General features: G+C 42.7%; 3 protein-coding genes and 1 pseudogene across 46 annotated transcripts in view; 1 reads left to right on the top strand and 3 right to left on the bottom strand.

Annotated features, from left to right (window-relative positions):
* Window positions 1-2840, bottom strand: part of EBF3 (EBF transcription factor 3) — a 149531-nt gene extending 146691 nt beyond the window's left edge. For 4 of the 12 annotated variants that reach the window (XM_072629078.1, XM_072629080.1, XM_072629079.1 and 1 more), the window contains exons 1-3: window positions 1926-2836; window positions 1302-1458; window positions 621-684 (exon numbers count right to left, since the gene is read on the bottom strand). In XM_072629078.1, the coding sequence (XP_072485179.1) occupies window positions 621-684; window positions 1302-1458; window positions 1926-2059 (355 nt within the window). In that variant the 5' untranslated portion in view covers window positions 2060-2836. Of the gene's footprint in view, window positions 1-620; window positions 685-1301; window positions 1459-1925 lie in introns of all 12 variants that reach the window. The other 8 variants (XM_072629083.1, XM_072629077.1, XM_072629073.1 and 5 more) reach the window with 5 other exon arrangements.
* Window positions 2841-101936: 99096 nt separating this feature from the next.
* Window positions 101937-176078, bottom strand: C1H10orf143 (chromosome 1 C10orf143 homolog). 29 transcript variants are annotated; one of them, XR_011971665.1, is made up of 7 exons: window positions 175928-176056; window positions 163786-163932; window positions 163616-163678; window positions 161708-161822; window positions 159497-159642; window positions 158749-158896; window positions 153517-154098 (listed from the first exon to the last, which is right to left on the bottom strand). XR_011971665.1 is itself a non-coding variant. In XM_072629089.1 (6 exons), exons 1-6 carry the CDS (start codon window positions 172521-172523, stop codon window positions 154069-154071), a joined length of 603 nt encoding a protein of 200 aa, XP_072485190.1. In that variant the 5' UTR covers window positions 172524-173399; the 3' UTR covers window positions 153517-154068. The 29 variants fall into 29 exon arrangements, 11 of the variants coding, with proteins under 11 accessions (XP_072485195.1, XP_072485193.1, XP_072485197.1 ...); XR_011971664.1 differs by lacking the exon at window positions 175928-176056 and adding an exon at window positions 172422-173399; XR_011971669.1 differs by lacking the exon at window positions 175928-176056 and adding an exon at window positions 172422-173399 and having other exon boundaries at window positions 159493-159642; window positions 161560-163005.
* Window positions 176079-179166: 3088 nt separating this feature from the next.
* LOC140517641 (perilipin-3-like) lies at window positions 179167-200498 on the bottom strand (annotated as a pseudogene).
* Window positions 200499-202402: 1904 nt separating this feature from the next.
* On the top strand, window positions 202403-238544 carry GLRX3 (glutaredoxin 3). Of its 5 annotated transcripts, none has more exons than XM_072629087.1 (11): window positions 202403-202674; window positions 206049-206157; window positions 221849-221923; window positions 222736-222937; window positions 228333-228505; window positions 228995-229056; window positions 230998-231055; window positions 232339-232391; window positions 234702-234741; window positions 234832-234924; window positions 237829-238121. In XM_072629087.1, exons 2-11 carry the CDS (start codon window positions 206101-206103, stop codon window positions 237877-237879), a joined length of 864 nt encoding a protein of 287 aa, XP_072485188.1. In that variant the 5' UTR covers window positions 202403-202674; window positions 206049-206100; the 3' UTR covers window positions 237880-238121. The 5 variants fall into 5 exon arrangements, with proteins under 5 accessions (XP_072485188.1, XP_072485186.1, XP_072485185.1 ...); XM_072629085.1 differs by having other exon boundaries at window positions 202591-202674; window positions 234832-234892; window positions 237829-238544; XM_072629084.1 differs by lacking the exon at window positions 202403-202674 and adding an exon at window positions 203027-203254 and having other exon boundaries at window positions 234832-234892; window positions 237829-238544.
* The last annotated feature ends 49814 nt before the right edge of the window (window positions 238545-288358 follow it).

Here is a 288358-nt window from a genome sequence, read left to right on the forward strand (position 1 = left end):
ATTTCCCGCTGCCCCACTCTGTTTCCAAATTTAGGATAATTTCGGTAACAGACCAGGATGTGTAAGCCTCACTTCTTAATTCACTCTAGCATTTTGTGAGTCTGGAGCACGCTCCCCTGCCAGGCAAGCTTGTGGGGGAAGATTGCTCCGCTCTTGCGGTCCCCCAACATGATCTTTGTTTTTTTGCAAAATAAACCAGCAAGAAGTTAAAAATCTCAAAGTCCTCTTCTCCCTGTTTCTAATATATCTCGTGAGTTTTCCCCCTCCTGGTGCACAGAAGTAAGTTATGCCTGGTTTTATGGAAGTACCCTCATCCCAATAATTAACATTAATTTGCAAAATTGAAAAAAGTCACTTAAAAGTGATGTTGTGCTGGGGCAGATATCGATCTCCCTTTTTACTTTCTACTTCAAGACCAACCGGTTAATCACGTGAAGTGCCATCGACTTATCGATCGCTTCTGTTTTGTTTTCCTTCTATGCCATGAGAAGATTTCGTGTTTACATCCATGTAATTTTCATCTCCAAATCTTTATACCCTTTCAAATCAGCCCGAGAAAGAGGGAGGACCAGTGAGGGGGTGCAGGCGGGGAAGGGAAACGGTAACTGCTACTTACTCACCGTTACTGTACAACAATTGAAGTTTGTAATGAATCCCATTGTTGGTTTTCTCGTTGTTCGGTTCCTGGAAATGAGGAGAAAGAAATGCTCTGAGAGAGCGGGCAGGCGGCTTCCTCCCGCTGCTTAGCCTGCCTCTAACCTCCAAGACCGAAGTCCCCCAGCTTACCAAGGGCTGAATCTCTCACTAGCTGAACCACTTTGGGAAACACTGGTGATGTCATTTTTCCTGGTCCAAAACCTCAGCTTGCTTTTTGCTCGCTCGGGCTCAAAGAAGGAGGTGAAGGGGACACTGCTAAGTTTCCAAAGCTCGCTCCTTCCTTCCTTCCTTCCTTCCTTCCTTCCTTCCTTCCTTCCTTCCTTCTTTCTTTTCTTCCTTCCTTTTTTTCCTTCCTTCCTTTCCCTTCCTCCTTGCCTCTTGAGTACATGCAGCCGGCCCGGCCAGGGCTCGGCTTGTTTTGCAGAGGCCGAGCGCCTGTTCTCATTCTCCGCAAGCAAGGAGACGCCACCCCGCCTGCCCGCCTGCCTGCTCGCCTGCCCGCCTACACGTGGTCCAGGCGCCTCTGGAGTACTGTTAGGGCTTGCCAGGGCTTCGCTCAGTGAAAATGATCTCTGATCAATTTCAGCCAGCTCGAAGTGGGCACCTACTCCCACCCCCGGACGGGCGAACCGCAGCCAACTTACTTTCTCTTTCTCCACAAAGTCCACAAAAGCTGTCCTTTCGATCTCCACCGGCTGCCCCTGCCTGTCGTACAGAGCTAAGACGAAGTGGAAAAAATTGGATTTTCTGAGATTGGAAGGCGGCTGTTTCTCGAAATGTGCCCGAGCCAGCCCCACACCGCTGCGGGAGAAAACAAGACAACGTCTCGGTGAGAAGGGCTGGGGAGCGGGGACTTCAGAGGCACCGACGGGAGCTAGGGAGGGAAGGGGCCGGGGGAGACATGGAGGGGCACTACGGAGGCACGGCTTCTAGGAGTCACAAAGCAGGTTCGCTCTCCTCTCGGCTGCTGCCGCAGCTGACGCCGCCGCTGCCTCGACCTCGGCCTCGGCCGCCTCCTTGGCGGTGTGGTGGCCTGGGGTGGCAGGGGAGAGGCGCTGCGAGATGGCTGGGCTGGAGGCGAGAGGTAAGCGAGCTACAGCTCGGACAAACCGGCTTTCTTGGCGCTGGGAGCCGCGCAGGAGAGGGAAGGCAAGGGAAAGGAGCCGAGGCAAAGGAAGGCTAGGCAAGACCAGGCACGGGACGCGGGAGAAAGGGCAAGTCAGGGAAGGCACAGAGGGGGACCCCAGCCGGCCACTGGACACTCGTACCTCTGGGCGGCGGTGTTCGCATCCACCACCCCAGCCGTATGCATCCAGGAGCGCACTGGGTTCATGCCGCTGCCCAGCGGCTCCTCCTTCATGGTCGTCCCGCCTCTGGGTATATTTTCCTGAATCCCAAACATGAACACAAATGGGGGCGGCAGCAGCTCCTGGCCAGAAGGGGTAAAAGTCACGGCAGGGCAGCTTCGGGGGATTCCAGGCGTCTCCCCCTCTTGGACTGGTTCTCTCTCCTGCCCGCTGCGCTCTTGCTCCCGGGCGCAGGCAATGGATGTGTGCCGGGGCCGCCTCCTTCCCTCCGTGTGATCGGCGGGAGAAGAGCCCGCTCCAAGCCTCGCTCCCTTCTTCAGTGTGTTCGGGGCCGGCCCCACATAGACGCTGCCCGCTCCGCGCGCCTTTTGGGCAGCCTGTGCCCGCACCCCACCGCCGCCGGGCCACCTGGACCACTGCTGCAGGTTCGGCGGCGGCTGTTATTGTTTTTGTTATTCAATATTGTTTTTAAAAAGACGAAGAAGAAAAGAGAAAAAAGGAAAAGGGGCAAAAAGTGGCGGCGCCGGCGCCGGAAATGTGCGTCTTGCAAAAGAATAAATATTGTTGTTGTTGTTTGTGGGAGCCCTCAGTGTGGTGTCATGCCCGTCCAGCGGCGTCCAAAAAGCTTCCGGACACTGCGGAATCGACCACTTCTGGCGCGGCTCGCCTGCTCCAGAAGACAAATAAACGAAAAAATGATTACCGCCGAGGTGCTCCTGGACACAGGAGAGGTGGCTGGAGGGGCCTTGAGCGTCTCGCAGAATGGATGGAAGCGCACAAAACTCAGCCCTCTCTCCCCTAGGAATGGAACCTTTCCCGGGAGCCAAAACTCTAGACCCACGGGAACAGCGCTGTCAGATCCTGACGTCGGCGGGGCGGGGACAGCGCCATATATGGGGAACCCAGCGCTCCCAACCCAGCCCGCCTGCCCGCCTCCCAGCCTCCCTGCCTGCCTGCCTGCTTCCCTCCCTCCCTCCCTTCTTCCCTCCTTCCCTCCCTTCTTCCCTCCTTCCCTCCCTCTTTCCCTCCCTCCCTCCCTGCCTGCCTCCCTTGCCCAAGAGCTCCTCAAATCTCTCACTCCTGCCTGCTTGGCTTCCTCCCTCCCTTCCTGCCTCCCTCCCTGACTGCTGCTGCTGCAACCCGAGAGGACGGGCTCCACTCCACTTTCCCCCTTATAATACACGGGAATTTTTTTTAGACATCAGCAGCCAATGAAGTTATTATTGGTCCGAATAAATTTTAAAAAGAAACCCCCTCCATCCAGTGTAGACACTCATGGTGGACCAAAACATCCCCCACACATACAGGCATGCACGCGCGCGCGCGCGCACACACACACACACACACACACACACACACACACACACACACAAAACCCCAGCAGCCCTTCAGCCCCCAGGTTGTGGTAAGGAATAGAGTAAAAAGACACACAGAGGCTCCCCCCTCCCAAGTGTCAATGCACCCTAGTCAATGGTTTTGAAAGTCAAAATGAAAAGATTATTTAGTGAAGCTTCTGGGAGCGGCCATTCTCCGGGAGGGGAGGGGGGAATCATGTTTGTTGGGGGATAAGGGGGGAACAGAAATCACGAAGAGGGGAGGACCAGCCAAAGCTGATACTTCTTTCCAATAAAGCCCAGGGAAGTGCTAGATAGGAAAGAGAAGATCGCCCCAGCCCCAGCCTGGGCTCCTGGCACTGCATCACCTAAGTACAGGTACAACAAAGTGGGTAAACTCGGCGGCTGGCCATTCCTCACTGAAGCCATCTCCCGTAATGCCCTGCAGCAGTTGGCAAAGTATATCTTTTTGCACCCGAGATCCCAGGTCCTGGCCAGAAATTCACTTACACACACACACGCACACACACACCCTCAATCACACTCACACTCCCTCAATCACACTCACACACACTCCCTCAGTCACAGCCGCACATCTAGATGGAGACAGATATATCTACGGCTGGATAGGGGAATGACATAAAATAATTCTCTTTAGGTCTCACGCCCAAAGCCACATTAAAATCTGCCCGGGTTTATGAAATCATTTACAGGCTCTGGAGTTAGTTGCTGTGTTCAGGTTTTGTGAGAAAATCTTCAAGAGAGCAGCGCTCTTTCAAATCAAACCAGATGCCTCCCCTACAGACCACGGCCCCTTTGCCCCTTCACTGTTGTGCTGGAGCAGGTTAGAACAGCGACCAGCACACGCCTTTTCGGGGGCATTTCAGGAGCTCTGGAGGCGAGGGGGACTGACAGCTCGAGGAGCTGGCGGCAGCGGCGACCAGGGCCCAGCGGTCGGGCCCAAATCCCTGGGACTCGGACCCTGCCCCCGGTCCTCGAAGTGACACTGCCTGCGGTGACTTACTTTTTCTGAGCTATAGACAAACAGATACTGAGAGAACGTTTACTTTTACACAGAGAACACCCAGGGGATGGACGGCGACTTGCCTGGACGGACACCTTCCTGCAGCGACAAATCAGGCCTCCTTTGATTAAAAACAAAACAAAAAACAAAAACAAAAACAAAAAATAACAACAACCAAACCGAGCCAAATGAACCCAAACTAAAGAACCCAAACAAAACACCACCAAACCAACCCCCCAAAGCCTTCCAGCAGCCCATCAGATTTCAGGACAAGCAGCCGCATTGAGCGAGGAATCCTCCTGCTTCGGCTGGGTTAGTTAGCTCTGCCTTTTTCTACGCGTCTGGGTGGGAACTGGTAAGGTCCGGGCGTTAATATTTTAATTAATCGGTGAAAATCGAAGCCCTATTTCCGTTATCAGGGGACCCCCGGATCCCTCCTTAGAAGGGCGAGGAGGGAAAAAGAGGTGTTTGAAAGCAATCTATTTGGCTGGTGTTGGGGGTTAATGACAATTGCCCGAGATAAGTGAATTATCAAAGCCGCGCGTCTCCCCGATCTCCAAATCCATTACATTGCTGGCCGTCTAATTAAATACGTAAGTATAATAAAATCATATTTTATGACTATTTGAGGGTAATGAGATTAGTCTTTAGAAGCGATCGCCACATATTAAAGATGCTGCTGTCTATCGGATGTTAATAACCTTAAATCAAAGTGTATGGAAACTATTCATGATAAATTAAAAGAAAATTCCTGGATTCCTAATAAGCCCAGAGCTTTTCGGGGACAGGAGGGCAGATAAAATACGTAATACTGTGTGTGTGTGTGTGTGTGTGTGTGCCCCTGTGTGTGTGTGTGTGTGTGTTTGTGTGTGAGTCTCTGTGTGTGTGTGTTTGGGCTTAAACGGGGGAGGGGGAGCGAAGGAGAGAAAACTCGGTGTGGACAGCAGTCCAGGTCGAGTTGGGGGCTGGGGGAGCATTTGTTTGTGCTTGCTACCGGGCGACAAGGAGGAAGAGGCTACTCACATCCTCAGCCCGCCCTGAGCCTCTTCCTCTCTTTGCCCTCCAAGCCCAAGTTAGAGGCAGTCAACAATACTGTCTTTGTGGCGCCTCTCCTAAAATCTCCGGCACCGACCTGAGCTAGCCCCCAACCCGGGCTAACGAAAGGAGAAAGCTCCAAGCCCTCGCCAGCGTCTTTAATTCAGATTACACGCGCCCAAGCGATTTAAATCTGATTACCAAATTAGAAGGTTTTAAAACAAATCCTCCTAAATCTGATACTGTTGACTAAAGAGGAAAAAAAAGTTCTCTAAGCCCGTCACATAAGGTAGCGATCCTGCCCCTGAAAGAAAGAGACTTTGAACCCTTTTGGACAACCAAGGCAGCTGCCCCCCTATTTGGGGCGATATTAAGGGGAAATGAATGCAAATCTGTGCTCAGAAGCCATCTGGCCTGGAATGGGGGCGTCAGCTGCTCCTCACACCAGGCTCGGAGGCTGAATCTATTTCAGCTCATTTTCGACATCATCTGGTCCTGCACCCAAAGCGTGGCAAATATGGTCTTTATCATTCACCAACTTTATCTTTTCTTTTCTTTTTTCTTTCTTTATTTTTATATGTATATACATATATGTGTGTATATATGTGTGTGTGTGTGTGTATAGATAGATAGATAGATAGATAGATAGATAGATAGATAGATAGATAGATAGATAGATAGATATAGATATAGATATATGTGTAGTCACTGGGCGGCGGCGGTGGGTGCTGCTGCTGTTGCTGGCTGCTAGTTACATCCTCCCACGCCAAAAGAGTTTGGCTGGAGCAAGGGGGTCCTGGGCCCCCAGTCCAGCCCACCCCCCTCCTTCGGCCCTGCCTGCTCCGCCAGCCCGCTGCTCTCCACCCGAGCGAAGGAGAAGGCAGACTAGATATGCCCCTCTGTGTTCCTCCGAGAGAAGACACCTTGGCTTGTAGCAAGGAGAGAAGGAAAGAAGGAGGGAGGGAGAAAGGGAGGGAGGCACAGAGAGAAGGAGGAAGGCAAGTAAACTAGGTGGAAAGCTTCTTAAGAGAGAAGCTGGGGCACTGCAATAAAAGATTAAACTGCATTTGTGAGGAGGGGGATCAACTTGCCACGTAATTGATTAGTTAGCTTCGATTGAGAAGATGGCAGACAGACAGTGAGTGTCCTCACCAAGCAAGAAAGCCAACAAGGAGGAGAGGGCTCGACTTCTCTCCTCCTCATCCTTTTATTTTTCTTCCTTTCTTCCCTCCTTCTTCCCTCTTTCCTTCCTTGCTTCCTTCCCTTGCTTCCTTCCTTCCTTTCTCCTTTATCTCTTCCTTCTCTTATTTGTTACTTGTCCTCCCTCTCTTGTTTCTTTTCCTTCCTTCCTTTTTCTTTCTCCCTTCCCACTTTTTATTTCTTATTTGTCCTCCCTCCCTTGTTTCTTTCCTTTCCTTCCTTTTCTTCCCTCCTTCCTTCTTCCTCCCTCCTTCATTTCTTACTTGTCCTCCCTCTTTTTTCTTTTCTCTTTCTTCATTCCTTTCCCCTTCTTTCTTACTATTTTTTTTACTCTTTTTTATTTCTATCTCCCTTTATTTTTCTTTTTAAAGTGGAACAACAATGCAGAGCCGGTTCAGTGTGAGCTGACTTCTAACAATCTACTTCTTTTCGGTTTCATTTCTTAACTTTAGAAAGAATGGAAAGGAAAACCTGTTCTTTGCACGAAACACCTTTTATCGAGGAGAAAAGTCAAACCCGCTGCTGAAAATTCACAGACTGGGGGTAAGGGCGGTTGGGGAAGAAAGAGAGAGGGAGAGAGAAAGAAAGAAAGAGAGAGAGAGAGAGAGAGAGAGAGAGAGAGAGAGAGAGAGAGAGAGAGAGAGAGAGAGAGAGAGATGGGGGGCGGGGCTGAGAGGGAGCAGGTCTCGGGCTGACTCTGGGAAGCGTGGAAGGACCTGAGTCCTGACCTTAGCAAAGTTAGTCATGCAGAAGGTGTGTGTATTTGAATGCAATTTGCATGCAGCAGCCAAGACCTCCCGAAGTCGCAAGCCTCCTTCTTGGAGGGTGTGAAGTGTTCCTTTTGTGTGAATTTACGGGGCGAGGCTTCAATGAGCCCCCTCAAATTTGCATTTAAATAGCGACATCAAGCGATTCGCGTGCCACACACCAGTGGGCTCCCAGATGTCAAGCCGGAGTCAGTCAGATGGCCATTGCCCAGCTGTCCTCCTCAGCATCATACCAGAGCAGGCAGTGACCTTAAAGAGACAGGACCCTTTCCTGCCTTCCCCCACTGCCACAGCAGAGCACCCCACGAGTCTGAGGCTATGCCCTCCCGCCCTCGGGGCTCCCAAAGCTAAGAATATTTGTCGGGCCTTTCTTCCGTGGAAAGGAATAGCCTTGACTCAGTTAAGCTGGAGAGGAAACTTCAACATACCGCGGAAATTCAAATTCACTATCTCGTCTTCGCCCCCATGTCTGTGAGTGCCACTCTGTGCACTGATGCCACAAGTCCAGTTGAATATGACCGGGTATGCCCTAGAAGCATCCATATTATTATTGGTGTTGTTGCTACCATCCCGGCGTTCTCCTTTCCTTCCCCTCTCTATCCAGTACCCTCCATCCCCGACAATTTTCTCTGGACCCGTCTCCTGCCCTCTCCCGCATTTCTCGTGCCCACCTCTAGACACACAGGAATATTTCTTGGCTTTTTCAAACACCCAATTTTGCCTCCTCTGTGCTTGTGGGCTAGGACTACGTGTAGAAGCTCTGCTCTGGGAAGCAGTGGGTCAGGTTGGGGGTGGCGGTGGGGTGTGACGGGTGTACGAACTCCAGGCGGCATCCAGCTTGTGGCGGGACAGTGCCGCAGGTGATGACACCAGACCTCCCCCCCCCCCCATACCTTCCCAGAGCGGCGGGACAATGCAGCTTCGGGAACGCTGCCTGGCCCGGGCCAACTCTCCCCAAACAAACCAACAAACTGGTAGACGGACTGCAGAGCCCGAGCGATTCCTTTCAGGGGAATCTCCCGGTCTTTGGTAACTAGTCGGTTTTCAGGAACCCGCATAAACGCAGGACTGAAAAGACAAATCTCCTGGCAATTTTGTTTCCTTGGCTGCCGGGGAGTGAGGACTCCCTAGCATGGCAGGCAATTGGAAACACGTCCCAAGGTCAACCCCACTTAAAGCCTCCTTGGCAAAGCTCTGGTCGCTACTGGAGAGAAGCTTTCAAGGTGCGAGCACCCGGCTGGCCAGGGTGCGGAGAAATCTGTGGGGGAAAGAGAGATTCCAGAGGGGTTCCAGCTTAGGCCAGTCGGCCTTGCTAGTGGGAGTCTCGACCTGTATGAAAGGCCTGGAGGCCCCCCGTGCCCTCGAGGAGGGGAGAGGAGAAGGTAGAGAGCACTGGACAAACCATGGGAGCCTGTCTCCCAGGGAGGCTGCGGGAAACTCTGCCTGCGTCCATCCATCCCTCCCTTCTTCCCTTGGTCTTTCTGGGGGATGTCTGGCTGGGGGTGGGTCCTGGACAGAGGGCTCCCTAAACAGGTTCGCACCTGCAGGGATGGGGTCTGAGTTGCCCCCTCCCAACGCTGACAAGTTGCAGCCCTGAAACCCACCCCCAATGATGCCACTTCAGAGGCCAAGGGTCTCAGACCTGGTCAGTGGGTTATTGGCTGTCCTGGGTGATAGAGGACTGGCATGGAGATCGCAAGGAAGGGAAAGGGGAACGAGCTCTTTGCGTCTAGCTTTTATAAACCAAGCATTTCAAAGCAAGAATCATTCAAATTTGTCGGAATTAATAGACGCAGCCCCAGCAAACTTTCCCCGCTGGTTTTTCTTGCACCCAGAACTTGAGGACCCAGCTCTTATTCCTGTGTTCCGTCCTCTGTTGTCAACTCCTTTTGATTCCGTTTCGGATTCGCTAGGGCTACCGACAAAGACAAGCAAAGAGCGGGCAGCTCCTTTCGGGCAGCCTGGCCTCTCTCTCGCTGCCAAGCCGGCACATTCTGAAGGCCCAGCAAGACTTCAGGTTGGGAAATCTTACAGGTCTCTCATACGCCGCTAGTGTCCAGCTTCCCCAGACAGCCCTGGAGTCCGACAAAGGCCCTCCCTGCCCGACGTATCTAAGAACGAGGGGAGCAGGCGGTCCGGGGGCCCCGCGAGTGCCCGTGCTCTGGGCGTACGATCCATGCCTCCCCGCCTGGCACACAGGCGTCCCCGGACTGCCGTCCCCCGGATGGAGAGCAAGAGTCAGTGGTCTGGGTGCTTGGCTCGAGCGAACGAAAGTTCAAGAATCCTGAGCCCTATTCACTTTACAAAACGGTAATAATCGTAATAAAAGGCTGAGGTTCACCCGGCCAAACATTAAACTTCATTCCCAAGTCAGGTTTCCTAAACCCTTGTTGGCTGAGCGGCAAGCCTGGGAAGTTTGATGAACAGCGCCTCCTGGGGGGCGCAGAAGGGACTTCTAGCGCTTCTCTGATTTCTGGATACCCCAAACCCAAGAATTCCGGGTCCTGTACTCCTGAAGTGCTAGCTAGACTCGAATGGTCAGTCCTAGGAAAGGGACGCAGCCCGAAGGCCGGGAAGCCTCCATGTCTGTATCTTTCTTTGTCCCCTCGGCTGTGGGTCTGCTAGCCTGGCCTAGGCTGATTCCTTGAATTTAGGCAGCCCCCCGGAAAGAATTGGGGGTGGGAGCAAGGTGAAGCACAGAGGAAGGAAGAAAAAAGGAGACCCCACTGGCCAAGCAAGGGTTTTCTCTAGTATCACTTTGGCAAAGACTTTGAGCTGAGACTCATTTGGGGCCCCTGACCAAGGCCGATGCCTGAGGTGGGGGTGGTGGTGGAGATGGGAAGGGGGTGAACCCTTGGGCACTGAGATAGACCTACTCTATGCCCCTCAGGGCGCCCAGAGACTACTGGTCAGCTTTGGGAGCCCCCTCCACAAATTAGTGAGGCTTTGCCCTACAAACCAACTCCCGAGAAGAACCTGATATACTGCATTTAAGACTTTATATCTCCTGCTTTAGTTAATGAATGCAATTTAAGAAATTGGGGAGGGGGCAGAGAAAGGGTGGTCAGACTCCCCCTTTCCAAAATTTTGTCTTTATTGCCTTCCCAGTACTTTTTGGAAACCCTCTTTGTAAGAGACAGGGGACTTTCCTGATGGGTCCAGTGAGGGGAGGGCGGGGGAAAGAGTTCGAGACCTGACTAAACCAAGCTGGTAACTTGAGTTCCCTCAAAAGGAGCCCGGAGGAAGGAACACCTGCTCTTCTTTCCTGAAAGGGAGAAGGCTGTGATGCCAGGGTGCCAAGGGGTAAAGGAAGGTTCTCACAATGGAGTGCGAGCTTTTCCTTCCCACGCCCCAGATGCTCGCCAGAGTTTCCCCATCCCAGTAAGTTCGAGTTTAGGCGTGTATCTCACACCTGCTCCAGGCCAAAGAAGTTTGGGCATGCCCTCCTGACTTCCGGCGAGTGGGCAGGGAGAGAACTGCGGGCTCTCACTTACACCCCAAGGGTAGCTCGGAAAGTTTCGCAGACGAGCCCCTCCCCCCTCCGCGGGCTGCCATCAACACCCCAACACACCCCAAGTGTGCAAACAAGGATCGATCCGATAATTTCAGATATTATAATTGGCTTTAATTAAACACACTGCGTTCTAATTAACTCTGAAATTTTCTCCTGCTTTGGGACGCCAGTGTCTGATTTGATATTGTCAGTCCAGATGTCCTAATAAAATCCAATTCTCCACTCAAGGCTTCAATGTTCACCAAGAACAAAATGCAAATTAAATGTAAAACCCAAAGTATCGCCAAAGGTGTCATCAAGAAAGGTGTCTCCAAACTTCTCTCTTTTTATGGCGCGGCAGTTAACAATTGCAGATTGCAGCCGGGCTCGCTCCGGCTCTCTCCCGAAGGCTAGTGCAAGGTTTAACTCCTAGGTGGACGCAGGGAGAGTAGCTCCTGCCACTGGGAGAGCGGATGGGTGTGGGGTTGGGGACCAAGCCCTGGTTACTCAACCCAAAGGTGTACCGGGGAAGAAAACCTGAGCCAGATTCAGCTAGAGAGAGAGCGCACCAGAGGAGCCTAGTGGAGCTGGCAGTCGGGTGGGGGGGGAGGGGACTTTGGGCAGACCAGAGTGGATTTACAACAGTGCCCGTTAGGTTAACCAACCCTGTTTCAAGTCATTCCTCGGCTTCCTGGCGGTCCACTTTGGAAGTTTGGTACCACCTGGGCCACACTAGGCAGTCGGTCCCCACCAGGCTGGACCATTCCCGTCCCCAACCGAACAGCGGAGCCCAGAGCAGAAGCCCGGCTCAGCTGATGTGAGCGACGGCCTTGAGTTCAGGCCCGTGGCCATCAGTGCCAGGAAGAACAGTGGCGGGACACAACACCCAGGCCTACGGAAGCCCGCTTCAGTCCCTTGTCTTCTCTCCCGGGGCCGAGCGCCTTTCTCACTCAGCTTCTGCCCTGCTGCTCCCTTGGGCACCAGGAGCTAAGTCGAACGAGTGGAAGAAGGCCCCTGACTGTAGTTTATAGGCTCCCCAGACTGGCGGCCCCGGAGCTCTCGAAGACTCCTTGAACGGAGCTCCAGTGCTCTCGGCAGACTCTGTCTCTGGGTCTCTATCTCTGTGAAGCTCGATTCTACCTCTGAGGTCTCTGGTTCGAAGGCTCTGACTCGTACTCTTCTTAGCCCAGACCCGATGGGTCCCCAGAAGACCGGAAACCTCCCCTCCCAAGCCTTTGGGAACCCTGCCTCCCCCCTCCTCCCCCCCCCCCCCCCCCCCGCACCCTCCACTCCTGGAAGCCTTCGGAGCCGTCGCTAATTTCGCTTTGTGACAAAGGCCGCTGATTTGCATTTTCTTTAGGACATTGAAATGAGGAGCCGGGCGGTTGAGCTGCCCAGGGCATAGCTGGGGGCCATGCAGAAATAAAAACGGGGAAAGAAAAGAAGAAAGAAAGAAAGAAGTGGGCTCCTCTCCTAGACTATTAATAAGCAATTTGTCCCGCTGAAATTTACATGGCAAAGGGAAGGCGAGTCGCAGCTCCCGGGAGCAAGGAGCCCCGGCCAGCCTGCGCGCTAGGGAGCACGCCGGCCCCATCTTGGCCCCGGCCGGTAGGCCCTAGCTGATTGATGGGGGCCGCTAAGGCTAAACTTTCCCTTCAGGTCCCAGGCTCTCAAGTCTGGCCACAGAGCGGGGAAAGTGGCACGCGGCTGGCCCTGTAGCTCATTTACATACAGATTGGCCCGAAAATGGCCAGGCTGGGGGGGAGGGGTTGCACATCCACTCATCTCCCCTTGTCTAGACCCCCAGTCATCGGACCTGGCCTTGGAAGCGCTGTGGAAGTTTAGATGGATGTGGACAGGGTCCTTCCTCGGCAAGAAACCCAAGTGGCTAGCTGGCTGCTTCCCACCCGCCCTGGACGGCTCCCGGCTCCTGCCTCCTGCTCCCGCCCCCTCGGGCGGCTCCAGCATGAGAGTCTAGAGGATGTTGGAGTCTAGCGTGGGTGCGGGGCGCCATCTGCAGGGCGCGGAGCGGCCGGCGAAGCTATTGCCTCTGCCAACCGGCCTCCTCCTCTTTCTGCTCTCCCCCTCCTCCCTCCCTCCCATTCTTCTTTCCTCTTTCTGGTCCTCCCTTTCCTCCTCTCCGTCCTCCCCCTCCTCTTCCTCCTCCTTCTGCTCCCCCATCCTTCTCCTTACTCCTTCCCATTCTTCTTTTCTCTTTTTGATCCTCCCTTTCACCATCCTCTCCTCCTTCTTGACAATCACCCTTGCTACTGGTCCTCCTCCTTGACAACCTCTCTCTCCCTTCTTCGCTCCTGGCGAGGCCGAGGGGTGGGGCTAGTGGGCAGCTGGCCTGTTGGGTCTCTCTCCCACGCTTTCTTGGACGCCCCCTGTGACGGTAGAGGCTGCCGGTGCGAACTTGGCAGTCTTGCCGGTCAGCTTTACCGGGGCCAGGGCCTCAGGTCTGGTATCCCTGGCCAACTCGGGGACAGGTAGGAAATGTAAAGATAATGCGCTTTGATTTGTTAGTCTAAGTCTGCGGTTTGAGAGTTGATGTCCCCGCAGACCAGGCGAGTTTTTTCCTTTATTTATTTTTATTAAAACATCAATCTACTCTGGAGCTGGGTGAACTCCGTTTCACCTAGAGAACATAAAATTCCCTATACCCAGGAAATAAGCACCTTTCATAAATCAGCCGCATTCCTGACAGATCGATCAATTTGGGGCTGTTAATCCGAAAGGAGGAGTTTTAATTGCTTCCTTCTTTGGAGGCCCCGCACCTCTGCTGTGCACCTGGGCGGGACTCTCCTTCGCAGTCCAGGCTCTGGCAGGGCGCCTGTCCGAGCCAAACACTGTCATGCCCAGCAGAACCGTGTCACGCCGATCGCGCCCTGTTCCTGCCCACCGCCAGCCCCATCTGCGCCAGGATGAAGAACAAGTCACGTCCCCAAGTCACGGGAGCCTCGGAGCTACTCTCGCTGATCTCCTGCGGAGCCCACAATCACCACAGGAAGGAGAGAAGAGGCAGGCATCCCGCTCGCAGCGTGATGAAGGCCTCTGTCTATCTATCTACCTGAGGAAGTGCTTAAGCAGCAGGCTATGTCCCGAGTGAAGCCTCCCCCAAGATGGTCAGGAAACCCTGGGGCCAAGTCTGTAGGGTCTCTGGGCTGCTCCCTGAGATCTCCTGCCCCAGCCTTCAATTCCTGAGATCCACAGAATGGTATTTCTCAACAGGGTTAAGCCAGGGTCTTTCTGGGGGGTTGTTAGCTGGGGGTGCTGCCCTGGACCAACTCAAGTGATGTGGGCTGGGGAGAGGAATACCCCTATCTCCGAACTTGGGACTCGACTGGTCTGGGTTCTTTGGAAAGCGTTCCATCAGTTTATTGGGGAGCCAACACTAGCATAGTAGGTGCTTCATAAATGTTTATAGAATTGAAGTCAGGAAGTCTCACTCTAGAGAGGGGAGGTGGCGGTATCAGGATACTCCTGTACTTTACACACTGAATGTCTCAAGGGCAGGACAGAGAAGGATGCATTGATGCCCGGAAGGAGAATTTTTCAGGTGACCTGCCTCACAGATTACTTCTCAGGCCCTCCCATAGCTTGGGCAAAGAGTAGCCCTTGTGTATTGCACTGTGAGGGCTAGAAACAGACTTCTCCACACTAATATAAAGAGAATAAGAGAGGAAGAGGGTCAGGGAAAGAAAAGCCAAGCCGACTGGAGGATTCTCCCTCTTGGGATTTTTTTTCATATTCACATCCTGGGACCAATGTTGTGTCCTAAGCCTAATTCTGAGTTCCCTGAAATCTGGGTTTTTCTCTACGACTCCAGTGGCCAGTGAAGTCCCTGGCACAGAGTAGGCATTGAATATGATATTTTGGGGAGCAGGGCTTAAAGGCCTCCTGCCTGGGACTTTTCCTTGATGATAGAGAAAAGTAGGTTCTCTTTCTAGATCAGTGACAGTACCCAGGGTATGTCCCATTAAATTGCACGTGGACCTCCCAGTTGTCAGCTACAAGCAAGAGCTGTGTAGACAGACAAAAGTGAACCCACTTCTCCTGAGGTATGCAACATGATGTGCATAGATAAATAAACCCAAAATAATTTGAGAAAAGGGAAACATAGCCAACTAGGGGAAGGGGAAAAGGCTTCCTGTAGGATTTAGCTCCTGACCTGACAGGACTTGAAGGAAGAAAAAGGTTGAAAAGCTGGACATGAGGGAATTCTTTGTAGGCGAGGACAGACAATCTATGAAAGGACTTTGAAGCAGGAAGTGGGTTGGGAAAGTATTAAACCTGGACAGCTAATCTGGGTAGTTTAACAGAGTCCATACTGACCCTAATAATTCCAAGTACGTAGTTCTAGTCAAGTTCCTGATGGTCTCTGAGCCTGGGATTACTTCCCAGGAAGAATTTACTAAGTCACAAATAGGTGGAGATATACACTGGTGGAAAGAATTCCCACACTAGGAGTTTCCTAGAAAATTGTAGATACATTGTATGTGTGTGTGTGTATGTGTGTGTGTGTGTGTGTGTGTGTGTGTGTGTGTGTGTGTGTGTGCAATTATCTTAGAAGGCTGGCCAATGGAGAGAACACGTGCTCTAGCTGATTCCAGAAAACATGGAAAATAAGAGAGTTCTGTGTGTATAACATTCTTCCCTTCCCTCTGGCTCACACACTTTGGGTCATCTTGAATTCCTTGCTATCTCTCACCCTGCCATCCCAGCATTTACCAAGGCCTGATGATTTCACCTCTGCAGCATCTCTTGAGTAAGCCCCCATCTCTCCTCTGACATTGCCACCCATCCTTGTACAAGCCCTATTACCTCACACCTTGATTGCTGCAATGGCCTGCTGGTGGGTCTCACTTCCAATCTTTCAAGTCTTTTTATCTTTTTAAAAATATGTAATTTATTTATTTTTCCATTTTTAACATTCACTTCCACAAAAGCTTGAATTCAAAAATTTCTCCCCGTCTCCCTCCACCCCCACCCCAGGATAATATACACACCATCCACCCCTTCCTCCAGTCTGTCCTCCCTTCTGTTACCCTCTCTTCCCCTCTATCTTCCTGTAGGGGAAAATAGATTTCTATACTCCATTGCCTGTATAGCTTAATTTCCAGTTGCATGCTAAAACAATTTTTAACATTCATTCTTAAAGCTTTGAGTTCCATATTGTCTCCCTCCCTCCCAAGAGAAGGGAAAACAAGCAATTCAATATAGGTCATACATGTGTCAAAATGCAAAACACTTCCATAATAGCTATGTTGTAGAAGACTAAACACATTTTCCTCTGTCCTATCCTGCTCTTCATTTATTCCATTCTCTCCCTTGACCTGTCCTCCCACAACAGTGTTTGCTTCTGATTATCCCTTTTCCCAATTTGTTGTCCCTTCTATTATCTTTCCTCTCCTATTCTCTTCCCCCTTGTCTTCCTGCAGGGTAAAAGAGATTTCCATATCCAACTGAGTGTGGGTTATTCCATCCTTAAGCCAAATCCCATGAGAATAAGGCTCTATTATTTTCTTTCATCTCCCCCCACTTCCCCTCCACTGTAGAAGCTCTTTCTTCTCTCATATGTGTGATGATTTGCTATATTCTGCCTCTCCCTTTCTCTTACTCCTTGTACATTCCATTCCACAGTAAATTTTATTTTTTTAGGTATTCTTCCTTCATATTCAACTCACCCTGTGCCCTCTGTCTATGCATATATATGTATATACACATACATACATATATACGCACACACATATATACATACCTATATATACATTACATATACATGCAGACACATACACATGTACATATACATACCTACATATATACATACATACATATTTATACACACCTACATATGTATGTATATATGTGTATGTGTATATATATTCCCTCTAACTACTCTAATACCAAAAAATGTCTCTTGAGTTACAAATAACATCTTTCCATGTAGGAATGTAAACAATTCAGCTTTAATGAGTTCCTTAAGGCTTCTCTTTTCCTGTTTATCTTTTCATGTTTCTCTTGATTCTATTCAGCTCTGGTCTTTTCAACAAGAGTGCTTGGAAGTCCTCTGTTTCATTGAAATTTCATTTTTCCCCTGAAGTATTATATTCACTTTTGCTGGGTAGATGATTTTTGGTTTTAATCCTATCTCCTTTGACCTGCGGAATATCGTATTCCAAGCCCTTCAATCCCTTAGTGTAGAAGCTGCTAAATCCTGTGTTATCCTGATTATATTTCCAGAATACTTGAATTGTTTCTTTCTGACTGCTTGCAATATTTTCTCCTTGACCTGGAAACTCTGGAATTTGACTACAATATACCTAGGGGTTTTCCTTTTGGGATCTCTTTCAGGAGGTGATCAGTGAATTCTTTCCATTTCTATTTTACCTAGAAGATCAGGACAGTTTTCCTTGATAATTTCTTGGAAGATGATGTCTAGACTCTTCTTTTGATCATGATTTTCATGTAGACCAATAATCTTTAAATTATCTTTCCTGGATCTATTTTCCGGTTCAGTTGTTTTTCCAATGAGATATTTCACATTTTCTTCTATTTTTTCATTCTTTTGGCTTTGTTTTGTAATTTCTTGGTTTCTCATAAAGTCATTAGCTTCCATCTGTTTCATTTTAATTTTTACAGAACTATTTTCTTCAGTGAGCTTTTGAACCTCCTTTTCCATGTGTCCAATTCTGCTTTTTAAAGCATGTTTCTCCACTTTGGCTATTAGACCTCTTTTGTCATTTGGGTTAGTCTTTTTTAAAGGTGTTGTTTTCTTCAGCATTTTCGGGGATCTCCTTTAGCAAGCTGTTGAATCACTCTTCATGATTTTCTTGCATTGCTCTCATTTCTCTTCCTAGTGTTTCCTCCATTTCTCTTATTTGATTTTCAAAATCCTTTTTGAGCTCTTCTATGGTCTGAGACCATTGCATATTTTTTGGAATGTTTTGGATGTAGAAGCCTTGACTTTTATGTCTTCCTCTGGTGGTATGCTTTGATCTTCCTCATCCAAAAGGATGGAAGAAAATACTTTTTCACCAAGAAAGCACCCTTCTATAGTCTTATTTTTCCCCTTTTGGGGGCATTTTCCCAGCCAGTTACTTGATCTTTTAGTCCTTTGTCAAGTGCTCTAGGGACCTGTAAGTTCTCAGTTCCTCCAAGGTGGCACAATCAAGGGAGAGGAATTCACTCCTCTCCTGGCTTGCACTCTGGTCTGGGAGCAACCACAGGTACTTTTTTCTGCCCAGGATCTGTGAGTAGAATTTCCTCTTCAGACCTTCCACTAGCTCCACCACACCAGCCAGAGCTCCTCCTCACCTAGGACCACCACTCAGGACTAAGACCCAGATTGGCTGCTCCATTTCCTCAGGGTCTTTAGGCCGAGGGCTTCAAAAGTAGATGTGGGGACTGCAGGGGCTACCGCTGCCCTGGGGCTGGGGCTAGGGTCAGAACAAGCTCCTCTCTCACCCAGATGAAACAGCTTTCTCACTGACCTTTGAAGCTGTCTTTGGTCGTTTGTGGGTTGAGAAATCTGGGAGCCAAGGTTGCTACCCATGATTCTGTGCTCTGAAACCTGCTCCCATCCTGTCCTTGATGAGTGGTTCAGGCTGGGCTGGGCTCCACTCTGAGCCCAGTGTGATAGACCCTTCTTGTCAGCTTTCCAGGCTGTCTTGGGCTGGAAATCTGTTTCACTCTGTCATTTTGTGGCTTCTGTTGCCCTAGAATTTGTTTAGAGTCATTCTTTACAGGTATTTTATGGGCTATTGGGGGAGAGCTAGAGCTGGTTTGTCTTTCTACTCTGCCCTTTTCCCTCTTTTTAAACCTTACTCTCCCTGTTCCACATATACTTTTCAGCACAGGACCCTTGACCTCCTGGCTGTACCATTAACAAGACACTTTATCTCTCTGCTCTGGATATTTTCTCTGGCTTTTGGCCTTAAGGCCCCTTTAAATGAAACCACTCAAGGACCAATAATTTGCTCAATAGAGCAATGGCAGTCTCCAACTCAACTGTAACTTAGAGACTCAGTGAGTTGCTGGAGGGTCCGAGAGGGACTTGCCCATGGAGGCACAGAGTGTAAGAGTCATAGGTAGGATTTGAATTCTGTACCTACTATGTGCCAAATACAAAGAAAGTACAAAATGAAACTGGCAATGTAGGACATGAGAGACAATATTCCTCTCAATCCTTTTTAAAAAAAAAAAAAAAAGAATTTGGAATTGGCAGGAATACCACTTAACTTCCTTGGATCTGGACTGAATTTGGTAGAAGAATGTGTGGCTACCCCTATTGGCTCTGGCTTGGGAGGCTGCCACATGCCCCATTCCTCTGGCCCTTGGGCCACAGTTGTCCCCTTCAGAAACCCTGAGAGGGTCTGACCTCAGCTCCAATGCAGCACAAATTGGAATTTATTTCAAGAATTTGGTCACAGCCTCCCAGTGGACCTTCCTGTCTCCAGTCTCTCCCCTCTAGCTGTTCCTCCACACAGCTGCCAAATCTGTTTTGCTAAAACCCAGTCTTACCTGTGTCCTCTGCTCCTCAAACATCTCTTGTACCTCTCAGCTGAAGTCCACCATGCTCCATTGAGCACATGCTCCATGACATCTCCAGACCTCTCCTTCCCATCTTGTTTCATATTTCTTCCTTTCATACACTCTGTATCCCAAATAAGCCTATTAGCTATTGCCCTGTATGTAACATTTCCTCTCTTCACCTCCATGACCATGTGCTAGCTCCCTCCCATGTTGAGAACTCACTCCCTTCCAGATACTGCTCCCTTGAATTTCTAGCTTTTTTTCAGGCACCATTTCCCAAGCAAGGCCCTTGCTGCTCCCTCTCTTGATAGTGTGATCTGTCTCTTGAAATGTCTGTATATTTGTGTATACATATACATGCATACACATGTGTGTATGTATACACACATATATGGTACACACATTGGATTTACTTTTCTGTAAACTCCTTAGGTTCAATTAAAGTCATCAAGCAATTTTCAAGTTCTTCCATCCAGCCAGGCACTGTGCTAGTCACCAGGACAACAACCACGCCATCCCTGCCTTAAGGAGGAAAGAATCCTCTTGTACACAGAGAAGTAAATACAAATAGATGCAATGTAATTCTTTGCAGGGATGGGGGAAGGGGTGTATGGGGAGAACTCACAACTGAGAATGGAAGAAACAACCATGGCTGTATGTAGGGGATGGGAGTTGAGCTGAGCCTGGGAGGGAGGTGGATAACCCAGAGGTGAGAACAGAGAGCATGCCAGACAGAGGAGAGCACCAATGCAAAGACCCAGAAATGGGAAATGAAACAGGTACAAGGAATGACCTGGAGAGCAGGGATTGGTTGAGGTTTCTTTTTGTATTTCCAGTACCTGACACCATGCCCTGCACATAATGGTGAGAGAGAGAGAGAGAGAGAGAGAGAGAGGGTGAGAGAGAGAGAGAGAGAGAGAGAGAGAGAGAGAGAGAGAGAGAGAGAGAGAGAGAGACAGAGACAGAGAGACAGAGACAGAGACAGAGACAGAGACATAGAGACAGAGACAGAGAGACAGAGACAGAGAGAGACAGAGACACACAGAGAGAAAACAGAGAGACAGAAACAGAGAGGACAGAGAGGGAAAAACAGACAGAGACAGAGACAGAGGCAGGGGGGAGAGAGAGATAGACAGAGATACAGAGACTGAGAAAGAAAGGAGAGAGACACACACAGAGAGAAGCAGATAGATAGATATGCATGTGTGTACATGTATTTACTGAGTTTGACCGAATCAAGTTTTCGCTAGAGCTCCACCTCCAAAGGAGTTGCCCAGGGTCATACAGCTAGTAAGTATTGAAGTCTGGGTTTGAACTCGTGTCTTCTTGACTGCAGGCCTGGTGCTCTATTTTCTGTGCCACCTAGCCAGGCAGAGGGGAGCCATAAAAGTCCAGGCTGTTCTTATTACAAAGAGATTGATTATTGGCTAGTTCAGTCAGTTTCTCTGCTCTCTTGACCTCCCTGTTTGGACAATAGCTTTATACCACCTAAACCCTTTGACTGCTCTGCAGCTCATGAGGATCATGATTCTTCAGCTTGGTGTTGAAGAAGTCTCTAGTGACCATCCCAATCTCATTTCCCACTGTCACCTTCTATTGATTCAGCATCCATGATCCAATGGAAAGAGCTCCTAGAGGTCAGGGATTCTAACCTAGTGATTTTGCCCCTCCCACCATATTTATTACAATGCCTCAGCCACAGTAGAGGCTTAGTAAAGATTTATTCAATAAAGGAAAGAAGACTTGTTTCATGGTCAGAGAGGGCAATCTTGAATGTCCAGCAAATTATGAAATGAAGATCCAATGAAAATTTTGAAAAGTGTTTCACAGTACCTGACACACAGGTAGGTACTATATTCATGCTTCTCTCCTTCCCCCCTTCTCCCCTTAGCAACAGAACCCCATATGAGGTTTGCCTTGTGGTAGGTGAGAAGGCTTTGCTACATGGCAGTGCGTTGGTGCTGTGTTCATCTTCCACCAAGGGGAGGGAGAGAGTCAATCAGTCACTCTTCTCTCTGATGTTTGTGCTCCCTTCAGCAGAGAAATGAAGTAACACACCTTCGTGTATGTGCATGTGCGCGAGTCCTTGGTTTTATTCTTATTTATCATGATACTGAGGATGCAGAACTACAGCAGCTGGTCATGATTAGGAAGAGACAAGGCTGCTTTCACATCCTTGGTTCATGGCTATTCATCGTGTCTATAGCCCTTGGCCTCAGGTCCTTCACCTTGAAGCAAAGGATGAAACTTCTTTAGGCAGGACAGTGTATCATGGCTCAGACTTTGTGCCTTTGTCCTTTAGGGACCCCCCCGTGCAGGGTGTTGTCTCTCCTTCCTCACCTTTCCATCATCACTCAGGACTTTCCAGTGTTATAATGTGTGAGAAAAAGACAAAATGTTTGCTTTTGTCTCCATTTTAGACATTGAGATTGCAGATCTTGGATGACTTCATTGGAAGATGGTCAGTGTCTGGTCCTGGGAAACCAGAAGGCATGGGGAAGGAGTTGAACTAAGTGCACAGTCCCAGGTTGCCCTTCTTGGTGAGGAGATGGCTTATGGGCTGGCTTTGTCAGTTTTGGTGAAGTCTGAATTGACCCAGATGGTAAAAAGAGGTCCTACCATTTGTGGTTAACCTGGAAGGTTTCTATACATCACGTACACATTGTCTCTCTCCCAGTTATGTGACTTTGTAGGTGACTGTTTATTTTGTAGCTTCAAGAGGATTCTGGAAAGATGATGGAGTAGGTTAGAAAAGTCCAAACTCTCAAGATTTTCCCCCACAAAAGAGTTAAAATAGCACCTCGGGGAGAACAAAGTATGGATGGAGATAAATAAGAACAGGGGTACAATCAGGGTCTTCCTGGGACAATTCAAGAAGATCAGAAAAAAAAAAAATCCCAGGCTGAGATTTGGTCCCTGTTAAGAGCAAACACCTCCAGACTAGGGTTCGTTTTAACAAGCCCCTTAAACAACAGGCCTCAAGCCCCGGGATCCATTGGTTTGAGAGGCTGCCTCAGCCCCAGTCAAAAGAACTTTCATCCCTGGGACAATGAGGGTTGTTGGGTGTTTGAGCCCTGGCGAAGATCCAGGGAACCTCTGATGACAAGGAACGCCAGACCCAGCTGTGCTGTGAAGAACGGTGGGGGTGAGAAGGATTCAGCACACACCTGGTCAGTGCAGAAGCAGTGTGGCAGAAAGTCTCTGGCTGCGGGCATTTACAGGAGGTTGGAGATTTGGCTTTGGATCCAAGTTAGAGAGGAGAACTGAAGATCTGGGGCAAGAGGCATGATCCCCCATGTCCCAGGGCTAGAGGTGATTACAAAAACGAAGCCATTACTACAAAAAATGCACAGGCAAAGGAGAAAGAATCCAACCATAGAATGCTATTATGGGAATAAAGACAACCAGAAATCTTCAGAGGAGGATATTGAAGCAAAGAAGACCTCATAGAGTAACGTCAAATGGTCACCTGCCCAAAAAGAATTCATAGAAGATCTTTAAAAAGACTTTAAAAATCAAATGACAGAGATGGAGGAAAAACTAAAAAAAATAAGAATAATCCAAGAAAAACAAGAAGATTACAAAAGGAAAGTCAACCAATTAGAAAAGGAGATCCAGAATCTTCAGGAAGAAAATGACACTTTGAAAATTGGAATTGGGCAAAGTGAAGCCAATGAAATTATAAGAGATCAAAAATTAATTAAACAAAATATAAATAATTGAAAAAACAGAAGAGAAAGTGAAACATCTTATAAGAAAAACAACTGATTTGAAGAATAGATCAAGAAGAGAAAATACAAATACAATTGGACTAACTGAAAGTTATGATCAAAAAAGAATCTTGACACAATAATACAAGAAATAATTAAAGAAAATTATTCTGAAGCATTAAAACAAGGGGGAAGGAGTAGAAATAGAAAAATCAATCTATCACCACTTAAAAGAGATCATATGAAGAAAACTCATAAGAATATCACAGTCAAATTCCAAAACCCCCAGTTCAAAGATAGAATATTAAAAGCATCAAGATTAAAACAATTTAAATATAATGGAACCACAATTAGAATCATATAAGACCTAGCAGAAGAGACATTAAAGGATCGCCAGTCTTGGAACACAATATATTGAAGAGCAAAAGAACTAGGGATCTGGCCAAAAATATCATACCCTGCAAAGTTAAGTTATTATCCTGAATGGATAAAAATAGACATTTGATAAACTCTCAGACTTTCAAGACTTCATTAAAAAAATTCCTGAACTTAATAGAAGATACAACATACAAGAACCAAAAGAAATATAAGGTATATACAAATGACTGATTATAAGGGATTCATATGGACAGACTGTTTACCTTTTATATATGTAAAATGTATGTCTAAGATTCTTATTAATAATTGAGTAGCTCATAACAAAGACTGGGATAAACCTGACCTTGATATTAATTTAAAAAGTAAAACCATTTAAGAGTGGCTAAAAAGAGTAATTATTTTATATAAATGAGTTGCAAGAGAAAGAATTGATACAGAGAAATTAGATGGGAGAGGAGGGCTGATAGTTCTGGTAACCTACTTTCATCGGGAATGGGTTTAAGAGAGAACAATACATATATATTTAGAAGAATATAAAAATCTTCTAAATTCAGAGGAAATAAAATGGTAAGGACATAGGGAGGGGGAGAGGACAAGGGAGGGATCTTTAGAGGGGAAGGGGAGGGCATAGGTGAGAGGAAAAGGAAAGAATCTTTAGAGGGGAGAGGAGGGAATAGGTAAAAAGGGTGTTTAGGGTAGAAGGGTGTTTAGATTTATGGGAATGGGAGAATAGGGCAGGAATCCTTGGAGGGGAGTAGGCAAGTAATAGAGGGCAAGATATTGGGTAGAAGTAAAGTACAAAGTCCAGGAGTGATGGAAACAAGAGATAAACACAAACATAAGAACCGAGGATCAAGTGTGGAGTAGTTTAGGAAATATCTACATATATTTTTGTATGTATATATGTGTATATGTATATATCTATAGTTCTAGAGAAATATATCTAAACATTATTGTAGCCTTGGTGGGAGTAGGGGGTAGGGGAAAATAGAACAAAGTAAAAAAGTGCAGACAGAAGAGAACAAAAGAACTCACAAAGAAGCAAAGAAAAGATGGACAATTTTCAACACAAGTATTATTTATCATGCGGGCTTTCTTGAAATGAAAAGAGATTGTTACATAATTTGAATCCTGTCTTATGTTCTGCTAAGCACATGGTGTACTTTTTTCTTCTTTCTAACTTTGTATTTAAGTTCCAATATTTAAGTTTATGATATGTTTTGCTTCTTCTCTCTATTCTGTATTTGTGTTCTGGAGTTTGAGTCTAAAGTAAAAAAAATAAAATATTTTGTAGCTTCACATGATTTTAGATCATGGAACCCGATGCAATGAGGGGGGCCTCAGAAAATGTGGGAATGTGATGAAAAAGCAAAGGCATCTGTGTGTGTGTGTGTGTGTGCGTGTGTGTGTAAATGCATGTGTGTTGAGTGAATGCATGCAGTATGTGAAGGTACCGTGTGTGTTATTTTGTTCCTGTTGCCTGAGATCTCTGATAAAAGGCTATGATTCTTGCAATTATGTTGTACAAATGATCAGAAGAGTCACTCACCTGGACTATCCCACACATCCAATATAACACCAACCAAATTGTCAAGTGAGTCATGGTGCGATGGCATCCACTATCACCACCGGGGGGCGAGAGAAAGTCACGAATTAAAGAGCATGCCCAATTTACAGAGGACTACCAGTGTGAAGTTTGTATACAAAGTAAGGATCATTGAGTTAGATTTGGAAATGATTTCAGAGGCCACCTAGGTCAACGTTCTTATTTTGACATAAGCCGAGACCCAGGGGAGTGAAGTAATTTGTCCAATACCTCATGATAGCAAGTGGAAGAACTAGAATTTAGACCCAAGTCCTTTGATTCCCAATCTAACACACTTTCCATGGTTTTCTCTTCTTTCTTTCTTCCTTCCTTCCTTCCTTCCTTCCTTCCTTCCTTCCTTCCTTCCTTCCTTTCTTTCTTTCTTTCTTTCTTTCTTTCTTTCTTTCTTTCTTTCTTTCTTTCTTTCTTTCTTTCTTTCTTCCTTTCCTTCCTTCCTTCCTTCCTTCCTTCCTTCCTTCCTTCCTTCCTTCCTTCCTTCCTTCCTTCCTTCCTTCCTTCCTTCCTTCCTTCCTTCTCTTTCTCTCTGTCTGTCTCTATCTCTCTGTTTCTGTATCTGTCTCTGTATCTCCTTACCCTCTCCCACCCTGAGCCACCCTGCACAGGTAAGGTTGAGAATGGTAACCAGGGAGTCAGAACTGCCCAGAAAGAGGAGAAAAGTTATGGTTAGTCCTGATCAGCAGTGCCCACATTCCAAAGGGGGCCGGAGGAGGGAGGGAATACCTTCTTTCTTTAGTCATACTCTGATTTTGGCATTTCCCTCTTGGGCAATAATCACCACTTGGGCCTTTTAGTCTTCTCTTGCCTGAGATGTCTTTTAGAGTGAAATTATGGTAAAACTTTAACAATGCATAGGGAGAGAGGACCATTGCCAACACTATAGTTGGGCAATGATACAAGGAGGGAAATACAAAGAGGCCAAAAGCAATTCTTCAGACTGTGGCTTTTGCCTTGATACTCTTCTTTATTAAATGAATCACAAAATGTCAATGGTAATAAATGGAGAGGATAAGAATTACATGCATCATTATAAATTATAAAGTACCTTACAAGACTGATGTCTGTGTACACATGAAGGAGATAATAATATTTCTAAAATTCTAAATTTTGGATATCACCAGGGAGTAACTAAAAGAACACTGAGCTTTGGTGGCAGAACACCTGGATTTGAAACTTTGCTCTCACGGGCAGGTCATTTAATTATTCTGTGCCTCAGTTTCTTCACTTGTAAGATGGAAATAATGATAATAATAACTAACATTAAGGTTTGCAAAGTATTTTTCATATGATATTTAATGTGTTGAAAAACTCTAGGAGTTAGGTACTATTACTATGATCATTTTATATAAGAGGAAACTGAGGTTGGGAGATGTTAAGTGACTTGTCCTTGGTCACACAGCTAATAAATGTCTGAGGCAGGGTTTCTTTTAAGTCTATTATTTCCTCCACCTAGTCACACTCCTTACCTTACAGGGTTACTCTACCTTCATTTTACTGGGAGGCTCTATGTTTTCATCACAGAGTAATGGGTGACTCCTGGCATGGGCAGGTTTGTGTCTTTGTAGGGAGCTGCCTGGGGTTTGAAGAGGTGCAGTGACACGTGACTAGGGAATCTCAGCTCTTCTAGATTCTATTACAATAGATCAGTGTTGGGGACCCTGAGGCCTTGAGGTCACATGTCGCCTTCTAGGTCCTCAGGTGCTGCCTTTTGACTGGAGTCCAAGTTTTATAGAACAAATCCTTTCATTAAGGGGATTTGTTCTGAGAAGTTTGGATTCAGTCAAAGGTCTGAACTTGAGAATTTAGAGGGTCACATGTGGCCTTGAGGCTGCAGGTTCCCCATTCCTGTACTAAACTTTCTCTATGTTTTCACTTTGCTTTAAAAAAATGGGCTTATGATTTCACCAGAACCTGGCGCTCCTGTCCAAGAACCTCTCTCTCCCAGTTCCAGCCTTTATTCTCTACGTATCATCTTGCAGAACCACTAGGGACACTGGGAGGTCGCACAGCCAGGATGAATCAGAGGCAGGATTTGAACCCACTCTGAGGTCAGAACTCTCTCCACTATAAGATCCTGCCTCAAAATAAATTTTATTTTACCATTTGAAATAAAGCAAAGTAAGAAAATTCAAGCATGTAACTCCACCTAGAAAAAGGTGACTTTTCCATGAAGGAGAAAGTTCCCAGGGGACAGAATCCAGTGCAATCACTTGCCCCAAGGAGGGACAAGGAGTCAGGACTTTACCAGTGGGATAAAATTTCAAAGCTGAGTGCCTTTAAAGGACTCTGTTTATTCCAAGCTTCAATTCCTAACAAGGGAGGTGAAACAAACACGAGTCAGAGGGTTATGAAGCAGGTCCCCCTCTCCCACCAAGGATGGTTGAACTAATGGGTCTTCCAGTCTGGACGTACAGAATCTGTGATTGTTCAAGGTTTTCTTCTATGACAAACAAAACCAACAGAGAGAAGTGTCAAAGTATATGTAGAAAGATATCTTTATCAGGACAAAAAAAGAAACTTAAGAAAATATGTAAAAATAGAATTACTTGAAAAGGAATTGGGAAACAAGGTGATATGGGGCATAAGCGGTGGCCCTTAAGGACAATGGAGTGAAACTTAAGACTTGTTCCCTACCATGTCTGTCTCTGTCCATTTGACTTTTTGGCCACTCCTAACCAGAGACCACTCTTAATGTAAAACAAAGACACTATTTTAACAGTAGATGAAGATGGCACACTTCTCTAATTTCTTGGAGTCCTTAACAGATTATAGATTGGGTCTTAAAACTCGCCTCTCAGGATGCAGTTGGTAAATACCCTCTAGTTTATCTCATCTGTCATGATGACATTTAAGGAGAGAAACAAATGGAGAAGTTCCAGAACCCAGCCTAGCAAGGGATTTCTGCCCTGAAAACGACAGTTGAAAGATTACACCTGTTGCTTCTACATATATCACTTGAATTCTTGATGTCTTTTAACTAACTCCCGGCAGATATTCAGCAAACTAGCTCAGAAGGCCAATAATTAGACTGACTCATCAGAGGAGAGTAGGCATATTTCTCAAAACTAGGTGTAGGCCAGGGTGAGGGTGGTCAATCCCTGTAGAAGTTAGTCTTCAAGGGTATGTCTTAGTCCCATTCAGTAAAATATAATCTCAGCAGCAGGAGCACTTGGCATCTCCCACAGGATCCCTTCACACATAGACTCCAAGAAAGCTTCCTTAGCTTCAAGACACTTTCTGGCCTTCAGTATCCATCTAGATTGAAAGCCACCATCAATAGTTTTACTTTCACTGGGCCAATCAGCACAAAAATGAGCTCAAAGCAAAACGTATTTAATCAAGTGGCTTGGCATAATAAGTGACAAGCAAGATTGTCTCCATACAAACAGGGAGTAGTGCCTTCTTCCACATATTAATGCACCTTCATTTAGGATGGGGAAACACAAAGGGAATGAGGAATACACAATAGGAAACCTGAGTGTCCAGGAAGCACCTACTAGAGGGCACCTCTCACCTCCAACACTGAGAACTTTCCATGACTCCATACCCAATGCAACCTTGGTTCCTAGATTTCTCAATTCACAAATGACCAAAGACAGCTTCAAAGATCAGTGAGAAAGCTGTTTCATCTGGGTGAGAGAGGAGCTTGTTCTGACCCTAGCCCCAGCCCCAGGGCAGCGGTAGCCCCTGCAGTCCCCACATCTACTTTTGAAGTCCTCAGCCTAAAGACCCTGAGGAAGTGGAGCAGCCAATCTGGGTCTTAGTCCTGAGTGGTGGTCCTAGGTGAGGAGGAGCTCTGGCTGGTGTGGTGGAGCTAGTGGAAGGTCTGAAGAGAAAATTCTACTCACAGATTCTGGGCAGAAAAGAATACCTGTGGTTGCTCCCAGACCAGAGTGCAGGCCAGGAGAGGAGTGAATTCCTCTCCCTTGATTGTGCCACCTTGGAGGAACTGAGAACTTACAGGTCCCTAGAGCACTTGACAAAGGACTAAAAGATCAAGTAACTGGCTGGGAAAATGCTCCCAAAAGGGGAAAAATAAGACTATAGAAGGGTGCTTTCTTGGTGAAAAGGTATTTTCTTCCATCCTTTTGGATGAGGAAGATCAAAGCATACCACCAGAGGAAGACATAAAAGTCAAGGCTTCTACATCCAGAACTTTCAAAAAATATACAATGGTCTTAGACCATAGAAGAGCTCAAAAAAGATTTTGAAAATCAAGTAAGAGAGGTGAAGGAAAAACTGGGAAGAAATATGACAGCAATGCAAGAAAATCATAAAAAACAAGTCAGCAGCTTGCTAAAGGAGATGCCCAAAAATGCTGAAGAAAATAACATCTTTAAAAATAGACTAACCTAAATGGCCAAAGAGGTCCAAAAAGCCGGTGAGGAGAAGAATACTTTAAAAATCAGAATTGGCCACATGGAAAAGGAAGTTCAAAAGCTCACTGAAAAAAATAGTTCTTTAAAAATTAGAATGGAGCAGATGGAGGCTAATGACTTTATGAGAAACCAAGAAATTACAAAACAAAACCAAAAGAATGAAAAAAATAGAAGACAATGTGGAATATCTCATTGGAAAAATAACTGAACTGGAAAATAGATTCAGGAGAGACAACGTAAAAACTATTGGTCTACCTGAAAACCATGATCAAAAAAAGAGCCTAGACATCATCTTCCAACAAGTTATCAAGGAAAACTGCCCTCATATTCTAGACCCAGAGGATAAAATGGAAATGGAAAGAATTCACTGATCACCTCCTGAAAGAGATACCAAAGAGAAAAGTCCTAGGAATATTGTAACCAAATTCCAGAGTTCCTAGGTCAAGGAGAAAATATTACAAGCAGCCAGAATGACACAATTCAAGTATTGTGGAAATATAATCAGGATAACACAGGATTTAGCAGCTTCTAAAGGGATTGAAGGGCTTGGAATATGATATTCCAGAGGTCAAAGGAGATAGGAGTAAAATCAAGAATTACCTACCCAGAAAAACTGAGTATACTATTTTGGGGGAAAAAGAATTGAAAAATAAATAAATAAACAAACAAACAAACAAACAAACAAATAAATAAATTCTATATTTAAAAAAAGTAGGATGGGCCAAATGGAAAAGGAGGCAAAAAATCTTATTGAAGAAAATAATATCTTAAAAATTAGAATTGGATAGGAGGAAGTTAATGACTCTATGAGAAATTAAGAATCAGTCAAACAAAATCAAAAGGATGAAGAAGTAGAAGAAAATGTAAAATATCTCATTGGAAAAGCAACTGACCTGGAAAACAGGTCCAGGAAAGATAATTTAATCATTATTGCACTACCTGAAAGGCATAATTTTGTAAAAAAAAAAAAAATGCCTGGGCAGTATCTTCAATGAAAACTGCCTTGATGTCCTAGAACCAGAGAGTAAACTAATCATTGAAAAAATCCACTGACTACTTACTGAAGGAAATCCCAAAGTGAAAACTTCAAGGAATCTTGTAGTCAAATCCAAGAATCCTCAGGTCAAGGAGAAAATACTGCAAACAGTCAGAATGAAATAATTCAAACATCAATACACTGGAACCTGCATCTTCTCCATTAAAGGATCAGACAGCTTGGAATATGATATTCTGGAAATCAAAGGAGCTTGGATTACAATCAAGAATCAAATATCCTGCAAAAATGAGTATAATCTTTTTGGGGAAAAAATGTACATTAAATGAAACAGAGGATTTTCAAACTTTCCTGATGAAAAGACCAGACCTGAGCAGAAAATCTGATCTTCAAATACAAGACTCAAGAGAAGCATAAAAATGTAAACAAGAAAGAAAAAAATGTTATTCAGTAAGGTTAAATTGCCTGCATCTCAACACAGGAAGATGATGTCTGTAACTCTTGAAAACTGTATCTCTATTAGGACAGTTAGAAGGAGTATACATAGAGGTTGTGGGTATAAGTTGACTATGATGTGATGATATAAAAAATTAAGGGGCAAAAAAGGGATTGTATTGGGAGAAGGGGAAGGTGGGAGGCAGAATAGGGTAAATAACATCATGTGAAGAGGCACAAAAGACCTATTGCAGTAGAGGGAAAGAAGAGGGGTGAACATTCTTTGAACCTTCTTCTCATAGGATTTGCCTCAAAGAGGGAATAACATAATTTATGTTACCATACAGGGAAATATGAGGAGAAATGGGAAAGAAAAGGGAGGACTGATAGAAAGGAGGGAAGATTGAGGGAGGTGGTGGTCAGAAGCAAAGACTAGTGAGGAGGAACAGGGTAAAAGAGAGAAAAGTATAAGCAAGAGGAAAATAGAATGGAGGTAAATACACAAGTAGTAATCCTACTATGAATGTGAATGGGATGAACTTCCATGAAACAGAAGTAGACAGCAGAGTGAATTAAAAATCATAATCCTACAATATGTTGTTTACAAGAAACACATTTGAAACAGAGAGATACACAGAGTAAAGGTAAAAGTCTAGAGCAGAAGCTGAAGTAAAAAAAAAGCTGGTATAGTTCCTGATAGACAAATTAAAAACAAAAATAGATAAGGAAGGAAACTACATCTTGCTAAAAGATAACATAGACAGTGAAGTAATATCAATAATAAATATCAACACTAAATATATATGCACCAAGTAGTATAGCATCCAAATTCTTAGAGAAGTTAGGTGAGTTATAGAAAGAAATAGACAGCAAAACTATACTAGTGGGAGACCTCAATCTAACCACAAAACAAACAAGAAAGAAATTAAGGAGGTGAATAGATCTTTAGAAAAATTAGATATGATAGACCTCTGGAGAAAATTGAATGGGGAAAGAAAGGAATATACCTTTTTTCTCAGTGGTAATGCTTGTGTTCATCCTTCATTCTCGAAGAAGGCCATGTCGTCAGAGAAATGATGACATGACTTGCACTTGACTTTGTTTTGAGTGAGGGAGGACTGTGCAAAGTCACCAACCTCACTTTCTCCTCCTAAGTCATCTGGATCCAGTGACCAGATATTCATCTGGATGACTGGAAACAACCAGGATGCAATGGGACACCTTGACCCCTTTAGTCTAAGGCCTATTCAGGTACTCACTTAGGGTGAACTAATGCCAATTAAGTGAATGGGCCTGTTTAAGATGTTGTCTGGAGATGACCCCTTTAATGAGTAAAAGAAAAATAACTAAATCAAGTTGGGAGGGAAAGAGCAACAGTTACTATTGATAATCACTCTTAAGTCAGGAAGATCCAGAAAACAGCTCTTAAGTGGAGCTTGGGCATGGACCTATTGTTGTCCAATCTATGGGTTTTAGAGTGCAGTAGGTTTAATGTTTGGGGAAAGGAAAGGAAAGGAAAGGAAAGGAAAGGAAAGGAAAGGAAAGGAAAGGAAAGGAAAGGAAAGGAAAGGAAAGGAAAGGCAAGGCAAGGCAAGGCAAGTCAAGGCAAGGCAAGGCAAGGCAAGGCAAGGCAAGGCAAGGAAAGGAAAGGAAAGGAAAGGAAAGGAAAGGAAAGGAAAGGAAAGGAAAGGAAAGGAAAGGAAAGGAGTGGTACTGGTACCTATAGAAAAAAAATGACCATATACTAGGGCATAAAAATCTCATAATCCAGTGTAGAAAGGCAGAAATATTAAATGCAAACCTTTTAGATCATGATGCAATAAAATTAAATGTTATAAAGGGCCATGGAAAGATAGATTAAAATTAATTGGAAGCTATCCTAAAGAATGAGTAAGGACAGAAAAGGAAGATGAGGGACAGAAAAGGAAAATAACAAATGTTGGAGGGAATGTTGGAAAAATGAAACATCAACGCATTGTTGGTGAAGTTGTGAACTGAGTCAACAATTCTTTAGAGCAATTTGGAACTATGCCCAAAGGACATACCCTTTGACCCAGCAATTGCACTACTAAGTGTATATCCAAAAAGAAATATAAAACAAAAAGGAAAGTGATCTATATGTACAAAAATATTTATAGCAGTACTTTTCTGGTGGCAAAGAATTGAAATGAAGGGCTGCCCATCAGTGGGGGAATTGCTGAACAAATTGTGCTGGGTAATTGCGATGGACTCTTGTGCTTTAAGACATGATGAGCAGGACATTCTCATTAAAACCTGGAAACACTTACATGAGCTGATGCAAGGTGAAATATACTGTGTGTAAAGTGATGGCAATATAGAAAGATGTTCATCTGTGAATGACTTGATTATTCTCTGTAATGCAATGGTCCAAGACAATTCTGAAGGACTTATGATGAAAATGCTATCCATCCCCAGAGAAAGAACTGATGGTGTCTGATTATAGATTGAAACATACTTTTTTACTTTCTTTATTTTTCTTGAGCTTTTTTGATCTATGTTTTTTTCACAACATAACTAACATGGAAATGCTTTTTATATGACTACACATGTACAGCTTATATCTAATTGCTTCCCTTCTCAGTGAGGGGAGTGAGAGGGTTTTAAAGATAAATGCTGAAAATTTTTTTCATGCAATAAATAAAATACTAAATAAATTTTGAAAAAGGAATGAGTGGGGAAATGAACAAATCATAGAAACAATCAATAATTTCATCAAAGAGAATGACAATAATGAGACAACATACTAAGATGTATGTGGTGTAACCAAAGTAGTTTCTAGCGGAAATTTTATGTCTCTAAATATTTACATGAATAAAATAAAGAGCAGATCAATAAACTGGGCATGAAACAAAAAAACTAGAAAAAGAATAAACTAAAAATCCCTAATTAAATACTGTTAGAAATTCTGAAAATCAAAGGAGAAATAAATAAAACTGAAAGTAAGAAAACTATTGAACTAATAGATAAAACTAAGAGCTAGTTTTATAAAACAAAAAACAATAAAATATATAAACCTTTGGCTAATTTAATTGAAAAGAGAAAGAAGAAAACCAATTACCAGTATCAAAAATGAAAAAGGTGAATTTGCCACCAATGCAGAGGAAGTTAAAGATAATTAGGAGCTATTAGGAGCTAAATCTGACAATCTCAGTGAAATGGGTGAATATTTACAAAATATAAATTGCCCAGATTAACAGAAGAGGAAACAACATATTTAAATAACTCTATTTTAGAAAAAGAAATTGAAAAAGTCATTAGTAAACTTCCTAAGAAAAAATCTCCAGGGTCTGATGGATTTACAAGTGAATTCTACCAAACACTTAAAGGACAATTAGTTCTAATACTATATAACCATTTGGGAAAAATAGTTGAAGAAGCAGTCCTACCAAATTCTTTTTAAGGCATTAATATAATGCTGATACTTAAACCAGGAAGAGCCAAAACAGAGAAGGAAAATTATACACCAATTTCCTAAAGAATATTGATGCAAAACATTTAAATACCATATTAGCGAAGAGATTACAGCAATTTATCATGAGGATAATATCCCATGACCAGGTGGGATTTATACCAGGAATGCAGGACTGGGTTCAATATTAGGGAAACTATTAGCATTATTGACCATATCAGGACCGTATCGGTAACAAAAACAAAAACAATTTAAAAAAAGATGCAGAAAAAGCTTTTGATAAAATGCAGCACCCACTCCTATTAAAATCACTAGAGACTGTAAGATTTCCTTAAAATGATAAGTAGTATCTATCTAAAAACATCAGCAAGTGTTTTATGAAATGAGCATAAACTATAAGAATTTCCAGTAAGATCAGGGGTGAAACAAGGATGTCCATTGTCATCACTGTTATTCAATGTGGTACTAGAAATGTTAGCTTTAGCAATAAGAGATGAAAAAGAAATTGAAGGAATTAGAGTAGACAGTGAGGAAATAAAACTCTCAGTCTTCTCGGATAATATGATAGTATACTTACAGAATTCTAGAGAATCAACTAAAAAATTACTTGAAATAATTAACAAATAATTAACAACTTGCAAAGTCACAAGATATAAAACTCACATAAATGATCAGCATTTCTATATATTATCAACAAAGCCCAACAACAAAAGATAGGAAGAGAAAACCTATTTAAAATAGCTTTAGACAACATGAAATGTTTGGGAGTCTACTTGCCAAGACACTGCCAAGACCTGCCAGGAACTATAGGAGCACAATTACAAAACACTTTTCACATAAAGGAAGTCAGATATAAGCAACTGGAAAATAATCAAGTGCTCACCGAGAGGCTGAAGTATTATAATAAAAATGAAATTCTACCTAAACTAATTTACTTAGTCAGTGTCATACCAATAAGAATATTAATATATTATGTAATATGTAAATGATAATCTAAAATATATACTAATAAAATGATAACAAAATTCTTCTGGAAGACCCAAAGGCCAAAAATATCAAAGGAATTAATGAAAAAATGTAAAGGAAGGTGGCCTAGATTACCAGATCTCAAACTATATTATAAATAATAAATCATCAAAACTATTTGACAAACCCAAAGATCCAAGCTTTTGGAACAATCATCTCATTATTTGACAAAAACTGTGGGGAAAATTGGAAAACAGTATGGCAGAACGAGGCATAGACCAATATCTCACACTGTATACCAATAGAAGGTCAAAATGGGCACATGGTTTAGACATGAAGGTTGATGCCATAAGCAAATACCTGACAGATCTATGGAGAAGGAAAGATTTTGTGACCAAAAAAGAGATAGAGAACATTATGAAATACGAAATGGATAATTTTGATCACATTAAATTAAAAAAGGTTTTGCGCAAAGAAAACCAATGAAGTCAAGATTAGAAGGAAAGCAGGAAGCTGGGAAACAAGTTTTACAGGCAGTGTCTTTGATAAAGGCCTCATTTCTAAAGTATATAGAAAATTGAGTCAAATTTATAAGAACACAAGTCATTCCCCAGTTGATAAATGGTCAAAAGAATATGAACAGGAAGTTTTCAGATGAGCAAATTAACGCTATCTAGAATCATATGGAAAAAAATGCTCTAAATCGATACAGACTAGAGAAATGCAAATTAAAACAACTCTGAGGTACTACATCATACCTACCAGACTGGCTAATGTGACAAAAAAGGAAAATGACAAATGTTGGAGAAGATGTGGGAAAATTGTAACACTAACACATTATTGGTGGAGTTGTGAACTGATGCACCCATTCTGGAGAGTACTTTAGAACTATGCCCAAAGTGCTATAAAACTGTGCACACCCTTTAAACCAGCAATACCACTGCTAGGTCTGTATCCCAAAGAGATCACAAAAAAGGGAAAAGGACACACATGTACAAAAATATTTATAGCAGCATTTTTTTGTAGTGGCAAAGAATTAGAAATTGAGGGCATGCCCATCAATTGGAGAATGGCTGAACAAGTTGTGGCATATGAATGTAATGGAATACTATTTTGATATAAGAAATGATGAGCTGGTGGATTTCAGAAAAACCTGGAAAGATTTACAACAACTGAGGCTGGATGAAGTGGGCAGAACCAGGAGAAAATTGTACACAGTAACAGCAACATTGCACAATGATCAACTTTGATAGACTTAGTTCTTCTCAGCAGTACAATGATCCAAGACAATTCCAAAAGACTCCAGATGGAAAAAGCTATCCACATCCAGAGAAAGGACTATGGAGTCTGAATATGGAGTCAATCACTACTATTTTCACTTTTTTGTTTTGTGTTTTTTTCTTTCTTGTGGTTTTCTCTTTTGTTCTGATTCTTCTTTCAGATCATAACTATGTTTAACATGATTGTACGTATATAACCTATATCTGATTTCTTCCTGTCTTGGGGAGAGGGGAGAAGAAGGGGAGGGAGAAAATTTTGGAATTTACAATCTTATAAAAATGAATGTTAAAAACTATCTTTACATGTAATTGGAAAAAAATAAAATATTATTAAGTGGGGAAAAATGCCCCTTGATTGGTGAATTGATGAATTGATTTGCGGTCTTTGGTAGGAAGGAAACCACTGACTTTCTTTCCCCATTTCCACTTTTTTTCTAGAAGTTAGAGGAAAGAAGGTGCCCTGTGTCTGCATCTGAGTAGTGGCTTCTGGTGCTGGGAAGAAACTCTTGAGCTCAGCTGGTGTGACCTTTTCTGTTTGTGGAGCAGGAAACCAAGAGCAATCAAAGGAGAGTGACTTGCCCAGGGTCACACAGCAAGAAGTGGTTCTGCAGTCAGGATTCCCATTCAGATGCTCTGAATCCAAACCCAGTGCTCCTTCCATGGCCAGGAGAACGTACCCAAATGTTCCAATGTCCCTTTGGCTTCGAATTGCTTCTGAATTAGTGAGAAGAGGCTTATCACCAACACAGCCTAAGAGAAAGTTACTTCAGGTTGTGGGGTTAGCCTGTGAGCCCCCCTGGGTGTGCTGTGTAATTGGTAAGCAGCTTCACTAAGATTTGTCTCCCTGAAGGACTGATAATAGCTATAGTAATAGTAATTGTAATGGCAGGTATTTACAGAGTTGTTTGGTTGTTGTCCATCGTCTTCGAAGAGTACCAAAATGACATCACCATTGTAAAGTGAAATTTCAATGTGTCCGACTGTGACTGATCAGACCCATACGAGCTCGGAATGCTCTACAACAGGTTGAGCACAGATAGTCCATATGAACATTTGAGGTGGATATCTCAAATTTGACTTCATCAGGGTTTGTCATGGTAGGAGCACAGGCACTGATGATAGGGCATGGCATTCTCCTGCGAGTGGCCATCGCATTATCATGAGCCTGTCATTCATTCCTTTTGGCAGGCATACCAGCTTGCTGATTAGATTAGTTTTGATTGCAAAACCCACGCCAGCTTCACAGTGCTCCCCTTCACTGCACCAACTCCAGAAAAAGGTGTATCCAGCTCCAGCTTCAGTAAGCTGGCCTTCCTTTGCCCACCTTGTTTCACTCAAGGCTGCTATTTGGATGCAACACCTGTTGAGTTCTCTTGCAACAAGAGTAGTTCTTCCAGGTCTACTGGATTTTGTGTTGTCTATTAGTGTGTGCACCTTTCATGTTCTGATGGTGAGTGGAATCATCCTTGCAGATGTTTTCATACTTTTTTTGTGTTTTGATAACACAGTGGGATTCCCCACCTACCGCAGTAATCAGGCCAGGGTTGAGTAAGCAGGAAATGTTTAGGGCATCTTTTCTAGCCTCATTCCTCACACCAGCAGGTGAGCAGTGCGATCCTTCAAAGGCTGCTCAGACACCCAAGGGGCTGCTAACATGAGGATCCTGCTCCTGGCTCCCCCATTTCTTCCCATTTCCTCAGATACCAGTCTGGCTGTCTTTGGGCCTCAGTCCCTTCACCTGTGACATGAAGGACTTCTACTCTATGGACTCAGAGGTCCCTGTCACTCCACCTTGATCATCTTCAAACACCAGGAACAAAATGAGGTCAGCAGCATCTCACTATTTTCCAGATGATTCCAAACAGGGGCACTTGAGGTCCTGAGGATCAGCCTGCCCTACCCCTCATCCTGTGGCCTGGGAGGAATGCCCATTGTTTCCCCAATTCCTGCTTCAGAAATGCATTTTCCAGTGAAAGGTGCACAACTGCCTTTTCTTTCCAAGAAATAAAAAATCATGCGGCAAGTAGATGTCTGCCAAGTAGCACTAGGCACACACAGGGCCAGTGCTTTTCCCAGGGGAGCCAATTCAGCGGCTCAGGCAGGCTACTTACCAAGAGTGAAGGAAGAAGTTCAGAACTGATCAGTTACAAGTAAATCTGTGTTCTTGACCATTCTTCTACTGGCTATAGCTCCACAAATGTGCTTGGGCTTTTCTGCCTTAGGGTAATCAGTGAATCTCAACCAGAGCCTCAAGAGTTCACCAGCATCCTCTTGCCAACCTCTGGATTAAAGATAGAAAAAGATATCTTTGATTGGACTTCAGAGAGCAAGACCAGGATTGTTTCCTATAAAGTATTTATTAGTGGATTGCCCTGTAGGGCAAGATTCTTTTCTCCTGAAGGGTCCCACGCTATAGTAGTGACCTTCACAATGTGTGTGGGGGTGTGGGGTGTACATATCAGCTTCTGGAATCCCCTAACCCCCCACAACAAAAAATGAGGAATAGAATAGATAGAAAAGGTCAGGTCCTCTGAAACAGAGAGGAGGAGCAATGAGTATAGATGGGTCTGTAGAGGCCTTCCCATCACTTACGTCCTGAGGCCACAGTCCATGATGTTCCTGTCACTGCTGTCTGATTAAGGTCTGCATGCGTACCTTGTCCTGTCAAGAATGAGTTTTATTCATGCCTTTAATTTTTATATTACAGTCGTTTGGGGAAATATTTCTCTCCCTGTACCTCCCATTGAACTCTTCCTTATAATAGAGAAAAACAGTTAAGCCAAAAGTCTCATTGTGGGGAGAACTTCTGATGATGGGCCATGTTATTTCCTAGTAGTACCCCACATAGGAAGTTATATTTCATTTTCTGTTCACTGGGAACACTCTTGGTTTTCCAGCAACTCAAAATGTGGTTTCCTTTTTTAAAAAATTTATTTATTTAATATTCTATTTCCCCACAATTACATGTAAAAACAATTTTTAACATTTGTATTTTGAAATTTTTAAGTTTCAAATCTACTCCTTCCCTCTCTTCTCTCCTCTCTCATTGAGAAAAAAAGCAATTTGATATAGATTACACATGTCCAGTCATACAAAACAAAAAATCAAAGATCAAAAAAGAAAACCAAGAAAAATAAAGTAAAAAAAGTATGTTTCAATCTCTATGAGACTCCTTCAGTTCTTTCTCTGGAGATGGATAATATTTTTTCATCATAAATCCTTTGGAATTGTCTTGGATCATTGTATTGCTGAGAAGAGCTAAGTCATATTCACAGTTGGTCATCTTAGAATATTGCTGTAGTAGCAACATTCTCCTGGTTCTGCTCATTTCACTTTGCATCAGTTCATGTGAATCTTTTCAGGTTTTTCTGAGAGCATTTTGCTCATCATTTCTTTCAGTACAATAGTATTTCATCATAATTATATACCACAACTTGTGCAACCATTTCCCACTTGATGAACATTGCCTCAATTTCCAAATCTTTGCCACCACTATAAGAGCTGCCATTGTTCTGCACATATAGGTTCTTTTCCTTTTTTTCTCTTTGGGATACAGATTTAGAAGTGGTATTGCTGGATCAAGGAATATGCAGTTTTATAGCCCTTTGGATATAGTTCCAAATTGCTCTAAAGAATGGTTGAATCAGTTCACAACTCCATCCAGGTGCACTGGTGTTTCCATTTTCCTATATCTCTGCCAATATTTGTCATTTTCCTTTTTCTGTAATATTAACCAATTGATAACTGTGTGGTGATACCTCAGAGATGTTTTAATTTTAATTTGTATTTCTCTAATTAATAGTAATTTAGAGCATTTTTTGTATGACTAGATAACTTTGATTACTTCATCTGAAAACTGCCTGTACGTATCCTTTAATCTGATAAATCAATTGGGGAATGACATATTTTTATAAATTTTACTCTGTTCTCTATTTGAAAAATGTAGTCTTTATCAGAGAATATCAGAAAAACTTGCTGTAGAATTTTTTTCATGGTTATGATAACCATGTATTTTCCTCCATTCTATTTTCCCTGTATATACTTCTCACTCTTTTCTTTCACTATGTCCATCCTCAAAAGTGTTTTGCTTGAGTACCATCTTCCCTTCCTTCTATCAGCCTCCATCTTCTCTTATCCCCTTCTCCTCCTCCTTTCTGTAGGGTAAGCTAGAATTCTATAGCCAAATGAGTGTTTATGTTATTCCTTTTTTGAGTCAGTTCTGATGAGAACTGGTTCCCATGCCCCTCCTCCAACCTCTTGCCCCTTCACCTCCACTATAAAAGCTCATTTGTACCTCTATTATATGAGATAATTTACCCCATTCTATCTTGCCCTTTTGTCCAATGTACTCCTTTTTCTCACCCCTTAATTTTATTTTTTTAGGTAATCATCCTACCATATTTAACTCATACCTGTATCCTCTGTGTATACTCTTTGTAACTGCCCTCATAATGAGAAAGTTTTTAGGAGTTATAGGTTTCATAGTCCCATGTAGGAATATAAAGCATATAACCTTGTTGAATTCCTTACGATTTCTCTTTCCTGTTCACCTTTTTATGCTTCTTTTGAGTCTTGTATTTGAAGATGAAGTATTCTGTTTAGCTTTGTTTTTTTTTTTTCATCAGGAAGGCTTGACAGTCCTCTAGTTTATTGAATGTCTACTTTCCCTTGAAGGATTATACTCAGTTTTCCTGGGTAGGTAATTCTTGGTTATAATCCTAGCTCCTTTGGCCTTTCAGAATATAATATACCAAGAATTTGATCCTTTAATGCAGAAGCGGCTAAATTTTGTGTTGTTCTAACTGTGACTCCATGATATTTAAATTGTTTCTTTCTGACTGCTTGCAAAATTTATGCTTTGACCAGGGAGCTCTGGAATTTGGGTTTAATGCTTTTAGAGTTTTCATTTGGGGATCTCTTTCAGAAGGTGTTAGGTGGTTTCTTTCGATTTCTATTTTACCTTCTGGTTTTAGAATATTAGGGAAATTTTCCTTGATAATCTCCTAAAAGATGATGTGTAAGGTTTTTTTTCTTTTTTTAGTATAGATGTCAGGTAGTCCAATAATTCTGAAATTATCTTTCCTTGATTTATTTTTTTCTGGTCAGTTGCTTTTCCAATAAAATATTATATATTATCTTCTTTATTTCATTATTTTGATTTTGTTTGATTTTTTCTTGATGTCTCATGGAGTTATTAGCTTCTCTTTACCCAATTCTATTTTTTAAATATATGATTAATTTATTTTTCAGTTCATAACATTCACTTGCACAAGAATTTGAATTCAAAATTTTCTCCCCATCTCTCCCCACCCCAACCCCTGGACAGCATGCACTCCATCACCCCTTTCTCCAGTCTGGCCTCTCTTCTATTCATCACTTTTCTTCCATTCCCCTTCCCCTCTATTTTCCTGTAGGGCAGAATATATTGCTAAACTCCATTGTATGTATAGCTCAATTTCCAGTCACATGCTAAAACAATTTTTTAACATTCATTCTTAAAGTTTTGAGTTCCATATTCTCTCCCTCCTTCCTCACCTACCCTCATTGATAAAACAAGCAATTCAATATAGGTCATACAAGTGTAGCAATGCAAAGCACTTCCATAATATTTATGTTGTAAAAAATTAACCATATTTCCTTCTGTCCTATCCTGCCTTGCATTTGTTCCATTCTCTTTCTTGACCTGTCCCCAAAAGTGTTTGCTTCTGTTTATTCCTTTCCCCAATCTGCTGTCCCTTCTATTTTCTTCACTTTCCTATCCCCTCCCCCCTTGCCTTCCTGAAAGATAAAAGATTTCCATATCCAACTGAGTGTGTGTTATTACCTCCTTAAGCCAAATCTTATGAAAGTAAGGCTCGATTATTTCCTTTCATCACCCCTCTCTTCTCCATTGTAGAAGCTCTTTCTTTCCTCTTGTATGTGAGATGATTTGCTACATTCTACCTCCCCATTTCTCTTACTCCTAGTACATTACATTTAATGGTAAATTTTATTTTTTTAGGTATTCTCCATTCATATTCAACCCACCCTGTGCCCTCTATGTTTGTGTGTGTGTGTAATATATACATATATATGTATATATTATACACACACATACATATACATACCTACACACACATATGTATAATATACACATACATACATACCCATATACACCTACATATATGTATATATATATTCCCTCTAACTACCTTAATACTGAAAAAAAAATCTTATGTGTTACAAATAACATCTTTCCATGTAGGAATATAAACTGTTCAACTCTGATGAGCTCCTTAAGACTTCTCTTTCCTGTTTACCTTTTCATGTTTCTCTTGATTCTTGTATTTGAAAGTCAAATTTTCTATTCAACTCTGGTCTTTTCAACAAGAATTCTTAGAAGTCCTCTATTTCACTGAAATTCCACTTTCCCTCTGAAGTATTATACTCAGTTTTGCTGGGTAGATGATTCTTGGTTTTAATCCTATCTCCTTTGATCTCTGGAATATCATATTTCAAGCCCTTTGGTCCCTTAGTGTAGAGCTGCTAAGTCCTGTGTTATCATGATTGTATTTCCACAATACTTGAATTGGTTCTTTCTGGCTGCTTGTAATATTTTCTCCTTGACTTGATAACTAGAATTTGACTACAATATTTCTAGGAGTTTTCTTTTTGGGATCTCTTTTGGGAGGTGATTGGCGAATTCTTTTCCTTTCTATTTTACCCACTGAATCTAGAATATCAGGGCAGTTTTCCTTGATAATTTCTTGGAAGATGATGTCTAGGCTCTTTTTTTGATCATGGTTTTCAGGTAGAGCAATAATTTTTAAACGATCTCTCCTGGATCTATTTTCTAGGACAGTTTTTTTTTCCAATGAGATATTTCACATTGTCTTCTATTTTTTTTTCATTCTTTTGGTTTTGTTTTATAATTTCTTTGTTTCACAGAGTCATTAGCTTTCACTTACTCCATTCTAATTTTGAAAGAACTATTCTCTTCAGTGAACTTTTGAATTTCCTCTTACATTTGGCTAATTCTGCTTTTTATAGTATTCTTGTCCTTACTGGCTTTTTGAACCACTTTTGATATTTGGATTAGACTATTTTTAAAGGTGTTATTTTCAGGGGATGCCCATCAATTGGGGAATGGCTGAATAAATTATGGTATATGAATGTAATGGACTACTATTGTGCTATAAGAAATGATGAACAGGAAGACTTCAGAGAGGTCTGGAAAGACTTACATGAATTGATGCTGAGTGAAAGGAGCAGTACCAATAGAAGTTTGTACACAGCAACAACCATAGTGTGCCAGGAATTTTTCTAGTAGACTTAGTACCTCATTGTAATGAAAGGACTTAAATAATTCTCCATGGTCTCTTAAGGCAAAATGCCTTCTACATGCAGGGAAAGAACTATGAAATTCGATCGCAGAATGAGGCAGATCATTTTCTGTTGTATTATGTTTTTCTTTGTTTTATGATTTCTCCCATTCATTTTAATTCTTCTGTGCAACATGACTAAGGTGAAAATGTACTTAATAGGAATGTGTGTGTAGAAACTATAGAAAACTGTATGCCATCTTGTGGATGGAGTGGGGAGACAGAGGGAAAGAGGGGAGAGAGGGGAAAAATCTAAGACATATGGAAGTGATTGTAGAACACTGAAAACAAATAAAATAATAAAAAATGAAGGTGCTATTTTCTTCATCATTTTTTGGAGTCTTCTTTAGCAAGCTGTTGACTCATTTTTAATGATTTTCTTTCATTGCTCTCATTTTTCTTCCCAATTTTACCTCCACCTCTCTTACTTGATTTTCAAAATTCTTTTTGAGCTCTTCCATGGCCTGAGACCATTGGGCATTTTTTTGGAGGTTTTGGATGTGGAAGCCTTGACTTTTATGTTTTCCTCTGATGGTATGCTTTGTTCTTCCTCATCAGAAAGGATGGAAAAAAATACCTTTTCACCCAGAAAGTAACCTGTAGTCTCATTTTTCCCCCTTTTTGGCACTTTCCCAGTCAGTTACTTGACTTTTGAGTCCTTTGTCAAGTGGGGAGTATACTCTAGGGACCTGTAAGTTCTCAGTTCCTCCAAGGTGGCACAATCAAGGGAGAGGAGTTTCCTTTTCTCCTGGCCTGCGCTTTGGTCTGGGAGCAACCATAAGGACTCTTTTCTTGTCCAGCATCTGCAAGTAGGATTCCCTCTCCAGAGCCTCCACCAGCTCCACCACACCAGTGGTCCTCCTCACCCTGGGACCTCCACTCAAGACTGAGACCCTTATTGACTACTCGATTTCCCCAGGATCTTTAGGCCAAGGGTTTCAAAAGTGGATGCTGCAGCTGCAGTGGCTGCTGCCATCTTCAAGTCAGAGCTGGGACCAGACTCCACACCCCTCTCACCTAGGTGAAAGAGCTTTCTCACTGACCTTTGAAGCTATCTTTAGTATTTATGGGTTGAGAAACCAGGGAACCTCAGCTGCTACCCATGATTTTGTGCCCTGAAGCCTGCTCTAGTCCTGTCCGTACTGTGTAGCCCATGCTGGTCTGTGCTACAGTCTGAGTCTTGTGCTATAGACCTTTCCTGTCAGCCTTCCAGGCTGTCTTTGGCTGGAAATCTATTTCACTCTGTCATTTTGTGGCTTCTACTGCTCTGGAATTTGTTTAGAGTCATCTTTTTACAGGTATTTTGTGGACTATTGGGGGAGAGTTAGAGTGGGTCCGTCTTTCTACTCCTTCACCTTGACTCCACCCCCCCATTCTAATTTTTTAAAAAATTATTTTCTTTAGTAACCTTCTGCGCCTCTTTTTCCATTTGGCCAATTTTAGTCTTAAGTAGTTCTTTTCTTCAGGGAATTTTTGTACATCTTTTTCCAATTGGCTAATTCTACTTTTTAAAAATGTTTTTCTCTTCATTAGAATTTTGTGCCTCTTTTACCATTTGTCCTGTTCTGCTTTTTAAGGTGTTATTTTCTTCAAAAATTTTTGTGCCTCTATTATCAAGCTCTTAATTCTTTTTTTTCATGATTTTATTGAATCACTCATTTCTTTTCCCAGTTTTTCCTCTACCACTGTTATTTGAGTTTTAAAATCCTCTTTGAATTCTTCCATGGTCTGAGATCAATTCACATTTGTCTTTGTAATTTGAACGTAGCAGTTTTTACTTTGTTGTCCTCTTCTGTGTTTATGTTTTCAGCTTTCCTGTCACTGTAATAACTTTCTATAATCAATCTATACTCTAGAGACCTGTAAGTTCTCAGTTCCTCCAAGGTTTTTGTTATTGTAGTTGTTTGAGTTTTTCCCAGCCTTTTTTAAATTAGTTTTTTGCTTTATGTTAAAGTTGGATTCTATACAGGATGTGAAGGGGATACAGGCTTTTTTGTGTGACTGTTTTCAGTCACAAACAAAACAAAAAGAATGAAAAAATAGAAGACAATGTGAACTATCTCAATGAAAAAATAACTGACCTGGAAAATAGATCCAGGAGAGACAATTTAAAAATTGTGGGACTACCTGAAAGCCACGATAAAAAAAAAGAGCCTAGACATCATCTTTCATGAAATTGTCAAGGAAAACTACCCTGATATTCTAGAACCAGAGGGTAAAATAAATATTTAAAGGATCCACCAGTCACCTCCTGAAAAAGAGATCCAAAAAGAGAAACTCCTAGGAATATTGTAGCCAAATTCCAGAGTTCCCAAATCAAGGAGAAAATATTGCAAACAGGTAGGAACAACTTGAGTATTGTGGAAATACAATCAGGATAACACAAGATCTAGCAGTTTCTACTTTAAAGGATTGATGGGTGTGGAATATGATATTCCATCAGTCAAAAGAACTAGGATTAAAATAAACAATCACCTACCCAGCAAAACTAAGTATAATACTTCAGAGGGAAAATGGTCATTCAATAAAATGGAGGTCATTCAATAAAATTCAAGTATTCTTGATGAAAAGACCAGAGCTGAAAAGAAAATTTCACTTTCAAACACAAGAATCAAGAGAAGCATGAAAAGGTAAACAGGAAAGATTAACCATAAGGGACTTACTAAAGCTGAACTATTTATATTCCTACATGGAAAGATAATATGTATAACTCTTGAGACTTTTCTCAGTATTTAGGTAGTTTGAGGGATTATATGCATGTAGGTAGAGGGCATAGGTTGAGTTAAGTAAGAAGGGATGATATCTAAAAAATACAGTTAAGGGATGAGAGAGGAATATATTGGGAGGAGAAAGGGACAAATGGAATGGGGCAAATTATCTCTCATAAAAGAGGTAAGAAAAAGCTTTTTCATTGGAGGGGAAAAGGGAGGAAGTGAGAGGGAAAAAGCGAAGCTTACTTTCATCACATTTGGTATGAAAATCTATCTAACAATACAGGAAAGTAGGGGAGAAGGAGATGAGTGGGGTGTAGGGGGGGTGATAGAAGGGAGGGCCAATGGGAGGAGGGAGCAATTAGAAGTAAATACTTTTGAAAAGGGACAAGGTTAAAAGAGATAATAGAATAAATAGGGGACAACATAGGATAGAGGAAACTACAGTTAGTCTTTCATAACATGACTATTACAGAAGTCTTTTGCATAATTACACATGTATTGCCTGTATTGAATTGCTTACCTTCATAGTGAGGATGTGTGGAGAGGGAGGAAGGGAGAGAAGTTGGAATTCAATATTTTAGGAATGAATATTGAGGTCTGTTTTTGCATGCAACTGGGAAATAGGAAATACAGGTAATGGGGTATAGAAATCTATATTGCCTTACAAGAAAAGAGGGAAAATGGGGATAATGGGAAGGAGGGTGTGATAGAAGGAAGGGAAGATTGGTAGAAAGGGTGTTCATAATGCACGGTGTCTTGGGATGAGGAAGGGGAGAGATGGAGAGAAAATTTGAAGGTCAAAATCTTGTGGAAATGCATGTTGGAAACTAAAATAAATAAATTTTTTTAAAAAGAAAAAAATATACCATTAAAAAGAGATTAACCTAAATGGCAAAAGAGGTCCAAAAAGCCAATGGGGAGAAGAATGCCTTCAAAAGAAGAATTGACCAAATGGAAAAGGAGGTCCAAAAGCTCACTGAAGAAAATAGTTCTTTAAAAATTAGAATGGAGCAGATGGAAGCTGATGCCTTTTTGAAAAATCAAGAAATTATAAAATAAAACCAACAGAATGAAAAAATAGAGAACAATGTGAAATATCTCACTGGAAAAACAACTGACCTGGAAAACAGATCCAGGAGAGATAATTTAAAAATTATTGATCTACCTGAATACCGTGATCAAAAAAAGAGCCTAGATATCATTTTCCAAGAAATTATCCAGGAAACCTGCCCTGATATTCTAGACCCAGAGGGTAAAATAGAAGGAAAAGAATTCACCAATCACCTCCTGAAAGAGATCTCAAGAGGAAAACTCCTAGTAATATTGCACTCCCTTCTCACCCAGCTGAAAGAGTTTTCTCACTGACTTTTGAAGCTGTCTTTGGCATTTGTGTGGTGAGAAATCTAGGAACCACAGCTTCTCCCTGGGATTCCTTCTGCTCCAGTCCTGTCTCTGATGCTCCCACATGGTCAAGCCTGGACTGTGCTCTGCTCTGAGTGCTGTATGATATGCCTTTCCTGTCAGCCTTCCAGGCTGTCTTAGACTGGAAATCTCTTTCACTCTGTCATTTTATGGTTTCTGCTGCTCTAGAATTTGTTTAGAGTCATTTTTACAGGTATTTTATGGGCTTTGGGGGTAGAGCTAAAAGTAGGTCCATCCTTCTACTCTGCCATCTTGGCTCTGTCCCTTCCCCCATGGTAAAATTTTCTTCAGCATTTTGGGTGGTCTTCTTTAGCAAGCTGTTGACTCATTTTTCATGATTTTCTTGTATCTCTCTCATTTCTCTTCCCACTTCCCACTTCCTCCAGTTCTCTTGATTTTCAGAATCATTTTTGAGCTCTTCCATGGCATGTGACCATTGCATATTTTTTTGGAGGCTTTGGATGTAGAAGCCTTTACCTTGCTGTCTTCTTTTGGTTGTATGCCTTGCCCTTCCTTATCCAAAAGGACAGAAGGAAATACCTTTTCACCAAGAAAGTAACCTTTTACAGTGTTATTTTTCACCCCTTTTGAGCATTTTCTCAGCCAATTTCTTGACTTTGACTACTTTGTCAAGTGGAGGGTATACTACCCTAGGCTTCAGAGGTTTTATGCAGCTATTCTCTGAGATATCTCTAGGGACCTCTAAGTTCTATGTTCCTCCAAAGTGACATAGTCAATGGAAAGGTGTTTACTCCTCTCCTGGGCTGTGCTTTGGTGTGTGAGCAACCAAAAACTCTCTTTACTGCCCTGAAACTGTGAATAGGATTTGTGCTTCACAGCTTCCACCTGCTCTGCACACCAGCACTCCTCCTCACCCTGGGACAGTCACTCAGGAATGTGACCCAAATCAGCCACTCAATTCCTCCAGGGTCTGTAGGCCAAGAGCTCCAGAAGTAGAATCTACTGCTGTTGTGGCTTCACCCAGGTGAAAGGGCTATCTCACTGACCTTTGAAGCTGTCTCTGATGTTTGTGATTTGAGAAATCCGGAAACCACAAAATCTGTGTGTGATTCAACACCCTGATGCCTATTTCAGTCCCCTCTGTGCTGCACAGCCCTCCTCTCTAAGCCTGGTGCAATTGACAATTCCTGTGGATCTTCTAGGTTATCTTGTGCTGGAAATCTGTTTCACTCTTTCATTTTGTGGCTTTGGCTACTCTAGAATTTGTTTAGAGTAATTTTTACAGGTATTTTAAGGACTTTGAGGGGAGAGCTTGAGCAGGTCCATGCTTCTACTCTGCCATTTTGGCAGACCACCTGCCTTCTGAAGATAGGATCAGAGGTCCCTGAAGGTAATAGAGGAGGAGGGAAAGGAGCAGGAATATGCCCCTGATCCTGATTCCTTCCATGTATTGGACATTTGCCTTCTTGGGAACAGTATGGGAAAACCTATTCAACCCCTTCAGGTGCACTTGAAAGGAGCTCTGAATCCAAGAGAATTCTATTCCTAGATCCTCCAGGTTTGGGGCATTGTATGAATTGGTTTGAATATCTAGCCCATGCAATGGTTCTTATAATATATTAGATTATCCCTTAAGCTTTTGGGGTTAGGAGGAAAGCAACATATAGCAGCAAAGGAAAAAAGAAGGAGTCTCCCTGGGTACTTGAACCATAGGAGTCTGATTGAATAAATGCATGCATACCATACTTGTCAACTAAGACACAGTGTCTTCATAAAAGAGAGTTCTCACTTTGATAGAGAGAGTCAACTTCCTGAGAGCCAGAGGGAGCTTACTTCCCCTGAGCATCTTCTGATGTCAAGAAGAGTGTATAGACACTACAGTTAACGTGAGACCCTCAATCTTTGGCTCTCCTTGTGAAAATGGGTCAGAAATTCAGTCAGTAGCACCCCCTCATGACTAAGTGTTGGAGGGGGTAGAGTTCTTCCAAGATTAAGTGTGGATTTTAAAGTTTGCTTGAGAAGCATACAGAACTTCCTGAAATTTTATGAACTTCCCTAGAATTTTTATTTCTGAAAATATTTTTGTAAATTTTTGAGAAAAAAAAATTCCTACTGGGAAGTCCCTTCTGAACAGAACTTTGGTGTTTCATTGTACTCTTAATTTACTCAAATGATCTAACTTTATATTAAAGCTGAAGAATTTGCTTATTAATTTCAGTGCCTACGGCTTAGCATTGAGACCTTTTGCATTTCTCTGTATGCCATGAGTACAGTTTAAATTAATTCACTCAGATGTATGTTAAATTTTGAGTCTGGGTGAGAACCAATTGAACCAACAAAGCATGTTTGCCCCCCAATAACCCCAAGGATAGAGTTCTTGAGAATGGCTCATTGGAACTGTGAAAGGTGAGGAGGGTTCAGGGAGAGTGACTTTTCAGACATTTCAGAGAGGGTAATGGAGCCTAGACATTTCCAATATTAATGATAAATTTCTGTATCCTTAGAGAGATGAGTTAGAGAAAATACTCAGATACTTGTCATCCACAGTGCTCCCCCCAGTCATTAAAGTGACTAAATAGACAACATATAAATGGGAGTTAGGATTCTTGTTGTTGGAAGACTGTATGTATCAATATGGCATAGCCACAGAACTGCCATCTGGGAGGAGAAAGGCCATCCCTGGCCAAGCACCATTGTGAACCAGTACAACTCATCCTCTGCACCTCTCTCTCCAAGCTCCCCTTTATTTCCCTTTTAGTGACCCATTGGTGTCCTCCCAGACAATGGTGCTGACCCATAGGAGCAGGACACCCAGCAGAGCACAAAGGGGCCACTCACTCACATTATCTTCTTGGGAGGGTCCAGAGGAAAGTCCCTCCACATCAGTGCCAACAGCAGGGCATGCTGGGCTTCCAGCCTCTCTGTGTAGCCCAGAACTGGTTGGGATGTTCCCCAGCTCTCTAGACTGTGATTATTTGCCCTAAATAAACACACACAAAAATCCTCATTATGTCGGTGACAGGCGCTCATGGGATACCCTTCTCTGATCATGGAATCACAGAATATTAGGCCAAAAGAAGGGAAGGGACATGTAATCATGGAATGTTGAGATGAGAAGATCCAGTACTATCACCTCATTGGCCCAGGGAGGCCAGGTGACCCACTCACACTTAAAACCACCTGGAGCTGTCATTGCTTGGGAGCTACCCCAGCCTTCGTGTCCTGTCTCCTCTCATCATTAGCCTTCTCAACATCAGAGCCTGGAGAGACTGCAGTGAGATCATCAATTGGCTTGTTATCTCTTATAGGCACTATGTAGTAGAGAGAGAGAGGATTCCACTGAGTATGGCTAAAGCAGATGACAATTTCTTGCATTATCTGGGCAGACTCAATGAGACAGACTGGACCATCCTACAGAAGAGCAATGGTGCAGGAGTGGGAGAAGCATTTCCTCACAATACAATCCCATTTAACCCAATCCAATTAAGAGTCCACTTTGGGTAAGGCCTGGGCCAGGCACTGAGGCTGCCTTATAGGGTTCCTTAGTTAAAGGCTCAGGAAAGACTTTTTAGGTCTCTGAAGGGAAAAGGAAGGTCATTGGAGAGGGAAGGGGATGGGGACATATCTTTGGGGGCTCATGTTACATAGAGGAGACTCAACCAGGAAAAGTGACTTGTCTACACTCACATAAATGGACCATTCTGGAGCAGACTCTTACAAGAGTCTAGTGCTTATTCTTTTTTTTTTTATAATTAAATTTATTTATTTAACTTTTAACATTCATTTTCACAAAATTTTGGGTTACAAATTTTCTCCCCTTTTCTCCCCCCCCCCCCAAACACCAAGCATTCTAATTGCCCCTATGTCTAGTGCTTATTCTTGAAGATCTGCAATCATAGGACTTAAAGACAGGTGAGGGACCTTGGCCAAGGAAAGCGAATAGAGGAACCAGAATTTGCACACAGACCTGTTTATCGTTCTTCCTTGATCACTGATGACACAAATACTTTTCCATGAAAATTTTAAATATGTTTTATTTCTTTTCTTTTTATATCACTATAATTTCTGGATAATTTTCCCTCTGCTTAGAATCGAACTCTCTTTTATAAAAAAGAAAAAAATTGTTAAGCAAAACCACCTAGTGCAGTTACTGCCTCTTACCATTATGCTTTGGGGCCCATTATTGGGCTGGTTTTCCCTTACTCAGAGCTGGGTCTCCCATATGTGGTCTCCATTCACCATTGTGATCACTGGGTGAATTGTCCTTCTGATTGTTCTTGGTTCACTTTGCATCACAATTCATGCACATCTTTCCATGTTGCTCTGAGGTCCTCATCATCCCAAGGAATCACTTTCCACTAGGTGATGGTGGTATCCTAGAGTAAGAGTCTTGCCAGTAGTACTACAAATTCACAGAGAGAGTCAGCCCATTGGGTGGTTGAAAGCATTGAACATTCTATGCCTGAGAGCAACTTCACTGGCCCAGCTCCATCTAGAGCAAGTTGCATGAAGTTCTGGAAATGTTGGAGGTGGTAGAAGAGCCATTGTCCCCAGTAGACCCTCTTCCCAGGAGGAGGAAGGATCATCTCATGATCCTTGTCATAATTCTGAAGCTTTTGGGGGTGGAGCCAGATGGCAGAGTAACAGTATGCACTTTCTAGAGTACTGCCCCCAAGCCCAACCAAATATCTGTAAAAACAGACTGAACAAATTCTGGAGCTGCAGAACTCAGAGGATGATGGAGTGAAGCAAATCTCTAGCCCGAGACAGCCTGGAAGGTCACCAAGAGGTGTCTATCGTGCCACACAGGAGGCAGAGCACAGTCCAGTGTGGGCTGCTCTAGCACAGATGGGACTTGAACAGGCCTTGGTAGGACGGAATCTCTCTCATCCGTGGCAGTTTCCAGACTTGAGGACCCCAAAACGCTGAGGACAAACTGGAAGGTCAGTGGAAAAAGCCTGTGGAACCAGCGCAGGAGAGTGGAATGGTCTAGCTCCAGCCCCAAGGCAGTGGAGGGGTGAGGGGCCAGAGGAACCCACAGCAGCCACGGCAGCAGCAGGGGCAGAGACAGCAACTGTTTCTGGAGCTCTAGGCTCACAGCTTGTGGGGGAATCGAGCACCTGACAGTGCTCCTCCTCCCCCCCCCCCCCCCCGGAAACCTTGACAAAGAGCTCAAAAGTCAAGTAAATGACTGAGGAAATGAGCAAAAACTGGAAAAAGAATAAGACTATAGAATCTTACTTTGGTGAGAAGGAGGACCAAAGCATGCAAACAGAAGAAAACAAAGTTAAAGCACCTCCAACAAAAGCCTCCAAGAAAAGAAATGAATTGGTCTCAGGTCATAGAAGAGCTCAAAAAGCATTTTGAAAATCAAATAAGAGAAGTAGAGCAGAAATTGGGAAGAGAAATGAGAGTGATGCAAGAAAATCATGATAAGCAAGTCAATAGCTTGCTAAAGGAGACTCCCCAAAATACTGAAGAAAATAACACTTTAAAAAATAGACTAACCCAAATGGCAAAAGAGATCCAAAAAGCCAAAGAGGAAAAGAATGCCCTAAAATGCAAAATTGGCCAGATGGAAAAGGAGATCCAAAGACTCACTGAAGAAAATAATTCCTTAAAGATTAGAATGGAGGAGATGGAAACTAATGATTTTATAAAAAATCAAGAAATTATAAAACAAAGCCAAAGGAATGAAAAAATAGCAGAAAATGTTTAATATTTCATTGGAAAAACAATTGACCTGGAAAATAGATCCAGGAGAGACAATTAAAAATTATGGGACTACCTGAAAGCCATGATCAAAAAAAGAGCATAGACATCATCTTTCATGAAATTATCAAGGAAAACTGCCCTGATATTCTAGAACCAGAGGGTAAAATAAATATTGAAAGAATTCACCAATCGCCTCCTGAAAGAGACCCCAAAAGAAAAACTCCTAGGAATATTGTAGTCAAATTTCAGAGTTTCCAAGTCAAGGAGAAAATGCTGTAAGCCACCAGAAAGAAACAGAGTATTGTGGAAATACAATCAGGGTAACACAAGATCTAGCAGCTTCTACTTTAAAGGATTGATGGGTGTGGAATATGATATTCCAGAAGTCAAGGGAACTAGGATTAAAACCAAGAATCACCTACCCAGCAAAACTGAGTATAATACTTTAGGGGTAAAAATGGTCATTCAATGAAATAGAGGACTTTTAAGCATTCTTGATGAAAAGACCAGATCTGAAAAGAAAATTTGACTTTCAAACACAAGAATCAAGGGAAGTATGAAGAGGTAAATAGGAAAGAGAAATAACAAGGGACTCACTAAAGTTGAACTGTTTACATTCCTACATGGAAAGAGAATATTTGTAACTCTTGAGACTTTTCTCAGTATTTTGGTAGTTGGAGGGATTATATACATATGGACAGAGGGCACAGGATGAGTTGAATAAGAAGGGCTCATATCTAAAAATAGAATTAAGAGGTGAGAGAGGAATATATTGGGAGGAGAAAGGGAGAAATGAAATGGGGCAAATTATCTCTCATAAAAGAGGAAAGAAAAGCTTTATCCATGGAGGGGGAAAGGGGAGAGGTGAGAGGGAAAAAGTGAAGCTTACTTTCATAACATTTGGCTTAAGGAGGGAATAACATGCACACTCATTTTGGCATGAAAATCTATCTTACACAACAGGAAAGTAGGGGAGAAGGGGATAAGTTGAGTGTGAGGAGGATGATAGAAGGGAGGGCAAATGGGAGGAGGGGATAATTAGAAGTAAACACTTTTTGGGAGGGACAAGGTCAAAAGGGAATAGAATAAATGGGGGCAGGATAAGATGGAGGAAAATATAGTTAGTCTTTCACAACATGACTTTTATGGAAGCCTTTTGTACAACTACACATGTATAACCTATATTGAATTGCTTGCCTTCTCAGTGGGGATGAGTGGGGAAGGAGAAAGGGAAAGAAGTTAGAACTCAAAGTTTTAAAAATGAATGTTAAAAATTGTTTTTACATGCAACTGGGAAATAAGAAGTACAGGTAATGGAGAAAGAAATCTATCTTGCCCTACAAGAAAATAGAGAAGATGAAGATAAAAGAATGGAGGGGAGTGATAGAAGAGAGGGTAGATTGGGGGAAGGGGTAATCAGAATGCAGGATGTCTTGGGGTGGGGGAGGGGAGAGATGGGGAGAAAATTTGGAACTGAAAATCTTGTGGAAACTAAAAATAAATTAATTTCTAAAAAGAATAAAAAACCAATTTTGAAGCTTTTGAGATATTACTTTTTTTATTTTTGTAAAGTAACTTGATGTGAAAATACAATTTGAATTACTTTCAACATTTTTGTAACTTTGAAATAAACTCCTAATTTTGATCAGTGTGGGGACCTGTGGGGGAGAGTGGCCCGGCAGAAGTCTCCTATGGCTCTCCACTGCTGGGGTCAGGTCTCTGTGTCTTACCTCCTCTTGGTACTCCATTCCCATCGATGGGCGCTCGGTCTGTATAGGTACCATTGCCTCTTCCACCTTCCACACCATCCCACTTTGAATCAGGGTGAATGGCCTTCTTTCTTTTTTAATCGGGTTCTCATCTTCTTCCTGAGGAGTGATTGGGGAGTGCTGACATTATCCCGTTTATGGATGATCTCCTCTTTAGCACAATGCCCTGTGGTACAATTTGTTTCTAGCTCTAAACTCAGAAAAAGGGGAAATTGATGAGCAGCTGTTTTCCTCAGCCATTCGAATATAAACATAAACCTGCCAGGATTACAACTCTCAGTCATCAGCTGTAATTAAAAATATCCTTGAGGGATGAGGCCTGAGCCCTCCTCTTCCCAGTTCCATCTCAGCCTACAGCCCCTTCCTCTTTTGGTGGGACTCACTCAAATTCCTTTCCCTCGACCAGTAATTCTGCCATACTCATTTCTTCTGTCCCCTTCACTTCTATCCAGTTCCAGATTCTACACTGCCATTAATTCCATCCAAACAGTTTTGCCCTGGCAGGATCCAAAGGATGGAAAGTCTCCTTAATGTTCTGAGACACCCGCAGCCCCTACTGCCATGCAATAGGAGAAGAGGAGAGGTGTTACCCATTTCCCTAGTGATCTCCTAATTGACTTTTATTGGCATCCACTTTCCTATAATTAAATCACAGCAGGCAAACAGGGAGCCCATGGGTGCAGGTTGGAAGATGCTTGATGCAGGAGCTCCTCTGGAGGACTAGCACCACCTTCCTCTGTGCCACAAAGAAAGAAAGGTTGACATGAGAGCAGTTCAAATTTATTTTGATGGAAAATATACGTCTCCAAGGAATGATTGGTGGGCTTTCAAGAACTACTCCAGGAAGGTAGTTCTTTTGCTTTACAAAAGGAGACCTGTGTTGTTGGTGTTTGTCTCCTTTTCTGCGTTGGTCAGTTTAATTGATTGAGTCAGTTGGAGCACCAAAGAGATTAGGGAGGGTCAGAGCCCTGATGGGTCTTTGGTCCATGTTCTGCTTTGGAGGGACCAAGGCCCCAGGATGCTGTGACTGAGATAAAGCTTGTTCCCAAGTAAGAAGTGTTTGCTGAATTCAATGGCCAGTAAGATAGGCCTTTGGGAAGCTTTCTCCCATATTTTCTTGCTCTTTGTGAGGGCACTGGACTAAGGGGCAGGACACTGGGGTTCAAATGCTCTTTCTGACTCTTACTTTGTGATCTTTGATGAATTAATTGACCTCTGGGGTCCTTAGAAACTTCTTTGGCCAAATAAAGGGACTAGGCTAGGATCCTAGGGTTTAAAGCTAGCAAGACACTCAGAGGTCATTGTCTCTGACCTCTGTGTTTGGAGGAAATGCAATGGTAAGGCCACGATTGACCTGAGGGCCTCTGGCACAGAGCCAGTCCTTTTCCTAGGGTGCTATAGAAACCCCCTTCCCCCACTTCTGACTCTACATCTTGTAAGATTTATGACCTATAAATTGTCTGTGTCCTGAGATTTGGTCAGCTAGGCCATTTTCCTGCTTGAGAAATTTCAAAGGCTCCCTTCCATCTCCAGGACGAAATACAAATTCCTCTCTTTGCTGATGAAATACCATCTGGCCAGATGTGTCCCATTCCTTCCCAGAAGCCAAACTGTCCATCTTGCCTTTCCCTGCTCGTGACCCTCTCTGCCTCCATGCTTTCTCCCATTACAGGAATGTTCTCTTTTCATTTCTGCTTCTTGGAAGATCAAGCTTGTTCCACAGCTCAAGAACTACCTCCCACAGGAAGCCTTTCATCATACCTCCAGTTGGTAACGTTTCCCCCACAGAGGACTTTATCTCAATTCTGTGTTTACTGCACAGGCTCCAAAGGCAGTGAGAACAGGTGAATCCAATGGTAAAGAAAGGATGCTTTGTACAAGACTCAATGGGGCTAGCTTCAAGTTGTTGTTCTTATGTGCCATTGAACTTGCAACATCAATGTATGAAATAGAAAATCCAAGGAAACCCCTAGTATACTTTTTCTATGGTGAACACACCCTCAGTCAGCTTCCTATTTATCTTATGATCCTTGTCACAATAATTTTTTATTTTTCTAAAGTAACTTGATATGAAAATATAAATTGAATTACTTTCAACATTTTTGTAACTTTGAAATAAACACCTAATTTTGATTCATTATGGAGTCAACAGTGTTGTTTATTACTCAGTTAGTTAACATGTCATTTACTTTTAAGTTAGTATGTTGTTCACCTCCCTTCCTCCCCTCCCCCACAGAAAGTAAACCCGTTGAGGGAAGGATCTATTTTCTTGGATCTTTGTATCCTCAGTACCTAGCACAGAGGTGGCACATGGGAGCAACTTTATCAATGCAGGCATCATTGAATTGGATTGAATTGGATGGACTTGAATTTCACATAGGTGAAATCTATGCCCGGGGTTTCATTATTCCTGTGCTAAGAAGCAACATCCTGCCCCTGTGCTCATTGCTCCTGGGACATGTTCATGTGAGTCAGACAAAGCTTCCTACCATTTTCCTGTGGAGATCATTCTTAAGTAGAAAAGACTATTCAGCAGGAATCCCCTGTCCTATCTTATCCTGCTCCTGACTAATAAACATCTCAGGCTTCCCCCTTCAGTTTTGCCATCAGTGACAGGAAATGCAGCTCTCCTTGACCTTCCCAAACCCCAGCACTATTTCAGAGGCTGGAAGGAAGGAAGGATCCTCCATTCTGGGGCTATTTGCCAGATAGGCTTCCCCCACCTTCCCCTCTCTCATCGTTTCAATTGTGCAAAAAGTATAGGTTTAAGCCAGAGACTGGTGAGGCTACCATGCAGGGATTCATGGATATCTTCCCCAGGGAAAAAAAAGCTTGAACATTTGACCAAGTGGCAGTGTAAATATAGCTTCATCAGTCTTACTAACATCTTTTCTTCATGCATTTAAAAGCATTTTCTTTCCTTGAGTAATTTCCTGTACACCTGGATATGGAGACAAAATAAAGATTGATCCCACAGCCCAAATAAGAACTGTGTATAGAGATGGACTGGTTTTGTCCCAAGTGTTAAAGAATTCCTGTTGGCTGCCTGTCATGCCAATTAAAAGGAAATATTGATAGAGCCCCTACCATGCTTAGTCTGGGACCATGTGTGCCCTGGCATCCAAAAGAGTCTGGTATCTAATTCTAGCCCTTATTAAGATGCTCATATGCTTTCAGACTAGGGAGACAGCCATGCTAATGCCCATGGAGAAAAGTGGAGAGCAGTTAAGTCACAGACTCCAGCATTGTGGGCTCCAGACTTTTTGTGCAGAGAAGAGGGTTCCCCAGTCCCCCAGAACAGGGTTCATACACCAGTCACCATAAAAGCATCTAAGCTTGTTTCCCTGCATGGATGTGTGCCAGTCCAGAAGAGTCACTCAAAAAGGGATTACAGAATCCTAAAAGTCAGAGATTGAGGGAGCCTCTGGGATTTGAGGGGAAGGGACTGGTTCAAGGTCATACTTCCAGTCTGTTTGGGTGACAGGGTTGGACCAGTGGCAGGCACTGGTATATAGTAAGGAAGAAGTAAATGTATGTTGACTACTTGATTGATCTGTAAATTAGCAACAGTGGAATTCTTCTCTGCCTTTCTAATTCATTTGCTCAACAAATTTTAACTGCTCATTTCAGAATAGGCTAGATATTGTGGGCAGACACCAAGAAAGATGAAATTCCTGCCTGGCAGGAAGTGTTATAGTTAAGGAATTGAAATATAGGCCCCATGGCATCCCAGAGCAAAGGGAGGGAGAAAGAGTGAGGCTGAGAGAAAGAGAATTCAAGATTTAAGAGGTTAGGTCCCAAGCAACACACTGAAAGCCAGAATTAGGATCCAGGTTTAGAGATATGAAGTCCTATAAGGCCAACATCCTGATTCGTGATATGAATGACTGAAACTAAGGCTGTGTCAAGTGTAGAAGATGGTTTAAAATGATACAGATCTCCTCTCCAATATTCTTACCCAGAAACAAAGGACAATTCCATCAATCTCTAACCATGAAACAAGAAAAGGGGGCAGAAATCCAAATAGTGTCCCAATTCTGAACTTTTGGATTGTTAAAAAAAATCCTATTTCCCCAGTTACATGTAAAAACAATTTTTAACATTCATGCTTTCTAAAATTGTGAGTTCCGAATTCTTTCTCTCCCTTTCTCCCTTGCCCCCTTCCTGAGACAGTAAGCAATCTCATGCAGGTTTTACCTGCACAATCATGTAAAACATAATGAATTAAATTTAGAAAGGCCAAGGTCATCCACTGCATCCAGGATCATCACCAGCCATCTCGACTTTTGTTCTGCTACTGGACTTTGATCCTGGAGAAGAAAGTGCAGCTGACAACTTTGTGCAACTCTGCCTCACTTAAATCCCATTTATAAGTCAAGATATCACCCTTGTGATGTTCATTGGTCCTCTTTCAAAATGAAGGTAAACAGCAACAAAAATGTCCATATTAGTCATTTTGTGGAAGAAAACTCAAATCAAAACAAGTTAAAGTTAAAAAAAAGTGAAAAATAGTCTACTTCAGTTGGCATTCAGTGTCCATCAACTTTGTCTTTGAAGGCAGATAGTACTATTCATTATGAGTCCTTCAGCATTGTCTTGGATCATTTCATTGCTGAGAAGAGCTAAGTCATTCACAGTTGATCATTGTTCAACACTGCTGTTGCTATGTACAATGTTCTCTCAATTCTGCTCACTTCACTCTGCTTCAGTTCCTGAAAGTCTTTCAAGACTTTTCTGAGAGCATCCTGATTGATATTTGTTATAGCACAACAGTATTTCACCACAATCACATACCACAACTGTTTAGCAGTTGCCTAATTGATGGGTATCTCCTCAATTTTTGATTTTTTGCCACCACAGAAAAAGCTGCTATAAATATTTTTGTCCAAATAGCTCCTCTTCCTTTGGACTTTGATCTGTTTGGGATACAAGGGACCACCTCCAGCCATTCTGATCTATATCTTGCCACTGGACCCAGATTGCTCTGGAGAAGAAAGTGAGGCTGGTGACTTCACACAGCCCTGCCTCACTCAAATCCAATTCATGTACAAGCCATGGCATCACCTTCCTGATGTCATGGTCCCTTTTGAGAACAAAGGCCAAACAACAGCTTGTGGATACAGACCTAGAAGGGTATTGTTGGGTCCAAAGCTAAACAAACTTTTATAGCCCTTTGGGCAATGCTCCCAGTTGCTCTCCAGAATTTGGATTTTGTCTTAAAGAACGACTTCATTTACAAATGAACCAAGCTGACATGTAAATGACAATGTCTCCAGTGAAAGCCACAGCCCCCAGTGCCTGACTGCCATCCTCAGGATGGACCTGACCAGAACCAACATTACGTGGATGGACAGAATTGGCATTGTCTGGGTAGCACTGATGCTACCCACAAAACACTGACTTTGTCAGAAAGTGGTGACTTTTTGAAAGTCATGTATGGATAGGGTAGAAAATGAACTTCCCAGCCAGATAGGGAAAAAAATTTAAAAGTAATTTTTTGGTCAAAAATTGCTTTAAAAATTTAAACAAAAGTGAAGAAGCAATCCAACAAGTAATGTGTGTTCATCCTTTCTTGCTGAAGAAGACCATGCCATCAGAGAAATGGTGACATGACTTGCACTTGACTTCGTTTTGAGTGAGAGAGGGCTATGCAGGTCACCAGCCTCACTTCTCCTCCAGAGCCATCTGAATCCAGTGACCAGATATTCATCAGGATGGCTGGAGATGACCCAGGATGAGGTAATTGGGGTTAAGTGACTTGCCCAAGGTCACACAGCTAGTGAGTGTCAAGTGTCTGAGATGAGATTTGAACTCAGGTCCTCCTGACTCCTGCTCTGGTGCTCTATCCACAGCACCACCTAGCTGCCCCCCAACAAGTGATGGAAATGAAGAAAATGACAAACTCCAGAAAAACTGAAATCTTCCCAGGATCATCATGATGACTCGTTTGTTCTTTGTGCCCACCTGACCTTCCTCTCACTCTAGGAATCACCTGTCATTTTGTCCCAATCCCACAGCTGTTGCATTTTGTCAAAGAATTTTTTCTGCATTTATTGAGATCATCATATGACTTTTGCTGTTATAGCCCCCAGGGCTGGACTCCAGATTTCAGGGGTAAAGCAAGGCCTTCATAGAGTTACTTCTCCTGAGTCTTAGATTTAGACCTGCAGGAGATTTTGGAGGTGCTCTTGTCTACCTGCCTCATTTTACCCATGTGAACCAGAGACTTGCCTAAGGTCACAGGCAGATGCAAGATTCAAACCCAGGTCTTCCGACTCCCTCACAGGATGACTATCATCTAATAAACCACTGGCAGCATTTCAGTGATCTTGTGTGTAATTAAGAGGCAGTGTGGGACAGTGGGCCGAGCCTTGGCTCTGTCAGGGAGATCTTGACCTTCCCTGGCCATGTAAGTCATTGAGTCTGTCTGAGCTTTTGTTCCTCATCTGTAAATTGGGCATTGAATAGAGCTCTTCAAACACTGGTTGTTATTATTCAGTCATTTTCAATTGCACCCGACTCTTCATGACTCCATTGGGGGTTTTCTTGGCAAAAATACTAGAGTGCTTTACCCTTTCCTTCTCCAACTCATTTTACAGATAAGGAAACGGAGGCAAACAGGTTAAGTGCCTTGTCCATGGTCACACAACTAGTTAGTATTTGAGGCTAGATTTGAACTCAGGAAAATGGGTTTTCCTGACTCCGGGCCCACTGCTGGATCCACTCTATTTCCTTAAAGAAATAACTAAGTGGTGGTTTGTGTTGTTATTTTTATCTTGTTCTTATCTTTTTTGATAAAATTCAGATGGGAACCATTTGCGGACAGGACACTGCTCTTATTCTTGTGCATGCGATGCTTTGTGGATTATAACCTCACATATATAATTTAATATCATATTACTTGACTTCCCAAGGGGTGGAGAGGGGTGGGAGGGAAGGAGAGAATTCAGAACTCAAAATTTTAAAAATGAATACTTAAAATTTTTAAAGAAATAATTGGGAAATATTAACAAAAGAAATAAAAATAGGTTTAAAAAATGATTTGCTGCCCACTGGACAGATGGAAAACATGACTTCTAGTCACTGAGTAAAAGCATCAGGATATTCAGTCTTTTTGTTGACACTCACTGGCTGTGTGACCTTGGGCAAGTCACTTAACCCCAATTGCCTCATCCTGGGTCATCTCCAGTCATCCTGATGAATATCTGGTCACTGGATTCAGATGGCTCTGGAGGAGAAGTGAGGCTGGTGACCTGCACAGACCTCCCTCCCTCAAAACAAAGTCAAGTGCAAGTCATGTCATTATTTCTCTGATGGCGTGGTCCTCTTTAGCAAAGAAGGACAAACACACAGACTTCCTGGAGCAACTTTGAGATGGCTCCAGGAGCAGACCAGGCAGCAGGGGTGATGGAAAGATATACTATTCCCTGAGGGGTTTAATTTCTTCTGTGAGGTCTCCATATTTTGAAATCTTACCATCTTCATCATCATCACTCTCCTCCTCTTCCTCCTCATTCCCATCTCTACAATGAAATCAAGCTTTATATCAGTGTCTAAGAGGATGGTGCGCCCATGTCAATTCAGTTCACATATACTGACCCCCAGAACCTGCAAGGTATTATTACTAACCCTGCTTCTTTGTTCTGATGGTCCAGAGTTGTTTGCCCTAGGCAAACTGTGTGCCACAGACTGGAGCTTTGTTTGACTTGGCAGCTCTTTCACAAAAGAAAAAGAGTCCCAACTGCTCTAAGCCTGGCATTTTCAGTCAAATTAGGCTTTGTAGAAATAATTTGATTAGAGATAGAGGGATAGACTGATAGATGGCTAAAGTGAGATGGGGCCTAGGAAGTCACTGAGTCCAATTTCCTCATGAGGAAATTGAGGCCCAGATTGGCATGTGCTTGTGGGTCCATACGTTTTTCAGGTATTGTCTCTGAGGACCCTTCTAGCTCAGACTCCATGGTCACCTCTGTGGCCACCTCCATGGTCACTTCCATGGCCACCTCCATGGCATAAGGAAGCATCACAGCATGCCGGGGGGACAGACATCAAATCCTCAGTGCATTCATAGGATGGGGGAGGAAAGGAACCTGAAGTACAGCCTTGGAGTGGAGGTAGGAATGAGGGGATAGGAGGCAGGGATAGTTGGACATTCAGACTATAGGTTCCCTGGGGGAGGACAAGGGAGAGGCTTGCCCTCTGGGATGGGAGCACTGCCACCACAGGTCCCATTGGAAGGTTAGAAGCACTCTGATAATGATCTTTCCTAGGGAAGAAGCCTGTCTCCACTGTCAGTACCTTGGGCCAATGCTCTCAGAGCCCAGGCTAATTACATTCTGGGGAGAAGCCAGGAGTAGATCAAAATGCATGTATTTTTTAAATTAAATGAAATTGGAGTGGCACTGGCCAGTGAGGATTCAGTTCTTAGAGCAGACCCAGTAGGCTCTACCTGATGCCAGCTTGTGTGGAGGTTTCCAGAAATGTACAGCAGAGGAGACCTTTCCCTCTTGATTCCAGAGTAACTGCAAGTATCTTCTGACTGTTTCCTGTTGGTGGATTATGTGGTGGAGCCCCTGCCCCGAAAGCCATTCAATTGGGTGCTGAGCTGGAAATAGCTCCAAAATAAGATTTGGGTTCAAGCAAACAATCTCTTGCTGGTGGCCATGGGCATCTGCTGCCCTCTTGGGTTCACTCTTTCCTGATGGTGAGTAACCTGTTGTTTGGAATTGGAATTCAGCAGATAAGCTTCTGAAGGTTGGAAGGGTCACTAGAAAGCTAGTAAGTAGAGGTGGGGGCAATCTCTGGAGGCCCCAGATGCTAAGATTGGTGAAGAGTCTGATGAGGAGACTGCAAGGCAGTCAGTGAGGAGCCAGCCCAACCAAGCAAGGGACACTTCATCTTCTGAGGATGCCACACCCTAAAGTATGCTTAATGGGGACTCCTCAAATAAAGAGAAGGCCAGGAAGCCATCCGAGTGTGAGGGTTGCTGAAGGAGGGTAAAGTTCTGTGCCAGCTGCTTAATGTTTAAGCCCACTCTCCCCAGGGAGAAGTATAGAGGGGGGAGTAAAGCAGCTAGTTCTAGGCTTCAGTCCTTAGGCCTTCTCAGTAAATACCCTTTGTAAAAGGGAATGAATATTAAATGATATTAGGGAACCCACTGGATGAGGGCTACATGAGGCCCTGAGTAAGAATCAGTAGCCATGCCCTGGAGCCCTAACCTGGAGCCTGGACTAGTTGACTTAAACCAATCGATGCTAAAATGAAATCCAGACATCTCCTTTATTAGTGGCTTATGATGAAAAATACTCGCCAGAGTCAGTATGAAAAAGCAGTGGCTCTGCAGAGAGCTGGGGGCTCCTCCCTGCTTGGCCGCTTGTTCCCCATGGGTCATTGGGTAAATCACTGATCTTCTCTAGAACTCAGTTTCCTCATCTGTAAAAGGAGAGAGCTGGACTACATGGCCCCTCCGGTTTTGTCCAGCTCCAGGCCTGTGAGTCTAGGATCCTGGAGCTCATCAACATGGGCATATCCTCAGTAGTGCCTCTGTCAACTCGGTCAGGCCTCCCATTGGGTGGAATTCTTGACCAAAACTTTCCATAGCCCTAATTCCAGAGAAGATTCTGCAGACACACACTCTTTCCCCATTAGAATGTAAGGACCTTAAGGACAGAGTGGCTTTGTTTTTTACCTTCAGTCTTTAGCTCTCTAGAGTCCTACACAGTACTTGGCACATAGTTGGCAATCAGAGAAGTGCTTGCTAGCTGTATGGAGGGTCTGCCTAATAGTAACAGCTCCCATTTGTGTTTGAAAAGCCTTCTGTGTGTGTTCTATCACCTGCCCTGGTTCTATCACAACAGCCCTGGTAGTTGAGTGCCACTATTACCTTCATTTTCTTGATGAAGAAATTGAGGGTCTAACCATACCCCCTCACAGAAGTGAAGTGACTTGCCCAGGGTGACATGCCAAGGCTGAATTTGAACCCAGATCTTTCTGACTCCAAACCCAGTGTTCCATCAGTCCGCAATGCATTACTTCCCTAGATTTGTGAAACTCTTTGTACCCTCTGTACCCTTTTCAGTCACTTCTCACATGCTCTCCTGAGAAGCAGAAGGAGACTGCACAGGACTGAGGGCCACTTTGTCATGAATTAGATTCTAGATTCACTGAGTCCATTCCACCCATTTTCAGATGAGGAAACTGAGGCTTCAATTGTTGAAGTGGCCTGCACAATGTTACCCAGATCATAAGTGGCAGAGTCTGGTCATCTCACATCAAATCCAACAAACCCAGTGGTTTTTCCCATGGTGCCTTGAAAGACTTCATCCCCTGGGAGCTGGCACGACAGTAATGAGCCTCATTACTTAGGGGATTCCACCTTTGGGCTGCAGATCTAGGCTGCCACTTGGAGCTGCCAGGGCTTTTGCTCCACCACCAGAGCGCTTGGGCTCCCAGGATCACTGCCACTGCCCAGAGTGGTCTTGTGAGGGGTGATCAAAGTAACCAAACTAAATCCCGCTCTACTCCTTCTGTGCAATTTCCTAAATGATGACTCCAGGCCCAATGAAGGCTGGTCCAAGGAAAAATGAGAGAGAAGAGGGTGTGGAAGGCAGAGCCAGGAGTCAATAGCTCTTTAGCAATAATAATGACTTATGAGTCTTGGCTAATGTCTCAGGCAAGATGGATCTTGTTGGAGCGGAAATTAGCAGCCTGTTACCATCTATCTTGCTTTGGTCACTTTGGGCCAATGGAATGCTGAAGACCCAGGAGGCAGTTAGTGGTCTGAACCCAGAGTCTGGGGATGGATATTGGGAAAAAGAGCAGCACTTTGGTGGGCATGGTGGAGGGCATGGAGAGTCACTAAGTGAGAGGTTAAAATACATTATAAATGACTCTTAGGCTTGTCAACCAAACAGGCTTTGGAAGGGAGCATCATACTCTGTTTTCATTGCTCTAATTAGGCTGGACTGTTCTGGTCCTGTCTCCAACTTCACAGGCCTGCCACCTACTGGCTACATGTTCACAACCTTGCAGAGCAAGGCTCAATATCACATCCAGAACATTTCTGCATTGTGGTTTTAACCATCCTTAAAAGTTTAGGTGGAGCACACACGGCATACACAAACAGAAGAGCCCTGCAAAGACAAAGATGACTAGAACCAATCTCAAGCGGCCCCAAGAGAGCAGTGGTGAACAGGAGCCATTTCTTATTCTACCATTGGGTCCTATGTGTGAAGGCTTGCCCAGCCATCTCTGAACAAGACACTTGCATGGCAAGCGTTCTGGGAACAGTGTGGTGCAGAGGAAGGAGGTGTGGTCTTGGAACCATAAGAGATCAGGGTTCAAATCCTACTTCCAACTCATACCACCTTAAGACCATGGGCAAATTATCTGGCCACTCCCAGACTCAGTTTGGAGAATACAGACCACTGGTCTTCAGAGTTGGGTTTGGGTCCTAGTGCTGCCACACATTACCTATGTGATTTTAGATAAGTCCCTCTGCTCCTCAGTTTCTGCCTCAGTTTCCTTATCTGTAAGATGAGGGGATTAAACTCACTGATCTATAAAGTCCTTTTCAACTCTTAATCTAGAACTCTATGCCCATCATTTGTACTGCAGGGATATGAATGCTTGCCTCCACAGGGGTTGCTGTGAGGATCTGAAGAAATCATGATTATAAGGCAGTTTGCGATGCCATGGAGATATGGGTAGTTTCAGACCAGGAGACAATACACAGACTGATCACTGAGCTGTGAGTGGACATGAGGGAAGGGCCATTCTCTTCCTGGTTTAAAGCATGTTGCCGTCATCATCATCATCACCATTATTTTACCATATTGTGAATTTACCCTCTCTCTTAAAACATTATTATATGGCAATAGTCTGACATTAAGAAAGTGTTTCTGGGCCCACAGAAGCTGGGATACTGTGTCCACTCCCTTTTCTACTAAGAGGGGGCACCTCTGCTCCAGACCCAGGCACATGATCTGCACAGACTTCAATCTAGGAGGAGCCCAGCCTTTAAGAAACCCTTTGGTTTCTTAAACTCCTCCTCCAATGAGAAACTTAGGATCATGTCTAGAGTAGGGAGAGTAGTAAGTAGATTTTAGATACAACGTAAATCAGATATGGGACAGATTTTTATTTCCTTCACAGAAAAGAAATGCTAAAAAACCAAAGACCCAACAGACAGCACTTACAGAATGACTTAAAAGGTGAGTCAGTCATTTAATTTATAACTAACTTACAATTTTCTAGCAAGTTGGTACTTAAACTTCATTAGAACATAAAGCTGTTTATAGGATTGCTGATAAGATATTGCATATCTGGTCTCAGCTCTGCACTCTCTAAACAATTTTCCCTGCATATCTGCGAACGGAACCAGACTTAGGCCCATCTTCTAGTTACCTTCTCCCAGAGCACTAGAGAAGTTTCTGGAACCTTCTTTGGATCCACTAGTCAGCTCCAATTGAGAGGATCCAGGACCCCTATAACCTACAAGGTTATCCTCAAGCCTGTACACATCCATCTTCAGATCCTCATTCCCCTCACATTAAGAAAGGAAGAAGGAAGGCAGAAGGGGAATGGGTAAAAAGGGGTATCATAGGAGCAAATTCACTTTGATATATGTGTACAACATTCTTATGAATCCTTTAGTATTTAATATTTATTTTTATTGATGTTTTCTATTTTTATATAATTTTCATTTCAGAATATATCTTTCCACTCTCCCTAAACCAATTGAGACATCTCTTGTATCAAAGATTAAAAAGAAAATACCAAGAAAAAGACATCTCATATTTAAACAAAGTAAAAGAATGAAAACAAAACAGTTCAACAAAGCCAATGAACACATCACCTGTGTCTAATAGGCTATGCAGTATTCTATACCCTTAGTCCCCCACCACTGTGAAGCAGGGAGGGGGAAGCACTTTCCTCCTCTTTCTTTGAGTCAGGCTTGGTTGTTGCAGTCGTGAAGTATTCACTTACATTTTTGGTGCTTTCTCTTCCCACTGCAGTGGCCATTGTACACATTGTGTTCTTGGTTCCACTTCATTTTGCATCCGTCCTCATGACTTCTTATGCTTCTTTGAATTCTTCAGATTCATAATTTCTTGAAGCATAGTAAAATTCCTTTCCACCCATATAGAAGGATAGGGGTTGATTGAGTCATTCATTCAATTCTCTCTGTACCTAAAGTAACTGACAAATGCCATGCCTCAGCACCTTTGATCAGGTAAGGTCACATCTCCGTTGGTCACTGGTTTGAACAACACCCAGACACTTCTACTCAACACATTTTTAAGCTTTAGATTATGTCCTTGATCATTCTCATGTCTTTGAAAGCATTTGGAAAGAGTGATGTTGCACAAGAAGTCTGTTTAACGCCCTGTGAGTCTGGCATAAAATCAGGGAGTTATTGGGAATCGAGCATTCAAGTGTTTGGCAAGAGAAAGGAGAAAATATTCCAACTAAAACCTGAGAAGGAATTTATTTGGGGGTTAGGAGATGGGAGGAGCAGAGCCTAACCTTTATCTGAATCACTGTCTCCTCCTGCCCCCCTTCTTAGCTGGAAAAGAAATGTCAGATGATTGGGACTTTTTCTATATGCATGTCTACATCAGGAGATGAGGGCTGATGAGAAGGAAGGGGCAAAGGCAGATCCAAGGCCCTACAAAGATCTCAGCAGAAAAATGAGGCCATCCCAGCTGGACACTAGATGCGCTGATGGGAGAGTGTATCCCAGACTTTGGTGGGGGATGTTTTATGCCAACAAGAGGCAACCAGGTGGCACATTGGGTGAAGTGCTGGGTTTGGAGTCAGGAACACTCATCTTCCTCAATTCAAGCATTACCTCAGACATTTACTAGCTGTGTGACCCTGGATAAATCTTTTAATTCTATTTGCCTCAGTTTCTCCATTGTAAAATGAGCTAAAGAAGGAAATGACAAATCACCTCAGTTTCTTAGCCAAGAAAACCCCAAGTGGGTTCACAAAGAGTCAGATATGATGGAAAAAATGACTAAACAATTTATACCAACTATACCACTATAATAAATGTCCCTTTTAAGCTAATGGCTAATTGATATAAACTGAAAATCATGGTGGGAAAACACACCAGTGTGGGCTTGAGGGCCATAAAGCCTTAGAAAGGCTCAACTCAACTTCTGGATTATGAGATGAGGAACAGCTGAGCTCTGAGTAGCCAACCTGCCAGTATGAATGGGAATTGGGAGAACAAGTCCAGAGCCTTTGTTATATACATGCACCACAATTTGTTTAAGCATTCCCTGATTGGTGGCTCTTTTGTTTTCAGGTCTTTGTTACTAAAAAAAAAAAGAAAAGAAAAGGGCTACTATGACTATTTTGCTGCATGAGGCTCCTTTATTCATGGTAAGTCATTTTTGGTTTTAGCCTCTATGTTTCACCCTCTAGAATATCAGATTCTACATTCTGTCCACTTCTTTCTAGTAGAAGTGACTGAATTGTATGTGATCCAAACTGTGGCTCTTCGGTACATGAATTCTTTCTTCCTTCCTTCCTTCCTTCCTTCCTTCCTTCCTTCCTTCCTTCCTTCCTTCCTTCCTTCCTTCCTTCCTTCCTTCCTTCCTTCCTTCCTTCCTTCCTTCCTTCCTTCCTTCCTTTCTTTCTTTCTTTCTTTCTTTCTTTCTTTCTTTCTTTCTTTCTTTCTTTCTTTCTTTCTTTCTTTCTTTCTTTCTTTCTTTCTTTCTTTCTTTCTTTCTTTCTTTCTCTTTGTAGTACTTTTCTTTGACCCAGAAGCTCTGAATTTGGGCTACAATGTTGTTGGGAGTTTTTACTTGAGAATTGCAGAGGGTGGCAGATGGATTCCTCCCATTTCCACTTTGTCCTCTAGTATTAGGAGATCTGGGAAGTCTTCTCTCATGATTTTTTGAAGTCTGATATCTAGATTCTTTTTTTAGTCATGGTTTTTAAGTAGACTAGTGATTTTTAAATTATCTCTTCCCAATAAGTTTTCCAGGTTGGTTGTTTTTTTTTTTTTTTTGCTACAAAATGCCTTACATATTCTTCTATTTTTTCAGTCTTTTAACTTTGATATTTAATATTTTAATTTAATTTTAATATTGCTTGTTGTCTCATGGAGATTCTATTTTCCATTTGGTCCATTCAAATTGTCAGGGAATTTGTTGTGTAGGTAAGATTTTGTACCTTTTTGTAACAAGTTATTTAATTCTGTTTCTAATTCTTTCTTCAATAGCTCTCGTTCATTTTTTCTTTCTTCCTCTAATGTTCTCATATAATTATAAAAACATTTTTCATATCTTGATTCATATCTTCTGGTGTTTCTAGTTGAACTTGTGTCTAAGCTGTATTTTTCTTGGAGGCTTTCCTTGTAAATATTTGGAGTCATTTTCTTCTGAGTTTGTGTCTTAAATAATCCTATCATTAAAATAGCTTTTGTGGTGGGATTCTTTTTGATTTGCATATTCTTCTAGCCTACTTCCTGACTTCTGACTTGACCTTAGGACCAGGTTTTTTAAACTTCTGAAGGGAATGTCTGTGAGGACCTTGTATATTTTAGGGCCTCTTTCTTGCTTTCTTGGGGCTACTGAGTGTTGTGTTATTCTAGGATCTCATGGACAACTCAGGGCAGGGATCTGCAAGCTTTCAATGTTCTCAAAGTCATATGATTGAAGAAAACATTTGATTGCTGTCTTTCTTGTCTATAAGTTCCTGACCTGACTGAGTCTAAGCAACACATCTGTGTTTGTCCTATTTGTAGTTCCAGTAGACTACCACTAAATACCTTCTGTCAATGACCTATGAGGCTCTCCTCATGCCACAGGGCAAGACCTCAGGCTTCCCTTTGGCCTGGGATTCCTACCCTGGTTATTGAACTTCAGGCTGGACTGGAGACTGGAGACTTTTTTTACCCTGTGCCTTTTCTGGGACCCAGGTCACACAGCTGCTGCTCACTTTGGAGTTTTTTCCTTACTCAATATGCTGCTTAGGACCCAAGACCATTCCTTATTCTGGAATGCTAACCCAAGGTACCTGTTCTGTCCTTAGTACACTCTAGATTTGTGACCCAGAGCTGGGTAGTAAGTTTTGGAGCTACCAGCTGGTACCTACTCCTGAACACTGCACAAGGTGAGTTCTTCCTGCACCCCCAAAGCTGGATCTGGATTCTCTTCCTACTCTGGTGTACTTCCTTCCCCTCCATACAGGTAATGTTTCATAAAGCATTGCTGGAGAGACCGTTTTCCCAGGGTTAACAGACACCCTGTGCTGACCTAGACTGGCAAAAAGACTCTAATTTTTTCCTAGATTTCCAGTTAGGGACTGGTTCATTTTCAAGATCCTTGTGAAGGAGTTGTACATGTTTGGAGGATCGGGGCTAGGGCAGGAAATGGGAGCTCAGCTATTTCTCTTTTTGGTTATCTACCTTCTCAGTTCTAACTCCAAAACCTCACACTTCTTACTTTTTTGATGACACTGCTCCTAATTTTTCCACCACCTTCCTCCTTAATATTTTGTAAATGGGCTTATATTTTAAACTAGTGGTATGGAGAAGGGCAAGTATTTATTTGCTGGATAAGTCAGTTTCAGGCCTTTTTATTGTGGTAATTGCTTTGTCTCTATTAAACTGTGGCAGGAAATGATGAAAGTCTAAGTGGGCATTTTTCATGTAAATGTTTCTCATTTGTGACGACAATGATGCCAGAGGGTCATGTTGAGAGGGTTACAGTCACACAGAGCTCATTGTCTTTGCTTCTCCTTTGGTATCATAAGATATATTATTATATCTTATATCATATAACATAATATCATATATTAGACAAGTGAGCCACAGTGGATAGAGGTCCAGTCTTGAAGTCAGTAAGAGCTGAGTTCAAGTTCTGCTTCTTTGACACATATACACACTGACTGTTTACTTCTGAGCAGGTCACTTAACACCTTAGGGCCCCCAGGTAACTTTTACAGGACCTTTGAATGGGGACTTCAGCAGCCTTCAGCTGTGTGGTGATGTAGGCCTAGAAGAAAGAAAATGCCCCGATTTTCTACAATTAGGTTAAAGAACATCAGTCATATTCTGTGGTTCAGGAGGCAGGGGTGGGGCAGAGCAGGGCAGGGACATTTTAATGGAGTGTACATTTTCTACATCTCAGCCGAGAGTGACCTAGAGCAGAGTGGGAAGCTGGGCAGGGCAGCACCACCTCTGACCCAGGCCATGGGCCTCTACAGAGAATTCTGCTTCATCCTGGAACCCACCTTTCACCAGTGAGATCCATCCTCTTCCACTCCATGTCTTCACCCCTCCCATGTCCTTCATTTCCAGCCTCCTCACCCCACACCCTCCTCCAGGGCAAATTTCCTTGATTGGGTAAACTGTACCTCCTGAGGATTACCCACAGAGACTGCACAACTAGAGGGGACTTTCTTCTGCCTACTCCCTTCCCTCTTTACCTCCATAACTTGCCTCGGGTACCAGGAATCCTAGTTAAAGCTCTGTATGGCTGGGAAAGACAAAAGACAAACCAACCAACCCAAACTACTACTGGCAACCTTGCACTGCATTGAGTCAGGACTAATGAGATAATTCTTTCTGGCTCCCTAGCCTCCCCAGACCACATCATATTCAGCTCTAGGTGTCTATTGTAGGAAGGACTTGGATAGGGATTCAGAGGAGGCAACAGGGGCATGACAGGCCTCAAATTCAGGCCACATGAGTCACAGCATCACTGAGTTTGAGAGCTGGCAGGGCCTTCAGCAGCCATCCTGTCCTCACTGGAAGAGAACCCATAGGTCACCATCCAGCTTCTCCTTGAAGACCTCTACAAAGGGAGACGACAGCACGTGGGAGGCAGCCCATTCTCCATCCATATAGACAACTCCCACCCACTGCTTCTGGTGTATTAAACTCAGACAACACTCATTCTGTCTGCTGATTGACTGATTCTGATCCACAGCTTATTGCAACCTCGCCTGGATAATAAGAGAGTACAAGCAAATCAAGGTGATCAGTGAGCTCATTATTCATTTCATTTCTACAGTGTCCCTATTGAATTCCATCTTATGAGGTTCAGCCTTATGCTCTGAGAGCCTGTCAAGAGCCTTTGGGATCCCAAATCTCAGAGTGTTAGCTTCCTCTCTCAGCTTGGTGTCATCTGCAAAACTGAGGAGCAGATCATCGATGCCTTTACCTAGTTCAGCAGTGAAAATGTTAATCACCCAAGACCAAGCTCAGATCCCTGGGGTCCTCCACTTGGAGACCTCAGGTCAGGTTGACAATAAGCCATTGACCTCAACTACTCTTACCATTCACCCATTTGGGAATGCATTTGATCATTTCCTCTTCTAATCCATCTTCTCCACCAGAAAAGTCTGAGAAACTGGATCAGAAACCTTGCCAACAGCTGAGTGAACTGTATCTATCATCTTGGTTATCCTGTCAAAAAAAAGGAAATCAGACCAGTCTGACATGACCTATTCTTGATGAAAGCATCATGATTCTACATTGCATCCCCAGCAGTGATCTCCTTAGTGAGCTGCTGTACAATTATTAAAACCTCCAAGTCAAGCTCAGTGGCTTAGAAGGTGCAGACCTCTTCTTCTCCCTGCACCCAAATGGTGACCTTATCCTTCTCCACTCTCAGGCTACTCCTCCTGTCTTCTGTGAGGTTTCAAATATCATTGTCAGTGGTTCAGCTCTTTAAGAAGGGAGGATATAGCTCATCTAAACCAGAGGAATTGAATTCATCGAGGACCCCTCTGTGCTCTTACCATCTTCTTATCTTGGGTATCATCTCCCTGTTAGACATTTTCATTCCCACCATTTCAAGTGGAAAGCTCCTTCTCCATTTCTCCTCTGAATGTTTTGACATATGTTTCCTTCAAATCTAGGGTACATATCAAATGATGCCTAGATTTCTTATTCTCTATCACAAATTATAGGATAGAGTGGTCACTTCTCCCATAATATTCCCATCATTTCCACTCCAATAATCATTCCTCTCTGTTAGTGAAGATTAGATCCAGAATACAATTTTTCTTGTTGGTTGCTGCAGCTTTTGAAGGGTGATGTCATTACCACCATGGCAAGTTAAGAAGTCACTCATTCTGGTAGTTGTCTGGCTAATTAAAGTGGCCATCACTATAATATTAACCCTTGGTTCCAGGTTTGTGATCTGTTCCCAAGTTCTCCATCTAATTTCTTTTCTTTCCATATGGTTTCTAGCAGAATGTCAATATGCAAATCACAATCACTTATCTTTCTCTTTTTTTGGATCATCATCCCCTTAGTCATGCCTCCCCCTCTGGTTTCTAGATTTTTTTCACTTGAGCAAACATTCTGAATATGAAGTGTTAGCCCAGTTCCTTCTGCACATCCCATTTCTTTTCACTAAGGTATATCTTCCAGACCCCTAGTCCGGTCATGGGTTTCATCACATCAGGCTTCAATTAAACCAATGTAGGTCAATTTGCTGCCTTGTGTTAGGAACTCCAGTTTCTGCTGTTTGTTGCCTACATTTTGACATTGGTGTCTAGACTCTTGAGGTCATGGTTTTACTACTGCCTCCTTTCTTGGATTTTGTCTCCAGTGAATCTCTGGATATCTAGAATAATATCTTTTTTGTGGCTGGTCTTTATAGTAGCTAACTTAGGTTATATTTAAAAGACATATTCAGTCTTTTAAAGTCTTTTTTTTAGATGTGCCAGATACCTGGCATTCTTACAAACCCTTCTGAGGTGTAATCCATCTCTGGTCAACATTCTGTCAACCTCATATTATAAACTATGATCTGATGATCCAAACCTCATTCCCAGCAAGTTGTTCGCTTCCCAAGTTAATTGTTCTCTTCTGCATTCCTTGCCTTCAATGAGTAAAAGTGAGGAAAATGAAACCTGTATCTATGATCTTTGACCTTTAACCAACCCTTCATAATCATTGGTAATATATTGGTTATAAAATCAGAATTGGCTGAAGAAACTGGAGATGTTTAGTCTAGAAAAGAGAAGTTTTCTTTGGGACTTGGGAGAAGGGCATGACAGCTGTCCTTAAGTTCTTGAAAGATCATTATGGGAAAGACAAATTACCCTTGTTCTCCCTGACATCCCAAGGAAAAACCAAGGATAATGGGTGAGATTGTGAAGATGTAAGTGTAGGCTTGATGTGGGGTAAAACTCCTTAACTTTTAGAGCTAGGCTGTGGTGGGAGGTGGTAGAAACTCACATTTACATAGAGTTCAAAAGTTAAGAAGGCACTTAGTGGCAAGGCAGGTAGGAGAAATTCTATTAGCCCTGTTTTACTGATGAAGAGACTGAGCTTCAGAGAGGTTTCTTGACTTTCTCAGAATCTCTGGCTGAGCAGTATCAGAGTCAGGATGCAGACCTGAGGCTTCTAACACTAGATCCTGACTTCATGCAATCGTACCACTCACAATGAATGCAACCAGTGATGGTGGTGGTGGGCTCCCCCTCCTGGAGATCTTCAGGCCAGGGCTAAGGGGCTACTTGTTGGGAATGTTGTCAAACATATTCCTGGTCAATAACATGGTGGGTCGACACAGACCTGCTTTCTACTCAGTCTGTCTCTTGTGTTTCAGGCTCAGAACATTCTTCCAACTTACTTGGCCTGAAAAACATGCCAATATTCTCTCCCCTTCCCCAAGACTCTTCTCTGGTCCCACACATTCCTGACTTGAATCAAGTTCCTCCAATTTAAAATCTATTTCTGCAGAAGCCTTTCTGGGTTAGGAGTCTTTGCTTCAGGGAAACTCAACAAGCCAGGTAGAAATGGATCAGGGCTAGATAGAATTCTACAAGATTGACCTTTTTCCTACAGATAGCAGGCAGGTGAGGGAGGGCAAGAAGTCCTGAACAACTCCCCCCGCCCCCAATCTGACACTGCCTTTCACAATTATTTGTTGTGAGGAATCACTTCCTCCCCTCTCTGAGCCTTACTTTTCTCATCTGTAAAATAGGGGTAATAATATAATATTCTGGTGCCCATCATTACCCATAATATGCTCTACAAACTTTCAAGAACTATGAAAGTGTCGCTGAAATGAGAGCATTTTTATGCTAGACAGACTTTCTGTGGGCTCTAGCACATCGGATAGGAAGGTCACTGTGCATGCAGCTTCTAAATCAACCCATATTTCAACACTGAAGGAATCCAATTGGTCCAGAAGTCAGGAGGGAAACTTGCTTTCCATGTTAGCTGGGTGATGTACTGGTTGTATGACCCTGGGCAAGTCATGGTACCCAAATAATGACCCTTATTGTGCCTGTCTCACAGGGTTGTTGTGTGAATCAATGGCAATACTTATTCCTCTAGATAGAATACAGATTCCTTGAGGAAAAAAATGCTTTTGATTTTGGGGGGTTTTTTTTGTATTTTTAGCAGTGCAGTGCCTGGCTTGATGAATGCTTTTGATTGATTGGAGCCTCAGCAATTATGTCCATCTACGAATGCCTTTTGCTGGGTCCACTTCAGTTTCACCTAACATGCAAATTATGCCCAGCTTCCAAACATAGAAAGTAAAGGCCTAAAATGTGGCCACACTCCATGGCCATCCTTTCATGAGGTATGGATAAGTTGCCTAGATTAATCAAGCAGGGGAACAATTATTGACCACAGCCCTGGAACCATCAGTTTGAGTGGACATAGGCAGGAACCAGAAAAGGCACAGAGATGGGAATGCTGCAAGAGGCTGTGTGGAACTAGAAGGGTCAGAGTGAGTATGGAAGCTGATACCACAAGGAGCTGAGGACCAAGATACCAGGGGCAAGGCCAGGTGGAATGTTCAGATGCATGCTGTATCCCTGAAATTCCTGCCAAGTCTATGGACCCCCGTATGATAACTGTTTCTTTTCTCCTCTTAGACTCCTTCATGGGTGCCTGAAGCCTTTTCTGTATTAACATGGGGTTGAGAGGGTGGTAGTGGGGGCACTTTTTTTGTTTCAAAAGTTTACTGTTCAAGGGAGACAAGATGGTGGAGTGAAGGCAACTACTCACTTAAGCTTTAAGACAAACTCCTTCAGATACCTCTAAAAAGTGAATCTGAATGGATTTTGGAGGATCAGAATCCTATAAGAGACAGACTGTGGCAGATTTCCAGTCCAGGACAGACTGGGAAGGTCAATGGAAAGGACCTGTTGCATGGGGCTGGAGGAGCTCACAGTGAATAGACTCTACCAGCGTGGTCCCTGTAGTGGCAGGGCCGAGCAGGAAACCCCAGGCGATCTGAAGCAACAGAGGTGCTGTGGATTCTCAAACATATCAGCTCAAGATGGGAGTCCAGTGGAACTGAGGGAGAGAGAAGCACCTGAGACTATCAGTCAGCAGATTAAGTGCCTGTAAGTCACCTACTTGAACTTCTGGGAGCCAAAATGGCAGAGTGATTGGTAATTGCCATCTACCCCCCACCTTGTTGACCTTGAAGAGTCCAGAGAATATTTCCCCAGGAAAAGTCCTGGAATAGTGGAATCAGTCAAAGGAGTAAACAGACTCTTAGCCCACAAGGCTAGGAAAATCGTTAAGGAGAGTCCCTCTTGCTATAGCTGAAGGTGACCAGGGCAGGACTGGAGCTATCCCAGACAGCCCCACCTCAGCAATCAGAGAAGAGATCCTGAGCCCCAGGGAGGCTGAGTCCGCAGCCACCAACACTAGGACCCCAGGAGTGTCCCAGCACTCCAAGGGAATTGGTAACACACTAGCACAGACGGGATCACCAACAACTGAGCTTGCCTATGTTCTGGCTCAGCAGAGGAGACCTCCTGTGGCCAGACCACCCCTCCCCCACACTTAACACAGCTATCTCCAGGGTAACTCTGAGGAAACTCAGAAAGACTTCACCTTGCCTCTGATGTCCAACACTAGCCAGCTCAGCACCAGGTAAGCTGCAGCATTTAAGCTTCTAACTGAAAGAACCAGAGGCCATAACACACAAAGCCTCAAGTTCTAGCACAAGAACTGTGAGATGGAGTTCCCTGTGCCCCAGAAGCAGAAATCTACTCAAGAGAGGCATAAAAAGGTAAACAGGGGGAAAAAACTTGTTATTCAATGTGGGCAAACTGTTTACATCCCTATAAGGGAAGATGATACTTGTTAATCTTGAGAATTGTATACTTATTATGATATATAAAAGGGATGTACATAGATAGAAGGAGAGGGTATACAGTAAATGATGTCATAATAAAAATGTGATTTAAGGGTGTGAAGGGATTATAATGGGAGATGTGAAAAGGAGGAGGCAGAAAAAGGTAAATTATACCACAGGAAGAGGCACAAAAATATATTACAGTAGAGGGAAAGAGGGGAGGGAGATGAGCATTGTCTGAGGTACCACATCACACCTATCAGATTGACTAACATGACAAAACAGGAAGATAATAAATGTGGAAGAAGATGTGGGAGAGTTGGACCACTAATTCATTGTTGGTGGAACTGTGAGCTGATTCAACCATTCTGGAAAGCAATTTGGAATTATGCCCAAAGGGCTACAAAAATGTGCATACCCTTTGACCCAGTAATATCGCTTCTGGGACTGTATTCCAAAGAGATCATAGAAATGGGATAGGGTCCCACAAGTACAAAAATATTTATAGCAGCTCTCTTTGTGGTGATCCAAAACTGGAAATCAAGGGGATGCCCATCAAATGGGGAATGACTGAACAAGTTGTGGTATATGAATGTAATGGAGTACTACTGTGCTATAAGAAATGATGAACAAGAAGACTTCAGAGAGGCCTGGAAAGACTTATATGAACTGATGCTGAGTGAAAGGAGCAGAACCAGGAGAACTTTGTACACAGCAACAACCACAGGGTGTGAGGAATTTTTCTGGTAGACTTAGTACTTCACTGCAATGCAAACACTTAAAAAATTCTCAGTGGACTCTTGAGACAAAACACCTTCCACCTCCAGAGAAAGAACTATGGAATTGAATTACAAATTGAAGGAGACCATTTTCTTTTGAATTATGTTATGTTTTGTTTTGTCTTGTCTTGTTTTATGGTTTCTTCCATTCATTTTAATTCTTCTATGTCACATGAATAAGGTGAAAATGTATTTAATAGAAACGTATGTGTAGAACCTATATGAGTGTGCATCGAATCAGGGAGGGAATGGGGAAAGAGGGGAGAAAGAGGGGAAGGGAGGGGGAGAAATCTAAGATATAAGGAAGTGATTGTAGAACACTGAAAACAAATAAAATAATTTAATTTAAAAAAATAAATAAAAGTTTGCTGTTGTCATTCTGTCCCATGAATACATGAGAGATATTGTCTTATTACAGTTCCTTATTACTTATTACAGTCATATTACTCTCCCCCCAACATTTGTCATTCCCCTCCCCTTTCTTTGCCAATCTGATGAGTATGAGGTAGAACCTCAGAGTTGTTTTAATTTACTTTTCTCTTGTTATTAGGGATTTGGAGGGGTTTTCATATTAACTCCCTCCTTTTACAGAGAAAAAAGGAAGGAACTTACCTATAGTTCCAGAGCAAATAAGTAATAGAAATGGGATCCAGGGACTCTGACTAGAAACTCAGGGATCCTCCAATGTGAACGCTTTGCCATTTTCATAATGAATTAGCCATTAAAGAGGTTAACCCTGCTTATGATTTGTTAACAGAATTATCCAGATTTCTTTTCACAACTGAATAAAGGCAAATATCCCTCTATTTCAGTAGCAGAATTTTTTTTAATTTTTGTTTATTTTTTTTGATGTTCTACAATCACTACCATAAAACTTAGATTTTTACCCCCCCACACACCTACCTCCCATCACCCCCCTCCCTCCCCAAGACAGTATACAATTCTATATAGGATCTACATATACTTTCCTTATTGAATACATTTTCAGTATAGTCATGCTATGTAGACAAACTAAGATCAATGGAAGAAATCATATAACAAATCAAAACATAACACACACACACACACACACACACACACACACACACACGATCTGCTACATTCTGCAATTGAATTCCATAGTTCTTTCTCTGAGAGTGGAAGGCATTTTGCCTTAGAAAACCATTGGGAATTTTTTTTTAAGTTCTAGTAGCAGAATTTTTTCATGAAACCAGGAAATCAACCCCAATGAGGTGTGCAGTTGATGGTCCTCCCCTCCCCCCCAAAAGATATCATCTTAACATTTTATGAAGACCATACTTGATGCTGGGAAATCTTCCAATGGATATGCCAATTTTAACTGATTTTCTTCCTTTTCGGTCTAAATCCTCCCTTTATATTGTACCATATGGCTGTCATGTGAGCTGATTAAATGACAAATGGGGTTAGGAGGTCCATTTCCATATTCCAAGTGATGCTTTTAGCCACATCTGCACCTGGCATCTCTTTGGGCACCTGGGTCTTCCAACATAGTGAGGTGGGTGTGGTGTGGTGGGCCTAAAAGAAGACATTTGTGGGAAGGCCAGTCCCTCATTCTAACCTGTACATCCAGCTGCTGCCTTCCACCTGGGGCCAGCTCATGTCACCTTTCAATGGAATGGCTGAGAGTACCAGGTTGCCACCGCAAGCAATGGAACATGTGAGTTGGCAGATGTGTGGATTATCTGGCTCTCCCTAGACAATGGGCTCTTCCTGAAGGGTTTTACAGATAAGATGCTAGAACCTTTGCTTCCCTGTTCCCCTTTGAAAATCACCTTCAATAAGTGGAAGAAAATGTTTTATTATTTGTGGTAGTTTGGATTTGCTGAATTTTATGTTTTTCCTTTCATGAGTATCCTTACAAATTTGTTATTAACTTAACAATTAATTTAACAATTAAAAAAGTAAGAAATGAAATCTTCCATAGAACTTGAAAACCACACTACTTACATTTTGTTAAAAGAACCGAAATCAACTTTAACAAAATAATCACAGTTTAACTTCAGCTTCTGTTTCTGTTCTTTTCCATTTGTGAATTTATAAAGACTCGATTTGTTTTCTCTGCTTTTTAAATCTACATTAGGTAAATTGTCTGTGGTTTTCCTGATTGTGCTTTCTTCACTTTGCACAACTTTTGGCTAAGGTTCTCACCTTTATCATAACCTTAATGTTCATTGTTTCTCTAGTATAATGATATCCATGACGTCAGTGCTTTTGGATATCTTCAGGCACTGCAAAACTGTCAAACACAATTTCTTTCTAAGGTTTTGCTCTTACAAATAAGCCACATAGAAGTGCTCCAATGGATGTGTTACTTGTATACACTGCACATGAACCTTGTCTTAGTTCTATCTGTGGGAGAAAATGCCATTTGGCACAACAGAGAGCCAGGCTCCAAGCCAGAATGAGCTGAGTTCAAGCATCCAGGCTGTGTGACCCTGGGCAAGTGGCTCAGCCTCTCCCTGCTCCCAAGTCACTCTCCAAAACTCAAGTTACAGAGGAGGTGTTTATCTGCACTGGCAGAAGTTATTTCCTCACCTGGGAGTTCTCTGTCCTAGGAAAATCACAAGTCTGTTCCCTGACCCTATCCTTATATTTACCAGAAATAGTTTTGAACAATCAATTTATTTTTACTTTATTTTGAACACATTTTCTGTTGTGTAGGGTTTTTTATTTTTTACTTCATCAAGTCCCTCAATTCTGTAGACAGCCCAACTCTTAGCTCAAAGGAAAAGTAAAAAAGGGAATTATGGGTAAGTTTTCTGTTAACTAAAAGAATGGCCTATGCATGCCAGCCCCCAAAGCAATGTTCTCCTCCAAAAAGCATGAACAAGAAATTAAAGGAATTCATGCTGGCAATGAAGAGCCTCAAATACTTCTTAGAGGTTGTCAGGACCCTGGTTGCTTAGATGGCAATGACATTGTTGTCATTAATGGGTGGAACTCAGTTGTTTTCTAGCTGCTTGAAATGTTGTGTGTGGAGGGAGGGGGGCATGTGATTCTTTGTCTTGTTCTCTTGGGTTCCCTCCAAAGCAAGGAGTAGTATTGAGTCATGTTGATGAGGCTGAGGAAGAGGCAGCTTTCTGTCATCAGTAAGACAGATCTCCCTGAATTCAGAATGGATTCCCTTCTTGAAAAAGAAGGAACACACTTCCTTTGCTCTTCAGACAAAGCAGGGGGATGTCTGCACCCAAGCATATTACTGAACCTGGCCTAAAATAATAGCAAAGTGACTCTTGAGGACATACGTCTTCAGAAACTATATTCACTCAGTCTCTTTTCTCCCTAACAGATGGGGAAATACAGGCTTCCAGGGGAATAATTTTAGAAATGTTTACTATAGAGAAGCAAGACAAAGAAAATTAAAAAACTTCTATTCTCCTGTCCACCAAGTAGAAAAGAGAGTGAGTCAAGGAGATTCTTCTACCCTTGTCATATCAGGTCACCAGGTAGTACCTAGGCCTGCGTCAAATAGAAATGGTGATAGGAGACAGTCTGACTCCAGATCTGTTTTTATTGGGAATGCAGCTGGTGTTTCTTCATTGCACATAATAATTCTTGATTTCAAATACTTTTTAAAAAATATTTACAGACAAATCATCTAACATAAGATAAAATGCTTGTTAACATGTAGCAAGAGATTATCCTTTGTCTCTTTATGAGTACATGTCTAGTGGAAGTCACTAGCTCCATTCTTTCCCCAACCATTTCAGAGAACTTTGAGAAGCAGGGTAATTTGATAACTCAACTCAGCTGCCCCAAAAGAAAATTTGAGATAATTAGAAAAATGGAAAAAGGAAAGGAGAGTCCCTCTGAATCCCAAAGATTCAGTGGGGAATACTGAGGTGAACAGAAGGCACATTGCTCTGATAGTCAAGGTGGGAGGTGGCTAACAGATAGAGACTCACAGTGAGTCAACCCTGAGTGAAAAACAGATCCATTTAAGTGATCTATGAAAGAGACATCCCCAAGGCCTCCTGGAAATGTACTTCATTTGATGAATGAGACTTTGAGACCAAGGTAGGAAGCAGCACATTTTCAAAATATCAAGGATGCTGGCCTATATGTATGCACATGTGAATATGCATGTGTGTATTGTGTATATATGTGTGTGTGTACATATATACACATGCACATATTCTTGTAGATAGATAAATGATAAATATAATATATGTATATGTATATAGATACTATATTATCTATGTATGTGAACCTCTAACACTGTCAGCTAGGGCTTAGTAATAATTTTCCTACAGGCCACTCACTGATCCCCAGGAGAGGAAGAAATCGCATCTTTCTGTCGGAGGAAAATGAGCAGGTCAGAGAAGTGATGGAGAGCTTGACAATAGTAAAGCCAAGAGGTCTGGCAACACCTGCCAGGGTAGAAACAGTAACAGTCAAGAGGGCAAGGCCTATAGATGGAACCACCATCAGGGAAAGAATCACTAGCAACTGAGGAACAAGAATTGAGGAGGAGATGCAAAACCAGTAGCCAACCAGAGAAAGAGGCTGTTGACTCTCTGTGGGTTTAGATCTGAGTCCTTTTAATGTTTTTTATTATATGAGTCAAATTGTTCGATGCTATGAAGCCTTGTGAGCCTGGATGCTTGTAGAGCAACCTGGTGGCCACCCTTGAGGTACTATTAGATATCAAAGTTCTCAAACTCTGTCTGAATGAGGGTAATGAACTGTAGAAGTAAGAAGAGGCCAGGATGTGCCCAGGTCCTTCAGGTAAAGAGGGGTCTTCTGACACAAGCCTTACAAACATAACATAAGGATGCTATGTTTCAGGAAAGGTCTTTACTGGATCAATTGATATAATTTTATTTTTTGTTATTTTTCTTGTTAACATGATTTATTATATTAATTCTTTTCCTAAAATTAAACTATCATTATACTCCTGGTATTCCTACTTGGTTATAATGAATGAAATGTTTTCATATTTTGCTGCATCCTTTTTGCCAGTATTTTAATTTTTCCATATTTGCTGTAGACACAGACTCCATCTGCAGCCACAGCTAACAGAGACATATGACCAAAAAGATTCTATTCTATTGTCTATTGATTTTTTAAAAGCATTCTCTTCTCCTTCCCTTGTTCATCAGGAAGAAGCTGGCCCTACTCTTTTCTAGGAAACTTAAATCTCTCAATTGGCATCTTTCAACTCCCTGTTTCTATGTTCTCCAGGACTGTTGTTCCTGAGACCTCTCCTTTCTCTCCCAATTATTCAATCTCCCTCTCACCACTGGCTCCTTTCCATTGACTTAAACGTGTGCTCAGGTCTCATCCATCTGAAAAGGGGGCCTTTTCCCCCTTCCAAACTGCCCATTCCCTCCCTACCTCTCTCCTTCCCTTCCTTTACTGGGAAGTCCTTGAAACAGTTTTGTACATCTGCTATGTTTACTTCCTATTACCCCTCCCCTGGCAGCCTGGTTTGCGCCCCAGCAGTCCCTGAAAGGGTTTTCTTGAAGATCAACAAGAGCACTTCCATTACTGACTTCAAGGATTTTTTGTCAGTTATCCCACCCCTTTCTTTGGACTGTCTTCCCTCCTCCAATTCCTCCCCCACCTTCCTTCACAACATTCAACCCCAGGACTTTGCCTATCCTGCCCAGTGCTTCTTTCTCTGTTAGCCTTGGAGGCACCATGATTTCTAGGCTCTTCTACTTCTCTTGTCTCCTACTCCACTGGCTCTTAACTCTTCACCTGGCTCATAGGATCACAATTTAGCTTTAAAAGGAACCTCAGCAAGCATCTGGTCCAGTCCCTATTACAATGTGCCCCAACGAAGCCACCCAGCCTTTGCTTACAGTTCTGGAGTGAGGGGCCCTCGCATAGTCTCAAGGTAACTCAGGCCACATCAGGATAGCTCTGGTCATTTGAACAGTTCTGGGAAGCCTCAGTTTGTCTCTTAACCTTCATACCTATTTTTCCTGCCTGTGAGCTGGGATTGTTTCATTCCTCCTATTGGTGTTTCTAGCCCCTAGAACAGTGCATGGCACATAGTAGGCACTTAATAAATGTTTGTTGGTTGATTGGTTGGTTGGTTCTCTCGTTTGGGTGTCATCTCTCTTCTGCTTGACTATTCAAATACTGGAAGGCAGCCATCATGTGCCTTCCTAGTCATTTTCTCCAAGTCAAAGATTCCTAATTCTTTCAAATGACAATCCTGGGGTTCAACTTATAGGCACTATACCAAGTTGGTTGCTCTCCTCTGGGTACTCTTCAGCTCATTGGTGTTCTTCCTAAACTGGGGTGTGCCCAGAACTGAAACCCATGCCCCAGAGACAAGTTGACCAGGGCAGAGTGTGATGGGGCTTCCCTGACTTGTTCCTGGGGGCTCCACCTTTCCTAATGGTGCCCAAGGGCACGCTAGCTTTTGTGACCACTATATCACACTGTTGACCCACATTGAGCTCATAGTTTATTCTATACATCTTTCTCTTACTGCCAGGAAAAAACCCCAACTTCCTTATGTGTAGCTATTATGATTCTTTTGCCCTCAAATCTTGAATGACAACTGAGTAAAATTCTGACTCCATTTCCTGGCATTCAAGGCCCTCTACAATCTGGTCCCTCTCCACCATTCTAGCCTTGTCCTATATTATAGCTCACCATGTCCTTTATGTACTTTTCTCTCCCAGCTCCATTCAACCCTCACCCCTGGGGAAAAACCCACATCAAACACTTCCCTGCCTTTTCCCCTTTACTCATGCTGTCCTTGGAGTGTCTTCCCCCATCCCCTCCCATGGAACTTAGCCTTTAGAGTCACTACCTTCAGACCCCACTGGAAAGGATGCCTCTTCCAGGAAGCCTTTCCTGATCTTGCTGGTAGCACTCATTTTCCCCCATGAATAACACACATTGCTTTGTTTGTACTTCTGTAATGCATTTATTATGATATATCATGTAATAAAATTGTCTGGGTTGGTGTTTTATCCTCCTATCAGACTGTGAGCTCCAGTTTGTCTGTGTGTCTTCTATAAAGTTCGTATCTCCTCTGTGAAGAGTAGGCACTAAGGTATTTCTTGATTGAAAGAATGATTGAATAATTGAATGAATGAGTGAGTGAGAGAGTGAATTTGACTCAGGAGATCAATCTGCAGCTTTGCAGACTCTTCTCACAAAAAGCATCTTCCACACATACGTTAAATTTACACAAGACCCTAGGGAAGAATCAACTACAGAGATAACTTGGATCAACAATCTACAGAACACAGACATTGAGTGAGACAGCCAACAGGGACCCCAGTGCACACCTAAGTTGTTCACCACTGGCATAGATGGTGTTCATGAGGATCCCTAAGAAAAGGAGGTTTCCTTATCACTGTGGAAGTTCTCTGAGAGCCATTATCCTCTGATGCCATTGCACTAGGTATGATGACTCTGGAACACTACAGAGCCTCTCAGTGCACTAGATAGAGGCAGGTCTAACCATGCATATGAGGGGGAAGATGGATAAAACATGCTTATTGCCAGTTGGTCCATCAATACATCTATATTTGGACAGGCACTACCAATGAACAGTGAATATTAATGATCGGGGTGGGTAGCATTTGGTAACTGAAGTCTTTCCATCATCCCAGACTGCTCTCTTGTGCAAGAAGCCTATTCCATTCATTCAGTGGTCCCCTTAGAGTGCAATGAAGTTGTGAGTCATTGAATGTCCCCATTTGAGAAGGAAAAGAAGTTAAAGGACAAGAGAAAGAAATATGATAGACAAAAGGGTGTTGTGACAGAACAGACAGAGACTCCCATTTGAGAACTAGTCTCAGAGACATCCTCAGGTACTCTTCTAGCCAGAAGATGATGGCCAATCTTCTAGTGAGGATGAGTGATAGTGCTATATTCTCACCCTCAAGATAGGTGGAAAGGGAGGAAGACCTGCATGGTGGGGGGATGCTTTATGGAGCATTGATGGAAAGACATATAGGAGGAAGCACCTGGCTGTACCTTAGGGGGATGTGCCCTGCCCCTGAAAATCTATGGGAATCCTACTACTCCAGGACCCCAAGGTAGACTGTCTTCTGGCAAACACACAGTTTGCAGGAAATTTTACTCAGAGGAGGAAAATGAAAGAGAACCCCTGCCCCCAACAAGAAGTCAGTCCTTAAAGCTCTGAATGAAAAAAAAAAAGCTCTGAATGCATCTTGGTCTCTTCTGACATCACACAGTTTGCATGGTAGCCAGGCTCTGCCACTGACCTCAGCTACTCTGGGGCTTCCTGACTACTTCTCTGCTCATAACATTGTTGCAGGGGGTGGTCAGCTCTGGCCTGCCCTGCACTGTCGGCCCCGAGTTTCTCTAGGGGCTCCATTGGTGGGGCCGGCCATTGCTCCTAGGGGTCTTCTGGCATCCCCACTATCACCACCCTTCTTCAGCCTCCTATTGGTTCTAGCAAGTGTCAGCCTAGAGTGCTCTCTGCTGGGGCTTCAGAGATGGAGATGTCTGATGGCAGTCTCTAGAGGGTCCCAGTTGTAGATCTCTGTCTTCAGTTACTTAAGAGTCTCTTAACCAGGCCTGATTTAATATGTATGTGTGTATATATATAATATTTAAAGTTTCTATGCCATAGGATTTACCTGAGTCTTGTGGGAGACATGGTTCTCTTCACTGTGTATCTGAGGCCTGTTGCTGAAGAACCAGACCAGAGACTTTCTTCTGCTGTAGCCCCTCCTTATCTCTCTACTACCATAAGTCTCTGCATAGGAAGGAAGGAAAGGAGCATTTATTAAGTGCCTACTGTGTATTAAGTGCTTTATAAATATTATCCCATTTGATCTTCACAACAGCCCTGGACATTAAGTGATACTATGATTCCTATTTTACAGTTGAGGAAGCTGAGGCAGACAGAGGCTAAGTGACTTTTTCAGACTCACACAGCCAGTAAGTATTGAGGTTGGATTTGAACTCAGGTCCTCCTGACTCCAGGTCTGGCACTCCATCCACATAACCAGCTGCCTCCTAAGTAAATAGCAACATGCCCAGGAACTGGTTCCTTTACAAACTTGAGATTCCGATGTGGTGACTATAAATCTTTATGTTTTTTACCCTTTTGACACACAGGATAGTGTCTATTGCCTAAGGGAACACTTGTTTGGATGCCAACAAAGCCTCCCTACCCACATGCTCCTCAATGAGCTGAACCCCACTTGAATGACACAATGAACTGATCAGCGTTATTTGGAAAGACTGATTCAAATGCATACTTCTAGACACTGTTTTTCTATATAGGCCTGGCCCACCATGATCAAGCGAGATCTGGGAAAGAATTATACGCTTATCTATCCAGTGGAGGCTTTAATTATGTTTTAGGAAGTCATTCCCTATTTGGGTCATTTACATGTTAACTGATGATGACAGCGGGTCAGATCCCTGAGGTACCACTTTTCCCCCCCTATATGTTTTAGCTTCCTCTGCTTTGGGCTCTTAAATAATCCATCTGAAATTGTGTAGTCAGCAATCACACAGCCTGGAATGCTTTGCTTTGTGATTACCACTTTAATTATGATTGTCCTTTTAGAGGAGCTGATTGCATCCCGGACGTCATCATATTAAAGAATGGTAAAAATCATTCATGTTTAAAACTTATTCTCATTAATAAGATGACTGGAAGATAGAGAATCAGGGTCTTTATTCTACCAAGTACTTCATTATCCTAACAGTACAGAAAATGCCAACTCTCTTAAAGCACCTGGCGAAATTCTTCAATGCAGCCAAGGAGATCCACTGTTCCCCGTCATCGCCCTAGCACTCGGGATCCCAGGATAGTACCACTGAGCCAGCTAAATGGAAGAGGGAAAGGGGAAATAGTGTACATTCATCCAGTGCTTTAAGGTTTGCAAAACCATTTACAAATATGATCTCATCTGATCCTTACAAAGACCCTGAGAGTTAGATACTATTATTACCTCCATTTTACAGATGAAGAAGCTAAGGCAGAGAGACATTGGTCAGCTTTTCCCAAGGTCACACAGCTAATAAGTGTCTGAGGCAGGATTTGAATTCAGAACTTCCTGATTCTAAATCTGGCATTATGGCCACACACCATCTAGTTGTCTGATCACTCACTACATCTGAAAGCACGTTGCACGGGATTATACATCCTGGAACCAATTTCAGTGAAACCAGAGATCCATCAGCGTGTCAAGCTAAATTGGCATCAATATGCTAAGAACCTATGCTTTCCTTTCATCTTGGCTAGGATTGGGGATAACACTACTCTCTTCGTAAAAAGAACTGGGTAAAATGTCACATTTCCCTATGTTTAGAAGCACTTTGTGTGACTCAGAAAATATTCATTCTTTAAAACTATGAACAAATTCCCTGAATCTCTCTGGTTTGGCCTCTGTGGGGGCCACTTGTTAACAGCAGGCTAGGGAGGGTCAGGAAGCTCATCAGTCACATTCTCCTCTGGCACTGAATAGATCCTGTGAGCTAATTCACTTCTTTGCCTTGATTTCCATCTGTGAAATAATACCTCAGAAGGGAAGCTCCAAGACATAAATGAGATCAAGTATGTGAACTTCCTTGCTGATCCCGAAAGCTTAATGTGAATGTCAGTTAGTATGAAACTTCTCCTTCCAGGATGGGCATTTGAGTTCCTGTTTTATTCCTTTAGATAGTTTACATTTTAGTAGATACTGATCAAAGCAAGTTCTCAAACTTAGTAGCAAAATACTGCCTTTGATTCTTGTCTCTCAGCACAGGGATCTCCCAGTGTATGTGACTCTCCAAGTGCAAGTCAGCAGTCAGTCTGTAACTCCCAGTTGTAAAGAACTGAGCTGCCCAGGGCTGTGGGTGGCTACCACACTCTCCCCATCTTCCTGACTCAGAGGTTGGCCTTCTCTCTGCTACACCAGAAATCTCATAGTTCCTCCACTTTCATTTTTCTCTGTTGAGAGGGGATACTGCTCATTCCAAGCCTGGTACTTTGAATTTTCTCTCTTTTTCATTAAATTCTCGGTTATTGATTTGATTGACCTTTTCAAATAACCTGTAGAATGTAAATACCTTGAGGGCAGGGACTATGATTTTCAAACCTTTGTATCTTCCCTGCCTAGCAGATGGCCTTGGACTTAGCAGGAATCGAGTCAGTCATTATTCTGGTTTATGAACTCTGCTGGACTCTTAATAACTCTACTATTCTGCCTCCCTTTCGTGCACCACTTTGCTCCTTTGCAGCAGCTCATCATTTCCCTTTTCCCCTCTTGTTAACACAGGCATCGGGGCAGTAAGTTTGCTTGCAAGTCCTGCTTTGGTAGATTTTGAGATATAGTATTCAAACGGTCACATCTTTGAAAGGATGTTACTATTTTTATGATTCCTTATTTCACCGAAATAATATGTGACAAATTACATTTAAAATGTTACTTATACCTATATTTTTCCTCACCTTATGATTATTTACTTCTAGTTGTGAGTTGTAGTCCATAAATACCATGCATAAGTCTTCTCCCTTTCTAAATTTGCCTGCAACTACTCTTTAACCAAAAAAAAAAAATGAAATTTTGTGAAGGCATACTTTAGTTTAAAAAAAATTTTAAAGGAGTTACTTATTTTTCCATTATTTCCTTCATATACCTAAGAAATCTAATTTGTTTGGTAATATATTCAAATTTACCACTTTTCTTTTGCTTAGCTTAAATTCTGATGATGAGATATTGAAATTTGCTATTAATTCTAGTCTTTCTTCTTGGAGGATTATAAATATTTTCTTTGTGAATTCAATTCCTGTATGACTTTTATACTTCAGAACTCTGATGAATCTATGACTTCAAATATAAAGAGGCCCCTTCAAAACTGCAGATAGCAGTCCATCTGTAGTAAGAACAATATTCTAACTCTTCCTCCCATGCAAGTCAAGCTAATTATTCCTTAAAAGGCATTGAGACTTCCTTGAATCTTAGTTGGCTTGGAAACTAAAAGATCAGACTGCTGACTCCTTTCTTCATCACCTCAAGACAAAAACAGCCATTGGGAGCTCCAAGGGCATGCTCATGCTTGGTTGATGGATATTGATGAACATCTCAGTCAAGGGAGATTTACTCACCTGAATCAATTGGATATGTCCTCAAAAATTATCCTGGTTAAATGTCCTTCTCCTGCTATGCTTAAGTAAATCTCTTTTTATTAACTGTTACAAGAGTTTTGTTCTCTTTTTTCAAATCAAAGGTGGAATATTTGTTAATTTAAAAAGTTAAATTTTCTTTTAAAAAGAATTTTTATCTTCACTTAATTGAGGCAGAAGAGGAAGACTGGGAAGAAGTAAAGCTAGGTTTCTGACTGCTTGGAAGCCTTTGCAGGTATTTTTGTCCCTGACTTGGCAGGTTAAGGGAGACAACAGCTTTGTTTGGTCCCACTAGTCTTTCTACCTCTATTATTTGTCCCACTTCTCCTTAACCTACTGGCAAAAGAGTTTTGGGGGTGAATAATTACTGCCAGAAGCATGACCAAGATGGTCACACAAGACAATAAAGTAAATTAGTTCACGAGGTGGCCTGACAGCCAAAATAATCCATGACCTCAAACCCAAGACTTCAATGTTTTGTGGCCAGTCTGAGCTGAGTTGCTCAGGTATATCCTGCTAACAGGTTGATTTTACCTACTGCTCAATGCTGGATCATTATTTTGTTCTGCTCTGGTCACTTTTGTATTCTAAAAGAATGTTAGCACCAAAAAGATAAAGTTTCCTTTCAGAGATGGTTGGGGTTGTTGAAATTTTTCAAACACAATTCATCCCTATGACTTCTTCTTAATCACTTCTGGATGTACTTTCTTACTTATCTACAATGTCTGTTCCAGCTCGTAGATGTATACTGATAGAGTAACTCCGTATGTTGTCATTCCAACAGCATATCAGAACAAAGATATGACCTCTGAAATAGGCATTCTTCACCCATTTGTTTTTTCCTGAATGAAGAGTTTGACTAAACTCTAGTGAATGGTATTGAATCTCACTGAAGATGCTTCCTTCCAACAAACAGAATGATGCCATTTTCATGGCCTCATCATATTCCATTTCTATTTGACTCTGTGTTGGAAATCTACCATGATAGTAGCTAATCCTTTGATGATCCCATGTCTTCCCATGGTATGCCGTGCTTGATATTAATAATCAGAGAGTCATCAATGTAAATGCTGTGCCTTTAATGGAATCTTTTAACCTCTGGACCCTTCAGTTAATTGTGTGACCATAAGAAATTGTTCTACAGTAGATAGAGTCATACCTAACCCAGGGCAAAAGGGGTATTTTCCTAGGGTGCTAATATGTGCTGGAAAGGTGATCAAGTGTTCATGGCTGAGTTAGTTTTAGGCTCTGTTAAGAATATACCTGTGTAGGATTTAGCAGCTTCTACAATAAGGGATTGAAGGGGATATATATCCCTTTGATCCCTTATTGTATATTGTATATATATATATATATATATATATATATATATATATATATATATATATATATATATATATATATATATATGTCCCTTCAATCCCATATATATATACATATATATATATATATATATCTGTGTGTATGTGTGTGTGTATATATGTATATGTATGTATGTATGCATATTCCCTCTAACTACCCTAATACTGAAAAAAATCTCATGAGTTACAAGTAACATCTTTCCATGTAGGAATGTAAACAATTCAGCTTTAAATGAGGTATCTTTTTCCTGTTTACCTTTTGATGTTTCTCTTGATTCTTGTATTAGAAAGCCACATTTTCTATTCAGCTCTGGTCTTTTCAACAAGAATGCTTGGAAATCCTCTATTTCATTGAAATTCTATTTTTTCCCCTGAAGTATTATACTCAGTTTTGTTGGGTAGGTGATTCTTGGTTTTGATCCTATCTCCTTTGATCTCTGGAATATCATATTTCAAGCCCTTCGATCCCTTAGTGTAGAGTTGCTAAATCCTATGTTATCATGATTGTATTTCTGCAACACTTGAATTGGTTCTTTCTGGCTGCTTGTAATATTTTCTCCTTAACCTGGTAACTGGAATTTGACTACAGTATTCCTAGAAGTTTTCCTTTTGGGATCTCTTTCAGGAGGTGATTGGTGAATTCTTTCCATTTCTATTTTACTCTCTAGGTCTAGAATATAAGGTCAGTTTTTCTGAATAATTTTTGGAAGATGATGTCTTGGCTCTTTTTTTGATCATGGTTTCAATGAAACATAATGTACTAGAAGTAAGAGAAAGGGAGAGGTAGAATGTAGCAAATCATCTTACAAATAAGAGAGAAGAAAGACCTTCTACAATGGAGGGAAAGAGGGGGAAGATGAAAGGAAATAGAGCCTTACTCTCATGGGATTTGGCTTAAGGAAGGAATAACACACACTCAATTGGATATGGAAATCTATTTTACCCTGCAGGAAGGCAAGGGGAAAAGGGATAGGAAAAGGAAGATAATAGAAGGGACAGCAAATTGGGAAAAGGGATAATCAGAAGCAAACACTATTGAAGGAGGACACGTCAAGGGAGAGAATGGAATAAATGAAGGGCAGGATAGGACAGAGGGAAATGTGGTTACTATTACATAATAGTTATGTAACTATTATGGCAATGTTTTGCATTGTTACACATGTATGGCCTATATTGAATTGTTGGTTTTCTCAATGAGGGTATGTGGGGAGGGAGGGAGAGAATACGGGACTCAAAGCTTTAAGAATGAATGTTAAATATTGTTTTAGCATGCAATTGGAAATTAAGCTTTACAGGCAGTGGAGGATAGGAACCTATTTTGCCCTACAGGAAAACAGAGGGGAAGGGAGATGGAAGAAGGGTGGGTAATAGAAGGGAGGACAGACTGGAGGAAGGGGTGGATGGGGTGCATGCTGTTCTGTGGTGGGGGTGGGGAGAGATGGGGAGAACATTTCGAATTCTTGTGGTGGTGAATGTTAAGAACTGAAAAATAAATAAATTATATATATATGTGTGTATATATATATATATATATATTTTAAAGAGTATACCTGTGTAGCCATGATATAGTGGCATAATGATAGATCTCATCACCTTAGCAATGAAGAGTCTGTTGGGATGCTGCCTGCTCAGGCATCCTCAGCAAAATTACAGTTCACAATTGATAAACAAAGTCCCTTCTACATGTTTGAAATGGATTAGGATAGCCTCACCTCCCCCCTCCCCTTCCTCCCTTCTTTCCAGCCAGGACAATAGGAGTCAGGAAGAGGTGATGATGGTGATGATTCACAAAAGGTAGTGGATTGAGCGATCTACTTTCTGCTCATTAAGGGATCAAGACATCCTTTGAAACTTGACATCTTCTTTGTACAAGGGACATTGCATTCAGCAGAAGAAAAACTCCTTGAGGGCAAGGATTATTTGATTTTTGCCTTTGCAATCCTCAGTACATAGTGTAGCACCTACTGCCTGGTAAATGTTTAAGAAATTTTAGAAAACAGATATGAATTTCTAATTATTAGGTTTAGATCCTTATAATGGCTTAGTGGTATGATATTACTGTATATTAGGAAGACCTTCCCCTGAATTCCACATACATGATCATTTTCATTTAATAGCTAAATTCCAAGAGTTCATGACATTGCTCATGATTCATGTTCATGATTCAATCTCAGTGTGGCAGTAGGTCTCTGGTGGAGGGCCCCAGGGGTCTATGCTTGGACCCGTGCCGATTGGTGTATTTATTAATAACTTAGATAAAGGCATAGATGAATATGATCTTCAAATTTTTGGATAACACAAAGCTGGGAGGGAGAGATAAAACAGTGAATGACAGAGTCAAGATCCGAAAGTATATCTGCAGGTAAAAACACTGGGTTGAATGTAATAAGATACAGCTTTACAGGGAAAAATTCTTATACATAGAAAAAAATCAGCCTTCTATGTAAAAGATGAGAAAGACCTTGTTAGACAGCAATTGTTCTGAAAAGTTTGGGAATCTGACTTTGAGTGGACCCCAAGTCAGTCAGCAGTGGGATAGAGCAGCTGAGAAGGCTACATGGAGAGAAGAATAACTTCCAGGAATTGGGAGGTGATGGCCTCACTGTACTCTGTCTTCATTAGACCGTTCCCAGAGTATTTTTAAATGTGGGCCACTATTTACTAAGGACATTGACAAACTGGAGAGTATCCCTAGGATGGCAACTAGGATATCACAAGAGGATCAGTGAAGGGAATTGGGGATATTTCACTTGGAGAAGGTTCAAGGAGAACTTGATGCTTGTACTCAAGCATTTGAAGGGTTTTCATGTGGAGAAGAAACAGGATGTGTTCAGTTGAGGTGCAGAGTATAGAACACTGATCTAGGCTTGAGTGTGAGGATGAGCTTCTTAATTCCATTCCCCTACATGGAATTGGCTGCTTGGAGAAGTGAGGGCTCCTTTCTCCTTGGAGAAGCCTCAAGTAGAGTGTAGATAGGTCACTGACTAGCTGACCACTGAGATCCTGGCCAACTATCAAATCTTTGATTCTTTGATCCCCATGCCAAGCATCATCTGATTCTCTTCTTGACAAAACTTTTCATGACCTATGGGTGTGGGTTGCCTACATTGTTTACACATCTAATTTCTTGCTTTAACTTCTTGATTCTAAGCTATATTTACCAGAGTACTTTTCACCACCTTCAGCCATGAAGTCACTGAGCTTTAAAATAAATGTAAATTAGTAAGGCTTTTTAATCAAAATTTTCGTATTATTTTTCTACCATCTCATCCTCTGCAAAAAATGTTGTCCCATAAGCTACAATGATCATCTAGTAAGTCATTCTATTTGTGCTCATCATATTTCTTGTTGCTTTTTGATGCATGATAAAAACCTAACCTCGTTAATGCCTTTATATGCTTATCCAAGGAAAACCTGTGAGTCATCATTCTGTTCAGCTGCAACTTTATTTTTTCTTCCATTTTCATTTAAAGTAAGGATGTCAATAAAGAATCATCTAAACCATCAATAATGAAAGAAATGCAGATCAAAACAATTCTGAGGTTTCATTCCATACCCAGCAAACTGAATATTTTTTTTAAGTACAGTTGTCAATGTTGAAGAGGTTATGGGAAGATGAATCCACAGGTGCATCTTTGGTAAAGCTGTGAATTGGTCTGAACCTTCTCGGAAGTAATTCAGAATTATGTGAAGAAAGTAACCAAACAATATCTGTCCTCTTGACCCAGAGATTTCCCTGGTAGGTATGTATCCCAAGGAGGATAATGCCAAAAAAATCCAAAAACAAATACAAAAAATTATATGCACCAAAGTATTGATGGTAGCACTTTTTAATATCAAACTATTTACAAGGTAGGTAACCATCAGTTGGGGAAAGGCTAAACCTATTTTGGTACATGAACATAATGGAATTTTACTGTAGTATAAGAAATTATAAATATGATGAATATAGAAAAACATGGGAAGACATGAACTGATGCAAAGAAAAATAAGAACCAGGAAAACAATCATAATAAATACAACCATGTCAATGGAAACAACAACAACAAAACAACCAAAATGGAACAATGCAAAATTATAATTACCAAGCTTGGGCTCAATGAAAAGACAGTGGAAGGAACCTCCTCCCCTTTCTTGGTAGAGATGGGGGACTATGGGTGTGGGAGACTGTATATAACATTAGGCTCTTTGAAATGGGGGTTGCTTTTACTGAACCCTTTCTATCCCAAGGAGGTCAGTGTCAGAAAGAAAAGACCAGAATATGACAAGATATTCACAGCAGCAGTCTTCTGGTACCAATAAGCTGGAAACAATATATGTGTCCATTGATGAAAAGATGGAGGAACAAATCATGGTGTATGCCTGTAATGCAATATTATTATAAAAACTTGGCTGTTGGGAGGAATTCAGAGAAACTTGAGAAAACTTGTAGAACTGATGCAGAGGAAAGAAAACTGGACTAAGAGAACAATATGTCAAGTGACTACCATGATGCAAATGATCCAATAATATAAATTGTTTACATTAACAAGCAATCAAAGCTTTGTGAACTGTAATTCTCCAGATGGAACAATTTCTGTCCTGGAGATCTGATAAGGAAATGCATGTACCTCTTTTAACAGAAGGTGGGGATTATAGGGGTAAGTGAGGCATAGACTTAAGGCCAATTGACATTGTTTAACTATTTTTCTTTCCTCAAGGAAGAGTTCACTGATAATGGAAGATGGGTAGGGTTTAAAGGGAAAATACTGTAGCATAAATAAAAAAGTGGCAAAATTTTAAAATAATGATAATTTGGCAATACTGACAAACTCTCTAAGATTTTTTTTTAATCTGATTCACTTAAGCTACATTTAAAAATTTGATTCCATTGCCTTCCTGGGTGAGTTCCTTCCCAGGGATTTAGAATCGTGATGTTTTCTTATCAAGGCAATGATGTTTCCCTTAAGGAGTATTAATATGTGAGTAATTTGTTTGTCAGGTACATCTACTTATGAAAGAAACTATAAGAACACCCTCTGGGGTCTGATGGAACAGAGCAGCAGAAGGAACAGTCTACCTAATAAGCAGAACTTCTTTAGCATCCAAAATCCAGCTGAGCATGACATGGCATCTGAAGCAATTAGGCCCACTGGTTAGCCTACTGGACTTGCACTCAGTTGTGAGGATTAAAGTAGGTCCTAGTATGACGTGACAAAATCCTGAAAAGTAAAGCTCAACCAATTAGGTAGGTGGGTTTGAGCTGATGAGACAGAAGCTACTGATACAAATTAATTACCCCAGTGCCCGACTCTCAAAATGACAGTCCCTATTAAAATCAGCCCAGATTGAGGCTGTGATGGGGAATGCAGGAGGCACCTCTGGTTTTTTCTGCTTGGATTCATAATTACATCCAAGTCGCAAAGTGGAGCTTGAGTCTGGTCTACTCTGAGGTTCCAAAGGTCTGCTTCATGGTGAGGAACCTAGGGGCTGGCCAGCAATAATGCCCACAAGCATTACTCTTCCTTGACCAAAGGATGGACTTACAATACAGCCATGGCTAAAGATTCTGTTCATAATATATTAAACATCTGCTCAAAACAGAGCTAACAAATGCACTCTCCAATGTCTGAATTACCATTGAATAAAAACAGCATTCAGAGCATCTTGCCCATTCTCCAATCTCATTTTCAAGCTCTAGACTCAATCTCAGTACTCCACATGAGTAGTATATTTGGAACCAGAAATGCTGCCACCCGAAATGCTGCCACCCTCTGTGCCTGTACAGATTCAGAATCTTTAAGTATTAGGAGCAGAGCTCAGAGACGGGGAGCCTCTGGAATCATCCAAAACTAAGAATATACTAATCACATTGGCCTGATCTATAAGCATACCCAAGAAAAACTCTGACTGGACCTTGAGGCTTCTGCATGAACAGCAGCGTAAATCTGGATCATTGCAGGGGATGCCTGAGAACAGTGAAGGTGGTTGGGGGCACCAAACAGGTGGTTTGCAGGGTCAGTGCTCTGGCCAGGACCCTGCAGAGAGAAACCAAGGCATCTCCATTGAGGCTAGGGGGCAAAAGAGGCATGCCCTGCTTTCTCTATTCAAGATAGGGATGGGAACCATGTCATTGCTGGTGTAAAGGAGAACCTCTCTACCCATGCAGGTTGGCACCTGATCTGCAGCTTTTTGTCTTAGAGTTTCTAAGAGGAGACAGAGTCAGGTTCAGGGGCCCACAGATTCCTCTGGAAAGTAATTGAAATGTTAGGGTGTGATACGATGAGAATGGCTGTCATCATCAGTGGGTTGGATGAAATGGCCATTCAAAATTCTGTAGTTCTATGGATCACCAGGGTGAGCCTTTCACTGCTGCAACATTGTGTGCCAGGCACTGTGTTGAATACTGAGCACATGAAGACAAAACACAGTTCATGCCCTCAGATAGTGCATGTTCTAATGGAAAAGAGAGGGTGTGAATAACCAGCCCAAAGCTTCCTTTCCTAGCAGGTCATCCCCAAGCTTCCAGCAACTACAATCCAGCTCCATGCTGGCCCATTCCTCCAATGCACCACTGCCTTTCCATTCTGGGCATTGCACTGGCTTCCCACCATGCCTGGAAAGCACTGTTCCCTCATCTCTGCCTCTCAATATCCCTGACTTCTTCTAGACACATCTCAGAGTCCACCTTCTACAGAAAGTCTGTCCTGGTTCACCTCAACTGCCACTACCACTAGTGCCTTCTCTTTTCATGTTGTTTTTATCTACTCTCTATATATCTTCTATGATTTTCCTTGCACGCTATCTCCCTAATTAGACTTTGAACTCCCAGAGTGCAAGGATGGGTTTTTGCCTATTTCTGTATCTCCAGCCCTAAGCAAAGTGCCTGGCACATAGTAAGCATTTAATAAATGCTTGTTTATTGACTGATTGAAAAGATTAGCGTAATGAGGTCAGGGCTTTCCCCCCAGTTTTTTCATAGAAAAAAAGTCTGAAAAATCCCAGATGAATTTTCACCAAATCAGATGACTGTAAACTTTCTGGGAATGATGGCTAGGTCAGCTGGCACAGTGATGGGTACAGTGGACAGCTAGGAAATACTTGTTGATTGACCAAAGGACTGACTGGTCAAATGAGTGAGCACTGCCAATGTGGCCCCATTCTCACCCTACCCTTTCACTAGAGGCTAGGAGGACCAAAGAGCACAATGGGAAGGAGTGAGTATTCCTGGCAATGCCAGCAAGGACCAAGTAAGTCTAGCACCAGTGAAGAATGAGCAAGGACATGTCCAAGACTTGTCCATGATCTCCAGTTGAATTATGCAACTAGGGAACAGAACCACCTACGGAGAGGCCATCTTGGCCTATTCACCCCTAAAATGTATTTGTTCATTTTTCCAAGCCCTAATAATAATAACAATGGCAAGAACTAGCATTTGCACAGTGCTTTATTTGATCCTCACAACAATTTTTTATCCCCAATTTTGCAGATAAGAAAACTGAGGTTGAGGGAGGTTAAGTCACATAGCTAGTCAGTTTCTGAAGCTGGATTTGAACTCAGGTCTTCCTGACACCAGGTCTAGCACTCTATCTGTTGGACCACCGAGGTGCCTCTACAACATCTGTGTCATCACTGACTGGCACTAACTCAATATTTTAAGAGGGTAAGTGAAACAATGTAGTTCAACTGATCTGGCGCCCCTTAGAGGGTCACTTTCAAAATGCTGCTACTGTTCCTGATTATGGTGACAATGGTGATGATGGTAGTAGTGGTGATGATAATGGTGGTGATGGTGGTGGTGGTGATGATGATGGTAGTGGTAGTGGTGGTGGTGATGATGATGATGATGGTGGTGGTAGTGTTGGTGGTGATGATGGTGGTGGTGATGGTAGTGGTAGTGGTGGTAATGATGATGATGGTGGTAGTGATGGTGGTGGCGATGGTAGTGGTTGTGATGGTAATGATGATGATGGTGATGGTGGTGGTGATGATGTTGGTGGTGGTGGTGGTAGTGATGGAGACGATTTAAGAACTGATATGAGTGAGAATCTTTCTGAGAGAGACCAGGAGACACTTCAGAGCCCTGGAAAGCTTAGTTGTTACTGGTGGTCAGCATCCCATTCTTCCCAAGTATCCAAGTTCAATAGAGAAAAAAGTTCCCATACCTCTCTGAGAGAGGACTTGGGTATTTAATTGAGCTCCTGGCAGTATAAGGACCATGGAGTCAAATCACACAAGCACTAGAGGACTGTAATCAGCGGTATTGTAGAGGGTGTGCTTTCTTACTTGTGGGTTTGGCAAACTGGCCACTGAGGCACCTTTCAACTCAGAGGTTCTGGGATTCTGTTACTCTCCATTACTCTTCACCAGAGGTGGACAGTTTAAAACCATCTCAGGGACCCTGTAATCATCATCAGTGATGCTATATTTCACCTGGATTTTTAATTGCTTCATCTTAATTTCCTTCATTATAATATTGATTGCTTAGTTCACATACTGATATCTCAAAGATGGTACAAGGATATTTTCACTTTGGGAGATTTTCTTCTATGGAGGAAGAGAGAAATTGAGGAGAGTTTGGCCTTGTGAAAGGTCCAGGACTTTTCCGTGACTTATTCATAACTTGTCCTATTAAAGGCTAAAAGCTGGTTGGAGTCAATTCAATACCAATGCATAGACATGAGCCAGCAACTCCAAAGCTACTCCACATCCAGCACTCAGGCTAAGTGTGGAAGCTTCCATTCACCTTCTCATCCCTCTAAATCTGAAATGTTTTCCTTTGCTTGAAGCTTGGGGGGGGACAAGAGTAGCTAACATACTTATAACATTTTACAATTCCCAAAGCGATCTACATATGTTAATTAGTTTGAACTTTACCGCAACCTTATGAGGTTAGTATGACAGGTATTATTATCCCATTTTATGGATGAGGAAGCTGTGGCTAAGGGATCCTGAGTGACTTGTCCATGCCCCCACAGCTAGAAAGTGTCAGAGATGGGATTTGAACCAGGTCTTCTTGAATCCAAGGCTGGCCTTCTATCCAGCATACCAAGACACTGCCAGTGTGAAAAGTCATGGAGCCTGGGAGAGACGCTGAAGGACTGGGGAAGGGCAAAGGTTATCCTAATTTCCAAAAAGAAGAAATGAAGTCCCCAATAATTATAAACCACTTCAACTCCTGGCAAAATTCTAAAGGGAAGTTTAATGGCTTTCCAGAAAAGGCAGAAGCAGTTATAAAGAGGCAGTATGGTTTCATCCAGAAGGAGTCAAGCCAGACTCATTTCATTAGCATTTTGGGACTGGACTTACAGACTGGCAGATCCAGGAAATGTTGTCCATTGTTTCTCTTGATTGTTGTGAATCATTTGACCAAATTTCTCATGTCCTTATTGTAGATAAGATGAAGAGGTATGGTCCAGCCAGTAGTGCAGGTAGGGAGATTTAGAACTTGAATGGCTGGATCACAAGAATAGTCATCAATGTTTCCATGTCATCTTGGCAGGAGACCTTCAGGGCAGGGCTCCAAGGTGCAGGACAACATTTTATACAGTGACTTGGATAAAGGCATGTATGATGTGCTCTTTAAATCTATGTAGAACTAGGAGGAATAGATAACACATTGAAAAACAGAGTCAGCATCTAGAAAGATCTCAACAGGCCTAGAACGTCCAGCTAAGCAAAATAAAATTACATTTAACAGGAAAAAATATAAACCTTGATATGGGTTCAAGAGATCATAAATCTGATTCAATGAAGATTTATTAAATGCTGTCTATAGGGGAAGAGCTATGTCAGGCAATGGGATATAAAGGCAAATATTAAAACACTTCCTGAGACTACAGAGTTTACCTTTTATTGGAAAAATGAATACAGCCACAAATATCATAAAATTTGCAATCAACTTCCTTGAATGTGAAAAAATCAGGGAGTTCAGGACAACCCATGTACAAAGACTGAGCCCCATGGTGGGAAATCCACCTTCCAGTTCAAGTGTGTGCACCACTCAAGAACTATAGATACAAGATGGAGGTGACCTGGTGAAGCAGAAGGTCTCTGAGAAAGATCTTGGGGCTTAATTGAGCCACAAGTTCACAACAGCATGAACGGTGAATGGTGTGAACAGTGCCAACAGTGAATAGTGTGAATAGCTGTAGCTGGGTTTGTGAAGGACCTGGAGATTCTGCCATGTGAACATCAGGTAAAGGAAATAGGTGTGCTTTGACTAAAGATGAGAAGGTCTGATGCAGAACTGGGGCAAAGCACTGGTGAATAACAAATGGTATCTGAATATCAGGTATCTGAAAGACCATCTCGATGAGGAGAGATTAGAATAGTTTTGTTTGACTCCAGAGGTTTGGCATTAGGAAGCCCTTCCTCCCATTGGGAGCCTTTCTGAAGCAGCCTAACGAGGGCTGGGCTTCTCTTTATGGTCATCTTTCAGCAGAGGCTTGGGTGCCATTTGTGGTGAGGCAATAGATAGCATTCTTGTTCAGACATCACTCACACTACTGACCTGTTTCCCAGGCTGAGATTATGGGATTCTCTTCATGGCCCCAGAGTCCTACTTTTAAAAAAGCCTGACCTCTGGGATGAGCAGGTCTAACAAGACAAAAGTTCTTATATTAGTGGGGAAAACCAGAAATTCCAAGCACTCAAACTCACCTAGTTTAAAAGAGGTTTCTCCTTTCAACTTCAAATATTGAGGAACCCCTTGCCCCTTTTGTAAGAGGATGAGAGATTAAGAGCTGGAAACATCATCAGATATTAGAGTTTGACCTGGGGTGTGCCGTAGAGGTTATTAAGTCTCATCTGCCCATTTCACAGCTAAGTAAAGAGAGAGTCAGAGAGTCAAGCCACATGATTTACCCATGGTCACCCAGGAATGCACAAGATGTGGCTGGGTTAGGATTTGAACCCAAGTTCTCTCTCCTACCTAGGACTTATTCCATTGCACCACCCTGACTCCAATTTTCAGTGCTGGGAATGGGTAGGGATCAACCCAAGATTCACTTTGAGCTGAGTTTCAGGTGGCTGCTAGGAGCAGTGGGTATTAGCTATCCCTTGACCTTCCACACCAGTCTCTCCAGAACACTACCCTTCCCTCTGTCCACTCTTCCCATATATTCCCCTCCCTATCACACTCTCCAGAGAACATTTTCCCAAGTGCAAATATTCTGGTCCTTGCTTTAAAACACTATTACTGCAAGAGCAAAGTGATAAATATTGTGAGGATAGTCATTAAAATTCATTAGGTATCTGGGTGAAATTCTAGATGCCCCCAGGGAATGGGTGACTCAGGAGCATCTTTGGAGTGCCAGTGAACAGGGGCAACCTGGCTAAACAGCCTGGGGCTGGTCGAAGCCCAGGAGGGAACTGGCAGAATTGTTGCCTGGCCCTGGTGATTGTGGAGGCTTCATCAGCATGTCTGAGAAGGGAGAATTTTTCTCCATTCAAGTGTTCTTGTCTGTTCTTCCTAGTTCATTCATTGTCTCATTATTCTTCACCATACCTGGGTGGACTCTCGCCATGGAACTTCCTTCAGCTCCTGCTCTCACTGGCTGTTCAGCTCCCCTTGCTTCATATTGTCTTCTCCCATTAGAATATAAATTCCTTAAGGGAACAAGTTTCTTTCTTATTGCTCCTATCCATGTCCCCAGTACTCGGCACTGTGCCTGGCACACTTATTAAATTAGTGTTGACTGACTGACTAGTTGGTTCCCCTCTTGGGCACATCAGAGGATGCCTGTTGGGTGCAGAGGAAGATACATGTGGAGTCACCAAAACCTAGAATTTAACTGGAAGTTTTAGGGTGTATGGGGTACTCAGGGAGGATTAGCATCTCTTGGGTGAGGGTTTCCTGAGCCCTTTTCAGGGCTGCTCATCCACCTTTGGGCTCCAGCTTTCACCCAACCCTTTCTTGTGGCTCCAAGAAGCAACAGCATTTGTAGCTAACATGCCTCAGTAAAACCATCTCAGCAGATGGGCTAAATTAAGATGGGGGTAAACCGATGGGTCTCAAACATCTCGAGTTACGGGGTGTCCCAAGCATGGTAAAAATTCCCTGGCAGAATGGACAGATGAGAACCATTTGTTCCAGTAGCCATCACAGCAGCTGAAACAGGCGTGGAGCACAAAGAGCTTGATCAGACATACTAAGGTCACTCAGTGCATTCTGGGTCATCACCAGTCATCTTGATTTTTGTCTTGCCTCAGACTTCAATGGCTCTGGAAGGGAGAGTGAGGTTGATAACTGTGTGCAACTATGCCTCACTTAAGTCCAATTCACACACAAGTCATGATGTCACCCTTATGATGTCATTGGTCCTCTTCAAAAAGGAAGGATGAACAACAGCTGTAAGTTTAATGGTGTGTAATGCTTTAAAACTATCCTTTTATGGCCAGCTGAAACTTGGAAAATCCTCCCTCTTTGGGACAATCAGTTAGAATTTACTTTGAGTGGAGTTGAGACATTGTGGTTTCATCATTGTCAGAAGACAGATGTTACCTGGAGAGAAGAAAAAAGCCATTGACTGAAGTAGAAAAGGGAAGCCCTCCAGTCCCTGGCAGAAGGGAGATGACAAGTGGGCCAGAACAATAGATAACAATGGAAAAGCGTTTGAGTTTTTGTTGGCAAAGCAGAGAGTGAAGGTGATTTTCCAGGCACCAGAAGGATCACAAGACTCACCTGAGGACAGTGTCATCTGGAGAAATGGAGCTTGGGTCAGTGTGAGCAGGCCAAGGTTACTCTGCAGAAAATTTCTTACTCTCCTGGGTGGACAAAGAGAGCCCAGGGACATACAGTTGCCATGTGAATGCTCCTAGCCCTGGGTTCTGGACCAATTTCCAGCTGGGCATCATTGATTCTATTATTTTAAAAAATGTTGAATGAGATTTCTTTTGTGAAAATGCTTTCTTTGATGGCCAATTCCATGGGCTTAATGGTAAGGAAAGCATTTATTCTTCACTTCCTTTAAAACCAGCCATGAGGATGGATGTCTAAGAAAACTACCTTGGAAAGCTAGAAGGGCTTCATTTCAAAGTAAAGGAAATGAAGATTTAGCATGAGAAGCTGGGTGTTTTTAGTTTTGAAATGGAGCATGAAATAGCAGGTGAGTTCCCTAAGCTTGTGGGGTGCAAGTTATGTCTCTGGAGCAGAGTTAAACAAAGTGCAAAATGCTGGACTCTGCCCTTTCTACAGCCTTGGAGAAGACCATTGAAATTCAGGATTCCAGACACCATTGAGTTCAGCTCCCCATCTTATAGATGAGTAACCTGAGGCTCAAAGAATTCAAATGACTGACCAAGACCACACCATGTTTTCGAAGTGCTTCTTATCTACCATTCTGAACTAAATTTGTGTACCCTTTAAAATACAGGTGAATTGTCTTGGATTAGATCTTATCCCAAGTATTAGTTCAAAAAATAAAAGAAAGGAATGCTATGGAACTTTAAATTTCTTAAGAATAAATTATTGAATTGAAAATGGTTAGAGGAATAATTAACTCAAAAAATGATCATCTGAAAGCTGGAGTGTGCTGGAATTGGCTTGTACAGGCTCCCAAGATCTAACAATTTACCTTTCAGTATGAGCATTTGCACAATGGAAATCTGCAAATGCTACAAGTCAGAGCTTGAGGTATTGTTTCGTTGATTGCCTAGATTTAAGAAAGTGATGGAGAATATGTGCCTGATGCAGGTTAAAATTAAGATTGTGTCTGCATTTTTGGAGAGCTGGTTTTTAAAATATTTAAAACATTTCCCAGCACACCTCTGAAAGCCACACAAAGTGTATTAATTACAGCCTGCCTTTATAGCTTCTGAAAAGCAAGGCTAAGAAAGGAATCCTGTAGACCAGACAAAGAGAAGCAACTCAAAATAACAGGATGGTTTTATTTTTTCAGTTCACATCTGTTATTTCATTGATATAGGTTTAGGTGATTGGCCAAGGGTCACACACCCCTGATGCATGTGTTTGAGGCAAGCATGGAACTCTGGGCTCTCCTGACTCCAGAATTGGTTTTCCATCCATGACACCAAGAGTCCATCAGGATGGAAAGAAGAAAGACAAAAGTGAACATCAGGAGAATATCACTGATTAACATATAATTGAAGGAATAGGAAGCCGGGATTCCCAGGACTGGGAGGGATTTGGGACATTATTTGATCTACTCTGCAAATGCATCAGCTTCTGAAAGGCAGAAATGATAAGCCTGGCATTGGGGAAAGTTAGAATTTCATTGTTAGTCTAATGAGGATGTGTTGGAAGAGCTGCTGTTTCCACAATTCATTAAACTTTAATCATGATAAAATCATAGTAACAGAGGTCAACATTGCTAGGGAGCTTCAGTTTGTTTAATTTAGTTTAAAATTTGCAATGAATAATATGATCTTTTCCAGCCCCTCAATAACCCTGTGCTAAATACTCCAGGTATTATGGTACCTACTCTATGGATTAAGACCTTCAAGATCAGTGAGGTGAATCACTGCAAGCATTAGAGGTGGAGCCTGAACTCAGATTTCCCCTCTCCAGGAAAAGCATTCTTACAAGCCCATGACCTAGTCAAGGCACGTATTTTCACCTTCACTCGGTGGCAGGAAGAGCCACCACTGCAAGCGCCCTTTTTCCCCTGTTCCTGCTGACCCTGGTCATCCTTCAACCCAGGAGGAGTTGCTAGGCAGAAACAAGAACAACATCATTACTATTGCACGTTAAGGTTTGCAAAGAGCTTTACAAATATTGCATTTTATCTTCACAACAGTTCTGGAAAGTAGGTGCTGTTATTATTTCTATTTTATAGATGAGGAAACTAAGGCAGACAGGTCAAGTGACTAGACTGGAGTTACATAGCTAGTCAGTGTCTGAGGCTGAATTTGAACTTGGTATTCTGGACAGGTGTTGCAACATGCAGGTGTACTGCAACATCCAGTTGTCTTCATATGTCTTCATAGCTTTCAGGTAGGTCTCTCTGCCTCCATTCCAATCCATCTTTCATTTGCCTACCAAAGCAACCTTTCTAAAGCATGGGGCTGACTACATCAAACTCTTCCCCCATTTAATAAAGTCTTGTGGCTTTAAGGGAAGCTTGGTGGCAGAGTAGAAAGAGCTCCAGGCCTAGAGGCAAGAGGACCTGAATCCAACTGGGCTCAGATACTTCCTAGTTATGTGACCCTGGGTAAGTCACTTCACCCTGTTGGCCTCATCTACACAATGAGCCAGAGAAGGAAATGGCAAACCATTCCAGTGTCTCTGACAAGAAAACTCCAAATGGGGTCATGAAGAGTCAGACAACTGAAACAACTGAACAACAACAGTGAAGTGGATCCCTGTTAACTCCAAGATCAAACATAAAATTCTCTGGTTGGGTTTTAAAGCCCTTTGTAATCCAGCTTCTTCACACTTTTCCAGTCTTCTCATGTCTCTCTCCCCTATGTGTAGTGTCCCTGGCCTCTTTGCTGTTCTTCACTTAAAACATCCCATCATCCCTCAAGCCTGGAACCCTCCCCCTCATTGCCTCCTCCCAGCTTTCCTGGCTTCCTTCAAGTCCCAGCTGAAATCCTACTTTCTTCAAGAAGCCTTTCCTGGACCCACTTAATGCCTTCTCTAAGAGATTACTTCCCATTTACCGTATATGTATATACATATATACATATGTGTGTATCTATATCTTGTTTATATGGAGTGGCTTGCTTGTTGTCTCCTGCTTTAAACTACAAGTCCATCAAAAGTAATGGCTACTTTTGCTTTTCTTTGCATCCTCATCTCTTAGTACAGTGCCTGAAACACAGTAAGAGCTTAATTAATCCTTACTGACTGGCTGGCTGACCCTAGCTCCTCATCTTCCCCCTTGCCTGGACAGCTCACAGGGTTTAGATGAGATGGAGGTCAACACCACCATTCTTCTGATGAGCTGGAAAACCACCAGGCCTTAGCTTCTCAGCTGTCTTCAGGCCCTACATTCTCTTCCCTGCCACCTTCCCCATCCCCTCTCACACAGACACACAGACACACACAGTCATCTTAACTCTCTGGGCCTTTCCATCTGCCTTGCAGCTGAATTTCCTTTTGGGTATTGTTGGAGGATGAGCTCTTTGAGCCCAGAGACTGCCTCCCTATTCTATTTGCATGCCTGACACCTAGGATTGTGGTTGGTGCATAGTAAGTGTTTAATCCAAACTTTTTCATTCATTCACCTTCATTCATGAAAAATCAGAGGCTCTGTGAAGTGAACTGCCCTAATCCAAGTCCAGCCTGAGGCAAATGCCATTGTGGGAACTCAGGGAAAGACCACCAAGCATCCATTAGGCCCATTTTCCAGCAGAAGGTGTCTTGTCATTAATCCAAGAAGAACACTATTGGATGTCCATCAGACATTGGAAAAAGAACTGTTTGTGCTAACATGAAAAGGCGCCAGATCTCCAGTGGGAAGTCCATCTACTATCCCCTTGAATGGGGAAGAATAATGCACTTATCATATTGAGTTGAGGTGTCTTTTATGTACCATCCCATAGGGCTATTGCTGACTGAATCTGCCTGGGGGACAAGAATGAAAGAAGGAGGGTTTTGAAAGAGGGTCACTACTGTAATGAGATCCTGGATGGAGAGAGAGTTGGTATTGGGTTGGATAATAGAGCATTACATCGCAAATGGAAATGGGAAAGAGACATGTTCTCCTTGTTGGCACACTGATATGGTATGCCTCCAACCTAGTTAGAGCTTTATCATTCATACGGGATTCTTCATTCAATGGAGATACAGGATATTAGTGATGGAAAGGGCCTTAGACATCACCTAATCCAACTTGATCATTATGCAGATGAGGAAACTGAGGTCTTCTGAGAGGAGACTTTCAAGGTCACACAAATAGTTAACAGTAGAATTGAACTGGAATGTACCTCCAGGAAAAGAGTCTTTCCCTCCACTACATACTACCACAAAGGCAGTTAGGTGGTACAGTGGATAGAGCACTGGGCTTGGAATCAGGAAGACTAATCTTCATGAGTTCAAATCCAGCCTCTGATACTATCTAGTTGTGTGATCCTGGACAAGTCACCTAACCCTGAATGCCCCAGCTCATTTTTTAAAAAAAATCAACTGGAGAAGAAAATGGCAAACCACTCGAGTATTTTTGCCAAAAAAAAAACCCCAAATGGAATTGTGAAGAGTTGGACAGAAGAGGAATGACCTGACAACAACAAGAAGCAAAATGCATCATGGTTGTCCTGGAAAAAATCTTCATCATGGAGAACAATGGAATTCTTCTGGGGCTTACATGAGTCTAAATCTGGTTCCCCTATATTTCATAGAAGACTTTGGCTGGTACATGTGCTGGGAAGCTTCCTGGGGCTCATGGTGACTTTGGGGGCTGAAAGTTGAATCTCCTTGGCAAGCTACCGAAGGATGAAAAAGCAAGTGATTCTGGGACCTCTTCCTATGGTAGGGTCCAGAATCATCCCCAGAGTCACCTGGGTACCACAGGTTAGGAAGAACAGTCATGAGCTGAGGGCAGCTATGAAGGTGATGGGCCTTGGAGCCACATCAGGATCAATTAAGGAAACTGAGCGATAGACAAAAGGCTTCAGAAGCTGGGGCACAGTAGCCGTCTTCAAGCAATATAAAGGCCAACACATGGAAGAGCGGTGAGCCTTGTTCTGGTGGGCCCCAAAGGCAATGAGTAGAAGGTTTGAAGGAAAAATGCTCTCCTGGACTGTTACCCCAAAGTAAAATGAGCTTTCATGGCCCTGGGGGCAGAGTTGGGGACAGACAGGTTCCTTTTTAGTAGAGACTTTCAACCCCAAACCAGCTGACTGCCCACTGAGTGGATTGCAGGAATGGGGACCCTTGGCGAGAATTGAGTGAGACACCTGCTCAACCCCCTTTGATGGGGAGATTCTGCAGTTCCAGGAGGAGTGGCAGAGCCCCTCTATTTCTCATCTTTTCTATAGCATCTCCCTCATAGAAACAGTCCCTTAAAATGGGCAGGACGGTTCTCCTAAGAAATCTGTGAGCTGTGCTCTGTTCCTTACAATATTACAATAGGATTGTTCTCTCTTTCTCAATTCATGCCCCAGGAAACCACCCTGAAAAGGCCAGCCTCAACAGCATTGTCACTTGGCAGCTGACCCAAGATACCAGGGACTCATTTTTGCGTATGCATGCACATAAATCTATATTCATGGGATGAAAGTTCAAATGTATCATTTACTTTTTTGTCTTACGTGAAAATCTGCCTTAAAAATGATGCAGAGTTCCTCCAACTAAAAGCAAACATACTAAGTGAGTTCGTTTGGCAGTTCTTGGGGACATGCCTCTTTCATTTTAGAGGAGGGAAACAGTCACCTGGCCTGCTTCTTGGTGGGGTAAAACACCACTCCCTGAGAACTGACATTAAAACGTTCCAACCAAGGAGGGGAAGAGTTCAGATTTAAGACTATCTCACCAAAAATCAGGTTCATTGCCCTGGGTGCCAGATTATTGATCATCCAAATTCCCTCATCTTTACCATGGGTGGCAAAGTCCTTTGCAAATATTGCAATTTATTTTCACAACAACCCTGGGAGTTAGGTGCTACTATTCTCCTCATTTTATATACGTGAGAAGTGAGACAGAGATTAAGTGACATGCCCAGGATCACATAGCTGGGAAGTGTCTAAGGTCAAAACTGACCTTGGACCTTCCTGACTTTATTAGGCTCAGTGCTCAGTCCACTCAGACACCCAACTGCTTCTAATTACTTGTTGGATTTAATTTTCAGTCCTGCAAAGAAACCTCCAAGTGAGTGTTCTTTCACAGTTAGAAATGTCCACATAAACTGAGGATCTCTTTCAGGTATTAATTATATTCATTGACCTTTATATTGATTTTATCATTAATTGCTGAAATATCCATAAGTTATAAGCTACTGTGATTTTGTTATGCCTGGAATACATTCACAGCAGTAATAAAAACCCTAAGAGCCATAACTTATAAAGCATTTTAAATTTTCTGAAGAGTTAATTGTCTACCCTGAAGGCTTTCTGAGGGGCCTTTGGAACATACCCAGATCGCCTAACATGGAGGCACCCTATATTCTCTACCACATGGGTGAGAACATCCTCCTTTGATTGACTGTGTAATAAGAATGGCTTTGTCTTTGAAACTGGTCAGACTGAGACAGTCTCTCCTCTCTCTCTGACTGTCTGTCTGTCTCTCTGTCTCTGTCTATCTGTCTGTCTGTCTGTCTGTCTGTCTGTCTGTCTGTCTGTCTCTCTCTCTCTCTCTCTCTCTCTCTCTCTCTCTCTCTCTCTCTCTCTCGTCTGTCTGTTTTCTCCTGGTTCACAATTTTTCCTACTGTATCCAGAGGGTGAAGATCCCAGGTAACCCACAGCATGGATGCCATGGACTGAACCAGTGAGAGGAGACAGATTCCTTTGCTTGCTCTGACCAATGGGGATGTTTGTTTCTGTTCTATATAATGTCTCTATTTCAGGTACCAGTGGTGATTCCTACATGCCCTGGGAGCTGGAGCCCTGGTCCTCTGGGAGGCAGTATTACAGGCCTGATGATGCAATTAGCCAGCCCACCGGGGAAGCTGGGAGAAGCCAGGATATCTGGGACTGGAACATGAAGGGGGTTTTGGACTTAGAACTAGGAGACTGTTTCATAGGAAGAGAGCTAAGCTAGGAACCTAATAACCTCTTTTCCTCCCTAGAAACTAAGATAGTGCAAAGGAGGAAAATGATTAATCCCCCAATTTGGGGGAGTAAGTTTATATATTTGTGATTCTAGCTTTTGAAGTAAATATTTCTTGGTAAAGGCCAATTCAGCTGTTAGAGGCTAAATGGAGTTGGTGTGCAGGGGACCATCTCTATACTTGGGGGAATTCCACTGTCGGGGGTTGTAGCCAGGGACAGATATTCTAAAGGCCCCCCACAGCCCTTCAGGGCATTTTAGAACCCTGGGGGGAGGGCAAGATGTAACTCAGCTGACCTTTTGGCAGTGAGGGCCAGGATGGTGGGTGCTACATGCCCAGATCTCATTTGAGGCTCCCAACAACTTTTTGCACTGGCTACTACAGATATTCCTGTCTGCATTTAATACTTAAAACACTGAGTCTGAGGAAGTCAAATAGCTTGGTGATGATCACAAAGCTAAAGCAGGCTGTGAATCCAAGTCAACCTGCCTATCATCTCTCATCAATGATGCGGAAGCCTCCGTCTTCGTCTCTAACAACACATGTCCAAAGTCGCACTCAGTGTCTTCTCTTAAAGCCCTCCTTTTATCTCTCTGGCCTTTTAGATGGTCAGTGAATGAACATCCTCAACTTGTCACTCCCCTTCACTATCCACACCCAATCAGCTGTGTGGGTTTGAGCACTGGATTGGAGGGAGGAAAACTTGAGTTTGAAGCTTACCTTAGACACTTACCAGCTGTGCAAACCTGAGCAAAACATTTCACCTCTCTCAGCCTCAATTTTCTCATCTGTAAAGTGGGGATAATAAGAGCACCTGCCTCACAGAGTTGCTGTGACGATCAAACGAGCAACATGTAAAGTGCCTCCCAAACCTTAAAGAGAGACATAAGTGATAGCAATGATGATGAGGATGGCGATGAGACCTTTCTCATTCCACCCAGTTTCAAGTGCTCCCCCCCACAAAAGTGTGTGTGCGCTGCATATTTGTTGCACTCTTTATCTGTTTACTTATTTGTATGTTTGACTTCTTCTTGTTCGTGTTTGATGTCTTCCGTAGACTGGCAGCTCCATGTGGGCAGGGGTTCTTCCTTCTTTCCAGTGCCTGGCATGGGGTCCGGTATATAATAGCTGCTCGATAAATACTGGAACTGACTTGCCTTCCCCCGCTCTCCGCACCTCTTGATGCTCCTCACCTTCACCAAGCCTGATGTCTACCAACTTGGTGCCCCGCTTCTCTCCATGTTGTATGCGCTGTAAAAACGGAGCCTCTCAGCCTGTGCCTGCCTCGGAATCTCCCCCGCTACAACTTGTAATGTGTTTGCTGCTCCAACAGGCTCTCTGTGCGGAAATTTCCAGTACAACAGTAAGACCCATACGCAGAGAACACTTTCCCCGCTTTCTCTGAAATGCAATTAGAAATGATTATGTTTGTAAGGCTATTGGGATTCCAAGTTCTTCCAATTACCAAGGAGTTTTCCCTAATTTGAAATTTGTCCCGCCTTGTGGACCCCAGAGAATCTTTACAAACTATCCCAGTGTTTAACTGAGAATTAGAACCCCGGAAACGTCTCAGAGCAGGGAGATGCCAAGAGGGGATCTGAGGTGTAATATTGAGGTAATAAAAACATTTCAGGCCATATCCAAATAAATAAAAGGGAGAAAAGAGCCAGTATCAAATAGCATGCTAAATAGGCTGCTATTGTAGCTACCCAGGGAGAAGAGAGTATCTCTGATGACATCACAAAGGGATTGGGTGGGAACGGATGAAAAGGCAAAAGGGGTTGAGGCGCCCCAAGTCGCACTCCTGGGCTTCAGGCATTTCTACCGCTTTATTTGTTAGCATTTTGCGAATGTTCCCATCAAAACTTCACCTTCCATGATTTGTCCATATTCCATGGCTAGCTGAGCTTCCAACAGTCAGACTGTTGAAGCAGACATGTATTTATCTGAAAAACTATCTCACAGGCAGAACTGGGGAGAGAGGTGGTGGGAATTGGCCCTGTTTTGTCACGCTTCAGGCTGGGCCTGGACTGGACCACACACAGCTCATTACCTTTGTTTATTCCTGGAATGAGCAGAGAGGAGAGTAAACTTAAAAAAGTTTAGCTGCTGCTTTTAGTTTGTCAGCCATGGTCATTTCCTGATGGCAAAGACAATGAGCAAAATGCCTACAGATGACAGCATAGAGAATATGCTATGCCCTCTGGTCCCCAGCTCTGCCAAGAGGAGGAAGGTTTGTTTCACTTAATCAGAGTCTAGCCCCCTTTTTTGTATTGGTTTCATTGATACAACTAAAGTCATTTTGTAAATTGTTCTTTTGGTTCTGCTTACATCATTCCTCATCTACTTATCCAAATCTTTCCATTTTTTCTGAAATTATCATAGCTACCATCTCTTATGCCACAATCATTTTCCATTACATTGAAATCTGTAAATTTGGGGCCTTTTCCTTCACAGCAAACACTCTCTCTTTTTTTGAGGGGTGGGTGGAGGCAGGCAGGCTTAGCTGTCCTAACAAATACTGTTCTGAATGGTATATAAGAACTTTTCCTTTCTGTCTTTGGCTTCTTTGGTGGATATGATTATTCATTTATTTTATGCCACTTACAAGAAGAAATACATTTTTAAAAGCACTGAAAAATAAGAATATGTTCTAAAAGAAATCTTAAGCAGGGAAGAAAGTATTTGAAGAGAATAAAAATATCGAAGCAAGTACTTTGATTATCAAAAAACTCAACATGTTCAGCAAAACAGAAAAGCAACAATCAAACACATCCACACCAAGGGAGCCTGAAATGTTGGCTTTGCCTCTTTAGCAGCTTAGATTGAATGCTAATTTGGGCCTCCAGGAATGCAGGGCTTATGAGTCTGAGAAAACCCTAAAAATTCCCCCTGGAACCCTTCTTGGTCTCCCTCTTAGGTACAAGGGAGACAGACTGATTCTGGAACCATTTTGCCAGTTCTTTTCAGAACCTGGGTAGTTTTCTGGATTTTATGCATTACACAAGAAGGAGGCCATTTTCAAAAGATTCTTATGGGGCTTTTTGTTTTAGACACTTTGATATATGAAGATAATACATGAAGAAAAAACATCATTTTAGCTGAAGAAAAAGAGGGCTTTTTCAGTTCCACCCCCACCCCCACCAGGTCTTGCTAAGTAGTGTTCTAAGGTGGTCTGTGTGGATAAATATAGCTGTCACAGGGCATGATGAGAATTAAAGAAATGTGCACACCCAAACCCAAACAGTAGGTGAGCATAGGAAATTTGTTGCTAAGGTGAAAGCAAAGCAATTTCAAAGACATATTTGACTTAGGGGCTTCTTGCCATACTGGCTGGGTGCTATTATAGGTCTGACTCATAAAGAAGCTAAAATATCTTTCAGGCCATTGGCTATCTCACAAAAGAGTTGTGATAGTTACCCAGCCAAGAATAATCTGGCTACAGTAAGTCAACAGATGATAGTAATGGTTCCTTAGAGAACCAGCAAATATCAATGTGTTTGGAGAAAATAGGCCAGCAAATGACCTCAGCAGCTTGTAGTTCAATAGAGAAAGCAATCCTATGGATGGAGTTAGCAACACTGAGGGAGAAAAGCAAACAGCATCTTCAGAAGCAGGAAGATTTTCAAGCTGGGATGTGGCCTGAGGTATGTGAAGGATGCGGGCTACATCTCTGCCCTATATGTGTTTCCTCTCTCACTGGTGGCAAGGGAATCTGTCTGGAAATGTGTCCCTTACATCTATGATTTGGGGTGTGGTGTGGATCTTCATCACTATTCATACTTGTATTCTATTCAATTAAAATACTTTGTTTTAAATTTATGTGGGGACTTGTGAACTGTGGTTTTGGAGAGGTTAACCAAGAGATTGACGTTGCTGCTGCTGTTTGTCCTTCGTTCTCAAAGAGGACCATGACATCAGGGAGGTGATGCTGACATGCAAGTGAATTGGATGTCAGTGAGGGAGGGCTATATAAAGTCACCAGCCTCACTTTCTTCTCTGGCACCATTAACCAAGAGGTGCTATTTACTTCAGTGCTATTTCCATACTTTCTATAAAAAAATAACTGGTCATTGATGTTAGGCTCCAAGTGTGGTGGCTCCAGTTTGTTTGATTTGAAAAGAATTTATTCTTTTCCATCTTTTGTTTGTATGTTCTCTTCCTTTTCCATCTTTTCCTTCTTTTGTTTTAGTATGTATTCATTCTAGTTTTATTTTAAATACCCTCAAGGCAAACAATAAGCACGTTGTCCACACCTGATAGAGAGATGATGGACTCAAGGTGCAGAATGAGAAATATACTTTCAGACACAGTCAACATAAGAATTTGTTTTGTTTGATTATGAGTATTTGTTACAAGGCTTTTCTTTGTCTTTTTTTTGTTTTAACTTGAAGAGAGAGGTAGACTAGCTATAAAGTTGTCCAAAAAAAGGTAGGAAAAGACTCATTGAAGCATTTTTAAATGTACATAAAAAAGAGAAGGCCAAAAAAACAGACAAGCAAGACTGCTTTAAAGGTGATATGCTGAATTGATGATGTCCTTAAAAAGAAAAGCAAATGGTACATAATAGAAATTCATTGTATCTTGTACAATTCTCTTTTTCGGTTTTACTTTGTTTATGGAAATTTTCATTGTGTTTGGTGTTTGTTAAATTCAGACTAAAAATAAAGTTATATTTAAACAATAAAATCCCATTACAATGTTTTTGTTTAATCGGGTCTCTTGCCAAACAGAATTTTTCACCCACTTTTTCTTATTCTTTTATGAGGCAATGTTGATAACAATCTTTCCACCTCCGCTGTTGTGCATAACCAATGAGTTAAAATTCTAAACTATTGCTGCCCTTCACTGTCATATTTCTCTACTTGGATGGTAAATCAAGTATGTGTTGCTTAAGTTGTTGGCTAGAAACTTTTGGTTTTTTCATCATGGTGATTGATTTATATTAATTCAACTTCTGCATATGATTTAATTTTCTGTGACAATGTTCATTGTTCCATCCATTTCAAATAACTTACTGAAATAGGTTGAGTTAGAATGGTTTTAATGGTCTGGATGTCATTCTCTCTCTCTCCCTCTCCCTCTCTTTCTTCCTCTCTTTCTCTGTCTCTATCTCTCTGTTTTTATTGTTTCACCTAGATTTCTATTAATTTTGATTTTTGCTTTACAAGTTGCTAGTCTGATTGTGGACAAACAACCAATTCAGTAATGACTCCCACATTGTTAATGAATTGTCTGCTACATATATTATCAATTTCACAATAATTTGGCTCTTGTTACGTCTAGTGCATTCCACCTTTTTTCTACATAAAGCATCTATAAGGTGTAAGGGTGAGGCTTCTGTGCAGTCCACCAAGTTGGGGTCATTCAGATCTCTTACTCTTGAAGCACATTTTCTAGTAGTCCTTTCTCCATTCTCATCTCTTTCCATCTTTTCATTGAAGTCATCAAGAATCAAAGAATATTCAACTGCACCTGTGATCTCCCCTCCAATGATGCAGACATCATATCCATCATAACTGGCCCACCCATGAAGGACTGAAATTACCTACAGAAGCTCTAAACTAAAATATGGTGGGCCTTCCACACTCTTTTCTCACATTGTGAAGTTACCAAAGTACCTCAAAACCTATCAGTCTGCCTTGATTTATTCTAGTTGACAAATAGATCTTAGAGAGGCATGGTTTGATGTGAGGTCTGACATCCATCCTACTCCACCGCCTCATGAAGCCCTCTGCCTGGCCTGTCCTCTCCACTCCTAGACTATCTCCTTACTCCAGATTAGAATCTTCTCATCTTTCTGGTGGAACATCACAATGGCCTCCAAACTGACTCCCCACCTTCAGTCTCTCTTCCCCATAACTAAAAAAATTAACCATATAACTAACTCCATCCACAGTCTGGCTGCAACTACCTCTCCAGTCTTAGTTCAAATTATTCCTGCTCATTACTTGGTTTGGTCAGGATGACTTGCTAGATATTCCCTGTACCCAACATGCCATCTCCCACTTCTGTATATTTATACAAGGAATCTCCCATTTCTGGAATGTTGTGCTCTATCACCTCTGCCTGGAAGAATTTCTGGCATCCTTCAAAGCACAGCTTCCAGAACCCCTCCTCCAAGAGGCTTTTTTTGGGTTACCCCAGCTAGTAGCCCTCCTTGCCTCCTGAAATTCCTTTCATTATTTTGCACTTACCCTTATTGACTGTTCTTCCTCTGTACAATAGATTATAAAGTGCATGAGGCAGGGTTTATTCTTTTGTCTGGGTATTTCTGGTGCCTAGTACTGTGCCTGGGAATTTGTAATTACTTTGTTGAAATGAGCTGAAATAATAGGAACTGAAGTGAATTGAGGAGGAAGTTGTTCATGACAGAGGAATTAAGGAAGGCTTTCTGGAGGTGGTAGCAATTCAGTTGAACTTGAAAACAGAGGTACAGATTCAACAAATAAAACAGGAGGAGAATACCTTGAGGCCACCTGGCAGACAAACTACAGAGAGGACCAGAAGACCCTTGTTTCTTAGTTGCTAAATCAAATGATTTCTCAGTCCTCAGTCTTCCTGACCTTGCAAACCCTAGCCCCATCCTTTAGGAACCTCTCTGCTCCCGGAGGTTTGGGGTATTTCTCCTTGTTCTTCTATATCTCTGACCCACTCATTCCTAGTTTTCTTCATTCATTCAGCATCCATATCCTGTCACCTAAACTTTACTGTCATTCAGCCCTTGAGTCATGTTCAACAATTCATGAAAATACTGTCCAGGGGGTTTTCTTGGCAAAGACACGTCAGTGGTTTGCCATTTCCTTCTATAATGGATTAAGGCAAACAGGGTTAAGTGAGTTGTCTAGGGTCACACAGCTAGTAGGTGACTGAGGCCAGATTTGAACTCAGGTCCTCTTTACTTCAGGCCCAGCAGTCTATTCACTGAGCCATTACACTGCTCCACCTAAACTTAAGCACCCTCAAATCTCCAGCCTGGGCCCTGGCCTTTTCTCACCCTGAAGCTTCTGTCCTGATGTTCTCTCACCTCCCATTGACTCATTTATCAACTTTCTATAGATGGCTTGTGGGGCAGCTAGGTGGTGCAGTAGATAGAGCACCAATGCAGTAGTCAGGAGGACCTGAATTCAAATCTCACCTCAGACACTTGACACTCACTAGCTGTATGACCTTGGGCAAGTCACTTAACCCCAGTTGCTTCATCCTGGGTTATCTCCAGTCATCTCAATGAATATCTGGTCACTAGATTCAGATGGCTCTGGAGGAGAAGTGAGGCTGGTGACCTGCACACTCAAAAAACAAAGTCAAGTGCAAGTCATGTCATTACTTCTCTGATGGCATGGTCTTCTTCTGCAACAAAGGATGAACATATACATACAGATGGCTTCCATATCTATACACAGTCCAAATCTATTTTCTTTGTTCCAGTTCTGTGTCACTTACTGGACATTTCCAATGGAATCTCAATCTTAACATGTCCAACAGAACCAATTACCTTCTCCCCTAAACCATCCTTCTCCTCTAAACTTCCCCATTTATAGCAAGATGAAGGCCATCTGTCTAGACTCCCAGGTTTTCATGACAGAATAAGTCTTGATTCTTTTCTCTTCCTCACAAGACTAAACCCACAACCAGTTGTCAAATTGTGTACATCATGTCTCTCAACCTATCCCCTTGCCTAAACTTTCACAGTCACTCCTCCAGCTCAGTTCCCCACCCAACCACCTATGGGGTTCTTAACCTGGGGTATTTGAGCTTGGCTTAAAATATATACACATTCAGGCAGTGTAAAGGCAGAGATTGCCTGAGCTGTCCTAAACACTTCCCCTAAAAATAAAAACTATAATATAATGCCTCAAAACAAAATATGGAATGTGGAACAAACAAAAGGATGGGACAAAATAATTTTGTAGCCCAAGAAAACTTAGAAGCTCAGCAGGAAGGTCACCAGAGAGAGTAGAGTGCAGTTCAGTGCAGCTCACACCCTGGCAAGTCAGCCAGGATGACTGGCTAGGTGACTTGGGGGTGACTGAATCATCAGACTCTCAGCACACAGACGGTAAGGGGGTTGAAAACCTACTCAGAAGATTAAAAGGGATACTTTGCTGTCCCTGGGAGCAGCATTCTATTGCATTGCCCATATGTTGTCCCAGGTCACAGTCAGGGAAAGAAGGAGCACTAGCAGAAGTGGTGACCCTGGTCACAGTTCCAGGAAAAAAAAGAGTGCTTGTGGTTACTCACAGACCAATGCATAGGCCAGAAGAGTAGGAAACACATTGCTCCTTAGATCATGCCACCTTGGGATAACTGAGATTGGTCTCAGGCCCCAAAAGAATTCCTAGAAGAGCTCAAAAAGGATTTTAAACATTAATTCCAAAGATAGAGGAAAAATTGGGAAGTTAGAGTGATACAAGAAAATCATGAAAAAAGGAGTCAACAGCTTAGTAAAAGAGGCACAAAAAATACATAAGAACATAATATCTTAAAAAACAGAATAGACCAAATGGTAAGAAAGGCACAAAAATATACTGAGAAGATGAATTCCCTAAAGAGAAGAACTGGCTAAATGGAGAAAGATGTAAAAAAATTCACTGAAGAGAACTCTGTAATAACCAGAATTGGCCAAATGGATAAAGACATACAAAATTCATTGAAGAAAAGAATTCCTTAAGAAGTAGAATTTGCCAAATTGAAAAAGAGGCACAAAAACTCACTGAAGAAAATGATTCCTTAAAAACTAGAACTGAGCAAATTGAAGCTAATGACTCCACAAGATATCAAGAAACAATAAAGCAAAATCAAAACAAGAGAAAAAAAGAAGAAAATGTGAATATCTCATTGGAAAAACAACTGACCTGGAAAATAGATTCAGGAGAGATAATTTAAGGATTATTGAACTACCTGAAAACCATGATCAAAAAAAGAGCCTAGACATCATCTTTCAAGAAATTATCAAGGAAAACTGCATTGATAATCTAGAATCAGAGGATAAAATAGTCATTGACAGAATCCACCAATCACCTCCTGAAAGATACCCCAAAATGAAAACTTCCAGGAATATTATAGCCAAATTCCAGTACTCCCAGGTCAAGGAGAAAATATTACAAACAGCCATAAAGAAATAATTCAAATATCATGAAGTCACAGTCAGAATAACATAAGATTTAGCAGGGTCTTCATTAAAGAACTGAAAGGCTTGGAATATGATTTTCTGGGGGGACAAAGGAGCTAGGATTATAATCAAGAATCATCTGCCCAACAAAACTGAAAAAATATAAAAAATGAATATTTAATAAAATAGAGGACTTTCAAGCAGTTTCACTTGTCCATTTTGTGAGGCATAGTTTAGTTAAAGCTAAATAAAATCCACAAAGTCACTCCACTGAGCATATGGTATCTGCAATATATTGAAAAACACTGAAAGGGAACCAGTGAATATGAGAAGCCAATGCCAACCCCACTCACAACTTTGTCTCAAGATACACAGCATTCTGTAAATAACCTGTGATTACCTGGCATTTGGACCAGGTGAGGATAACAATGTTAGTCAGAACATTAAATATAATGCTTCATTTCTTTATTATTTTTAGATAAAGTAAACAAAGAGGAATCCTCGTATTTTCTTTCTGTACCTCACAGGACCATTTTGAGGACTCCTTGGGGTACACACATTCTGATTTGGGGATCCTATTTTGGTCCAACCCCCTCAGTTTGCAACTGAAGGAACTAACCATGGGTGTCCCTTAGGTTCTGTCCTGGCCCCTTTTCTCCTCTCCCTTCAGACTACTTCACTTGGGGATCTCATCAGCTTCCATGGATTTAATGACCATCTCTATGCTTCAATTTCTTAGATCTATCTATCCTGCTTCCTTTTTTCTGCTGACCTAATCTCAAATCTCCAGTGCCTTGCAAGCATATTGAACTGGATGTTCAGCAGACAGATACCAGGTCTGGTTCAAAAGAGCAAAACATGTTTCTATTGGAAACTTGAAACTGGGGCTCTGGAGATCTTCTGGGAAAAGGATGTAGCAATGATCTGGAAATCATCCAGATGGTAGGTGCCATGTGCTCCATAAGAACAGGAAGAAATTACTTTTCTATGAATTTTATACCTATTCTCTTGACGTTTTTCTTTGCAAACTGCTTGTATCATGTGACAATCATTCCCAAGCTCCTTGGCCTCAGGGCCCCTTCTACACTTCTAAAAATTATTAAGGTTCTCAGAATTTGAATTATATGGATCATATCTATCAATATTTACTATATTAGAAATTAAAGTGATCATCAATAATGACAATGAAATTAAAATAATAGTAAATGTGTAATTATTAATCCATTTAAAAATAACAATAATAAACATATTACACGTTAACTGAAATAATACATTTTTGTGAAAAATAACTATTTTACAAAACTAAAAACTATTTCATGATAAAAGTGGCATTGCTTTACATTTTTGTAAATTGCTTTAATGTTTGGCTAAATAGAAGGCAGCTGGACTCTTCTATCTACTTCTGCATTTATTCTGTTGTGATGCGTTGGTCAGGACTGCTCATGGCCAAGAAAGTATTTGGATAGAAATACTAAATAGGAAGATTTCACGCCATCTCTTATGATTTCTCTCTAAAAAAGGTTCAAGTCAGTCAGTCAATTGACAAGCACTTACCATGTTCCAGGCACTGTGCTTAGCTCTGTGAGTACAAATATAAGCAGAAACAAAGACTGTTTCTGTCCTCAAAGACCTTACAGTCCAATGGCAGAAGCTATTATCTGCATTTTGAGAAAGAATTGATAAATGGAAGTATGTATAGAATAATTTTGCAAATACATATGTGTGTATACATATATATGTATATATGTGTGTGTGTATGTGTATATATATATATACATATGCATGTATATGTGTATACGTATAGACATATACCTATTTATGTGTAATGATGGCCATGGGAAGGGAGAAAAAAGGGGGGAAAATTTACATGAGAATTTTGTTGTATCTGAAAGGAACTGCAAGTTGTATAGAGTGGATTAGCAGTTTCACATACAATCGTCTTTCTTTTATTATACCATGTTATGGAAATGCTTGTTTTGTTCCCTAAATGTGCATTAATGAAATAAAACAAAAAGACAGCCCATAAAAGGGAACTGTGGGGCACACGTTCCTGGTTTGCATTCGTGGTAGAGAAAGTCTTGTGGAGATCAGTTAGCAGTTGAGAGGTAAGGACAGGCCAATCATTCACTAAGTGAGGTTTAGTTCTGATACCTTCATGTAGGAGATCTCAAGTGATGACCAAGAAGGTCATGTCAGAGAACAGACACACATGCATGCACATGCGCACACACACACACACACACACACACACACACACACACACCCATGCACACAGAGTGACCACTCTCTCCTGGTGAAATGCCTGCATTTTGTGGAGGCCTCAACACACCAGGTCTTCCCACCCTACAGCAACATGTGGGTATGGGAGTTAGTAGACATCCACAAGGCCTTCTAATCCTGTTTCCCATGCCCCACATAACCAGCAAAGGTAGCCACGGAACTGGCCAAGCTCTCCTCCACTCTTCCCTACCAGGGAGCACCCCAGGGCCAGAGGCATCCATGAAGCAGGGAGGGAGGAGAACAATAAAGGTCAGAAGCCAGCCTCCGAGGGTGTAAAACCACCCAGATCTGGGCAATCTCTGTGCCACTCTGAGTGACATTCCCTGGGAGGTGTGTCCCCTGGGAAAGGTAGAAAACACAAATCAAGGAGCCCAGCCCCACCCTGGATAACACAGGATGGCTACTGGCATGTCACCAAAAAGAAACAGAGGACACAAATGTGTGTGTATGTGCGTGTGTGTGTTGCTTTTTTTTCTCTGCTGAGGAACGTTAGTGTTTTCTCTGCTATACACAATCCCAAGGTGGGAGGGACTGGTCAGCATGGTGGAAAGCAGAGGGGAGGCCTCTTCCCTCAAGATGGCACAAGAGCCAGTTGATCTCATCCAGAGCAACTCTTCTGAATGCTGCCCTGGCTGGAGCTCCAACTGATCTTGGAGTGGGCCAGGGTATGTCAAAGCAATCTCAGTAAATCAACAAACATTTATTGAGCACGTACTGTGTTCCAGGTTCTGTACTAAGCACTAGAATACAAAAGAAAGATAAAACCCAGTGTCTCTTCTAAAGGACACCACAGTCTAAAGGGGTAGACATTAGGCTAAAAACTGTGTACACGCAGCATATAGGATTAATGGGGAGAATCTCAGAGGGAAGACTCAAGTATTAAGGGGCTTGGGAAAGATTTCTTTAAAAGACGGAATGTCAGCTGAGATTGGAAGGAAACCAGGGAAGCTGGGAACTGGACATGAGGAGGGACAGAGATCTAGGCAGAGAGACAGCCAGGAAAAAAGCATGGAGACTGGAGATAAGCTGGCTTGTGTTCCGAACAGCCAGGAGGCCAGTGTGGAGGGAGGGAGATGTGAGAAGACTGGAAAGGTAGGCAGGGCCTAGGTTATGAAGGGCTTTAAAAACCAAACAGAGGATTTTGTCTTTGATCCTGGAGGTAATAGGGAGTCACTGGAGTTTATTGAATGGGGTGGGGGTGGGGGGTGTGATCAGCAGGCTACTGCAGTAGTCTAGGAGTGAGCTGATGAAGGCCTAAGCCAGGAAGCTGGTAGTGTCAGAGGAGAGAAGAGGGAAGTGGACCAGAGTTGTTACAAAGAGAGAATTGACAGGGCCACAGCAACAGAAATGGAAAAATACAATAAAATGAAACCCAGGGCTGTGTAATTATAATGATCAAGCTCGGCCCTGGAGAATACATGAGAACATACACTTCCCTCTTTGTACGGTGGCAGGAAGAGACCAGGGAGATAGGATGCTGCATTTATTATCAGGGATGAGTGATCAGTTGGCTGGTTTTTCTGCTTTTTTCTTTTTCTTTTCAAATCTTTGTTAAAAGAAACACTCAATGAGTTGGGAGGGAGCTATAGTTGGAAAAGAGTGTGATATAAATAGAAAATCCAACAATTAATAAATTACTTTTTAAATAAATAAATAAAAAGCCCTATTTAGAAGAAACAGAGATAGAGTCTGTTCTAGCAGCAGGATGCAGGGCAGGGGTGACCATTTTCCTCTGCCCTTTCCAATGTTGCTAAATCCCTCCCTGAGACTCATCAGAACTTCACAGTAACCTACAAGCCCTTGGTACTAGCTACCAGGTGTGTGACAGATGTTAAAGGGAATTCATTTGACCTCACCTGTCAGAGAAACCTAGAAGGGTTTCCAAAGAGGGGAGCAAGTGAGGTAAAAAAAAAAACAACAAAAAAAGTGTTCTTGACAACTAAATGCTTGTTGACTGACTCTCTGAGGCATCCTTTTGTGTGCTGGTTGAGTTTTGCCATGGACATAAGCAAAGAATTGAAAAATACACTGACTAGCCCAGGTAGTGTCATGGTTGTCCTTTGTTCTCTAAGAGGATGAAAATAACATCACTATGTTACACCTAAGTTTCAGTGTGTCCAACTTGACTGATCAGACCAAAATGAGCTTAGAATGCTCTACCACAGGTCAGGCACAGTCTGTGTGAACATTTGGGGAGGATTCTCTAAATTTGCACATCTCAAATTTCTTCTGAGCTATTTCAATTCTGCTTTGCTCATAGAGCATAGCACCTTCTCTGATGTGGACACACCATGCTGAGCATGTCCTTGTGTCTCTTTTTCTGACCACTATATGAACTGTGTGAGTTCTCCATAAAATAGTCTTTTTGGCAAGTTTGGCATTTGAACAACAAGAACAGCCCATTATAGTTGTGCTCTTTGCAGTAGAGTTTGAATGCTTGGCAGTTTAGCTCAAGAAAGGACCTCAGTGTCTGGTACATTATCCTTAATCTTCCTAAGACAATTCAAATGGAAGTGATTCAGTTTCCTGACATGGCACTGGTAGACTGTCTGGGTTTCACAGGCATTCATCCATGAGGTCAGCACAATGACTCTGTAGACCTTCAATTTAGTAGGTAATCTAATACCTCTTCTTTCTCACACTTTCCTGAAGAGCCTCCAAAACACTGAGCTAGCTCTGGCAATACATGCATCAACCTCATTATCAATGTGTACATCCCTGGAAAGTATTCCATCAAGGAATGTGTGGTTATCCACAGTATTCAAAACTTCTCCATTTGCTGTAACCAATGGTTCCACAAATGGATGATATGGTACTGGTTGATGGAGCACCTGTGTTTTCTTGGTGTTAATTGTTAATTGTTAGACCAAAATTAGCGCAAATGGTAGAGAAATGATCCTTACTTTGTTGCATCAGTTTCAAAGGCTGCATTGAGTGCACAATCATCTGCAAACAGAAAATCATGCACCAATACCTTCGTCACTCTATTTTTTAATAAATTTATTTTCACTTTTCAACATTTATTTCCACAAAATTTTGAATTTCAAATTTTCTCCTCATCTCCTCCCTACCCCCACCCCTGGTACAGCATGTATTCTGATTACCCTTTCCTCCAATCTGCCCTCCCTTCCATCATCTTCCCCTTATCCCCTTCCCTTCTATTTTCCTGTAGGATAAGATAGATTTCTATACCCCATTGCCTATATATTTTATATCCTATTTGCATGTAGAAACAACCTCTAACATTCATTTTTAAAGCTTTGAGTTTCATATTCTCTCCCTTTCCCCTACCCACCCACCATCATTGAGAAGAGAAGCAATTTGAAATAGGTTATACATGTGTGGTCATGCAAAAGACCTCCATAAGTCACATTGTGAAAGACTAACTATATTTCCCTCTATCCTGTCCCACCCTCCATTTATTCAATTTTCTCCTTTAACCTATCCCTCTGCAAAAGTGTTTGCTTCCAATTACCCCTTCCCCAATCTGCTGTCCCTTCTGTTATTCCCCCCTCCCTTATCCCCTTCCCCCCTGCTTCCCTGGCAGTTTACCTCAATTTACATACCTGATTGAGTGTGTATGTTATTCCCTGCTGAAGCTAAATGCAATGAAAGGAAGGTTCACTTATTCCCCCTCACCTTCCTCTTCTTTGCCTACATTGTAAAAACTTTCTTGCTTCTTTTATGTAAGATGATCTTGTGACCTTGGGCGAGTCACTTAACCCTAATTGCCTCATCCTGGGTCATGTCCAGTCATCCTGAAGAATATCTGGTCACTGGATTCAGATGGCTCTGGAGGAGAAGTGAGGCTGGTGACCTGCACAGCCCTCCCTCACTCAAAACAAAAGTCAAGTACAAGTCATGTCATTATTTCTCTGATAGCATGGTCTTCTTCAGCAACAAAGGACAAACACACACACATGATTAACTATATTGTCCTTCTCCCCTTCTCTTTCTCCTAGTACATTTCTCTCAACCCTTAATTTTCTTTTTTAGATATTATCCCTTCTTATTCTACTGACCCTGTGCCCCCCAATATATACACATATACATACATACATATATACAAACACACACACACACACACACACACACACATATATATGTACATATTCCCTCCAACTATCCTAATGCTGAGAAAGGTCCCATGAGCTGCAAATATCATCTTCCCATGTAGGAAGGTAAATAGATCAACTTTAATAAGTCCCTTATGGTTTTTCTTTCCTGTTTACCTTTCCATGCTTCTCTTAATTCTTATACTTGAAAGTCAAATTTTCTATTCAGCTCTGGTCTTTTCAACAAGAATAATTGGAAGTCCTTGATTTCATTGAAGTTCTATTTTCCCCTGAAGTATTATACTCAGTTTTGCTGGGTAGGTAATTCTTGGTTTTAATCCTAGCTCCTTTGACCTCTGAAATATCATATTCCAAGCTCTCTGATCATTTAGTGTAGAAGCTGCTAAATCCTATCTTATCCTGATTGTATTTCCACAATACTTGAATTGTTTCTTTCTGGCTGCTTGTATATTCTCCTTGACCTGGGAACTCTGAAATTTGGCTACAATATTCCTAGAAGTTTTCCTTTGGGAATCTCTTTTAGGAGGTGATAAGTGAATTTTTTCCATTTCTATTTTAATCTCTAATTCTTAAATGTTAGGGCAGTTTTCCTTGATAATTTCTTGAAAGATGATGTCCAGGTTCTTCTTTTGATCATGGCTTTCAGGTAGTCCAATAATTTTTAAGTTATCTCTCCTGGATCCATTTCCAAGGTCAGTTGCTTTTCCAATGAGATACTTCACAGTGTTTTCTAGTTTTCATTCTTTTGGTTTTGTTTTATGATTTCTTGATTTCTCATAACATCATTAATTTCCATTTGCTTCATTCTAATTTTTAAAGAATTATTTTCATCAGTGAACTTTTGGACCTCTTTTGCCATTTGGCCTATTCTGCTTTTTAAGGCATTTTTCTTCTAATTGGCTTTTTGGACCTCTTTTGCCATTTGGACCTAATTTTGAAAATGTCATTTTCTTCAGCATTATGGGGGGTTTTCTTTAGTAATCTGCTGACTCATTTTTCATGATTTTCTTGGATCACTCTCATGTCTCTTCCCAATTTTTCCTCTAATTCTCTTACATGATTTTCAAAATCCTTTTTGAGCTCTTCCATGTCCTGAGACCAATTCATATTTTTCTTAGCGGCTTTGGATGCAGTAGCTTTGGCTTTGTTGTTTTCTTCTGGCTGTATGTTCTGATCTTCCTCATCACCAATGACATAAGAAAATATCTCTTCACAGTGAAAGTAAGAATCTGTTTCTTTTTCTTCTGGTTTGCTCATTTTCCCAGCCAATTACTTGACTTTTCACCTTCATTAAATGCCTCCAATTCAGCAGGGACTGTAGCTGTCCTGGGGCTGGAGGCAGAGCTGGGGCAGGACCATGCTCCTCTCTCAGCCAGGTGAGAGACCCTTCTCACTGACCTTTGAAGCTATCTTTGGCCTTTGTGAATTGAGAAGTCTGGAATCTGCAGCAGCCACCAGCAATTCAGTCCCCTAAGGCCTACTCCCATTCTGCTCCCAGCCTGGAGCAATAAACCCTTCCTGTCAACTTTCCAGATTGTCTTGGGCTGGCAAATTGCTTCAGTCTGTCATTTTGTGACTTCTGTTGCTCTAGATTTTGTTTATAGTGATTTTTATAGGTCTTTTGAGGGTTTGGGGGGAAGGTGTCTAGCTAATCCCTGCTTCTACTTGGCCATCTTGGCTTTGCCCTCACTCTCTCCACTTTAGTCTTGACTTGTAGTCTTTCCAAGTTGAAGAATTTACCATCAGTGAAGGAGCTGACTTAAATGCCATGTTAGTCCACATTGAAGGCATTTGACAACATGGCTTAAAACACCATGCTAAAAAGCATAGGAGCAAGCACACAGCCTTTTTTCACTCCATTAGTTACAAGCAAGAGATCATTGTCCAGAGGAGTATTCTAATCTGTTGATACTAATGCTTCTGACAGTCATTTTGCCTTGGGGACATTGCTTTTGTTGAATGTGAATATTTAGATTGGAGAAGATGCCTGTGATCAGTCCAGCACTACTCTCACATCCTGTCCATCTCTTCTCCTTACAATTGCATACTCTAATAAATGCCAATGTTTGCTTTGAGGGTGCATCCATGAAGTTTTATTGCATTTAGGTAAATGGAAGACAGTGATAGTGATGAGAATGTGATGAAATACACAAGTCTTCAATAGTAAGTGACTATTGTTGTTGCTATTTCCAACTCCATTCCTCCCAAGAACTCCTTGCCATGTCTAGTAGTTTGAGCCTACTGTAGCATTAAAGTCACCCAGAATTATAAGCTTGTCCTTTTTTGGCACATTGATGATAAGGGTCTCCAGGTCTTCATCAAGTTTTTCTTTGACCTCATCAGGGTTTGTCATGGTAAGAGCATAGGCACTGATGATGGTGGTATGATGTTTTCCTGTGAGTGGCAATCATATTGTCATGAACCTACCATTCACTCCTTTAGTTTTGGTTGCAAAACCTACACCAGCTTCATGGCATTCCCCTTCACTGCGGCCACTCCAGAAAAATGTATATCTAGCTCTGATTTCAGTAAACTGGCCTTCATTTGCCAACCTTGTTTCACTCAGCTGCTATTTGCATGTAACACCTTTTGAGTTCTCTTGCAACAAGAGCTGTTTGTCTTTCAGATGTATTGGATTTTGTGTCATTCACAAGTGATGTATTATTTTATGGCTCTATAGACTTGAGAAGATGTTGGTAATGCAGATTAAATTTAAAAGTGTGTACTGTGTAAATTTTTTGGAGAACCAGTTATTAAACACTTACCAGCACAATGTCCATGTGGTCCATTGACTTCTTTCTCCATGTTCACAGTGTTCCTGGGAACTTTCCTCTGGAATCCAGATGCTTGAACTGCCTCTCAAGAGGGTCCTTCTTGAGGTAAGCCCCGTGGCTGGTGGAACACAATAAATCTCCTTTGTCTGCTAAAAGATGAGACTCCAGGAACAGGCAAGGAAAGCCAAGCTTCTTCCTCCCTTACATTAAAGGTTGGGGCTCAGGAACAAAGTCCACAATATTCTCCCTTACACTAATGATCAAGCGTGTGTCTACTTCTACCATAGGTTTCTACAGGTCTTCTCTCACTGCCCTGACTGCTGTCATCCCAGAGGTCCCATTAGGCTCTAAACACCTTGGATTTAGAGTTAGAGGACCCAGGTTCAAAGCTCAGCTCTGCTATTTAATTTTTTGGACATATTTAATTTTACTTCTCTAGGAAACCTGGAAATTGGACTAAATCTAATCCAATAAACATTATTTAGCACCTACTATTTACCAGGCACTATGCTAATTAATAAAAGTCAGTCTCTGCCCTCTAGGAGCCTGCCATGACTAAAAAATGGCTGAGCAACAACAATACAAGTCCACATTGATATAATAGTTTAAGTTTCACAAAGTGCTTTATGCTCATTATTTAACTGGAGTCTAATAATTCAGTGGAGAAACACTGGAATGGTGGGTATAGAGTCAGCCTTGGACTTAGGAAGGACTTGGGTCAACTCCACCTTCTGACACATCCTGACTGTAAGACCCAAGCCAAGTTACTTAAACTCCAGTCCTGGGCAGCTCTCTAAGACTATTAATGGCAGAGTTGTTTTTGATCTCCGTTGATGGAGGAATTTTATCACCATGAGTTCTCCCAATGAAATGACAGGTCCAGTTCAAAAAAACTAGCAAAAAACAAATAAACAAAAAATTCTGAAGAATTGACACTATTATTAATTCCACTTTGCAGGTCAACAATACTTCCAAGTGCAGCCTGAACCAGATTCAAATGTAGTTGCTATCTGATTTTAACATGTTGATGTATAATTTTTTTTAAAAAAAAAAAGAAATCTGTAAACATGAGTGGTTTTCATTGCATGAGGAATTTTTCTGGTAGACAGTTCTTTATAGCAACGCAAGGACCTAAAAAATTTCCAATGGACTCTTGAGGCAAAATGCCTTCCACATCCAGAGAAAGAACTATGGAATTGGATCACAAATTGAAGCAGACCATTTTCTTTTGAATTATGTTTTGTTTTGTTTTATTTTATAGTTTCTCCCATTCATTTTAATTCTTCTATGCAACATGAATAAGGCAAAAATGTATTTAATAGGAATGCATGTGTAGAACCTATATAAGATTGCATGCTGTCTTGGGGGGGATGGGGAGGGAGGGGAAAAAATCTAAGATATATTGACATGACTGTAGAAAACTGAAAACAAATAAAATTTTTAAAAAAATTTGTGGTTTTCTAAGTCATTGTTCAGCCCTCTAGGATCTTGATTATGTCCCTCATTTGTACTTGAGTTGGACTCCCCTGTTCTATACCTGCTGCCTCTTAAAGAAGAATTAAATGAGAAATAGGAGGTCAAATCAGATTGGCATCAGGCTAACCTGGACTCAAGTTTCTGACATATGCTGCCTTGTGACTCAGGGCAAGTCACTTAGAATCTCACTGCCCAGATGTCTCTCTGAGATTATAATGTGTCAAACATTGGCCCATCTACACTGGCCAAAGCAAGCTTCCTTACCAGAGAGCTCCTTGCACTGATGAAATCATAGGTTTGGACTAAACAAAAATTGTCTGAAAGACAGACTCCCATTTCCTCCCCACTTCCCTCAACCCTAGGCCCAAATCCTGGAGAATCATCTTCTTGTTCCCCAATCCATTCCCTTAGGAGAAAGTCTCTGTGACCAAGTCTCCCCTTATGATCACTTGCTCAAAGTTGTGCACTGAAGATGGACAAGAAGATCTGAAAGAAGAGGAATCAGAATCTGTTTGAAAATTTGGGCTCAGACTTTCTTTTTCATGGAATTCTAATTTTATAGTGATGTTGCCTTGTGTGATTAAGAAAAGGGCTGCACAACTCTAGGAAATGCAGATGATCTGGTGCTCACCCGAGGGCTAATGAGAACAGGCCATGGTAAACATTTCAAAGATGTGATGAGGATGGCCAAGATGGCACTGCCACTTCTTTAAAAATTCCTGTAGAGCAAGTTCACTTGCTCTACGTCAGCTTCATCCCCCATAAGATGTAGAAGTTACTTCCTGTCTAGAAGCTATCTGTAGACTAATAAATAAGATGAGAAATTAGTCATGAGAATAAAAACACAAGGATTGCTGATAGATTGATTTGATCATGTTTAGTCCACTATGTAAAAGGGAAGACTGCTTGCCAGTAAATGAAAGCACCTCTGGCTTTTCCCTTTGCCCCAAGATTATGCCCTCCTCATTCTCCCATGACCCTTTGGCTCCCCAAGCCACAGGGGAGGTGAAATTTGTAACGTGTGGATACCACTTAAAGACTCAATCGTATACATGCATTGTGTTATTGAAATAATATTAGATCAACACGCGGCCAAGTGCAGTGTCACAACAAGCAGATGTGCAATTATGAGGACAAAAATACCCCAAGGAAATCACCACAAGTCTTATTAATATCCAGCCCTGCTGAAGACAACTGTCAGACAGTTGGTCAACAAGCTACCTTGTATCAGCTCGATACGGACTAACCCATTAGGATCTTTATGAAGTGTCCTTTTGGGGGGTCTAGATCCTCAAATACGAGTTGGAAGACCCTTTCCTTTTATTAGTTGCTAAGCTCTTTATACTTTTACCATATTGCGGCAGGTTAGAAGTCTAAGCTTTATTGTCTTATGTTATTGAAAATCCAGATTCCTGCAGCCTTCTCCCTCAGGTCAAGATTTGTCTGCGAATACATTCTCATTTTTCCTTGTACAAAGGCTGTCTGGAGAGAGGCAGAAAAAGATTATGACTGTAATATACTTAAATCCAATTTATTTGCCTGACCAGAAACTTCCACACTCCACAATTGCTTCCTACCAAAGGTTTTGTATTTAATTCTTCTATAACAATAAGAAGCAAGAGTTAGTTAGCCAACAGGTGACATATGTGTATATATATATATGTATATATATATATATATATACATATGTTCATATATATACACATACATATACACACACATATGCAACTCATATATGTTTGTATGTATAAAATTATCTGAAAGCAAAAGAAACTTTGGCAGAAACATCTCATTTGGAGCCATTTCTCAGGACTGTATACGTATAACCTTCATCTGCTTGCTTGCTGTTTTGAGGAGGGGGGAGGGAAGAAAGGGAGGGAGAAAATTTTTGAACTCAAAATCTTACAAAAATGAATGTTGGAAACAATCTTTACATGTAATTGGAAAAAAAATAAAATACTGTTAAGGAGCTATTTCTTAACCATTAACTTTTTTCTCCCATTTCTAAATGACTAATTTGTTGTTTAGAACTAAGTGTTTAAGTCCCAGGCTACATGTGAGTATATGTGTATCACTGGAGAATATAAAATTGTTCAGAGTCATTTGGAACCAGCTCCTTTCATGTTGGTGCAATTCTGTCTCTGAGTGTCTTTGCTGTGGCCCCCATCAGCAATGATGAGCTTTGGGGGCTGACTCTCTCATAGGCATCAGCTAAGGACTTTATTAGTCTGAGTTAATATTTCCCTCTTGGCTTTAACTCAGTATACAAGATTTTAGCCTAGGAGAGAAATGATTCGGGAGGGGGAAGAATTATTTTCTTAATTAGTGTTTACTCATTTTAAGTAAATAGAATGTAGATAGAAATCCACTAGTCCAGACTGGATTCTTTACCTTTTGGAAGGGTCTACCATTTACTGCTAAAGTAAGCAATTTGTCAGCCTGGCCAAAGCAGGGCCCACACTGGGCTTCAGCCTCACCCCTTTGGAAGGTGAACTACAATGGCTTCAGTTAGTTCACGGGTTGACCACGAAGCCTGGAAATAAATGACTGTCAAAGCTCTTAGCTCCCATTTTTTTTATCCCCCATGCAAATGTCCCCTTTATAAAGCAAGATACTGATACAGATTGTGGTGAAGCAATATATCTAGCCTTGATTTTAGAGATTAGCTGATGAAAGACACTTCCCTCATTTTGGTAAAGAGGTTGGTGGCACTCTAGGTGGGGATTGGTGGATGTGTCATGACCACTGGGTCAGTCACCTCAATATTTTTTTCTTTGTTATAGAACTGGATTCTTTGGAGGGAGGTGGGGGCTCCAGGAATAATCATGATGCCAAAAAAACAACCAACAAACAAACAATAATTTTTTTAGGAAGTTAGGCTGAGTTTTAGGGAAACTGCTTCATATCCTTTGAGCACTTATTATAGAGAAATGGCCTTTGGTCTTACATATTTGTGTCAATTTCTTAATGTATCCTGTATATCAATATTTATCCATAAACTTTGACGCAAAAAAAAAAAATTCCCGCAAGAGATTCTTTTCTTATTCTATCTGCTTTGATTTTGTTCATGCAAAAACTGAAAAAAAAATAATATAATAGAAATTTCCTATTTTGTTTCATGATCAATTGTATCCCTTATTTGGTCAAAAATTTTACTCCTAGAGCAATTTGGAACTATGCCCTAAAGGCTATAAAACTGTGCATACCATTGGACTCAGTATACCGCTAATAGGTCTGTATTTCAAAGAGGCATAAAGAAAAAAAAGGGAAAAGACTCATATGTAGGAAAACATTTATAGCAGCTCTTTTTGTGGTGGTAAAAATTTTGAAACTGAGGGAATACCCATCAACTGGGGAATGGCTGAACAAATTGTGGTCTATGATTGTGATGGAATACTTCTATGCTTTAAGAAATGACAAAGAGGGTGCTTTCAGAAAATCTTGGGAAAAAACTTAAATGAACTAATACAAAGTGAAGTGAGCAGAACCAGGAGAACATTGTGCACAGTAACAGCAATATTGTATGATGATCACCTGTGAATGACTTAGCTATTCTCAGCAATATAATAATCCAAGACAATTCTGAAGGACTTGTGATAAAAACTGCTATTTCCAGAGAAAGAATTGATGGAGTCTGAATGCAGACTGAAGTATACTATTTTTCCACTTTATTTTTTGTGGGGTTTTTTTGTCTGTGTTTTCTTTCACATGACTAAGATGGAAATATGTTTTGGATGATTGTGACTTTTTATGTTGAGATTCCATATCTATTTGGAACTATTGTGGTATGTGGCATAAGATGCTAATCTCAACCTAACATATACCAAATGGTTTTCCAGTTTTCCCACAATTCTCATTAACAAAGGAAGTTGAATTAATTTATGTTCATGTAATTATCAAACACTGCACTGTAATTTTGATTACTCTTGAACCTTGCTTGTCTTGTCTGTTACACTGACTTGCTTTTCTGTTTTTTAATGAATGTCAAACAGTTCTGATGATTGACAGTTTGAATTATTATGGCATGAAGCCTGGTAATATGATACCTCCTTCATTCCTACTTTTCTCCCATCATATCCTTTGAAATTCTATAACTTTTGTTCCTCCAAATGAATTTTTAAAAAATTATTTTGTCTATCTTTATCATGCAAACTCATTTGGTAACTTATTGGTATAGGAACTAATCTGTATAATAATTTAGGTAGTTTCACTATTTTCATTATATTGGCTCAGCCCAACCAGGAGCACTAAATATCTTTCCAATTATTTGTCTATATTTCTACAAAAAAAATATTTAGTTTTATTTGCATAAATCTTGGGTGTGTTTATAGCTTAATATTCACCTATTTTATAAATGTCATGGTAATGCTGAATGGAATTTAACTTACTATTATTCCTTTCTGGGTTTTGTTAATACTGTATAGATATACTGATTTTATTGTAGATTTATCTTATATGCAGCTACTTTATTGAAGCTAATAATTGTCTCAATTAGCTTCCTGTAGAAACTTAATAAAAACAAAATCCTGCTTTCTACAGGAAGCTTCCCCAACCCATCTTAATTCCACTGACTTCCTCCTGTTAATTATTCCCTTTTTATCTTCTCTATAGCTTGTTTTGTATCTATTTGTTTGCATGTTGTCTACAAGCTCATGGAGGGCAGGGACTATTCTTTGCCTCTTTTTGCATCCCCAGCATTTAGCAGAGTATCAGGCACATAGTAGGTGCTTAACAAATGTTTGTTGAATTGAAAAATTGAAGTCATCCCAACTGTCTGGTCCTCAGTTTCCTCATCTGTAAAATAAGGGGGCAGGAAGGGGAGGGACTAGATAGCCTGCACGGACCCTCCTGGGTCTTGAGCTATGGTTCTATGACTTCTCGTTCTCTCATTGAATGGTTGGATAATGCATTCCTGTTTACGAAGCACTCTATATGTATTGTCTCATTGGATTCCCTCAACAACCCTGAGATGCAGGTGCTATTGTTACCCCCATTTTACAGCTGAAGAAACTGAGGCAGGCAGTGATTTAGTGACTTGCCCAGAACCACACAGCTAGAGGGTGTCTGAAATGGAGTTTGAACTCAGCTCTTTCTGCTAACAAGTCCAGCACCTTCTCCATTGCATCCCCTCTCTGCTCTTTATGCAACTTGTCCAAGGTCAGACAGAAGAAAAAGGCAGAGAATGTGAGTGAGGGAAGGGACTTTGAGGTCAGCCCACATCTCAGTTTTACAGGTGAGGAGACGGAGGCCCAGAGAAGTGGTGTGGTGTGCTCAAAGTCATACAGATGACAGAACTACAGCTTTGGACTCAAGTTCACATTGCTGCCATTCTTATCAGAAGATTGGGCATCTTGACTTAGTACTTCATTGAGAGGTAAACCCTAGATGCTTAAACAAATCCTCAGTAAATATAAATAAAGCCAAGAATTGCAGGTGTCTGACTTTCCCCAAGGAAGGGGCTGCTGAGAATGGATACATTTAGAACCAGGTGCCATCGACATGTATGTGAGAGCATTGATAAAGCAACACAGATCTGACTATCCATGAAAGTGGGAAGCAGAAGTTGGGAGGGGGCTGGAGAGAGTTGGATTCATGCCATGGTCTTGTCTCACCGCTGCCATGAATGAGGTGTTGAATCTGGGACCAATGATTTCATCTCTCTGGGTCTCAGTTTCCTCATTGGTAGAATGTGATAGTTGAACTTAAAGAGTATAAACTGTGATTCCAAAAGACTCAAAGTGTTTGAGCAGGCTGCCTACCTCTTATTGGAGAGGAGATGGACTCAAGCTTCAGAATAAGATGCACATATTTAATCACAACCAACACAGAAATTTGTTTTTCTGGACTTTGAACATTTGTCACAAGGTCTTAGTTTGTCTTTTTTTTTTCTAGTGAGGGGGAGAGTGGGAAGGTGAGAAAGTAATAGGATTGGAGCACAAGAAAGAAAAAGGAAGGAAGGAAGGAAGGAAGGAAGGAAGGAAGGAAGGAAGGAAGGAAGGAAGGAAGGAAGGAAGGAAAGAAAGAAAGAAGGAAAGGAGGGAGAGAGGGAGGGACTGAGGGAGGGAGGGAGGAAGAAGATAAAGGGTCACTGAAGTACCTTTTGTAAAAATGCAGAGACAAGAAGAGAAAGGTCAGAAAGAAATCTAGGCAGGTCAGGTGCATAATTAGTTTTCAAGGAAGCTTTAAGCATTTAAAAATAGGATTTGAAAGATAAGTGCCCTAGAATAGAGGTGGCTTAGTCATGTCATGAGAGAGGGCTACCCAGTGGACAGGCCAGATGCTCCATCATCATCCATGAGACATTGTGAGACCCAGCAAAGTGCCTACCATGTTGGACAGGTGCCTTGGGAAGATGTCATAGAAGAATGTTTTCTAGAAGACTTTATGAGATAGATGGAGCATGGATGATGGGGAGGGTAACCTGTCCCACCCAAGGGAGTGCCCACAGCAGTGAGATGTTAGACCCAAAGACAGTCAAAGAAAACAGCCCAAATCTCCACTCTGATTTTTTCCATTTGGGGAGTACTAAGTTTTTACTTTGGGTTGTGCTGTTTTCTTTTGGAAATTGTTGTCCTGAATTTCTTAGTGTTATGTGCTGAAAAGCAGACCAATTTTCCTCCCAATCCACCCCAATCCCAGCCTGAGACCTCAAAATGGAATATCACTCACAATGTAGCTAATTAAATCATATGAGATGAGCCACAGGACTTGACCAAGTCTCAGCTATGTTACTTACTACCTCCATGACCCTGAGAAGGGATTTGCCATCTCTGCCACTCAGTTTCCTATTCAGTAAAATAGGAGCAAAAAGATGAGATTAGATCATTTCTATGTTCCCTTCTGGCTCTCTGTCCTATAAGCCTATAATTTAGCAGGCCATACCTCCAGTCCTCACCCAGCTACAGCTCTTCTTCATGGCCAAATGATCAATACCACATTTGAACCAAATTAGAGAAAAAAGGAACAAGGGAACCCAGAAAATGAGCCCAAAGAATCTACCAGTTAACATACGCATATAATTCAGTCACGATTTGTCACATGTATGTCCACAGTTAAACTACTCAAATGAGGCTGTGATCTTATCCACTGGCATGTTCCCTCCAGCAATGCAGATTGGAACTGGTCCCATGTGACTTCTGTCTATGACCTCCCTATAGACTCCTGTCTATGACCCTAAGGGGTACCCCTCCCCCCCAGTGAAGAAGTCCTTCCTGGCTTTCTTCTAACATCACTGGAATGCTAAGGGAGCACATGGGCAATCCTTTCCCTCAGGCAACCCTTGCTCTGGCCCCATGAGTTTCCATATTCCAGACCTTCCTTAAAAGGTCTCATCTATGCTGGTCCTCCTTCACAGTTTTGAGCTCATAACATATCATATTCTACTTGTGCCCATGTATAACTATATTGGATATCTTGCCCAACATGCACGCATAAATCATAAGAAGGTAAAAAGAAACAGGAGAACCAGAATAAAATACATACAGACAGTATGTATTTTAGACTGAGCAAACCCTTGAAAGGCCAAAGAGGCAGAAGGGGAATAAGAGTAAATCTACAAACTTCTTTCTCAGTCATCATTTCATTCAAACTCCAAGCCTTGCTGATGAGGAAAGCTGATTTTTTATCCCTATTTTACAGATTTGGAAATGAGAGCTAGGTTTGCCCACTTTTCCCCTCATCCCCTCCCACTCACATAAGATGCATTATCATTTACTTCTCCATCCTCCCTGCCCCTAGCAGTAGTCAATCATTGGTTCCCTACCCACCATATAGCTTTGTTCTTCTCTTTATTTCTCCCTCATCTCCCTGTTTGGTCAGTCCAAGGGAAGCGAGTGCACTCCTCATTCCTCTTGCTATCATGCCTCTGCTGTCTTCTCAACCTGGAAGATCCCTCCACCTCAGTGGCCCTTTTCTCCAATTAGTGTGTTCCTTGCAGAGCCTCCAGTTAGAGTCAGGGTCTAGTGCCTCTCCCGGCTGTGCTTCTGACTTTCCGCTGCCCTCCCTCTCACTGATCTTCCCCTTCCCCACTAATGTTCAGCTCCCCCCCCCCCCCCCCCAATAGAACAGAACAGAAACTGCTTTTCTTGTTGCTTGCACTTCTTGCCTCCACTTGCCTTACTGGTCATTGTAGGTATTTCCCAAAGTAGAATATGCCTCCCTTGGCCACTGGTTCTAATCACCGCCAATGTTTGATGGCAGAAATAGCTCCTCTTTCCACCACAGCATAAAAGAGTGAAGGGTGTGCGATTTTTAAAGAATACGATGGAGAAGTGGGACTTGGCTTCTCCGGAGTCCAGCCATTCTAGAAAGGTCTGTGCTTGTCAAGGACGGAACCATTTGTGGGACTTTGAACTGGCTCTCCACAACCCTCATTTCCTAGCGTTAACCCAGGCTGCACAGCAGGAAGGCGAACTGATTCCCAGCTCTGCCAGAGCACAGATGCCCAGGTATCCCTGGTGCACTAGGGCTGGCTGTCAGTGCCCTCCATAAGCCCAGAAATATCATGGCACTTTTCCTTCAAGACATCTAGCTTAGGGACAGCAGGTGTCCTGACATGAGCAAAGTGACAGCGAATCATGATTTGTTTTGCAGTTCACAGACATCTGCACCATGAGGCTGACTGCACCTGGAGCTCTTCTCCCATGAAATGCAGTGAGGGAAGAATCCATCCAATTCAGATTGGGAGGGAGGAAGCTTGGGCATTATCAGCTGATGCCCACTTCTTTGAGAGAAACCCACAGGACCCTAAAGAGCAACTTCCTGTTCCCATTGATGATGACCTGAATAGTTTTTGAGCAGCAAATGATTTGTCCCTGGACGTCTGACATGTGCCTTTGGTCTTCAAAAAAAGCCCCAGGAGAGTTAGTACTTAGCATGCAGAAGAGTCCAGAATCTCCCATCACCCTAATGGATGTAAATGTAAGTGAAGAGTTCCTGTCCATATCCTGAAGCCATGTTGACAACTTGTCCTTCAGATTTGGGAACGTGAGAATGCCAATTCCACAGAGTTCATCTCTGATCCCTCCTCCCGGCTAATCTGATCAAACACTCCTTCCCCTATTCTGAGGCAGGCTGATAAAGTAGTTTGATACAAATAAGTTGTATATTAGATTGTGGAAAGCACATTTCCCTAGTAAATCCAATTTCACCAAAGATTGTTTCTGCCACAATATTAGTCACTAGGTAATGTTACAGAAAATGTACTTAGTCTGTTTGGGCTGGAGGAGGCAGCCCAAAGATGTGGTATAATGAGGTCAGGTGGTCTGGCTGATGGTGGGCAGAAGCCTACCACACATTCATCTCTCTGGCCTCTGGGATCTTTGCCGTGCCAGCCTGGGGGGTCAAGGATGACGAGGAAGCCCTCCCCATGAGCAGCTGACCTGTCTGCAGGCAGCTTCCTGTCTCACTGTCAGCTTCCCAATCTGGGCCTGCATCTAAATGCGGACACCAGAAGGTTCGTAAATCTGTATGCCCGAATAGAGGCTCTCCAACAGCAATTCATTTTAATTATGTGGGACATAAAAAGACCACCTACAGATGAGACAATACAGCTGTAAGACTCTCAAGGTTACTGTGGGGAATACTTTATAACTGAAGTATGTTTTCCCCAAGGATTTATATTACCATTTGATTTAATTTTTAATTTTTACATTTTAATCAAAAATAGATCAAATGGTATGGCTGTCTCCTGGGGAACATACTTCAGACACGAAGCAGTCCGTGTTCTTTTTAAATATGGAAAGCTGCCATTTCGGTATAACTCGCAAGTGATGCCCTGTGTTGCCACAAATGCCACATGGGGTTTCTAGGACAGTATTGTTTTAATAGTCACACAATAATCACACCCAGAGAGCTCCCACACACACATATGCATATGTGGTCTTGTCAAGTCCTAAAAATGGAGTGTAGCCTAGAAAATGAGAGAGAGATAGCGAAAGAAAGAGACAGATAGAGACACACACTGAGAGAGACAGACTAAGAGACTGAGACACACAAAGAGAAACAGAGAGAGAGAGAGAGAGAGAGAGAGAGAGAGAGAGAGAGAGAGAGAGAGAGAGAGAGAGAGAGAGAGAGAAAGAACAGGAGAGAGAGAGAAAGAACAGGAGAGAGAACATACCTATGGCTGGGCTCGGTGCTACATATGTAACACATGTAGAAGTATCTCACATACAGTACCCAAGAGCCTGTGATCTTTTTCTAACTAATTGACCCCCAAAGATGCATTTTATTCTCTTGGTTCTACAGTCACACCCACATGCTTATGGAGGAATTCAATAACTCCTTGTGAGGGGTGATTGTCATTAAAGGGTGATGGGTCAATCAACCGGGAAACAACTTTCTCCCCCTGTGCTGCCCCACCCTCCAACAGTAAAGTATTGATTTTAAGAAACTTATTTTTAAAAATACAAATAACCATTTAAAATTGTATGCACTGTGATAGGGACATTTCACCTGGATGCTTAGCCCAAATTAAAAAGAAAATACAAATTGCCTCTTTGGTTTCAGTTTCACACTGTAAATCTCCAGTTGGACCAGCCTGTCCTTCTGGTCAGCTATCAGGCACTGTTCTATGCCAGCTTCCCAGACCAGGGCCATTGATCTTGGCCCAATTTTACTGGGGGGGAGGGGGTGCCATTGTTGAGCAGTGATAATCTTAAGGCATCAAACATCTATGAAATGCCACTACTCAAGAGAGCTTAGGGCAGGTGCTGTAAATACAAAGACAAAAATTAAACTAATCTTCATCCTGGAAGAACTTACATTCCTGTGCTATAGACACAAGTGGCCAACCTTACCTCACCCCCAACATGCCACATTCATCCCATTCCTTGGCTTCTATTCATCTGAATCATAGATTTTATAGATTCTCACAATGTCAGAGCCCCAAGAGACCTTACAGACTTGGTCGATACCTACCTCTGTCAAACCAATTGAAGGGCTGAATGGAGAGAAACAGAAGTAGGACTTTCTCTTTCCTTTTCTTTTCACTACTGATGGAACCATTTTTTCACTCTAGCAATGGGTCAGCTTTCTTCTGAATAACGTTTGTGAAATCCTTGGTAAAACAGAACAGAATTGGGGGGGAGGTTTGGTTCTCCAGTTCTCTGTAGCACTTCTTAAACTGTAGGTCTCAACACCATACAAAGTCTCGAAAAATTTGGCAACAGTAGGTTGGCAATGACCCAAAATGAATTAAAAATAAAATACACAATGAATCTGAGGTGCTTCTGGCAGAGTTTGCCCATGTCACATTACACAATTTCACTGCAGCCTTGGTTCTAAACACAAAACATGCACACTTTGCACTGTGCATGCCCTCAGACCACACAAAGCCAAGGTTTCTGTGAAAAGGGGTGTGAGTGGAAAAAGTTTAATAAGTGCACCAGTTCACTTTGATTTCCTATATAGGACAAGAAACAAAGGAGAGAACTGGAGTGTGGGGCAATCCCATTGCCCAGGCTCTAGGGCAGAAATGGACTGGAAAGAAAGCAAGTGAATTCTTCAGTCTGCAGCCGCGTCCCCCATAGCCAGCTATGATGTCCATCACAGACATCAGTCAAGTAGAAAGGTCATCATGGAAAGATCATTATGGCTCAGGAGCAGGAGTGTTTTTCCCACTGGCATCTCACTGTCCTGGGAGCTGCAGCTTTGGAACATTTCTGTAGTGATAAGGCAAGAAAACCCTGATGTGCTCAGAGCCACCACCTCCAATTCTTTAGAGTCCCCAAAGTGCTTCATATAAATTACCTAATTTGATGTTCACGAATACATAATATACTAAAGGCAATATCATCCCATATTAAAGAGAAGGGATCTGAGGTTCCACTCCAAGAGTGATTTGCCCAGGGTCATACAGTCATGAAGTTTTTTTGGGGGGGAGGATTTGAACTTACATCTTCCTAGGATAGCCAGATGGCAGAGTGGATAGAATGCCAGGCCTGGAGTCAGGAAGATTCTTCTTTCTGAGTTCAAACCTGATCTCAGACTCTTACTAGCTGTGTGACCCCATGTGATTGTGCAAGTCACTTCAACCTGTTTGCCTCAGTTTCTTCATCTGCAAAATGAGCTGGAGAAGGAAATGGTAAACCACTCCAATATCCCTGCCACGAAAACCCCAAACTGACTGAACAACAAAAAATCCCCAGATCTTTTTCATACAACTGTCTATGTCTTCACCAGCCTGTACTTGTTAAATTGGTTTTTTGAACCCAAGGATCAGAATTCATCTTGCTATAGCCCAGTGTTCTAGCCCAGTGATGTCAAACTCAAATAGAAAATTGAATTGTTCATGTGGATCCAGGGAACTGCAAAATGACTTAGAAAACCATGTTTTAACATTATCTATGCTCTATCACATTTTCATTTATTTTGTTAAATATTCCCTACACCACTTAATCTGCTTTTGTAAGCCCTCTCTTCATGTTTCTGTCATCCACATGTTTAATGAGGCAGTGTCTTTATCCAAGTCATCAACAAAAATAGTAAAAAGTACAGGTTTATATAGATGCCAAGGGGGCCCTCCACTGAAGACTTCCTCTTAAATTAGCATTGAGCCATCTACAACTCTCTATAGCCACTCCATTAGTTCTGAATCCCACTGAGTTATATTATAATTGGTATCCCTCGAACTTACCAGAGTGCCTGGCACATAGTGCTTAATACATGTTTATTCATTAACTGACAGATCACCTAGTTCATATTTCTGTCACCTCTACAAGTATGAGACTTATCAGTTGCTTTGCTAAGATACTGGTAAAGTATATCCAGAGCATTCTCCTTATTTGCCAGTTTAGTTACCCTCTGAAAACCAGGAAAAAAGATTAGTTTGGCATGGTCTCTTCTTAAAGACTGCCTTGGCAGTCACTGCTTTGCTTTCTGGAGGTTCACTAACCCCTTTTTAATAAATGTATTCTAGAATTTCCCCAAGAATCCAAGTCAAGCTCACTGGCCTAAAGTTTCTGTCTCTGTTCCTTTTTTTTAAGTCCTGACATTTGCACTTTTCAAATTTTGGGTCCCTCTCTCAGGTTCCATGAACTCTCAGATACTCTTGGATAGGGGCTCAGTAATCAATTCTAATTCTTACATTCTCAAAGGATGTAATGCATTTGAGTCAGCTGACTTACATTCATTCATCAATCAATTAAAAAGTATTAATTAAGTGCTTACTATATACTAGGCACTACTTTAAGAACTGATGTTACAATGAAGAAAAGGAGGAATAGTCTGTGCTCACAAGAAGCTTATATTCAAATGGAAGGAAAGAAACAAGCATTTCTTAAGTGCCTGCTCTGTGACAGGCACTGTGCTGAGCACTTTGCCAATATTATCTAGTGAGAACCTCACAACATGGAGAGGGAGGTGATGTTATTGCCTCACGTCACCTTCCGCTGACCTTCACTTGATTCCTTGCTGCCATCATTGCCCACTTCATTTACTTGAAGGTGTAGCTCTTCTCAATGGGCAATACCCCACAGCCCCCTTTACCTAGCTCATTCTTCTGAATAGGGGACATCCACCCAGAGACATTGTTCAATTATAAAGTTTAAATTTTCCTCCCTGCCTCAGGATCTCAAGTGTCTCTTATTTGTTGCCTAAACTTTGGGTATTTGTGAGTACACCTTTCTGGCTAGCCCCTTTCTAGGTTTTTCTTCTAGGAATTCTTTGATGTTTCACCTGCTCATCTTCCTTCATGGTAGCTGCCTCTGTATATCTAGCTTGTTGGCCTCTAGAGGCCATTTACCCCCCTCCCCTCTCTTAATCTACCCTATTTCCTCTTTTTAAAGCACTAGATGAGAAGATTGGGTTTTGAACATTGGCTCTGCCCTTTACTGGCTGTGTGATTCTGACCAAGGAAGTTCACTTTATTGTGCCTCTGTTCCCTAACTCCCTCACAAAGTTATTGAGAGGGTCAAGTGAACAAAGGTCCAGATGGGAAATTCTTAGTAAGTTGCAAAGAGCTTTTATTATGCAACCCTGAGTTCTCCAACACAGGAGCTCTCTCTAATCATTCAACAAACATTTATAAAGTGCCTACTATGTGCCAGGAACTGTGCAAAGCACTGGGGAAACAGAGAAAAAAAATAAATAAAACAGTTCCTGTCGTGAAGGAACTTATATCCTAATGAGGAGAAACACACTGTATAAATGAGAAACATACAAAAGAATAAGAAATCCAGACTTGATGGCAGAAAATGCTAGAGGGGGGGGTGATACTTGCAAATTGGGTGAGAGCCCAGGAAAGGCCTCCTGCAGGTGGTGACAGATGGCAATCTATTTGAGTATTCTGGTAAAAAGCTCTCTCTATAGAGTGCCTCTAGGGGACCTTGGACCTTCTACTAAGTCTTTCTTATTTTTCCTGTGTCCCAGGTCAATAACTGGTCTTTTCTCGTTATCCCTCATGAAACCGTCATTGCTCCTTTCTTAATCATATGTAGAGGACAGATCCATTTTCTCACAAATGGTCAAAGTCTAATGTCCCAATGATAAGAACTACTAAAGTACATGAACTTTCCATAGTTCATTTTTCTACAGCACCTCAAGGTTTGGAAAGTTCTTCGCTGACAGTACATCCTGTGAGGTAGGCAGGCAAATATTATCCCATTTGACTGATGATACTGAGACTCAGAGAAGAGAGAAGAAAACAAGCATTTATTGAGTACCTACTATATGCCAGGCACCATGCCAAGCACTTTATATTGTCTTCATGCTCACAAGTTGATGAGGTAGGTAAAGTTATTATTCCAATTTTACAGATGAGGAAACTGGGTCAGAGGTTAAGTGACTTGCCCAGGGTCATACTACTAAGTAGCTGAGGTTGGATTTCAATTCAGGTTTTCCTGGCCCCAGGACCAGCTCTCAATCTACTGCAACACCACCTAGCTACTTCACCTAAAGGTGAAAAGTCAACAGGAGGAGGAATGGGATAGATAGCGAGAAAGGGTCAGAGTCAAGACTAAAACTTCTGACTCTGAATCCAGTACCCTTTCCATGTATTAGTTCAGTATTTCACCTTTCTTGCATTTTCTTATGAAGCCCCTTTCTTGAAGCAGCAATCTGAACCTGGATTTTCTTGTGGATTCCCATAAGAAAGGCAGTGTGGAATAGTGGATAGACTGCTGGACGTTGCGTCATGAAGGCATGACGTGGCTCTGAATACCACCCCCGACGCTAAAAAGCTGTGTGGCAGTGAATAAAGTGCTTAACCACTCTTGAGCCCCAGTTTCCTCACCTACAAAATGGAGACAATAAGGCTTGGAGTTCATACTTCACAGGATTGTTATGAGCCTCAAATGAGAACACGTATACACAGCATTTTGTCATTAAGTCTCTCTCCACTCCCAGTGCTCCTCCACTATTCAGGTGCCAAAATGATCTCCCTAAGCGCAATCCACCATGTCACTCTTGTAGTAGGCAAACTCCAGGGCCTCCCTATCCCTTCTAAGATCAAATATAACATCCACCCTGGCATTTAAAGCCATCCACCACCTGTCCAGGCTTCTTGTACCTTACCTGACACAGGACTCCTCATTTTTCCTTGCACAAGATCTTCCACATATCAGTTGAAGGCACCTTCCCTGGCCATGCCTCTCGCCTGGAATGCTCTCCCTCCTCATCTCCATGTCCTGGCTTCCTTCTAGACTCAGCTCAAATTCCACCTTCTACATCCAAGGAGAAAGCCTTTCCTAATGTCCCCTAATGCTGGTGCTTTCCCTCTGTTGGTTAGCTCCACTTTCACCTGTCTAGAGCTTGACTGTAGCCTGTCTCCCCCATTAGACTGTGATCTCCTTAAGAGTCCAGAGCATCTTTTGTCTTTCTATGTATCTCCATCACTTGGCACAGCCCTTAATAAATAACTATCAATTAACTTATAAAATTCAGTGGTTGTTTTATGGTAAAATGGCACTGCTGGCAGGGTGTGTGTGAAGATGGGACAAGAGAATTTATTTTATGCATCACTGTTATGCACCTGCTAAGACCCCACTAGAAGCTCAGTTCCTCTTGTCATGAGTGATGTTTTACATCATCAATATCAAAATATCAAATGAAAGGATGTTGGAGCCTAGGTCTCTAGTCCTAGAAGCACGGCCCCCCATACACACACACACACACACACACACACACACACATACACACACACTTGAAGGGTCAGCCCTTCAAGATCACAGGTCATCAGAGAGCAGGTTAACACAGAATGGGATTTTGTGCCACAAGATTGTGGTTTGACTTGGACTAGAAGCATGGCTGTGGCCCTGGCATCTGAATGTGGTATGAAGAAAATGAGTTTTCTATTGATGTTGGATTAAATTTCTCCATATTACTAACATGACATTTCTTGATGACATAGGAGGTCATCAGCGGCAGTGACTCTGGGGACATGGGCAAGGGAGGTGTTCTGTTTGCAAACTGCTTCTTTGGGTTTCTAAGGGCTGAAGTGCTTGCTGTAGTTTACTGATCTAAAAATGTGCTGCCTGGATTAGACAATAATAGGCAGCCTTACACAGCTGCAAGGTTTACAAAATCCTTTATAAATATTGTCTCACTCGATCCTCATGACTACCCTTGAAGACAGGTGCTATTATTATCATCTCCATTTTATAGATAATACACATTAATATAGAGATAATAACGATAGCTACCATCCATGGCACTTACAACGTGCCAGGTACTGTGCTAAGTGCTTTAAAATTATTATGTCATCTGATCCTCACAACAACCCTGAGGTAGGTGCTATTATTATCCCCATTTTACAAATGAGGAAACTGAGACAAATAGAGGTTAAATGACTTGCCAAAGTCACGCAGCAGGTAGGCATCTCAGGTCATATTTGAACTCAAGTCTTCCTGACTTCAACCCTGGTGCTCTAGCCTCTGAACCACCTAGCGTAGGGACTCAACACCTTGCTTCAGTTGATATAAGGAAATCCCAAGTGAAGAAACCACCCTCACCAATACAAGTCAGCATTCTCTATATTTGTCAAAGTCAAGGCTGGCAGGTCTTTTTGGATAGGAGACTGGGTCTCTATGTACAATGCTATCTTTCTCAAGGAAATCCACACAGAAATCAAGACTAATTGAGGGAGAGCCCAGGTAGAATAAGGAAAACATGTTTCTCTTCCTATACTCTGCTCATTGTGAAGGCAGACTTCTCCTGCCTAAAAAGCTACAATTACATTTTAATATATCCATCTTCTTGTACAACATTGCTGCCCCCAAAGCTTCCATCATTCCATATGGTAACCTTGCACAGCTCTCCCTCAATCAAAAAAAAGTCAAGTGCAAGTCATGTCATCATTTCTCTGATGGCATGGTCTTCAGCAATGAAAGACAGATACAACAATAACAATTACCTCTAGCATTAAGCCAAAAATCATCTGTTTTGCATTTGAAACTCTTCACAGTCCAGTTCAAACCTTTCTTTCCAGACTGGTTTTCCATGAATTCCCTCCATGCTCCTCACAGCCTCACCAATCACACTGCTTGCTGTACCCCTGTAGAATATTCTAGCTCCCGACAGCTTCCTAGGAAGCTTACACTTTAGTCAGAAGGATCAGGAGAAAGATTTGTAGGGTTATTGCAGGGGGAACATTGATGTAGGGGGCCCATAAAAAGTATTCCCATAATCAACTTAATGAGAATACAATCTGACCAGCCTTCATTCAGAACCTTGAAAGCATTGCCCTCTAGAAATTGTGGCCATGTCCACTGGCACCTTTTCTAAGGATAAAAGCTTTTTCCTGATTAGGTCTCAAAAGGATCATGGAGAATGGGAGAGATACCACAAGAGGGCAGAAGGGCAAATGGTAGCCTGATCTTCACAAAAAGTAAGAGAGCAATGTCTGCAAACTCCAAGTCACTGAACATGACTCTGGTTCAACAGAACTGAAGAATGGAATGGAAGGAATGGTTAGCGAACATCAGAAGAGCATAGCACAGCAAGAACAGGTTGTGCCAGACTCTTTAGCTCTCATTAAAATGGTCACATCAGGCAGATACTGGAGCCATTGTTTACCCAGATTTTAATAGCACATTCCCAAAAGGTTTTAGGAATTTTAACAACCTATTCCAAATTTTTGCATGTTATTCTTGTGGAAAAGATGAGGAGTATGGTCTAAATCAGTACTGTCACTTTCAGAAAGATCCAATTTCTGCCTGCATAAAGAAAACCACAAATTCACATTATTTTGTTGTATTTTCATTTAAATTATTAAACGTTTCCGAATTACACTTCTGTTTTAGGGTGTACAGGGGAGTTTTGTAGACATGTAACCTCAGACAGTGAGTTTGACACTAACGGCCCACATGACAGCATAGTAATAGGCTCAGAACTGAATAGCAAGACCCAAAGACTGGTCACTCATGATTGGCGCAGTGGAAAGAGTGCTGAATCTGGAGTCATAGGAGCTGGATTCAAAACCAATTCTGCTGCTTACCCACTGTGTGACCTTGAAAAATATCACTTAATCTTTTGAGACTTCAGTTTCAAAGTGGAAGAGGGGAAACCTGGTTGGATAAGGTGATCCCTAATGTCCCTTTCATCTCTGAGTCTATGATCTGATAGTGCCAACTTGGAATCAGTTTTGCATGCTGAGCCCCTTGACTAGGCCAAGGACTCTGATGGAAAGGACGTTCCTTTTCTGGGTCTTCAGTAGCTGTGGCTGCAGCTGCCTTTGCCATTGGGAGCCACTGTCATGCTGCATCTCCAGAGGGATGGATTGCTTCCAAAGATTATGTCTCAAGGCCTATTCCCAAGACGAGCACAACACTCTGGGCATCTCCATCAGAGTCTGAGGGGAGATGGTGGTCAAAGTGGCAGTTGTTTGACCTCTGTGGTACATGCTGCCCTCCTCCATCTCTCTCTTAGGGTGCCCCACTGCACCAGCCATCCTTCCTACCCTATGGGTGGCAACTGGTGGGGATGACTGAGAATGTTTAGCCTGGCTAAGCCTTAGCAAGACTCTTCTAGCTTTTGAAGAACTTTCACAAGGAAAGAAGATTAGCTTTTTTTTTTTTTCTGCTGAGCCTCAGAGTCCAGAACTGGGAACATTTAAGTGGGAATTTCATGACTTGAGGTAAGGAAGAATTTCCTAACAAGTTATTCCAAATGGAAATTAGTTGCCTTGTGAAGTAGCAGGTTCCTTTTGATTGGAGGGAGGGCTTCAGGTAAAGGTAAGACGACCTGTTGGGTACCGATTGGAGAAGAAGGCTTCTGAGGAGCCCATGAAATTCCGTGATTCTGATTAAATGGGCCAGTTAATTCAAGACAATATGTTTATTTTGTGTGTATGTATGTATGTGCATCTGTATATACAAACAAAGTACAATGTGTGAAGACCTAAGTAGCTGCTTAGAAAAATGATGACACAGAACTCCAAGTTTAGGGAAGAACATCACTGGCTCAAAAACAGAATATCTTCCCCTCGCCCGTGTGTGTGTGTGTGTGTGTGTGTGTGTGTGTGTGTGTGTGTGTGTGTGTGTGTGTGTGTGTGTGTGTGTGTGTGTGTGTGTGTGTGTGTGTGTGTGTGTGTGTGTGTGTGTGTGTGTCTTGAAACCTTCTTGTGAATTAAGAATTTTGAGATCAAGGCCAGGATATCTGAGCACATACAGCTGTGGAAACAGAACTGGGCTTGGTGGGCATTGGGTTTGGAGCTGGGAGTCATTAGATGTCAGTTACTCCAACTCTGTCTTTTGCTGAAGAAGACACCAAGACTCAGAGGGACTTGGCCAATGTCATACTAATAAAAAGAGACAGAATCACATTCAGAAATCAGATCTTCTCAATCCATAGCCCTCATCATGCTTCCTCAAAGAGGTCTGAATTCCTCTCTTGATTGTCTTACTAACTAGTTACATGACCAAGCACATGTGGGCTTCTTTCTTCATCTGTGAAATCACAGGCTAGGGAATATCTGTAGTTTGTGTGACTTTGAGCAAGTCACTGCACCTCCTTTGAACTGGGCTTCCTGGTGCCTAAGGCCCCTTTATGATCTGATGACTCCAATTTTTAAAAAGATGATCTTTGAGTTGCCATTCACCTTTAAACTGTGTAACATCAAGTCATTCCAATTCATTTTAAATGTTTGTGAATTAGCTACTGTTAAACACATTGTATCATCTGAGCATTTCGCAATTCCTCACTTTTTCAGCATTGAATGGAAATAAACATGAGTGTATTTGTAGTGCAAGTGTAGCTGACCTACCATCAATGATTGGTGCTGTAAAAAGTGACTCTAGTTGAAATAAGCTTATACCTCGCCCCCCTGCAATGAGAGCCTCAGAGCCAATGGACACATGATTACACATGCATAAGTAGTGGAATATTACACCCGTTTCTTGATAGGAAAGGAGTTTGGTTATAATGTACTATTATGAAACAAAGTTGACTGAGTCAGTATCATATGAGCTCTGCCTGTGGCTTGAAAAGGTCTGTGGCAGGTTCTTCTCCACCTGTCTCCCACTCAATGGCTGACAGATTACAATGAAGTGACAATGAAACCTTTGGTTTTGTTTGGGTCTTTCATGGGTGGTAAGGACTAGGAGAATATCAGAATGGCCTTGAGAATCATGTTCCTCCACTCCAGTGAACTGATGATCTCCCTGGGGAGGGCACAGCCTCCTATTATGGCAAGCTCAGACCATCCACATTCCACTTATCTGCATCTCCTCCCACAGCCTCCCCTAGACTTTCCACAGGCAATCTACTGAGGGCTTTCCTCGATTCCCTTTGATGTGGGAAGAATCCTACTGGAGCATGGGAGCTGTCCTCAAGTCACCCCTTGGTCCTACATGTATCACCACAAGCTTTAATAAAATATTCTCTTAAATCCCCCAAACCCAAATCCATCCAGTGACCTTAGGACTCTGGCAGCAGAAACATAAGTTTTTTTCTTGATGCCTGTAACAAGCTTTGCAATGTTAGAGAATCCTAGTCACAAACAGTGGCAGACTTGCTTCCGATCAGTTTGCCTTCTATTTCTTCCCTTTTCCCAATATGAAACAGTCATCGGTGATGACATAGGGGTTGGGCTCATCAAGATGGCCTTGAAGACAGATAGAAAGCATGGCCCCATGTGAATTCCATTCTGAGAGCACAGTGAGTACAAGGTATTCTGTTCTGGTTTGGATTCTGAAACATTCAGGGATTTGAGGCTGGTTTAATGGCCTCACTCTGTGCTTTCAGCCTGGGCAGTTATCTGACTGAGGCAGCTCACAGAGCTTTCTGAACTCGAGTCCTCTCCCAACCAGTCCCTAAAGTGGGAGCATTTGAAATGGGAGAACTGAAACCCTGGCACAAGGTGGTATTTCCATTTGACTGTAAACATGGTCCTCTGCCTTCAGTCAAATAAAGAATTACAAAGATGGAGTGATTCCTTCCATTTGGTAAAATTCAGTTTTATGTGGCAGAATAGAATTTCACATTTATAATATGAAAATAACATTGTCTACTATTAAAAATAGACACAAGTTATCTTGAATATACACAAGTCAGTGCTCTTTACAAAACAATTTAACAGGAACTAAGCAGGCTTACCCCAGGGCATGGACTGTAAGCCATCATATTTCTAAGAAATTCCTCCTCATGAAGGAATTGTTGTCCTCCTGACAACCTTTTATTTTTTTTTTTTAAATAAGAAATTGATCATGATTTAATGACTCCGCACTCTTCTACAAAAAGACATACTTTAAGAGTGAGGAATAACAATGCGAAGGTTATTTTGAAGGGGCGTTGATCTTCTGTGCCCCAGAACAGAGAAGTGTGGGATCATCAGAATTAGAGAGCAAACAGTTTCCCAGGAAATAACATCCAGGATGTTCTTTGAACAGGTGGGCCCTTAAATCCATCTGTAAGAGATTTACATTCATCATCATGTGGCGGGTTCAAGACCAAGATTGGATGTGGCCTTCTTTGCCAGCTTGCATCTTCTAACAATTCATGGTATGGTTAAAATGCCCCTAAAATGATAAAATTTAAGAAAGGAAAACAACCACATATCACTAAAAAATGATTTCATATGGAAAATTACAGACTAAAGCTAAGCTTACATGGAAAAATGAATGATTCTGTATTTGTAATGATTTCTTCCTAAACCTCCAATTGTCATCATTTAATTTGAAAGGTTACATCATTCCTCAGCAGGACAGAGAATAAAAGTGTTAATTAGATAGATACCCAGCTCCAAATACAGAGAGTCACTAAAGTCAACACTGTCCAAATAACAAATCAAGAATTTACAAGGATATAGGTAGAACCCACTGTCATGTTTCAGAGTAATCTAGAGAATAGAAACCCTGGTAGACTAACTGGCCTCTGTCCATTGCTGCAGGGCTGGAGTTGACAGCACCTGATGATAACTACACAGATTCAGGGTCAGAAAGATTAGAAAGAGTGAGGGCCCAAGACAACATGACATTCCATTTCACTTTCTCATCCTAACCCTCTACAGAAGGAAGAATGAGGATTACTCCCATTTTACAGATGAAGAAAGTGAGGCTCTGAGCAGTGATTTGGACAGGGTCACACAGCTAATATGTGTCTGCAGCAAGAGCCAAACCTAGTCCAGCATCTTACTTGCCCCACACTCCTGCCTCCTTATAAGGTGGAAGTCATCAACTTACTGATGTGTCAATGAGAATGAGACCAGAAAGAGTGAAGATATCACAGGCACAAAGGGGTCCTAACCACATGGAAAATGGATTGGTATTTAAAATCAAGTCTGAGGAAATGCATAATTCCTTCTTTACCTGCACGAGTCATGAGACAGTCACTGAGGCCAGACTTCTAAGCACTATTCGATCCCACAACTAGCTGAGCCTTGGTCTCCTCTGTGAAATGGACATGATGACATCTGCCTTGCTGACCTCCCCCAGTTGCTGTGAGGAGCAAATGCCCAGAATGCCCACAAAAGCCCTGTAAATGCCAACAAGCCCTTTGGAAGTATAAGCAATCAGCGTCATCTCTTTTCTGAAGGCTCGATGCCTTGGCAGAGATAGTGTGCCCTGTACAAGCTTCTTCCTTTTCCACAAGGATTTATTTATAGGGAGAAAAAGAACTATCTGTTTGAAAAGGATTCATGGCAGCATTACATTGAGTAGCAAAACCCTGGGCCCTAGTGTGGCCCACTCAACCCTCGAGGCAAAAACAGCACAGAATATTATAGTAGGATAAGAAAAGCCAAGTGTGAAGATGACCAAGAGAAGTGAGGAGACAGTAAAGGGAAGCCCAGAAAGTAAACCTGTCCCAAAGGGCAGGACCCGCCCTGACTACAACCTTAATGACTAAAACTAGTCAGAGCAACAACAGGCTTTTTCTTATCATTTTTAAAATTGTGAACTTAACAATTATCCACAAACATGCCAATACACAAGAAGAAGGAAGGATTGGATGAGAAACAAACTCAGTTTTGCACGGAGTTTCCATGTTCATCTATTGTATACCACATGCCTCCATTCACACATACATTCGATGGGAGCTACCATCCTTCCAGACTTTGACTCTTTGCTCTCTTTCAACTCCCACATCCAATGAGTTTTCAAGTGCTACTGATTGCAGACCTCAAGTGAACCTCTCCCAGTCCAAAGGGGCTCTCTCCCCACCCCTGCCCCTATCAGTAGACTGTAAGCTCCTCCAGGGCAGGGACATGGTATCTACCTTTGTCTGTAGGCCCAGAGTTTAGTGCAATGGCTAGCATGTGGTAAGTGGACTTGACTATTTACCATGAAAGTTCAAAGGATGGGACATGGGAGGAAACCTGATGTTAGTGCCTTACCAATTGATTTTTTTAAACTGTAAATATTAGAAGGTTTTTACGGTTGTTGGCATATCTGAATGTTTTTGTCATAACTACCAAGCTGGAGACAACTATCCCCCATCAAGCCTTTTCTGACCTCCTCCACCAAGGTGGGTGGTGGACAGATTTACATACACACACATTGTCCCTCTCTACAGAATGGAAGTTGTGGGGGAGGGTGCGGGGGCAGGAGCTATTTCTTTTTCTCTCCATATCCCCAATACCTAGCATAGTGTCTGGCAGAGAGGAAGCATTTAATAAAGGCTGGCTGATTTTTTTTCAATTGACAGTGGAAATAGAATTCTTCGACTGTGCTTCTTTTCAAGCTTAAAAGTGAGTCGCTAGGAAAGGCCAGGACACAATATCATAAAAAACTCCTATTTAAACCAGAGGCAGCCTGCCATGGTGGGAAGAACTCTAGCTTCTAAGCCAGAAAGACCTGGGTTCAAGTCTCACCTGTGACATATTCTGGCTGCAGAATGAGCCCAGGTAAGTCACTCAGTGCTTGAGGCCAGAGGTGTCAAACACAACAGCCTGCCACTACTCTGGGGCAATTCTCTAAGGCTGTTTACATTGCAGAGAGGGTGGCTATGGGCATTGGTGGAGAGTTCCCTCACACAGGATTTCTGTATACCACTGAACTCACAGGTCCACATTTCAATCATCACCTCAGTTCTGCCCCATCAGCACCATCTTTGACTTCTTGCACTTTCTCAATCCCCACAGCTTAGGGATCTTCAAAGATCACTCATGCTTCTTCCATAAAACCTCACATTCATCTTGGATCCCAACTGGCCATTTTGCTGTTCCCCACATGTGACCTCTTTATCCTCCATCTTTATACGGTCTGTCTCCCATACCTGGAATACACTCCCTCCTCCCCAAGGCCAGCTCAGATTCCCTTGCCAGCATCTCCCTGACTCTCCCCAATTTGTCTGTATTTACTTAACAATGTGCACTATGTCTCCTGATAGAATCCTTGAAGACAAAATTTTCTTTTGTCTTGAGGAAAAGGTATACTGGACTACAAAAGTGCCCTGAACATGTGCTTGAGTTCACTCCAACTTTTGTCTCTTCAATGAGCTCATGCTTTCAGAAATTTCTGTTTCCCAAAATGGTGCCTCTTGATCTCTCTGTTCCCCAGTGATCATTCCCAATCAATGTTCATCTCCTGGCAAGACTGTTTCCATCAGGCATCCCCTTTGGGGTCATCTACAATAGAACCAACTCCAGTCACCCTTACCCAGTCTGGGGAGCAAGGCATTTGCTGCAGGTTACTTCTTCCATGCTTTGCTAAAAAGCTCCCCCATTAATACATAGAAATATTGTCTGCTTCATTTTGTTTTCTGTACTAGTTCTTTACCTTTCATTACATTGACTGTACTTTGCACCAAAAGACCCCAGGGATGCCATTATGTATCTGCTTCCCCCATTACAGCTGGCTGGTAAAATAAGAGATCACTGTGGTTACCAGGCAGAAGTATCTTTCTTTGCAAAGACACTCAGGAAAAGCTGACATATCATAGGACCATCATGACGATGCCACACTTTGTAGAGACCACAGATGAGAAGATTCAGAGCTAGAGGAAACCTTGGAGGCAAATTCATCCAAATCCTCCTCTTATGGGTGGAAACTGAGGCTGAGAGAGGGGAAGAGACCTGTCCATAGTCACATAGCTAGCCTGAACCTGGCACACAGGAAATGGGGGCAGGGTCATGTTCTCTCATTCCAGTCTGAGCTCTTTCAATCATGCACACTAGCTTTCTTGTCTCCTAAAATGCCCTAAGTTTTCAGTTGAAGTCCATTATTCCTTTTCCTCAGAACATGTAATTTTGAGTCTCTGGGAAGTAAAAATTGGCCTTTCTGCTTCGAGTCTTCTGCAGGCCCGGATCTCCCAGACTTTTACCCTCTAGGTATGAATTAAGTGCTTTTAAACTTCAAAAGATTCCTATCTCAAGTACAACCATTCCCTCCACTGATGTTTAATGCCACCCTCCCTATTCCCTCTCCCCCATTCCTCTTCACCTAGGCTTTGGAAAATGACTTGATGAGTTGCTGTGGCCTGGCATGTAGTAGGCACTTCACAAATGCTTGTTGGTTATGACCCTAAAATTCATCACCTAGTGGTCAACCCATAGGTGCCCAGTCCTTCATTTGCTGACCTACATTGGTCCTATGAGACCCCATCCGAGATGGCCAGGTGGTGGGAAGATTCATCATGACCAAGGGCCATTCTCAGCCCTCTGCCTCCTCCCCTCTTCCCCCTTCACCCAAGGGGCCATCAGGCCACTGGGTCACAGGGCTGGGATGAGAGATCTGTAGTTACCAATCCTATTTCTTTTGATGAGATGGAGGAGTGGCAGGCCTTATCCTCAGCCTTGCTGCTGGGCCCCAAGGACCTCCTGGCCTTACTAGGGAGCACAGTCTCCCTGCCCTGCACACCTGTCCTGCCATCTGACCTCCTGATGAACTTAACGACCTTTGAGCTTCTGCATAGAGTCTGCAGCTGAGCCTTCTTCCTTTTATCATCTCTCCCAATTAGAGTGTGAGTGCCTGAGAGTAGGGCCTGGCTAGCTTCACATTTTATCCCTGAGGTTAAGCAGAGGGCCTGACACATGCTGAGTGCTTGATAAATGCACCATCAATTTCCTTCTTTCCTTTTTTCTCTTTCTCTCTCTGTCTCTCTCTCAGCAGTAAGGTGGTACAACAGAGTCTGGAAAATGCGAGTTCAAATCCTGCCTCTGACACTAATTGGCCATGTGATCCAGAGCAAGCTCCGTTTAATTACTTGTAAAATAAGAATAATGACAGCACCTGGCTCCCAGGGTTGATGTGAGCATCAAATACGACCAGAGCAGTACAGATATGCTGGTAGTATCACTTGACAGGAATGAAGACAGCCCACGGTTTTCTAGCTTTTTGCTCTGTTTTGACAAAGGCTACTCCTCATCTGTCCTTTATTCTAAGACAATACAATAAAGTCAACATTAACTGCCTGGGATGTCCTTTGTTCCACTGCAAGCCTCACCCCAGATCCCACTGGCTCCTCAACCACACAGTTATCTTTTTAGAACAGAAAGGGAGATGATACAATATGAGACCATCACAGGGTGCCCTCTCCTCAGTAACATCATCATGCATGATAAAGACCAGAGTTTGTTGGTGGTGTTATTCAGCCATTTCAATACTGTCTGACTCTTCATGACCCCATTTGGAGTTTTCTTGGTTTTTCTTTGCCCTTTCCTTCGCCAACTCATTTTATATATGAGGAACTGAGGCAAATGGGGTGAAATGACTTGAGTCACTTCAGGGTCACATGGCTAATATTGAGGCCAGATTTGAACTCAAGCCTTCTAGACTCCAGTGCTCTGGCCTCTATATTACTGAACTGCCTTTTGTACATACAACATACGTTTCTAGGGTCACCCTTTGAGCAGAGGGGACACTACTGGCTGGAACCCCATATAGTCCAGCACCTTCAGAGGGCCTGGTCAATGCTCCAAACACTAAAGCAACCCCTGACCTGGTGATGGAGAACACAGCTTGACATGGGCTTACTCACGGCCCCCAGCTTTTCAGTGGAAGGAATTCTCCAGGGCACAGTGGGCAAGATGACAAACAGGGAGGTGAGAGGACCTGGCTTCACAGTGTTTCTGAACCAGGCTCTGAGACCAGTCAATTGCCCTTGGTGAGCCTCAGTTTCCTCATCTGTAAGACAGAGATGGTAACTGTCTGGGTGTTAGAACCACCCTGTGAGGATAAGTGAGATACACGTTACTCCTCTGGCAAATCTAACCACACCATGTACATATCCATCACTTGTTCTCACAATATCCTCTGAGCTGTCTGAATAAAACCTGAAGGCTGTGCCTTCTTTGGGAGGATTCTAGCAACAGTTTTCTAACCTCCAATAATGGCCAACAGGGTAGCCATGGAACGCTTGTCTCTCCCTTCCCCCACCAACACTCCCCCACAAAGCAGCCCCAGCCAGAAATGAGCTGTCTTCTTGGCCTGGGGCTTTCTCCCTCCCAATCCTCTTCTCTTTCTAAAATCTCAGTCTGTTGATTTTGAAGACCTTTTGTCAGCCCCATTAAGTCTCACAAACTGGCATCAGCCAGACCTCCCCCCAGATGAAGGAGAGATCTCGTTGTTATCACTGGCTCCAAGGCTTGACTCCTGAGTCAAGTCGGCTTTGATCCCAATTGCTCAGAAACCTGAGGTTTTATTTGCTTTTGGCTATTTTGGTCAAATAGATCCACTAGCAAGCCTTCCCAAGGGGATGTGGGGAGAAAGGCAAGTCTATTGGTTAAGGCAGTGACCCAGGTGGTTCAACTGTGCTCATGGACTGCCCACAACTCATCTGACCTCATCCGGTCCAGGAGACCAGCTAGATGTGTGTACTGGGGGAGGAGAGTGTAGAAGCAGGGGGGGAAGGGGAGGGCAGGGCAGCCCCTGCCGAGTGACCCCAATCTCCAGCCATTGGGAGCATGAAGTTCAGAGTGGCCCTGAGGTTTGAGGCAAGGAGTGGGTGGGAGGAAAGGGAGGTTGACTGTTTTCCATTTTCCCCCCCAAAAAATTCAATCCCTTTGAATTTTAAAAGAAAATAAGCCACACTGATTATTGTTGCTCTTCATAAAAGTTAACGTATTTATACTGTTTTGCATGTAGTTTCCTCACCATAACCTTATGACTTAGGGGTCATTATTACATCCTTTTTATTAAAGCAGAAAGGAGGCTGACAGAGGGAAATAACCTGCCGAGAGCCCAAAGGCAATCCTCTGCTGAGGAGGACTGCCGCCCTCCCCAGTCCCCTAAACTGCCTCTTCCAGAGTCGGCAAGAGAAGATAACTATGGTCTTAGAAGAAGATATAAAATGATCTCTTCTGTCCAAATGCCAAAAGGCCTGGTTTTCCAAATTCACACTTCATTCTTTATTTACATAAGATTCAGAAAACGTGGATGTAAATACTGAGACACCTCTGCCTAGATAAAATTGTGCTGAAAATAGCTACAAATATATATATAAAAAAACTTCCTATGGTTCCCCACCCACCCCCAACATGTATCAGTTTCTCAAATACAAACAGAAAAGCAAATGGGAAATTAACCACCACCAAAATGACACCTTTACATATTGGACCAAGTTTCCGGCTTTCAGGGCCAGTCCCTAGCTCTAACTAAGGGAGGACATCCTAGGGCCGATGAAGGCCGGGGTGGGGGGCGGTGCGGAGGGACTGACCACTTGGACCCTGTATAGACTATCTGGGACAATGGTGCAGGGGCCGTAGTCTGTATGCTCAGAACATCTTTCTGTCTGTCCTGTGGGGGCGGGGCACACAAAGTCTAAGTGTCCTATTTTTAAGAGAAGTCATTTAAAGGTTAAGGCAGTGATAGGAAGGTGCACAGGGACTCTTCCCTTCTTTGAACCTTCTGCACCTGGCACAGAGCAGGTGCTTAATAAATGCTTGCTAGATTCGGTGGAATGAAGGATACTCAGTCACGGAACAGCCAAGGAGGTGGCATGTGGCTCCTCACTTCCCTTCCCACCTCAGGATCCAGCACAGACTGGCTAACTCGAGGCTGAGGAGTCAAGCCTGGTCTTCCCCAGCTGGGGTTTAGCCTGACCTTATTTCTTTCGAAGATGCAGACCGTCCCTTCTCTGAGGAGAGCAGAGGTTTAGCTGGATGACGGCCATCAGTGGGGGTCAGAGCTAGTCATACTTCGCTGGCCTTCTGTGGAAGACCTTTTTCCTCAGGCCATTCCTTGAACTGACCTGTCCTTTGGAAGATGCAAGAGGACACAGAGCCTGTTAACTGATTAGTGTAGGTAATATGCTGACTCACTCCTCTGCCAATCAAAAACTCTGGCTGGGGTCTTTTAGGGATAATCTGTAAACAAAACAAAAACCATGTTTTCTAGGTGAGAAGAGCATTTGAGTCAGAGGACCTCAGGCCCAATTTAGTACACTATTATTACTTTGGACAATCACTTCCTTGAGCCTCAGTTTACTCATCTGTACAATGGAGCAGTTGGACTAGAGGCCACTGGGGTCCATTCCAGCTCTAGGTCCCTGGAGGCCCTTTGATCTTCTGAATGCTGGAGGTGAAGGCTGATTTTGCCCCAAGAAGGAGGCATCTGCTTTAACAACAAAGGGGAAAAGGGTATAAACCTCTTGAAGGCAGAAATATTTGTTCTTTCTCTTTGTAGCCCCAGGACTAAGCACAGCATGTGGTATACAGTAGGAGCTTAATAAAGGGCTCCAGGAGGACCCTTCCAGCTCACTGAAGAAACAGGCGGCCTTCCAGGGAGAGTGCTACTCTTCTAGGAAGTAAGCCCTGGCTTTGTATCCCACCCAGGTCCTCAATGACTGAGTAACTGAGAAACTCTCTGAGCCTTGGAGGATCCCATGGAAGGCAGGCCTTGGTCGGGGAATTTCCAGATGCTTGTGGGAGTTTCCAATAACAACAAAATCACAAGGCTGGTCCCAAACAGACATAGCATATAGACATGACTCCATAACATACAAATACCTGTATGTACATTTTATACACACATACATACATATATATAGACACACATGTACGTATATACACACATGCATGCATAGACACACATATGCACCTATACATGTACACACATATGCAGACACACACATAAACTTGCTCTAATGGCCATGTTAACATTAACAGTAAAGGCATCACCCACCAGGCCAAGCAGCCTCCCGTCCCTATTCTGAGGCACTGGGGCAGGGTGGGAAGAGAGCTGACCTTGGAGATGAGAGTCCCTGGGCTGATCTCCCTAAGACACAAGTACCCCCGCAAGGGTCCATCCACTACACAAGCCACTTCATCTCCTGAACTTCAGTTTCTTCCTCAGTGAAATGGAGGGGAAACAACTGGAGGAAGTCTCTGCCTCACCAGGTCACTGCGCAGAAGGTGTTTGAAACCCTCAAAGTGCTCAGGAGAAGCGAACAATTCAGATTATTCCAGGAACTCTTGAACTTGAATTGCCTTGACCCAGCCAAGGGTGGGGCATTCTTCTTCCCCGATACACCTGAGGTTTAGCTGACTTCTTTGGAAGGAGGGGAGAGGAGAAAAGAGAGAAGTTTGGAGAGACAGAAGTAAGAACCATCATGGCTCCTCTGGCAAAAAAGGTTGATGTGTATATCTTTACATATATATATCTCTGCATGCATGCTACCTACATGTGTGTAAATGTATGTAAATGTGTACATTTACATAATGTGTCTATATTTTATAAACAGTCATAGATTTATATATTACATAATTATAATCTTATGGAAGGTTAGGTCCTTTCCTCTTTTTTTTTTTTTTTTTAGATCCTTTCCTCTTTGACCCTGTCTTCAAAGCCTCATGTTTTCAGCCAGTTCTCAAGCAGCTGGGAAAGGAGTATTTTCTCTCCAAAAATGGCTGCCTACTTTCCCAACTGCTCTTTCTAGGAGCTCCTCAAGATGCTTTTGTGACTTGTCTTTCTGAGCCATAGCCAGACACCCTGGAGTTGGCGCCCAGCTCCAGAAAGGCTCAATCAATCTTCCTCCTTTTATTTACGTTCCTCATTCCTGGGAAATGTAATTGTGGTTTTTATTAACTTTGCTTTATGGATCTAATATTTAGGAACAAGCCTATCTCTGATGTCACAGCAAAGAAGCGAAGGCACTTACGGACTCGCCGGCAAGGCATCGTGAGCAAGGCTGGGTGGGACGCCTTCCATTGTCAGCAGCAATCTATTTAACAAATCACACAGGGGATGAATCAGAACCATAATTATTGATGCTTTTTATTAAAATATTTAAATAGATTTAACATTACCTTGGGGATAATGGGCACCTACCACCGAGCTCTGTCTGCCTTGGAGATTCCCAGGCAGGCACTCTTGTGCAATGAAGCCCTTGGATTCCGAGCCCCAGTCTGTAATCCAGCATGCCTGGGCCAGTTCATTCTCCCCAAGACCAGCGTCGATGCGCCTACATGTCCGTTTCTGAAAAAGACAAGCAAACAGCTCATAAAGTGGGAGTCTTTATAACTTAATTTGCTTCCTGAAAACTCCAACAACAACCGCAGACCCCCTGTGGAGCCAGAAAACTTGGCAATCATGGGAGGAGCTCGATTTAAACTTTATCTTTTTCAGAAACATCAACTATCAATTATACTTAATGTCATTATTTCCAGCACTGCTGGGATATTTGGTTTTATAGGACCAAAGTCGGCACTTCCAAGAACCTTCTCCGCAGCTCTGACACAAACCACTGTCATTAGATTATTGATATTGAAAACAGGCCAAAGGCATTCGTTTTGTTCAAGATGTCCCATGAGCAGCTCCCAACATTTTACTTAAATGTCAACTTGGAAAGGATTGGACAATGAGCAAACATGAAGAATCCCCTCCTTTGCTTCATGCAAGTCAGGGAGCGAGTGAATTGTATTACTCCACATGGTGTGCACTGTTAACCTTTGGGAAAGCCAATGTTCTGGTTTTCTTTTCAGAAATCAATTAAAGAAGATAAATGAGAAGAATTCTCTAACATTATGGGGGGATGAGGTGGGGAGAACCATTAACCCACGAATATCCCGCTAGCATTGTCTGCAGGTTCTCACAGGTAACTGTGGTTATTGTTAATAATAATGGTAACAGCAACAATAACAGCTGATGCATAGTGCTTTAGGGAATGCAAAGGGCAGGCAGCCCTCTGTAGGGGGAGGATCCAAGAATCATCAGTGTTTGAGAGATCACAAAGACTGAAGGCTGGGGGATAACGCCCTTGGCTGAAGAATCTCTGATGAAATGTTACCTGCCCTCCAGAGCAGAACCATGGGTTTAAAGCTCCATTTCACTCTGTTCCTCAGTCTTTCGCAGATGTGATGGGGCTGGGAGTCTGTGGGTATGGAATATTGCCTACACTGTCAGAAACAGCTGGTGTGTTAGTTTCTCCAAGTTTTTCTCCTCTCTTTAAATCTTTGTTATATGAGTGGTCTTGCTGGGTAGGGGAGGAGGGAAATAGATGGAAGGAAGGAAGGAAGGAAGGATGGATAGACAAAATAAACTAGAAAATTTGGAAATGAAGGTGATACAAAAAATGTATCAATAAAAATTAGATGCTGAAAAAGTTTTCACACCGGAAGGGACTTGTGTGACACTATGCTAATCACGTCACCTCTCAATATGCCTCAGTTTCCACATATGTCAACTGAGGAGGCTGAGTAAATTATCTCTAAGTTCCTCTCCAGCTGGAAATCCCCATAAGCTTCCTTTCACCTTAATTTCTCCAGACTAAATATTATATTTCCATTCAAGGGACATTTTTAAAGCATGTGATTTTGCTGTGTAAGTGCTATGCCAGGTAGTGAAGATCACCAAGGAGCTTACAATATTGAAAGGAAAGGATGGGAGGAGGCGTGAACAGGCTCATCAATAACTAGGCTATGTGGTCACACCAATACATATATACATGGAAATACACATAGAGGCCCAAAGGGGGTTGAAGAGATTCAGGAAGGAAGATCTCATCCATAGCCAAGGGTGGAAGTAAGAAAAAGTGATTATGTAGGACCTGGCAGCTGAAGATTTCATTGGAAGAGATGGGGGAAATGGGAGGGGGCAAAGGACAGTTCCACACACAGGAGACAACCAGGAGAAAGGCTGAGAGGCTCAAAAGGCCAGGATGAGATCTTGAAAGGATGAGCAGCCTCACACAGGTGGATGGCTCTCCAAAGGATGAGCAGCCTGGCATAGGGTGATAGTTCTAACAATGTCAGTAAAGTCACAGGATCCTAACTTTAAAGCTCTAAGGGACCTCGGGGGTCATCTAGTTCAACCTCTTAATTTTCCAATGAGAAAGCCAAGGCCTAAAGACATTAAGTGACTTCCTTCAAGTCAGACCTAATCAGAAGCAGCTGAATTGGAGCCTGAAATCCAGAGTCAGCGCTCATTCCAGTACACACTGCTTGTATCTCTGCTTGTGATGATACAGTCTGAGACAATATGTGTTCACAGCAAGAGGAAAAACCAGAAAGGAGACAGCCCTTGGGAAACAAGGTATAACAGCAATGGAATAGAAAGAAAATGGAAGCAGAATTGGAGGGTTGTGGTCATGATGGCTCTCTTCTCAGAGTGATGTTCTCATCAGTGAATTCTTTTTTTATAATTTTAAAATCATTGGCCAGTTTTTCTTTTATATCCTTCTTCAGATGTTCCAGGTAATCTAGTTGCGTTTGCAAGAAATTCATAGTCCCATCTGACGTTTCAGATGGAAGTACAGTCTCAGCTCTGACCTCTTTGGTGTTTGTGTTTTGGTCCTTATCCCCACAGAAAGATTCTAAGGTTTTTTCACTTTTCGTCTGCTTTTTCCGATTCATGATGTTGGCTGAGTATTGTAGCTTCTGGTTCTTTCAGTCAGAAGATACAGATCTTTTAAGTTGAGCTGATGTGTGTCTAGGCTAAAAGCAGGCTTTTTTTTTTGTTGTTGTTGTTTCCCAGATCAACCCTGGGGTTAGCTTGTTAGGTGTGTGGGAGGGGTGGTCTGGTCTCAGGAGATCTCCGCAGCTGACCTGAGGCAAAGGCAAGGTCAGGGGATGGTGATCCCAGCTTCCCTATTGTCTTCCCTTTTCCCCTGGAGGGCTGGGGCACACCTAGAAGCTAATGCATGTTCCCGCCCCTCCTGGGGCTCGTCTCCCGGCTCTGAAGCTTGCCTGGGTCTCAGTGCGAATTTTCTCTGCCCTGGGTCGTCTGTCCTTCCAGATCGCCTCCACCACAGTAGGAAGAGTCCCCCTTTGCTATTTTTCTAGCCTCTGGTGTTATGAGACTATTTGCCCCCTTCTGCTGTTCCCGCTGATCCAGGATTAATCTGGGGAAGAATTTTATGGTTCTTTCACGGTCATCAAGGGGGAGGAGAGAGCATTTACTGATCACTCCGCCATCCTAGCTCCCGGAAGTTCCAGTAGGTGACTTACCGAAGTTTAGTCTTCAGGCTGAAGGTTTCAAGGGCTGCTGCGCTGATATCTGGTGCTCAGCGGCTCTCACCGGCTCGGTTTGGCTTGTCTCCTGCTCCGCTGGTTTCGCCCGCCACTCTCGGGCTTCTCAGGTCCCTTCCGCCCTGCTGTGCTGACCACGCTGCGCTGCGCGCTGGGGGCTTACCCCCGCGGAACAGATCCTTCCCGTGGACCTTCCAGTCCAACCTGGGCTCTGAATCTGTCAAAGTCTGTCACCCACTGGATTCTACACCTCCAAAGTCTGGTCAGATTCTCCTTTCAGAGATATCCAGAGGAGTTTTTCCAGGAGCTTAGGTGAGTCGTTGCTTTCACTCCGCCATCTTGGCTCCGCCCCCATGATGGCTCTCAAGGACAACGAACTTCAGATAGGAAAGGGAACTCCAATGTGGCCGAGAAGGAAAGCCATGAAAGTTGGAACCCATTGATGCCTTGTCTGAGACTAAGTGCCTGTTTCTAAGTCTCCTAGTCCAGAGCAGTTACACTCTAGGGTTCTGGTAGAGTTTGCAAATGTGCTTGTTGCATTATTGTTGGTAATCTGTGAAGGATACTCAGAAATACAGTGTGTCTGAGCCTGAAACCTGACTAGCTAATATACTAGTATCTGAACATAAGAAATTGTGGATCATGAAAAGTATAAGATGGAGGGCTTGATGTCAACCCTGTCAAAACTGAATAAAGATGGAATTAAGAGGATGATCCCTCAGGTGAGTGCAAGGAGCCAGCATGGGCTTATCATTAATTATTAGTGCCAAGTTAACTTCATTTCCTTTCCTGATAGTCACGCTGTGCCTTGATTTCAGCAAGAAGTGAAAGAACCATGAAACAATGAAGTATGGGCTGGATAATAGGAGTTTTATTTGTAATTGGCTCTGTGACTGTACTGAATATGTGCTAATTAATGAATCAACATCAATGTCCCTGGAGGGAGGTTTCTAGTGGCACACAAGAGGAATCTGTCCTTGGTCCTGATATACTCAACATTTTTATTAATAACTTAGATGAAGACATAAAAGGCAAGATTATCAAATCTGTCAATGATACAAAACAGAGAGGTAGCTAATGTGGTGGATAACACAATCAGGATCCAAAAAGACTCTGACAAGCTGGGATGATGGGGCAAACTGAATGAGATGGAACTGAATAGGCTTAAACAAAGAATTCTATACTTAGATTTCAAAAAACAAACATTATTTCATGTGAAAAAGAGTTGGGAGTTTCACCACTGTGAGTTAGGTACCAAAAATCTAAAGCAATCTAACTAAGCCAGTAGTAAAAGTATAGAGCATTGAAACAGGAGGACTCTACACGCCCAGTCACTCCTGACACGTTCTGGTTAGCTGTCAGCAGCATGTTTTCTGTGGATAGCTCCAAACTGGAATGGGCCCAGAGATGGTCAGTGAACACAAAATGACACCAAAGGAGGAAGTGCTGAAGGATCTGGGAAGGTTTTAACCTGGAGAAAAGACCTGCTTGGGGGGGAGGGGAAGGGCATCACCTAAGTTTTCTGATCATCTGAAGAGTTGACAGGAGAAAGAAAGCTGAGGTGAGAACAAGAGGTGTGAGGTACAAGGACATAAGGAAGATTTTCTAGCAACCAGGTCCTCCAAGAAGCAGAATTGGCAACCTGGTAAAATCCTCAAACTCCTCATAATGGGAAGCCATCAATTTGGTAGAATTTGGATGACATTTCAGGCTTTAGAGGCTCTGTGACCATATTTCCACTGTCACTCACCCAGGGTGCTTGATGGGCTCCATAGCTCTGCAGGGGGAGGGGGAGGGTTCTGTCATAGTTTCTGAATTGGTCTTCCAACCTCTAACCTCTCCACCCACCAAAAAGCTCCCCCAAATAATTTAATAACAACCCTCACCAGTTCACACTCTTTACTCAACAACCTTTAGTGACTTTTTAGGGATAAAATTCTGCTGCCTCAGGGTTGCTTGGCCAAGTATCTGAAGCCTCTCTACAAGCAAGCTCTACCTCCTCTTCCAGCCCAGTCTGCCCTTGGTTCCTTTCATGCTCTCAACATTCTAGCCCAGAGGTGTCAAACATCAATCACAAGCCTCCCCAGATGGCCAGAATCAGACTAAAATGCTGGACATAGAAATAAAATAAAATAAAATAAAGCACAGAAAAATTTTCCTGTGAATACAGTTTAGTTTCTGTTTGTGTTTGAGATCTGTGCTCCGGTCCAACAGCACATTTCCCCCACCCCACCCCATCTCCTCTTTCTAAGGATCCATGCAGCCATTCAGTAATCCTCTGACTGCAAGAATGCCAATAATCCTACTCTATCTTCAGGGCTCAGCACTCCAGGCTCCTCTTCAGTCTCTGACCACACCTGGCACCCATTACCCTGTCACCTCAATCCCAAAGAACCCCTCATTTCCTTAAGGAGGCAGCTCAAGTGCCGACTTGCACAAACCTTCACTTGGGTGCCACTTCTGTAACTGTTACCTTGCATTTATTTTGTTTATATTTCTAGACCTATTCTGAAGACACACACACATATACACTCACATTTATGTGCAGGTATATATAAGCATATTCATCTCCCCACCCCAGCTGAAGGGGCTCTCTTCTACTTCGAATACTCCCAGATAATTTTGCCCATCTTCTCCTTGGTCTCTAATTCATATCATACTTATCTACATAAACATGACATCCCCCAGTGGAATGCAGTCATCCAGCAGCCAGGGATTGTTTCATGGTTTGTTTTTGTACCTCCAGTGCTTTGCACATAGTAGGTATGTACTTGCTGACTGAATTTAATGACAGCAACAACTAACATAAATATAGTGCCTGGCATAGTGCTAAGAGCTTGAAAATTATTATCTCATTTGATCCTCACAACAACTCGTGAGATGGTTGCCATTTTTATCCCCATTTTACAGATGAGTAAACTGAGACAATCAGAAGTAAGGTGACTTGCCCAGGATCACACAACAGGTAAGTATCTGAGGTCACATCTGAACTCAAGTCTTCTTGACTCCAAGTCCTGTGCCCCTCTGATTCCCATTGTGGCTATGTGATGAGTGAATTATATAATTCCGTGCTTACAGTGGCAGTAGCCATGACTTGGCTTGGGTTAACATTAATGGATCATGCATAAACATTTAACTCAGGGCCTGCCTGTGGTAAATAGATTATTGAGTCCCAATCATTTCTACTATGGTTCCGCCAGCCTTCGTAATAGCAGACGAAAATTTGCCTTCAAACTGAGGAGACACTTGGAGTCTATAAAGCAAATGAAAATCCTGTGTCTACATAGAGATCCCATTACTTAAAAATAATTGAAGAAGATCAATAAAACAACGACTTCACTGGAGAACAGCTCAAATAAGGAGCTGAGCCGAGGAACAGAAGATATTTGATAAGATAGAGACATTAAGATGTAAAATATGTATCATGGTGCCCAAATGATGGTAATCAAAAAGAAAAAAAAAGAGAGACCCAGAGAAGGTCCTGGTGAGGCAAATGACCCTCTAGTGGGAAAACATCAACCACCCTTTGTTAGATGACATCTTTTCTTTATTGAAAGTGATGCTATGTGAATGAGTTTAATGACTGAAATATAGCCAAGGGAGGGAGAATTTAAAAAATGGCTTAACACTTTATTGGAAATTCCATTCAAAGCACTGGTTTACATTCTAATGAGAGAGTCAACATTAAAGCTCTGCCAGGCAGTGTTGTCACCAAGAGCAAATCCTAGTGAGACTCCTGGGCTCCTGAGGAGGCCCTCAAGGTCAACAGGAAAGCCCAGACAAACCAAACACCTTCTTTGTATGTGCATGCCCTTCAATCAGTGGAGTTACCACCTCTCCTACCTAAGTGGGAAAGGCTTTGGACTCACAAGGAAGTCATGACATAAATACTATTTTCCACCAAAGTATAGGAATGGAGCATTCTGGTCAATTAAGCCTTCCAGAAAATGGAGAATTAACCATTCTAAATTGGACCTGCAATTCTCTAGATTTAAACACAAAATGTGTTTAATTACAAATACAGAGAAATAGCTATCTGAATTTGCAGATGCCTCAGGACTTTTTAGGGCTGCAGGCTTATAATAACAAACATAATTTTGTACTGTTATCATTTGAAATCCTCTTCTACTGTCTTCCTGGAGTCTGAGGAAGCCAGAGGTTCCTAAAGGTGATGTTAGCTTCACATAAGCTCTAATGGGTCCGACAAAGCTAAGAAGGTTTCAAGTATGGCACAGAGATTTGCTGGCTCATCACCAAGGGAGTGACCCATGATACGCACAAAATACAAACTGGCTCTCAGGTTTATCTGACATCAGGGTGAAGGGATGCAGGAAAAGGGTGCTTTGAGTTGTGGGGTTTGGAGGGGAGGGGTGGCAGGGTGGACCTCTGAGACATATTTACAGGGAGACATGGAAAAGAACAAGTCATCTTGTCCACTATCAAAAAGTTACAGCCATTGTCAAATGCTTTGCTAAAAGTTGAGTAATTTATATGTATAGCATTTCCCTGACCTATTTGCTTAGTAATCCTGTCAAAAAAGAAAGTGAGACTAAGTCACACTGCCTCTTTACAATCACTGATTCCCTTTCCAAATTCTCACAAACCAACCCTTTGAAAATGTATTTTAAAGAATGACCCCCCTCCTGCAAAAAACATGAGGAAAAAAATCTGTAAAGGGGGGTACCCCACAGCAGAGGTGGAAGACTATGGGTGTGAACCACTGGGCACACTATCAGTATGGTGAATGATCTTACTGTGCCAAATCAACCCTTCTGTTGGCCTCAAAAACACAGCCAAAGTGACTCACTGATGTAGGTGCTTCTGCATACAAGGCCTTCTACTTATTCACAAGGTAATTAAGTTTAAGCAACACTGGATCTCCCAGCTCAGCAGATAACCGATTCTTTGCTTTCCTTCCCCACCTTTCCTTTTCCTTTCTTCCTTCTCTTGCTCCCCATCCTTTCTTTTCTTCTTTCTTTTCTTCTCTCTCCCTCTTTCTTTCCTCCTTCAGACCCTGTACCTGGGCTACAAGTCCTTGTGAAGATGTTAAACTGGAAGTTTACAACAAACTCTTATTACAGTTGATGCAGTTTCTTCCATGTCATTCCAGACCAAATCTCAAAAAACCCTTCCCTTTTAAAGGATGTCATTTTCTGCTGGTTCTGGACTCTGAGTGGGTGGAAAGGAAGGGAAAATGCCTAACACTTTCCTGGGTGGATGGACAGCTGTCAGCCCCTGCTAATGAGGTGACAAGAGGAAAGAAACCAGAAAGATTCAAACAAGGTCAAAAGGGCAGACCGACATTCTCAAGATCTGGTGGTTTCAGCAGCAGCTAGCCATTAAGAGTATTAAGATAAATTTCTACACCCCATTACCTGTATTTACTGAAATAAGGGAGATGCTATGGAACACTAGTTCTGATTTTTAGACACAATCCTATAGCTAAAAAATTCCAACTCTGAGTCAGGAAGATGGAGTGAGGAAAATTAGAATACTTACCTTGTTGTCAGGATTCAATCTTTCAGCATTATCCCAAAAGGAATCGACCTGAAAGACCATGCCAGAGGCAGAGCCAAGATGGCTGAGTAGAAGGACGCACATACTCTAGCTCTTCCCCCACAGCCCATAAAATACCTGTAAAAAATGACTCAACAAAAAGAGATTTCCAGCCCAAGGTAGCCTGAAAGGCTGACAGGAAAGGTCTATTGCACGGGGCACAGAACGGAGTGCAGCCCAGCCTTGGCAGCTCAGCACTGGGAGGAACAGCACCGGGAGGAACAGCACCGGAACAGGTCTTGGGGGCAGAATCCCCAGCAGCAGTGGAGATTCTCAGATCCCTCAACCCACAAACACCAAAGGCAGCTTCAAAAGTCAGTGCTTTTTTACCTCAGTGACAAGGTAACAGGGTCTTTCCCTAGTCCTAGCCCCAGGTGGCAGAGGTGATGAAATGACCAGAGCTGAACAGAACATTTGACTTTCAAACACAAGAATCAAGAGAAGAATGAAAAGATAAACAGGAAAGGGAAATCATAAGGGACTTACTAAAGTTGAACTGTTTACGTTCCTACAGGTGGGGAGATTGTGCTTCCCTGGTCTTCAGGAGCTATGGGTGCAGTCAGTCCCCAGAATGATGGCTGAAGGCTCTGGACTGGAAGCATGAGGCTATTCCCAAGGCCTTGGGTTCAGCTCCAGGGCCATCTCCATCACAGAATCTTTAAAAGCTGGTGGTTAAACTTACTATAGACTTACAAGGAAACAAGCTCTATATAACAGAGACCCACAGCTTCATGGTACAGTCCTTTCTTCCCCCTGTTCTAGTTGTTATTTGTCCTTTGTTTTCAAAGAGGACCAATGGGGTGATGTCTTGACCTGAGTGCAAATTGTATTTAAGTCAGGCAGAGCTGCATAAAATCATCATCAGCCTCACTCTCTCCCTCAAATCTGGGAAAACTAGATGTAGTACAAGGGAAAGGAAGTACTGGCCTGAACTCTGATGCCAGCTGGGCCGTACTATTCCACTCTTGGGACCCCAAGCACGTGACCTCGCTGTGCTGCATTGTCTTCTGCTGTGGATTGAAAGAGTGAGATCAGATGACTTCTCCTGTCCTTCCAGCTCTAAATCTACTTAGATTGGTCATTTCTATATCCATAGCATCCTTCAGACTGGTTCTCTTTTCTACACTGCCATGGCCACCAGCTGAGGGCAGGTCTTGAACTCCTGTCACCTGACTATGTATAGCTTCCTAATGAGATTTCCTTCCTTTCCCCAAGCTGATCCTCTTTCTAGATGGCAGCCAAGAATTTTGTTTTGGGGAGATCACACACACACACACACACACACACACACACACACACATTCATTCCACTGGCTCCTATCACTCCAAGATTAAATACAAACTCTTCTGTCTGGCATTTAAAATCCTTCATGACCCAGCCCCTTTCTACCTTTCCAGTCTTCTTACATATTATTCCCCTCTACAAACTCAATGGTTCATCCAACCTGACTTCACACTTGACTTTCCATCTCCTATTCCCACACTTTTGCACTGGCCGTGCCCTATACTGGAATGCCCTCCCTCCTCACAACTGCTTCTGAATCCCAGTAATCCTCCAAGATTCAGATGATGTACCACCTTCTATAAGAGGTCTTTTCTGGTCCTGCTAGTTGCCAGTGCTTTCCCTTTTTAAAGTTCTAGGTCCTATTTAGTGTGACTAATCCATCCCCCAAAACAGTATTCAAATTTGTTATTCCAAGTTATAGTTAGGCAAAATAAAGAGATCGATTCCAGCCTAATGGAACTATGCAAAGCAAATTTAAATGAGACCACTTCTGAGATTTCATTATCTGTACTAATCAGGATTTAGTTATATCCTCTACCTATTCTGTATGTATCTTGTATGTTGACTCTCTCAGAAAATGTAAAATAGTATAACATAATAGTAGGATTATGAATTAAATAATTAGAATTATTCAATTATTAGAACTGAATTATTAGAATAGTAGAATTACTATTAATTATTCAATTAGAATTGAGTAACTAGAATAGCACCTTGAGAACAAGTACTGGTCCTACTTCTTCTTTGCAGCTCTCCCTACCCCCCAATCCAGTGTCCAGGCAAGTACTATTTCATTGATCCTACAAGTATGCCAATGTAGAAATCCTGTTCAAACATCTTCCTTCTCCTATTAGGAACCATCTAATTTAATGCTGAATGTTTTGCTGACTCAGAATACAATCGGAGAGCTTTCAGAGCAATACAATTTTGATACTTTCTTGCAATATAACACTTGATTTGTTTAAGAAACTTGTAACAAGAAAATAAAGACTTCTGTGCTACTCCACAACAATAAAGGTCTGGAAACCCACGGCAACATCATTCAGGGCCACAAAGACCTGTATTTGGTGGGAGGATGCCAGTGGGGAGTCACCGCCCCCTTAGTCCGGGCGGACATAGCCAAAGGTGCGGGTGTCCCAGCCTCTAACCAAGGCAAGTCAAGGCAACAAGTGACTCAGGCTTTAGGAAGTGCATCTTCTGAGCCAGGGGTTCCAGGCGCCCGAGCAGCCTCCCCCAGGGCTATTCTGTGTTATTCCCCCCAAGCTGAGAAGGGATGAAAATGCACTCAAGTTTGGGTGTGCTCCAGTCATGGGGTTGGGCCAGACACACAGAAAGGCAAGTCCTAGGAGCCTGCCTCGCGGCAAAGACGAGGCCTGCAGAGAAATCCCCGGGCTGGCGGTGAGCAAGGCCGGCTGGCTCCCTCTCGCAGCCTCGTTCAAAGCCTTCCCCTCTTCCAGCTTCTCCTAGTTTTCGGCTTACTTGTGCCACCCAGACCGAGCCCCGCTGTTCTGAGTACGTATGTAGAAGGCATTCTGGATGCGGGCTCCTTCAGACTAGGAGGGGGTGGAAGGGGCCGGCTCTGCTCCCCGAAACCAACGCCGCCCCACCAGCTGGGGGCGCTCCCCTCCACGAGCCAGGGGGCCCGGTTCTGCCTCTCCCTCGTTCCGCTTGAAGGAGGGGCGAGTGCTCCCACTGCCTCCAGCCCTGAAGCCCTGGGTTCGAGGTACGAGCTGCCTGTGGCCCCAAGAAGGCCGGGCCAGTCTCACCAGGACAAGGTAAAGGCCCCATCCTGGCTCCTGGGCGGGGCCGTGCTAAGGCCAACCCAGGGCAGCTTCCGGCCCGCCCCCGCCGCTCCTTTCACCTTTGAGCCCTTTTCAATGGCGGGCACCTCACGTTCCTCTGGACTCCGGGGGTTGGGGGGGGCACGCGCCTGGGGAAGGGTCACGATGGCAGGAAGCACTAGGGGGCACTCCCGGCCCCGGCCCAAGGCTGGCCAAGCCCCACTCACCGACCTGAGAAGAGCCCCGAACCTTTCCCAGCCCCGAATGCCCCCGCGGCCGGTCCGGCCAGAGCGGAAAAGTCAAACCTTGGACCGTCCCCAGAGGCCCCAGGGGGAGGGGGCCCACGCCCCCCAAGGGCGCCCCAGGCCCGGCCCCGCCGCGCCTCACCGCGTCACGGGTGCCGCCCCGCTCCTCTTCCGCAGGCCTCCGCTTCAAGCCGCTCAGCGAACCCCGCTCCATGCGCTCGGGCCGGAGCCCGCCGGGCCTGCGCCCCGCCCCGCCCCCTCCGGTCCCTTCCTCCACGCCCCGCCCCCAGGCTACTCCCTCCTGGCGGCGCGTGCCCGCGGCCAGATTCCACCCACGAGTGCTGGAGGCGGGGCCGGCGCCCGCAGGGCCCAATGGCGGAGGGTGAGGCTGAGTCCCAGTCCCGCCTGCCCCTCCCGGCCGGCCTGGCACTCGGCTGTGCTGGGTTGGAGGGCAGGCCTCGCGCCCTCCACAGATCTGAGTCGCAGCCTTCAGCTGAGTGGCCAGGGCGAGTGCCTTCCTCCCTCTCAGCCTCAGCTTCCTCCTGAAAAAGCGGGGTTGGGACATGACCTTGGGGCGTCCTGGAGAACTTCCCTGACCCAGTCTGCACACTTAGCTTTGGTGCAGCCCATCCGACTTCATCCAGATTCTGTCTCAGAGGGAGGCCTCAGGTCCCACTTTGTACCAAAGTGGAGGGAGTTTTGGAGCATGCAGGTAATTCTACACTCAGTGCAGCCTCTGAAGCAGGGGTGCGACAAAGTAGGGATTTTTTTCTCTGCTACTTGTGCTAATCAAGAAAACTCAAGTACCCCACCAGCCAGCACCACACTATTCATACTTGGAACCATTGGTTACAGCAAATGGAGAAGTTTTGTTGACTGTGAATAAGTTCACTTGGCAGTATACTTTCCAGGGATGTACACATGGATAATGAGGTTGACACATGCATTGCCAGAGCTAGTTAGTGTTTGGGAGGCTCCTAAGGAAAGTGTGAGAGATAAGCGGTATTAGATTGCCCACCAGATTGAAGGTCTACAGACCCATTGTGCTGACCTCATTGTTGAATGCCTGTGAAACCCAGATAGTCTACCAGTGCCATATCAGGAAACTGAATCACTTCCATTTGAATTGTCTTAGGAAGGTTAAGGATAATGTACCAGACACTGAGGTCCTTTCTTGAGCTAAACTGCCAAGCATTCAAACTCCACTGCCAAGAGCACAACTATAATGGGCTGGCCATGTTGTTTGAATGCCAAACGTATACTTGCCAAAAAGACTATTTTATGGAGAACTCACATAAGGCAAGCATTCACGTAGTGGTCAGAAAAAGTGATCCAAGGATACTCTCAACGTCTCCCTTAAGAACTTTGGAATTATGTGACATGGGAGACACTGACACAGGACTGCTCAGCATGACATGCCCACATTAGAGAAGGTACTGTGCTCTATGAGCAAAGCAACTGAAACAACTCAAAAGAAACATGCACAGATTTAGAGAATCCACCCCAAATGTTCACATGGAGTATTTGTGCCCAGCCTGTGATGGACCATCCAAGTTCATATTGATCCAATCAACCACAGTTAGGCACACTGAAACTTAACTCTAGCATTGTGATGCCATTTTGGTTCTCTTTCAAGAGTGAAAGACAACTTACCAAGAGACATCTTACCTGGGTGCCTAACATCTATCCCCACCCCAAGAGTTCCCCATCCTCTCCATCTGTGTCCCCATGTGTCTGCCCCCCAACCCCCACCCTTTGGTCATCAGGCCTCCATATGGCTGGCCCAGTCTTCTGACTCTTGTTTCTCTTCCCCCAAACCCCTACAATCCCTATGTGTCTTTGAATCGTGTGCTGCCTTCCTCCCTCCACTGGGTAAGGCCCCCTTCTTGCCTCCCTCCCTCCCTTTATCCCTCCTCAACCCTAGGATTGCTTGTACTCAACATCTCAAATAAGGAAAGGGGCTCACCTTTGATGCCTGCTCTAAGGCTGTGTAAAATCCAAAGTGAAGCCGCTTTGTTGGAGTTGTTGGCCTTTGGGCCATAGCCCAGAAGCTAATACTAATTACATTTTGTATCAAGTCTTGCCTCCTGACTTGTTGACTTCTAGTCAATTGGGTGGGAAGAATTACCCTCCTGGAGGGTCTTGGGATCTCTGGACTGAGAAATTCCACAATATTTTATCCATGTGTAAGATGCTGCTGCTACAAAAGTAGCTGTGTCCAGGCAGGGACCAAGGCAGGGAGCAGGGAGTCCAGTATGCCACAGATTACCATGCCAACAGTCCAAATGGAAACCCTCCCCAGATACTTCCAGTTCCCTGGGTTACCTGCAGGCTGGAAGATCTCTGATGCTTGTGTCTCACCTTCCAAAGCAGTCTTTTTCTAAATCAATCTCCCTAGCTGCTGTCTCCAGATTCTGAAGTTGTCATCAGTTCCTGGGCCTCTGTCTTTAAAGAGAGGGGTCCTGCTTTTTGGACTTTCCAGACAACATACCTAGAACTCATCATGATTTTTTCAACCTCTTTTGTCAGGTACACCCACATGTCCCTGGCATGCAACAGGATGGAGGCAAAAATGGGGATCTTTGCTCTGCATTCCTCTCCCTGGGTCTAAGTCTCTGTCCCCTTTCCTCCAGAAAGCCCTCCTCAATCCTCCTCATTGTCAGTGTTCTTCCCATCCTCAAATTACCTTGTCTTTCCTTGTCCATGGAAGTACTGAGTCCCCAGGTCTTTTCCCCCTTTTTATATCCCCTGCACTTAGCACAGAGCCTGACATACAATTGTTGTTGTTGTTACTGAGTCTTGTCCAACTCTCCCTGACTCCATTTGGGGTTTCCTTGGCACAGATCCTGGAAGGGTTTGCCATTTCCTTCTCCAGTCCATTTTACAGATGAGGAAACTGAGGCAAACAGAGGTAAGTGACTTGCCCAAGGTCACACAGCTAGTAGCACTTAATGTTGATTGATTGGCAGTAGAAAGTAGAAAGAAAGTAAGAAAACTTGAGGGCAAGTTTTATTTCATTTTTGTTTCTCAGCTCCAAGCACAGGGCCTTGTATATAGTCAATGCTTGTTGAAGGTGATTCAATTGCCATTCCTATGCATCACTTTGGGGCCGCATGCCAAAGCTAAGGAGAAAGGGGAGGCGCAGGTGCTGAAGGTACTGAGGATGACCTCAGAATATCAAGTGGAGTGGGAGGTGCTCTTTCCTCTCAGCAGATGGCCATAAGTCAACCAGCATTCATTAAATGCCTACTAGGTGCCAGGCACTGTGCTAAGTACAGTTTCCCTCCTCACTCCCACCCACCCACCCATCCTCCTCCTTTTGAAGGAGGTATCAGCCCTGACCTCTAAGCAGATGTACTGAGGTGAGCTCAGCGTGAGGATTTCCTTAAAGTATTGGCCTAAGGAGGATTTGCTTAGCATCCCATCTATTCCTGGGCTCTAGTCAAACAAGTGGTCCTCTCTAATCTAACAGAGCTCAGGCCATGGACAGTCACTGGAAAGGCTTTCCCTCTTACTGAGAATGCTTTAAGATGGAATCACTTTCTAGAGTCCTGTGTGGTCCCTTCCTCAGTACTGTACTTTAAAGACGTGTTTGTCATATGACTGCTTTGCTGTGTCACCAGTTTGAATGGTACAGTGGAAAGAGCCTGGGTTCAAATCCCCCTGCTGCTACTTCACAGCTATGTGACCTTTAGTAAATAACTTTTTCTCTGTGGGGACTCTGTTCCCTCATCTGTAAAATGAGATGGTTTGCAATGTTCTCTTCAGCTCCAGGGTCCTTGTACTTAAGGTTGCTAGATTTCAGACTTTAAAAGACTTTATTCAATATTATTGTTATTATTCAACAAATAACTTTAAGCCTATAAACATCTATTGATCTACTGTGTGCTAAGCCCTGTGCTAGGTACTAAAGGTACACAGGCAAAAATTAAATCTGAAACATTCTGTTAGAAAAAACAACATATATGCAAAGCTTTCTGGGAGGAGGAAAGCATGGATGGTTGAACAAATGAATGATTGACCAGCCTTTATTAAGCCCTGTGTGCCAAGCACTGGGCATACAAGTAGGACATCAAGCCAGCCTCTGCCATCCAGGGGCTCAAGTTCTAATGGGACAAGGTGGGGGTGGGGGTGGGGGTGGGAGTGGGATTGGGTTCCCACATTGAGGAAGTTTCAGCCACAGGACAGATGGGAAGGTCCTGGGAACTTGAGGCCTAGGAGGGGGTCAGACCATTTCCTTACTGTCATTTCCACTGATCACATCATATATCCATTTCTGATGTGGAACCGTTTCATGTTGCTAAGGTCTTGGGTGGTGAGCATTCCTTTCTGGGTGTTCAATGGTCTGGTCAAGCTCCACTTAATGGTTATAATTTGGGCCCTCCTGTGTGAATTTATGTGTTCGTCCTTTGTTGACGAAGAAGATCATGCCATGAGAGAAATGATGACATGACTTGCACTCGACTTTGTTTTGAGTGAGGGAAGGCTCTGCAGACCACCAGCCTCACTTCTCCTCCAGAGCTGTCTGAATCCAGTGACCAGATAGTCATCAGGATGATGACCCAGGATGAGGCAATTGGGGTCCAGTGACTTGCCCAAGGTTACACAGCTAGTGTGTGAGTCAGTCAAGTGTCTGAGGTGAGATATGAACTCAGGTCCTCCTGACTCCTGCACTGGTGCTCTATCTACTGCACCACCTAACTGCTCACGAGTGACTTCAGAGTGAATGACAATGACCACTCTTTCTCTTTGGAATGGCAACCCTGAGGGTCTTCCCCTCCCAGCTTGATTTTTTGTTTTGTTTCCTTTTCTTCTTAATTAAAGGGGCAAACCCTTAACTCAGTCCTTAGAGGGAGGCCTATTCCCTGAATGAGCATTAAATTACTTTAAGTGAGTACCTGAAAAGACCTTAGCCTGAAAGGGCCAGGGTCTCCCATTGTATCCTGGGCCATTTCTAGTCATCCTGATGAATATCTGGTCTCTGGATCCACATGACTCAGGAGGAGAAAGTGAAACTGGTAACCATGCACAGCCTTCCCTCACTCAAATCAAAGTCAACTGCTAGTTATGTCATCATTTTCCTGATGTCATGGTCCTCTTCGAAAATGAAGGACAAACAGATTAATAGTGCTCCTCTCTGCAGCCCATTTACCCTCCATGTACTTCTCTGTGCACATGTGAGGGGAGAGTGAGCTTCTCAAGGGCAGGGAATGTTCCTGTCACCAGGGCTTAGTACAGTGTCAGCCTAGTGTGCATGTCTTTGGCCAGTGTATTTGCTGCTTCCCTCCTAGATTGGAAACTCCTTGAGAACAGGGACTGGCTTCAGTTTTTGTTTCTGCTTTGTTTTGCTTTTGTCCTTCTATATCCAGCACCTCACACAATGTCTGGTTTGTAGTAGGCACTTCATAAATGCTTGTTGACAATTTCACAAGCATATGATTGTGGTGTGAAAATGGACTCTTAGAAATGAAATAGAGGGCAAAGGAGGTGGAGCACACATTCCTTCCTTCTGACTTTATTGTCCTACCTGGATTAATTTATAAATGACAGAAGAGCTATGATTTCATCAGCTCAGAGAATGGATGTCCCTCACCAAGGATGAGCACGACTTGTCTCTGTATCCCCTGCTGCTTAGCACAGTCCTGGCAAAGGGGAAGGGCTCAAGAAATGTTGATTGAAAAGTTGGTCAGTTGATAGTTTGGAACCAAAAGAGACCTCAGAGACCAAGTATGAAGAGGTTAAGTAGATTGCCTGAGGTCACACATGGTCTAAGGAAGGGACAGGACAGGATTTGAATCCAGGCCTTGCTGACTCCCAGCTGAACACTTTTCCTACTCTGCCAGGTTGCATCACACTTATAAAGAAGTATGGCTAAAATTTTTCTAGAAAGGTGGAGTTTGGACTATTCACTACGGCCCACAGGCTGGCATGGTTGCTTCCTCTCACATTCTTCAGTTTCAAGAGTCACATGTTTGGTACAACGGGGTGCAGGCTATCACCTTCAGCATTGCAAAATGTCAGACTTGAAAGGCACCTCCGTGCAGGGGTGTCCCACTCAAGCTCCAGTCAATAGTGCCCCCTGTAACATTCCAGCCTTCAAAGATCTCAAGCACCAAGTACTCTTCTGCCCTGGCATCAGTATCATGGTTAGGATGATTTCCCTCATATCAGTAACATCTGTCCAACCTCAATCAGCCTCTTTGCAGCTCTCACACCTTGTTCCTGGTTCTGCCTTTGGGGGTCAAACAGAAGACATTCCCTCCCACCTTCCCAGGAGAGTCTTTCAAGTATTTAATGAGAGCTCTCATGAGTTCCCAAATTCTCCTCTTCCTCAGGATAAACCTCCTATGGACCCTCAGCCAGTCTTCATATAGCATGAACCATTTCTAGATAGCCTCTGGCTGACTGGCATCTTCAATGTGGCACCAAAAGCAAATACTACACTCCAGATGTGCTCCAGATATGCCGGGGTGGAGCAGAGTACGGTGGGTCAGTTGAGTCCATCATCCTAAATGTCTGAACATTTTGAAATGCAGTTCAAACTTGCATTGACTACCCTATCTCAAGGATGACTCATATTGAGATGAAAGTCTATTTGTTGCCAGAGCTTTCCATGTTTCCAGATGAACTACTTCTTGAACTCCTCATCTTGTACTTGTTACAGGAATCCAAGTGTAAGACTTTTACATTTATTCCTATTCCATGTTTTCTTAATAGATTCACTTTAGTCAAAGGAAGGAGTAGTGGATAGAAGACTGGAAATGTATGATGGGACTAGACTAGGAAAGTTTTGGTTGAAGAGGAAGAAAAAAAAAAATCAAGGCCTTGGAACCCTATCCAAGATTCTTCCAGAAAACCAAACAAATGACTATGACTAAGGATGGGGCCAAAGATTTGTATAGATAAGGAGGGAGCTAAGATAAGAATAAGTTGAAGCCTGATTTCATAATTTTTGCATCCCTAGTACCCAGTACAAGGCCTACACACCAAATAAATGCTTATTAATTGATAACTCAAGACATCTTTTCCAAGTCCAAGAGCCAGGCAACTACAATTCTCATCTCATTGGTTTTAAATCTATTCTTGGCTATTGAGTAATTAGAGAAAAGAGTATAGAGTATAATTTGAACAAGCCAAGAATCCCTTCCTGTCAAAAATTATCTCCTCCATTGGTGAGTTATGATACTCCCATTTCCCAAATTATAATCCCTAGGGACTAAGATTTCATGAACGGGTGGCGACCATGGGCACAGTAAAGAGTATGGAGGTGATCAAACTGAATATGGAACCCTAGTAATATCTTGGCACTGTTGACCATCCTCCCTCATGGATTCTCTCTCCTCTCCAGATTTTCACACCACTGCTTTCTCTTGGTTCTCTTGCTATCCATCTGACCACTCATCTGAGTGGTCTCTTTGGTCTCTTTGGTAGATCATCATCCATACTTTACCCCCAACTGAAGGTTTATCTCAAAGCTTTATTCCAAGGACTCTCCTTTCTCTCTACTTTATCTTCCTTGGTGTTCCCATTAGCTTTCATGAGTTTAATTATAATCTATTTCTGTGTCTATGACTCCTATCTATCCAGCCTTTTTCTCTTTCTTGAACTCTAGCCTAATATCACCAATTGCCTTTTGAACATTTTGAACTGGATGTTCTATAGCCATCTCAAACTTAACAAGTCCAAAACAGAATTAATTTTCCTCCCTAAAAAACCCATTGCTCCCTAGAACTATATAAACACAATTATAAAACACTTTTCATACAAATAAAGATATATCTAAACAGAGAACTATTAATCGCTAATGAGTAGACTGAGCCAATATAATAAAATTACAATTCCAAATAAATTAATTTACTTATTCAGTGCCATAAAAATCAAACTACCAAAGAATTATTTTCTAGAAGAAATAATAACAAGAACAAAAGGTTAAGAATATCAAGGAAATCAATGAAAAAAATGTGAAGGAAGGTGACCTAGCAATACCAATCTCAAACTATATTACAAATTGGTAATCATCAAAACAATCTGGGGCTGGGTAAGAAATAGATCAGTGGAATACATTAAGTACATAATATACAGGGGTAAATGACCACAATATTCTAGTATTTGATAAACCAAAGATCTAAACTTTGGGGACAAAACCTCACTATTTAACAAAAACTGCTGGAAAAACTGAAAAGCAATCTAGCAGAAATTAGGTATAGAGCTATATCTCTTATCATGTACCAAGATAAGGCCAAAATAGGGACATGATTTAGACATAAAAGGTGACACTATAACCATATTTGGAGAGCAAAGAATACCTTTTAGATCTACGGAGAAGGGATGAATTGGATAAAATGATAAAAGAGGAATATGACAAATGCCAGAGGGAATGTGGAACAATAGGGACACTGTAACTGAGGTAGAACGGTGGATAGAGTGCCAGGAGTGGGATTTTATTATTCTTTTCAATGTAGCTAATATGGGAATATATTTTTTGTGACTTTACATGTATTAAGGGTATCAAGTTGCTTGTATTTTTAATGGACAGAGGAGGGACTGGAAGAAGAGAGAAAATTTGAAACTCAAAATTTAAAAAAATAAAACTTAAAAACCCACTGCCCTTCTACACTTTCCAGTTTTTGTTGAAATCACCAATCCTCCTTTCCATCACTCAATTTTTCCATCTCATTGCCATCTTCAACTCTTCATTCTTGCTCACCTCACAAATCCAAGCAGTGACCCAACCACATCAATTCTATCTCCACAACATCTCCAGTGATGGTCCCCTTCTCATTGTTCACACATCCACTACCCTCATTTAGACCCTCATCTCCTTTTGCTTGGACTATTAAGAAGTTTCCTATTGAAACTCCTACCTCAAGTTTCTCCCCCTTCCAATCAACCTCCATACAGATGCCAAAGAGATATTCATAAAGTCTATGTCTGACCAGGTCATTCACTTGGTCAATAAACCTTAGTAGATCCGCATTAACTGCAGGACACAGTGCTGTATCAATATTAATCATAATACCATAGAATCTGGAAATTGAAAGAGGGAATCTGTAGCTCTCTAGTCGAACTTAGATGTGAAAAAATCTCAGCTCTAACATCTCCAACAAATGGTTATCCAGCATCTACTTGAAAAACTCCAAGGAAAGGGAAGGCGCACACTTCCAAGGCAACCTGTGCCATGTTGGGGCAGCTCTTATTGCCAGGAGAACAAACCTAAAATGTCTCCTTTGCTATTTTCTCCCTATTGCTCCTGGTTCTGGCCTCATGTAACTATGAATAGAGTGGGTGATTTTATCCCAGGAGGATTCAAAGTTGAAGCTTTGCCATTGGAGATGGTAAACCACATGCTTAGAATCCCTGTCTTGTTGCAGGACAATTTATTTCAGATCATGTGTTTTTTAATGACATAAACTAGTATATGATTTCCTGAAAGATAATGCTCAGTTAGTTTACGGCAGATCTTTCCAGTGGGGAGATGCCATTGGGAATTTTCATAGCAAGAAGCTTCCTGTCTTTCTCATTTCAAGCCAAGCTTCCTGGGTTACTCTGTCCCCTACTGTTATGTGTAAGGGATCTCTTCAGGAATTAGCAAAGAGACAGAGCTATTAGGTTTGGGCCTGTTTTGTGATGCTTACTGGATGACTAGAGATTTCAACAAGACTGCACAGGGATTGTGTCTCCATGCTGAACCAGCACCCCCCTGCACTGGTCTAAATTGGTAACTTCAACACTAAATGCTTCAGTGCTTAGAAAACACAGGGATTGTTCAGAATGCTTTCTTTTATATATTTCCTAAGAATTATTGTTAGCAAAAGAAACCAACCAAAAAGCCAATGTGTGTTCTAAAATGAACTCTCAGGTCCTATTTACATCCCCACAGTCAAACATTAATTGTGCTGATTACCAATCTCCCTTGGTCAATCTCTCTTGGTCACTTTATCCATACCCCTAATGCCTAGTGTCCCCAATGCCACACTCCAGCTGAGCAAAAGATGGCATTTTTTAGCATGAGGTTTTCTATCTCATTTAAGCTGTTCTTATTTCCAAGAGTCTGAAGCCAGGTTGGGTGTGTTATTTCAATCTAATTTTTTTGCATGTATTTTCATATAAATTATAGTCAGAATCTTGTACCTTTCAGCTCTCATCACGTACTAAGGGGGAAAATACCATGTGAAAATATGACTGATGCTGCCTTCGTGTGGGGGGAGGAAATAAAAAAGATTATAAATGACACACTAGGTATAGAAAATAAGAAGACTTATCGAGGAGAAGTAAAAAAGCTCACTCTCTTTACACAGAGCCTAAAGAAGGCATCATGAAGGATATATTGCTCGTCACCTGGTTTTTATTTCTAAGGTGTTTTTTTATTAACCCCTTTTTATCAATCAAAATAAATTGATAGTCAGCAAGTACAACATTGAAGTTATCTGAATTATAAAACAAACATACACACATGCTAACAAGTCGTGAGTTCTGAGCAACGTCAGATGAAAGAGAAACTTGAGGGAATAAAGGAAGTATTCAAGACTGGTGGTGTTTTTAATGAAAAAAGTTGATAAAGGAGGAAAAAAGTGGTTCAGGTAAAAAACTAGCTTGGTTTCAGGTTTTGCTTCCAGCTCAGGAGTAGTCTGTGATTCCCAGGCTGGGCTTGAGACCAGACATTTCTGAATGGTGTCACCAAGCAACCCTGTAACAACATCAAGGAACCTCATTGGCAGTGCCAAAGGAGCTATGCCCAAGAAACCACCAAATACAGGTCATCAATTCAGACTGGCCATTTGAGTCCAAGCTCCTCATTTTAGGAAGGGAGAAACTCAGGCTCAGACTCAAGCAGGTAGTCAGGTCAGAATCAGGTTTGAACCCAGGACCTTGGACTCCAGAACATGCTCACTCTTCACTGTACCAAGATGTATGGCACTTAATGGAACAAAAAAGGAGAAAATTAAATTGGAGTTTATAGGAATTCATCTATGGGAAATGAAAGACTTTATGGGACAGGCAAGCATGTAATATCCTCAAAGGCAGGGAGAGAGGAAAGGCATCAGAAGTACCAGCTAAAGTAGTCTTTTTCTCTACTAGTTCAGATCTCAACATCTTCATTTCTTAGTCTTCACAGGAGTCAAAAATTTTGTCCTTCTGTGGCCTACCAGCGTTGTGCTTGCTGGCTATCCATTTACCTGGTGATAAACCTTGGCAAGCTTAGCTAGGCTATTCCTGGGTCACACAACAGACAGATCATCTTTTCGCTGGATGAAGACCATAATTGATAGTTGTTCAAGGCATCAGAGAGGTCAAGAGTGATGAAGATGGAGAAGAGGCCATTGTATTTGGTGATTAAGAGATCATTGGCACCTTTGGGGAGGGAAGGTTCAGCTAAATGATGAGTTCAAAAGCCAGACTGGAGAGAATTCTAGAGAGTGGGAGGAAAAGAAGTGGAGGTGCCTGTAGTTTGTGACTTTTTTTTAGGTGTTCAGACATGAAAGAGAGAGGAGATATAGAGGAAAAGATGGAAAATTAAGTGCCAATGTTTCAGAAACTTTGGCCCCTTGTGGGACATTGGAACTCAATCCTGTCCCTCCAGAGTCATCTTGAGATTTCTGGGGCTGCCAGCTCCCTGCTCCAGCATGGACCCCTAGCTGGGACCAGGCTTGGTGACTAAGGGCTCAGGGGTGGCACCCGTCTGAATAGGGACGAACCATAGGCCTCCCTGGGACCAAGGAAATGCTGGGATGTGGAAATTCTCTCTGACTCCCATGGAGTTTGTAGAGCATGAAGCTAACTGCTCCCTCTCCAAGGTTAGAGGGTTGGTACAATAGGTTCTGTGGCCTCTTATGTTGGCTTAAGGAGGCTCTGTCCCAGAGAAGCCTTTTCTTTCCTCTATAACAAAGTTGTAACCAGGGTAGGGCAGCCACAAATATGCCTCAAGGTACCAAAATTGAGAGGGTGCTGGCAACATGTAGAGATCTTCAGTAACACACAGACACAGACATAGACACAGACACAGACACAGACACACACACAGACACAGACACACAGACACAGACACACACACATACACATATACACACACACCCCAATAAACTGGCATATTGTTAGCTAGCTTCATTTGTTTAACTAGAAAAGTCCCAGCTCCTCTCCTCTGGTTTACTTCATGGGGTTGTCTTCCAGCCCCGAAAGCTCTTCTCCCAACTCCCTACACCTCCAAGCTGTTTGTTCCAGGGGCAAAATCAGCCAGTATACCAGAATGATCCAGGCTGGGTGCCCCAGGGCTCAGATCCACAATCCATCCTTTTGTAGAAGGTCAGACTTGGGCTAGATTTTTTTTTAAATTTTCAATGCAACTTTATTATCATAATTTCAAAAGTATTCAGAGTATAGTGGTTAACTATAAATTAACACAATACTTCTCTGCCAGCTTCCATATCATAATTCAAGATGTTGTTTTCTTTAGGGAGTGTTATTCCCTCTGAGAAGGGATATTCAAAAGGGGAAAGTGGTCCTACAATCCAACCAGAAGGAATACTATCTTCTAAGAAACAGAACAATTTTTCTATACTTCCCTGGGCTTGGGTCAGCTTAAATTGGCTCTGGGTCAGATGATGCTTGTCTAGATCTTGAAAACCACCACTCATGGAGAAGGTAGAATGAAACTCCTGCATGTCATAACAAGCCTGTTGGAGGTTGTCTTGGAGGCTGCTTGGGAGACCTTGGACTTTAGGCATGAGGTCCATGAAGGCCGACTGTAATTTCAGGGTAATGCTACGGGACATGTCCAGAGTCAGGGCTTCCAGGAGCTGGGTATCACCATCCACATTTTCAGACTGGTTCTTACTCCACTTGCTCCACATCTCAAGTAGGGCCTTATGGTAATTCTGCTGATCCTCAGAACCTTGCTTGCATTGATAAGTCAATTCAATCACTTCATAGAGCTGGTACAAGAGTTTTTTGATGTTGTTCTTGACACCTCTGATATTTTTGCACAGTATTCTTATGTGCCTGGATGTTGTTTGGCAGAGAACCTAGTGATGTGCCTTTGTCTCTTGAAGAGTTTTCTTTAAAGCAATCTTCATCTTCCTCTGAAGATTCTTGGATATTAGCCATGTCCAGTGAGATTGGGAGGTATTTGTCCATATAAAGTTTTAATTCTTCTAGTGTTTGTTTCTCCTCTTGGATTTCAGATAAGATTTTCTCTTCACGAGACACAAATCTTGTGATAACACTATTGACACTTGTGCTATCTTTTTTGCCTGAGTCACCACTACTGGCATGGATTAATGAATCTGTTTCTTGTGATGGTTGAACCTCCATCTCTTTAGATGAATGTAATTCCTTTATTCGGTTCTCCTGAGAAGTGGGCAGTCCCCTCACCAGTAAAAGCTGGAGTCAGGAGGCCTTGGGCTAGATTTTATCTGCCTGCAATCCTTTTGTTTAATTCTTCATGCCATCAACAGATTCAAAGAAATAGCACAACTAAAATTGGTGGGATTGACGTAAAACCTTCATGAGAACTCCCCCTGGATGAAACAGACACACTGCAGGCCTGAAGTTTAAGAAACCAACAAAACACAGAATTAGGGCTGGCAACAGATGCTCCATCAGTCTTTGATCTTCTTGTTCTTCAAGGACAGGACTCCACAGATGAGGAAACCTGAGGCAGTCAGCCTATGAAGAACTTGCACCCTTGGAGGGGCCCAGGACGAAGTCCAAGAACATAGTCAGTGTCCCTTAGATGTCTGCTTGTCTAAGGAGAGGATTAGGGGAGCATTCATGTCAGCCATCCCAAGCTGCTGTCAGCAATCCACTTGGGAAAATCTTGTGAAGGGTGGATCCTTTCAGAGTTGGCTCAAACTCAAATCCATTCTCATCAGTTCAGTGTTATTTTGTTATTTCCAAGCTTTGCTCCAAAGTTTCACGCAAGCTTCCCTGGGAGCTGTGGGCTGATGCCACTGACTGGCCTTAACTGGCCACCTCCTCTGCAGGCATGCATACTTGGCCAGCTAGATATATAGACACCCTTGGAAAGAACATGCCTTCATGGGAAGCTGTCCATATAAGCCACATGGTGGGAGAACTTTTGGAGTGGGAGACATTTATAGGCAGTAGTCAAATGCATCAGCAAGTACAGACCTGGAAGAGCTCCAGCAGGACAAGAATGCTGAGGTCATTTGTCCCATCACAGAAAACAAACCCAGAAAAGCATTAGAGATCCTTTTGTCTTCCTTAGACAGAATAAAACCAAACAAAAATGAGCCCTCCTTCCCCTACACACACAAATACTCATTTGAAAAATTATGGAAAGGTTTAGAATTTTTTGCTATTTATGAGGGTTGCTGTAAAAATAAGCTAATGCTGATGCAGCCAAATGGTTACAGTCTGGTTCCCTCCTTACAGTGGGCACAGGAATGCTCCAGGTTCAATCCAGCCCCTTAGTGTGACAGGTACTCCATTGGGCTCAGGGAATACAAGACAAAGACAGGAACCTTCTCTGCCCTGATGAATTTACATTCTGTGGTGGAACTCCAGGATTTAGTCCTTCCGTTTTCCTGGTAGCTACATCATTAGAGTTAGTGGCAATAACTGAAGCAATCTTTAAGGTGTGCTGTGTGTGCCCGCCATATTCCCTCCTTCCCTCTTTCTACAGCAATTTTCCAAATAATCACAATTAGAAGTAATAAAAACAGCTGATGTCTTATTAAGGTTTTAAGATTTGCAATGCACACAAATAAAGTGAGATTTAAGTAAGTAGAAAAACATCAGTTGCTTGTGGGTAGGCTGAGCCAATATAATAAAAATGACAATTCTACCTAAATTAATTTACTTATTTAGTGCCATACCAATCAAACTGTCAGGTAATTATTTTCTAGAGCTGGAAAAAATAATATCAAAATTCATCTGGAAGAACAACAGGTCCAGAATAGCAATAGGACTAATGAAAAGAAATGCGAGAGAAGGTGACCTAGTGCTACCAGATCTCAAATTGTATTATAAAGCAGCAATTATCAAAACTATTTAGTACTAGCTAAGAAACAGAAGGGTAGACAAGTGGAATAGGCTAGGTACTCAAGACACAGTAGGCAATGAATATAGCAATCTACTGTTTGATAAACCCAAGGACCCCAGCTTCTGGGATAAGAACTCACTGTTTGACAAAAATTGCTGGGAAAACTGGATAACAGTGTGGCAGAAACTAGGCATAGACCAATGCCTGACACTGTACACAAGAATAAAGTCCAAATGGGTACAAATCTAGGTATAAAGATTGATACTATGGACAAATTGGTGGAGCAAGGAATAGTGTATTTATCAGATTTAGGAGAAGGGAAGAATTTTTGACTAAAGAAAAGATAGAAAGTATTATGAAGTGCAAGATGGATAATTTGATAACATTAAACTGAAAAGTTTTTGCACAACCAAACCCAATGCAATTCAGATTCAGGATGCAGAAAACTGGGAAAGAATTTTTGCAGCTAGTGTCTGTGATAAGCTCTCATTTCTAAATGTATAGAGAACTGAATCAAATTTACAAGAACACAAGCCATTCCCCAGTTGCTAAATGGTCAAAGGATATGAACAGGCAGTTTTCAGAGGAAGAAATTAAAGATATCTGTAGTCATATGAAAAAATGCTGTAAATCACTATTGGTTAGAGAGATGCACATCAAAACAACTCTGAGGTACCACATCACACCTATCAGATTGGCTAACATGATAGAACAGGAAGATGATAAATGTTGAAGAGGATGTGGGAGAGTTGGAACACTAATTCATTGTTGGTGGAGTTGTGAGCCGATCCAACCATTCCGGAGAGCAATTTGGAACTATGCCCAAAGGGCTACAAAAATGTGCATACCCTTTGACCCAGCAATATTGCTTTTAGGACTGTATCCCCAAGAGATCATAAAAATGGGAAAGGGTCCCACATGTACAAAAATATTTATAGCAGCTCTCTTTGTGGTGGCCCAAAACTGGAAATCAAAGGGATGCCCCTCAATTGGGGAATGGCTGAATAAATTATGGTATATGAATGTAATGGAGTACTATTGTGCCATAAGAAATGATCAACAAGAAGACTTCAGAGAGGCCTGGAAGGACTTATATGATCTGATGCTGAGTGAAAGGAGCAGAACCTGGAGATCTTTGTGCACAGCAACGACCACAGTGTGCAAGAGCTTTTTCTGGTAGACTTGGAACTTTGTAGCAATGCAAGGACTTAAAAAAAAAATTCCCAATGGTCTTCTAAGGCAAAATGCTTTCCACATCCAGAGAAAGAATTATGGAATTCAATTGCAGAATGTAGCAGATCATTTTCTTTTGTATTACATTTTGGTTTGTTATATGATTTCTCCCATTCATTTTAATTCTTCTACACAGCATGACTATAGTGAAAATGTATTTAATAGGAATGTATGTGTAGAACCTATATAAAATTGTATACCATCTTGGGGAGGGAGGGGGAAGTTAGGGGGAAAAGAGGAGAAAAAAATCTAAATTATATGGCAGTGACTGTAGAACACTGAAAATAAAATTAATAAAAGAAGAAAAAAACTATTATCTCATTAGATCCTCCCTTCTAAGAGGTAAGTGCTATAATTACCTCCCATTTTATAAATGAGGAAGCTGAGGCAAACAGAAATTAAATGACTTGCCCAGGGTCATATAGCCAGTGAAGCCGAATATGAACTCAGATCTTCCTGACTTCAGGACCATTCACACTATCCACTGTGCACTGTGTCACCAGCTGCTCATAGTCATACATTTATAATGTCAGGGGCAGGACTGGAGACCAGGTCTTCCTGACTCCAAAAGCTGGTCACACTATACACCACTGAGGGTAGTGATTTTGTTTTTGCTTTCTTTGTATCTCTAGCATTTAGTACAGTGCCTAGCATATAGTTAGATGCTCAATAAAGATGTTGTCTAACTAAAAAAAAAAAAAATTTGCAATGCACTTTATTCACACATACTGCCTTACTGAAATCTCACAACAAGCTTAGCAGGAAAGTGCTTTGTGATCCCCATTTTACAGAGGAAGTTACGCAAGTACCTCTTTTGTATAGGAACCATTGAGTGTTAATGAATGAATGGTGGATCTGGAGTCAGGACAGAGCTGGGTGGGACGAGACCCCACTTCTAGCATTTACTACCTGTGACCAAGGTTAAGTGTCTTTAGCTCCTTAAACCTCAGTTTCTTCACCTGTAGACTGGGTACAGCAATACCAACCATATTATTATCTTCTCTAGGCTGTTGTGAGGATAATATGTGATAATATAGGAATGATGAGAAGGGGAAGGGGTGGGTGGAAAGGTCATGAAATAAATATTTATATAGTGCCTACTATGTGTCAGACCCTGTGCCAAGAGTTTTGATAAATATTATTATCTTTTTTGATCCTCACAACAACCCTGGGAGGTAGGTGCTATTATTATCCTTATTTTACAGCTAATAAGGGCCTGAGGCTTTGAACAGAGATCTTCCTGATTCCAAGTCCAGAGCTCTAGCACCCTCTCCACCCCTACCCCCATCTCCAGCTGTTACATTAATGCCAGTTACTTTTCTTATTCCAATATGCAGAGCCCTGGGGACATACAAAACTTGGCTATCACAGTCTTTGCCCTCATGGAACTTAGGGTCAAGGAAGGGGAAAAGGTACAACACAGATAACCATCTTACACATTATCACATGGTAAATATTTTCTATCTTTTGTTCCCTCCCTCCCTACCCCTTCAGGGACTGCCTGCTGCCTAGGTGAAATGTACCATACGGCATCCATGAAGGACAATAACATCACCCCTCCTTATCTTCCTATCAGTCCTTCTATAGGTTAGTCAAATTGGGAAGACAGGACATGATCAAAGCCTGGAGACAGAAGGGACCTTAAACATCATTGAATCCAGCCCTGGGTCTTATTTTACAGATGAGAAAACTGAGGTTTTAGCAAGGGAAATTGATGTGCCTAAGATCACCTAGATAATAAAGAGCAGGGATTTGAACCCAAGCCCCTCTGGCTCAAAATCTAAGGGCTCTTTCCACTCTAACAGCTGCCGTGACCCCTTTGAGGACCAGTTTAACATGTCAGGGTGATGGGTGTACTTACACCAATGCAGCTGGTGACAGGGCCAGAAGAGGGAGATCAATACCTTGGGAATGGAATGAGAGGGGGCTGAACAAAGTATCTCTAGAATGGTTAAATTTAAGAAAAAAATTCAAGAGCAGACAAAAAACATTGTCCACTGGTACTCTGCTGGTGTGAATACCATGTTCTTTTTCCTGAAAATAGCATTAGCTTTTTCAACAGGAAAACAAACAAGGTGCATGTTTTCAGTAGGTTAGAAAAGGCCTGGGTTTCTGTGAATTTGGAATTGCAGCCTCTCTCGATGTAATAAAGAGAGGATTCAACAAAGGACGCTTTTCCCCTCTGCCTGAGGAAGCTGCTGACGCCATCTACAGCCTATCAGCTCTCTCTACAATCCACACTATCAGCTTTGGAGTAGGGGGGGAATATCACAAGATCAAAGAATATTAGACTTGGAGCTGGAAAACTTAAATACTAAAAATACATACTCTAAAATGATTCCAATGGATGATTTTTGCCCCCTAGGGAGTGTGGCAATTGAGTTTCGAAGTGATAAATCAATACAGTCCAACCCCAGCCAAGGTACACTACTTGGCACTATGCCAGGTAGTCTCTCATCTGCTCTGTCTCATTATGCCCCAGACCATTTTAGAAAGCATCTATCTACCTGGGTACGTTTCAGGAACAGTGTAACCACATCCCCGTGAAGCCACCAGGTACACTACTCTTATTCTGAAAAGAAATAGAATTTTTTTCATTGGCAAGAATGCCAAGATGAAGTATGTCCTGAAATCTATTTTACAAATAAACTTGCACATAAATTTTCCATTCACTGCTTTGAAAATTTTTTTCACTTTCTGAGGGGCTGTCAGACATCCCCAATAAACAGTAAGCCTTATTTTGTTTACTGGATATGTAATTCTTCTTTTCTTTGAAAATAATTATTTTTCAGGCAAGTGCAGCAAAAATACTACCAATAAAAATCTTGCTATGACAGCATAAACCACATTTATGGCAAACATATACATACAGGTCTTCTAATAAAAGCAATTCTTTGTCAGGGAACCAGCGGAGGAAATGGTAGTCCTTGTGTTTTTTGATTCAAAGTTCAGGACTCATGGATGTTATGAGAAGAAGCCCAACAAAGTATCTCCTTTTCTGAGTCACTGACTGATTCTGGGTGCTAAGATATAATCTTAGTAACATGAACTGTCAAGAGTGTAATGATGGCCAAGAATAAGTTGGAGGCAGCTCCCAATTTCGGGAAGACATTGCCAATGATGGATTGATCTAAAGAAAATGGGAGAGATGTGTTTTTTTATTATGTCCATTAAAAAAAAATTCCACAGTTCAGTCTAATCAGTGACCAAACCAAAGAAGCCTATGTTTTTATAGTTCTTCACTTCTGAGAGGCATTTCTACAAACAATCCCAGCTTCTCTGCTGCCCCATCTGTATGCCCTTCTGGTCTTGCCTTCATTCCTCTCCATCTCTGTCTATATTTTTCTTCTTGTATATTTACAACTGAATACTTTCAGTGTTCTCCTGGTTCTGCCTCTCTTTCCTTGGCATTACTACATAGAAGTCTTTCCAAAATCTTTATATTGTCTTAACTTCATGGCACAATAGGATTGCCTTGCACTTTTAGGGCAGAGTTCACCCAACTGTTCACCAATGGGTGGGTTATGTCCATTTTAGAGCCAAAGAAACTGACTAAAGAAAGAAATGATCAATCGTAGATTCTGGAGTCTGGCACTCTGATCTCTTTCATCTACTAGGGTGAGCTTTTTCTTCCCTTTAGGGCATGGTCTTCTTCAGCAACAAAGGACAAGTACACACACACACACACACACACACACACACACACACACACACACACACACACACACACACACACATACTTTATTAACTTCTCTGTGTCCCCCCCATCTATTGTTAACCTAATAGTCTTGTCCCTAACTTGAGGGGGATAATTTTTGACTTGGAAATATTCCTAGCCTCACCATCCCAGTCTTCCAAACTTATTGCCTTAACCTCCTCCCTGGGTTCCTAGGTTTCCTGGGCAGCTTTGGGAGGCTGAAGGTATTGGGTCTGACCTGGATGCCCCTCCATCAGCCCCAGCTACTTACGGGATGGTGCTCAGGGCTCACAGTGATGCGGCATGTCAGGGGCTGGTCCCCAGGTGCTGCCTGTGTTCTCTGAGCCCTGTTGCTAATGGACTCACTGTTGAGCATGGTGTTAACAAGTTCCTTGTGGAGATACTCTTGCTCATTTATGCTTTTTATAGTGACTAGAGAAGATGTTATCGCAGCTTGAGAACAGAAATTAAAATATGCTTCCTTCAGGTGCAAATCCACTGCACTTACCGCTAGCCTGCTTCTCTGCAGGGGTCTCTGTTAATCTGGGAAGAGGGAAATTCCGAAGGAAATTAATTCCCTCCAATTGAGATGATTCTCTACTCATCTTTGGGGGAGGAGTATTTGGAATGGCCAACTCTTGCTTAGAAAAAGGAAATGGTGACTGTTTGATTGGAATCACCCTAATTTTCAAGGCCAGGCTTTCCCCTGTTCTTTGAGTCCTTGTTCTTAGAACTCCCATTCCTTTTGGTCTTGAGAGGTGTTTCTCCCTTACTCAGTGTCTCTTACTGTGATGCTAGAGTGGGATGGGGTCATCGGGTCCCCCAGATCTTTTTTTACTGGTTCACATGCCTCTTTGGGTTGAGAAGAGATCCGGAAGATTATCTACACATGTAGAAGGGGTAGATTTGAGCCAAGGTAGTTCATCAATACTTTATCAACACTTGAAGTTGTAGTTTTTAACTTCCTGTAGTGTTTTAGGGGAAATATTATTTTCCAGTGAAGGAAAACCTGAGAGAACATAAATTTGTGTGGAATAATGTAAAAAGGCCTGAATCTGGAGTCAGAAGCCAGGACTTCTCACCTATGGCAGTTGAGTGGTACAGTGCACAGAGAAACAGCTAGTTATAGAAACGAGTTTGACTCCAGCCTCAGACATTTACTAGTTGTGGGATCCTGGGCAAGTCAGTTCACCTCTTTCAGCCTCTGTTTCCTTATCTGTAAAACGAAAATCATAATCACCTTCCTCTCCCAAGGTTGCTGTGAGGATAATATTGCACTTTGCAAAGCTTAAAGTACTCTACAAATGGACGCTATTACAGCAGCTGCGTGATCCTGGATTATTCACTTTATTGGCCTGCAAGTGTTTCCACATCAGTAAAGTGAACTGGAAAAGGAAACAGCAAACTGCCCCAGTTGTCGTGTGTCCTTTCTGAAGAGGACCATGACATCAGGGAGGTGATGCAAACCACTCCAGGATATAATATATGTGTATTATATATATATATACATATATATAATATTTGTATAATATATACACACATATAATTTGTAGTTTAGTATCTCTTTTTCAAGGAATTTACTTACTATATTGTAAATAAAGCATATCCTACAGGGTTTTTAGGAGAAAACTGGAATTAAATACTAATATTTTTGAGTGTGGCATAAGTATTCATTATAGAAACTCTGCTCTGCATTTTCTTGTTAATTTTAAGGAGTTCTAACAAATTTTCTCATCTAAGAAAAATGATAAGGAGAGAATGAAAAAGACTGGGTCTAATATGTGTCTTCTCTGGCATACACTGACTGTGTGACCATGGCTAGGGTCCCACATTGCATCCTGGGCCATCTCCACTTGTCCTGATGAATATCAGGCCTCTGGACCCAGATGGCTCTGGAGGATTAAGTGAGGCTGGTGACCTTGCACAGCCCTCCCTCACTGAAATCAAAGTCAACTGCAAATCATATCATCATCTTGATGTCATGGTCCTCTTTGAGAACAAAGGACCACCACAACAGTATCCCTGCCAAGAAAACCCCAGATGGGGTCACAGAGAGTGGAACTAGACTAGACCAATTAAGCCACAACCACAAGTGTGTCCTCATCCACAAAATGAGGACTAGAAGACTCTGAAATCCCTCCTAGCACTAATGCTGATGATCCTGGAAACCACATGCCCAGGGAGGTAATGCCATCTTCAAATGTTCTGGGGATTTAAAAGTCATATTCTTATTTTCCTTAGGTCCTGGGGAAGGAGCCCTGGTGTCTAAGCCACAGGATCTGCCTCTCTCACTGCCAACCTGTGTGACCCTGGGCAAGTCACTTCCTCCATGTGGACCTCAGTTCCTTCAACTGTAAAATGAGGGAGCTGAACCAGTGGAACCTCTGACATCCTTTCCAGATGGAACCCAGATCCCCATGATTGCTGGAAGGGGTTTCTATGGGCTAATGGAAAAAGGAGCTGAGCTACTGATTTCAAACACTTGGTAAATTTATATGTCATCTGAATGGTCAAAGGGAGCTAGGTGGTTCAGTGAATAGGACCCTGGGCCTAAAGTCAGGAAGACTCATCTTTCTGAATTCAAACCTGACCAGCTGTGTGACCCTGTGCAAGTCACTTAACCCTGTTTACCTGTTTCCTCATCTGTAAAATGAGCTGGGGAAGGAAACAGTAAATCATTTTAGGATGTCTGTCAAGAAAACCCCAGATAGGGTCATAAAGAGTCAGAGACCAAACAACAACCACACAAATGGTCACAAGACCCAGAAACCCTCTTCCATCCTAGCCCCACTCCTAATCTTTCTTCCCTGACTCCCTCTTGCCCCATAGGCTACACTGTCCTCCTTCAGTTCCTACAGTCCTGGTTGTCTCCCTATCTCATAGGTGGCCCAGGCCTCTGCACTATCCACCCAGTCTGATGGTCCCAATTCTCCCAACACATTATTGGCTCACATACTTGGAGCAGCTTCAGAAGTTGATAAGAATTCCATGCTTGGAGAGAGATTCACCACAAAATCAGACCCTATGGAGCAAAGATGTCTGAACCTGATCATGTAGGCACTTAATTTGAAGAATCACTTAGTGCCCTAGCAGGGGTAGGAGGTTGAGGGAAAGAAAGTAGGCAGACAGAAGCCCAAGGATGTTTATAAATGGGGTCATCCTACTGACAGATCCAGGTAGTAACTAGCTCCCTTGAACACCAGCAATCCTGTTCCTTAACGTCAGGCTTTCAAGATATTTTGAACTACTGAGTGTTAACTGGGTGATCAGGGTGACTTATGAAAGTACCATATAAATGTTAACCCTTCAGCCAAACCCCTTTTACAGTAAGTTTGTTTTTGGAAGACTGGGAACATGGCAAGAGTGACAGGTATGATCTTTGTACCCTCCTATGAATCAAAGAAAGCCTTTTGTTAGACCTGGGGTCACACACACACAACCCGTGTCCTTACCTTCAACTTGGGCCTTGTTCAAGGGTGATATTGAGCACAGTGCCTAGTATACAGTTAGCATCTAATAAATGCTTGTTTTCTGACTCCGTGGCATCCACAGAAAGTGGCCATCCAGTTTTTTCTGGAAGATGTCCATTGAGAAGAGTCTCTGGGAGACTTACTATTTTTCCAAGTTTTTCATATTGCCCGATCAGTTACACAGGGCCACGGGAACTTGGCATTCTTATACTTTTTCAAGCAAATGCCATCTGTCTGCTGTTGTCTTTGCATCTCCAGACCCTGGCACATGTCACCAACATAGTGAGCGTTAGACAAGGGTTTATGGAATTGAACTGATTATACATCTACTTATGAAAGGATCAAGCGTCCATCATAGGCTGTGGGCATGTTGGACAGATGAGAGCCTGGTATCTGGATGCAGAAGACCTGGGTTCAAATCCTGATTCAGATACTAAGTCAAGTCAGCAGAGATTTCTCAAGTGCTTACAAGGTACCAGACATGCCAGGCTCTGGACTAAGTGTTGGGATAACAAACAGAAAGAAATCCAGTCCTGGGGCTTCTATGCTAATGGGGGATGATAAACCATAAAAGGCAACTGAAGGGGAAAGAGAGGGGGAGCAACGGAACTGGTAGGTGGGACATGGTAGAGGAAGTCCTGCAGTGCAGCCTGGGCAGGAATGAGACTTGGACGGCCCAGGGGCCTGCCTTAGTTAGAAGATCTCAGAGATGCCAACCACTCAAGAAGAGGGAGAAGTCAGAGGGTAGAAGGAACTTATGATGTGTGAATTCCAGGGCTCAAGTGAGGGGGCTTCAGGAGGAAGAGGTCTCTTGGACACAAGGTCCAGTATACTTCTAAATCTATGATCCTATTATTGAAGAGAGAATGACTCTAGAGAGTTAAATGTGACTTGATTTACAAAAACTGGATTTCCAGGCAGCTTTTTAATAATGTTTTTTGGTAAGTGAGGTTCTCTTTATACTTATTCCTTTAAAAAATCACAGAGGCCCTTTCTGACAGATGCCTGAGCACTTGCGTTTTTCTCGGCTCCCTTCCCTCCTCCTCTCCTTCTTCTCTTCACTTTTCCATCCCCTAGAAATGTCTTACAAACCTGCTCTCTCCTGTTCTGCTGGATAATAATCAGCCCCTAGTCCTGACTTTGATCTATGAGTCTCAGTCACTGATTCCGGACTTTTCCTGCTGGCACTTTCTCATCCACATGGTTCTATCATGTATTCATTCTTATCTGCTCTCCTAAGCCACAGAAAATAGGTTAGATGTGGGACACAGAAGAACAGGAGGGGCACACCAGGTTGTGTTAAACCTAGGAAACTAACACATTGACCTGAGCTCCAGATCACAACTACTGTTACTGCTTGCCTGTTTTACTGGCAGAATGTATTTCTCTACATTTTTTCTTCTTAATTTCTCTCACTTTTATACTTATGAAGCAATTAAAAAATTTTTTTAGGGCATTTTCACCACTTGTGAAGGCCACCATCCTTTCCATACCTTCATATAGAATTTAATTAGCTGCTGTGGGGTTCCAGGTTATTACATGCCACAAACTGAAGAATTAAGGGTCATCCAAAGATCAATGGAGAATGTGTGGTAGGCATGAGGTAGCTATGATCCATTACCAAGGAAGAATCAAGCATCAGTAGCAAAGAAGGCATCATCCAAGAGCAGTAGGACCATAAAAAGAGACCATAAGGGTAAGAGATGGTGAATAGACAGTCTTGGGCACCTATAGCATCCCCGTGATGTTGAGTGATATGATGGAGGGAATCATTGCAAGGTATAGAGAAGGCTTATGGGCAGCTAGGTGGCACAGTGGATAGGGCACTCATCCTGGAGTCAGGAGGGTCTGAGTTCAAATGTTGCCTCAGAAACTTACTAGCTGTGTGACCCTGGGCAGGTCATTTAACCTTGTTAGTCTCAGTTTCCTCATCTGTAAAATGAGCTGAAAAAGGCAAACCACTCAAGCATATTTGCCAAGAAGACTCCAAATGGGGTCATGAAGAGAGGCATATTTGCCAAGACCCCAAACAGGGTTGAACATGACTGAAAGACAATAAAACAAGGTTTATGCAACATGAGAAGACTTGGGTGGATGGTGAGCTTCATTGCCAGAGTGAACAACACTGCTATCACTGATCCACTGAAACATGGAAACCGCCAGATAATGCTTGTAATCTAGAGGTGACACTGGGGAAAACCTTTGCCCTGACCTATGCTGGTACTCACCAAGGACTGAAAGAGGACAGATACTTCAAACCATATTTAGAAGAAGAAGGGACCCCAGAGGTTACTGAGGCCAACTCCCTTAGAGATGAGGGGGTGTTAATGGGCCTTGCCCAGTGTCACACAGGTGGCAACTGACAGATGTAGAATAAGAACTCAATCCTTTGGTTCCAAACCCAATACACCGTCGTGCCAGGCTGCCTGCAGTGATTCCTAGGGTGTTGGGGGCCCGGAGGACCCCTATGCTAAGGGAAGCTACACTGGCACAGAGCGCAGGAGGCACCCAGGGAGAGATGGGGCAGGGGCTGTGGACCCGAGGACTGGAGGGAAGGAGCAGCAGTCAGGGCCAGGGTGTGGAGGCCTCATGCCACTGTATAAGGCTGGGGGGAGCGGGTCTGGTGGAGGTGGTGGGGCATAGGGGGAGCGCATTTAGGGTTAGGGCTCAGGAACCCTGCCTTTGCCTTGGGCACCTCACTTCGCAGGCTTCTTCCTTTTTCACTCGGCCACATGCTCACACTCCAATCTGGCTTTGGCGGGTATGGGGCACTCTGGGAGCCTGGGGCTTGCTGGCTTCTCTCTGAGAGGCCACCACCGCCTCCCCAGCCACCCAGCCTTCCGGGAGCAGCTGCTACAAGGTATCCCAAGGGGCCTGGCTGGGGGGCGGGGCAGCCAGACGATGGATGATGACCTTCAGGGGCCCAGGAGGAGGAGGAGGATGCCAAGAACCAAGTCGCCAGTCTGGCCAGCCCTAGGATGAGTACGGCAGAATGCCGAGTGAGATGGGGAGATAGGAGGGCAGTGCAGCTACCCATGATCTCTCGTGGAGGGAAGGGAGGCACGGAGTGTTGGGCTTTACAGGGGTGGTAGTGGTCACGGCCCTAATACTCTGTGGGCCTCAGTTTCCTCAAATGTAAAAATGGGAGGAGGTTGGGCTGGATGACGTCACGGGTCCCATCTGGCCTTGGAAACCTATGAAGTCACTTCCGGACCTAGCCTCGGCCTATGCATCTGTAAAGCAGGGGGGCACCTCCTGAGGCAGCGCTGGTGGCCGTCCAGCCTCGCTCGAGTCTTCTTTAGGAAGGTGCTTTCCCCACTTCCAGGTCCCGGGCCAGAAACTTCCGCAGTACCAGCGTGTTTGCCCCTCAGGCCTACGCCGGATAGAAACAGCGGCTCCTGACCGGTCGCTTTGCGCCTGCGCCTGCGCCTGCGTCTGCGCCTGGATGACGAGAAGCCGGCGGGGTGGGGCAGGGTGGCCGCTAGCAGGTATAACCCTTACACAGTCAGGTTAGGCAAACTCCTCCCCCTCTGCTTCTGGGTGACCCAATCATCGCCTCCTCTGGGGTTTGAGGGTGGGGCGGAGGGGGAAGAAGGTGTGGCCTCTCTTGGCTTCTCAATCAACCTTTCCTTCCTTCCTCTTGCTCCGCCTCCGGGATCCTACTCTGCGTTTCTGGAGGCTGGAGGGGCTGGGCGGGTCTTGGAGTCGGAAGAGGCGGAGCCTCCTTTGCTTATGCCTGTAGGCTATCCAATCCCAGCGTCGGCCGGGGTCGGGGGTGTGGTCTCTCGGGCTCTCTCTTAGCTTCCTCCGTTCTCGTACCTGGTCCCTCCCCCAGATTTGCGCAGTCGCAGCTCGGCGCTCGGCTCTGCCGCCTGGCCGGAGGCGGGGCCGCGCACGGCGCTCTTTTACTTTTGTCTGACGGCGGCGGCAGCGGGGCGCGCGGGCGGTGGGCAGCATGGCGTCGGAGGTGGCAGCTACAGCGGGGGTCGAGGCCGAGGCCAAGCCCAGGGCTCTACTGGAGGTCGCGTCTCGCGCGCAGTTCGAAGAGCTGCTGCGCCTCCGGGCCAGGTACGGGCGCCCCCCGGGGCCCCATTCCACAGAGCCAGAGACCGAGGCCGGGCCGGGGGGGAGGGGTTCCGGGCCCTTGAATCCCTGGGGCAGGTAAACTGAGGCTCCGACCGAAGCCCTCGGGGCGGTCACCGCCTCCCGAGTGTCCCTCCGCCTTTACTCTGTTCTCTGCAGTTCAACGAGGCTTATGGTTCCAGTTAGCTAGGGTCGAAGCTCTGGAGCCTGGTGGGCCCCGCCCCTTATTTACGGATGGGGAAACTGAGGCAGGGGGCGCCCGAGGGAGGCTGCCTCTCCGCACCGGGAGGAGGCGTGGGGGCGGGGCAGACACGCTTGCCCTGATGGGGGTCAGTGGGAGCCCTATATGAGAAGGGGACTCACAGTGAGGGGTCCCCCCCAGCAGGCCTGGTGTTCCTCCTCATCTCTGACCCCCTCCCACCTGGGCGCGGCCTCGCTGTCCGTGGGCTGGCCCTGCCCTCTGCGTGCAGGAGCACGGGGGAGTCGCTTCAGCCCTGTCTGCCCCAGTGTCCTCATGGGTAAGATGGGGATCGAATGGTGGTTCCGGTCAGAGAGCGCCTAGTCAGCACCAGAGCCGCGCCTGGGCTCCAGTGGGAGGGGAGAAGAACCTCTGAGAAGGGCCAGAAGCCTCCAGGATTGTGCACACTGCCGGCAGGGAAGCCTGAGAGCCGAGGCCCGGCCCCAGGAGCTTGGCGCTTCCAGGGCTCGTGGGCACCGGTCCCCGAAGGCCCCCGATCCCCGCCAGTGGCCAGTCTGAGCTTCCCAGTACGGGCGAAGTTCGCAGACGTTCCCGCCTTTGTGGAGTGCCCCGGGGCTTCATCCGGAGAGTCCTTGATGCTCTCAGACCACAGAGATTAGTGGAACTGGAGCACATGGGAGGTGGTGCTTGGCAGGTGGGGAAGGAGTGAATTTCTACCTCTAAAGAGAAAAAATGGTAGCAGCTTCTTCCCCAGCGTGTTGTGAAGGCCTTTTAGAAACTCTTCACTCTCCCTTCCCTTCTCAGTGACTTGTTAAACTTAGGTGAAACAAACCTTTTTCATGGAGGATTTTGAGCCTGGGTACCCATGTTGGGGTGACCAGGCAGGGTTAAGGGAGATTCTTGAATGTCTCCACAAGCCCTTGTATCGGCCAAGTAACAACTCCTGTATCTAGTGATTCTTTTGGGACAGAAGAAAGTTTTCCAGATACTTTCAGTTTACCTTTTAGGTGCCAAATCTTTAAAAACTTAAGAGAATTCATTCTGAATTGTATATCACCTGCTTCCAAAATTGCTTTCAAGGTAACTCAGTGAATTATTTCTTGGTTCTCGTTTGAGAGCTGGAAGGGCTTTAGAAGTCCTCTTGGCCAACCCCCTTTTTTTAAGATGAGGAAACTGAGACCAGGCAGGCTGATGAAGGCCAGTGATCTTGGAGGTCAGTGACAAGGTGACAGAACTCATTGGTCTTGTCCATGCTACGTGCAAACATGGCTGCCATCATTGACTCCCTCCCCCAACTCAGGATTGGACTCAGGGCAGGAGATAATCCTCCAACCCCTTTTTGTGTGTCCACATGGTGGGGGGTGCTGAGTGTAGTGGGGGAGTAGATTTGGCACTCTGGGCTTGTTCTCTTGGGAAAAAAAGTATATCTGTTACAGTGTTTCCCCAAGAACACAGCCTTCTCTGGGCTTGCCAGGTGGGTGCTGTCTCTCAGCACAGCATGGGGTCCCCTTTTCCCTTCCAAAAGGTGTCATTGGGGGCTGTCGTTGGTCCCTCCCTGGTGGGGCAGGTTCTCCAGCTTGTCAGAGCTGGGGGACTTAACAGCTAGGTGCAGTGATGGAGCGATGGGGAGAGCTCTGGCCACTTCCCCACCCTCGGCTGGCTCACCACCCTTTCCTTGCTTTTGTTTTCCTTCTGGTTAGTTGCTTCTCTTTCCATTGTCAGGATTTTTGCCCTTCTCCAGCTTGGGGGATTCTGAAGGCAGATGCAGCCCCATTCCAGGGGAGAAGTTGGTTTAGGCCATCCTGAGATCCCAGATAGAGGCAGGAGTCTGTTTGAAGGACAGGATGGGGCTCCTTAGTGGGGCAAGCCTTCCTAAGCCTAGTGACCCTGGACTGAAAGAAGTGGAGACAAGGCAGATGATTTCAGGCAGACAAGCCAAGGAAAGAAGACGTCTCCAAGGCCAGTCCATCCTCCTTGCCTCCCGACTGTCTTCACATTGTTTTACAAGCTTAACTTTGATTCTGTTGCTCCTCTAGTCAGTAAACTGCTGGCTCCCCATCAGCTATCTCCTCTATTGACATTCAAACCTCCCTGTTCCTTTTGTTCCTCTCTCATGGTTTGCCATCCAGTGACATTGGCCTCCTGGAACCAGAGACATTTCTCTGCTCTGCATTTTTCCTGGCTGTCCCCCATTCCTGGGATCTTCTCCCCTCTCATTCATCTCCTGACCTCCCTGGTCAAATACACACTGAAATCTCACATTCCACAGGAAGCCTTTCATGAGCTGCCTTAATGCACCAGGGTCTTCTTGAAGATTTTCTCATGGTCTGTTGTGTAATAGCATTTTAGTACAGAGTTGTTTGCATGTTGTCTTCCCCCACTGGACCAGCAGGCTTTGAAGCCTGGCACTGGCTTTTGTCTTTCCTTGTATTCCCAGGGCTTCACACCAGTCTTGGTTCAGAGCAAGGCTTAAATGCAGACTGAGTGACAGTCCTTAGCTTGAACAGCATCTGCATTTGGATAAGTATATCTTTAAAAACTTTTTAATACACGTTTTAAACATAGATATTTGGTTTGCAGGTCCCTCATTGTCATCCATTTCTGGGCACCGTGGGCTCCCCAGTGCACACAGATGAATGATGTCATGGAGGAATTAGCCAAGGAACACCCCCAGGTGGCGTTTGTGAAGGTATGGGCGGGCAGTTGTTTCTACTTCTGTCTTTCAAGTATAGTGGCCTTTTAGACGTGAGGTGGCTACAGTTCCTCCAACACCTCTTACAAACTCTTCCATTTTCCTTATTAACCTTGCTCTCCTATGTCCCCTGACTTGAACCACCAGCATTATGAAGATAGCTTGGGGAATGTTGTTGGTAATCCAAAAGGTTCTTTTAGTTAGTTTTGTAATTAATTATATGCATATTGCTTCTGGCAGCAAATACCATCATGGTTGTCTTTTGCTTAGACTAGTGTGAGTGTATCTGCCTTGTTCTGGGCAAAGTGGGCATGGTGGGTAGAACTCAGCCTGCAGTCTGGAAGATCTGAGATTAAACTGTGCTTCTGGCACTACTTGGCTGTGTGACTAGGCAGGATTACTTAGGTTTTCTCAGTTACAGTTTTCATCTGTAAAATGGGAATGATAAGGGCATCCACCTTGCTGGGTTGTTGTGAGAATCAAATTAATGTCTGTAAAGTACTTTGCATATCATTAAGTGCTCTGTCCCCTTCCCCATCTTTCAGAACAGCAGCTCTCTAAAGCAGAAGGGTTGACTGCAGTTAAAATATTAATAGGAAATGGACAAAGTGGGAATAAGGGAATGTTCTAGCTGTTGGATAAAGAAGGAACATGTGAGGATTAGGGGACCTGAGGGAAGGGAAAGGCAGCAGTTATGAATCAGCTTATGTTGAAGGAGGAAGTCATACTGCATGCTGTTTGAGTTCAATGCTGGGAGGGGAGGAAGCAGGCAGCTTGGGTACAGGCCTCCTTGGTCTTCTCAGGCTCGGAGGCCCCAAGCTTTGATATGCTGAGGAATAATGGGGCTCCCAGCTTTTGACTTGCATGGTAATGGAGAATTTTTTGGAACTTTTCAACTCTTCATTTTCCCCTAAGTCTAATTCATTTTTCCTTAAAGATACAGCTTTATAAAAAAGAGTGCTAACATTAAATTTTGCTTAATGCAGGACTGCAATAAATTGTGAGTGTCATCACTGCTGATCCAGGCACTTTGGGGACCCCCTTTCCTGCCTCCCATTTTGAGCATGTTGGAATTGACTTTTTGGCATGTGATAGACCCAGCCTAAGTCGAGCACACTCAATATTGAATTCAGAGATTCAATGAGAAGAAATAAAAAAGCATTTAGCTATTTTGCAAGTAGAGCTGAAGGGATTAGTCAGTTTTAAACATTTGCATGTACAAAGTTCATGTAGAGACACACACATAATCTCAACCCCTCTCTCCCCTCCCCTCCCAGGATCGAAGCCCTTCATCATCTGCTCCCTCGTCCCTTTCCAGGCTTCTTACACCTCACTGTCTGCCTTATACTCCTGGATCCAGTAACATTGGCTTTGTGCTGTTTGATGAACAAGGCCCTCCATATCTCTGCTCCTGACCTTCTTGATAGCCATCCCCCAGGCCTGGAATACTGACTTCCCTGGCTTCCTTTAAGTCTCAACTACAAGCCTAGCTCTGTGGTACAGTGGATAGAGCACCAGTGCAGGAGTCAGGAGGACCTGAGTTCAAATCTCACCTCATACACTTGATACTCACTAGCTGTGTGACCTTGGGCAAGTCACTTAACCCCAGTCACCTCATCCTGGGTCATCCAGACATCTTGATGAATATCTGGTCACTGGATTCTGATGGCTCTGGAGGAGAAGTGAGGTTGATGATCTGCACAGCCCTCACTCAAAAAAAAAAAAAGTCAAGTGCAAGTCATGTCATCATTTCTCTGATGGCATGATCTTCTTTGACAACGACAATGACAAACACACACACACAAGGCCACCTTCCCCAATGCCCTTCCCTCTATTCATTATCTCCTATTTATCCTCTGTAGACCTTGCTTTGTTTGCCTCTTGTGTCCCCTATTCAATTGCAAAGGGGCAAGACAGTCTTTTACCTCTTTTTGTAACCATAGCACTTAGTACAGTGTCTGGCACCCAGTAGGTGCTTAGTAAGTGTTACCTGATACCTACACACACACACACACACACGCACACGCACACGCACGCACACACCCCTTCATCTATATGTCTTTCAGCTTTGTACATGGAAACACAGCTAATATGCATACATGTTATACACAATATGCACATGCTCATATATGTGCATTTTTCTGTTTTTTGCAGAACAAACTGAATTCTGACAAGCTGATCCAGCTACAATTGATATCACAGCTTTAAAGCAGTGAGCTTTGAAAAGATTTGGTAGGTGGATGGAAAATGGCAGTAAAAGAGATACTGTGACCTTAGGCCACAACTCTGACACTCCTGATGGCAACATTCAGACGTGTAACATTAGACTTTTGTGTTTAGCCTGTGATAAAAGGTAGTGATTACAAGTGAGATGAAAGATTAATGATTTCAATCCCAGGATTAATCAAGATAAAGGTAATTGTTCTCAGTTAGTTTTGATGGGAATCATATTACTGATTTAAGTAATGCTACTCCTGTCTGACTGCCCCATGATTTATTTAGAGTGAAGACAGAATTACCTTCACGTTGGTTGCTCACCTTGGCTGTAAGATTTTAAGTTGTTAAGGTAGTTAAGGGACTTGTGAAGCCTTTCTCTTCATTTCAGACACCTGCACTTCAGATAAGGCAGCCAAGGAATAGTGCGGGCCTGTCTGGGTTTGCCATGACTTGAGTGAAGATACCTAGAGTGGACTGGGAAATCCTTTCAGAAGTCATAATTTTCCTAAAGTTCTTTATTTGTCTTAATTTTTCTTTACCTGAGAGGTCTCAAGGGCCACTTGTAGCCTTTGTGGAATTGCCAAGGTAGCTCATTGAAAGTGCTGCAGTTATATTTGGTCGCAGGTGTTCCGGGGATAGTGAATAAATAGAATGCAATGTTTTCAAGGGGAAGTTGCACTTCCTAGTCCAAGGGGCAATAGAAGCCAAGTTAATAACGCTTGAGCTGGTGCAGGTCATTTGAAAACACCTTCTCTTCTTCCTGAGTCTTTTAGGGATTGTGAGGGCATGAAGTTCATAAACAAGTGAATAAAAATTGGATTTATCATTGCTATCAATATGTTGGTTTCATTCATCAGTTTTCTTCTTAGCTTAGTGTAATCTTTGGGTCAGGGCAGTGTTTGCTTCATTTTCAGTGCTACAAATTCATACAAATTGTCAAGTCTAACCTTCACATTTTACATAAGGAGACTGAGGTCAGTAGGTGTTAAGTGTTTAAACCCGTCTAGATTCCTAGGAAGCCTACTGTATGGGAAAGATATGTCTTCCCATTTTTTTTCTGGAATCATCCTGCTCATTTTTTTGTACAGCACAGTAGTATTCCCTCACAATCATAGACCACAACTTGTTCAGCCATTCCCTAGTTGAGGGGCATTGAATATGGTTTGATTTAAAAAGGGTAACTTTTGTTTTAGTTGGACTATATCCTGCTTATTTGGGGGGATTAATGGAAAATAAGGTGATAGTACCTTAAATTCAGATGCTGACAAAGCACTTATTTCAGCACAGTCATAGCCTCATCTACCTGGAGCTAGCAGGGACTTCAGTGACTGACTAGGCCAGGGGTAGGGAACTGGGATGGGGAACCTGCGGCCTTAAGGTCATGTGACCCTCTAGGTCCTCAGGTGTGGTCCTTTGACCGAATCCAAACTTCACAGAACAAATCCTTTTATTAAAAGCCTAGACTCTACGCCATCCTTTTCATTATAAAGATGTGATAACTGATGTCCTGGGGCACTTGCCCAAGGTCACCCAGCAAGGAGGTCATAGCTCTTTCCATTTACTTCATTCTGTCCCTTTCTCAGACCTGTGTACCACCCAGTACAGAAAAATTGTACTCTGGAACTTAATTTATGCTTCTAAAATGCTCTTTTAAATAGTTAAAATATTTGAGTGATTTTTGCCTATATTTTGGTATGCTTAATAAAAACCCCCACTTTATTTCAAGTTTAAATGAAAGGTTATTATGAGCTGGCACAGAGGGGTTGGGGCATTTTTTTTTTTAGTCCTTATGAGTGGCAGAAGTGTGGGGTCAAATGTAGAACCTTACTGTAAATTGGCCAGTTTGGGGACATTCTCTGCTCTGCTCCACATCTGGGGATCTTGGGTCAGACTCTGAATTGAGCCTGAGTTTTCTCATTTGTAACATGTGAGTCATGTTTCCCTCAACTCCTTCTGAGGGCTGTTGCAAGGTGAAATGATGTGGCACCTGTAAAGCTCTGCAGAGTGTAGGGTGGGCATCTTGTGTTCCTGTCCTTGGGACAGAGCTTCCTGCCTTGGATCTTCATTGAGGAGTCAGCAGATTTTTCAACCCTGGGCCCCTTGTGCTGTGCCATGATTGCCAGTGTTGCTTGAACTGGAGAAGGGAAGGAATGGGAGAAGAGGAAAGCAAAAAGACATGAGCTGAGGGTGTGGTAGTTGGGTAAGAAATGACCCACCTTTGTGCAGCCTGGGAGGTAGTTCTGCCAAGAACACCTTGAGGGTGGTGGTACCTTGAAGATGCTACGAGACATCTGTTGGATGAGTATTGAGAGGATAGAGGCATAAAATGACTAGAAATTGGATTTCTACACTAGCCTCTCCGAGCAGTTGAGAGCAGTGTCTTGTTTCCTTTAGGGTGTTGGCAGGAGTCTGATAATTGGAGACTGAAAAGAGGCAGATGGGCTCCTGAAGACTGTAGGGACATTGAGGAGCCACTGGTAAAATAACTCTGAATGAAGTGGTGTGGCCACGAATAGCACTGGGGCTCTCAGTTCAGTGAGTATGGAAGGAAGGAATGCTTTAGGGCCTTTTGCCAGTCCCAGGGATAGCAGGAAGTGTGCTAAAAAAAAAAAAAAAAGGTTTGAATGTAGGCAATGCATAGTAGTGATAGGAGAAGGAGAATCAATTGTCCAGACATCCTCTGGGATCCAGGCAAGCACTCTCTCTATCTCTCTTTCTCTCTCCCTCTCAGTCTCTCCCCTACCACTTCCCTTTTTCTCTGTCTGTCTTTTTCTCTTCTTTTCTCAGCAGCACATGGGCAGATTTCTGCTTCGGTGAGGGTATGGAGACCCAGCTGGGGGAAGGTGCCCATTGCAGTAGTTGCACTTGAAAGATTCCTGGCCAGGTCTAGTGTAGGATCTGGTTTCATGTATACTTTGGGGTCTTTCTTTACTTTGAATTTCTTTTTCAGCTCTTTTTTTGGGTTAGTTCTTCCTCCCGGATTCTTCTAAGGGTAGGAAGCAAGGGAGGGTCTTCTTTTCCCCCTTTCTTTTCCTTCTCTTCCTTCTTCTGTCTTTCCTCCAGTTTGGGTTCCCCATGACAAGAAGCTGGTTGTTTTTAGAATTGTAGAGAAAAGTCCTTTAGAGGTTTTAGCCCCCACAGGATGTGGTGATCTTTGATTTTGGCCTCAGTTTTGACTGTGGTAGTAGGAAGACGCCTGCAGTGACAGAAATCGCCACTTTTGTCTTTTTCCCAGCTGTCATTTAGTTGTCTTATAATGGCTCAGACCAACCAAGGATATTGGGGAAGGGCCTTTTGGGGTTAAACATGATAACATACAGATTCAAACTCACGATAGGCACAAAGATCACAGTGATATTATGTTTCCATAGAATCTAAGTGATTATTTTTCATCATCTAAGTGATTTAGAATTTTACAACTTTTAGAAAAAAGTATTTTGTTTGAAATAGCTCTGTGAAGTGCTCACTCTGGAAATCAGTGCCTTTATTAAAATAGAAATGAAATGAAGGGTATATTGGGAAAGAGGATTTGAGCCTGTTCTTTTACTGCTTCAAGGTGGCAAGAAAATTTCTTAAATTGATCAAGCATGAAACAAGAATCTACATGTTGACCACAATTAGAGAGTTGTCCCTCATAATCAAACCTATAACAGGACTAAAAATCTGCCACAATAAATCAAAGCCATCAGTATTTTAGGGGTAATGTGGGGACTGCCATGGGATTTCTGGAGAGTTCTATCCTTTGACTTCTGGAGAAACAGACCTTTAGGGAGAGAGTTGGACATGCCCCAAATACAGCCAATTAAGTGGAACCTTCAGTGTTGAGCACCTACTAGGTTCTCATAGGTGTCCCTGGCTTCTTCCTAGTATAAGTACAAGACTTCTCCAGGAGAATCCAGAATGATGTTTTACCCTGCTGGTTCTTGCAGAGCATGTACTAAGACTTAGAGGAAAATGCCCTAGGGACTCACACACACACCATACTTGGGCAGTACCCCTTCCCTGAGTTTAATACAAGAAATGTTTGTGAAGTGCCTGTTAGGTGCTCTGTACAATGCCAGATGCTAGAGAAGTCAAGATAAAAATAAAATGACTTCTGACCTGAAAAGTCATTCTTTACTGTTGTGCTTTAAGAAATGAGCCAAAGGATGTGAACAGGCAGTTTTCAGATGAAGAAATTAAAGCATTCTATAGCCATATGAAAAAATGTTCTAAATCCCTATTGATTAGAGAAATGAAAATTAAAATGACTCTGTAGTTCCACTTCACACCTGTCATACAGGCTAATGTGACAGAAAAGAGAAATAATAAATGTTGGAGAGAATTTGGGAAAATTGGAACACTAATGCATTGTTGATAGAGCTGTGAACTGAACCAAGCATTCTGGAGAGTAATTTGGAACCATGCCAGAGGGCTACAAAACTGCACATCCTTTGATCCAGCAATACTACTACTAAGTCTGTATCCCAAAGAGATCGTAAAAAAGGGGAAAGGACCCACATGTACAAAAATATTTATAGTTGCTTTTTTTGTGAGAGAAAAAAATTGGACATTGAGAGGATGCCTATCAATTGGGGAATGGCTGAATAAGTTGTGGTATACGAATATAATGGAATACTATGTGCTATAAGAAATGATGGGCATGTGGATTTCAGAAAAATCTGGAAAGACTTGCATGAGCTGATGATGCTAAGTGAAGTGAGCAGAACCAGGAGAGCATTGTACACAGTAACAGCCACACTGTATGATGATCAACTATAATAGACTTAGCTCTTCTCAGCAATACAATGATCCAAGACAATTCCAAAAGACTCCAGATGGAAAAAGCTATCCACATCCAGAGAAAGCGCTGTGGAGTGTGAATGCTGATGGAAGCACATTGTTTTTTACTTTTTTTTTGTGGTTTTTCCCTTTTGTTCTGATCCTTTTTTTCATAACATGACTAATGTGGAAATATGTTTCACATGACTGTACATGTATAGCTAGCCAGATTGCTTACTGTCTTGGGGAAGGAGGAAAATTTGAAACTCAAAATCTTATAAAAAATGAATGTTGAAAACTATCTCTGCATGTGATTGCAAAAAAAAATTATTAATTGGAAACAAACAAAAAGAAATGATGAGCAAGGTGGTTTCAGAAAAACCTGGGAAGACAAGTAAACTGATTGAGAGTGAAGTGAACCTAACCAGAACAGCACAGTAACAGAAACTTTATAACAAAGACCAACAGTGAAAGACTTAGCTACTTTGAAATGATGCTGATCCATGACAACTCTAAAGGACCCATGATGAAAAGTGCTACCCCATCCAGAAGGAGTAATCAGAGACTCTAAGTGCACATCCAAGCATTTTTTCTCTTTATTATTTTTTTTCCTGGAACATGGTTAATGCAGAAATATATTTTGCATGATTTCATATGTAAAATGGGTATCTTTTCACTTTTCTCAGTGGTGAGAGGAGGTAGAGAATTTGGAACTGAAAGTAAAAAAAAAAAAAGTAAAAGAAAAAGACATTCTTTTAGAGGAAATGCAAATGTGCAAAAATTCATTTAGTACAAGGTGATTTGAAGAGGAGGTTCCTTAGCAATGGAGTATCAGGGAAGGCTTTTCTTTCCATTTCTCCCCCCAGTTATTAAGCGTTTATTTTTCTTCTCTCTTAACCTTCCTCTTCCCCATTGAAAAAAAACTAAATCTTGTAAGAAATAAATATAGTCAAGCAAAATAAATTGCCCATTGGACATATCCTAAAGTTTTTGTCTCGGTCTGCATTTTGAGTTTCTCATCCTCTTCTTTGTGAAAAGGAAGCTGAAGTGCTTAGAGGTCCTTGGGAATGGTCACTGATCATTGCAGTGATCAGAGCTCTTAAGTCTTTCCAAGTTGTTTGTTGCATCAGTGATCCTGATTCTGTTTATTTCCCTGCTTCTTCAGTGGTGCATACAGATCTTCTCAGGTTTACTTTTTGTCATGTCATACAGTACACTAGTATTTCATTGTACTCGTATGACATCATTTGTTTGGCTCTTCTGCAGCGGTGGACAGTCCCTTAGTTTCCATTTCTTTGCTTTTGTGCAAAAGAGATCTAGGAAAAGTTTCCCTAGGATTTGGTATCTGAGCAGAGCCTCAGTGGACCGTGGGATTAGAGTAAGTAGAGATACGGAAGGTAGGAAGGGAGGAATTGCTGACCCTGTGGCAGTTTATGTGAATGTCTGAAGGTAGGAGACAGCTCAGAGTGAAGCCCTAGCATTCTCTGTGTCATTAGGGCCGTTTTGCTGTAGGTTTTTGGTGTGGTATAGAGACTGATCACATATGTTTCTTAGGAAGACTCCTTTGGTGATTGGAGAGGTCAGATTAGAGAAGGGAAACTGAAGGCAGGGATCCCAAATGCAAAGATTGATAGAGCATATGTGCTGAAAATCAGCTGCCTGCCCTCATGTCTTCAGGGGGAGTGCCCCAGTGCCCAGAGTCAAGGACAGACTTTGTCATTGAGAGGGACCTCAGAGGCCCCCTCAAACTGGGGACTTAAACTCAGTGACTGTTCACTGGGGCAGCTAAGAAAGGTGGGGCCTTCCTGGGGAAAAAGGGAACTTTGAAGATAGAATCATTGGGGGAGGTATGCTCTGGTGACTTCTGGTTAAGCCTGTTGAGTGTGAGATGCCACCAGTATCTGGTCTGAGTTGTCCAGCAGCAAATGAACAATGTGAACCTGGAGTTCCTGAGGGAGCTCAGGGCTGAGCCTACAGATTTTCTAGTCCTCCTTCCAGTAGAGAGCCTTCTTGCAGCTCTGGCCGTGGTGATGATAGCCTGGGAGAATGTGGGGAAAGGGGTCCCAGGACAGCACCTGGTGGGAAACCCCCTCCTTAGGCAGTAGCATGTGAAGATGTGTGTGAGAGGTACTATTAAGACCAGTTCTGTTCTGATTTTTAAAAAAGGGTTGACAGTGGATCTGGCAGCCAGAGCTAGCCAGTTTGCTTTCAATTCCTTGTCAGATTCCTGAACTTATTAAATTAAAGGAGTAATTAGTGAGCACTGAGCAGAAGTGTTGATTGCTAAATGCCATTGTATCTTCTGCCAGAACATGTCGTATCAGACTAATGGTATTTTTATTCTTGATGTCTGGGATGTTAGGGAGTTCTCATCTGGTTCCCCTCTGGCTAACTGAACCAGGAACCACGGGGGTGGGGGAGTTGTGGTGGGGTGGGGTGATGCAGAGGTGTCAGTTGAACCAATTGCTCCTGGCTATCAGAGGAGACCATTTAATATTGAGAAGTGTCCTGGGCTGCCCTGGAAAGGGATCTGTGGCTCTCCTTTGAGGCTAATTGAGCATGCATCTGTGGGAAGCAAAAGGAATCTTGGTTGAGAGCTGAGTTGACCCAGATACCCCAAGCTCCCTTCAGCCCAGGGATTCTTTGAAGAGGAGAATGTAGGAGACAGCAGTGCCTGAGGACTGAGTCAGAGACAGTGGTTAGTCCTTGAGAAATGCATGAACCTGTGAAAGCTGAGCACTGATAACTTCAAAAGAACAATTTTGGTAGAGGTAGGGGAGCAGAAACCTGAGTTGTTCAGTCATTTCAGTCATGTCTGACTCTTTGTGACCCCATTTGGGCTTTTCTTGGCAAAGAGAAAAAGAGAAAAAATGGTTTGTCATTTCTTTGTCCAGCTCATTTTACAGATGAGGAAACTGAGGCAATAATAGTCATACAACTAGTAAGGGTGTGAGGTTGGATTTGGACTTGGGTCCTCCTGGTGCTCTATCTTCTGTAATGAGTAGCTGACCCCAGAAACCCAGCATCAAGGGGTTAAAAACGAGTGGGTAATGAGGGCATGGAGGCAGTGAATAGAACTTCCTCTTTCTTGGAGGCTGGCTGTGAAAGACAGGAGAAGAGTGGTATTAATAACAATAGTTGATATATAGCATAGATATATAGCATATAAAGCATGTCACCTGCAATGTCCTTTCACCAACTCTGTGAGGGTAAATGTAGCAGGCACAGTATTAGGTAAAGTCATTTTGCCATGTTTGAAGTGAAATTTGAACCCAGGGCCTCCTCAGCTTCCAAGACTGGTGCCCTTTCCACTAGACCAGATCAAATCAAGGTTTGTTTTTTGTTTTTCTAGAGGTAAGTGGATTTCTAAAGGTAAATGTTTGTGGGCACCAGAGGAGCTAGGACCAGGTCGGATGGAAGGGACAGAAGGAGGAGAGCCCTGGTGAGGCAAAAATCTACCTCTTCCCCAGATATAAGAGCAGAGAAAGTGAAGAGTGATGAAGTGTGAAACAGGAGAGGAGGGAGCTCCAGAGATGCACTGGATCTTCCCAGGATGGGAGGTGAAATCACATACAGCTGGGAGAGGATGGGCCTTGGGCCTTAGGGAGGAGGCAGGTGGGAAGCAGACCCTTATGAGGAGGAGCCCTGAGAGGCCTTGCTGGGCAGGCTCGAGGACCCAGCTGAGAAGAGCGAACTTGCCTTTGTGGTGTGTGTGTGTGTGGCCTGGGTGCAGGACTTCTTCCTCTCTCCACAGTTCAGCACTTAGGAATAGGAGCAGAGAGTGGCACCATGGGGCTGGCCAGGGGCTGAGGGTGAGCTGACTTGAGGCTTTCAAGCTTTTGAAGCACTTTACACACTTCTTGGTACTTGGGCCTCACATCTCTGAGAGCTTATATCTCCATTTTGAAATTGAGGATGCTGAGATTCCAAGAGGCTAACATCACTCAGCTAGTGAACCCTGATTTTCCTGACATTATCCCCTATCCTGTGTTGCTTATTTTTGGTGTTGTAACTGGGAACAGGAGAAATAGAGAATAGAGTTGGTGTGCTGAGAAGAGAGAGGGTGAGGTGAAGGGAGTGGAGAGAGGGTTAAGTTTAGAAGGCATGAGATCAGAGAGCAGCTTGAGAGTTGAGGATCATAAAAGCAGAGTAGTTTGGGGGGATTGTGAGGTCTTTGGTGTGACTTGCCACTGGGTAGCCTTGGAGTGAAGGACATGAAATTGGGATGTGAGGGTGTTCTAAAGGCTGTGCTAGTCATTTGGGGAGGCGGTGAGGACAACATAGTTTTCTACAGATGCTAGTGGAATCTGGGAAGGCAGGCTGTGGAGGGAAGAACCTCTGCTTTCTGCTTCTCGGGATTGCCCATTAGCGGCTTTTTCATTCCCCTGACACTCTCTCTGTCTCCCCAGTTTCATAGAGGAGCAGACTTAAGAGCTCTGGTGCTTTCATGGTCTTTTTTTTTACGTACTCTCTCCGTGCCTTTGCAGGATGGTTGCATTGCCTCTCCTACTGTGCTAAAACGTGGCAGGAGGAGAAGAAAAGCTAAGAAGAGAGCCTTAATTCCCTTTTTTTTGTTTGGGGTTGAATTCCCACTGTAGTGTTAAGTAGAAAACTTGACTTTCTGTGAAAATCTTCCTTCTCTTTGGGGGAACACCTGGCCTTTTTCTTGATGGGATTGTATTTGTGAAGCATCTGGATGGCATCAAGGTATAGCAGAGAGTTCCCCGGTCAGGGACATAGGGCCTGTACCAGACTCCATCTCAGACTGGGGTTCTGTGAAATCCAGAAAGGTAGGTCACCTTGGAGAAAGCAGGAAGAAGGTCACAAAGGAGAGACTTCAAAATCTGTCACAAATTTCATATACAAGTAGACAACCATTGTTTCTCATTCTAGCTTTATGGTAGGCTATTATATGTCTAGCTTTGCTTTTATTTAGTTTCTGGTTTTAGGTTTTTTATGTAATTGATTACATGCCACAATAAAATTTTATTTTTTAACAGTTATGGTAAAGAAGTAATTGGGATACGTGGCCTAAGCTTTCTTGCAGTTAAAATTATTTTCTGAGGGGGGTTTTCATGATCCAAACTTTGTTAAATAAGTTAAAAGACATGTTTTGGCAAAAGGATTTCTAGACAAGTGTCTAGTTAGATCTAATTCATTGGAAAAATATTTTACAAAAATTTTTATTTTGCTCTTTATAAAGTAGGCAAAAATATTTTAAATTATTGGTTAGTAGGTACCCTTAGTGTTTAATGGAAGCTTTGTGAATTTTGGTAACCTGAGTATTGACAGTGATATTTTCATTCGCTAACATAGTTAATTTTATTTTTAAATGTTTCTCTTTGGACGCATTTGTTAGGTTCTAAGGGGCTGCAGAAAACCCCCTTATTATGGGGAAGTGAATTGGGAGCACTTCCTCGTTGCTTTTCTTTTCCTTTTATATTTGTAGGAGGGAGACAACTGGTTTTTTGGCTATATGACTATTTTTTTTTTAAATTTCTTTTAGCTTCCATTATTTGTAATATAGAAACAGTATACAGGAAAACAAATCAAGAAAAATGAAAACCAAAAAAGTCTAATCTTTTATGATAATAGTGTTTCCTGAATAAAGGTACTTTTGAAGGGGGTTGATTTCTACAATAGAAAACTAGTAGATTGTAATTTGTCCTGAAGGCTCTGTTCTTTATATTTTATTCTAAAGGATCACCCTTTTCATTAATTAACCTAGCAAGCTTTTCAAAAAAGCAATGGAACAAAGAAAATAGAGAAATTAAGTTACACTGGAAACTCAGAAAGTCAATCAATATACAATGTTTGAAGCTCTGAAAGAATCTCTGAGTCTCCGTTTCTGTGGACCCTCCAGGGGAGAGTCCTAGGACATGGAGGCATGAGGTTAGAGGCATCAGTGTAGCAGCAGGGCAGTGTCTCCTTGCTAGCATTTAATGCCTGCTCAGAATTTGGATGAATCATTTTATCATGAACACATTAGAATATATTTGAGTTGGTCCACCCCTCCTGCCAAAAAGTGGCCTTTGGAGCTGATACGTTTACAGCACACATTTATTGTGTGACTATTCTGAAATGTGAATCTTTATTTTGACATGACCCTCCCTCATGCCTGGAAAATACAGGTTCATTGCTTTAGGGCTGGAAAGGGCATAGAGACTCAGAGAAAACTGAGTGAGGAGGAGTGAAGGCTCCTGTGAGTGCCACACTGGAACTCAGGCTCTCCTGACTCTGAAATTCACTGCTCCATCTCCCACACCACTTGGAAGTATCGATGCTGAATTCTGAATTTAGAGAAAACCCAAAGCAAAAAGAAGTCATAGGGAAAGTAAAAGAGCACAGAGTAACTGAGAGTCTGTCTCTTTCAGAGTTTCTCTGTTTATCCCTCCTTCCTTTAGTTCTTGTCTGTGCATTTTTCAAAGTGCTTCTTCCCTTGCCCTTATCTTCACTTGCCACTCTGTGGCTGGCTCCCTTCTCCCCCAATGCCTTCTCAAAAAGAGAAAACCATAGTCTTTGTAGCAAAACAGATTGATGATTTTGCCATGTCCCAAAATGTCTGTCTCTTTCTGCACCTGAAGCTCAGATGGGAGATTACATATTTCACCATGAGGCCCTTGGACTTGGGTGGTTAGGCCTGTGCTTAAGTCTTTCGAAGTTGATTGTCTTTAATGCTGTTGGTGCTGTATCCTGGCTTCTCCTGGTTTTGCTTGCTTACCTCTGCATCAGTTCATACAAGTCCACATTTCTCTTAAATTGTCTCCATTTTATGTTTTCTGACAGCTTAATCATATTCCATTGCATGAATATTCCCTAAGTGCAGCTCTCTTATTCACCATTTGCTTAAGTGCCTCCTTAATTTTTAGTTCTTTATCATGAAAAAATGAGCTGCTATAATTTTTTTGGAGGGCAAATATGGTCCTTTTCCTCTTTATTCTTTGGTGTGTAGGAAAATAGTGGTATTGCTTGGGTCAAGGGGGTATATACATTTTAGCAGATTTTTGGGGCAGAGTTCCAGCCTTCTCAATAGAATTAACTTCCCGAGTTCACATCTCCACCAACAGTGGAGCAATGTGCCTGTTTTCCTGCAGTCTTTCTAACAATTGTGCTGAATTCCTCCTCTGAAAAGAGGAGGAAGCGACTATTCATTGTAAATCACTTGTAACTTATAACCTGGTAAGATGGGTGTTCATCATGGACTTAGGCTTGCCTTTGCTGGGGGAGACAGTGGGGGTGGTGTCCTGGCCTTCTGTTCAATTTCCATGAAAAGGATGGAGGAAAAATTGTTGGGGGGGGGGGCAGTAGAGCTTACCGTCTCTAGAAGCCCCTTATTGCGATCATGAAGTGAGCAAGAGCATGTCTGGGATGTGTGAATCTAGGAAGCTGGGGCGGGGTGTGCGTGTCAAAATTCCACAACAGCCATCTTTACCATTATTAGTGCTGCTGCCACCATCAGAGATCTCCTTCCAGAGTTCAGTAGTCAACTTGAATTTGTGGCTTTAGATTCACAGAATTTTCACATTAGGATTTTGCATATTAGAAGTGCAAACTTGCACAGAGAAAGGGTTTTGCAAATGTTGATTCAAAGGTGCCTCACAAACAGACAATAAAATATTTGGAGAAGAGTCAGAAAACCCAGGAGCGTGCAAGGTGAAAGAGACAAACAAAAGATAAATTACTCTTCATTCTCTATTATATAGTCAAGATTCTTTAAAAGAAATATAATCTGACTAGGTAAAGCTTTAGAGAAAAACAGCATCTTCAGTCTGCTGGAAATTGTCAGATTCTTGAAAAAAAATGAGTGTATATTTAAAAAAAAGTTTTAACAGTATAATTTATCAATAAATTTTATTTCCTACAGGTATAATGTTAATGCAGGCTCTTATTGGTTTCAAAAAGTTTATATTAAATTGACAGTCCTTTGAGGGAAAAATATAATGTGCTTGAGTTTTTCTCACATCATCCCATTGACAAACCTCAATGTAAAGTAGTTTACTGTAGTTGAATTCTAATGTCTGATTTAGAAATTCTAGTACTAAATAGGTTTTCACAGCCACATTTCAGACATTGCATCATGTCATAGTTCAGAGGCTTCAATGAAATTGTCCAATATAATGCTGCCATCTTGCTTTTTCTTTGAGTACACATTTGAATGGATGAATAGACTCCTGGACAGGTTGTCTGCAAGTTTCTTGCTCACTGGCCAGCAGCCTTGCAGGAGTTAAAAGTAAAATGTATCAGACATCAATAGTTTATTGGAGAAATACTCCTTTTGCTTCATAATTTGCAGAAGGCCGCAGCTGTCAGTCATGATGTACTGCCTCTCGGAATTAGTCAATAGAGCAAACAGGAAGGATTGCTGTGGGCAGAAAATCAGCGCTGTAATCATGACATAACTGGGGTCAGTGATTTATGGATTTCAATATAGTAGGAGCTGCATATGATTGAAAATTTACTAGGTCACTAGTGCACCAAAAGCCTCCAGGCATCTTCTGAAATGTGCAACAAAATAAAACCCTCTGAACCTGTTTTGACACTGTGCACGCGCCGCCAGTGAGTCTCATTTAAATGTAAATGTGTCGTAAACTTTTGCACCAAACTCTTTTAAAACATAAAATTCTTCAAAGGACATTACAGGAGAGAATGATTCCTGTTATTGAGATACAAAACCCTCTGATGATCAAGTCTGTTTTTTCTTCTTTTCAAGTTGGAAGCGGAAGCAGTTCCTGAAGTGTCTGAGAAATATGAAATTAGTTCTGTCCCAACCTTTCTGTTCTTTAAGGTAAGCCTAAAGCCAGCCAGGAGATCTCTTTGCTGTCTTGTCAGTGGAGAAACCTTTCCATTCCCCCTTCTCCTGACCTCAAACCCTGAGTCGGAGGCCTGACTTCTGTCTTCCTTGGCTTGGGTGTGGGGCACTGAGACTGAGGACTGCACTGTGCATGTGGCTCCCCACTCCTTGGGCTTCTGTTGCTCCTCCCTGAGGAAGAGGAACTGGGTCCATGGGACAAGAGCCTGAGATTCCCCTGCCCACTTGTTTTTGTGCTCTCTGGGAGCAGTGGCCTGTCATTGGTGTTGGAGTGAGCCAACCTGGTTGACTGGAGCTGCCTCCTGAGGAAGGCTGTTGGGAGCCCCATTTGTGCAAGGTCCTCCAGTACTTTTGGTTCTGAGCTTGGGAGTTGGGTGGCTTGGTTTGGAGCCAGGGCTTGTCTGCAGACAGGTAGTATCATAGTTCTATTAGGACCCTTGTGGCCATGGCTGCTGTAGGTCTAGAAATTCAGGAGCCATAACTCCCAGAAAGCTTGATTTGTGTTCGTGCTGGGATTAGACTGGCCACTGTGAACTCAGTCCAGGGTTGCTGAGTGAAACTTTTATGGGCTCTGCTTTCATTCTCGTGGCTTTGATACGTCGAACCATCTCCATGTTTCTGTGTTGGATTTGGCAGTGTCCCTTTTGGTGAAGAGATCTTCCTTTCTACTGAATCCTCACCCCCTTTTTTGTTCCCGGGGGGATGTGTTTCTTTGGTATTTCAGTTTCAGGGAGGCCCTGAGTAGACTGAACAGTAAACCTTTGCCAATGCTTCTTCCTTGGTTTTAGAACTTGCAGAAAGTGGATCGGTTAGATGGTGCCCATGCTCCTGAGCTGACCAGGAAAGTGGAGTCCCATGTCTCCAGCCATGTTCCTCCCCGGGCCACTACCGAATGCACGAAGGAAGACCTGAACCTTCGGCTGAAGAAGCTGACGAATGCTGCTCCCTGCATGCTCTTCATGAAAGGGTCTCCACAAGCACCCCGCTGTGGTGAGCGTCTTCTCATGGGGCCAGGACCAGAATGGAAGAAGGGGGATGTTTCCCCCAGAATCACAGACTCTTAGAGCTCACAGGGGCTGAATTGGCCCCTTGAGGGCAGAACTGTGTCTTTGCCTTTGTATCCCAGTGCGTGACACATGATTGGTTGATGGGAGTCTGCATCCTCTCCTGCTGCTTCCACTGATGGAGTGCCTCCCTAGGGCTTAGTCGTGGTTCTTGGGCAGATTCTCACTCTTTGAGCCCCCTTTTATCTTCCTTCTTGACTGTTTTAAGGAGTTATAGAGCTTGCATATCCTTTCTTTGCCTAACTGCCAGTAACCCTGGTGTGATTTTGGAAGATGCACCTAGCATCCTGGTGCCATGATTCTGTGAGAGCCCCTGGTGGCTGGAGACACGGAAGTCTGATGCTTTGTTCAGTCTCCACTTTGGTTTTTGATTTTATTGGTTTGCTTTCCATTCAGTAGACTTTACACCTTCCTGATTCTTCAAGCATTCCTTTGGTGGTCCCCCAGCTAATGCCCCTTGGTAGCCTCGTGGTCCCCCAGCTCGTGCCCCTTGGTTTCCTGTCCTTCCTCCTGGAGAGCCTTGGTTTTGAGGATGTGTTTGAGACTCCATCTACAGCAGAGGGGATCTGTGAAAGTAGGTGCCAGTCGAATGAGGTACCCTGGGCATCTGGTCACTGGGGCTTCCTCAAGATGACCAAACTGACATTTGGCTCTGATTTCTGCAGGGTTGTCAGAAATTGTAGCTGAAGTTATGAAAGTCTTCAGCTTAAAATGAGCTCCTGAAGAGCTCAGCTATGTTTGTTTTGTTTGGTCTTCCTAAAGTGTCCTTTGCTGTGTGTTGCTTATCAGTTCTGAGATTCGTAGTCTGCTGTATTTTCTCTGCTGACTGACCATGGTCAAAAATGACCTGTCTGAATAGGTGAGAGGTGAGGGCTTCAGGACCTAACTGTGACATTCTGGTAGCAGCAGCAAAGGTTTGTAGTAAAAAGCAGCCAAGTTTTTTGGGTGGTGTTTAGTTCCCTTCATCTAAGCAGTGTGTGAGAGAGTGTGTGTGTGTGTGTGTATGTATGTGTGTGTGCATATATTAGTGTGCCCTCCCCTCACAGAGTACAGGAAAGAGTGTGGATGGTACTGCTTGAGGGCTGATCATTGCCATGGCAATCCTCAGCAGATAGTGAGCACAGAGGTGAAGGGGTGGTGTAATTTTTCCAAATTCTGTGGCAGGAGATGGGGGCGAGAATGAACATTCATAAGACTTCAGAAGACTTGAGTTTGACTTCCTTTTAACTAGTTATGGAAATTGGGGCAAATCATTTAACTTCTCTGCCTCAGTTTTTTTCCCTATGAAAGTAAGGAAGTTAGATTTAGTCCTTATCAGCTTGGAAACCAAGCTGGAAAAGTACCTTTTTTTGAGCTCTCTCCACTTGAAATAAAGTCTCTCTGTTCAGCATTTGTAACATACTTATATATTTCAGTCTGATTTCATTATGCCCCAGGCAGCCTTTCAAAGGATTTAAACAAATAAAAGTAGTTTCTGGGTACACACGCATAACGTGTGCATGCATATGGGTGTGTATAGAATATTGTATTCACAAGGCTCTTGCAACCCTCAAACCCTGTCTGGTCAAATTAGACAAATGAAACATGTTGCTGACAAAGGGGAAGGTTCACAGAATCAGGCCCTGAAGTGGCCAGGGAGCTTGGAAGACCTCTTGGCCAGCACTGTCCTTTTAGAAGGGAGGATGTAGTGCTACCTGGCAGGTCAGTGGCTGGGCCTCAGTCCCTGGAATTGATGCAGGTTTAGTGGGAACTTAAGTGAAACCAAATCAGAAAACCCTCCAGGTCTCCAGAAGGAAGAAAGGAAATCCAAAAAGAAATCCCATTACCGCCATTCCTTCCTTTGTGGGATGATGTTAACCTCCTAAGAGGCAAAGAGAAGGTGGGTTTTCTGTGCTGCTGATTCAGGTCAGGCCCTTGGCCTTGGCCCATTTAAATGTCTTCACTTGGAGCAGTGATCCATGTAGCAGATGGCATATGATAAACCACTGCCATTAATTTGTTCAGTTTCTCCTAAACTTTATTTCTTTTTTGAAGTTTTCCACATTTCAAAAGAAAAACAGAGTGGTTTATTTGTACCCATTTTTCTTAATCCATTTTATTGCATTGTCACAGATGGTGTGGCATAGTGGAAAACCCCTGATTTTGAAATCCCCAGGACCTGGATTCAGATCCCGTCTTGGCATCTTGTTCCCTGTATGTCTCCTGGCACATCTCAGTTTCCCCCTTTTTGGAATGATGGGCTTGGCCTTTGAGGGCTCCCAGGTTGAGCAGGTTAGTCACTTTGAGTGGTCCCTTGGGGATCAGCTACAGACCTTCCCTCACTGAGGATTCCCTTCCTCTGTGCCAGCTTTCGTTTCCATCTGTGCCACACAGAATGGTTTTCTCTGCTGCCATTTCTAGGGGTGACACCTTTTGGGGGAAGCTCTTGGCTGCTCCCACGTCTTGATGTAGTGAGTAACATGCTTTATTATGACAGTCATTTCATCGCAGGACACCTTTCACTTATGTTGTTGAATGTCTTCTGGCTGATTCAGTGTCACCACCTCGCTGTGGTTTTAATGATTCAGTGTGCGTGATTCCTTTCCCTTTGCCTTTTACTGACCAGGCAAAGGCAAGTGAAGAGACTGGTAAAAATCCGAAATGTTTTCAGAAAAGTAGATTTAGGGTCTGCGCTGGGGTTGGTTTAGAGTTGGCCTGAGTCAGGCCAGGTCTCTGCTTTCCTTGTTAAAGGGGAGCTCTCAGCATCTGCTTGGCTTTGCTTTACCACAATACCTCACGGAGCCTGGGACTCTGCTCTCCAACCTGCAGTTGGAACCTCTTGTTAGGAGGGGAGCCCTTTGGGCAGGGCTGTCTCCCTTTTCTCTTTGTATCTCCAGCTCTCAGCATAGTGCCTGGCACCCAGGCAGTGATTTATATACCAAGTACCTCCCGTGAGCTGGGCAGACAGGTGAAAAGGAGATGAGACCCTGTGACCTTACAGGAACAACTGTATACACAAAGAAATGAAAACAAGATAAAGAAAGAATAAGTGGAGGGTGGTGAAGAAGTTGTATTAGCAGAGTTAGGAGGCAACCCCCCCAGGTTACCCCAAAGGGGAGCTACAGCCCATGTGAAAACATGGAAGTGGGAGATGGGAGTGAGAAGCAGTGACAGGAAATCAGCTGGAACCAGATTGTGGGGGTGCTAGGGAGCCACTGGGACTTTGGAGGGAGAGGCAGACCTGTGCTTTAGGGAGAGTACTTTGAAAGCTCCAACAGAGAGAAGAAGGAAGAGAGGCAATCCATGAAGCAGCAGCATTCCAGGGGAGGAGGGAGGAGGAACTGAACCAGGGTGTTTGTGATGGGAATGGAAAGGAAGGGGGTGGATGTGGGAGATGTGGGAGTGAGGCCTAGGAAGAGCCTCAGTCATGGAGAAAAATCTGAATGAGGCTCACACCCTGGCCTCCTGAAGGCAGGGAGAGACATGGGATTGTGTGTCTGAGAAAAGATAGATTGAGAAAGTACAGGAAAAAGGATTACCTCTCTTCTCCAGAGTGTTTTGTTGTGGAAGTGCTTGAGATGACCTCCCTGGCAGGTGACCAGGAGCTTCTGGCTGGGATGCAGGCTGAGGTCTTGAACTAACCCTTTGAGGGCCTGCTCAGAACAAACAGCCTCCCGAGTTGAGCTCTCTAACTTCCTTTGGGTGGCCAACTTCTGACCTATGCTATTTTGGGTCTTTGTTAAGGATTAAACTTGGGTTTGCTTTGGTTTTATTTAGGTCATCTATCATGAAAGAAATTGAATAGTGCATCTGTGGATGCACAGTTAAAGCCTGGCATTTCCAGCTGTAATTACTCTGATTGTAGGTGAGGGCCTTCCTTCTAGAGTTACCTAAGTCTTTGGTCTAGGAATAAAGCTGCCTTCCTATTTTATCCCTAAGCATAACATTTCCAGGCTGCTATTTTAACCCTTAAAAATGAAAGCCTCCCAATCAATCTTGCAGGCTACATGTAATTGCCTACGGCAAAAATAAAAGCTTTTTCTCAGCCTGTTACAGTAGAAATGAGTTACTGTATTGGCAACAGAATAACCATCAGCAATCAGCCGTTAGCTGTTTACTAATGAACTCCCCGATGAAGGAGGAATTTCAGAAGCAGTGCTTTACTCCAGGCTGTACATGAACCTCACACTGCAGTTGTAGGAAAAGCAACTTCGATGCTGTACAAATAAATATTGGAGTAAACTGCAGATCAGGGAAATTGTACAAGGCTTTGGCAGAAATCTCTATTTCAAAAACTGAGTGTAGTCTTGCTGGACATCAAGCAAAGGCCATTCTTGGGTTGGATTTCAGTTTGGACTTGAGGAGTGGAGCTCTGGCTCTCGTGCGATCTAGATGCACCTCCTGCTAGTGAGTCAGTAACAGACTGTGAAGTAAAAATGAGGCAGCGTCACAATTCCTGGTTTCTGTTCAAAATCTTGTTCTTAAAGTCAGAGAGATGCACAGTGTTGGGAAGTAATTCTAGAATTCTCCTGGAGGGACACAGAGGCTTTGTTTAGACTAGACTAATAGGCTTAGAAAAGAGAGTTTTCACACTTATTATTGTTTAGTACTAATGTTATAATAAGGAAGTAATGTCAGAAAAGTATAGAACAAAATGTGTCACAAAAGTATAATAAAATCCTAGTACATAATAAAAAATTGTCACCAAAGTACAGTAAAAAATCACATGATGAACTTTGGGGATTGTAAGTCGTTTTACAAATGAACCCATCAGGTTGTTATGACGTGGAAAGGGAGAAAGCATCGTCGACAACTAGCGACAACTTGCAGTGAACTACTGAGAATGGAGCTTAAAAATAGAAGTTTCTGGAAGTGTTCTGGGTTAAAAGAATTGTCCCCCTTTCCTTCTCCCTGACAGGTGAAGAGTTGGGATGGGCATTAGCGTTATAGGACAGGTGAGAGGACCGGGAGTGGCATGTTTCCAGGTGGATCCAAGGAGGGGATCATCTGAGGTTACTGGAAAGAAGGTTTATGACCTCTTTAATCTCTTAATGAGATGTAGTCTGACCCCTCACTTCCAGATAAGGAGGCCAAGCATCACAGGGTCTGTCTCTTGAAGATGCCTTTCTCTACCTGAGAGTCCCCTTTGGCTTATAGAGGATTCACTGTAGTTGGTGTTCAGGTAGGGAAGTGGTCTTCCTGCCTGCAATAGGACCATTATTGGCTCTTTTTCTAGTGCATTAGGCAGGCTAATTGTCTTACTGTTAAAAAGTGGCAGATGAAATGATTAAGATGTTTATAATTTATCTCAGGGAAACTAATTTTTTTTTTTCCGTATACAGGCTTCAGCAAGCAGATGGTGGAAATTCTTAACAAGCATAATATTCAATTTAGCAGTTTTGATATCTTTTCGGATGAAGATGTGCGCCAAGGACTCAAAATGTACTCCAATTGGCCCACTTATCCTCAGTTATATGTGTCTGGAGAGCTGATTGGAGGTCTTGATATTGTGAAGGTGGGAACCTGAGAAATCTGCTACGTGTTCTTAATGCTTTGTAGATAGTTTCTTTTTAAAAAATTTATTGCTGACACCTTTTTAAATCAAACATCCTTAGACATAGGGGTGCCCCTAGACATAGGTTTGGCCTTGACACTCTGGAATTGATGAGTCTTGTTTAACAAAGAAAAAGAGTTAAGCAAAAGCCACTGATGACAATGGTCCTCTTGCGTTCAGGCAGCCACATTCTGCTCTTGTCCTTGTCCTCTCTGCTGCAAGGGAAGTCAGTCTCTTTCATTGTAACTTCTTAGTCTTCTTGTCATTGACCTTGTTTTAATCAGTATTTCCATTGCTAGGATGAGATTCTAAGGCTAAGAAGTGGTATGAAGGGTGACTTGTGGGCAGTATTTGGACCTGAAGTGACTAGCCAGGTTGTCTAGGGGAGCAATCGACAGGTCCTTCTTCCTGCCTGTGTGTTTGTTTTAACCATTGTTTTATTTCTTGTAGGAACTGGAAGCATCTAATGAGCTTGATACAATTTGCCCCAAAGCCCCCAAACTAGAAGAAAGGTAAGGAAGGTACTTTGTTATAGAGATTTGTTCGTGTACTATATTCATTGCACTTGTGTCAGTGCTCACAGTTTTATTATGTGCCTTTGAACTAGTTATGAAAAATGATAAACTCATGAACCAAGGCAGGCATGATTTTGGATTCATTTTAAAGTTAGGATGAAGGATTTCCCTTTCAATTCACAGCAGCTCTCTTCTTGGAATTTTCTGTTCGTTTGCACGTAACAAGTAGGATCCATTTGTCTCGGTGTTCAGCCTGTGGTGGCTACAGCTCTTCCTCACTTGGACTGTATCCTGTGTCTTGGAGCTTGGTCTCCTGTAGGGCTGTCAGGAACCTAGGAGATGGTCAAGAGGAAACACTATCTCTAATTTTGCAAAGCTTCTATAGTTTGACTATTTCCAGTTGCCTTTCAAAAATCACAAACATTTAAAGTTCATAAAGGAACATGGCATTTGCTTTGTGGCAGAGTTTTTCTTTGCCTTGAATTGATGGTATTCTGAGGCTTGAGAACACAGTAGGGAGGAGATTTGAGATCATCACCCTTCCCCTCCCATTCCCTCTACTTTAATATAATTTAATTTGGAAACAAAATTTAATTTATTTTAAAAGGCTTCAGTACACTGAATGCCATATCCTTCATGACTAAGATTAGCAGTTGGGCCAGCAAAGCATGTTCTATTTATCTCCTGAAGTAAATTAAAAAAAAATACAGATATGTCCATATGCTCATCAGTTACTGGACACTTTCAAAGAAGGCAAGTTCCTTTAACTGAATTCTCTGTAAATTAGACCCAGGCTCACCCCTTCTGCTTTTAGCCACTTTCCCAAGAGGCTACGGAGCATGTTCTAAGCATTCTTGATGATCTAGCTGGTTCTGAGAACATTGTTCAGTGAGTGAGGAAGGGAGTCAGGATGGACGCCTCCCAGGAGTGTCCTCTGGGCTTATTGACCCAGCTAGTGCTTGTTTGGGCATTAAAATGGTTGTTGGGTTGCCTGTCTTGATATCTGGTGTCAGTTCTTGCTTCTTGTCACCACATGCAGGACTCATCTCTCCTTTTTGTTATTTTCTGTTTAAGTTTGTTAGAGTAGAGAATAAGATAGGAGAGGTGAGCTCTGGCTCTGCATCCTGAAGGGGGCTTTCCTTAATGCATTTATCTGGTGATCTCTCTTTCAAAAGCTTAGGGCCCTTTTTCCTTTTGTTTTTTTTTCTATATTCCTACTAAGTGCCCTAGGTGTGAGTGAGGTAGTAACTAGTTTTTTTCCCCCAGCATTTATTCAAGGAATTTAAGCTTTTCCCCTCAGACGTCATGCTGTTGATCCTCTTAATCCACTCTTAGAACTAAAATGGGCACATAATATTAGCTTTTCTTTTTGTAATTTATAAAGGTACGCCCACTGAATACCAAGCGCATCTCTGGGAGCTCATGATGCTCTTTTCCATGTCTCTGATGGGCCCTAGGCTGCCCTTGGGAACACCTGACAGACCAGGGTGCTGGGATGTTTCTCAGCGTCACTGGTGTGAGCTGATGGCAGCAGCTTCCAGTTTCCCTCTGGTTGTCTCCCAGGTGTATCAGGGCATCTGAATAGGTGTGTGTGATTGAAGCTCCCTGGCCTAGCCCGGCCTGGTGGCCCCCAAGCCATTCTGGACAGACAGAGCACTCATTCAGGCTCTGGATCGCGTGCAGAATTGGCTGCTGCTTTTTAGCATGAGGAGCTTGAGGGCTTAAATTGCCACTTTAAGGCACATTTGTGGTTTTATAAGCAATCTTGTGCTTTATTGTGGCTTAGGGAAGGAATGAAATAAAAGCAAATATAAATGCATTTACTTGTTTAATGTGAGCTCTCATCTCGCTGCTTCTCCAACGCACACGTTCCTGATGAAGGGGAGCTTGAGCCGTGTTTCATGATTGAGCTGAGCCTTTATGTCCTTCTCTCTGTAGGCTCAAAATACTCACAAATAAAGCTTCTGTGATGCTGTTTATGAAAGGAAACAAACAGGTAAGCACTCAGAAATGGTTTTGTGGGTAATTTCTTTGCATGTTACCATCTGCAGCAAAGGGACAGTTAGCTGTCTTTCCTCGCTTTAGCTAATGAAACTGGGAGGGTGTCAGGAAGTTCTCCTTGCCTTAATTGGTGCTTCTGTCGATCAAACCGAGTCCTCTGCGTCATGCTGTGCTCGATCATCACCAGCCCCGGGGGGACCTTTCTCCTTGATACCAGACTTTTATTTGTCAAGTTGGTCACCACATCGAACACTGTGCAGACCCTCTAGTCGCCCTGTCCTTACTGCTGAATTACATTTTAAAATGGCTCTTGCTGCTCATTCCTTTTTGAGTTTGGGTTTAGTAGACAGCTCAAAGCAACGAACCCTCACCGGGTTAGTCCCTTGTTGTAATCTCTGGGCCACTAGTCCTGGTAGTCCACTGCTAGGATGCTGTGGCACCTAGCTCAGGCCACGGAGGTGGCTTTGGGAATTCACAGCCCACTGTGTGCCCGACACAGCTTTTTAAAACAGTCAAGATTTGAAGGCATGTGTCCAGTGACTGAATACGAAGGAACCTGTGAAATACTGGTTTGAGGAATGCACGTTATCTTGTAAGTTCAGATTAGAGGGAGCTCCAGAAACTAGGTAAAATGATGACTTTGTGAAGTCCTTTGTCTGTCTCATTTAATCTTCAGAGGAGCCTCATGAAGTAGGCAGGGCATGTAATGGCATCTCTGTGGTACAAATGAAGAAACCTAGAGTTGGAGTTGAAGTGCCTTTGTCCAGGTTCTTCAGGGTGTCCAGGGCTGATTTCTGAGTTGGGGTCCTCCCTGGCTGGTCTTCCTTGTCTCAGAGTCTGAGGCCTCCTGCACCACTGAGAGCAGGAAAATGGAACAAGTCCAGCTGGGAATCTAAAAAATCCTCCATCTTTCCTCATTTGATAAAAGTAAATTAAGGGTTTTTATCTTGAACTGTAGGAGAGTAGCAAGTGTGCCTTGACTTCGTGTTTTTACTGAGAATTTGTTTGGATATAGGCAAGAAAGATTTTTTAGATAGACAGTTACTATTTGAAGACAGAGTTTAGAAACCATTGGAGCATGTGCTACTGGGATGGAGGGATGAAGAGAAGTAAAGAATGAAGGTCTGAGATCCCCTAACTCTGGAATGCTGCCTGGGGGACAGGAACTGGGTGGAGGGAGAAAGTGTGCTGTGAATAGAAAGGCTTGGGGCTTGTGGGGAGGTGAGGATGATGACACTGCTCACTTCCAAAGGCTGACTGAAATTGTGTTTTATTTAGATGGCAAAATGTGGATTCAGCAAACAAATTCTAGAAATTCTTAACGACACAGGGTAAGTAAATAGCCTGTAGAATTGCAGTAAAACAGCTGCCCAGTTACACTGTTTCACTGCCAGGCTGGGTGAATATTTCTCCTACTCCGAAATAGCCTTTTAAAGGAAATCTTTCCCTTGATTGTCAAATGTAAATGCGACATCGAGGAACCTTTGGGTAGCCATGGAAATGGTCACTGGCCAGCCCGCTGGGGTGAGTGATGATGTGATTTCAGCCAGGTGGAAAAGATTGTTTTGTGAATTGTGTGTTGCTGCTGTTTTTTTCCTCCTCTGGTTGAGGAGTAAGTAACCTGTGCATTGATGCTTCTGGGAATCCTGAGCACATCAGGGAGGACACCAGGGTCCTGTAATGCATAGCTTGAGCACTATTTGCCAGCAGGTGCAACAGGGAGATTTTCCTTGTTCTGGCAAAGGGCTTGTTTGTCTTTCCAGAAATATGCACTGGTCACTCTGGCCCCAAATTGTCTCTTGGTCTTCTTGCAAAGAAAACCTGCCAGGCAGGCTGCCTTCTGCTAGAGAATCTGAAATAGGGAAGCTTAGTGCTATGTCCTTTGGGGCCATTCCTGACAGTCTTTCTGATCACTTGCCAGTTCCTTTAGAAGGTGGAACCCATGTTTTGACTGCCACTGCTCTCCCCTCAGCCATCTCTGTGGAAGTTGTAGGCAAAGGGGCTTCCCTCTACGCTTTGAGGTGCTTTGGAGGCCACTTGACCACTAGCTCAGAAAGAGTTAGAATTGAAGACAAATCTCAGACAAAACAACTCCTTTCCTGTCTGTTTTGGTTGTGCCTTCATGCATCAGTTCTCATGGCTCTTGTCTGTGTTACTCTGAGAGGTTCTTTTATGGGACAGTGGCTGCCTGTTGAGGTAGGAAAGTACCCTTCTTTCTCAAAGGGCTGCTTTACTGTAGCAGCCACAGATTTTGGAATTGAGCCAGTTTTACCTTGAGATACCCCTGGGTGTAAATGATAATGTACTAAGTTTGGTAACTAAGGTTACTAAAGTGAGTCTTGGGGATTCCTTCAGCCTCCAGGGGAGGGAAGCCTTTTAATTTTTTTTTTTTTAAATCATTTAATGCCTTCTTATTTCTCCTTTTCCCCTTCCTCCCCAAGGGAGAGATAAAACTGGCTGATCTCTGGGCTAGCTCTGGACCTCAGGCTTAGGCTCCAGTACTGACCAACTGCCTGCCATCAATCATGGTTATTCGATTGCATATACATTATGGACTGGAATCCAGTCTGTCCTTCTAAAGTAAGAGAAGAGAAAACAGACATGTATGTCCATACATATGTGAATACATATGGCTGTGTATGTGTCCATATGCACACACATATAGAGAGCTCTCTTTACAGCTCACACTTGGGATTTATATAAACCAGGTCGGAGGGGAAAGTGTGGTCCTATTGGGATCAATCCAGTGTCAAATGAAAACTCTGCTTAACCTTGTGGCTGCCCTTCTCTCCTTTGGTCTGAATGGTGATGGCAGAGTTGGACTTCTCCATTCTGATCCTGCCACAGTCAGTATGATGATCTATCTAGAAGTGACTCTGGGAGGCTTGGAAAGAGCTTTCCTCCCAATGTCCCAGTCAGGTGGCTTGGATTGCTGTGATATGTCTCCTTTTGTAGGGGATGAAATGGATGCCCCCCAGGTTAAGTGATTCACCCAGTGCAGCACAGCTGTTGTGTCTGAGTCGGGCTTGAAGCCCACATCTTCTGACTCCATAGGTCTTATTGTGTCTCCCAACCTCTTTAAGTATCACAGAGGATGAACAGGGGCTTCCACCCTGGAGCTGACCTGGGTTTCCAGGGTAGTTTGGAGGTGACACTGGGCTCTTCAAGGTTCTCCATGGAGCACAAGCTCTCAGGATGCCCTTCTGTTTTCAGCTTATTACTTGAAGGTCATCTCTTCTCCCCTCAAGGAGACTGACTTTGGTCATAGTTGTCACCAGTGAACTGTCTAGTGAGGTGTGGCAGGGTTGGGACCTGCTTTGGCATCTGCTGAAGCCATCGTGGCTCTGATGAAATACTGGGCTTTGTGGCATCAGAGTTGACCCAAAGTGGGCAAGTCTTTCTCATCTCATGGGTAGCAGAACTTTGTGACCAGGGAGCAGTGGCAGCGGGTCTGCACGAGGGCTGGGCTGGTGGAGTATAGGCAGGGCTCCTTCATTTCCATGGATACCAGAGAAGGATCCCTGTAGCCCTGTGCAAAGGGTATGTGGAAGAAGTTATTGAATTTGGTTTTTTTGGGGGGTGGGATTTGCATTTGTGTAAACCAGTTGAATAATTCTGGAAAACTTTCTCATTTCTTGTAGTATTGATTTTGAGACGTTTGATATCTTGGAGGATGAAGAAGTAAGTCCTGCTTCTTGCTTATCCACTCAGTTTTAGTCTTCTTCATCTAAGAGTCTGGTTTGGAAGCCATTTTCCCTTTGTTTTCCTTAGGTGCGGCAAGGACTAAAAGCTTACTCCAACTGGCCAACATACCCCCAGTTGTACGTGAAAGGTGAGCTTGTTGGAGGATTGGATATAGTTAAGGTAAGGGAGCTGTTCACCATGTACCCCCCAAAGAAGAAATGCTCCTTAACTCATTTTGTTTATAATAATGATTCTTGACTTTGAATGACCACTTAAGTGGTGAACATTGTCTTATTTAAACTCCTTTAAGTTATAATTTAAGCTCCTTAAAATTATAAAATTTTAAACAGAGCATTAATGGGTGCCTTCTCATTAAAAAATTCAGTATTTTATTGATACTTTTTAAAAATACTTTCCAAAACTTGCATCTCCCTATTCCTCCTTCTTTGTAACAAAGATTGACACATTGATTTGGGGGAGTACAGAGTGATTGTCCATGGTCATGTGGCTAAGACATATTAGATGAGCTACTTGAACCCAGGGCTTTCTGACTCCAAGGCAGGCTTCCAATCCACTCTGCCCTCTGGCTTCTCCAGGGATTTTTTCCTCTGGGTGTGCAGCAAATTTTGACATGTCAGTTGATAGAAAGTAATATTCACTGTATAGAAATTTATCGTGTGACTTTGCTGGAATGTCTCCATTGCCGATGCATACCTGTATTTCAGTAATTGCTAGTATATTACTTATTCTCAGCATAAGCACTTTTGGAGGTCATCATGAGCTCTGTGTGTCTTTTTTTTAAACACTGAGTTAGTTCCTTTGACGACACTGGCCATTTTCCCCGTAGGTACGTTTTTATGGGTTTCTTTGCTGCTCAGTTTGAGAGTTGACATTGTTCTTCTCAAAGAAGGCAGGGAGACATTTTTTCCCCTTGCAAACAGCCTCATTCTTGAAAAGTGGAAGGTTTAATGTAGTAGTATTTTGAACAAGCCCTGAAGCAACAGAAATAGATCTGCATTTGTTACCGTGTTTTTTGATTTTTGTCACAGAGAAGCCCAGTCTCCTCCACCCCAAATCCTCTGGAGCCTGGTCTTGTCGGAATGTTTGATGGCCTGTGCCTCAGCCAGGGGAACTCCTGGGAAGATCCAATCAATACAGCTCATTTAATTCTAAAAATAAGTTGTACATACAGTAACTTCTTTTCTGTCACCTCACAGGGATTAGCCATTTTTCCTGGTCACATGCTATTATCTAGATGTGATTTGAAAAGATTTGCAGGATTTTCTGTTAACATTTTCACTTGGTTTGGTGGGGGCTGCAATAATTCATATCCTGACATTTGGGTTCATTTCTGATAATGAATGCATTTTCCTATTTTCAGTAAGCCCAGTGTGATTGATTTTTTTGTTTTTAAATTGAGGGGCTTATATTTTAATTCGTCAAAAGGGAACCAGTTGTCCATTTTAAGAAAAGGAATGAGTGTGTGCATTCTCTTAGGTCATGAGAAGAATAGCTTGCTTAGTATGTTGAAAGAGGTAGCACGGCCTCCTGAAGGGGATGGAGCTGCGGTCTATTGCTTGTCATAATCCCTGGGCTACTTGGCCAGCTACAAACCATTTGCCAGTGGGTGCTGGCTTATAGAGGTAGACCCGCCTATGCCCTCTTAAAGATAAGCAGGTACATCTTTCTACCTTTGGGGGTCTTGATGTGAGGTCCAAGGTCCCTGTGGTGCTCGCTTGCATGCAAAGGTGTTTCCTCATTGTAAGCTTCCATTTTGGCCGACATGGCTCTGTCTTTGTAGGGCTTTTGGTCTTGTAGGTCAAGGTGACTTGATTCATCCTGATATGAAGTCAGGCTACATTTTGATGCTTTTCCCCACATACTGATTTTCTTCTCATCTCTTTCTGTCTAGCTATCTCACTTTTTTTTCTGTCATTCTCATTTCCAGGTTCTTCCTCCATTTCCTCTTCCTACCTAGATAGTTATCCCCTTTAACCAGGGATACAAGGTTAAAACAAAAGATTTAGCAGAACCAAGTAGCAGTACTGCTTGACTTCATTAAATCTGTGCCCTGCCCCACAGGGCAGTCCTTCACATTTTTCCTGTAGCCACACTCCAAACTACAGCCCCTCAGCAAGAGTGTTCTCTATGTGTCCCCTGCTGCTGGGTGCTCCTGGCTCATCCCCCTTTTAGTGTTTATTTGCCCGCTGCTCTTGAGTCCCAGCAGCTCCCTGGGGGCAGGCAGGACAGCCTAGCTGCACAGACAGGTCTGAGGATCAGCAGATGCACTGAGGACCTTTAAAAGGCAGGAAGGAAACTGGACTGCAGAGTCCCACCCCAGAGCTGGGAAGGGTGCATGAGCAAGAGGCCATCCCGAGGGATTTTAAAAGGACAATTCTTAGGGTCAGAGTGCTGCTATTCACTTCTCTCTTACTTCAAAATCTTCTTGAGAAGTAATTGGTCCCCCAAACACATCTACTTTTCTCTGCATTGTTGTTCAATTGTTTTTGGATATGTCCAACTCTTCATGACTCTATCTGAGGTTTTCTTGGCAAAGATACTGGAATGGTTTGCTATTTCCTTCTCCAGCTCATTTTGAACTCAGATCTTCTGGCTCCTGGTCCTACATTCTGTATTCTGTGGTTCCCTCAGCTGCCTTGTGCATATAGAAGCATGTCGTTAGACTGCTGGACAGCTGGAGGTCAGGTTCTGCCTCAGACCTTCCCCAGCTGTGCGGCCTGACCATGTCACAAACCTCCCTGAGATGAGTATCTGTAATCCTTACTGTCCCTGGGTCGTTATTTGGCCTTCAAAGCCTTGATGATCAGATGAGATGGAGCAGGAAAAGAAGGCTCTGCACACCTGTGGTAGGGATGAATGTTTGTTTAGGCACTGATTTGTAGTTGAGTCACTTGGCTCAGCAAAGTCATCCCATTGATGAAACCACATGGTTGGCTGTGGTCAGTCGCCTGGTGGGAATCAGCTCCAGGGAACTGGAGTGTGGCTATTTCTTATAGGTCTTTGGTGTGTGCATGGAAATGAAACTCCTGACTTAGTGTTTTCCTCAAATTTCTGTCTTTGCAGGAACTGAAAGAAAATGGCGAATTGTTGCCTATCCTGAGAGGAGAAACTTAAGGAACCACAAGGCTGCAAAGTACTGCCCAATGCATTTCCTGAGCTTGGAACAATTCATGAGTCAGTCTTGGGAAGTAGGAGGGAGCCCAGGGCTTCTTCACCTGCTCATCACCTGCATCTGGCCTTCCTGCCTAAGGTCATGCTCTATATATATGGTCACATTCTCCCCCTCCCTCCCCTTCCACCACAGTGGGATACTCTCAACATCTCAAAATTCAATTAAAAAAGAATGCATTAAAAAAGTTTTCTCTTTTTTTTCTTTAAGCTGTTACTGTGTGCATAACTCACTGTAATTAAGTGAAGTAAAGCTCTCTTGTCATTCTATATGGATAGCTCACACCAATTAGAAAGTGTAGCATATGATCATTGGTAGGCAGGCAGTGCAGTCCATGTTATTTGAGTCTTCATACTCCAAGCCTATGGCTCCCCTCTCTGGCTGGTAGATCTCTTCACAACCCTGGAAAAACTGTTGAAATGTGTGCACTTGGTACAGGTGGAATTACAGAGATAACTCTTTCCAGCAGTGGAAGAAGCACTGCTCAGATTTTAGATAACAGGAAAAGTCCTAGGGAATGGATTCTGGAATAATACCAAGCATCAAAATGTGTTACAGTATTTGGCTACTTTGTATTTTTATATTAAAAACTCAACTTCAACTTTCCAAATGGGTTGTTAATGTCTTCTGAGTCATGAGAACTTCCCCAGCTTTTTTTTGATCCAGATCAGAGCTGCTAGGTGACTCAGACTCGCCTCTTCAGGGCTTCTGAGCTTTAGAGAAGCATTGGGTGCTTCAGCTCTACATCACCCCCACTCTCTGCCTCCTTCAGCCTAATCACGTGCCAGGAAATTAGGGGTCCATGACCAGAAGCTCTGGGCAGATTTGTGCGATGCCAGCTGGACTCTCACTGCCCAAAGGTAAATATTTTCTCCTTCTGATGGGTTCTCCATTCTGTTCTCCACAGCAACTGTTCCCAAACTTCTCCCTCTTCAAGGTCCCCTGTGTTTCCCTATCCTTCATCCTCCCGCTCAGGTGAAGGCTTGCCTCCTACCTACCTCAAGAGTGGAGGCCATTCCTCACTCATTGGAGAGTGAGAGCTCTCTATTGTCTCCTGTCATTGACTCCTCCCTCCCTCTGGTCTCTGTGCCACAGCCAGCCCTTCTGTGGGCACCTTTGATCTCTTTTCCTCTTGACTCCTCCAGCAAACTGCACTGTTATCCCTAGTAGCTGACCTAGTCTCTGCCTATCCACCAGCTCCTCCCCTGAAGCCTGCTGCATACTTATGTCTCTCCATCCTTAAAAAACCCATCAGTCAGAACGTCCCTGCTCACTCTCACCTGGCAGCTGCTCCTTTGTGCATCTGTCCCTGAGAAGGTGGTCAATACTGGACCCCTCCGCTTCTATTCCTCAGCTTTCTGTAACCTAACTTTCAGTCTTTGAACTAAAATGGACTTCTCAAAGTTACCACTCATTGCTCTTTTTGAAAAATAAGTTTTTATTGTTATCCTTTGAAATATCACCACATTTTTTTCTCTTATTCTCCCTGAGAACCATCCCATATAATACACAATATTTTTTGAAGAAAAAGAGAAAAAAAAAATCAGCGTAACTGGTCCATCCATCAGAAAAGTCTGGCAATCCTGCCTTACTCCTCGGTGCCCTCCCATGGGGCCAGGGTGTGTTCCCAGAGATCTTTGGAGCCAGGTCACGCTGGTTCTTTGTGATCTTGTCATGTTCACTTGGGATTTTCTTGTTTGTTTCTTCTGCTTGTGTTGTAGTCATTGGGTCTCTTCTTTTGACCACATCACTCTGTATCAGCTCATGTAGAACTTGTCGTGTTTCTCCCTGTTCATCACCTTAAATCATTTCTTCCAGCACTGTAACATTCCATTATATTCATCTACCAGTTTAGCCATTCCCCAGTAGATGGGCATCTGCTTTGTTTCAAATTTTTTTCTGTCACAAAAAGTGCTTCTGTAAAGATTTTGATGTATATGGAGACATTCTTACAAGTGTGCTTCTTGGCGTAGAAGCCTAATAGTGGAATCTCTGGGTCACAAGGTCATTTGAGTCACTTCATTTGCATAATTCCAGACTGCTTCACAAAATGATTCTGCTGGTTCACAGCTCCACCAGTAATGCACCAGTGTGCCTCTCCCCACAGCCCCTTCAACATTGACTGTTCCCATCTTTGGTCATCTTTATGGAGTTTATGAGGTGAAACCTCAGGGTTGTTCTGACTTTCATTTGTCATATTATTATTTTGGAGCATTATTTCCTACTTTTGTTAATAGTATACAATTCTTTTGAAAACTGTCCCTTTCCTTTGACTCCTTATCTTCTGGGCAAGCAGTGATCTCTTAATTTCCAAATCTAATGATCTCTTGCAGCCTTTGATACTGTTTCTCACCTCCCCGTGGATACCCTTTCTTCTCTGGGTTTTTGTGACACTTGTCTCGACTGCTTCTCCTTTTTGATTTCCCCTGTCCTTACAATCACGCCCACTAACTGTCAGTGTCCCCCAAGGCTCTATCCTGGGCCCTCTTTTTGCTTGATACTGTCTCACTTGGTGAACTATGCAGTTCCCAAGTGATCACTTATTGCCATGCTGCTGATTCTGAAGTCTCTCTCTAGTAATAGTTCTTTCTGATCTCTAGTCTGTGCATCAGCAAAAATGCCTCTTAGATATCTCACACTAAGATATCCAAAACAATTTATTATTTTTCCAGCCCTCTCATTAATGTCTTCAGGACCATTAGGGGGACCCCTGTGGCTCTAGTTATCTAGGCTGTCAACATGTAAGATTCAGCCTTGATTGCCCACTTGCACTCCGCCCATGCTCCATTTTTCTCTGCTCACAGAGCCTACTCTAATTCAGGCTTTCACTTTAGTAACCTTCTGTCTCTTCTTCCCCATCCAAATGTAGGTCTGACCATATCACCTCTGCCCTCTCTGTGCACCAGTGACTGTCTGTTATCTCCTGGATCCGATATGGCAGCTGGCATTTCAGGCTTTTCACGGCCTGGCCCCTTCCTGCATGTCCAGCTTTTTTGCCATTTCTCCCCTCCACACGTGGTCCAGTCACCTCAAATGCTGTATCGATACTGGCTGTTCCTGAGGCCTAGAGTGATAACTCTTTCACCCTCAGCCTCTTTGTTTCTCTGGTCTCCTTCAAGACTTAGCTCAAATTCCACCTTCTTTAGGAGAAAAAAATAATCCCCCTTTTAATAAATAAGTCAAGCAAAGCATATTCATTCATTGACTATGTCAGAAAATCTGTCTGATGTGGCACCTCTAGTCCACTTTTTCTCTGTCAAGAGATATGTGCACTAGGTCTCTGGAGTTGTGGTTGGTTATTACATTGATGATAATTCTTCATCCTTTCAAAGTTGTTTCTCTTTACTGTGTCATTGATTAAATTTTTCTCTTGGTCTTACTTGCTTCACTCCGCTTTAGATCATAGAAGTCTTCTCAGGTTTTTCTAAATCCATCCTTTTCATCATTCCTTATGCAGTAATATGCATAGCACTTAATAAACATTTATTCAGCGTACACTGAGCTAAGTGTGAAGGATACAAGAAGAGACAGAAGTCTCTGCCTACAACCAGAAGGAGAAAAAAAATTGGTAGGTAGAGAGCATTCCAGGCTTGGAGGATGGCCAGAGAAAATGCCTACAGCTGAGAGATGAAGGGTCTTGAAGCATTAAAGGGTATGCTTTGGTGAGCAAGGTAAAAGAAAAGTGGAAAGGAGGAGGGGCAGGTAATAGAGGGCTTTAAAGGCCAAATAGCATTTTGTATTTAGTCCTGGAAGTGATAGGGAGTCCCTGAAATTTATTTAGTAGATGAGTGACAACATGGTTAGACCTGTGCATTAGGAAAATCACTTTGGTGGTTGAATAGAGGATGGACTGGGGTGGGAAGAGACCTTAGAATGGCACCGTGCAGCTACTACAGTAATCCAGGTGTGAAGTGTTGAGGGTCACATGAGTGAGGGCAGGGTCAGAGGAGAGAAAGGGGTGCATTTGGGAGATGTTGCAGAGGTGAAATTGGCAGATCTTGGTGCCATATTGGATTGGGGTTGAGACATAGTGAAGAGTCTCACAATGACACGGTATGAGCTTGAAGAACTGAGAGGATGGTGGTACCCTCTATACTAAAAGGGAAAGTAGGACAGGGGAGGGAGTGAATAGTCTGTACTATTATTTGTTCAGCCATTCCCCAGTTGATGGGTACCCCTTTAATTTTCTGTTCTTTGGAAAAACATAACACTGCTATGAATATTTTGGTAGTATGGGTAATAGGATCATGGATTTTGAACTGGAAAAGATATAGAAGCTGTCAAATCCACCCCCTTCATTTTAAATGAGGAAACTGAGTCCCAGGATTCTCCAGTGCACTTGAGCTACCTTGCCATTTTGGTTTCTTTAGGGGGATATGCCTTGGAATGGCATCATTGGCTCCAAGGTTATGTGCAATTTGGGCGTATAGTTCTACATTGCTTTCCAGAATGGCTGGACCAGTTCATGATTCTGCCAGCAGTGCGTTAATGTCCTTGTTTTTCTCAGGGACTTTCCAACCATTGCCATTTTCCATTTTTGTCCTCTTTGCCGATGCGATTGGTGTGAAGTGAAGCCATAGAGTTGTTTTAAATTGCATTTCTTTTAGTGATTTGGAGCATTTTTTCCCCATGATTGTTGATAGCTTGTATTTCTTTTGAGAACTACCTATGTATGTCCTTGGGCTATCTTTTGGAGAATGGCTCTTCTATAATCTATAGATTTGAATCTTTCCTAGGGATTTTAGACATCAGAACTTTATCAGAGAAACTAGATGCAAAGAATTTTCCCCAGTTAACTGTTTCCTTTCAAATTTTAACTATAGTGAATTTTTTTTTGTTCAAAAGCTTCTCAACTTCATCTAATTAAAATTGTACATTTTGTCCCCTGTGATCCTCTCTTCCCCATGTTTGGTCACAAACTCTTCCCTTCTCTGTAGCTAATTTGTTTATGATGTGACTTTTTCTGTCCAGGCCCTACATCCATTTGAAACTTCTTGTGAGATATGGTGTGAGATTCTGGTCTAAACCTAATTTCTACCAGACTACTTTCCAGGTTCCCCAGTACTTTTTCTTGACCAGTGGGTCCTTACTTCTCTAGTTGGAGTCTGCTGCTGTTTTTGTTTTCTTCTGTTCGTTGTGTAACTCATCTCTTTCAGTGATTGACTTCTCTGCTTTATAGCCATGACGGGATAGTTGGGGTGATCACTGCTGTCCCTGCCGCTCCTGGACAGCTATAAGCATTTGTAAGGTGCTTCTTTGCTCTTCGGCACTCCCACCCCCTGCTCCTAGTTCTGTCCAAGCAGGGCAAATCCAGTCCTTCTGCCACATTGCCAGGCCCTCCAGGTGTTTGCCTTTCACCATCCTGGTGGCTCTCTTCCAGACATTTCCCAAAACATTTAAACCAGAACTGAACATATTGCTCTAGGAGCTGAGCAGGAGATGTCCAGAGTCACTTTCATCCTTATTCTTCGTTAGTCTGTCTCTTCAGCTCCTAGATTGTGCTTGTGAGGCCTTTCCCCATTCTTGTCATCTCCTGGACACTCCACCTTTTCAGTTCTCCTTTCTGTGATGCTGTCAGTGTGGTCTCAACAGAAGTGGTGATGCCTTCAAATCCATCTGATGCCCCTAGGGCCATTTTCCCCCTTGTGGGTGATTGTGTCATTGGCAGCAGACCATCCATCCACCAAGGGTCTGTCCCTCACCTCCAGTCTGCCCAGGAAATGCTTGAGGTTGTAACATGGTTCTGGTGAGCTGGCCCTCTGGGTGGCTCCATAAATATACATCAAGGTCATATATATTTTTAAGCCTAAATTTCTAATGCAACCCGAAGTTAAATTGTTTTTATTCCTGGTTCTAATCCTGACTTTATACATGGTCAGTGCTCCTCTTACAGTGGAAGAGGAGCAGGTAAGAAGTGGACTGAACTGCAGATGAAAATGAGGAGACCTAATGTGATTAGAGAATATTTATCTGAAGACATGGCAGCCAGCCTTGACAAAATGCTTATAACAGACTTGTCCCAGATTGGTGGTAATGGGATTTTATTAAAGGTGAAATCACATTCTCATCACAGAGAGATGAAATAGAAAAATGATACACTCTCAGAATTGGAAAAGAAATTTCAATTGTCTTAATAGTTCCTTCAGTCTCTGTGGGAGGAATTCTCTCTCCCTTCCAGAGATACCCAGTGGAAATGGTCATGCCCATAAGACCTCAGCCCTTCCAGCTTCTAGCTCCTAAGAGGCTTTTGTCTGGCTACTTCTTTGTAGTTTGGGATTTTAGCTGTTTCTTGCTTAGGTGTTTGGGGGCATTTGAAGTGTGAAGAGGTCAGGAGCAGATGGTAGGATAAGAAAGCTCAGCCTACAATATAGGGGCCAGAGAAATGACCCCTTCCTTATTTCCATATTCCTGATCATATTAATTGCCTAAAATAGCTTCATTCTGAAAAAAGCCTTGAGGCAGGTAGGTAACAAAGTGGATAGAGCACCGGCCCAGGAGAACCTTGAGTTCAAATCTGGCCTCAGACATTTATTAGTTGTGTGACCCTGGGCAAGTCACTTAACCTTGATTGCCTCACCAAAAATGAAATAAAACAAAGAAGTCCTCTGTGGTATTCACAATAATGGGAATTTATAGCTTCATGAACTTGTTAGTATAGACAGCAGTCTTTTTCTTTTAAAAAGTAACTTTTAGTCTAATGACATATTTAAGTTTCTAGTACCTGATGAGGAAACATGAAAAAGTGCTCTTTCTGTAAACTGAGTCATGGATCCAAAATAGGCCTTCTTGCCCTTTACCCTTTGGAATGTTGATCGTTCCCTCTTTGCATGCAGAGGCCTCTTTGGGGTGGAGTCTTTGCTTATGTAGAGAAGAAAGCCAGTGGGAGAGTTACCTAGGAGGCTTATTGACCTGGGGGATCTGGAAAATGATGGAGATTATTGCCTTGGATTGTAGCAGAGCATTTGGTAAAGTAGCTCTTAATGATTCTTATAGGCAGTGAATAGAACACTGGACTTGGAACCAGGAAGACTCATCTTCATTAGTTCAAGTCCAGCCTGACTCTTATTAGATGTGTAACCCTAAGCAAGTCACTTAACCCTGCTTGCCTCAGTTTCCTCATCTTGATTCCTCATCTTCCTGAGGATCAGACTGTACCCAGTGCAAAGTACTTTGCCAACCCCAAAGTGCAGTATGAATGGAGTGACTGTTGTCATCATCGGGGGAATCTGGACCTGGGCTTTGATCAGTAAGGAAGAGAACTCCTGTATGAAAACTGCCCACCTTGGTGGAGCTCAGCAGCCCTTCTGCGCTGCTGCTGTTTAACAAACGACGGCTGCTTGAGGCACTGAGAGGTTAAACACCTTCATGGTCACCCTGAATGACCATCCCGAGTGACCCTCGGAGCATGGCCTTGGAGTCAGGGCTTCCTCATTCTGAGGCTTGTCCTTCATCCGCTGGACAGCTCTGCCTTTCTAAGACAGGCCTGGCGTCCAGGAATGAGAAGGCCACTCTTCTCAGGTTCCTGCCCTGGTCTTATGTTTGACTATGGGCACATTTTAGCAAGTCCAACCATAGTATGAAGGCAAAGCAGAATGGTAGTGGACCTCTTTGCTGTATGAGAAACAGTTTGAGAAACTGGTATTGTTTAGCTTGGAGAAGAGAAGCCTGGATAGATGTGGATGGGATAATTGTACAAATATCTGAAATGCTGTTATGAGGGAGGGGAGCTGGTCATCTTTGGCTTAGCTCTATGGGGCAGAACTAGCAGCAGGGGTTGGAATTGCAAAGAGGAAAATTCAGGTTTGATAGTCAGGAAAACTTCTTAACAATTACAGTTACCCCACTTTTCCAGGATGTGAAAATCTTTTCCATTTGTGCTATTACAAAGCTTCCTACTAGTCATTTCTAGGTTAGGTGCTGGAAAAGGACTGATTTCTACCAGTGTTTCCCTATGGGATATGTTGGGCCCACACCTCCTTTCCTTCTTTAGGGAGATTAATTTTCCCACAAGGGAGACAAAACAGTCAATGGGACCTGATGCAGCCCTGCTTTCCTGACACAGCTTTCTGGCCACCCAAGGGCATTAGAAAACAACCTGATCATATGGGCTCAGAGCTCCTTTGACTTGGTGGATTTCTGAGACCATTTAAGTCATCTTTCCCACTGGGAGATGAAGAGGCTGGGTTCAGATAAGTTAAATGCTATTGTGGTTTAATTGTATGTCTGTGCCAGGATAGGCAAAGGGAACCTCTTGTGCTTAACCACCTCAACATGGAACCTGAGCTAAGATTGTGCTGGAGTTAGACCTGCCTCAAACACTCACTTTTCTCAGATTTAACTTTTTTACATGGTTCATGTTTTGTTCAGATGGTCCTCATAAGTGGGGGGAGGGGGGCTATCTTTGGTCAGGGTTTTGAGCAGAGGCTGGTGACCAGGTGTTGGGGAGTTACATGAGATGTCTTGAAAGGCTCTTCCCACTTGGATCCCAAGTGCATGATCTCTCCTGCTCTGCCTCCATCTTAGAACCCTCATACCCATTTCCCCACATAGTCCAGACTCTGCTAACCAAGTGACATTTTAGGTGTAACAGTGGCATTTGGCCACTGGAGGGCTTGTCCTGAGAGCATGCCCAGAAGCCCACGTGCGCACTAGGGGCTGACTGCTAAGGGGCCTACTACCTGTTCTGGTGCATTTTCCCAATGTCAGTCACCAATGCCTAGTGCCCTGATGTCATTTGTTACTCATCAGTATTATTTAACTAGTTGATATCTCCGAAGTATCCGTAAGCAATTAACCCCAGTTAGTTTTTAGAGAGATGTACTTACTAAAAAAAATATGGCCAGAAGCGAAGTGTAAAAATATCTCCCTGAACTGGGTTACACTCTCTCCTTTGTACTTTGACCCCTAATGAAAATGGGCTCATTGGGTTGTTTGCTCACCACTAAATGGGTATGTGGATAGCTTGGTGGATGAGTTGCACCTTTGCTCATAGGATGCAGCATCTTAGCTGCTTGGTCAGTCCCTTGCTGAGCAGAGTCAAACAGGTCATTGTTTAGGGCCAGCACCTTTGTGGGCATGGCTGTTGGCCCTCCAGCATCTCTCTCAAACTTTTGAGGTTTGACTAGGCCCTGCACCAAAGTAAGAAAGATTGTAACAGAAGGAGGCAGGCCCAGTTCCAGACAGTCATTCTTAGGAGACCAGATCCTTATGGGCTTCGTAATCAATGGGGAGGAAAGAGAATGAACTTTTCTTTTGGAGCTATTTGTCTCTACTTAGTTCTGGTGTGGCAGCCAGTTCAAAGGCTCTTCTCCACAGAGTTGTGGGACAGAAAATATACAGTCACAATACCTGTGCATGGTCTTGAGTCGGAGGCAGGGTCCCTCCATTACTCACGATCATCTCTTTCCAGAAAATAGCACATTAAGCCCCCAGGGGGGTTGGCAGGAAGCAGAGTCCTGTACTTGGAACCCATTTTCTGGCCCTGCCTCCACTTTAGCCAGATGGTAGCTCTCCATTTTAGAGGATTTAGATGAAGGGGATATAGTGTATAAGTACAGATTACAAAGATTCTGATGAAACTGTCAGGAATTTAATCAGTCTTCTACACCCCATCATGTGACTTGTTGGTTTCTTGGGGTCCTGACCACATCCGGGTCTCAAACCTTGGCAGACCATAGCTGTGCGATCTACAGTTAGGAACTGGATCAACAACCAGGTCCGTGAGACGACTCATGCCTGGAAGCAGATGCTTCAGTTTCATGTCCATCTTCTTGGGTGCTTTCCATATCTGTTGATCTTAGCTGGCCTCATTCACTGATCACAGACCAGGTTAGCATTTTGGGGGGACATCCATATCCAAGATGGGTTTGCCAGAGAAAGAAGACCAAACAGGATTCCTGTGCTCAAACCATTCCCCCTAAATGGCCATTTCTTTTTTTGAAGTGACATAGCATTGAAATTGACATAAATTTTTAAAGTATTAAGTGTATTTTTGTAATTAGAAAATCTAGTTTTAATGAGACTCCTTGTTAAAGAAAACCATGCCTTCACCATGAAAACAAGTTTTAATTAATCTCTAAAAGTGAATTACAAATCTATTGCAGGCACTTATCTCTGTTAATCGTTACCTACCTCATTAGAGAAGATTATCCAAAAAGTACTATCCCTGTGGTCAAATTAGACTGTAAAAGCTTAATTAAGCCACCATTTAAATATGAAATCTCTTTCTTGTTTTAATTTTTTAATTAAAATCAGTTTCCTTAAATTTGATAACTGGTTCTTGTTATCAACATGCAGCACAAACCATTTGATTTCCAAATAGGAATGACTTGATTCTGCTATGCAGATAAATTGGTTTTCTCTGCACAGATTTCCAATGTTTATTTCTGGAAATGTATGTGGGTTGAAACAGCTTTTTGATGCATCTAGTAAATTGAAGGAATTATTCAATTCAACGGAACCTGTCATTTCATAGATAAGTGTGCCATGTATCAAGAGTGATTGTTCAACTTTGAAAATCTGTATTTCAATATAGATTTGAGAATGCTTAGGGGTTTGCCACCACCTGTCCAATATTTGTAACACTAGGATCCTGGAAGGTGGAACATTTGTTAGAAACATTAAGGAATTAATCTACAGGGAGCCAAAACATAGAAGGGCAAGAGCTTAGGGAGAGACAATATCAACTAGGATAGGCGTGAAGAACCTTCAGTCTGCAGGCCACATATGGCCCTCTAGGTCCTCAAGTGCGGCCCTTTGTTCTGTGAAGTTTGGATTCAGTCAAAGGGCCATACTTGAGGACCTAGAGGGCCATGTGTAGCCTTGAGGTCACAGGTTCCCCACCCCTGAACTAGTTTTGACTAACAGGAGGCTTCTGCTCAGATCATGCTTTCTTTGAAATAAGAAGTGAAATCCCCCTTTCCCATTAATATGTAGTGGTAAGTGGGGGAGAGGTGGGAAGAGGGAAAAGGCACTTCTGTCCTAGAGACTTGGGCCCCAGCTCCACCATTAGCTGGATCACTTTGAGTGAGTCATTTTATCTCTCCTGTGAGCATGGCATGGAGAGGTAGAAGGGACCTAGAAATCACTTATTCCAATCCATTATTTTATTTTTAGAAATTTATTTTTTTAAAAAAATGCATAGCATAGCAAAAATATCCTTGAAAAATTTTTTATTTCCTCTCACTACCTCACTCCATCTAAGCAGATAACTTCCCCCCCCAAAATACCCCAAAGCCCTCAACACATCCCTATACTATCTGCCAAAAGAAACCCACCTAAGCCATGTTTGTCCTGCATTCTAAGCTCATCATCTTTCCATCAGGAGGTGTGCTAGACTTCATCTTTGACTCATGCCAGTTCTATCCTTTGAGAAAGGAGACCCAAAGATAGGAAGAACAGAGCTGGGCCTTGAAACTGATTCTCTGCCTATCAGTAGGCTTTTCCCCACTCCTCTGCCAGCCCTAGGTTCATTTGCAAATGAGCTTCCCTTTCTCAGGCCTCCCTGAGCCTATTTAGTTATTTGGAAAACCCAGGGAAATGGGCTTAATGATGTCTAGTGTTCCTTCATAGTCGCCTTCTAGGCTTGTTCATGGCACTTGTACTCACAGTAATCAATTAATAAGCATTTATTAAGCACCTGTGTGCCAGGCACTATGCTAGTGCTAGGGTTCCAACAATGACAAAAGAGAGTCAACACTCTCAAAGTGGAGAAATACACAAGGAGTATTTTGTGGCACACCCACACTGATTATGATGAACTAGGTGGCTGGTTCATTGGGTAGGATGAGGTACCGAGTCAGCACCCCCAGCCTCAGCTTGGCCACACTCTTGCTACAGACTGGCTCCTCTTGATGCTGGCTGGCTGCCAAGCAGATGGCCAGTGAGGGGGTGGATGGATTAGCAAAGGTCCTTGGTACTTTGGGGAGACATGATTCAAAGGCACAAGCCCTGGGTAGCTCATTGTGACCTGGGCTGTGCAGTGCATCACTTAACCTGTGTATTTTCCTTCTTCCTCATGGGGACATTTTGACTTTTGACTTGGGGACTTAAGATGCTACCCAGTTTGTTACTGGGACAATTCATTCAGGAGGTACTATGTGGCTCAGCTCTGTGTCAGAGTATTAGGGCCTCAGAAGAGAAGGGGCATCTGGGGGGCCCACACCAAGGCAGGACCAGCAACTACCTGCTGATAATCCCATTTTTTCATCTTGTGGTGGAGGCTGCCTCTGTGTGGTGGAATACTGCACTGACAACTCAGGGTGCCCCTCTCCCCTCTTCCTTTTTCTTTCTCCCCCTCCCTTCTCTCTTTCTTTTCTCCTCTCTCCCTTCCCTCTTCTCTCCTCTTTCTTCTCCCTTCTATCTCCCTTCTACCTTCTCCCTTCTCCTGCCTCCCTTCTACTTTCTCCCCTCTTCCTTCTCTCTCTCCTTTTTCTCTTCTCCCCTTTCCCTTCTCTTCTCCTTTCTCCCTTCTCTGTCGTAGAAAGGTCACAGGATCTAGACATGGGAAGGACCTTGGACATCATCTATGCTAACTCTTTCATTTTACTGTTGGGATAACAGAACCAAAAAATGGGAATTTACCTTAATGCCAGTCAAGTTATAAAGGAGCTGAGCTAAGATCTGAAACCAGATCTCCTGACTCCAAATACAGGCTTTCCCCTCTAGGTTATACTTCCATGTGGCTGCTACCAAAGAGGGCTTTGCAGAATTTGGTTTGGGCATGTTCCATGATGCCCACACACCAAGGAGTGTCCTGTATGCCAGAGCAGGAGAACTCATGAGTGGAGGAAGAAGAGGTTTTTTCTAATTCTAGATTATGGAATTTATGTAAATCCTGGGATAAGAATTATACTCGGTGACAAGACTCAAACGGGTTGTCTTCCTTGGTGAAACCCTAACCCTATTACCCATAGGATCAAATAAAAAATTCTCTATTTGGCTTTTAAAGTCTTTCAGAACCTGGTCCCTTCCTACCTTTCCAATTTTATTAATGACTTAGTCACCCCCACACACTCCATGATCTGGGTTCTACTCAGGATGTTTTCATTGCTGCTTGACATGGGATGCTCTCCTCTTTGTCTCTACCTCTCCTCTTCCTTGGCTTCCTTCCAGTACCAGCTGAGGTACCTCCTTCTACAGGAAGCCTTTACCCACCCCTCCTAATTCTAGTGCCTTCCCTCTGTTAATTCTTTCTAGTTTATCCTGTTACATAATAGCTGTGCTTGGTCAACTCCATTGTAACCATCCAGGATATGCTGGTCACCTGAAATCTCACCATCTGTTTGATTGTCACAGTTTTTGATACCAGCTTCTCAACTCTGACTCCTCTCCCCTCTGATTGGAGGGCTGGAGGATGGAGCATAGACTCAAAACTTTCCTTTATACAGGGCAAGATTTGGACTTTGCAACTAACTTTCCATTTGGTCTCAGTGGCTCTGCTTGGTTTTGACTCTATGGAGCATCCAGTTCCCTTCTGACCCTTAATTTCTATGTGTGTTTTTTGTTACCTCCTTGAAGGCAGGGATTGTCTTGTGCTCTTCTTTATATCTTGGGGACTCAGCACAGTGCTTGGCACATAATTGACACTCCATAAATGGTAGTTGTCTGCCCTGTTCTTCTGGGTAAGGATTGAGAATTTGAGAGAATCCTTTGCTTGCCAAGAGCAATGTCTGCTAGGAGGCCCTCACAGTTTTCAAGATGGGCTGAGTGTGAGCATTAGACCCTGCCCAATGCTAGAATCCCACATCCTGCAGGATCCTTCTGTGCCAGAGACATCTTCCAGGACAGCTCCTTTTTGCTTTGCCTTCCTATGGAGATTCAGAGTAGCCGAACAGCCCAAGCCACAGAAAGTTCATTGTTCTTACGTAAGTCAACTGGTCAGACCTTTGGCCTCAGAGAGATTCCCTTATTTGGAGTCAATCAGTCACAGTCACTTTCATTTCCCTTCAGTGTGACATCATGAAATAGAGGACACTTGGAATTTTCTTCAGCTAGAGCAGTGGTGCACAAGCTTTTTGGCAGGTTCTACCTAGTTGGGAAGGTTTCCAGTAGGGCCAAAGTTTGCCAGGTAGTGTCTAAAGACCATGGCTTGTGCACCACAGTAAGTGGGAGAGGGACTATGGTCTGTATTGGTGAAGGATGATGTGCTAGTTCTGAAGTCCTAGAAGCATTTAAGGGAAGGACGTATTGGTCATTTCAGATGTGTTGCTGACAGCCACCATACAGGGCCATCCACACAAACAGATTTCATGAAGATATGATGTTAGGTGAAGTAACATGGTAGGGATCTGTCACTTCATCTAAATACCATCTTGGTGATTTCATGATTGTTAGTAACATGGTCATGGTAAGAAGACAGATAATTTTGGGAATTAATGCCATGCTGCTGGGCTCTAACCACTGGAGCATTGCTAGCTATCTCATCTAGGCCCCAAATAATTGACTGAATGAAATTACAATGGAATTTTGGAATATTACGGTGGAATTTGGTTATCATGTTAACAATATTATTGCAAAATTATCTCAGTAGGGGCAGTATTAAGGAATATATACCTTGATGGATATTTATAATGTGCAAAACCACATATTTTGAAAGGAAGGTCAAATATAGTTAACAACTGACATTCAGGTTTGCAATACACTTTACCTATTTAGCTCATTTGATACTCAAAATAACATGTGGGGGTATATGGCTGTTATCCCTGTTTTACAGATGAAGAAACTGAGACACTTCACTGAGCAGTTGTGATATATCCATGATCACACAGCCCCTCTAGCCACTACACTATAAAGCTGCTTCTTAAACAGTGTGTGCCCATGATGATACACACTGATTTATTCTTTTGCCAAAGTCTTGTTTTCTGTCAATGAATTAATTGATCCAAACTTTTTTCCTTAACAGAAAAGGACTGAGGCCACATGAGAATTCTGGATACTTGTGTGCAGATGGACAAGGTGGAAGGAAGGGGCAAGACTGAGTTGATCTGCCTTACTCTTGGTCCCAAGTCCTGGTGACATCATCTCTTCCTCGTAGGATAAGTTAGGAAGATCTTTTGGCAATAAAGGAGCTCAGATTTGTATTGGGTTCAAGGTTTGCAAAATGCTATTCTTTCAGCAACCCTGAGAGGAAGGTAGCAAAATCATAATATTTAAAAGTTACAAAGCACTCCACACCCATTATACATGCTAAGTGTAGGCACCTTGAATCAGGCAGGAATGGTTTGAGTTTTCTTCACATCCTCAATGCCTGGTCCGTAGCAGGTGCTTAATCAATGATTATTGATTGATTAATTAGCTCATCTGATCTTCACAACCTGTGATCTAGGCAATGCGGTGTTATTGCCATTCAACTAAAGAGGAAACTGAGACCTAGGTCAAGTGCCTTACCCATGATCACGCACAGTCAGAAGTGGGATTCAATTCCAGATTATTCTGACCCCCACTTCATGCCATGTTCAGCACCCTGTTCACTTCTCTGGTGCTAACTTTGTACACAGAAACCATTTAGGGTTAGAAACCATTAATGATACTGATCTCCTTGCATTCATATCCCCGTTCCATGGGTGAGGAGATGGGAAGCTATTCACCCTTGGTTAGCCAGTTGGTGTCAGATCTCCAGGTTACAGGTCTGTGATTCACTTTTTCTTCTTTCTCTGTTTCTTCAGATTCCCCAGTGAATAGCTGTGAATAGCTCAACTTTATTATGGAAGAGGGAGAGAGATCATCAGAAAACCTGCTCAGTCTATGACGGTGCTGTCCAGGTTCTAGGAATCACAGAGTCACTGACTGAAGCTGGAAGGGAGCTCCAAAGCCTTCTCTTACATTGCTATTCCCCAACCCACACTGCACAAAACCAGTAACAATATCTGAATACAAGGCACCTTACCACTCTAGTGTCCCTACTGGGATCCTTGGATAAGGAGGGAGCCCAAGCTTGGGGTACATTAGTGGAGAGCAGGAGGACGAAGGGGAGTGGAAGGAGGAGGAAAGGGAGCCCATTCTTGAAGTTGGCTGGTTTTTGAGAGGAAAGGACCTTTAGTCATGAGTGAATTAGTAAAATTTTGCTGGAGCAGTTGGGAAATACCAATGTATGGTTTAGGGAATATTAACAAGTATAAGACAAACCCTTAAAGGACTTGAACCATATAAAGCTGGGAAATCAGGACCCCCAAATACATGTTCCAGGACCATGTACTTTTGAATTCAATGAATTTTTTTTTTTTTATCATTCAAGTCTCTTTTCATCCCCTCCCCTATGAACAGGTGTATCCCAGAGGCAAATACTCTCCCTCTTCTGCTTCTTTGGTTTCCATTGACTTTTTTATACAAATGATTCCCAGACCACTGCACCCTGCCTCTGATTGCTGGATCTCTTCACCTGGATATCTCCTAGGCATCTCAAATTCAATATATCTGAAACAGAAAAAAATCTAGCATTTACATAATATTTTAAATTTTGCTAGGTGCTTTACAATTATTATCTCATTTAATCCTCACAACAACTCTGTGAGGTAGGTGCCATTAATGTACCATTTTATGGATGAGGAAACTGAGGCAAAGAATGGTTAAGTGACTTGCCCAGGATCACACAGCTAGTGTCTGAAATAGGATTTGAACTCAAACCATCCTGACTCCAAATCCTGCTTTCTATCCACTGTGCTTCTTTGAACTCATTCTGTTTCCTTCTAAAACTATTCCTCTTTCATAACCTCCATGTATCTCTCAAAGGCCCCCTCGTCCTTTCAGCTTGCCAGGATTTCATCCTAGGAGTGACCCGTGACTCTTTCTCCAGTCTTCCTATCTGATGCCATCTCTTCTATTTCCAGAGGCTTTCTCACTTCCATTTTTTTCTTTCCACTCACTGAGGCCATGCTCATCCAGCCACTTTTACCTCTTGCTTAGACGACTGCCATAACTGTCTATTAGCCTCCCTGCCTCCACTACCCTCTTTCTCAAGTCTGTCATTACTGCTGCCAAACACTATTCCTAATTCTGACCATGCCACTATCCTGCTCAGGGAGCTCCACGCCTCCCTCTGGGTTCCAGGAGAACAGACAAATTGCTCCATTTTACATTTAAAACCCTTCACAATCTGGCTGGGCTATGTGTTTCCAGATCACTTTTCCATTACCTCTTAGCCATGAGGCTTGGACCACTTGCTGTTTCATATACACGCCATTTCATCTTCTGGCTCCAAGCCAAGGTGAACTTGCTCCCGGCTTGGTGTCCTCTCCTTCCCCTCCATCTCTTGCAACCCTTTCCTCTTTCAAGGCTCAGTGTGTATCCTCTCTTCCCTCCTCCCACCCCCAGATCTTAGGTTCATTCCTGAAATGACATTGTATTTACTTGGTACTTACTAATTTGGGAATATCCTGCACCCATCTAGTAAAATGGAATCTCCTTGAGCACAAGGTCTGTTTTTATTTTGGTTTTCATATCCTCAGCATTTCTAACAGTGTCTAGCACAGAGTAGGATAGGGATAGAAATTGAATGTGTGATTTCACTATTATGGGGAACTTCCAAATAAGGAAACTCCCTCTGCCAATTTGGGTCAGCACCTTCTGTACAACTTACTTGTTACATTGCTTCCTCTGGGTCATACAGCCCAGGACTTGAATCCAGGTCTTCCTAGTCTAGAATCCAGATTTCTAACCACTTGGCCATTAAATACTTCTAATAGGTATTTAATCAATTCATTTCAATTCAGAATTGAATTCCTTGATAAGCTCCTATGTTCCAGGTCCTAGATTCTATGCTAGTGATGCCTCTTCCATATTTCCAGGATCTGGGATTTATCAGCAGTAGCATTCCTTCTGCTAATGTAGAAAGTAGCTGCCTGTAACATCTGAGATGTTTTCTGAGAACTGCTGTGGCCCAAAGCATTTCCTACCCTGTGACTAACCTCTCTGTTGGGACTTGGATGACAGATGGCCATGGCCGTCACCATCACCAAGACCACATTGGAAACTTTTGTAGCTTGGAGCAGACTTCAGCAAGGCAAATATCAGGTTGCCTTATTATTTATTACTTTACAAAATGTGATATTTTCACTGAACAAAAATATGTTTTCTCTTACTCCTATTCATCTTTTCTTTGGGCTGGAGGTGGGGGGATGCCTTATAATAAATATGTATAGTCAAGCAAAACATATTCCCTTATTGACCATGTTCAAAAAATGTGTTCCTCATTCTGCCTATTAGGGTAGCTAGGTGGGCACAGTGGGTAAGGAAGACTCATCTTTATTAGTTCAAATCTGGCCTCAGACACTTATTAGCTATGATCCTGGACAAGTCTCTTAACCCTGTTTACCTAAGTTTCCTCATCTGTAAAATGATCTGGAGAAGGAAATGGCAAACACTCCAGTATCTTTGCCAAGAAAAGCTCAAACCAAGAGTCAGACACCCCTGAAAAATTACTGAACAATAACAACATTCTGTCTATTAGTCTACTCTCTGTCAGGTTATGGGAAGCATTCTTTATCATCTGACCTCTGGGATAGTGGTTGGTCACTGTGCTGATCCAATCAACAACTAATACCACACCTTCAAGAAAGGTCACTACCACAATGCAGTGAGTCATCAGTGAGGCATCTAGTGAAGGACTGGGTTCTACAAAAGTGAAAAATAAAATAGTCTTCCCTCAGGAGGTTTACAACTAATAAGTGGAGCCTGAGGTGGAGAATACTAGGACATATGATTACAGGGTGGGGCAGGGAAGAGAAGTTAGATAGTCTTAGAAGCTGATTTGAGGAGAAGGAGAATATTTGCCACTCAGGGGCTCAAGGAAGGCTTCTTGGATGATCCTAGGATGGGCCTTGAAGGAAAAGATGAATTCCAAGGGGTGGAGAGAGGAAGAAATGCCTTCTGGATGTGGAGTATGGCCTGTATGAGTTTCTGGAGTTAGAGAGCAGCTCAGAGATACCAGGAGAATCATTACTATTATATATCATAGCCAGAATATAGAAACCATAAAGGGGGCTTGACGGGAGATTTTGTAAAACAAGTCTGGGAAGAAAAGTTTGACCAGGTAGTGGAAAGCCTTGAATGTCAGCCTAAGGAGCTTGTGGATCCAGTACTTAGCATGTATCACTGATGAACAGGGGCTTTGCAGGAGAGCTGCCAGGACCATCTTTTCTGTCCTTGCTAAAACAATAGTCAGGAATGAGATTCAAGATTGCCTACAGGAAATACATAAGGGAAGTATAATATATACTAATATACTATCTACTATATAATATAGTGTAATATATACTAATAAACTAATAGAACAAATATAATAATACACAATTATAAGTGGCAACATGACCTGGTGGACAGAGGGCTAGCCTTGAAGCCAGGAAGAACTGGGTTCAAATCCCACCTGTGATACATACTAGCAATGGGCAAGTAACTGATCCTCAATGCTCCCAGGTCACTTTCAAAGTCTCTAACTTTCTGAAGAGCTGCTCATCCCCTTTGGATCACAGATGATGAGCTGGACCAGTTCTCAGAGGCTATATAGTCCAAATTCATTTTAGAGGTGAAGAAACTGAGTCCTTGGGCAGTCACTAACTGACGTGGTCACTTAACCTCCAGGGTCACCTTGACAGTGGCCTCTGTGGGAGGAATTGCATGCAAGGAAGAAATCATAGGTCTGGGCCTGGATAAATGCAAACATGGAGACTTTCACACACTAGCAGATTATTCAGGTGGTAGTTAGCTAGAGCTTCCCTTATTTGGAATCAATGTGTGATAATCGATTACTTTGGAAACAAACATTTTGAAGTAAAAGTGAAACCAAAGACAAGATCTATACTGGCATCAGAGGAGTTAGAAGAAGCATATATATGGTCATAAGCTCATAGGGCTGGAGCTGGAAGAGAAATGCAGAGATCAGGGAGTTCAACTCCACCTTATATATACATAGAAATTGGGCTTCAGGGAGAAAAATCAATTTGTCCAAGATCATTAGTGGCAAATATCAGAGATGGGATTGGAACCTATGTCCACTCACTCCAGAGCCAGTGCTTTCCCCTTTCTCGTTCTGCCTCCCCAGGGCAGAACAGATGGGGAAACAAAGGCCCGAAGGTGTCCTTCCAGTAAAATAGAAATTTCTTGAAGGTAGGGACTCTTTTGTTAACATCTTAATATCTCCATCATTCAACATAATGCCTGGCACATAGTACTTTGTAAATGTTTGTTGGCTTGTTGCACTGAGCCTCAAGATTATTTGTAGTTTGTGGATTTTTAGGTAATCTCTCTCTGATATCAATGCAAACAACATAAGCCAGTTCCCACCTTCTTGCTTTGCCTTAGTTGAGGATGAGGTTGGGGATGGCCTTAGACAGTGGCTGGGGCTACACTGTGCCCTTGTGCAGTGTACCTTTTGTACCTACTGTTGATTGAATTGCTTTCATGGTTAGTTTTAGTCAGGAGCAGATAACAAGGACTTCCATTGCAGTAACTAAGGACTGTGAACATCAGTTGGCAGTGTGGCGCTTTAATTTCAGCACATCACTGAAACAGTTCCAAACAAAGAAAAGGTGATTAAGAACGTAGGTGAATAGGGCTGAAGACTCCTATTAAACAAATGTGAAACGGGTGCAACAGTGACGCTCGATTTCCACTGGAGGGAGCCGTACACCACACTAACGGATGCAGCAACAGAGCAATCTTTGCCCTGACCAACACACTAGGTGGCATGAAAGCGCTGCCGATCGAAGCCCCAGGCTCTCCAGTCTGTCCAAAGCAGAAGACCGTTTCAGGACCAGGGAGAGCTCCCTGACTGCATATCTCTGTGCAGCGTGGAGCCTGCGCCGGGCCAACGGGCTGTAAGAGCAGTTGGGAGCGACTGAGCCTACCCCCGCCCCTCCTCCTCCCCGCCTCCCCCTTCCCCCCCCCCCCCCCCCCCCCCCCGCCATTTTGCCCTCTGCGTATTTCCAAACCTGCATCTTTTAGAATCCTTTGTTGACTGGGCAGCTAAGGGCCAGAAAGCAGACACTTTTAATGGGACAGCTCCCTGACATCCCCTCCTGCCACTGGGGCAAAGGAGCAGAGGAGGGGATGGATCCTCACATTTATTTTTCTCTTTGAAGCGTTTCTTTGGCTTTGTCTTTGACACCCTACTATTTAGATCCATTAACTCACATAGTCTGTTTAGAGCAGGAGGGGACTTGAGAGGTTTATCTGGGCGAAACACTGTATTCTTCATGTTTGGAAACTGATGTCCTAGAGGACTTGAGATCTCATGCTAATTAGAACCAGAAGTGAGACTAGAGCCTACGGCTCATGACTCCTAAACTAGTGCTCTGTCTACTACTTGTAAAGTTTGCCTGGTGTGTGTATGTGTGTGTGTGTAAGAGGTGAATTTTTTTTTTTGTCATACAATCACATTTCTCTTTCTTATTAACTGTCTTTTCTGGCTTACACAGAGAGGCAAAGACAGACACAGACTTGTGTGCGTTGTGAGGTCTCTCTGTTCTACTAGTCTTTCTATCAAACTGTCAGCTTCTCAGGGAAAAAGATTGCATTGAATCTATGGCTATGTCTCTTTAATCTGCCTCACTTCTACCTCTTACACCAGTTCAGATATTATACACTGCATAAAGATCATAAATGTAGAGCTGTAAGAGACCCTAGAAACCTAGCCCATTCATATTACATTTGAGGAAACAGGCATACAGATATGGAGTGATTTTCCCAAGATCACAAATCTAGTATGTAATATAATTTAGATTCTAACCGAAAGCCTCTGACATCAAATTCAGTGCTCTTAAGATCTTCAAGAAACCCTAAAGGTCATTTACTCCAATCAACCAACCATCTGACCAACCAATCACGAAAGCAAGCAATGAGTCAATCCCAATTTACTAAGCTTACCCACAGACAAAAGTGAAATGGTCTTTGTCCTCAGGGATTGTTAATAAATGCTTGTTGATTAACTTTCTTATGTTGATACTTTTATTTTAATGGGTATGTTTACATTCTAACCTTTCTTTATACAGTTGAGGAAACTGAGGTTAAAATCTTTAGCTTCCTTCAAAGCTTAATTTAAATGTCACCTCCAACACTCCAGTCCTTTTCTGATTCCCCAGATACCAGTGCACTCCTCTGAAGTTATCTTGGATTTATTTGGAATATATTTTGCACATACCTATATGTATGAACCCTCACCAAAATAGAATGTAAGTCCATGGGGCAGGGAGGGTTTGGTCTTTGTACTTTCAGAGCTCAGCACAGTGTCTTACACATAGAAAGTGCATAATAAATGTCTGCCGATTGATTTTCTTGTCCCAAGGTTTCACTAGTAATGGCAGAGCCAGTAACCAAACTATTTTTTTTTATAGCACCACTGCTTTCTCATACAGAACAACATGAGTCCCAACATTAAGCCCCCATTATTTGCCTGGCCTAGTGCTAGTTGCTGAGGAGACAAGCAAAGAAATGATCTAGACATTTGCACATGTATTGTTCGCCACTCCCACCCTCCCAGTAGAATGTTAGCTTTTTGAGAGCAGAGATGATTTTGTTTTGCCAAAAACAAAAAACAAAACAAAACAAAACAATTTATGCCTTAATGTCATCATTTAGTTTTTGCATCCATATCACCAAAGAGACAGTGTGGCATGGTGGATAGAGAGTACATCAAAGACAAGAGGGTCTGTGATTAAATCCCACCTCTGCTACAGACCACTGTGACCTTGTACAAGGCTGGTCAGCTCTTACTGACCCAATGGTGGAGAAGGTGCTGCCCTGCATTGGTGCAGGAGGTTGGCTCATTTAGGAGCTCTCTGTGGAATCACAGGTCCAGTCTCTGTCTTTGAATTGAAATAAGATGTTTTACTGGGAGACACAACGTAAGACAAATGATTAAATTCAAAGGAACTTGAGGAGGGAGTGAGCACTACCAATTGGGGTGGGGATGAGCTCAAAGAAGGCCTTCCAGTACAAGACATACCTTAGTTGAAGTCTGAAGGAAGAAGGAGATTCTGAGTTGCAGAAATGAGGAGGAAGAGAATTTCAGGGTTGGAATATGACTTGTCCAAATGTGCAGAGATGAGAGATGCAAACTCAGTACTGAGCTGAGGAAACAGCTTGTTTTGGAAAGTACAGCTCTCAAAGATGTGCAATATGAAATAAGATTGGAAAGATGAGGTGATTCCAGACTGCAGAGGTTTTAAATCTTAGGTGGAGGTTTTGGTATACTGTCTTCAATGTACTGGGTATCTATTGAAGGGTTCTGAACGGAAGAATGACAATATCTTAGGAAGATCAGTCATTCAATCAATCAACATTTCTTAAGGTCCTATGTGTCCTAACACTGTGCTATGCACTGGGGGTCAAAAGAAAGGTAAAAGACAATCCCTGCTCTCAAGAAGTTCACCGTCTAAAGGAAGAATGAAACATGCTGACCGCTGTGTACACACAAGATATGTACGGGATAAATGTGAAATAATCCACAGAGGGAAGTCACTCGAATGAAGGGGGAATCTCAGAAGACTTCCTGTAGAAGGTGGGATGTTAGCTGGGACTTGGAAGAAGCTAGGAAAGTCAGGAGGTGGAGATTAGGAGAGAGAGTATTATAGACATAAGGGAGAGTCAATGAAAGTGCCTGGAGTCAGGAGGCCAATGGCAATGGATTATAGAGGGCAAGACAGAGGGTAGTATGTAAGAAGATTAGAAAGACAGAGAGAAACAGATTTAGAAGGATTTTGAGCACCAACAGAAAAATTTATATTTGATTCTGGAGGCAATAGGGAGCTTCTGGAGTTTATGGAATAGGTGGGTAACAGACCTATGCTCAGGAAGATCACTTTCACAGATAAATGGAGGATGGACTGGAGTGGGGAGAGACTTGTGGCAGAAAGACCAATCAGCAGGGTATTGCAATAGGCCAGGCATGAGGTGATGAGGGCCTGTACCAAATTGGTAGCAGTGTTAAGGGAGAGAATAAGGCACATGTGAGAAGTATTGCAAAGTGAAAGTTGATAAGCCTTGGTAATAGACTGAATATGAGGAATGACTGAGGAGCTGGGGATGAAACTTAGGTTATGAGTCTGAGTGACCGGGATGGGAGTGGTGGTCTAAGTGTGGAAGAGAGGAGGATTTTTGGGGGGGAGAAATGAGTTAAATTTGAGGACAAGTGTGTTAAGTTTGAGTTATGTGTGTATTTAAGAAGTTCATAAGATATCCAGTCTGACATATCCAATAGATAATTGGAGATGTGATATGGGAAGTCAGTAAAGAGTGTAAGGATTAATAAATAGATTTCTGAATCATCAGTGTAGAGATAATAACTGAATCCATGGAGGTTTGTGAGACCAACACATGACATAATATAAGAGAGAAGATGGTCTGTGACAGCCTTGTGGGACACCCTTGGTTTGCAGGAGTGAATTAGATGAAGATTCAGCAATGGAGCCCAAGGAGCATTCAGATGGGTCAGGAGAAGCTGGAGAGGTTCTCTCCAAAAAAGAAAAACAGGAAAAAGAGAGTGTCTAAGAGAAGAGAGTGATCACCAGTGCCAAAAGCCGAAGTGAGATCAAGGAAGATGAGAACTGAGAAAAATTCATTCAATTTGACAATGAAGAAATTGTTAATAACTTTGATGAGAACTGTTTCAGTTAAATGATGAGATCAGAAGCTAAACTAGAGAAAGTGAAGAAGAGAGGTGGAGAGAAAGGAAATGGAAGCATTTCAAGGGATTTAGCCATAAAAGGGGAGAACATCAGAAAATCGCTAGTGAGGATGGATGGTTGAAGTAAAGATTTTTTAAGCATGTGGGAGACACAGGAATGTTTATAGGTAGTCAAGAAGCAGCCAGTAGACAGGGAAAGAATGAAGATAAGTGAGAGAGTGGGACAACAAAGGAAGCAATCTGCTGGAGAAGAGGGAATGGAAAGGGATGACTGGTACTGTAGAGGGTTTGCCTTTGCTAGGAGGGTCACTTCCTCAGGGGGCTGGCCATCTGAGATTACTAGGTGGTTCAGTGGATAGATGATGGAGCATAGAATCAGGAAGATATGAGTTCATATCTGCCCTTAGACCCAAATAGCCATATGACTCATTTTTGCCTTAGTTTCCTCAACAAAAAATGGACATAATAACAATGCCTACCTTGTAGAGATGTTGTAAAGATCAAATGAGTAAATGTTTATAAACAGTGCATAGCACAGTGCTGAGCACACAGGAGGTACCATGTAACTTATTCCCTTCTCTGCCCTCCTTTTCTTCTTCATATGGGACTGGGGTGAAAGAGAGGAGGGTGGAAGAAGGCATCTGGATGATGTTAGATAAGGAGGAAGGGAAAAGAATGAATAACCTCACTTTTCAGTAAAATATGACTCAAGGTTCTCAGCTGAGAAGGGAGGGGGAGGGGGAGCCATGGAATATTTTAAGAAGGATACAAAGGTTTGTAAGACCTACTGTGGTGAGTAGAATAGTTGAGTTAATTGGTGAGGTGTAAAAGTTTAACGTAAAGTTACCGCCTTGTAACAGTAAGAATTCAGTTGAGGTTATTTAACATACATTTATAGTGGACCCAGTCAATATGGTTTGTTGGGTTTAGCAGCATGTACCTGGGAGTGAAGACTGTGGATGGTGGGAATGATCCAAGGCTGAAGCTTTACAGGGCAAAGGGGGTAAGGGACTCAAGAGAGAAGGAGAATGTAGCATTAAATTAGTTCTCCAAGGAGTCAAGAAAGGAGGAGGGTGTAGTTAATTCAGGGTTGATAACCTGGGGAACAACTGAGGGTTCAAGGCATTGGAGATCACATAGCCTATTTACTGTGTAAGCTTAATATCTGTAGAATCTCTGTAGAATGGACTCTAATAAAATATCCCTCACCTGTTTCTTGATGTCAGCAGGTGTAACAGCAAGGACCCTGGCATACACAGGAGGACTTGCTGTACAGGTTCTTAGATCTGATTTTCTAAAAGGAAAGCAACTTTTGAGGGGTCAACAATCATTTTAATCTAGCACATAAATCATTCACTTAGTTCAGGGGAAAAAGTCAGCACCCTGAACTTCAGAGAAAATACAAACTGAGAAATAAAGACCAACAGATAGGGCTTCCAACTGTCTGACCATAGACAATACATATGTCATTACCAGAAAGAGAAGCACCAACATCTGGGTTTTCAAAGCTGAGGGTGGGGTGGTGGGAGTGCTCCTTAGCACCTCTTTTCAGGAATGGAGGGCCCGACCCCTGTGACCCTGTGCCTCATTAGAAATGAACATAAGATGTCTGAGGCCTATTAATAGCCAGGGAAGATCTTTAACTCTTCCCCCCTCCCCATTAATCTTACATTAATATTACAGGAGGGCAAACTAGGTGACCTTGTGAAGTTCCCTTTAGCCCTAAGGTGGAAGATCTTTGGACTTTTGTAGAGGTTTTCAGACATCAACCGAGGCACTGTCTTTCTAGATGTTTTAGGCATAACCAAGACAGTCGTCTAAGGCTAGTTCTCATTCTGGGTTCATGTGGCATTTTACTTAATTGAGCATCTCAGGGTTGTGAAGTGAAGACCTTCTAGTCAGAATAATCCTGGCAGTTACTAGTATGAGTACTTATAGGAGATGATTACCATTGTTTCAGGAATTAAGTAGGAATCATAGGATTTCAGGGCTTCAAAGGACCTTGGGGATGATCTAGTCAAATTCTGTCATGTTACAGAACAGTTGCTTGGAAAGTGGAAGAGACTTGTCTGACTTCACACAGTTAATTTTTGAAGCTTGGAGTAGATCTCCCAGTGCTCTTTCTAGTACACCCACCTATGATTTTACTAAGTCATCAATAAAGAGCTGAGGGAAATTATGCATATGGAAAACAGGGATGGAAAATGGAGAGGCAGCGTGGCATAGAAGAAAGCTCTGGCCCTGGAGTTGCCTGGACTCCTTTTGAATTCTGGGGCTGACACTAACTCTGTGGCTTTGGCTTTGTCACTTAGTTCAACCTGTTTGAGTATCAAAAAAGGCACTTTGGTGGCACGGTGGATAGAGCACTGGAACTGGAGTCAGGAATACTTGAGTTCAAGCCCACCCTCAGAGAGTGGGTTTGACTCAGAGAGTCATTAGTTTTTTGGCCCTGGGCAAGTCTATTTCACCTGTGTTGGTCTCATTCTCATCTATGCAATAAGGATAATAACTCTTGCCTTTGAGGACAAAATGAGAAAATACTTGTAAAGTACTTCGAAAACCTTCAAACACTGTGTAATTTTTAACTATTATGATCGTATTTGTGATCATCATTTCCCTCTATTTTCAAGTGGGGATTATCATATTAACACTTCCTTTCTACCTGTCATGGCTGTCAGTAGGAAAGGGATTTGCAATCCTTAAAGTGTGATAAATTGGAATCCTTACAATTATTTTTATAATAAGAGAGGAGTAAATTACTAAAGAAATACTCACTCAGAGCAAATCTAGGGTCATACCTCTTGAGAACAGAGAAGGAAGGAGGAGAGTGATCAAAGGCCACAAAACACCACGAGGACAGATGTGGCTGACCCACCTTGTCATTTTCAGCTTTCTCCTGCTTAGGGTATCCTGTTGACTTCACAGGGCTTGTAACAATCACACAGTCTTCAGGGGCACATTTTGCATTCACAGTCATCAGTACTTCCTGGGGGCACATTATGAAATGATCATTTTGCAGGAATATTCAAATAAATCACTTCCAAGTAGATCTGTCTTTCTTTGCAGATGGAAGTAGCATGGCGCTGAAGGAAAAATGATGTATTTGGAGTCAGAGGACCTGGTGAGAAATCCTGGATCTGCATTTACTACTCTTGTAAACTTGGACAATTACTCAACTTCTCTGAGCCTCAGTGGCCTACTTTGTTCAATGGGATGGCCTCTGAGGTCCTTTCCATCTAGAAGAAATGCAGTGTCACAGCTGCAAGTGTCTCATTATAGGCAAAACCGCTGGAGGTAAGTCCAGCATTCTCAAGCTGATGAACTCAATTCTAAGGATTCTGAGCATTAGTGGTTGATTAGAACTTCATAGCAGGTTTTACTGTAGGCAAGGCTCCTTTAAAAAAGCATGATCCTCTAACGTATTGAGAATATGTTTGGATTGACAAGGACGTGATTTGCACTCTAGGACCATATCCATGGCATAAATTGTGTTGCCTCCTTACGGGCTATTTATCTAACAAGATCGATGATCTGGAGTAATATTGAATTGGTGTCCTGTCAAGGCTGATGGATATAGGCTAATTTTCGAGTCTGTCTTTGGAGAAGGTATTAGCTTGGCAGTTAATAAAGGATTTTAATTAAAGAGGGGGGACTCACTTTGGCAAACTTGCCTGACTCCCAAATGTGGATGACTGGTGAAAGTTATGGGTGTGATCAATTTCCCCTCCCTCCACTCCATTGCTTTCATGTGAAACTTGAATGTACTCAAGAGGCATTAAGAGGAGAACAAATCTTGACAGTCTGTTTCTGTTGACTAGAGGTGAAGAAGGCTACCTAATAGTGGAGTAAAAAAATGCCAGTGGCCTCAGGCCCTATTATTGTTGGTAACAAGCTGAGACAGGAGTGGAGCAGAGTGGTATTTTCTTTCCTATTAGCAAATATTATGCTGAGGCCATACCAGGATTCCAGGATTGTTGTTTTCCTAAACTGTTTCTTGGTTCATCTGTGGGTGATGGGATAGTAGAATTTAGAGTTGAAAATGGAAAGAAGGAAGAAAACAAATCTTTACTAAGTGCCTACTATGTGCTTTAAAATCCTACCCTTTACATACTTACAAGAAAGCTGGAAGGTGCTATTTTTATTCCTGTTTTATAGTTGAGGAAACTGAGGCAGAGAGAAGTCAAATGAAATGCTCAGGTTCACAATCTAGTAAGTTTCTGAAGTTGTATCTTAACTTAGGTGCTACTGACTACAGATCCAGTGTTTTTATCTACCTCACCACATTGGTATAGAGTATGGAATATATAGAAGTATATCACTTGAGGATGGAGAGATTGCATACAGATTCTCAAAGTGGGAAGGAACCCCAGGGGCTCTCTAGTATAAATCACATTTAAATAATAATCTCATCTGCAACAACCCCAACATGTGCTCTTTTACTGAAGACTATTAGAGAAGGGAGTCTACCACCACCAATCAAGGGCAGCCCATTGCATGTTGGTGTTGGCCAGGCTTTTCTGGCTAATTAGTTATCAATCTGCCTTTCTCCAGACTCTACCCTTTACTTATTCTGCCCTTAGAGACCAAATGTTTTCAGTTGCTTTCTTTTTCTATATGACAGTCCTCCAAACTTTAGATGACAATTACCATGCCTCTACAGCTCCTTCCTTAAATGTCATGGTCTTGAGGCCCCTTACTCTCTGTGCAAGACTCTCTTTTGGGCCTTCTAGAGCTTAGCCCTGTAGCAACTTCCCTATAGTATGATAACCAGAACTGTGCATGGTATTGCTGAGGTATTCTGGCCAGGGCAAAATACAGTAAAACTATTGATTGACTCTCTCAGCCTGGACTCTCTTTTAATGCAGCCCAAATTCACATTAGCTGTTATGGCTTCCATATTGCACTCTTGGCTTATGTTGAACCTGCAGGCAACTAAAGTGTCAAGGTCTTTTCTGGATGAACTACAGTCTAACTTCAGCTTTCTCATCTTTACTTTGGAAACTCATAGTTTGAACTCAAGTACAAGACTTTTTATTTGGCTGTATTAAATTACATTTCATTTGGTTTGTCTCCCTAGTCTAGTGTTTGGAGATCATTAGAATCTTTATTATTCTGTTTGATGCAATGGTTCTATTTTACATTCAATGGATGAATTTAAAAATTTGTCATTTGTAATAACACTTTCACCTATCATTTTAGTAAATGGAAGCTTGGGGTTTAATTACATTGAATCTGAATGTTCTCATTTTTGACAAATATCAACCTTTTAAAAAATTATTCCTGTGTGATTTAGCTTGGAATGACTCAGCAGATGAAGCACAGTGCCAAGTCTGACAATTATCTGGTAACTTAGAAATGTAGATACTCAATTTGCACAATTTGGTCTTGATTTTTTAAAAATGTATTAATATGAAGAAGCTGATTTGGGTTCTACTGATCAAATTATCTGCATAATTTTGAAATTAATTAATTTATTCAATATAATGTTCTCAAATTTCCAGCATATTCCAGTGACAACATGGAGCATTATCTTTGATGGATATCACCCATGTTACTTTCCACCTTCTCTCTATGCCTTTTAAATATATAAAATGGTTGGTGAGTTTCCTGTGTGTCAGCATTAGTCTCTTCAGAAAACTAATTTTCTTCCTCATCAGAATTGCTTCCCTTTGGGTCTTCAAAATGTATTTTTTTTAATATCTGAAAATGTATGTCTCATTCTGCATCTTTAGTCTATCACATCTCTGTCAAGAAGTAGGTAGCATACTTCATCATTTGTTACTTGGAGTCATGGTTTGTCATTACATTAACCAGAATTCTTAAGTCTTTCAAAGTTGATTTCCTATGCAATATTGTAATCATTATATCTATATTTTCCCCTCTGGATTCTGCATGCTTAATTCTGCACCATTTTATAGGTGGCTTCCTAGGTTTCTTTGAATCTGTCACTTTCATAATTTTTGCAGTTCAATGATACCTTATTAACTCATATGCCTAATTTGTTTGGACATTCTCAATTGATGCACATTCTCTTAGTTTCCACTTTTTTGCTACCAAACTTGTTGATATGAATATTTCCACATATGTGGGTCCTTTTATCACTTTCTTTGATCTCTTTGGGATATATTTCCAGAAACGATATCCCTAGGTCAAAGGATATGTAGTTACTGATTTTAGGAGTATAGTTACAAGTTGTTTTTCAGAATGGCTGGACCAACTCAGCTTCATCAATAATGTATTACTATCTCTTCCAATACTTGTCATTTCCATTTTTTTTTTCTTATTTGCTTATCTGCTAAGTTTGAAATGGAAGCCCAAAGTTGTTTTTAGAACATTTTAATATATTTACTGATAGTTTACATTTCTTTTTAGAACTGCCTGTTCATATCCTTTAACCATTATTTATTGTGAGAGTGGCTCTGGATCTTAGCTATTTGAATCAACTCCCTATATATCACAAATATGACTCTTATCAGAGAAAATTATGGCAGAGATTTTTCCTAGTTATTTGCTTCCCTTTAAATTTGATTACATAAATTTAGTTGATCCAAAATTTTCAGTTTTATGTAATCAAAACTGTCTACTTTATTTCCTGTTATTCTTGCTATCCCTTGTTTGGTCAAGATCTGTTCCCTTATGCATGACTGCTGAAGTTATCTCCTCACTGGCTCCTCTAATTTGTTTATGAACTTTTATATCTAGGTCCTGGATGTATTCGGAGTTTATTCTGGTAAATGGTTTGAGATATTGGTCTAAACTTTATGTGCGCCAGAATGCTTTCCAATTTTCCCAGAAGTTTTTGTTAAATAGTCTTTCCCTGGTAACTGGGGGCTTTGTATTCATGAAATGCTATTCTACCAAGTTTATATCTGTATATTGTATAACCAATCTACTTCACTGATCAACTTTTCTACTTTTGACTACTGTGACTTGGTCCAGCCATTCTGAAAAACCATTTGTAACTATACCCCAAAAGTCACTAACCACATATCCTTTGAAATATCATTTCTAGACATATATCCCAAAGAGATCAAAGAAAATGATAAAAGGACCCACATATACAAAATCGAACTGTTTTTAAGATGTCTACTTTATAAGTTTGAGATCTTCTTGTCTCTTTCTCATAGTTCCCCCTAAAATTTCCTATAAGATTATTGACCTTTTCTTTCTCCAGATGATATTTTTGGGGGTTGTTCACTTCTAATGATAACAGGGATCAGATTAAGATTGGACCTATGATTTCACTGGCAAAGTGGCACCAATTGGCATCTTGCAGGAGAGGAAGTTCCTTCTCAAATGCAAGTTGTTGTCTTCTCTTCAGCTTATAGACTTAGAGATTTGCCCAGAGAAAACTGGGATGTTAAATAGCTTGCCTAGGATCATACAACTGGTGTTTCTGAAGTGAGACTTGGACCTAGTTCTTCCTGGCTTCAAGACCAGCTCTACTACACTACCTTTCTGGGTATGGCACTGAATAAGTAAATTGGAGTAGTTTTGTTATTTTAATTGTGCTGGTATGGCCCTATGTAGAGCAACTAATATCTCTCCAATTATTTATCAGTTTTTATTTCTATGAAGAATAGTTTTAGTTGAAAAGGCTAGGCTCCTCAATGGCTTTTCTTTTTCTTCTCCCATTCTATTCTTTAAAGATGACCAAGACATAAAAGAACCATTCCCAGGTCTTCTGTCTAATTAAATTCTCTTTATGACCTTCTGATGATAGGATTTAAGGGGATCACATGTGCCATCTTGCCATATTAAAATGTCAACAGATTGGTCAGTTATGAATGTTTGCTCATGTATACCTTTTCATCTTTCTCTTGATTCATATTGTTTGCACTTCTAAGTTCTATACAGCTCCAGACTTTTCATCAGGAATGATTGGAAGTCCTCTATCAAACTCTCTATCCTTTTTAATGATAGTTACTAAATTGCATATGATCCTCATGGTGGCTCCTCGGTACTTGAATTGTTTCTTTTTGTCAATTTTTTTCTTTTATCTTGAAGCCTTACACTTTGACTCTAATATTCCTGGGAGTTTTCATCTTGTAGTTTTTTTAGAAGGTGGACAATGAATCCTTTCTATTTTCACTTTACTCTCTGATTCTAAGAGATCAGAGCAGTTTTCTTTTACAATTTCTTGAAATAGGATTTCTAGGTTCTTTTTTTTTGTCATGGCTTTCAGACAATCCTTTGATTATTGAAAAGTTTCTTCTCAATCTGTTTTCCAGGTCAGTTTTTTTCTTATGAGATACCTTTCATTTTCTTCTATTTTTTTTCAATTTTATGTTTTAATATTTCTTATTGTCTCATAGAGTCATTAACTTCTTTTTGATCCCTTCTAATTTTCAGAGTTTGTGTCTTGGACAGGATTTTATCCTTTTTGTGCCAACTTGCTAATTCCCTTTCTAATTCATTCTTCCATACTTCTCAGCTCTTTCCCAAGTTTTCCCTCTAGTACTATCATTTTATTTGTAAAAACTCTCCTTCCCGCCCTTCTCTCTTTCTCTCCCTCTCTTCTCCTCTCTTCCATCTCCTCCTCTAACGTTAGCTGAAAAGCTCTACTGGTTCAGAGGGACAGAAACATAGGCTTCCCTTTGGCTTGGGATAACTGTTCTGGTCATTTGTCTTCAAGCTTCAGATTGGGCTGAAAGCCAGAACTGAGATCCCACTCAGCTTCTGGGGATCTAAATCGTACAGGTACTACTTGCTTATGAGCTTGCTTGGTACCCAGCTTCGGGTCCATGCTCACTCCTTGCCCTGAAATGCCATCCCCAAGTGCAGGTCTCCTTTTCACTTCACCTTGGATTTATGACTCAGAAATGGCTAATGACCAACAAAGCTACTGTTTAGCACCCATTCTACACAATTTTAAGGCCCTTTGTGCTAGATCTGAGATATCTTCTTGCTCTTATGCATAGCTTCTCGCTATGCTAGAATGCTCCACAAGGTTATTCCTTTCTAGATCTCATCCTCAGTGTTCACAGACCTCTTTTTCTGTTTCCTTATGCTGACATAGACTAGATAAATGAATGACTGGTATTTTCCCCTTGATTTCCCAATTAGGCATCAGTCTAGTGCATTTTCTAAATCTGTTTGGAGGAGTTAGGGACTAGGGAGCTTGCTTCTCTGCCATCTTCCTCTATGACCTTTCACATAGTCATCTTAACCTGCAGTCTAGAACTTTATGGTCAAGATTATCCTACTTCTCTTGGGTTGACATCCCCTGTAGAACTGCAGTCCATGAGCTTTGAACTATACTTTCTCAAAACTTATGGTTCCACCAAATGCAGGGTGTAAATCAGACTATGCCCATCTTTCTTCTCCTGAAGTCTAATATGAAATGATTGCTTCCTGGCAAGGTTCTTTTAATTTTTACCCAAGAAATCAATCAGATCCAGTATAGAATTTCTCCTTGTTGATTCATTCATTTTTTGAAAGATATTTCATTAAGACAAGTCAAGAAATTATTAGCTATTTTATGAGAGAAAGAGAGAGAGAAGAAAAGAGAAGAGAAGAGAAGAGAAGAGGAGAGAGAGAGGGAGAGAGAACTCCAGTTAGGTGATAGAGTGGCTAGAAAACTGAACTTAGAGTCAGTATGGCTTGAGTTCAAATTCTACCTCAGATACTTACTAGATGTCACTTAATTCCTGTCTAGCCCAGTTTCCTCATCTGTAAAACAATGATAACAGTAGCACCTCCTTCCCAGAGTTGTGAGGATCAAATGAGGTAATTGAAAAGCACTTTGTAAATCTTTAAGTGTCATATAAATGTGGGTTGCTATTAGGATTAAATTAAGTGGTTTATTCCAAAAGACCTTCATTCAGTGCCTACTATGTTCAAGGCATTGTGCAAATCAGGGCAGAGTCCTGCTATTGGATCTTCTCTGAAGCAAGAGGGTTGGGAGCAATGTGCTGGGGGCAGAGGCTGCCAGAATCTCATTGAGGCTTGGACTTGGAATCCACCAGGCTGGGTTTGGCCCTAGCTCTGGCACTTTCTAGCTGTGTGGCCCTAGACAAATAATTCATTCTTTCTGAACCTTAGTTTGTGTCCCCATCTGTCAAATGGGGACAGTGACTTTACTATTTTGTACCTCCCAGGATTGTTGCCAGGGAGAGGCCTTATAATGCTTAGCATGCTTAGAAGACTGGGGGGTGGGTGTGGGTATTAATTCACTCCTTCATTCGACGGAGACTTATTGAGTCCCTACCATGTGTTCAGTTTCTCACTAGAGTGGGATATCTCAGCATGGTATGGAGGTGACCCTGGGCTCTCAAGTGCTCTGACAGCTGAGCCCAAGGACAGGTAGGTCCAAGCCAGCTTGGAGCTTTCTAGGACAGACCTAGTGAAGGAAAGATGGTCTGAATGTTGACAGAAGCCCAAATTAGTCAAATTCCAAGAGGTTCTTTACTGGAGGGCCAGTCTCCAAGCATCAATTTATTTATTTAGGTCACAATGATTCCAAAGCCACCAGTGACAGAAAAAAAGATCCCTGCTCTTTGAAGTATGCTACTGGAGAGCTAGACCTGGCTTTCCAGGTTTGTGAAGAAGAGAAGGCCTGATGTCCCCACTGGAAGTGTCTGGCAGGTACTTTGGGCAACTGTGACCTGAGGTAGGCTATCAAAGTCTGCATGGCTCTCTCTTTGCTAGGCTGGGGCATGCTTGTAACTGTCAGAATGAATATTCATTTTATCAGGATGTAGAAGCTGAGAACTGATTTCCTTCCTCATTCATGGCCTCACCCCTTGACATAAAAAGCCGCTGATGCTGTGGCCATTCCCTGATTAGCAGAGATGGTGAAGAATGACCTTTCCAGTGTAGCACCCATACAAGTCATTGTTGGAGCATCAATTCAGAGATGAGATGGATTGGGACCCATTTGAAAGCTGTCTGGATGATTCTGGCTGAAGTTCTCAGGGGCACCCACCTGGCCTTAATGTGCAGCTTGGCAGGCAGTGATTTTTCCTTGTTGAATCATAGGACTCAGATGGTAGTAGGACCATCAGACTACTAGGAGTGATTGGGGCCACCATAGAATGAGGTAGCTTACACAGGGATGCTCCAAATCTCGCCCAGTTCTTGGCTTAGGAGAATTCATGTTTTCTTTTCCAGTCATGACTATCAATTTAAGATGTGATAGCAGAGGCTATAAATAGGAAAGGGAAGTCAAGTTTGGAGGCTACTGTGAGACATATAACTTGGTTATGTCAACATTTCTGCAATATTTATCATTAAAAAACCAAACCAACTCATAATATATTTAAAATATGGAGAATGATAACAAAGGACTGAGTGCTCCCTTATTCTGGAGAGAAAGGAGGAGGAATCCTGGGACAGAAAAAAATCTGATGTATGTGACATTAAGATGGAAATTCTGAGCTAGTCATTTGATAGACTAGACAATGATAATGATAGCAAGCTTTTATGTAGTATTTTAACGTTTGCAAACTGCTTTACAAATGTAACCTCATTTGATCATCATAGTCTTTTACGGATTCATGGTGGGAGGTAGGGAATATTATTATTTTCATTTTACAGATGTGAAACTAAGGTAGAGGCAGGTCAAGTGATGTGACTTGCCCAGGGTCACACAGCTAATAAGTGCCTGAGGACATATTTGAACTCAAGTCTTCCTGACTTCAGGTTTAATGCCCTATCCATTCCACCTTGTTGCAGTGTGTGTGTGTGTGTGTGTGTGTGTGTGTGTGTGTGTGTGTGTGTGTGCATGTGTGTGTGTACACACATATGCATGCTTGTTAAGTAAATTAGGCAATGATCTCATTTTGGAGGATTATCCATATCCTTTCTTTTTTTTTCTTTTCTTTTTTTTTTAACTTTCTTTTTTTTAAAAAAATTAATTAATTTATTTAACTTTTAACATTCATTTAAACAAAATTTTGGGTTCTAAATTTTCTCCCCTTTTGTCCTCTCCCCCCCCAAACACCAAGCATTCTAACTGCCCCTATGACCAATCTGCTCTCTCTTCTATCATCCCTCTCTGCCCTTGTCTCTGTCTTCTCTTTTGTCCTGTAGGGCCAAATAACTTTCTATACCCCTTTACCTGTGTTTCTTATTTCCTAGTGGTAAGAACATTACAGTTGATCCTAACACTTTGAGTTCCAACTTCTTTACCTCCCTCCCTCCCCACCCCTTCCCTTTGGAGGGCAAGCAATTCAATATAGGCCAAATCTGTGTAGTTTTGCAAATGACTTCCATAATAGTTGTGTTGTATAAGACTAACTATATTTCCCTCCATCCTATCCTGTCCCCCATTACTTCTATTCTCTTTTGATCCTGTCTATCCCCATGAGTGTTGATCTCAAATTGCTCCGTCCTCCCCATGTCCTCCCTTCCATCATCCCCCCCCACCCTGCTTATCCCCTTATCCCCCACTTTCCTGTATTGTAAGATAGGTTTTCATACCAAAATGAGTGTGCATTTTATTCCTTCCTTTAGTGGAATGTGATGAGAGTAAGCTTCATGTTTTTCTCTCACCTCCTCTCTTTATCCCTCCACTAATAAGTCTTTTGCTTGCCTCTTTTATGAGAGATAATTTGCCCCATTCCATTTCTCCCTTTCTCCTCCCAATATATTTCTCTCTCACTGCTTTATTTCATTTTTTTTAAGATATGAGCCCATCTTCTTCAATTCACTCTGTGCACTCTGTCTCTATGTGTGTGTGCATGTGTGCATGTGTGTGTGTAATCCCACCCAGTACCCAGATACTGAAAAGTTTCAAGAGTTACAAATGTTGTCTTTCCATGTAGGAATGTAAACAGTTCAACTTTAGTAAGTCCCTTATGACTTCTCTTTGCTGTTCACCTTTTCATGCTTCTCTTCATTCTTGTGTTTGAAAGTCAAATTTTCTTTTCAGCTCTGGTCTTTTCATCAAGAATGCTTGAAAGTCCTCTATTTCATTGAAAGACCAATTTTTCCCCTGAAGTATTATACCCAGTTTTGCTGGGTAGGTGATTCTTGGTTTTAGTCCTAGTTCCTTTGACTTCTGGAATATCCTATTCCATGCCCTTCAATCCCTTAATGTAGAAGCTGCTAGATCTTGTGTTATCCTGATTGTATTTCCACAATACTTGAATTGTTTCTTTCTAGCTGCTTGCAACATTTTCTCCTTGACCTGGGAACTCTGGAATTTGGCCACAATGTTCCTAGGAGTTTCTCTTTTTGGATCTCTTTCAGGTGGTGTTCTGTGGATTCCTTGAATATTTATTTTGCCCTCTGGTTCTAGAATCTCAGGGCAGTTTTCCTTGATAATTTCATGAAAGATGATGTCTAGGCTCTTTTTTTGATCATGGCTTTCAGGTAGTTCCATAATTTTTAAATGATCTCTCCTGGATCTATTTTCCAGGTCAGTTGTTTTTCCAATGAGATATTTCACATTGTCTTCCATTTTTTCATTCTTTTGGTTTTGTTTTGTGATTTCTTGGTTTCTCATAAAGTCATTAGCCTCCATCTGTTCCATTCTAATTTTGAAAGAACTCTTTTCTTCAGTGAGCTTTTGAATCTCCTTTTCCATTTGGCTAATTCTGCTTTTGAAAGCATTCTTCTCCTCATTGGCTTTTTGAACCTCTTTTGCCAATTGAGTTAGCCTATTTTTCAAGGTGTTATTTTCTTCAACATTTTTTTGGGTCTCCTTTAGCAGGGTGCTGACCTGCTGTTCATGCTTCGACTGCATGTCTCTCATTTCTCTTCCCAGCTTTTCCTCCACCTCTCTAACTTGATTTTCAAAATCCTTTTTGAGCTCTTCCATGGCCTGAGTCCATTGAGTGGGCTGGGACACAGAAGCCTTGACTTCTGTGTCTTTGCCTGATGGTAAGCATTATTCTTCCTCATCAGAAAGGAAGGGAGGAAATGCCTGTTCACCAAGAAAGTAACCTTCTATAGTCTTATTTCTTTTCCCTTTTCTGGGCATTTTCCCAGCCAGTGACTTGACTTCTGAATATTCTCTTCACACCCACTTCGCCTCCTGATCCTCCCAGCCAGTGCTTGGGGTCTGAGATTCAAATGCTGCTTCCCAGCCTCAGGGCTTTTGGCAGGGGCGGGGCTGCTATTCAGTGTGAGATTAAGTTTAGGTGCTCAGCTTGGGGCAGGGCCACCTCACGGGCTCAGTTTCCTCAGGGGGTTTATGCAGAGACCTTCAACAATGGATCCAGACTCCTGCCTGCTTGGGGAGCCCTGGTCTGCTCCCACCTCCTCTTCTGCCCCCCGAGGGGGCCCAAGTCATGGGGGCACCCCACTCCCCTCTCGACCAGCCAAAGAGACCCTCTCGCCAACCCCCATCACCTGTGGGTGGAGGGACCTGTATGGCCGCTGGAGATCCCGTCCCCGAAGCCCGCTCGGATCTGCTTCTTTCGGTGCTGCGGCCGCGGCAGGGCTGTGCTTGGCCCCCAGTCTGCGGGGCCCAGTCCAGGGCGCAAAGGACCTTTTGCGAGAGGTCTGCAGGTCCCTCTGGAACAGAAATCTCCTTCGCTCCAATGTTCAGTGGCCTCTGGTGCTGCAGAATTCGCAGTGAGTTGCTATTTACAGATGTTCTGTGGGTTGTGGGTTCGGAGCTATGTGTATGTGCATCTTTCTACTTCGCCATCTTGGGTCCGCCCCGCTATTTTTTTTTCTTTTCTCCCTAATCTTTATTCCTTTTTTTGGTTATAGAAGACCTGTGTTTTAATCCTAGTTCTACAAATTATTTTATGACTTCAAATGAATCAGTTGGCCTTTCTGGACCTCAGTATCCTAATTCATAAAATGAAAATGTTGGTCTAGTCACTAGATCCTTCTTAAAGTTACTGCCAAGCCTTAAATGGTCTGATTCTGTAATGCAAGCTCAAGATAAAAAGGGAGAGGTCAAGGCATCATTGATTGAGAACTATAAGGGACTTTAAAGATCAGTTAGCACTCTTCTGTCTGCTCCCATTTTATGGGTGAGAAAGCAGCAGAGGAGTCACTTGTCCACTTGTCTACTTATCACTGGAAAGTGGATTTGAACTCAAGGTCCCAGACTTGAAAACACTCCATTAAACCATACTGCCTCTAATTCTAGTTTGTTATCACTTTGAACAAAAGGATTTATGAAGGGAAAACCAAAAACTTGCCTAAAAATGAAATTTTGTATTTCCTCCCATCACAAACACAGTCTTAAATACAGACAAACCCTTCTTCTCAGTAGTTACATTCAGTTTAAGTTGATCAGGAAGGAACAGAAAACAAAAGCCCTACTTACAGAATATGGCACCCCAATCAGACTTGTGACTCTCAGATGTGGAGGTCTGGAAGGGGGAACAGCTTAAAAGCTCTTGAGTACAATTTTGCAATTTTACAGATGAGGATCCTGTGGTCTCCATAGCTTATGTTCCTCACTCAAGGCCATACAGTGAGTAAGCCACAAAATGTAGAGTAGACCCCATTTCCCTGATTCTTGGTTCATGCTCTTTATGTTATTCCATGTGACTTCTCAACATTCCCCAAAGGCTTTTCACATTTGCTAGTGTCTTTGGTGAGAGGATATGCTATATGATGGGTGGGAAGAAATAGGCATTTTCAGCCTGAAGACTAGGTGATCTTGGGTGGGGAATGATAGCAGGGTGCCTTGCTAATCCCAAACCTGATCCTATTCCCCAAAACAAGAGACCCTGGAGACTCCCACACTCACTGGCCCCAGTGGAAGTACTGTGCTCTCTGCGATTCTCAGAGAATGATTGATCTATCCCCTCATCTCTGTCTTCTTGGATGTCTGCACTTGTCTCACTATGCCAGGACAGGGTAAGTTTAATCTGGGGCACTCTGGCCAAGGGGATATCATAGCCTCCACTCCTGCCACTCAGTCATGCAATGCTGCTCTCCCAGAATGGGAACAATGTAGTTAGTAGCATCTTTCAAAATAAACATTTTTCAGAATGAAAATCTGTTCCATTGATGATTTCATCAGTAGCAAATCTAAGCTTCATGTTCTTGCATTAGTATTGAGAAGTCCACTCCCACTCACCTAGAATGGGACATAGTAGAGTTATGTATTATCCACAAGGACAGGGAGGGCACAGTGATCTGTGTTCAAGGTCATAGAAAACAGACCTTGCTGGAGACCACCTCGAAACCTGCTGTTTCATGTTGTTGATGCTTACCTTCTCCTTCAGACCCTTGAAGTAATCTGTGTCAAGTAGGATACTGACACCCTCTTTCATCTGCCTTCCATACCTCTCTGTGGTGATAGCTCATGTTCATTGAGTGCTTCCCATCAGAGGCATGGGAGTGATGGTGTAAAAGCCTCTAAAGAAAGGGAACCCAGTATCTCTTGAGAAACCCCATCTGCTTCGAGTTAGCTCAAATTTGGGGGAAGTTTTCCCTGGCATCAAACCTACATCTTCCTGTGACTTCTATGCCATGCTCCTGGCTCTGTCCTGGGGCCATCCAGAGCAAATTTAGGCAAGGCAAAACAAGCATTCATTAAGTACTTACTCTGTACTAAGCACTGAGGATAGGGCAGTTAAGAGCTTGCTATGTGCCAGGCACTGTGCTAACCATGGAGGATCCAAATAAAAGCAGAAAGAAAGCTGGTCTCTGCCATGAGGAGCCTTCATTGCAATGGGGGATGACAACACATGAAGGGAACTGACAAGAGGGGGTTGGAGTGAAGCAACTTCATGAGACCTGACTGTGGGGTCAAAGGCCAGAAAGAAGCAAAGACACAAAGGGAATAAAAGATAACTGCCTTGGACCCTCACCAAAATGGCAGCCCTGGTAAGAAGCCACCAATGGGAGGAGGAGGATGGCATGGTGGAAACATATTTCAGAGAGAGAAGAGTACAAGGATGGGGGGCCCCAGGGGCTTAGGAAAGTTCCAGGTGAATATGGTGCCAAAGGCCTGGTGTTGAAGTAGAGAAAGGCAGCAGTAGATCCAGGAGGGGTAAGTGAATCCGTTCCTCTTCCTCATGGGAGCCCTTCAGAGATTGGAAGACAGCTTTTACCATTCCTTCTGGCATCTTCTCCTGGTTAAACATTCCTAGTACTTTCAGTCAATTCCTTTAGATCATGGACTTAAGGTTCTTCACTGCCCTGGTCACCCTCCTCTGGACCTTTCCTAGCTTATTGAAGTCCTTTTGGAAATGTGACCCAGCTGAGCAGAGCCCAAAGTAAGATTATCACCTCCAGCCCAAGGTGGGATGTATTGCTTCCCCAGTCCAGTGCACTTTGATTTCTCTTTCCCAGAGCTCTAGTCTTTGAGTCCTTAAACAGTGTGTTTGCCTCTGGCAAGCCTTCCCTCTCGCTGGCTTAAAACCATGAGTCATCCTAGATGGTCGCAAAAAGGGAACAGCTATGAGGATCAGAGGCACTGTCCATCACCTTCTGGTGCAGCTAGCAGCACAGCTTTCATTCTTGCTAGATGCAACTTCTCATTCCAACAGGTGTCCAGAGAGATCGATGCCTTGCTGAGCTGCTAGGTTCTTTGATCATCAAATGGTCCTGAAGTTCCTTGATCTTTGCAGGGGGCACTTTGCCTTTTCTTCTAGTCAGGGTGAGAGGTGTGGAGAAGAAAGAGGGATCCATTATTCTGACTGTGAGCTGAGAGATGGTGAATGCAGTCTGTGTTCTGGGTTGCACATATGACTGCCTTGCGTCATCATTAAATCAATGGCAGGGCCTACAGAGTTGATGCTGAATCCATGATTCGAATGCCTTTTCTTTGAGTCTAAGTTCTCTTTATATAACACCCTTAGGGTTCTGGCCAATATAGCAAATAAGGGTTGTTTTGCTTCCTTTCTCTGCCCTCTTTGCCATACTGAATCTTGGTTCAAAGAGCCTATCAGTGAGCCCCAATGTTAAGCAGTGGAAAGGAGAGCCACGTTCCTTTCTTCATGTTAAAAGAGATGAGCTTGCAATATCTTCACATTTCTTGGAACAAAATGATTGTTCAAAATGAAGATCAAACAGGCAGAGAGGAAATATGCCTTGAGTATTTATTGAAAGAGGTGGTTGAACTTTTGTTGTAGAAAGGGATGTGGGGAAATCTTCCTTTAATGTCTTTTTTTACTCCTGAAGTTAATCATGGTCTGATCATTGCTATTGTAGACTAGAGAATCATTTCAGCTTTTAGCACAGTGCCTGACATATAGTAGGTGCTTAATAAATGTTTATTGAACAGATTTGAGTCATAGGCTACTCTGCTTATCCAGGCCAACTGAAACCTCCAATCATTTAGGTGAGAGAGCCTTTGAAGAATTGTTAACAGTGGTTGATCAATAAGTCAATGTCAAAGGTATTAGTTAAAAGGTGATAACACCTTGAAGCAGCAATCCAAGTGATTAACAGGACGGGTACATGACAGGAATATCAGAGGCTACAGAAGGTTTCTACCTCTCTGCTTTACCCTTTGGCTGAGTGTTTCTCTCCAATGATCTTTTTCCCCCCACTCTCCAATATGTATTCACACAAAGTCTCTCCTTCCCTTTCTCTCCTTTTCTCTTCTCCTCTCTCTGCACCTCGTCTTCCTCTTTTTCCTCCTCTTCCTCCCCCTCTATTATAGTTCAAGTGTGGCAGCTCTACTGTTCTTGGTAGGGAAAAGAATTTGTTCTAAAAATCTTTCCAGATATTTCCATCTTTCTTCTGTTTGTTATTCTCCTTTAACACCTTTATTTTGTGGATACTTTTACTAAGCTTTTTTATGTTCGTTTTTCTCCCCAATATTTCTCTGGGTTTGACGAGGCTATGCTGCTCTTCATCTTCTACCATTCTTCTCTGTAGGATTTTACAAACAAATTCCTACAACCTTTGGCTGCCATATCTGTCTGCTTAGAAGCAAACCAAGTGTTATGCTGATTAGGATGCTTTCTGGGCTTCCTTGTCTCCTTGTTAGGGGAATGGGTTTAGAGCTATTAAATCTCAGCATGAAACTGTCATCATGGGTGTCTGTGTTCTAGCTTCTGTCTGTATTCAATTCTTTAACTTCAAATTTATGTTTTATTTTATTATTTCAGCATCAATAACTTGCTTGTATGGGTTGGGTTGGAATTATTTTAATTGCACCCAATATCTTTTTCTTTCACTTAATTCTTTCTTCCGCCTTTGAATTAATTTTGATCTTTGCTTTAATAAATCACTGATTTAACTGCTCAGATCACTGATTCAGGAATGGTGCCCATATCAGTAATGAATCATTTCATGTCTGTTGAAATATAATCAATTCCTTTTTTGGGTAATTTTATTTGGTGTGCGCCATTACAAAAATTTTCTGATTCTTTTCTTGCAGAAAATATTAATGAGATCTGGGCAGGAGGTTTCTGTGCAGTCTGCTAGTCTTCGGTCTTTCTTGTTCCTTATTCCTAATCCACATCATGCAAAACATTTTCACCTTCCTCACCTTTTCCACATTTGCATCGATATCACCACAAATTAGGTTATGTTATACTGAGTTATACAAATGACATTTGTGACTGAGTGGCATGATAGAATCCTGAGCATGGAAGGGTTTTCTGCTTCACATACTTGAGTCTTCTGTACATCAATCATTCATGATTTTTCTTTTCAGTTAGAAAAAAATGGTGGAGGAAGAAAGGAAACAAACATTTATTAAGACCTACTAAGTGACAGACACTGTGCTAAGTGCTTTACAAATATTATCTCATTTGATCTTCACAACAATCCTGCGAGTTGGGTGATATTATTATTTCCCTTTTACAGTTGAGGAAACTGAGGCAGATAGAGGTTAAATGACTTGCTCAGGGTCAACAGCTAACAAATGTCTCAGGATTCAAACTCAGATCTTCCTGTCTCCAGGCTCAACACTCTCTACCCATGGTGCCATCCAGCTTCCCAGAAAATTGAGGGGAGGTGACTTTTGGTTCTGGCAAATAGGCCCTTATTGCTTATTAGTTACCTTTACCTCATGCGGCTCATTCCTCTTTTCTTCTGTTGCACCCTGTCCATTATTCTCTTTGCTCTGTATATCCTTCCTTATTTCTCTCTCGTTCTTTTGCTTCCCTTCCTTTTGATAAAACCCTGAGGGTAAAGACAAAAATGAAAGCTGTTTCTGCCCTTAAAGAGTTAACATCAGATTACCTGTATTCATCAGTGTCATGGGGTTCATTCCAGCCTGCTCACACACTCTGTGGCCACTCAGTTGCCCTGTAAATGAGGTGACTTTCTAAATCCTTTAGAGACTTTGTGTTCTGATGTTCTCTGCCCAGCACTTGTCCTGCTGCTTCTGGGCCATATTTAAACCTGTTGACCCCCCTTTCCTCTTGGAAACTCTCTTCCTGGGTCCCCATGGCATGAATCTTTTCTGGATCCCCTTCTGCCTGTCTGACTGTCCCCTCTCAAGTGCCTTTGCTAGCTTATTGTCTATATAAACCCCTTCCTCTTGCCAAAGTGGGCATTAACTATGCTTCTGTCCTGCATCCTCTTCTCTTAATCAGAATAGTTATCATTTTGATAGCAATTTAAAGCACTTTAAGGTCCACAAAATGCTTTAAAATACTGTCTCATTTGATCCTCAAAATAACCCTGGAATTTAGGCACTCCTGTTATTCCCATTATACAGATGAGGCAAGCAGAGTTAGATGATTGCCCTGGGTCATTCAGAAAACAGCAGCTCCTGACCTCTGTGTCATTTTTTCACCCACGTCAAATGTTCTAAGTGTCCTCTACCTGCACACACTTGGGAGACGTGCTCAATGAAGTGGACTTTATCAACTGATATTCAAATCTCTTCCTGGAGAGGTGGGGGAAGGAGTGTCCTTCCCTGCTGGCAAAGCAGTTTCAGCACATGGCATCCTTCCTGGTAGAGCCCAAGAAGGGTTTTGGGTAGACTGATTTTTCCCCCTGAATCTAGGCAAATGAGCAAGTGATATTGAGATACTTTCATACTTGGAAGTAATCTTGTAAATTCAAGAACACTGGAATCCGGGATTCCTTAGAGTTAATTGGTGACAGGAGGAGCAACTCTACCTTTGGCCTTGATTTCCCCAAAAGCATGGACCTTAAGGGAGCTGTTGATATAGTCCAGGACTGAGGTGAAATCTAAAATGCCTATTTGATAAGTTCACAAAACCCTTAATGATGAGGATGATGCAAGAAAATTATGAAAAGAGCGTCAACAGCTTCATAAAAGAAGCACAAGCATTCACTGAAGGAAAGAACTTGAAAAGTAGAATTGGTCAAATGGAAAAGGAACTAAAAAATTCACTGAACAAAATAATTCCTTATAAATTAGAATGCAGGCAAGTGGAAGCTAATGACTCCACAAGACATCAAGAAACTATAAAATAAAATCAAAAGAATGAAAAAATAGAAGAAATTGTGAAATATTTCATTGGAAAAACAACTGACCTGGAAAATAGATCCAGGAAAGATAATTTAAAAAATCACTGGATTACCTGAAAGTCATCATAAGAAAAAGAACCTAGAGATCATATTTCATGAAATTATCAAGGAAAATTGCCTGGATATTCTCGAACTAGAAGGTAAAATAGAAATGGAAAGAATCCACTGATCACTACCAGAAAGAGATCTCAAAATGAAAACTCCCAGGGATATTATGACCAAACTCCAAAACTCCTAGATCAAGGGGAAATCATTTCAAGCAATCAGAAAGAAACAATTTAAACATTATGGAACTACAATCAGGTTAACACAAGAGTTAGCAGCTTTTGCATTAAAGATCAAAGGGCTTGGAATATAGTGTTTTGGAAGACAAAAAAACAAACAAACTGGAATTACAACTAAGAATAGCCTACCCAATGAAACTGAGTATAATCCTTGGAGTTGGAGAGTGGGGGAATGGATATTTAAGGAACTAGAAGACTTTCAAGAATTCCTGATTAAAAGACTAGCGCTGAACAGAAAATCTGATTTTCAAATACAAAACTCAAGAGAAGTATAAAACAGTAAACAGGAAAGAGAAATCATAAAGGTTTTAGTAAGGTTAAACTGTTTACATTTCTACAAAGGGAAGATGATATTTGTAACCCTTAAGAACTATGTCACTATTGGAGCAGTTAGAAGGAGTATTCATAGACAGAGGGTAGGGGTATAAGTTGACTATGATGTGATACTATTAAAAACCCACAAAATTAAGGGGCAAGAAAGAAGGTTGCATTGGGAGAAGAGGGAAGAGAGAGGTAGATTGGGGCAAATTATCTTACCTGGAGAGGTGAAAAAGAACTATTAAATTATTAAAGAACTATTAAACTATTAAAAGGACAGATGGACAGTGGGCACTCCCTGGTCTCAGAGGCTCCCTGCACTCTGCCCTTCTGACGTTTCTCCAAATGCGCATTCTCCTTTTGTCTTTCTTTTGCTGCTGGTGGCATCATAACTTGATGATGAGTGTGCTTCATATGTTCCTGGGGAGGATTTTGCTGCTTATTTGTTATGCTGTTTGATTAAATGTGTTTTATTTTGAACTGTGTCCTCTGGCTGACTGGGAGGTTGAGATGAGCTCTGGTTCTTAGTAAATGCAGACACATAACTCTTCTTCAATTTGGAGTGATTTTTCAGGTCAAGTCTCATCCTAGATGCTTTATTTACCTTGTATTACCAGTGGCCTTCTGCTCCTTTTCCTCCTTCTTTCCTCCTGCTTCTCCTTTAGTTTTTCCACTTTCTTCTCTTCGGATTCAATTCTCCAAAGTCCCCCCTCATTTCTCTTTCCTAAAGTCACTCCTGGATCTTCTTTACCAGTTTGAATTCCTCAGAATCACCTCTAGAATTCCTTCTCTATCTGAAGTTCCTGTCCTCTTTCCCACTTTCCTTTAGAACCCAGAGGCAGCAACTCACCAAGGTTTGTATCTTTCTACCATAGACTTAGAGACAGACTCCCAGTAGCATTTTTCCCCATGATGTGTAATCAGAGTAGGATTCCAATGGAGGAATCATAGTGGTAGTAATGGTGACAATGATACATGAGTTGGGTTGATTCTAGCCAGGTAATCTGTCTAAGGGATGACATATTAAAAAAGTGAAAGAGAGAAGAAGGCTAAAGGCATGAGAGAAGGCAGATAGACCCAGGCAACCTCCTATGAAGGATAATGTCAAGTTCTCTTGGCAATCCTGTTTATTCTGTTCCTTCTTAAGAGTTCATGGAAATTGGCTGAAATATTTTTTCTTTCTACTACATGTGTCAAAAATCCATTTTTTGGCAATTTATAACCCTTGAAAAGCATGGAATGAATTCTATTATCTGTAAATATGTATTTGTTCCAATGTCTTTGGCTAAGAAACTAAATGCAGAAAACCACCCAGGCCAGTGGGACCATGAGACTTACAGGCACAGAGAGTATCAGATCTGATGGCATGCTAGAGATGGAAAGATTAGATCTCTAGAGAGAGAAGAGACATTAGAGGCCAACTGGTTTAACCCACTTATTTGATAGGTGAGAAAACTGAGGCTGAAAGGGGTAAAATATACTGGACCTAAGATCTTGCACACAGTGGGTTTTGAGTACATATTTATTGTTCTTATTTGAACCTATATTCTGGTGGTGTGTAAATGTTGGTCTGTGGGTCCATAGATCTGAATGGGAGTCCCTGATCTAGCCCACAGTAGTTATATGACCTTGGTCAAGTTCTTTTACTTTTTCCAGCCTCATCTTTACATCTGAAAAATGAGAATGATAAAACCTCAAAAAAAGTTCAATTTACATCTTTGTAAACTGGAAATGCTATAGAAAAAGATGCTTTCAGAGGGCTCATAGCACAAGAAATATCTTTAACTCTCCTCTCCAATTCTGTATTATTAAATATAAAAATGCTAAACATGTTCCTGGAGGTCAGGGTAAGCATACGAGGCCAAGTTGAAGGGGTACTTTTTGTGTGTACAAAATTAGTGGCAGTCTGCAGTTTCCTATGCTTTCTCACCCCTCCATTTGCTCACAGATTTATTATGCACTTTTGTTCTCATTTTCTCACCAAGACAATTAGGCATGATATACTCCAGAGTGCTGTGTTCCCATTTCTCTGTTCTTTGACTTTGAAAATCAGAAGGTGTTATAAATATACACAATAAAACCCAGTTTCTGGATGGAGTGAAACCACAAGGAACTCTTTTTAATTGTGCCTGTTAATCTTGTATACATCTTCATTAGGCATTTTAAGATATTGGAAAGATGCATCAAAATGTCTTCTTTAAACATGTGTTGCCTGAGATGTCTGTCTTTGTGGAAAACTGTGGGGTTGGTTCATCCTGTGTGAAAACGGGATGATAGAAAGAGGTGTCGGGGTTAGTTCAGGCCCCAGTGTCCCATCTATGAAGGAAGTATGTGCATTTAGGATTTGAGCCACGAGAACTGGTAGTGAATTCTATTTATAACACTTACTGAAATCCTGGACAAGTCACTTTATCTCTGAGTCTCAGTTTCCTTACCTATAAAATGAGGATAATAATTTATACTGAGAGCTTTATGTTGCAAATTTTCTACCTGGGGAAAGAAACACAAAACTAGTTAACCATCACTTCCTAAGCTCCTACTATGTACTATGATAGATCCTGGGAACACAAAGACAAAAAGAAAAAAAAAACAGTTTCTGACCTCAAGGAGATTTTGTGCTATTTCGGAAAACAACTTGATCACAAGAAGTCAATAAAAATATGCAAATCAATACAAGGTGATGGAGGAAATGGGTGGGGGTGGTTCAAGCACTTGAGGAGGTTGAGAAAGGTCTCAGGAAGATTGGGGCACTTGAGCAGAACTCTGATGCTTGGAGGCAGAGGCAGAGAAGGAAGGTTGTTCTAGGCACACATTCAGGAAGAGCCTGAGCAGAAGACAGACAGAGCAGTGATGGGATGGCGCGTGTGAGGACCAGTTGGAAGGCCAGTTGAACAGAGTCTGTGAAGCGGAACAATGTGAAAATGGAGGCAGAGCTGGGCTGGAGCCAGAGTGGGAAGGGAGGTAAATGCCAAGCAGAGGTGTTGGTGTTTTACATTGGCACTTCACTAGACCAGTGGAAAACCTTCTTGTGCTTTATAATAGGTAATATGAAGCCACTGGAGTCTCATCCACACATTAGCCCATTATGGCCAATGTAGTTGGATGGTGGGGAAAGACCTTGGGGAAAAAGCTTTTTGGGGGAATACTGTGACTCTCTGTGGCCACAGGGGAGCAGCAAAGTCCTGTGCTGGGGAGAAATGCACTTGGGGAGCAGCATGAAATGTCTCAGAGAAAGCCTGTTATCTGGTAGCTTTGTATATGAATGCTTGTTGCAAAGAGTAGGCCTTTTTATGCTCAATGAGGTTAGAGATAGAATCACCCTCTTGGGTTCAGTTCTCTGGAACCAAGGCTCAGGTACCCCAGCCTAGGTCTATCACTGCCTGCAAAGCCATCCTCACCCATTGGTTGAGAGAATGTATTTTGCAAACCTTAAAATATATGAGAAATGAACTAATGTTGTTCCTTTTCCATTTACATACATGCTCAGTGTTAGACTTCCCCAGGATAGGGGTTAACAGCCTCCTCCACTGGAGGAGGGAGGTGAGAGTCTTTAATAAACACTTCTATGATCCTGGGTCATGCACAGAATCCTTGATTTGTCAGATGTAGAGCTGGGAGTGACCCTAATGGTCATTCATCTAGCCCATCCTCTCATTTTCCAGATGAGAAAACTGAGGCTTAATGAGGGAATGAGACTTGCCCAAAGTTACATCACCTAAATATCCCTTTGTGCCTAATCCTCCCTTCCTATAGAGCCATCCCATGGAACAAAGAATTTGTTATAATTATCAAGGTTCAAAGGTTATCAGTCCTTCAGATGTTCACAATTTAGCCTGAGGCTAGGAAACTGAACTCCAAAAAGAAAATAAAAATCCCACCTTG

This window comes from Notamacropus eugenii, chromosome 1 (assembly GCF_028372415.1).
Source record: "Notamacropus eugenii isolate mMacEug1 chromosome 1, mMacEug1.pri_v2, whole genome shotgun sequence".
Taxonomy (NCBI): domain Eukaryota; kingdom Metazoa; phylum Chordata; class Mammalia; order Diprotodontia; family Macropodidae; genus Notamacropus; species Notamacropus eugenii.

Bases quoted from the DNA above. Each gene is read 5' to 3' on its own strand.
- C1H10orf143 (XM_072629089.1), bottom strand. From the start codon at position 172,523: ATGTGCGTCCTTCTACTCAGCCATCTTGGCTCTGCCTCTGGCATGGTC. The intron at 163,679-163,785 runs GTAGGTGCCCAT...TTTGTTAAATAG, and splicing joins AAGGCAGACAGAGCTCGGTG to ATTGCTGCTGACAATGGAAG. The intron at 161,823-163,615 runs GTAAGTGCCTTC...TTTTGTTTACAG, and splicing joins GATGCCTTGCCGGCGAGTCC to ATTATCCCTAAAAGACCCCA.
- GLRX3 (XM_072629084.1), top strand. From the start codon at position 203,142: ATGGCGTCGGAGGTGGCAGCTACAGCGGGGGTCGAGGCCGAGGCCAAG. The intron at 206,158-221,848 runs GTATGGGCGGGC...CTTCTTTTCAAG, and splicing joins CCCAGGTGGCGTTTGTGAAG to TTGGAAGCGGAAGCAGTTCC. The intron at 234,893-237,828 runs GTGAGCTTGTTG...CTGTCTTTGCAG, and splicing joins CCCCCAGTTGTACGTGAAAG to GAACTGAAAGAAAATGGCGA.